We start from the raw sequence: 216336 nt of genomic DNA, 5'->3' as shown, positions 1-216336 counted from the left end.
TGTGCGCTCCCTCAAAACATGAGACATCTGTGGCATTGTGTTGTGTGACAAAACTACACATTTTAGAGTTGCATTTTATTGTCCCCAGTACAAGGTGCACTTTTGCAATGATCATGCTGTTTAATCAGCTTCTTGATATGCCACACCTGTCAGGTGGATGGATTATCTTGGCAAAGGAGAAATGCACACAGAGGGATGTAAACAAATTTATGCACAAAATTGGAGGGAAATAAGCTTTTTATGCGCATGGAATATTTCTGGGATCTTTTATTTCAGCTCATGTAACACTTTACATGTTGCGTTTATATTTTTGTTCAGTATTAGTATATTTGTAGCAGCAGGTCCTACTGGGCGGCAGGAGCCTGGCTGGTAATCGAAAGGTTGCTGGATCAAATCTCAGAGCCGCCTAGGTAATAATCTACCGTTCTGCCCCTGAGCACGGCCATTAACCTCCCACAACAACTGCTCCCCAGGCACTGATTACATGGATGTCAATAAAGCCACCCCCTACACGCCTCTGATTCAGAGGTTGAGGCATTTGGTTAAATGCGGAAGACAGTTTTCAGAAGAATGCATTCAGTTTTACAACTGACTAGATAGCCCCCTTTCCTTATGTACAATAATGCTGAATCTGCTGTAATGGGAGCATGGAATTATGAATACATTGAACATTTTGAACAACATGCATAAGGATACAGCAGTAAGTAATTGCAGTGACAATCCATGTACAGTTTGAACAACGTGAAGAGATGGGTAGGATCGGTGTGGATACTTTCATTTTGAACAAATGGGTTGACATTTCACCCCTAGTAATATAATGGCATCTGGACAGTCAACTCCATGACCACAGCAATTCTACCCATTGTTTGTGCAGTTTTACAAAAACAGTCAAAACTTAAAGTCAGCAAAAGCACAAAACTAATTCTGAACCGATCACGACTACAATACCCCTTCTGCTCTTACCACGTTGGAATAAATCCCGGCGTACAGCAGAAAAATGCTGCCCTTTATGTTTGCAAGGTTTTCGCCACATTCCAGTTCTGACAGAAAATGAAAAGGTGATGCATTCACTCTGTTGCTTGGAAATTCAAGGCATATGAAATCAATTAAGGTACATGTAGGCCTGTGGAAAAACAACAGTTAAGAAAACATAAAGACTTTGAAATGTTACCGGTCATTCACCTCTCCATTCAAACAAATCATCAATCATGTTTTCAACAACAAAACCTGAACAGCTCAGTCTCGAGTCTACAGGGCCACAAGACTATAAAGCACATTTACAGGGAGTTATAATTTATGGCTCTTCTAAATTGTGAATTCTAAACATATCCCCACTGTAAAGCCTCCTCAACGATATTTCAGTGGCGCTTCTGTGTGTGTTTCAGTGCTCCTGGCATTGCTCTCCATGCCACTACATTGTCAATCACCAAGCACGTTTTGTCCACAACGACCCTCTCCCTCTTTTGATTTAAACAGGAGATCAAGAAAATTCAGTCAGTCCTGGTGCCACAGTGGCAGATGCTTCTTTTGTCAAAGTAAATTACGAAAAGAGAGATGGGGAGAGCAAAAAACAACAGGAGTGGCTGTTTTCATTTCCATCTGTTTAAATCAGTTAAGATCAGATTTTTAACATCGCATGGGAGTTTGATGTGCCGCTTCTTTTTCTGTGTGTGGAGTGGGGGGTGCTGGACAACTAATTTCCGTCAACGACTCTAGGCTCTTGATTTTCATGCAAACAGGTGTCCCAAATGTAGGGCCCCCCCACCACGGACAAAACAGCCAAAAGGTTAGCACAGCACCTTCTCATGTTCCACAGAAGCAGCATTTGCCCCTGCGAGGGCCATGAGCGAGCGTCAAAATGGCAGCTGCTCAAAGTCAACTACGAAAAGCATAAGGCTGTTTGAGGGGCTTGTCTGAGTAGATTTAAGTAACATGTCTGACTTGTGTTGCAATGTGTGCAATGGCTGTCACTCAATTAACAAAAACAATTAATAGAAATTATCAGGTATCCCGAAGGCTTTATCGATGCGTCCGTCATCGAAACCAAACTTCCTCTTGGCCCACGACTTGATGGCAAAGACGTTATCTGTAGACACAAATTCAATGATTACAAAACTACTTTATTAAACAACTCATGTTTCTTACTGATCTCCTTCGTTCAAAACTAATTTCACTCACAAAAGTCAGAGTGAGAACACAACAATATGCGGTGATCCAATTGTTCTAATTTGACTTTTGTGAGTGAATTTAATTCATCAAAGAACAAAAATAACTTACGTCAGAATTGCTTAAATGTGACTTCAATGTTGCCAAATAGAGATTTGTTGTGAGTAAAAGTTGATCCTTTATGAGAAGGTTAGCAGAACACTTTCACTCCCTGGGATCAATGGATTGGTCTAATTGCACCTTTAAGTGACTTGTCAGGCTTAACAAACCCAGGCCGGATAACATTCACTCGCTAACGTCATGCAATGACACCATTTATAGAGTGGGTGGTGGTGTGATCCCTGGGGTGTGTACGCGCATGCAAGGCTGTGTGTAATAGTGAGAGGGAAAGCCTGTGTGTGTGTTCACCCAGTGTGAAAGGCCATAAATTAAAGGCGAGTTATCCACTGCAACACAATAACTGGTATGGAAATACTAACCCTGCTCCTCATTCAACTCCACCTAGTAGCCCTAACTCCCTGTAGTCCCTCCTCACGACCATAATCACCCTGAGGTCACTGGTCGCCCCAGGTTACTGCGGGGGGTCACGTAGTACACAGGGAGCCTGTGCAGGGTATGCTGGGAGTTGACACAGGCCACAATGGGGAGTGCTTTGGGCTGCAGTTAGTAGGTACTGTGTTTTCAGTGATGGCAAAAAAAAGCTTTGTCATCACAGAATGGGATTCCCAGAGAAATACCATTTTGTAATGGATGTGCCTTTTCCTACACGACTCAAAAAAAAGGTCAGGGGAAGAAAACGTGTGTGAGTGTGTGTGTGTGTGTGTGAAAATGGCCAGTAATGGTGAGTGTGTGGGGCCTTTGCCTACACCACGTTGAATCATCCAACCCAGTGTAATGTCCATGCGGTCTGTTCGTGTGTGTGTGTGTGTTAGTCAGGTTTGTCTTTCAGTTGACTTACCTGTCCATCTGGACACTGCCTCTTTAGCTGTGACATTGGACTTTCCTGCAAGACACAAACCTACCATCAACACATAGTTACTGTACTTATGCAACTGTCTTCAATGTTAGACAAAGACCAAAAACAAAATCAGACATTGAGGGTAGGTATCTCTGACCCAGTGCCTACTCCTGGACTTAATGGCAAATGTATCTGGAAAGGGCTTTGAGCATGCATTTTAGTCCAGGAGTAATCTGGTTCTGAGAACCAGCCTCAATCTTTCATCAGAAAGAGTTGATGCATTTAGTTGAAAATGTGACCATATCACTTGACTACAGGAAACAAAAAGGTACGTTTATAAACTGCTACACAACCACTACAGTGCCAGTTTTACTTTGAGTCCTTTGCCTTGACAGTACATTATGCTGTGGAGTGCGTTTCTTTTTCAATGCTCTGACCAGAGAAATCCCTCCCACAGTCCGACACCCCAGCCCTGACGCCGCTTTGCAAGCCAAACCATCACTTCGAGTGAGAGTTACCCTGTGTGCGCCATCCATTACAGCCCTTTGTGAATAGCCGTGGCAGAGATGGCAGGTCAATCTGCTATGTCAGTGTAACATGCTACCTAGCGCCAAGGAGAGTGCGCAGTGCTGGGGCTACAATTTCTTGGCAGAGGGGCACGGGAGAGCCAGCCAAGGGGGGAGTTGGGCCACATAAGCTTGGCCAAAGCCGCATTCGTCGCTGGAAGCCAATTAAGACCTCCGTCTCCAGGGAAAATATGCCCTCGAAGGAACGGTTCCTGGATCAGATTTTCGACACCGGTGATGACATGCTGAGTGGTTATTAGATGAAAGGAAATCTTGCTTCAGATCAGCAAGTAGAGGCAGGGGGGTAACTTGATTTGTAGCTATTGTTGTAGCAACAAATGCAACAGAGTCACCTGAAATAAATAAAATGTCATTTGTGGCCTTTTTTGTTTTGTCACGCAAGTCACAGGCCTATGTGCCCAAAGAAGAACTCAATACCGCTCAATCAGGAAAAGGATAGCGCTATACCGTTAAGCTCTCTTAAACTACAACTAATTAACCAAACCCATTGAGACCAAAGAATACATAACAGTAACTATATCCAAGTCAACGTACTTACACAGGTTTAATCACAAAGGCTGTGTGGGAAATGGTCAAATGAGTAACAATAAGCGATTCTCATGTAAGAGAGGATACAAAGAGAGGAACAAACTTGACATTTCAGAGGCCGCACTTTGAATTGCAAATTCCATTTCCTCTCTTGCTTGCTCAACTGGATTTCACTGGCAACTCAAATTTACAAGAAAAAGTTACATGCAAAGAAATAAAAACATAAAATGATCAAGTGTTGAAGTAAGCATAAAATGTATAATATAAGTAAGCATAAGTCAAGGTTTATGCCCACACAGATTTGATGCTGGTCTAGAATTTTTATTTATTTTTCACATTTAACTTAAGCAATCCGATTGAAGCTGAAAGACAAGGGCCAACTTTAACTGAACTCTATTCTTTACAAAGCACCACGCTATCATAGCTCTTTGACATGAGTGCTTTGTTTGGTGTCTGTCTTAAAACTAAACCCTGAATTTATAACCAAGATTAAACATCCATTGCGGACTTACAGTATATCCATAGCGCCTGTGTGTAAATGTTGTCCCTGGCAATAACGACAAGAGTTGCTGTGCTTTAGAAGGGAGTTGTTTACCAGCACGCAGGTGAGCTTCCCGAGACGATTTCTGACACTTTATGCAGAAATTCTTTGGTTGTGCAAACCCATAGTTTCATCAGATGTCTGGGTGGCTGGTCTCAGACAATCCCCCAGGTGAAGAAGCCGCATATGAAGGTCCTGGGCTGGCGTGGTTACACGTGGTCTGCGACTGGTTGGACGTACTGCCAAATTCTCTAAAACAACATTGGAGGAGGCTTAAGGTAGAGAAATCAGCTTTTTGTGCTTATGGAAAATGTCTGGGATTTTTTATTTCAGCTCATGAAACATGGGACCAACACTTTACATATTGCATTTATCTTTTTGTTCATTATAATAAAATAAATCTCATACAGTGCTTTTCTGAGTCATGTTGCCTTTGACAGCAAAGGTAACAGTTTATTTTTGGGTCAATTGAAGAACCACATGCTGGATAGAAGTTCTGGACTCCCGTGTGGCGCAGCGGTCTAAGGCACTGCATCTCAGTACTAGAGGCGTCACTACAGACCCTGGTTTGATCCCGGGCTGTATCACAACCGGCCATGATCAGGAATCCCAAAGGGCGGCGCACAATTGGCCCAGCGTCGTCCGGGTTAGGGAGGGTTTGCCCGGGGTAGGCCGTCATTGTAAAATAAGAATTTGTTCTTAACTTACTTGCCTAGTTAAATAAAACATTTATAAAATAAGTTAGTCTCACTCCGGCAGTTACACTGTGTGTACAGAACTAGTATATTTTTTGCCATTATTTTCAATGATGTGAATATGCTAGGACCACTCCTCAACCAAAGGGACACGCCTCATGCTTTTTAGGCGGTGCAATCTGGCCGCCTGAACTTAAAATAACCGCACTGCTGCCAGTCACATATAGAAGCCTTTCTCTTCCTGGTTTGACAGGAAGTCCCTAACTAAACAGAACTGTCACAGACATGGCAGAGACATGTATTAGACAGCAGTAAAGACATTCTGGTTGAATCGGAAGGCCATAGGTAGTAAGTACATGGAGATGGAAAGGTCTGACAGTATCTATGACAACAAAGACAGCATTGACAGGGGTGAGGCAGAGGAGAGTAAATATGAATATATACAGAAGCATCTTGTCAATGTCTACAGCAGTGCAGGCACCCTCAGGTGTCATGATCCCAGCAATGAGACAAAGGGCAACACCCCAAGGAGCCGAGCAGAAGATCAGCAGTCCAGACCGTACAGAGTTGCTGCAGTGTGTCTGGGGCGGTTGTCCTGCTGGCTGAGATCATAGGCCTGAGTGTCCACTATAATAAAGTGATTGTCAGTCTACAAGGAAAGTTCTCTGGGCTAGAGAAACTGGGATGGAGACATTTTAGCTCCAGTTTGTACTTCATCTCTACTGAGACTAAATCCTGGGAGGAAAGCAGACCTGGTGATCATAAACATGGGCGGATGACACACCTGTCTACAGGGTACTGGTCAAGAGGAGAACCTGAGTTTTCAGGGCAAGGATGAAGACTGCAGAGTGATGGACCCATTTTTCTACCCGAGAGGAGAATGCAGTGAACTGCACTTTTGGATCTGTGAGATGGTAGCCAACCCATACACAAAAGTTCCAAGTTGGCTTCTCAAAATATGAGGGTATCCATGCTAGTGGCTAACTCCTAACTCAAAGCAGACTCACCTGTAGGAACCATGCCAGCAATGTATGGCTCAGCTGCACTTCTTAACTGTAGAGTGCCGTTAAATGTTTGTTTTCCTAATAGTTTTGTATGGATTTCTTATGACATGGAGATGTCAGAGTATTTATTACAACAAAGACAGCACTGATAGTGGTGAGGCAGAGGAGCGTAAATATCTACAGCAACATCTTGTCAATACCTACAGCAGTGCAGGCAGCCTCAGAGGCCTTGACCCCAGCACAGAGACAGAGGGAAACACCCCAAGGAGCCAACCAGTAGATAAGTATCCTGTTTTAGAGATCTCAGCAAAAAGAGCTGCTGCAGTGTGTCTGGGGTTGTTGTGTATTCTTCTACTGGCTGGGATCATTATAATGGAATGATTCTTGGGGCGAGCGTTTTTAAAACCCACTGCTCTGCTGAGAAAGACCAGTTACGGGCTCTGTGCTAGAGCAAAACTCAACAGGGATGGAGATCTTTAAGCTCCAGTTTCTACTACTTCTCATGACGGTGAGCGTCGTGTTTATACTAAATCCTGGGAGGTGTGCAGACAGGACCGTCTAAGAAGAGGAACAGACCTGGTGATCATACAACAGCAGAGAGGAATAGGTATTTATCCATGAATTCATTGACAAGGGATTCTGGATTGGTCTAACTGACCGAGATGAAGGGACCTGGCAATGGGTGGACGGCACCCCACTGACCACAGGGTACTGGGTGCAAGGGCAGCCTAACAGCTATCAGGGCAAGAAAAGAAAAAAACGTGTGGCATGATAGACCCAGAGGAGAGCTAGCATAATACACAATGCAGTGAATTGCTCCTCTGGATCTGTGAGAAAGTGGTATATCAAAAACTGAAACTCCAAACTCATCAGTGCTAAGGGGCTAACTACTAAGTCAAAGCAGGATCACATGGAGTCAAGATTTCTTATAAAAATGTAAAGTTAGGTTTGAAGTACATCCATTTACTTTTCCCCACATCCATTGGAGACACTGTATTGCTGAATTTAAAAAGTATCAGTTCAATGTTTGAGTTTTCAAAGATAAAATGACCTAACTACTGGGCTACTTACAGTGCAGAAAGTATTAATACCACTTGACTTATTGCACATTTTGCTGTGTTACAGCCTGAATTAAAAATAGATTAAATACATTTTGTAGAAGCATCTTTGGCAGCGATTACAGCTTTGAGTCGTCTTGGGTATGTCTGTCAGCTTTGCACATCTGGATTTGGTGATTTTCTCCCATTCTTCCTCGCAAATTTTCTCAAGCTCTTAAGTTAGATGGGGAGCGGCGGTGAACAGCAATCAAGTCTTTCCACAGATTTTCAATGGGATTCAAGTCTGGGCATTGCCTGGGCTGCTCAAGGACTTTCACATTCTTGTTCTGAAGCCATTCCAGCATTGCTTTGGCTGTATGCTTGGGGTCATTGTCCTGTTAGAACGTATATCTTTGTCCCAGTCTAAGATTGTTTGCTTTTTGAAGCAGGTTTTCATCAAGGATTGGCCTGCATTTGGATCCATTCATTGTTCCTTCTATCCTTATCAGTCTCCCAGACCCCTCCGCAGAAAAGCATCCCCATAGCATGATGCTGCCACCATCATGCTTTACAGTAGGGATGGTGTTAGACAGATGAGTTGTGCCTGGTTTTCTCCAGACATAGCGCTTTGCATTCAGGCCAAAGAGTTACATTTTTGTCTCAGACCACAGAATCTTTCACCTTATGATCGATCTCAGTCTTTCACTTGCCATTTTGCAAACTCCAAGCATGCCGTCGTGCCTTCCGTTTGGCCACTCTCCCAGATAGGTGAAGTGCTGTAGAGACTGTTGTCCTTCTGGCAGGTTCTTCCATCTCAGCCAAGAAACTCTGTAGTTCTGTCAGAGTGGTCATTGGGTTCTTCACCTCCATGACCAAGATCCTTCTTACCCAGTTGCTCAGTTTGGTCAGAGGGCCAGCTGTAGGCAGAGTCTGGGTAGTTCCATAATTCCCAATGATGGAGACCAGTGTGCTCTTGGAAACGTTGAACTCTATAAAAATTGTTTTATACCCTTCCCCAGATATGCCTCATTACAATTCTGTTGGAGATTTACACAGTTCCTTGGACTTCATGGTATGGTTTCTGTTCTGACATGCTTTGTCAACTGTGGGACTTTCTATAGACAGGTGTGTTTTCTTTCTAAATCATGTCCAACAATTGAATTGGCCACAGGTGTACTCCAATCAAGTTGTAGTGACATCTCAAAGATGATCAAAGGAAATTGGATGCACCTGAGCTCAATTCGGAGTGTCATAGCAAAGGGGTGTGAATACTTATGTAAATTAGATATTTATGCATTTCATTATCAATACATTTAACATTTCTGAAAACTGGAAACTGTTACTTTCCATGACATTGGTGGTTTCTCAATCAAGTGAGTCAGCTAGCAAGCTACACTCCCAAGTTGTCTCCCCACTTAAAGATAAAACTACTTTAATTCAAATATTTAGGCACATATGTGAGTAAAATGATCGCACTGTACAGCCCTGAAAGTGAGGTCACATTCTATTAGGAAGTCACAGGCATATTGGAATATGATTGAACAGAATGAGCTTTTAAGAATGAGTGTTATTTTGATCATTTGCTTCAATCTGGAAAAACTACAAAACTCTGCTCAAGCCCGAGTTTGTATCGAAAGTCAAAATGCCATTGCAGAGAATTGTTTCACTTAGCCGACGACACACTGATGACCTTTTTCAAAAGATTGTTTTTTTTTTGCCATTGTTTTCCAAGGTCAAAGCTCTTTTTTGCAAGTCTGTCTTCCTATCATAGCATCCTGTTTACTGAGGGAGATAGGTAATACAGCATGTAACTGGACAGTATTGTCAGGAGCTTCTGTATTTTAAAGTATTACTGCCCTGTTGGAGCTAGGAACATAAGCATTTCGCTACACCCGCAATAACATCTACAAAATGTGTACACGAGCAATAAAACTATTTGACTTGAGCAGAGACCCATGCAAGAGTACAGTGCAGACATTTGTTTTTTGGGGGTAACTCAGTGACATAAGTAGTGGAGAAGTCTGAGTATCTATGGACACCACTGACAGTGGTGAGGCAGAGGAAAAGATTATGGATCTCTATGTTAATACAAACACCCTCAGGGGTCATGGTCCTAGCATCAAGAATGAGGGCAACACCCCAAGGAGCTGACCAGGAGATCAGATGATCTTCAGCTCTCTGCGCAAGAGCAATATTCTAGATGGAGCCATTTCAGCTCCAGTGTGTACTACATCTCTACTGAGACTAAATCCTGTGGGCAAAGCCGACAAGACTGTCTAAAGGAGAGGAGCATACCTAGTGATCATAAACAGGCCTGGCCTATCCATAACTCAAACTCAAAGCAAGCTTCAACTACGAGGATATCAGTGCTAGGGGCTAATTTTTAACTCAAAGCAGACTCACCTGTAGGAGCCAACACAGCGAAGTATAGCTCAGCTGTTTTCTTCCCGTGATGGTTTTGTATTATTTGTTATTCAAATGTCCTTTGAGGGTTGTAGTCTATTTGCTTTTAATGTTTTACTTATATCCCTTGACTGAGTCCTTCAATGTAAAACATGTGATCAATTCAGTTCAACTCAGTTATCAAGTGTCAAAATCTCTTGCTATCAAGTCTAATAGTAGGTTCTTAAATGAACCCCTATGCCCACAGGCTTCTGCTAGACCAGAACCGGACTCTAGGGATGCATGGCCTTAGCACACTCTGCAGGCTGAATCCACACCCCATTTGAACCTAGGCACAACACGGTGTCCTATAACCTCACAAGAACCACAAGCAGCTTTGGAAATACAATTAGCGCTTCATGGGGGTAACATGGAGACGATTATGTGAAAATGTGTGCGGGGCTGAATGCCCAGCCTTGTGGAGCCCCTCCGGCAACGAGACAGCTGCGGGGGGTGAGATAGATGGTGGTGAAAAAGAGGGAAGGGCGAAATGGTAGGGGCGAGTCCTCCTTGGCATCCGCCTGCGCCGGGGTATTCAGTTCGCACTGCCGACAACGGTGTCACCAGAATCAATCAGTTCCTGAAGGACATGTGAGTAAACCCACTAGCAGGGGGAATCAGAATAGGGGAGGTCCCCCTCCCTCCCTCCAGCCATCCATCTGGGAGTGCCATGCATCTGTAGGATATGGATCACGTTATTCGACTTTCACGCCTCATCATTCAGGCTTAAGCAGAACACACACACGGGGTGAGGGTTTGACAGTTTGCCGTGTACTCGTCTTTCAGAGCTCAGGGGACGAGCTGTGGGGGCTAGGGTGGGGAGGAGCGGTAGGCATCCACTTTCACCAGGGAGCCCCAGTAGATGGGCCACAATTAGAAACCATTTTGGGGGGGGTTCAGATACCAGTCAAGACAAGTGAGTGATGGGGGATGCCTTCAGTGGTTGCAATGCACACACATACATTCATGCCACACACACCCACACACACGACTCTTACTTTGATTGCGAAATACTGCACAATTTTAACAGTTGTCCCCCAATCCCCCTTTCCCCATAACAAGTGTAAATATTAAATTGTGCCTTCATGTATTACAATGCCTTCAGAAGGTATTCACACCCCTGGACTTTTTACACATTGTGTTGTGTTGCAGCCCAAACTTAAAATTGATAAAATTGAGATTTTTGGGTACTAGCCTACACACAATACTCCATAATGTCAAAGTGGAATTACGTTTTGAAATTTTTACAAATTAATTAAAAATGAAAAGCTGAAATATCTTGAGTCAATAAGTATTCAACCCCTTTGTTTTAGAGCCCCATTGTGGAGGCGTCATAATACCCATAGAACCTAGTGGTCAAACAGGGAAATGGTTCCAATAATTTCTCCACCATTCATTTTTCCCATAGGGGATTTTAGGAACACTTAAAATAAGTGCTGTTTCTCGTGTAGGTTTAACCTGGCGTGACATTTTGATAACCATGTAAATCTCTCGGACAAGGTGACTTATATTCAGCTCTATTTACTCTGATTCAAAAATGCTAATTAGCCTCAATGTAGACATCATGCAAGACTACAAAGCCCTGCAAGCACGTCACCTTTAGCTGACACCTTTGCTAACAGGTATGGTGTCAGTGGAGGCTGCTGAGGGGAGGACGGCTCATAAGAAAAGCTGAAATGTGGAACCACATGTTTGATACCACTCCATTCCAGACATTATTATGAGCTGTCCTCCCCTCAGCAACCTCCACAGAATTGTCATGTGCAGACCAGCTGGCTGTTGTGTTCACTGACATTTTCAATCTCTACCTAGCTCAGGCCTCTATACCCCCCTGCTTCAAGATGTCTACCATCATCCCTGTGCCCAAGAAAGTGAAAGTAACTGAACGACTAAAGACCAGTAGCACTCACTTCAGTCATCATGGAATGCTTCAAGGCTAGTCAAAGAGCATATCACCACCTCCCTCCCCGACACACTCGACCCTCTCCAATTCGTCTACCACCCTGACAGATCCATGGACGACGCATTCGCCTTTGCACTGTCCTTACCTACCTGGACAAAAGGAATGTGTGTGATGTATATGGAAGGATGCTGTTCATCGACGACAAAGCTCACAGCCCTGGGTCTGAACTCCTCCCTATGCAACTGGCTGCTGGACTTCCTGACATGCCGAGCCCGGGTGAAGGGATGCAACATTACCTCAACACTGATCCTGAACACGGAGGCCCCACAAGGGTGCGTCCTCAGTCCCCTCCTGCATTCTCTGTATACCCACGACTGCATGGGTAGTTCCAACGTTCACTGAAGACACAACAGTAGTAGGCCTGATCACCAACAACGAAGAGACAGCCTACAGGGAGGAAGTAGGCACTCGGACGGCATGGTGCCAGGTAAACATCTCCATCAACGTTAGCAAAACAAAGGAGCTGATTGTGGAACCAGGCTGGAAACGCTCCCATCCTCATTTTCCAAACGGCGTCAACACCACAACACTGCTAGCTAGCCAACTTTACCAACTAGCAGTACTGTAGAAACTAAATACATTACAACGGAACGATTTGATTAGTGTAATGTTAGCTAGCTACATAGTTGTCTTTGTATCAAAGATAAAGGTAAACGCAGCCATTGCTAGCTAGCCAACTCTACCAGCTAGCAGTACTGTATCATTTTTAGTCAATAAGAGTTTTGCAACGTAAGCTTAACTTTCTGAACTTTCGAAATGTGTAGTCCACTTGTGTAGCTAGCAGGACTGACTTTGTGTTAGCTAGCCAACGTTTAATTACTTCTGCATTATGAAAGGAACTAGACACGGACATGAATGACCCATTGGTAGTTTGTTGTAACCAAGTATTGGTGCTAACCGTGTGTTATTGGATGCTAGCATGCCAGTTAGCTACGGCGTCATAGGATACGGTGCACTGGGTGGGTTTCACGGAAGAATACTGTACCAAGTTATCTAGCTGAATAAACTAAGTTTGAGCCTATTCCTGGAAACATTGAACCACTGTAGTTTACATCAATTATCATTTCTAAAGTGGAAGTTGGAAAAGTTATATTTGAGTGTTTCAGTGAATGGTTAGTGAGGGAGGCCCTGCTCTCTCGCTTCCCCAGTTGTTTAGTTAATTTTCATTCCAATCTCCTTTGCATTAGCGTAGCCTCTCCTGTAGCCTGTCAACTATGTGTCTGTCTATCCCTGTTCTCTCCTCTCTGCACAGGCCACACAAACGCTTCACACCGCGAGGACGCTGCCATTCTAACGTGGTGGTCCCAGCGCGCACGACCCACGTGGAGTTCCAGGTCTCCAGCAGCCTCTGGAACTGCCAGTCTCCTCGTCTGACCACGTGTTCTCGCATACTCCGAGAGCATCTGGTCAGCGGGGTGGTGGCACTGGAATCCTCATCTCTCCCAAGTGGACATTCTGTCTTTCTCCCCTGACCCATCTGTCTATCTCCTCCTTTGAATTCCATGCTGTCACAGTCACCAGCCCATTCAAGCTTAACATCCTTATAATTTATCGCCCTCCAGGTTCCCTTGGAGAGTTCATCAATGAGCTTGACGCCTTGATAAGTACCTTTCCTGAGGATGGCTCACCCCTCACAATTCTGGGTGACTTTAACCTCCCTACGTCTACCTTTGACTCATTTCTCTCTGCCTCCTTCTTTCCACCTCACCCTCTCACCCCCCCCCCCCCCCCCTACTCACAAGGCAGGCAATACGCTTGACCTCATCTTTACTAGATGCTGTTCTTCTACTAATCTCACTGCAACTCCCCTCCAAGTCTCCGACCACTACCTTGTATCCTTTTCCCTCTCGCTCTCCTCCAACACTACTCACTCTGCCCCTACTCAGATGGTATTGCGCCGTCGTAACCTTCGCTCTCTCTTGCCTGCTACTCTCTCCTCTTCCATCCTATCATCTCTTCCCTCTGCTCTATCCTTCTCCAACCAATCTCCTGATTCTGCTTCCTCAACTATCCTCTCCTCCCTTTCTGCATCCTTTGACTCTCTATGTCCCCTATCCTCCCGGCCGGCTCAGTCCTCCCCTCCTGCTCCGTGGCTTGACGACTCATTGCGAGCTCACAGAACAGGGCTCCGGGCAGCCGAGCGGAAATGGAGGAAAACTAGCCTCCCTGCGGACCTGGCATCTTTTCACTCCCTCCTCTCCACATTTTCTTCCTCCGTTTCTGCTGCTAAAGCCACTTTCTACCACTCTAAATTCCAAGCATCTGCCTCTAACCCTAGGAAGCTCTTTGCCACCTTCTCCTCCCTCCTGAATCCTCCTCCCCCCCTCCTCCTTCTCTGTGGATGACTTCGGCAACCATTTTGAAAAGAAGGTTGACGACATCCGATCCTCGTTTGTTAAGTCAAACGACACCACTGGTCCTGCTCACATTGCCCTACCCTATGCTTTGACCTCTTTCTCCCCTCTCTCTCCAGATGAAATCTTGCAACTTGTGACGGCCGGCGGCCCAACAACCTGCCCGCTTGACCCTATCCCCTCCTCTCTTCTCCAGACCATTTTCGGAGACCTTCTCCCCTACCTCACATCGCTCATCAACTCATCCTTGACCGCTGGCTACGTCCCTTCCGTCTTCAAGAGAGCAAGAGTTGCACCCCTTCTCAAAAAACCTACACTCGATCGCTCCGATGTCAACAACTACAGACCAGTATCCCTTCATTCTTTTCTCTCCAAAACTCTTGAGCGTGCCGTCCTTGGCCAGCTCTCTTGCTATCTCTCTCAGAATGACCTTCTCGATCCAAATCAGTCAGGTTTCAAGACTGGTCATTCAACTGAGACTGCTCTTCTCTGTGACACGGAGGCTCTCCGCACTGCTAAAGCTAACTCTCTCCTCAGGTCTAAAAGGATGAGAGCAATCTGCTGCCTTTGATACTGTGAACCATCAGATCCTCCTCTCCACCCTCTCCGAGTTGGGCATCTCCGGCGCGGCTCACTCTTGGATTGCGTCCTACCTGACAGGTCGCTCCTACCAGGTGGCATGGCGAGAATCCGTCTCCGCACCACGTGCTCTCACCACTGGTGTCACCCAGGGCTCAGTTCTAGGCCCTCTCCAATTCTCGCTATACACCAAGTCACTTGGCTCTGTCATATCCTCACATGGTCTCTCCTATCATTGCTACGCAGACGACACACAATTAATCTTCTCCTTTCCCCCTTTTGATAACCAGGTGGCGAATCGCATCTCTGCATGTCTGGCAGACATATCAGTGTGGATGACGGATCACCACCTCAAGCTGAACCTCGGCAAGACGGAGCTGCTCTTCCTCCCGGGGAAGGACTGCCCGTTCCATGATCTCGCCATCACGGTTGACAGGTCCTAATCCAGGCGCAGGTCCTAATCCAGGCACTTGTCATCTCCCGTATGGATTACTGCAACTCGCTGCTGGCGGGGCTCCCTGCCTGTGCCATTAAACCCTTACAACTCATCCAGAACGCCGCAGCCCATCTGGTGGTCAACCTTCCGAAGTTCTCTCACGTCACCCCGCTCCTCCGCACACTCCACTGGCTTCCAGTTGAAGCTTGCATCTGCTACAAGACCATGGTGCTTGCCAACGGAGCTGTGAGGGGAACGGCACCTCCGTGCCTTCAGGCTCTGATCAGTCCCTACACCCAAAGAAGGGCACTGCGTTCATCCACCTCTGGCCTGCTCGCCTCCCTACCTCTGCGGAAGCACAGTTCCCGCTCAGCCCAGTCAAAACTGTTCGCTGCTCTGGCACCCCAATGGTGGAACAAGCTCCCTCAGGACGCCAGGACAGCGGAGTCAATCACCACCTTCCGGAGACACCTGAAACCCCACCTCTTTAAGGAATACCTGGGATAGGATTAAGTAATCCTTCTAACCCCCCCTCAAAAAAAAGATATAGATATACTATTGTAAAGTGGTTGTTCCACTGGATATCATAAGGTGAATGCACCAATTTGTAAGTCGCTCTGGATAAGAGCGTCTGCTAAATGACGTAAATGTAAATGTAATGAACGGGGCCGTCGTTGAGGCGGTCAATAACTTCAAATTCCTCTGTGTACACATCTCAGAGAAGCTGAAATGGTCTAACCCCACGGACACTGTAGTGAAGGCACAACAGCAACTCTTCAACCTCAGGATAAATTTGTCCTGTCCCCGAGGGCCCTCAGTGTTCGACAGGGGCACCATCTAGAGCATACGGTCAGGCTGCATCACAGCCTGGTACAGCAACTCCACCACGGACCGCAAGGCTCTTCAGAGGGTGATACGTGCAGCCGAATGCACCATTGGGTGCACACTGCCTGCCCTACAGGACACAGACAACACCAGGAGTCGCAGAAAGGCCAAGAAGATCATCAGGGACCCCAGCCACGCCCTGTTCTCCCCACTTCAAATCACTCAGACAAAAGCAGTACAGGAGCATCATGGCAAAAACTTAGACTGGCCAATAGTTTCTACCCTCAGACCATCAGGCTGCTGAATAGCCACCACTAGTCAGCTACCTGGTCCCCCCTTACTCCCCCAATGGACATTCCACCCCACATTGAATATCCCTTTGAGTATGGGGCAGTTATTAATTACACTTTGGATGGTGTATCAATACACCCAGTCACTACAAAGATACAGGTGTCCTTCCTAACTCAGTTGCCGGAGAGGAAGGAAAACACTCATGGATTTCACCATGAGGCCAATGGTGACTTAAAAATAGTTAGAGTTTAATGGCTGTGATAGGAAACTGAGGATGGATCAACATTGTAGTTACTCCACAATACTAACGTATGTCAGAGTGAAAAGGAGGAAGACTTTACAGAATAAAAAAATATTCCAAAACATATATCCTGTTTGCAACAAGTAATAAATGCAAAAAATGTGGCAACGCAATTAACTTTTCGTCCTGAATACAAAGTGCTATGTTTGGGGCAAATCCAATACAACACATTTCAAGCATAGTGGGGGCTGCATCTTATTATGGGTATGCTTGTAATTGTTAAGGACTGGGGAGTTTTTCAGGATAAAAAAGAAATACGGAAGGGAGTTAAGCACAGGCAAAATCCTAGAGCAAAATTTGGTTCAGTCTGCTTTCCACCAGACACTGGGAGATTAATTCACCTTTCAGCAGGACAATAACCTAAAACACAAGGCCAAATCTACGCTGGAGTTGCTTACCAAGAAGACGGTGACTGTTCCCGAGTGGCCAAGTTCAATTTTCACTTAAATCTGCTTGAAAATCTATGGCAAAACCTGAAAATGGTTGAATAAATAAATGGGCACAATCCAGGTATGGAAAGCTCTTAGAGACTAACCCAGAAAGACTCATAGCTGTAATCGCTGCCAAAAGGTGATTCTAACATGTATTGACTCTGGGGGTTTAATACTTATCTAAATCAAGACATTCTGCATTTTATTTTTCATATTTCTTTTTACAAATGTTAATAGTTCTTTCACTTTGAGTCGTGTGTAGATCGTTGACAAAACATTACAACACAACCATTTGAATCCCACTTTGTAACAACAAAATGTGGGAAAAAATCAAGGGGTCAATCAAATGTATTTATAAAGCCCTTTTTACATGATGTCACAAAGTGTTTATAACCCAGCCTAAAACCCTAAAGAGCAAACAAGCAATCCAGATGTAGAAGCAAGGTGGCTAGGAAAAACTCCCTAGAAAGGGAACCTAGGAACACAGCCATTAAAGCCAGATCGCTAAGGGGGGTGAATCATTTCAGAAGGCACTCATGCTAAAATGTTTTTTCTATTCTAGTGGGCCTTTTACCTTGTCCGTATTCTTTGGTATTGTTGTTGCATTGTCAAGAAGGAACCTGCCAGTAAGCATTTCGTTGGACAATATACTATGCGTATCCCGTACATACCACTAATACAAACTTGAAAACACACACCTGCTAGGGCCTTCACTGGTGCGCTTGCGCCTATTATTTTGATGTGCAGAGCAATTGCACAGGCCAAATGGATCGAACCCGTTCAACCCATAAAAGAACAGACTAAAAGAGTTCCCTGTCGCGGGAGCCACACAGCTGTTGTAGCGGTTTAGCCGTGTGAGTACAGCATTGGGAAATGGGCTGTTTTTTTCGAGGGGACTCCGTAATGGACATGAGGCCAGATGTTTCCCCGAAATTCTGAGCACAGTCCGTGTTTTAAGTCACTCTGGACTGTAATGGCTTCTTCAGTGACACTAGCGGAGCCGTGGAGTGCAGTGTTGGGGCTATAAAAACGACAGCACCGTTCATGTGCTTGACAACTCAATAGCGAGGCCTCGTAGCATTGAGGGAGAGAGGACGACAAGTCACAAATGTCACATGAGTCACATGGGTACGCAAAGTCGCTTGGACTAAAAACGGGCACTCTGCTTGTCCATGTATCGCGCCGACAGAGATAAACACCTCTCTGGGAAAAGGAAGGGCGGGAATGTATGCTTTATGATTAACGACTCATGATGTAATCATAACATACAGGAATTCAAGTCCTTCTGCTCACCCGATCTAGAATTACTTACAATCAAGTGCCGGCCATTTTACCAACCAAGAGAATTCTCGTCAGTTATAGTCACAGCTGTGTACATTCCCCCTCAAGCAGACACCAAGACAGCCATCAAGGAACTTGGAACCCATATATCCTGAGGCTGCATTTATTGTAGCTGGGGATTTTAACAAAGTAAATTTGAGAACAAGTCTACCCTAAATTCTTCCAGCATATTGATTGAGCTACGCGTATGCGCAATACCCTCGACAACTGCTTCTCCAACTTCCGTGATGCATACAAAGCCCTCCCCCGCCCTCCCGTCGGCAAATCCGACAACGACGCCATCTTGCTCCTTCCGTCTTCATGGCAGAAACTCAAACAGGATGTGCCAGTGACGAGAGCCATTCAACGCTGGTCCGACCAATCGGAAGCCACGCTTCAAGATTGTTTTGATCACGCGGACTGGAATATGTTCCGGTCAACATCAACTTATACGCTGACTTGGAGATGTTGTACCCGCTGACTATTAAAACCTACCCTAACCAGAAACCGTGGATGGATGGCGGCATTCACGCAAAACTGAAAGCGGGATCCACCACATTTACCATGGAAAGAGGTCTGGGAATATAAACAGCGCAGCTATTCCCGCCGCAAGGCAATCAAACAAGCGAAATGCCTTCTTTGCCTGCTTTGAGGATAATACAGTGCCACCGTCGCGGCCCGATAACAAGGACTGCACCCCCCCTCCTTCTCCGTGGCTGACATGAGTAAAACATTTAAACGTGTTAACCCTCGCAAGGCTGCTGGCCCAGACGGCATCCCTAGCCGCATCCTCCAAGCGTGCACACCCCAGCTTGCTGGTGTGTTTACGGACAGATTAAATCGCTCCCTATCCCAATCTGTTGTCCCCACATGCTTCAAGAAGGCAAAGATAACTGAACTAAATGAGTACCGCCCCGTAGCACTCACTTGTCATCATGAAGTGCTTCGAGAGAATTGTCAAGGAACATATCACCTCCACCTTTATCGTCCACCCAAGACCCACTTCAGTTCGCATACCGCCACAACAGGTCCACAGACGATGCAATCGCCATCACACTGCACAATCCCATCTGGACAAAAGGAATACCTATGTAAAAATGCTGTTCATTGAATACAACTCAGCATTCAACACCATAGTACCCTCCAAGCTCATCAAACTGGAGGCCCTGGGTCTCAACCCCACCCTGTGCCACCGTCGTAGGCCGCTAACAAGGACTGCGCCCCAATCTCTCTCCCCTTCTCCATGGCTGACATGAGTAAAACATTTAAACGAGTTAACCCTCGCAAGGGTTAAGGGTGGGGCTCCAGCTCAATCATCAAGTTTGCAGACGACACAACAGTAGTGAGCTTGATTACCAACAACAACGAGACAGCCTACAGGGAGGTGGTGAGGGCACTCGGAGTGTGGTGTCAGGAAAACAAACTCTCACTCAATGTCAACAAAACAAAAGGAGATGATCATGGACTTCAGGAAACAGCAGAGGGAGCACCCCCCTATCCACGTCGAAGGGTCAGCAGTGGAGAAGGTGAAAAGTTCCTCGGCGTACACATCAGACAAACTGAAATGGTCCACCCACAGAGACAGGAGGTTGAAGAAATGTGGCTTGTCACCCAAAACCCTAACAAACTTCTACAGATGCACAATTGAGAGCATCCTGTCAGGCTGTATCACAGCCTGGTATGGCAACTGCACCGCCCTCAACCACAAGGCTCTCCAGAGGGTAGTGAGGTCTGCACAACGCATCACCGGGGGCAAACTACCTGCCCTCCATGACACCTACAGCACCCAATGTCACAGGAAGGCCAAAAAGATCAAGGAGATCAACCACCCGAGCCACTGCTTGTTCACACAGCTACCATCCAGAACCTGAGGTCAGTACAGGTGCATCAAAGCTGGGACCGAGAGACTGAAAAACAGCTTCTATTTCAAGGCCATCAGACTGTTTAACAGCAATCACTGACTCAGAGGCTGCTGCCTACATTGAGACCCAATCACTGGCCACTTTAATAAATGGATCACTAGTCACTGTATACAATGCACTCTAAATAATGCCATTAATGTTTACATATCTTACAGTATATACATGTGATATGAATAATGTATTTTATACCATCTATTGCACCTTCGCTCATCCATATATTTACACGTATATATTCTCATTCACCCCTTAAGATTTGTGTGTATTAGGTAGTTGTTCGGGAATTGTTAGATATTACTGCACTGTCAGAACTAGAAGCACAAGCATTTCGCGACACTCGCATTAACATCTGCTAACCATGTGTATGTGACAAGTAAAATTTGATTTGACACACACACACACACACACACACACACACACACACTAAAGCCACTACAACGATTCCTTTTTAGACTCCAAATAGCCAATCGTTTGTCGTGCCTATACCAGTTGAGAGGTGTGTAAAAATAAACAGTCTATAAAATCGGGACACGGGCAGACTGTTAAAAGCTGTCAATCCCGACCGGTTAAGTTTCATGCAGGCTCAAGAGGTCAGCCATGTTGTGTATGCAATAACAACTATGGGCTTAGTTGGAGTTCCTGATTTAAGAGATGGGTTAAACTGAGCAAGTCGTGAAACCAGAGAAGTCGAGGAGGGGGAGGCACTGAACTAGAACAGCTGGGAAGCATAGATTTGGAGAGGGATAGAACGGGCATTACAATTTAAAGCCATGTTCAGTAGCGGTGGACCAACGGGTGTTTAAAATTGCTATATTTGGAATGCTCGATGACTAGATTCTCAGTGCATCAGTTCTTTGCCTTTTTTACGTGCTTCACGCAACTGCAAGGTGCACAAATCTGATGGCGTCGCCATTTAGGATGAGCCATGACTAATCATGAGGAGTGTCTGTTCTATGGATCCTATTTCATTGTGCTGGACTGGGTCCATGTCCAATCTATTTCTACCCACTGGAGCAGATCCAGATTTTCCAAACTTAACCATGGACTCGTAGGCTACTTGTATGGGGCTGCTTGATTGCTTTCTCTTGGACGCTGTCCAGGCTTCTCAGTCTCTGAGCTTCCACCTGCCTGATGGACAGCTGTGGATTGAGCCATCTGTCCAGACTAGGCACCTGATGTTTCATTGGATTCCCTCCTTTTATTAATTCGATCCAAACTGAATTTGTATGGAGAGGTTTCAACAATGGCGAAAGTTTGAAGATAGACAAAATGAGGGCAAGGTTCAGAATCCAGTAAAATGAGCTTGCGGTTAAAGCAGGACTCATTGTTGATATGACATATAAAATACTAAATAGCCTCTTTCTCGAGAACCAAAAGGAGTACGGATAAAAGTTAACGCCTGACATTTGGAGGGACATCTGGGTGTATTTCCAGGTGTCTCCCAATGATTCCCCTAATCCTTGTTCCTGAAGTGTGCACTTGTTCACTTCCCTTCATGGAAATGAATGCTAGAAGAAAATGGTGTTAACTCCCTCTAGCTCATTCCTACAAAAATCCAATGCTTGTAAATTTGTGGTGAGTAGTGAACGAGTGCACACTTCAGGAAAAAGGTCAGATTATTGGGATGCAGCCTCCTTGTTTTTGAGAGGCTGGTTACAGGGTGCTCACTCATCTCCTCGATCACTTCCGGGTCACACTCCCTGTACTTCTCCAGCTTTGCCTTCAGATGACTACTCTTCTCCCTCAGAGCCTGCAGCTCCTTTAGAAGAGTGGCCCGCTCCTCCTTTATAGGTGGACACACACACACACCTGAAAACCCAAAAGACAGACAAACACACACCAAGTGGCAAGTGCAAACACATTAGGGCAGGGAATTGCCAGGGATCTCACGATAAGATATTATCACCATACTTAGGTGCCGATATGATACGGACTGCAATTCTCATGATTCAATATGTATTGTGATTCGATACAGATTTTATTGCGATTCGATGTTCCAAACATACTGCTCACCATGTCTGCTACAAAGAGACAAAAGAAAATGATATTTGATCAGTCAGGGAAATGTGTTGAAAACAAAATTGGCTCCCGATTTAAAAAGATTGAGTACAAGCTATGAAGGAAGGAGTTTGTGCAGTACAGTCAACAAACCGCAAAAATATTGCGATAGTCAAAACAATACATTGTCAAAAATAATATCGCAAAATGTAACTATTGATCCCCCCCCCATCACTAATACCCTGACTACACCGCTCGCGTTGCGTGTGCTCGCGTCGCAAAATAAATGTAGAAATCTATATTATTCAATTATTGCACCCACTGCTCGCGCGCGTCAACAAGTGTCTGCATTGCCAAGGGCTAAAATAGAAGTCCTTTCTATTTGTGACGCAGATCGCGGTTGCAAGTCCTGCCTCTCCCATCTCCTCATTGGTTTATAGAAGCAGGTAACCACGTGCCATCTCCTCATTGGTTATACCCACATGGGTGATTGAAAGACGAACTGTGTTGTCAGTCATCGTTGTAATACTAGGAAAGTTTAGATGCCAATCAGCATATAAGTTCAAAAAAGAAAAAGCCTGGAAGGAGGAGATATTACTTTTTCGTAGAGCTCCAAGACAGGACTGTGTCTAGGCACAGATCTGGGGAAGGGTACCAAAACATTTCTGCAGCATTGAAGGTCCCCAAGAACACAGTGGCCTCCATCATTCTTAAATGGAAGAAGTTTGGAACCACCAAGACTGTTCCTGGAGCTGGCCGCCAGGCCAAACTGAGCAATCGGGGGAGAAGGGCCTTGGTCAGGGAGGTGACCAAGAACCCGATGGTCACTGACAGAGCTCATCTGTGGAGATGGGAGAACCTTCCAGAAGGACAACCATCTCTGCAGCACTCCACCAGTAAAAAAGGCACATGACAGCCTGCTTGGAGTTTTCCAAAAGGCACCTAAAGACTCTCAGAGCATGAGAAACAAGATTCTCTGGTCTGATGAAACCAAGAATAAACTCTTTGTTCTGAATGCCAAGCGTCACGTCTGGAGGAAACCGGAAACATTTTAGTCATTTAGCAGACGCTCTTATCCAGAGCGACTTACAGTAGTGAATGAATACATTTCATAGCTTTTTTTATTTTTTTTGTACTGGCCCCCCGTGGGAATCGAACCCACAACCCTGGCGTTGCACACACCATGCTCTACCAACTGAGCCACAGGGAAGACCTAACCACCCCTACTGTGAAACCTGGTCGTGTCAGCATCATGCTGTGGGGATGTTTTTCAGCGGCAGGGACTGGGAGACTAGTCAGGATCGAGGGAAAGATGAACGGAGCAAAGTACAGAGAGTTCCTTGATGAAAACCTGCTCCCCATCCATTTTTTATTCTTAATAAATTAGCAAACATTTCTAAACCTGTTTCTGCATTGTCATTATTGGAATTGAGTGTAGATTTATGAGGGGGAACAACAATTTAATCAATTTTAGAATAAGGCTGCAAAGTAAATGTGGAAAAAGTCAAGGGGTCTGAATACTTTCCAAATGCACTGTATATGCAACAAAATACACACCCCAACCCCCCTTAGAGGTGTGGATTCTAGTCCTTTTATCTTACAATACAAAAACTATTTCTCTAAATTATTGCAGATAAACAAATCACTCATCATTAACAAATTCAGAAGTCTTGCTGTGAGACAGTGATAAAATGAAGGATAAAAAAAATGGCCTGCTTTCCCTTTAAGGTTGGCATGTGTGCATAAATGTACTTACGGTTTCTTCACGTCCTACTTTTGATTTATCGACAGCCTGCTGCAGATACATCTTCCTTTGTTTCTCCTCGGTATGCTATGGCGAGAAAAGATATTTCGAATTAACACAATTTAACATCACATTTAATTTTCACATCAATGTTGTGTTTTGTGGGCTTGAACTTCAATTTGACACATGCAACTATGCATCACACACACATAAATATGAACTAAATAATCATGTACATATAACTAAATATCATACACATACATTATCAAATTCTTAATCGTGTGTGCATGAAACATCTGCCATTAGGCGATATACCGTTTATAATGTATATCAAACTATTCCGAAATACCAACGGTATGATTTTCAATAACTGCGGGGGTGCGTACTACTTATAACTATCAGTTAAGTATCACTATAAGAAAGCTAATATATGTCAAATAAATGATATCGAGCTCAGTGCTCCAGCTTGCATTTGTTTTGTTAAGTAAGAGGCTAGATGTCAAGATCAAGCTTCTTGGTTACAGTGGTGACATTCAATCCCCTCCTGGATCAAAATACCTGTTGCCGAGAATTGTTTTGTGCGTCACCACTGGTATGAAAATCTGGATACTCCTCAACTCGATCATCCCCATGGTAACACAAGGCAAGAGTCAGGCAGCTATAATATTTCTCACTCAATCAAAAGTCATGGCAAAGAACTATGAGCCAAAATTATTCTGCACTGGTTAGTATTCTTACACATTGGCTCCGTCCCCCTATGAGTCCTGGTCAAAAATAGTGCACTACACAGGGAATAGTGTGTCATTTAATTTACATCTCTCTATACATCATAACTCGCATTAAACTGTTTGTATTCAAAAGTTCAGACAGTGACAAACCAATAACTCAAATACAATTTTAATAAAACTTTTGACTATAAACCAAAGAAACAGTCCCCTTCCTTGTACACTGTTTATAGAATGAGAGACGGGAGGGTTCCCATCTAAATAGGTCACCGATAACAGACCACATATTCACGCCACTGTGTTTAATTTCCAACACGGCGGCCGCCGCATTAGTTGCACCACTGGCGACTAGAAGCCGTTTATTCACCGCCCAGTACACGCCTTCATACTGTCTGGTCTGTTGCGTGGGGAACTTGGTAATCATGAGGATGAAATGCTAACGAGAGGACCACCAACTGTATAAGTGACACCGCCACTTGCGACAAGCCACACAGCCACCACCTTCAGCGCTGCTACTGATAACGAGTCACTACCCACAACTCTGCAATGAGATTATTAGGTCTTAGACATAGGCTACTTTGGTTCTGAACCTAGAGCTTCCTCGTGATCATGATCAAACGAGACACTGAGTTGACAATGTACTCCTTACGCATGTTATTTTTGTTGGGGATAGAGAGAGAAAGACAGGGAAGATGGGAGAAAAGATTGTGCCAGAAGGGTGTGGGCTGGATTTCGAACACACACCGACATGGTAGACTGTGTGTGTGCTATGAAGACAGCGGTCTTAACCGCCCCCCTCAAACTCAACTCTGGACCTCGAAGCCAGTCTAGGTACATTTTAATTTTGTCTTCAGTCATTATTTTGAAGATACACAAAGTGCCATTTGATTAACAAAATGAAATACTGATCACACAACATGGACAGTTCGAGTTTTGTGCAAACATTACTCTGTTTCGTAAGTCTAATCACGTTTGAATGTTGTAGTAATTCCTTTACCTCCCACTTACAGTGAAAGCATATGCTTTACTGCAAACAAGTGTGCCTGCTCGGTGTGCTAGCTACAGAAATCAGAGTACAGTTAAGAACAGATAACGCATTTGGGACAGGAAATGTGCCGGTCTGTCTGTGGGCTTGAGACTATGCAGATAAGGGCAGCATCCCAAATGGCCCCCTATTCTCTATGTATTGCAATACTTTTATTACCAGGGCACATAAGGTAATTTAGTTAAGTATAGCCAATAGGGCCCTGGTCAAAAGAAGTGCACTATAGAGAGAATAGGGGGCCATTTGGGACATAGACCTCATGTACCTAGGTTATAGGCCTGCAATGTTCTGTAATAAAACCACATGAATCGCCGGCGTGAACTCGATAAAGAGTCTAGCAAGCTGTTAAAACTGGAGGGGAGAGAGGCCAGTAGACCCTCAGAATTAGCTTAAGGTTAGAGGTCAGATGGGGGGGTGACAGTGTACTTTGCCCTATTGAAAACCAAAATACTCCCCCCCCGCAGTGTCAGAGAAGCTCACACAGTTGGGGGGGGATGTCCCACACACATATTTTGTGTTTATTGGATTGGAGAAATAGAAGACAGAATTTCTGTAGCAGTGGGTCAGATTCTAACCCATGCTGCAGCAGTATGCTCCGTAGGCAGTGTCTTTGACCACCATAGGCCACAATACACCCGTTAAAAATCACCTGCTTGTCCAGCTCCTCCAACCTGCGCTTGCGGGCGTGCAGGGCCTTGCTGGGGAAGGCCCAGTAGTAGTTTGATGTGCCCACTCTCTGTCCACCATGTTGCCATCCACCAGGCTCTGGAAAACCTCCTTCACTGACATGGGTGCTGCAGACAGGAGAGAGGCAAGGGCTCTTTCTCAGTTAATCTTTCCTGGGTTCTTCGCATCCTCTCCTCACCTTCTCAAAACCCATTAGAGAAAAAGGTCAGAGCGGAGGGACCTTGGACCATCTCCTCCAATATGATTGAAAAACATGTGAGGAATCACAGAAAGGTGAATTGATGTAGAGCCCAGGAGTGTGTTAGTGCCCTAGGAAGTGCACTTTATGTCTGAATTGAGATGGCAGGTAAGTGTACTTAGTGGGGACGTGTTACTGTACCTCAGTACCCCTCTCTCAACCTGGTCATTAGTGGACGACAAAACCTGTGGTTCTTGTAAACTCATTGTCATTGCTAGTGTCAAGTGCACCATCTGGGACTCATACTAATGATAGTGCCTTGCAAAAGTATTCATCCCCTTGGTGTTTTGCTATTTTGTTGCATTACAACCTGTAATTTAAATTGATTTTTATTTGGATTTCATGTAATGGACATAGTCCAAATTGGTGAAGTGAAAAAAAATAACTTGTTTCAAAAAATTCTAAAGTAGTGCTCGCATATGTACTCACCCCCTTTGCAATGAAGCCCCTAAATAAGATCTGGTGCAACCAATTACCATCAGAAGTCACATAATTAGACAAATAAAGTCCACCTGTGTGCAATCTAAGTGTCACATGATCTCAGTATACACTGAAGTCGGAAGTTTACATACACTTAGGTTGGAGTCATTAAAACTCGTTATTCAACTACTTTGTGCATGACAAGTAATTTTTCCAACAATTGTTTACAGACAGATTATTTCACTTACAATTCACGGTATCACAATTCCAGTGGGTCAGAAGTTTACATACAAAGTTGACTGTGCCTTTAAACAGCATGGAAAATTCCAGAAAATGATGTCATGGCTTTAGCCTATCAGAAGGTTCTAATTGACATAATTTGAATCAATTGGAGGTGGACCTGTGGATGCATTTCAAGGCCTACCTTCAAACTCAGTGCCTCTTTGCTTGACATCATGGGAAAATCACAAGAAATCAGCCAAGACCTCAGAAAAACAATTGTAGACCTCCACCAAGTCTGGTTCATCCTTGGGAGAAATTTCCAAACGCCTGAAGGTATCACGTTCATCTGATCAAACAATAGTACGCAAGTATAAACACCATGGGACCACGCAGCCGTCATAAAGCTCAGGAAGGAGACGCGTTCTGTCTCCTAGAGATGAACGTACTTTGTTGCGAAAAGTGCAAATCAATCCCAGAACAACAGCAAAGGACCTTGTGAAGATGCTGGAGGAAACAGGTACAAAAGTATCTATATCCACAGTAAAACGAGTCCTATGTCGACATAACCTGAAAGGCCGCTCAGCAAGGAAGAAGCCACTGCTCCAAAACCGCATAAAAAAAGCCAGACTACGGTTTGCATCTGCACATAGGGACAAAGATTGTACTTTTTGGAGAAATGTCCTCTGGTCTGATGAAATAAAAAAATAGAACTGTTTGGCCATTATGACCATCGTTACTTTTGGAGGAAAAAGGGGGAAGCTTGTAAGCTGAAGAACACCATCCCAACCGTAAAGCACGGGGTGGCAGCATCATGTTGTGGGGGTGCTTTGCTGCAGGAGGGATTGGGGCACTTCACAAAATAGATGGCATCATGAGGAAGAAAAATGGTAGATATATTGAGGCAACATTTCAAGACATCAGTCAGGAAGTTAAAGCTTAGTCGCAAATGGGTCTTCCAAATGGACCCCAAGTATACTTGACCCCAAGCATACTTCCAAAGTTGTGGAAAAATGGCTTAAGGACAACAAAGTCAAAGTATTGGAATAGCCATCACAAAGCCCTGACCTCAATCTTATAGAAAATGTATGGGCAGAACTGAAAAAGCGTGTGCGAGCAAGGAGGCTTACAAACCTGACTCAGTTACACCAGCTCTGTCAGGAGGAATGGGACAAAATTCACCCAACTTACCGTGGGAAGCTTGTGGAAGGCTACCTGAAACGTTTGACCCAAGTTAAACAATTTAAAGGCAACGCTACCAAATACTAATTGTGTATGTAAACTTCTGACCCACTAACCCATGTGATGAAAGAAATAATAGCTGAAATAAAATCACTCTCAACTATTATTCTGACAGTTCACATTCTTAAAATAAAGTGGTGAGCCTAACTGACCTAAGACAGTGACTTTTTACTAGAATTAAATGTCAGGAATTGTGAAAAACTGATTTTAAATGTATTTGGCTAAGGTGTATGTGAACTTCCGACTTAAACTGTATACACCTGTTCTGAAAGGCCAAAGTGTCTGCAACACCACTAAGCAAGGGCACCACCAAGCAAGCGGCACCATGAAAACCAAGGAGCTCTCCAAACAGGTCAGGGACCAAGTTGTGGAAAAGTACAGATCAGGGTTGGGTTATAAAAAAAAAATAGGCACTTTGAACATCCCACAAAGCACCATTAAATCCATTATTAAAAAATGGCACCACAACAAACCTGCCAAGAGAGGGCCGCCCACCAAAACTCATGGACCAGGCAAGGAGGGCATTAATCAGAGAGGCAACAAAGAGACCAAAAATAACCCTGAAGGAACTGCAAAGCTCCACAGCGGAGATTGGAGTATCTGCCCATAGGACCACACTCCACAAAACTGGGCTTTATGGAAGAGTGGCCAGAAAAAGCCATTGCTTAAAGAAAAAAAATAAGCAAACACGTTTGGTGTTTGCCAAAAGGCATGTGGGAGACTCAAACATATGGGAGAAGGTACTCCGCTCAGATGAGACTAAAATTGAGCGTTTTGCCCATCAAGGAAAACGCAGTGTCTGGCGCAAACCCAAAACCTCTCCTCACCCCGAGAACATGATGCTGCCCCCACCATGCTTCACTGTGGGGATGTTTTTCCACCGGAAGGGACTGGGAAACTGGTCAGAATTGAAGGAATGATGGATGGCGCTAATACAGGGAAATTCTTGAGGGAAACCTGTTACAGTCTTCCAGAAATTTGAGACTGGGACGAAGGTTCACCTTCCAGCAGGACAATGACCCTAAGCATACTGCTAAAGCAACACTCAAGTGGTTTAAGGGGAAACATTTAAATGTCTTGGAATGGCCTAGTCAAAGCCCAGACCTCAATTCAATTGAGAATCTGTGGTATGACTTAAAAAGACTGCTGTACACCAGCAGAACCCATCCAACTTGAAGGAGCTGGAGCAGTTTTGCCATTAAGAATGGGCAGAAATCCCTGTGGCTAGATGTGCCAAGCTTATAGAGACGTACCCCAAGAGACTTGCAGCTGTAATTGCTGCAAAAGGTGGCTCTACAAAGTATTGCCCTTTGGGGGGTGAATAGTTATGCACGCTCAAGTTCTGTTTTGTCTTATTTGTTTCACAATAAAAAATATTTTGCATTTTCAAAGTGTAGGCATGTTGTGTAAATCAAATGATACAAACCCCCTCAAAATCTATTTTAATTCCAGGTTGTAAGTCAACAAAATAGGAAAAATGCCAGGGGGTGAATACTTTTGCAAGCCACTGTACATTCACACTCCATAGCAAAACAACTGGATTTGTTTCAAATCATCATATTACCGAGTAAAGCCCATTATACTATCCAGGCTCATATAGCTTCAATCTTCCAACTCTGTGGTCCAGATGTACCGAGAGCAGAATCATCTGCATCCCATTTGGCATCCTATTCCCTATATAGTGCACTACTTTAGACCAAAGCTCTAATGGGCCCTGGTTAAAAGTAGTACACTATATAAGGAAGAGGGTGCCATTTGGGACGTAACCCTAGCCCACTCATCTGCCACGTAATCTCTTTACATTTATTACAGCAATAAGGGAAAACGTTGATTTAAATGTGCAGAGTCCAGGGCTCTTCTGTGTATTCCCTCCCTCTCTTAACTGATCCCAAATCAGCTGAGAGTAAGAGGGCTTACGAAGTTACCCCTAGAAACTGATTCTGTGTCAGTTTAGCATTTTTCCCCACAATGGTTAAGGATAAATTGGGGAAGGCAAGCTAGTCCTAGATCTCTAACAAGGGGAAACTATACCACCAAGCATAATAGAACGTTCTAACATCTGGAACAAGGACGTCTGGTGAAATGTGATAGTCCCACATCATGCACTGTTCCTCTGCCGTAGCACTAATAAAGTTGATTTGGTGTTTTGGAACGAGCTGTGTTATAGAGAAAGTTCAGTATTTTACAACTTAAAAAGTTAGATGGCGCCACATCCTGAAAGTAGTCTATGGCCAGGAGAAACTGTAATCCATTGTTTTGTTTTCTCTAAACAGCCACTACAAACTTCAGCTATGTATAGTACACTGTGTATATGTAAAACACTGAACTTCCCCTTTAAGTACAGGGAGGATGTTGGGCAGCAGGGAGAATCAAACTAATGGGCCCTGTTTAAGCAAACTCTGGAACAAGGATTTCAGGGGCCTCATTTATCAAACATGCTTAAATTTCTCGATAGTCTGGCACCATCTGGACTTGCTAGTTTCTAGTCTCTGTCTCGCTTGTTTGCCTCTCCGCCTTTCTCTCTTCCATCACTCACTCACCATTTCTCTCCTGAGACCTTATGAAAATATATAATTCCTTCCTGCCCCTCTAGTAATCACTGATATAACATTGCTGGATTGGTGGAAAGCGATGTAGTTGAATCCTTGGTTTTGCTTATCCAATGATTTGAAGTCAGTGATCAGGCTACATCAAGGAAAAGAATGGATGCATATTCAACGTATTCAAAGCGGGCCCCTGATCTCACTCTCTCATTCTCTCCCTCCTTTGTGTGATAAGTGACTGATATACACAACAGTTTACAGACCCCCCCTCCAGCCCCCGTAACTACGTCACGATGCCAGAGCAGGGCCTTTAAAAACATGTGATTCTAATAATTCGCGGGCAGCCCGATCAAGTTTCCCCAAATTAATGCAACATCCACTGTAAAAAAAGAAACGAAAATAAAGTCCCGTTTGGGAGAGTACCAAAACAGCACAGCTCCATTTCTCTATGGGGCCAGCACTTAAAACATGTGCTTTTCCCTATTGTTTTTCTCCCTGTACAAACACACACACGTTAGTGCCTTTTGGCAGTAGTGTCGTCCCATTCCATACTACAAGCTAAATATGGGATGAATCAAAGTGGTTTGGGCTAGACTCGGTTTCCAAGACGATGATGTTGGGACTACTTTACCATTATGTTGTTATGGGTGCATGAGGGCACCTTTCAGTGTTGACACAGACCGCACATTCATGGGAAGAAAATGACACGGAACTACTTCAGGCATCCGCAAAATGCTCGCCCCAAAAACATGGACACAGTTAACTTCAAGAGGTGAAATAAAGACCTCTGGAAATTTTAGTACGCCGGTCTTAAAGATTTGGGATCCATATGCCGTCACTGAATAGAAAAGGCACCTTGGCATCGCAAGGATTTTTTTTAATTTAATGCTGAGTTTTATTTTATTGAAAATAAATCACGAGTCCCATGTTTCATTTGTAAAACGATCCATCTGGTTCGTCTCAATTAATCATTACTCACTTATTCCTTTAGTCTTGGGGGCGATTTTCACTATGTCCTTAAACTGAAACACTTCTTTCTGGTGAGACAAAAAACAACTCCATACTAATATATGTATCTTTTTTTTAATGTATGAGCAAGTTAGACAGGGTGCCAAGCTGTCCTAAACTAATACTCTAGAAACTGGGCCAGAAGAGAAAATAACCCCAACAGGCCAAATGCATGCATTCAGTTAATCAACATTCTTTTAAAAATTTTACTTTTATTTAACCAGGTAGGCCAGTTGAGAACAAGTTCTCATTTACAACTGCAACCTGGCCAAGATAAAGCAAAGCAGTGCATCAAAAACAACAGAATTACACATGGGATAAACAAAGGTACAGTCAAAATCACAATAGAAAATCGATATACAGTGTGTGCAAATGAAGTAAGGAGGTAAGACAATAAATAGGCCATAGTGGCAAAGTAATTAGCAATTAATACTGGAGTGATAGATGTGCAGATGAGGATGTCCAAGTAGAAATACTGGTGTGCAAAAAAGAGCAGAAAAAAACAAATATGGGGATGAGGTAGGTAATTGGTTGGATGGGCTATTTACAGATGGGCTGTGTATAGGTGCAGCGATCGGTAAGCTGCTCTGACAGCCAATGCTTGAAGTTAGTGAGGGAAATAAGTCTCCAACTTCAGTGATTTTTGCAATTCGTTCCAGTCATTGGCAGCAGAGAACTGGAAGGAAAGGCAGCCAACGCAGGTGTTGGCTTTGGGGATGACCAGTGAAATATACCTGCTGAAGCACGTGCTACGGGTGGGTGTTCCTATGGCGACCAGTGAGCTGAGATAAGGCGGGGCTTTACCTAGCAAAGACTTAGATGACCTGGAGCCAGTGGGTTTGGCAACGAATATGTAGCGAGGACCAGCCAATACGAGCATACAGGTCGCAGTGGTGGGTAGCATATGGGGCTTTGGTGACAAAACAGATGGCACTGTGATAGACTACATCCAGTTTGCAGAGTAGAGTGTTGGGGGCTATTTTGTAAATTACATCACCGAAGTCATGGATCGGCAGGATAGTCAGTTTTACGAGGATATGTTTGGCAGCATGAGTGAAGGAGGCTTTGTTTCGAAATAGGAAGGCAATTCTAGATTTAACTTTGGATTGGAGATGCTTAATATGAGTCTGGAAGGAGAGTTTACAGTCTAGCCAGACACCTAGGTATTTGTAGATGTCCACATATTGTAAGTCAGAACCGTCCAGAGTAGTGATGCTAGGCGGGTGGGTGGGCACGGGTAGCGATCGGTTGAAGACCATGCATTTAGTTTTACTAGCGTTTAAGAGCAGTTCTAGGACACGGAAGGGGTGTTGTATGGCATTGAAGCTCGTTTGAAGGTTTGTTAACACAGTGTCCAAAGAAGGGCCAGATGTATACAGAATGGTGTCGTCTGCGTAGAGGTGGATCAAAGAATCACCCGCAGCAAGAGCGACATCATTGATATATACAGAGAAAAGAGTCGGCCCGAGAACATTTATATATATTTTTTTTTAATCAATGGTGGTTATGATATCGTTTAGGACCTTGAGCGTGGTTGAGGTGCACCCGTGACCAGCTCGGAAACCGGAGTGCATAGCGGAGAAGGTAAGGTAGGATTCGAAATGGTCGGTGATCTATTTGTTCACTTGGCTTTCGAAGACTTTAGAAAGGCAGGGCAGGATGGATATAGGTATAACAGTTTGAGTCTAGAATGTCTCCCCATTTGAAGAGGGGGATGACCGCGGCCGCTTTCCAATCTTTAGGAATCTCAGGCGATACGAAAGAGAGGTTGAACAGACTAGTAATAGGAGTTGCGACAAGGGCGGTGGATAATTTTAGAAAGAGAAGGTCCAGATTGTCTAGCCCAGCTGACTTATAGGGATCCAGATTTTGCAGCTCTTTCAGGACATCAGCTGTCTGGATTTGGGTGAAGGAGAAGCGGGGCGGGGGGGGCTTGGGCCAGTTGCTGCGGGGGGTGCAGAGCTGTTGGCCGGGGTTGGGGTAGCCAGGTGGAAAGCGTGGCCAGACGTGGAGAAATGCTTAATGAAATTCTCGATTATCGTGGATTTATCAGTGGTGACAGTGTTTCCAAGCCTCAGTGCAGTGGGCAACTGAGAGGAGGTGCTCTTATTCTCCATGGACTTTACAGTGTCCCAAAACTTTTTGGAATTAGTGCTGCAGGACGCAAATTTCTGTTTGGAAAAGCTAGCCTTTGCTTTCCTAACTGACTGTGTATATTTATTCCTGACTTCCCTGAAAAGTTGCATATCGCGGGGACTATTCGAAGCTAGTAGTGTGCCACAGGATGTTTTTGTGCTGGTCAAGGGCAGTCAAGTCTGGAGTGAACCAAGGGCTGTATATGCTCTTAGTTCAATTTTTTTTTTTTAAGGGGCATGCTTATTTAAGATGGTGAGGAAGGCACTTTTAAAGAACAACCAGGCATCCTCTACTGACGGGATGAGGTCAATATCCTTCCAGGATACCTGGGCCAAGTCGATTAGAAAGGCCTGCTCACTGAAGTGTTTTAGGGTGCGTTTGACAGTGATGAGGGGTGGTCGTTTGACCGCGGACCCATAACGGACGCAGGCAATGAGGCAGTGATCGCTGAGATCCTGGTTGAAAACAGCAGAGGTGTATTTAGAGGGCAAGTTGGTCAGGATGATATCTATCAGGGTGCCCATGTTTATAGATTTGGGGTTGTACCTGGTAGGTTCCTTGATAATTTGTGTGAGATTGAGGGCATCTAGCTTAGATTGTAGTTTGTTGTTTTTTAGAAAGACAGTGAAAACTGACATTTACTGGTTTTGCTTCAAATCAAAGAGGACATGGAAAACATTAAAGGATATCAAAAACCGGTATAGGCCTATAATTCATGATCAAACATGTGATTAAGTATAATTTACACCTAGAAATTGATTGTATTTCTATGGTTTTCAACCTTTAAGCGAGCAGTAAGAGTGTGACTTGTCAAACTGCAGACTTCCGGTTTCTAGCAGTTATTTATCCCGGGAAAAGGGAGTTGGTTTGGGTGGGAAATCGCAGTAACCCAGTTCCCGCTATTCAACTGCAACTTGACTCTAAATCAGCAATACAGCATGCATTGTCCTGAAAACCTCTTCTACTGGTTAACCCCAGCTTAGAAACCAAGTTCCCTGCCCCAACATGTCCGAGGTTGTTTCACACTAGAGGGAGAGCCAGTGTGTGTGTGTGTGTGTGTGTGTGTGTGTGTCTGAGAGATGGAGGCACGCTCAAGGTGCTATGTTTGGTCTGTTTACTTTACCTCAGGTGTCATAGCCAACCCTGGCGTCAGCGGCAGCTTTCTAACTGCGACACGAAACCAGTCCTCGGTTTCACCAACTGACTCAAAACTCCCAGTCTTGCTACTCTCCATGGATACTCTTGGACCTCCATACACAGCTTGAAGTGAAACGGCATTTGTGTTATGAAATACACCTAAGTGTCAAATTATTAAAGGGAGAGTTCACCAAAGTTACATAGGGTTCCTTACCCTGCAGGCCAGCAATTTTGCCGTAACACTACACAACTAATTCAAATTATCAAAGATTGATGATTGGTTGATTATCTTAATCAGCTGTGAAGCGCTAGGGCAAAAACAAAAACGTGCACCCCTTGGGGTCCCTAGCAATTCATGCTTTGGTTTAGTTTCCCTGGCACTGTTTCCACATGCTATCGTTTAAGAATTTGTGGCACAAATCCCATTCACGTTATGGAACCGATTAGCAAAGACACCAATATGTCATTTTGGTGAACTATCCTTTTAACTCACTGTCTCAAAGAAAATCTCCATCATGCGAGTCCTCTTCTCCTCAAGACTGAGACCTTTTTTTTTGGACTGCAAAACAAAAATACAGAAGAAATAAAATAAGTCAGCTGTAATGTGGCAATCTGTAATTGGTAAATACATTGACTTTCACAAATTCTTCAAGAATCAATGAATGAATTAACTTTTAAATGCCTCATGATCCTAGTTCAACTGTCATACACCATCATAACCACAAATATAACTTAAAAAAAAAAAATGTATAGCCTCAAAACATGGATAAAACTATAAAATGTTAATCTCATGGATGGTCAGTCCTTGCATCCGACGTCTGAAGTGGCCATACAGCATTTAGTGAGATGCTGCAGACTTCAAGGCTTTCATACTTCTTGCGCTTAGCTGAGCCGAGCTATTGCATAGGAAGTGAGTTTGTTTATACAGGACCTCCCGTTAACCGATCATGTCAATTCGGAGCCCTCCACATTATTACAACATTTTAGAGGCACACGGCGATGTGGTACAGCTTGATTTGCCCTCTTCAAGCCTCCACAAATTGCATCATACCTTCCATACGAAGCATCTGACCACAATTTCGGATCAAACATAAATTGTCTTTTAGTCTACATCTCTCCATCCCTCAGCTATTTACCACAACAGAGGTGGGGTTGACATCTCCCCCCCTCGTTTAAAACATAATGTGCCTCTGGATATATTAGTGGCAATGAAGCTTTGCAGACTTTCGCTGAGGGGTCGTGGCAAGCGGCTTATTTATACACTGGCAGACAAGCTCGAAGGAGCATGTGAAGGTAAATAAACGCCAACCACATGACACAGTCCTAGCTAGCACATGGACGTAACTGGTTATTTTGTGTTGTTGCACAGACATGCCAAGCTAGCATACATGCTAGTTAGCTTTAGGTAAGTGTGCTAGCAAGTTATACTTAGCAAGAGTTCAACCAAAGCTTCTTCAACTGGCTATCTAGCTATGCCATTTAGCCAGTGTGCAATTGACTGGGAGCAAGGGTGTTGACTGTAAAAAGGTCGAACTAACTTACCATTTTTGCAATGTAAATAACCTTCACGGACTGAGTTTCTCCGGCTTCAGTGATACAGTGCAAGCAATGAGTTTCCCGCGGTAATTCAAGGGTTGTCAACAAGACAAGGGGGAGCGGGATATTAAACTCACCTCTCATACCCTGGCGCCATCTGCTGTCAGTTTAGGAGAGCTACAGTCCTACACGGTACAGTCCTACACGGTACAGTACACGGTATAGCCTACTATGCAGTCCCTCCACGATTCTGAGATCGCATAATTCAACCAAACCGCGCATATTATGCGAGAGCTCGCCATTTTCACCAATTCCCGCACTTTCAGCGCATAAAAGGGTTCAATCAAAAGCGGGTTCGTAATTTTGACCAATTACTGCACTGTTACCATGGAAAATGGCCCAATCCAACCACACGTCAAAGTTTTTTCCCCCTAACCTGTCAGCACATTCACGTGCGAAGATGATGGGTGATTATTGATGGCTGACAGGCAGTACAATGAAAAAAAAAGCAGACAGTGCGAAACAATTTCCAAATGTTTTTGGAAACTAGAGAAAGTCGACAAGCAACAGTCACTTGAAATCAGCAAAGCATATGAGAATGTTAGAAAGAGTTCCCACAGCAGCGACAAATCACCATGACTGAAGTGGTAGCAGGGAAGACTGGCAAGCGTTTTCCTCAAACTTTTACTCCGCTAACCTTGGCTTTAGTAGGGTGGTCGGCACTCTGCTCTCCCCAGTCTGTCTATGGAGAGCGCTGCTCAAAGCGCTGAGTGCAATTTGTCAGCTTTGCCGTTTTAAACTCTGTAAAACCTAATACGGATCACGAAGGCACAATCTTTCTGGGTTTTTTAGAAATGTAATCAACCACAACTCTATTTTTCCGTGTTCTGTGTCTCCCTTACGACCCTTTCAGGGAAAAACAAAAAAAAATCACAATCAAGAATTTTGAAGACAACTTATTAGAAAGAAATATCGATCCTCAAATTGAAAGTGATTGATCAGCTTTAAATCTATTTGGGGCTTTTTAAGAGAGAGGGAGAGAGAGTCAGTAGGAATGAGTGGTGCATCTCGTGTTGATAGCAAACCCCAAGCCTGATGGAGAGGAGAGGATTATGACAGAGCTGTTTGTTCAGAAAAATAAACAGAATTGAGCACTTTAGATGTTTAATTGTTTTTGTATGATGTATTCTGCTTAATCACATGTGACTTTTGTTGCTTTGTGAAATTAACGTGAAAAAAACACATTTAAAAAAAAACAAAAAAAACATCGCTAAATGAAATTCAGAAAAGCTGCCGCAAAAATGAAGCATTTTTGGCTGCAGAAATCCCCAAAATGTTGCGAAATCCTGGAGGGACTGACTATGGTTATGATCAGTGATGTAGTGGTGGGAACAAAAGGTGGCGAGTAAACTCTGATTGCAGGTCGCGGTGAACGCTCCCAAAACTTTCAATGCATTTTCTGCAAAAGGTGGGTGCTATGCCCAAGTGCTCAAATTGATTTTGTCCCCCACACCAAACGCGATCACGACAGGTTGAAATATCAAAATAAACTCAACCAATTATATTAATTTGAGGACAGGTCGAAAAGTATTAAACATGGTAATTTGGCCTATTTAGATAGATAGCTTGCTGTTGCTAATTTGTCCTGGGATATACATATTGAGTTGTTATTTTACCTGAAATGCACAAGGTCCTCTACTCCGACAAATAATCCACACATAAAACTGTGAATCGTTTGTAGTCATCTCTCTTCCTTCCAGGCCTTTTCTTCTCTTGACTTTATATTGCGATTGGCAACTTTCATAAATTAGGTACATTAAGACCACTGACCTCGTCTTTCAGTCACCCACATGGGTATAACCAATGAGGAGATGGCACGTGGGTACCTGCTTCTATAAACCAATGAGGAGATGGGAGAGGCAGGACTTGCAGCGCGATCTGTGTCAGAAAAAGAATTGATTTATATTTTAGCCCTTGGCAACGCAGACGCTCGTTGGTGCAATAATTGAATAACAGATTTCAAAATGTATTTTGCAACGCAAGCGGTGTGGTCAGCCTGTTACACAGAACCCAAACCGGCTGTGCACATGCGCCATCGTGCATACATTTATTTTGTCCCCCTACACCAAACGCGATCATGACACGCAGGTTAAAATATCAAAACAATCTCTGAACCAATCACATTAATTTGGGAACAGGTCGAAAAGCATTAAACATTTATGGCAATTTAGCTAGTTAGCTTGCAGTTGCTAGCTAATTTGTCCTATTTAGCTAGCTTGCTGTTGCTAGCTAATTTGTCCTATTTAGCTAGCTTGCTGTTGCTAGCTAATTTGTCCTGGGATATTAACATTGAGTTGTTATTTTACCTGAAATGCACAAGGTCCTCTACTCCGACAATTAATCCACACATAAAACGGTCAACCGAATTCTTTCTAATCATCTCTCCTCCTTCCAGGCTTTTTCATCTTTGAACTTATATGGTGATTGGCATCTAAACTTTCATAGTATTACTACACCGACCGGCAACACAGTTCGTCTTTCAATCACCCACGTGGGTATAACCAATGAGGAGATGGCACATGGGTACCTGCTTCTATAAACCAATGAGGAGATGGCACATGGGTACCTGCTTCTATAAACCAATGAGGAGATGGGAGAGGCAGGACTTGCAGCACGATCTGTGTCAGAAATAGAAAGGAGTTCTATTTTAGCCCTTGGCAACACAGACGCTCGTTGACGCGCACGAGCAGTGTGGTGCAATAATTGAATAACATTTATTTTGCAACGGGAGCGGTGTGGTCAGCCTATTAGCGCCTGGCAACGCAGATGCTCGTTGGTGTGTGTCTGCATAAATGTATTTTGCAAGGCTCACGCATGCGATGCGCATGGGCTTGTCCGGTTTGGTGTTAAAAAAATGGCATGGTGTTAAAAAAAGGTGAGTTTACCCTCCACTACCCAGTGTTTCCCAAGCTCTGTCCCGGGGCCCCCCCTGGGTGCACATTTTGGGTTTTTTCCCCTCTTGCACTACACAGCTGATTCAAAAAATCAATTCATCATCAAGCGTTGATTATTTGAATCAGATAGATAGTGTTGTGGTAGGGCAAAAATCAAAACGTGCACCAGGACCAAGTTTGGGTCACCCTGCACTTCACCACTGCCAAGAAACCCTGGATTGCTGTTGCTATGTATTGGCGAATGATAGGCTTTGAAGCCACCGTTCGGCTATATTGGTACTCCTCAGAAGAAGCAGTCCTCAATTAAATCTTTTTTCAAGAACAAAATTGTTTCAAAGATTTGTATATAATGAGATGCTCATGTCTCCGCCCTAACAATGTGGTGAGTTCACCATTTTCAATGAACAAATAAGGTTTTATATGTAAGATGGTTAAATAAAGATAAAAAATATTGATTATTATTTGTGCCCTGGTCCTATAAGAGTTCTTTGTCACTTCCCACGAGCCAGGTTGTGACGACAACTCACTCATTCTTATGTTTAATAAATGTATAGTGTGTGTGGCAGGCTTACAATGATGGCAAAAAACTACATTTGAGAGTGCGCTGACCCTGGTGCTAGAGCTGGAGGTTGAATGTTTGAAGGGGGTATGGGACTATAAAAAGTTTGGGAACCACTGCTCTAAAGTAATAGCAAAGTGTCTTTGTACCAGGAGTGTGTAGATGGAATATAAATAAAAAGGTTAGGATTCTTCCGACTGGACAATTCCCCAGTGAGAAGATTTTACCAGAGGCTCCAAGAAAAGTCTACAGAAATAGCTTTGTTTGTTATTGATGCCTTCTTGATTACATAAGTGTTTCTTCATTGAAGTTTCTCATCTACAGGCTATTTCTTTCTCATTCATAGAAATGGATTCACAAAACACTTTGTTCAGGAATGCAATACTTTATTTCTGTGCTGTACACAAAGAGCAAATAAACATAAATTGCGGAATGGTCAAACTTGAGGAAATGTTCTCACACACTGCAAGCATATTAGGACTTTGGGAAATCTGACTTTAAATATGAATGTTCCGATACAATGAAAGGGAATAGCACTGCAATTTTTAACTGGGTGTTGTGTGAAGTTGGAATGTATGACGTTCATAACACTTGCAACAATACACAATTTTCAAAAACATTTTACATACACATTTTGGGGGTGGAATGGAACAGCACAGTCATTGCAATGCCACTAAAACGTAGTTTCTGTACAAAATGTTCAAATTGCATATCACACTTGCTGCATTACTGAGAGCTAAACATACAGAATATGGGCACTTCTTCCACTTGGCATCAGGGTATCAACATGGACGAGGACAACAAAAAAACTTAAGGACAAATACAAAATGGCTGCCTGAAACTATGTACTTGAAAGTAATGAATTGAGTCAAGTGCTTTCTGATCTAAATTATTCAAAACAGACGCATGAAGAAAAAAAAAATGAGAGCATTTTTAAGGCTGAACCTATTAAGATGTAGGCTAATTACCCCTTTGAACTGAGCACAGTTTATTCACACAGATTACATCTCGACTGTTAAGCCATTGTATGTTTTTTAGATAAACTGTCAGCTACAGTATCAGAATACTACACCTGAGTAGTATCAATAGTTGTGACAACAGACAAAAGGGCACAACAATTGAGGATGGGAGGTAAGAGATGACAGGTTTGTAAAATCAGTTTCAATATTGTCGTTATTGTTTCTAACAGCTCTACAATGACCTACAGTGCAGAGTAGCAAGAATACCACATGTATAACTACATTTTTCATTTCCAGGACTAATTGAAAGTGAACTAAACATCCCAGAATGCTTTGAGCCATCATAAGTGGTATCATAAATAGTTTAATGTTAAGTGACTCTTATTGTATTTTACACCGCGCGTGCGCGCGCACACACACACGCACACACACACACTATTTTGCATTGAGAAACAATACCTAGTCTGTTATTATTGTGGACGAGAAGCAAAGTGTAAAACCACTGGATAAGATAGTATATCATACATTGAGCAGTATGTGAATTCCTAATTGTTAATATATGTAAATATCAAGTGGTGGTGTGTAGATTGAAAAAAGCACTCCCACGAAGAACTATCTGCTAAGCAGAATGTAACAATTGGGCAATGTCACAAAATGTGTCATCCGATACCAAACTTCGATAGCTTCCTGTAGCTTCGATAGCTTCTTTGACAAACGTTTTGCATATGTTGGTGAATGATTTACAAATGTTTGTGGGAAGGTTTTTGGACAGCGTTGCATGCACTTGTTATAAATACCATGCTTTAAAAATACCCAGATTATATTTTAGGTCCTATATGTATGAAATTGAACAGGTGAGGTGGGTAGAGAACTCATTTTCACTGAGAACATTTGACTAGAAGCTACTTTAGCCGGAGATTACTTTGTGGTGATCATTGATGCCAAATAATCATGGGATGCCAAGAAAGTGAAACAATCTAATTCATTAAAATTGGGGAATGAGACATATTTTTGGTGCTAGTCTGTGATCAAAGTCCAGGCACTTTATTTTAGATTTTTACAACCTTTCAATCTCACTTCCAAACACATTGGTGACTGTCGACTAATATTAGCAACAACCTCCATACTTGAATGATAAACCTTAATTTCCAGTTTTACAAGTGCCATGTCACAACAATAAATAACGAAAGGAAGAATTGGTCCAACCTAACCATGATACCCAGTTATCATTTCTCATCGTCCCAACAAGGATCAAGGACCTTTAAACAAAAGCGATGTATTGTATATCAGCTCTGGGGTGAAGTTTCCCCTAAGTTCAGATCTAGGATCAGCTTCCACTCCACCAATCATAACCTAAACTATTGGTGGGGAAAATGCTAAACTGACCCAAGACCAGCATCTAGGGGCAACTTCACCCTACTACTTCTGTATATCACATTAGGGGCAGGGACAGAAACTAGTCGAATAAATCTCCATCCTCCAATCCATGGAGATCTCAATCATAGTCCCTCCCACCTACATCACATCACCAATTCTCTTCCTCTTCCCCATGGCCGACAGTAGAAAAAGTTTGAGAAAATGCAGGGTTGCTCTTGTGGAGGGCAAGCTTAAAGGTCAGAGGTCACGAAGGAGGCTACAGAGGCACATGTCAGGGTGAACGGTTAGAGAGAGGTTCTGTATGGCACGGTGATGGATGGCGGGATTGAATTAGTGGGGGAAGTGAATGACTGAAAATCCACCCATTTACTCCGTACTGAGGATGGTGTGTGTGTGCAAGTCTTCGTGTGTGTACACTTAAGTGTGCAAGGGCTACTGCAGGTAACGGTAGACTTTGAAGCAGTGGTTCCCAGAGTCAGCCACCACCACGTGGCCATCAGAGGTGAGGGCCAGGCCCTGGGGACCGTAGAGAGGGTCTGCCGATGTGTTGATGTAGGAGAGGAATGAACCACTGCCATCAAACACCTGAGAGAGAGATTAGTGGTATTCCAAATTTAACTGACTACTCTAGATGCAAATATAATAAATCTAATCAAAATATTTGATAATAAAATTATACTTTAAAGTGCATTCTAGAGGACAGTGTTTTTCTTTCTCATTTACAGTTTAGTTAACACAAAAACAAGGTCTCCCACTTTCCTGTCCTTGGTCTCACTTCCATGCTCTTTGGCCTCACCTGTATTCGGCTATTGCCCCAGTCTGCCACGATGATGTTGCCGTTGATGTCCACCGCTACCCCCGTAGGGGCGTTGAACTGGCCGTTCCCCTCCCCGTTGGAACCAAACTTCAGAATAAACTCCCCCTCGGGGTTGAACACCTGCAGAAAGGTACACAATCCCTTTTTATATAAAGAAAAAGTACATATAATTTGGTTCGGTGGGTGCCATTTTGCCATGAGGTCGCCTAGGCAGAGAGCTCCTGCACATTTTGTAAATATTTAATTCATACATGTTTTTTGTTGGAATCTTTTTTCTTTATTTTTGGTTTTGAATAGCGAAATGTTTATAGATTAAATCTGTATTAAGTATATTTGTTTCCTGCCCATGAATTCATTGCAAATCAGCGGTCTCATGATTGCTAACAATGCTACCAGACTAGCTAGCTAACGTTTGTGTATTTAGATTTGAAAACTCCCAACTTATTGTTGTTGTTATTTCTACAGTCTTATGACCCAATGAGGAAGACTAATGCATGACGAGCTGGCAGTGACGTCATCTCAGGCGGTTTCCTCCTAAGTTATGAGCGGCCTGTCATCATAATATCTTTAGTGAATGGAGACTAGAGAGCTCGAAAACAAACTTCTTCTCTTTCTACACTACAAGACCAGAGAGTCAACGGAGAAAATCTCAGTCAGATGGCGGGGAAGGGGGACGACGACAAGGCACCAGTGAGATGCCTTCAATGGAGAGTGAACTGTGCTGTCTGCCTGCCAGTCTCCGGAGGACCTGCTCATCTCCCCCATTGACCTCCTTTCTCTGTTCAAGCCATGTGGAAATCTTGATTGTCACTCCATCTGTTGGAGGCTGTAAACACTCAACTTTCAACACTGTCTAAAAATTATTGTTCCTGATCTACACTCATATAGCTGTTTTATTTTATTGTTTTGTAGCCTTGTCGTTTGAATTTCAAATGTTGAACAATGCTGAAAACAATGTTGAATTGAGCTTAACCAAGTTTAGATTTTCTCCCCCCAAGACAATGGGTCGTACAAATGGCTTGACACCTAGGGGTGATACCATGTGACCTAGCATGACTGTTCTGCTCCCCTATCTCTTACCCTCTTTACTCTGGACCTCCATCACCAGCAGGCCGACCATAGGTCCTGGACCTTTGCTTTTAATGGCCAGAACTGGTAACTGATAATTTAGGGAAAAAGTTTATTTTAGGTTATAATACCTGTAATCCAGTACAGACATTGGGAAGGAAGTGCCCATGCACTAAATAGGCTTAGAAGAAGAGTTAGTCTCAGAAGAAAACATAAGACTTAAAAGAACTAGCGTAGCCTGAACGGTACACGTAAGCTAACAGTCTTCAACCCAACCCCTCTGAATCGGAGAGGTGCGTGGGGCTGCCATAATCGACATCCACGTCTTCGACACCCTGGGAACAGTGGGTAAACTGTCTTGCTCAAGGGCAGAATGGCAGATTTTAAGGAGAAGACAATTAGAGCACAGCGTCTGCAACTCAAGCAAGGAGCCAACAGAAAAGAGCAACAAGCATAAGGACACCAACCCAGTGTAGGTTCCGTCCCTCTCTTCGCCCCAACCCGGGCTCGAACCAGGGACCCTTGCACACATCAACAACTGACACCCACGAAGGATCGTTACCCATCGCGCCACAAAAGCCGCGGCCCTTGCAACGCAAGGGGAAACCCTACTTCAAGTCTCAGAGCGAGTGACGTCACCGATTGAAACGCTATTAGCGCGCACCACCGCTAACTAACTAGCCATTTCACATCGGTTACACCAGGACCAAAGGAGCAACCTGATGGAGGAACCCCAATTCAACAAGACTGGACACACAGCCATCTTCTTTCTTTGTTCTCGGCCATGCAGCCATCAAGAAGCCACAATAGACTTTGATCACAGACTGAGTACAACATCATTTAATATTCAGGATCTCAAGGTCTTCAGTTGTTGTCTTCCAATCTATTTCCTACCTTTTCATGATCATTCTCATTTTGTTAAATATATTGATTAGTATTATTAAATGTTGATTGTATAAAGAAATTGTGTTTGTCTTGGTGTTCTGGTAAAGAACTGTCTTGACGTGACTACCATTAATGCAATGATGGTTATTTTATCAAATCAATTAACTATGTTTAATTATTACGATGATTAAATTAATTATGTAACAATTAACCTGTCTGGGCTAGGGGGCAGTATTTTCACGGCCGGATGGAAAACGTACCCAATTTAACCTGTCTGGGATAGGTGGCACTATTTTCACGGCCGGATAAAAAACATACCCGATTTAAACTGGTTACTACTCTTGCCCAGAAACGAGAACATGCATATTATTAGTAGATTTGGATAGAAAACACTCTGAAGTTTCTAAAACTGTTTGAATGGTGTCTGTGAGTATAACAGAACTCATATGGCAGGCAAAAACCAGAGAAGATTCCAAGCAAGAAGTGGCCTGTCTGCAAATTTTTTTTCCTTCTGTTGCTTTTTGTGACATATATGCTTGCTTTGAAAATGGCTGTGTGATTATTTTTTGCTGGGAACTCTCCAAACATAATCAATTGTTTTGCTTTCGCTGTAAAGCCTTTTTTCGGACATCGGACAATGTGGTTGGATTAACGAGAGTTATCTTTCAAATGGTGTAAAATAGTCGTATGGTTGAAAAATTGAAATGGCATTTTTCAGTTATTTGTATTTCGCGCCACGTTCTTCCATTGGATATTTGACGAGGCGTTCCGCTAGCGGAACGTCTAGATACAAGAGGTTTTAAAGAGGTTACTACTCTGGCCCAGAAACTAGAATATGCATATTATTAGTAGATTTGGATAGAAAACACGGAAGTTTCTAAAACTGTTTGAATGGTGTCTGTGAGTACAACAGAACTCATATGGCAGGCAAAAACCGGAGAAAATTTCAACCAGGAAGTGCAAGGTCTGAGAACTGTAGTTCTACTTTTGAATCCCTAGAGAAACTACAAATACTTAGGGGTCACGTTGCACTTCCTAAGGCTTCCATTGGCTGTCAAAAGCCCTCCGAAAGTTGTTTCATACGTATCCAGTAACCGGGCAGAATATAGGAGCTCAGTTACTGAGTGGACTGCTGGAGGACAAAGAGATTGGAAATGCGTGGTCACGTGAGCGCGCCTTTCCTTATTTTTCTTCTGAAATGAATACGCTATTGTCCGGTTGGAATATTATCGCTTTTCTACGAGAAAAATACCATAAAGATTCATTTTAAACAGCGTTTGACATGCTTCTAAGTACGGTAATGGAACTTTTTGACTTTTTGTCTCTCATTCTGCGCTCGCGCGTTACCCTTTGGATAGTGACCTGAACGCACGAACAAAACGGGAGGTATTTGTACATAAATATGGATTATTTCGAACAAAAACATCATTTTTTGTGGAAGTAGCAGTCCTGGGAGTGCATTCTGACGAAGATCAGCAAAGGTAATAGAATTAGTATTAGAAATATTGTGAGTTTAGTTTGCCCCGAACTTGGCGGGTGTCTGAATAGCTTGCCGTGATGGCTGAGCTATGTACTCAGAATATTGAAAAAATGTGCTTTCGCCGAAAAGCTATTTTAAAATCAGACACAGCGTTTGCATCCAGGAGTAGTCCATCTATAATTCTTAAAATAATTGTTATGTATTTTGTCAACGTTTATGCTGAGTATCTCTGTAATATATTTGCTCATTCACCGGTAGTTCTGGAGGCTAAACATTTTCTGAACGTCACGCGCCAATGTAAAATGCTGTTTTTGGATATAAATATGAACTTTATCGAACAAAACATACATGTATTGTGTAACATAATGTCCTAGGAGTGTCATCTGATGAAGATCGTCAAAGGTTAGTGCTTCATTTAGCTGTGTTTTGGGTTTTATTGACATATATGCTTGTTTGGCAAATGGCTGTGATTATTTTGGTCTATGTACTCTCCTAACATAATCTAATGTTTTGCTTTCGCTGTAAAGCCTTTTTGAAATCAGACAATGTGGTTAGATTAACGAGAGTCTTATCTTTAAAATGGTGTAAAATAGTTGATTGTTTGAGAAATTGAAATTAGATTTTTGCTGTTTTGAATTTCGCACCATGCTATCTTGTCAAGCAATCCCGTTAACGGGTCCTATCTCGAAAGGGTCCCCAACAGGTTAACTCATTAGCAATCTTGGGGCACCACGGAAAACGTTTGGTTAATGAGTTACCGTTTCCCGAATTAACTCAATATCAGAATATATCGTTATCTTAGTCATCCATTAATTATTATTATCTCATCAGTCTCATTCTGAACATTGCATAATCTGTTAAATCTGCACGAACCCTAGTCTACAGTCGTGGCCAAAAGTTTTGAGAATGGCACATATTAAATTTCACAGTCTGCTGCCTCAGTTTGTATGATGGCAATTTGCATATACTCCAGAATGTTATGAAGAGTGATCAGATTAATTGCAATTAATTGCAAAGTCCCCTTTGCCATGCAAATTACTGAATCCCCCCCCCAAAAAAAATCCACTGCATTTCAGCCCTGCCACAAAAGGACCAGCTGACATGTCAGTGATTCTCTCGTCAACACAGGTGTGAGTGTTGACGAGGACAAGGCTGGAGATCACTCTGTCATGCTGATTGAGTTCGAATAACAGACTGGAAGCTTCAAATGAAGGGTGGTGCTTGGAATCATTGTTCTTCCTCTGTCAATCATGGTTACCTGCAAGGAAACACGTGCCGTCATCATTGCTTTGCACAAAAAGTGCTTCACAGGCAAGGATATTGCTGCCAGTAAGATTGCACCTAAATCAACCATTTATCAGATCATCAAGAACTTCAAGGAGAGCGATTCAATTGTTGTGAACAAGGCTTCAGGGCGCCCAAGAAAGTCCAGCAAGCACCAGGACCGTCTCCTAAAGTTGATTCAGCTGCGGGATCGGCTCCATCAGTACATAGCTTGCTCAGGAATGGCAGCAGGCAGGTGTGAGTGCATCTGCACGCACAGTGAGGCGAAGACTTTTGGAGGATGGCCTGGTGTCAAGAAGGGCAGCAAAGAAGCCACTTCTCTCCAGGAAAAACATCAGGACAGACTAATATTCTGCAAAAGGTACAAGGATTGGACTGCTGAGGACTGGGGTAAAGTCATTTTCTCTGATGAATCCCCTTTCCGATTGTTTGGGGCATCTGGAAAAAAAGCTTGTCCGGAGAAGACAAGGTGAGCACTACCATCAGTCCTGTGTCATGCCAACAGTGAAGCATCCTGAGACCATTCATGTGTGGGGTTGCTTCTCAGCCAAGGGAGTGGGCTCATTCACAATTTTGCCTAAGAACACAGCCATGAATAAAGAATGGTACCAACATATCCTCCGAGAGCAACTTCTTCCAACCATCCAGGAACAGTTTGACGCACCTTGCCATACGGCAAAAGTGATATCTAAGTGGCTCAGGGAACAAAACATCGATATTTTGGGGTCCATGGCCAGGAAGCTCCCCAGACCTTAATCCCATTGAGAACTTGTGGTCAATCCTCAAGAGGCGGGTGGACAAACAAAAACCCACAAATACTGACAAACTTCAAGCATTGATTATGCAAGAATGGGCTGCCATCAGTCAGGATGTGGCCCAGAAGTTATTTGACAGCATGCCAGGGTGGATTGCTGAGGTCTTGAAAAAGAAGGGTCAACACTGCAAATATTGACTCTGCATCAACTTCATGTAATTGTCAATAAAAGCCTTTGACACTTATGAAATGCTTGTAATTATACTTAAGTATTCCATAGTAACATCTGACAATAATATCTAAAGACACTGAAGCAGCAAACTTTGAAAATTAATATTTGTGTCATTCTCAAAACTTTTGGCCACGAATGTACATGACTAAGTGATACACAAATTGGCTTAATTATTTATTTACTAACTAACTAACTAACTAATCACACAGCATTGCATAAACACACAGGATAGATTATACATTGATTACTACATAATGCAATGAAAAGCCCCTAGTGGACTAACCCGATATGATGGCTGGTTACCCAATGAATGTGGTGAGGAAAGAAAGAGCAGGAGAAGGAGAGAAAAGAATTCAACCATCGTACATACACTTGAATAATACGCTCATCGTAAATATGGATATTTGACACCCTAACAACCGCTCATTCGGATTTAGAAATGCAATGTACATATTTACACTTGTATGTCTTTGTTGAACTCGCCCGATCAGTCTGTGGCGAATAGTTCGACAGAAAGTCTCTGGTTGTGTAAGTCTCTGGTTGTCCACCAGAGGTCACCATGTCCTTAGTAGTTGTAGTAGGTTTCCTTTGTTCTGGAAGTGTCTGTTAGAATGGAAACATCAGACGTACCAATGGTTGTTTGATAGGGCAATGTTATTTTCTCGTCTTTGGTCGAGTTTCCTAGACTACGTTACATGCAGAGCTGCAGGCGGTGCATGTCTAGTCTTCTTCTTTGTTGAGTTTGAGGATCTTAACATTTTCTCTTTCTGGTAGAGTCTAACCATTTTACACGTGTAGCCACAGCTCCACGCTTTCTGGTCTAGTAATTTTAAACCATTTGTGACGTCCGGCTTACCGTCCGTATACTGGTCCAATGTAAATTTCATTAGGAGTCCTTTTATAAGTGTTCCATCCATTTGCATAATGCCTGTGCCTGTACTCACATGGGGTTGGTTACTGACTGGGTAAAACTTTACATGAAAACAATTCTGATTTAGAAGGCTAAAATCACATTTCATCTTCTCACAAATAGTTTCATATTTAATCATATACGTTTTACAACATTTAGATGTAACTGACAAATACATTGTAAAAGCTCTTAAAGTCACAATGTTTACGTTATAACGTATTTAATGATATCACAGAACAATAACTTATCTGACATGATTGTTCTTTAAGTCCCTTCTGACCATTTCCCACATTTACGTTAGAAATATTGTTTCAATGTCCAATCTTTTGATGTTAAAGTATTTAGGCCAGAGTCTCTCTCTACACACAAAGGATTTGTAACTCAATACTACAGAGCAGATGTGAGGGTTTCTGCCAGGTATTTACGATCTGGTTGTTAAGTCATAAAACTCTTGTGGAAGAGAGAGAAAGGGGGTCTGGCTGTCTGTCAGCCCTGTTATTGGTAAAATAACTCATGAACCAGGTCTTCTTGAATACAATTTTTGTCCAATACTGGACTGGTGCTTCGTTAATAATCTCATAGTAATAAGAGTACACACTATCTTACAACTTTTTCAAGTGCTTTGAGAATTGTTGTAATGAAAAGTGCTAGAGAAGTTGAATAAATTATTCATTATTATATCCCGTTTTCAGAAAGGTGGACATCATTTTTCAGAAGGGTACACATCCTTAAAAAAAGTTACTTTTTTCAGAAAGGTACAAACTTTTTATGGGAAAATAGACAAACTTTTTTCACAAGGGTACATATAATTTGTAATTGATGAGATGGTCTTACCTTCACAGAATGATTATGGAAGTCTGTAACAATTATCTCATTGTTATGGTTGACTGCTGCAAAGTGAGGACCTGGATCAAACAGAGAGATAGGAGCAAGGTTAAATGCATGTACTATACCAATGTAAACAACGAAACAGAGGAAAGTGGAGATGGCTTGCGGTGATGGCAGAGACATGAGCATTGTCATAGCCTACTCTGGACTACCGATGAGTAGTGAGCTTTTTGGCACCAGGGAATCACCCAAGTGGGTGCTACTTGTTTGTATGGAGGAATGGCTACAAAAGTAAAGCGGCTACGCTACGGACGGCTGGGGACGTTGAGGTGCGCTGCTAAACGGCTCCGGACCTGTCTGGCCCTGACCCACATCCCTGTGATGCTGCCTCCCACCACTCAAGCCATTGTTTGATATTATCAAGACCAACTGCTTCAGCTCCCATCCTGACTTCCTGATTTACTGTTTTTGTTTCCTTGTTTAATTACATTTGTGCTGTATACATAATTCAACTTTAAGCTGGCATACCACGGCCTACATGTACATGTAATACAACTACTACTACTACTACTACTAAAGACACTGCTAACAATGTATCATTTAATGTGTTATGTTTATGAAAGACATGCCAAAACACGCCTGCTAAAACACATGTAGAAACTGATTCCACTGTTTGTATTTTATTCTGTTAAACTGTAAACAAATATCATAAACTATAATCATAAACACATTTTTAAATGAAAAGACATGTATTTAACTGAAATGGAAAGCTATAGGGATTGGACTGCTGGGGTAAGTTGAGCCACCCTTGTTTCTAGGAAACAATAAACAACATTTATAATTTGAACAAATATTTAAGAAGGGTTATCATTTCATGGAGTCTGTAAAGGAAGAAACCATATGGAAAGAGTGGTCCCATTTCTTTATTTGTGTAATTTTTTTTACAAAAAAAGCGGTCGTAATTGTGTTTGGGAAATAAAGAGACATGGTTTTAAAAAGGTACTTGTAATATGTGACCCATTTCAGGAAACTATGCATATGTCGCGGGTCACTACTTCACACGGGAGCCATTTGAATTTATTTTTTTAATCTAGAACATGCCTTCTGGAACATGTGAACTTTCATGTGCCTTAATAACAAACTTGTATGCCATCTATAAATACAAATAAAATAGTTAAAATGACGAGTCTAGTTGGTTTAGCCACAGAAAAAGTTAGCAACCTTCCCGCTAACCATGATTGGCTGAGATAATGAGTGGGCTGGACATGCCGAGAGATGAGTTCGGATTGGTCTGCCATATAGCACGCTTCTGTCTATTTGATCTGGTTAGAATGTGTAGGTAATCCTGTCTAATTGTTATGCGTCTGTGTGTAGTTGGTGAGATGAGTCAGGCGCAGGACAGCAGATATGAATAATGAAAGCAATTTACTCAATAAATTCACAATACACGTAGTATAAATACAAGGCCACACAATACGGACCGCAATACAATAAACAATTACTCACAAACAAACATGGGGGAACAGAGGGTTAAATAATGAACAAGTGATTGGAGAATTGAAACCAGGTGTGTAAGACAAAGACAAAACAAATGGAAAATGAAAAGTGGATTGGCGATGGCTAGAAGGCCGGTGACGTCGACCGTGGAACGCCACCCAAACAAGGAGAGGGACCGACTTCGACAGAAGTCGTGACAGTAAGGTGGCTTTTAAAAATATTATATTACTTAGAACTGCATAAGTGTTGATCTCCACTTTCTGGAGGACCGAGTTTTGAAATCAGTGGAATTAGAGTATGATAGCTAAGGAGATGGAGAAAACACCTGTCTCCGGATAACATCTTCAAACTATGAGCAACCATGGCATCCGTGAGAGGGAAAAGTTTACAACCATGATGTATACGGGTAAAATGGTCTAGCTAGCTACATTTTCAGATATTACTTGTTACTAATTTCGACAAAGTCGTTTTCATTTCAAGTTAAAGTGTACTGTTAAATTGTTAAACAGCCTAACCAGCTCTCCTAGGGCTTGTAAAATGGTCAGAGTTGGGTGTTCTCATTTGTGTCTGGAAGTAGCTAGCAAGCTAGACAATGTTAGCCAGTTAGCTTGGATGCTTGACTGCCGTTGTGAGGTCAGAACGCTCAGATTAACCCTACTCGTCGGCCAGAGCGTCCAGTGTGCGCTCTGAACGCTTCGAGAGCGAAACGCTCTGAATTTAAGAATGGGCAATCTGACAGAACAGTTGCAGTCACCAACGCTCTGGATAACATAAAAACAGCCTAACCAGCTCTGCTAGGGCAAGTAATATTCAGTGAGCTGTTCTCTCATTTTGAAGTAGCTAGCAAGTTAGCTTGACTGCTGTTGTTGTTAGTACAGAACGCTCGGATCAACCCTTAAAGAGATGGGTTGGGCTAAAGCTTAAGAGGGTGTGAACGATGCTGAATGGGTGTAGACAATGAAGAGCTCTCCAGTTGGTACCAAAACATTCAAAGGCCATTTTCTCAAAAGTGAGGTAACAAGTTTATCAAATTTAAAAGCAGAATTACTTTCCCATTGTTCCTCAAATGCAGTGTATGATATACAATTTTTTTTTTTTAGCTCTGTCTCTCTGCTTTTATCCAATGTAAAAAAAATAAAAACATTTGAAATTTTGCTACATAAGACTGAATGAATCAAGGTGGTCGGTCAAATATTTCATTTAGTACAGAAAATGTGTAGGCGGCTTAACTTACCCTGTCCCACGGTTCAACAAGTGCCAAGAGACTACTTTTCAAAACTGTAATGCTTACTTTAATTCTGATCATTTCCAGGGATACACAACATCCTGAAATATATGTCGATATTTTTGTTAGGAAGAATACTATATTTCCCTTGACGGAGTGATGATTTTAAAATTTTATTTGTCACATGCGCCGAATAATTCACCTTAAAGTGAAATGCTTACTTACAAGCCCTTAACGAACAATGCAGTTTTACAAAAAAAATAAAAATAAAATAAAGTAACAATTAAAGAGGAGCAGTAAAATAACAATAGCAAGGCTATATACAGGGGGTACTGGTACAGAGTCAATGTGCAGGTGCACCAGCTCAATTTACCCCACTCTCCCCTACTGGATGTTTTTGACAGGTTATTGCTATTTATGTGTATGCTTAGGCCTACAGTGTTTTTTGTTTGTTAGATTTTTTTGATTAAATTTGTTTGTTTATTTATTTACATTTACTATATAAATCATGAATTCTGACTTTGATGCAATAAAGAAAGTATTGGATAGATTATATTTGATAGTCCCAGTCGGTATTAGAACATCAAGGCCGCCGGTGGGGAAAACAACCTGTGGTTACCTAGGTTACCCCCCCTTGGCTCACAGCTCACACCTTTTTCAAACGCAATGTTCTTGTTGTCTGCTTGTTTTAGTCAATTACAAAACTTCATGGAAGAAAAGTACAACATGCCTAAAGACTACTTTTCAACACTGCCTGCTCCTGAATGTTCTGACTACTTAGAAAAACAATGTTGTAGGGCTTCCCTCATGATGGTGAAAGGTAGCTACCGACAAGAACATTAAGCTAGCCAAGACCAACAACACAAACAAACGGACTACACTGCTACATGTAGTGAGTGGAGTTACAAACGGACTATACTAAATAAGTTTAATGTCATACCTGTGATTAAATGTTTTCTACACACAACTACAGTGAGGGGAAAAAAGTATTTGATCCCCTGCTGATTTTGTACGTTTGCCAACTGACAAAGAAATGATCAGTCTATCATTTTAATGGTAGGTTTATTTGAACAGTGAGAGACAGAATAACAACAAAAAAATCCAGAAAAACACATGTCAAATGTTAAAATGATTTGCATTTTAATGAGGGAAATAAGTATTTGACCCCCTCTCAATCAGAAGGATTTCTGGCTCCCAGGTGTCTTTTATACAGGTAACGAGCTGAGATTAGGAGCACACTCTTAAAGGGAGTGCTCCTAATCTCAGTTTGTTACCTGTATAAAAGACAGCTGTCCACAGAAGCAATCAATCAATCAGATTCCAAACTCTCCACCATGGCCAAGACCAAAGAGCTCTACAAGGATGTCAGGTAACAGATATCTAAGTAATCTAACAATTCCCCAAAAACGACCTAATACATACAGATATAAAGGGGTGAATGAGAATATGTACATGTAAGTAGGGTTGCAAAGGGTTGGAAACTTTCTAGTAAACTTTTGGGAATTTTGCTTAAATTCATTAAAAAAAAGTTAGCTTATAACAGTGAACCTTTTTTGTGGGATACACAAGGCAATTCTAGGTCTTGTGGCATATTTCGGTTAAACTATCCTCAATTCAATGGAATTGCAACCCTCTGCATGCACAGTACACTCTTCACATGTACAGCTGATTCTCAAGATCTTGCACACTAATGAGATGCTATTGAGCCCACACTACTACACTGTCTGAGCCAAGGACTACATGCTTTCTGGTAAGTTTTGATTACAATACTGGGTGGGGTGAATATATTTTATGACATACATGATTTTTTGTTAACTAGCAAATAGTAGCCTACAGCAAAGTGTGTTTAAATAATTTCTAACTTAACAATTTCTGCAAGTTAGTTTTTCCTACCATGTGGGTTTTAGCTTGCTTGAGCCTGCTAACTGAGGACTGTTAATTCACCTGTTTCTATACATGTTTAATTTTAAAACATTTATCTTACAAAGGAGTTGTTTAATCTAACTGCTTAACTATTTATCTGTACATGGAATTTTATTTGGTTATTTTTTTACTCATTTGTTTCTAATCTTTACAGGAATATGTCACGGGCACTATCTGATGTGTAGAGACATTTCACTGCAGCTAATGTAGAAGGAAAAGCTGTGTACATTTGCAAATACTGTGCCAAATCATATGTAAAGAATGCAACAAAGATGCAGAATCATCTGACCGAGTGCATAAAGTTCCCTCAGCGCTCACAACAAGCAACCTCTGACAAAAGTCCCTCTACTTCTATTCGAGGTGAAGATTATGAATCAGACACCTTATCGATAGCAACAGCTCATGGTCCTCCTGGAATCAGAAGGTTTTATTTGACTCAATGGAGGAAAATAGTCAGAGAAATGCTGATGAATGTCTTGCTCAAGCTGTGTATGCAACTTGTTCACCTCTGATGCTCACAGGCAATGTGTATTGGAAGAGATTTCTGAATGTTCTTTGCCCAGCATACACCCCTCCAACCAGACATGCTTTATCTACTCAATTTCTGGATGCACAGTTCAGAGTTCAAGTGAAGGTCAAGCAAATCATAGAGAAAGCAGACTGTATTGCAATCATCTCTGATGGATGGTCAAATGTTTGTGGGCAAGGAATAAATAACTACATAATCTCCACCCCTCAACCAGCATTCTTCAAGAGCACAGACACAAGGGACAACAGACACACCGGTCTCTACATTGCAGATGAGCTGAAGGCAGTCATCAATGACCTTGGACCACAGAAGGTATTTGCACTGGTGACAGACAATGCTGCGAACATGAAGGCTGCTTGGTCTAAAGTGGAGGAGTCCTACCCTCACATCACACACATTGGCTGTGCTGCGCATGCATTGAATCTGCTCCTCAAGGACATCATGGCACTGAAAACAATGGATACACTCTACAAGAGAGCCAAGGTGAAGGGTCATCAAGTTATAGCAGCAATCTACCTCACCAAGCAAAGTGAGAAGAATAAGAGCACCACATTGAAGATGTCCAGCAATACCCGTTGAGGTGGTGTTGTCATCATGTTTGTCAGTCTCCTGGAGGGGAAGGAGTCTCTCCAAGAAATGACCATATCACAGTCTGCTGATATGGACAGCCCCATCAAGAGGATCCTCCTGGATGACGTATTTTAGGAGAGAGCGGTAAGCAGCCTTAAACTCCTGAAACCTATAGCAGTAGCCATTGCACGGATTGAGGGAGACAATGCCATCCATTCTGATGTTCAGACTCTGCTTGCAGATGTAAGAAAATAAATCCGTACTGCCCTGCCCACTTCATTGTTTCTCCAAGCAGAGGAAACTGCAGTTCTGAAATACATCAAAAAGCGTGAAGACTTCTGCCTGAAGCCCATACACGCCGCAGCGATCATGTTGGACCCCAAGTATGCTGACAAGAGAATCCTGTCTGGTGCAGAGATCAACAAGGCCTATGGTGTCATCACTGCCGTGTCTCGGTTCTTGGCAGTCTGGCGAAGTACACTTCCAAGCAAGGGCTTTGGGATGGAGATGCAATATGGCTGTCGTGCCAACATATCTCATCAGCCACCTGGTGGAATGGACTTTGTGGATCTGAGGCTCTTTCCCCTCTTGCCTCCATCATCCTCCAAATCCCACCAACATCAGCCGCCTCAGAGCACAACTGGTCCTTGTTTGGGAACATGCACCCCAAAGCACGCAACAGGCTGACCAATACAAGGGTTGAAAAATTGACGGCCATCCGGGTAAATTTGAGGCTTTTTGAGCCTGACAATGAGCCATCATCCACAAGGTTGGAATATGACAGTGAGGATGAGGCCTCAGAGTCTGATGTTCAAGAGGTGGACATTGAGGAGGTCCAGGGAGAAGACATGGAAGCCTGAGAGGAAGACAACCAAAGCTTTAGTTTCTAGACTATCATTTTACAGATGCATGTTGAAAACGTTTTTGGGAGATGCGATGGATCATTCAATATTCCCTTTGTTTCTCCATATGATATGGTAAATATATCCAATGCAAAAAACATCTATATTTAAATGGCATTAATATTAATTTGCATATATTTCCATTAATTCCCACAGAAAGTTTCCACCTCTGAATATTCCCCAAAATGTGCAACCCCACATGTAAGTATATGGATAAGCGATGGCCAAGCGGCATAGGCAAGGTGCAATAGATGGTATAAAATACTCTTTCACGTCTAGGTAAGGTTAACCCATACGTTTTAAAGCAGCAATCAGCAGTTGAAACAATTACAAAGCAGACTCCCCACTACTGTTTCTGTAAAAAGAGGGGGGATGCAGCACAAGAAATGTAACCACTCAAATTCAAAATGTATAGTTTTAATCATGTTTTGAGGCTATACAGTGTTTGTTTACATTTACTTTGTTTACAAACATTGGAGTAAAACAAGCTATATTTTGGGTTCTGATGGGGTATATCTGTTGAAGTAAGCTGATGAGGCACAAGTTACATTCTTCAAGAATCAATGGGTACATATCATTAAGTACAAAAATGGATGTAGCAACTGCTGATTGCTCCTTTAAGATAAGGTTGGGTTAATTTAAAATTGAAACATTGAATTGAATGGAAACACACACACGACTGACAAAAGCAATGGGCTTCGAGACAGTAGGAAGAGCATGCAGGAAGTCCCCCTTGATCAAATAAAATGTTGTAGCTCAAAAGGTCACGGTCACATTCTAAAGGTCACTCGCCTGGGGGAGTCCTCATTCCGCATGCAGTTGGTGAGAATAAAAGAGAGGGAGCTGAGAGGGGAGTGCAACACCATTACCATTGAGTGTACCTGCAAACTGCCGGTCGCCGTTTCCGCGGTTACCAAACTTGGTGACCAGCTTTCCGTTGGGCTGGAAGATGAAGACGCAACACCCCTTGTTGTCCACGATGATGATGTGGCCGTTGCTGTCCACCGACACGCCTTTGGGGCCCATCAGCTTGCCCGAGCCAATCTTATTCTGAGATAGAGGGACAGTGGATAATACCCCAGTATTTCTGTTGGTTATTTTATATAAAGAAATAACAAACAGGTTCTCGTAAGTTAATGTTTCAGGCTGACATTTTCAATTCAGGCTAACGTCAAAGTCTCATAGTGGCATGGGAACATATTTTTCAGGTGCCGCTGGGTAGAAAAAGACTAATCAAGTCAGAAAGCATACCCACATTGAGTTATCCATTATCCGTAAGCATCAGCCATCCAAAGCATCCCTTAGGATAAAGCAATTCTGACAGCAGCTATTAGTTGATATGACAGAAAAGACTGGAATCCAAACTGAATAGCCCTCCATTTCAATATATTTTCACTTCAATGATGAAGTCTGGACCTGCTCCAACAGAGAAGCACTCGGACCGACAATTGGGGCAGCTAGGAAGCAGCACAAAGGATTTCAATGAAGGCAGGTCCAGACTGAGGGTTCCGAATCCAGACTGAGTCAGTAAAGTGGAACAGAGCGATATCTAGTGTGGATTCCAGGATAAATGACAGCATTGTATAAACTTTGAACTCACCTTGAACTTCCCATCGCTGGAGAAGATGCTAACCCACTTGTTGTCGTAGTCGGCTATGATGATGTCACCGCTGGGGTGGACCGCCACTCCAGTGGGCCGCTGCAGTTGCCCTGGAGACCGTCCACGCACCCCAAAGCGACTCTTGAACAGACCGTCATTAGAGAAAATCTGCGAAAGAAACACGGGGCCGAATCAAATGACTGATTGTCAAAATGCTTTGAAATATGCAAATCCTTTTATAAAATTTTTGACATGCGTTTTTCTGGATTTTTTGTTGTTATTCTGTCTCTCACTGTTCAAATACACCTACCATTAAAATTATAGACTGATCATTTTTTTGTCAGTGGGCAAACGTACAAAATCAACAGGGGATCAAATACTTTTTTCCCCCCACTGAAGGTGTGTCACGATCGCCATCTTCGAACTCCCGATCATAAATAAAACAAGGCGCAGTGTGCATTGAATTCCACATCTTCTTTAATGAAAATGAAACTCAACAAAACAACACAGGAGAACAACGAAAATGTGACGTTCTGGGGCTGCTCAAAGGCAGCTACACAAAAACAAGATCTCACAACTCATGGAGGGAAAAAGGGCGGCCTAAGTATGGTTCCCAATCAGAGAACGATGGACAGCTGCCTCTGATTGGAAACCACACTCAGCCAAAACAAAGAAAGAAAAACTAGATTGCCCACCCCACATCACACCCTGACGTAACCAAACTAGAGGAAAATAAACGTCTAAGGTCAGGGCGTGACAAAGTATGTCCCAACTTTTGACTGGTACTGTAAATGGGATAAAATATTAGAATGAAAGAGTAACAGTAGAAAAGTATTTTACCATCCCTAACTTGTATTACATGAAATAAGAAATGATGTGCTCACTCAAAATGAATGTGTGCTGTAGTAAATAAATGAATTAAAACCTTTGTCAATTTCCATTATTCATCTGGTATTCAAGCCATGTAAATCCACAGATCAACATCGCAAATCTACAAAAAAAACTCAAGACACAAGTGCCTGTATGTTCATTTGATGGAACATATTCTCAGCCCTTTTCAACTCAAATGCATTAAAGGGAGGACGGACAGCTGATGTTTGGTCTCCATGGAGATGACAAAGTGCAGCTCTCACCAAGCTAATTATGTTCAATAGCGATGATGAGTCATTGTGCTCAGCCTACCAGCATCCCACAATTCCTTCAGATATTTCCCTCAGGCCAAGAGAATAAGCATAATCTGTTTGTTGATCCTACCCTGAACAACTGATATCATCTCAATATAAGACAGAGGCACTGTACAGTGTTAACCACTTTGAGATGTAAACTCAATCTATTCTTGCAATCCATTATATGACTGCTAGTTATCTTTTGAAGCCAAATGATTTTAGTGAGGTAGTTGGCTGAACTACATTTGTGTGACAAGTAACCTTGCCTTGAGACCTCTGTTAGCTCTAACAGTAATGCCTGAGCATTAGCACAACAGGCTTTGGTCAAAAGCAGTGCACTAAGGAATAGGGTGCTATTTGGGATTCAGTCATGGTCTTGAGTCGCGTCAATGACATGGGTTTAATTAATGATCTATGAAATAGAGCTAGAGATGGCATTCTCCAGCCAGTTCCCTTACCTGGACACACTGGTTATTGCTGTCTGCTATCAACACCTTGCCTACTGAGGAGGCAGCCACACCCTGTAGATTGGTGAATTCCCCTTTGTTTCTTCCCTTTGTACCTGGAAGGCATGAAATAAACAAGTGTCAAATTCCCCCGTAATGCTTATTCATCATATGAGTGTAGATTAAGAGTTTCCAAAGTGAAAACATTTTGACATATCATTTTTTTTTTAAGGTGAACTATATTATTCTTACATTGGTCAGTTCCCGGAGTAACTTTTTTCCAATTCCACCCATGTATAACTTTGACAAGTAACTCATAACATATTAGTGTTGTCATGATACTAGAATTTTGACTTCGATACCAATACCAGCTTTAGTATCATGATACTCAATACCATCACAATAATCGACACCAAAATGATACCACAGCAACAAAAAGGTATATTAGCCAAAGTCACTGAATGGCACTTGATCCAGACAGAGAAACTCAGCTACAATCGTTTGGCATCTTTTGAGGGGTTTTTTTTACATCAAAATGTTTGAATCAATTATACAAATCATAAAATCAATTTGGCTTTGTTTTTACCAATCTAAACTACATAACACAAATGGTAATAATTTATTTAAATGGTAAATCTCTATTGTTAAAATTAGGCCCCGTGTAGCTCAGTTGGTAGAGCATGGCACTTACAACGCCAGGGTTGTGGGTTTGGTTCCAAAATGTATGTACTCACTACTGTAAGTCGCTCTGGATAAGAGCATCTGCTAAATTACTCAAATGTAAATGTAGCCTAGGCCTATTCACAATACAGGTGAATGCATAATCAATAGGAGACCAATAAAGTGAATGAATAAAGTTTGGTGGCAATCAGCTTTGAAATCAGTACATTTTGCATTATAGTTTCCATATTAAATCACAAACAAAGTACTACTGTAGTAAATTGATGTTTGCTTCTGCTGTAAACTAGCAAAGTTAGCCTACAAAGCTTGATGCTACCCGTACCTTCTTGCATTTTAAAGTGTTCTAGCCTGTATGGACATTGTTTTGAGAACAGTAATTAACAGTTTCAACATGCCGTTTCGCATTATTCAAGTGTGTTAACTTGTGTGCAGAGTGGGGAGCTAACATGATGCAGTCCAGACTCCCAGTGCAGGCTAGCAATGATTAAGTGTAGCAGGCACGGTACGCGCCTCACACTATAACGGGACATCGCTGAACTGATAGAGTTGATCCGTGAGATACATTTTGACAGAAGTACTGAACGTAACCAAAATTCAAGTACCAAACCAATTTTCCTGTTCTAGTATCAAAAAAGTAACGACGTTTCGGTATACCGCAGTGGTGGAAAAAGTACCCAATAGTCATACTTGAGTAAAAGTGACGATATCTTCATAGAAAGTTACTCAAGTAAAAGTGAAAGTCACCCAGTAAAATACTACTTGAGTAAAAGTTTCCAATTATTAAAAGTTTCTAAAATACGCTTAAGTATCGAAAGTAGAAAAGTATAAATAATTTCAAATTCCTTATAATAAGCAAAGTAGACGGTACCATTTTCTTGTTTTAAAAATGTACGGATAGCCAGGGGCACACTCCAACACTCACACTTTATTTAAAAAAATATGTGTTTAGTGAGTCCGCCAGACCATAGGCAGTAGGGATGACCATATGTTCTCTTGATAAGTGCGTGATAAGTTCATGTCCTGCTAAGCCTTCAAAATGTAACGAGTACTTTGGGTTGTCAGCAAAAATGTATGGAGTAAAAAGTACAATATTTTCTTTAGGAATGTAGTGAAGTAAAAGTTGTCAAAAAATATAAATAGTAAAGTACAGATACCCCAAAAAACTACAACATATAATTATGTAAACTGTCCCTTTTAAATGTGTTAAACACCAATGATAAGGCAACCATTACCGATCCTGAAAATTTGGTCATCTTCGATGGGGTTCTCTTTCCTCTTCCCCGTGCTGTACATACTGGCTGGCCTCCTGATGGCCTTCTGCTTGATGTGGCTACTCCCCGGCGACTTCAACCTCTTCTTAGCGCTCTCCGTACTGGGCGACACATCCGCCGACGTTGTCGCTTTAATCTTAAAGGGACTCCCCTTAATATGCTGGTCGTACAGACGCAGCGACAACGTCAAACTACCCTCTTTCGGCGCTGTGTACAGATACTCGTACGTCCCGTTCTTGTTGTCCAGTATCTCGCCGTCGCCCACGCTACCGTCCGGCATGGCGATCTCTGCCGTGATGTTGGCTTTCCCCATCTTACACAGCTCACCGTCCTTGTCCTTGGTCGTGATGGTGACAGAGGTGGGCAGGCCCGCTACGCACTGCCTCAGGCCCTCGCCTGTGGCCACCGTCTCGGACGCCACGGCATTTGTGGTAACTATAGTACCCAGGTTGTGGATGGACTTCTTGAGGCCCTCTGTCTCCACTAGGAAGTCCAGCTGGTCATTCTCACCGGGCAGGAGGGGGAGCCCTTGGCTGGCCAGCTCACTGAGCCGCTCGCTCATCTGCTTCTTGACGAGCAGGACCTCGGCCTCGGTGCCGTGGCTCAGGGCCTGTTCGGTGAAGTTGCAGCTGCTGTTGATGCCATCCTGGCCCTGGAATAACGTGTCCAGCTGGGCTTGGAGCACCTGAGAGAAACACGATGTAGAGAGGGGAAAAGAGTAAGGGGGTGGGATAGTAGAGAGGGTGAGGGCGTAGAAGGATGTCAGGTGGGTGTGAATGGAGAAGCACATGTGGGCATGCAAACATCTGTCAGTGTGAGGGGCTGACAACACACACACACACATACGTGTAAACACTGTATACAATCTGTCAATGTACACACACGGACGCATATGCACACACACACACACACACATATATACAATCTGTCAATGTACACACACAATCTGTCAATGTAAACACACAAACATCTGATCAACAAACACATTCACCTAACAAATGTGCGGACACAGACATGCAAATATATACTGTAAGCAGGGCACTGGAAACATACACAACAAATTAAAACACACATCTGCTTTAAGACAGCTGTCCACATGCCACATGAATACCAGTCAATTTGCTGTACTGAGAATAAAGCTACATTACCAAGAATAAACATAGAATTGCAGAATACGCTAAGTGGACTTTTGACACATCCACTGGTATAGGCATATGGTAGAGTGTTGACTACCTATCATAGTTATCACTTGTTAACATAACACCACAGCACAAAAATGCTACAGGGTTGGGTCAAAACACTGAGCATCGCACACAGTCTCACTGTCTCTCTCACACACACACTCACCTGCATCTGGCTATCACACTCATCCTCTTCGACAACACGAGCGGCCCCAGCCAAAACGACTTTCTCCACCACTATCTATATCAACCCTTGCTTCATACTGTATAAGACTCACACTCTGAAAGACTAACACAAATATATTCCAGATAGAGAAAGAGGACGCACTAAAGGCAGGGAGATACAGTGCACTCACTCAGTGCAGTGCACTGTGGAAACCTACACCACTGTACCTACCCACTTTATCAACCCCTCTCTGCTTCTAAGACTCACCCTCTCTTTAAACATGAACAGCTCAGCTAGAAGACACAGCACTTTCAAAGCCTAAATTCCCAACTAGATAGACATAATGACAACACCAAAGACTAGATATGGCAGTCCGTCTCTCCAGCCCTCCCAAACCCATGTTTTATTTAATCATTTATCAGAGAACTGCCTGATCGACAGCTGAGCCACTGGCATGCGATGTAGAAACAGTGTAAACAGAGCCTCAGCTGCTGTGTGGGATAGTAGAACTAACTGAGGAATTTATTTATATTTCTATGTTATTTATCCTTTATTAGTACAGGTTTAATTTAATTGAGATTAAACCATTTCTTTTAGGAAGGCACATTGGAATCAGTGTTTTGAAAAATGAACACCTATTGCTTTCAATATATACTAGATTTTCAAATTGGGAAGCACATATTTTCAGTATTTTTCTTGTTCACATCGTGAGTATAATGCTCATTCATTCTTAGTTTTTAAACCATGCCCATGTTTAGAAACGTCTTTCCTTTATCTCCTAATCATATATCTGCTTACTTTCATTGACCACCTGCCTCTAATTTCGTATCATATTGTCTGTGTGCACCAAACAGATTGACGAAACAATCAAAAACCCACAAGAAAAGGTTATAATAAATGTCCCACTAAACCCCGCCCATTTATCAAACATTAGGGTCTCACTTTCTGCTTGAGGCCGAAGTTGACCTCAAGCTCCATGAGCAGGACACTCTTGCGGACGTTCAGGGTCTTCTGCAACTCGTCGAACGTGGTGTGGATGTCCCCCTCGATGGAGCTCTTCTGATTGGTCAGCTGCTGCAGGATCTCCGACAGCACCTGCAGAGCCGAGTCGATTTCAGGGAGCCTGAAGGGAGGGAGGGAGTCAGAGGGTGGGTGCGACCAGTCATAGGTGTTTTGACCCTCTGACATCGGGGATAATTCTTAGGTTGCCTCCGACACATATTTTACACATGTTGTAAGGTTACACTTTTTACACGTTGTTAGGTTACAGCCTTATTCTAAAATTGTCCCTCATCAATCTTCACACAATACCCCATAATGACAAAGCAAAAATGTTTTTTTTAGAAATGTTTGCTAATGCTAAAACAGATATGTAAATGTGATAAGTATTCAGACCCTTTACTCAGTACTTTGTTGAAGCACCTTTGGCAGCAATTACAGACTTGAGTCTTCTTGGGGAGACCTCTATTTGGGGAGATTCTCCCATTCTTCTCTGCAGATCTTCTCAAGCTCTGTCAGGTTGGATGGGGAGCGTCACTGCACAGCTATTTTCAGGTCTTTCCAGAGATGTTCGATCGGTTTCAAGTCCGGGCTCTGGCTGGACCATTGAAGGACATTCGGAGACTTGTCCCGAAGCCACTCCTAAGTTGTCTTGGCTGTGTGCTTAGGGTCGTTGTCCTGAGCACTCTGGAGCAGGTTTTCATCAAGGATCTCTCTGTACTTTGATCTGTTCATCTTTACCTCGATCCAGGTTTCCTCCAGATGTGACGCTTGGCATTTAGGTCAAAGACTTAAATCTTGGTTTCATCAGACCAGAGAATCTTGTTTATCATGGTCTGAGAGTCTTTAGGTGCCTTTCACAAACTCCAAATGGGATTTCATGTGTCTTTTACTGAGGAGTGGCTTCCGTCTGGCCACTCTACCATAAAGGCCTGATGGTGGAGTGCTGCAGAGATGATTGTCTTTCTCGAAGGTTCACCCATCTCCACAGAGGAACTCACCTCCTGACTAAGGCCCTTCTACCCCGATTGCTTAGTTTGGCCAGGCGGCCAGCTTTAGGAAGAGTCTTGGTGGTTCCAAACTTCTTCCATTTAAGAATGATGGAGGTCATTGTGTTCTTGGGGACCTTCAATGCTGCAGAAATGTTTTGGTACCCTTCCCCAGAATTGTGCCTCGACACAATCCTGTCTCGGCACTCTACGGATAATTCCTTCGATCTCATGGCTTGGTTTTTTCTCTGACATGCATTGTCAACTGTGGGACCTTATATAGATAGGTGTGTGCCTTTCCAAATCATGTCCAATCAATTTAATTTACCACAGGTGGACTCCAAGTTCTGGAAAAATCTCAAGGATGATCAATGGAAACAGGATGCATCTGAGCTCAATTTTGAGTCTCATAGCAAAGGGTCTGAATACTTATGTAAATAATGTATTTCTGTTTCTTATTTTTAATACATTTGCAAAGATCTCCCAAAAACGGTTTTCGCTTTGTCATTATGGGGTATTGTGTGTAGATTGCTGAGGAATTTGTTTTATTTAATCCACTTGAGAATAAGGCTGTAACGTAACAACATGTGTAAAAAGTCAAGGGGTCTGAATACTTGGGTAGATGAAGAACTTTGAGTCTAATAGGAAAAATCAATACACTAATGCAAATTGGAGAAGAACATATGATGTACATTATTCTGTGTACAGATACAACCAAAGATGGCACCATTAACCCACTTTCCCCAGGGGCGTGTGTTCGGCCATTACCTTTTTTTGACTTTGTCCAATGCAATTGGATGTCATAATTATTATTAAATGTTTATTTTTTGGTTGTAATTTGTTGTTATGGTTGTAAATATGTTTTATAACATTTGGTGTCCCCCAGGGGTATGTATTGGCCCCTACCGGTTTTTGACGGCGTAAAGCTGGTCCTGCAGCGAGGCCTTGTGCTGCTCGACCACATCTTTGAGGGGCACAGTGGGGTGCTCGGCATGCTCGGCGCTCGTACACTCCTGGCACATGGCTGTCTCACACGATGGACAGTAGAACTCCATCACCTAGGCAAGAGCAAAGCAAGAGTTTAAAGGTCAAGGTGAAGAAACGTTATGAGAATCCATTTTCTCCTCTCCTTTTCCTTTCCTCTGACAAGATTGCAAATGCATACTGTGCAGGTGTGCGAAAGCACTACCCAAATATTCCCAGAATATTTGAGGGTACAAAATACTGTAGATATCTACTAACCCTAAAATGTATTTCCTATTAACTATATTAAAAAAAACACCACAATAAATCTCCAATAATTTTTCCCCCAAAACATCACACCCTGTAGTAAACCTCTGTATCAAGCTTTGAAGCAAGTCATTATCACCACTTAGAAGTTCAGTGCCAGTGTGGTAGTGCCCCTGTGCCAGTAGCCCATAAAAATAAACCTGTTGCTATGGTGATGAGCGAGAGAGATACGCAAGAAAGTTGAATGTCACGGAATCTCCTGCTGAGGTGCCACAGACATGTCAAGACTGTTAAATGCCATCGATTTCACCCCTCCGACCATCACTGTAATTTCAACAAGGTGACCGATCTGTAGAATCATTTACTCCTGCAATAACGTTATATGGACACTGATGGATGGAAATTATTAGCTGTGTGTGTGAGAGAGAGTCTGTCTGTCGTTATATCCTACATTTCCTACATGGTTGGGGCAAGAGAGCGGTTGTCCCGTGGCCACAGAGTTGATGGTCTCCAACACTACGCTCTCCTGGCTGCAGCTGTCGCTGGGGGGCCGGTGCAGCACATCCATCAGGTTGGTTATGAAGAAGTTGCTCTGCAGCGCCGCCACGCCTTTCTCCGGCAGGATAGATGTCTGGCGGCACACAGGGCACGACAGCGTCAGGCTGTGGGCGGGGATGTAGTTCTGCAGGCACCTGGATCGGGGAGAGGAGGGTAGAAAGGTGGAGTCAAATGTCTGTGATGTGGATATACTTACTAGTGTTTCTAAGACTATTTCTATACCGCCACAGCCCTAATACCTGTCATGACGGAAAATACAGGCCACATGCCTGTGTCCCAAATGGCACCAATGGGCCCTGGTCAAAAGTCGTGTCCTAACTAAGGAAGAGGGTGACATTTGGGATGCAACAGACATTGTATCATACTTCTATGTTATTATGACTCTCGTCTAGTATATTCTACTTGAGTCAGGAAAAAAAAATCCTTAGATTCAATGGCTTTACAGGATCAAATCCTAAAATGTTGCAGCATGCAGACATGGGGTCATTTCCACCATACACCAACAACACTGACTTATAATACCAGTGAGTGACTCTATAACACATTGTATGAAGGGGTGGGATTCAGTCACACACTGCCTAGCCTTAGATAGCGTCCTGCAATATGTTTACTTGATACATGGCAGAAGAATAAAAACCCAGAAAAAGGTCCCACAAAATATAAATATATACACTTTAAATGGTCTACTGAATTGCTAGTTTGATATAATTTAGTCATATACAATTTTCACAGAGATGCTGATGAATTAAATCACTGTTTAATTCACTGATTAATGAAGTTGTCCGATGGTAATCAAAGTCAACACAGAATTAAAATGGAAGAAAAACCTAACTTGTCAATCAAGTTAAAGTTTTCCGCCCCTCAAAAACAAACTGAATTTTTATATTCAGCACACAGTTGCCTGCACCACACTGAGTCAGAAATGAACAGAGAGACTAGACTGAAAGATGGAGAGAGGGACAGAGTGGGGAAAACGAGGATGGGAGAGAGAGAGAGAGAGAGACAGACAGAAGAAAACGAGGATGAGAGAGAGAGAGAGAGAGAGAGAGAGAGAGAGAGACAGACAGAAGAAAACGAGGATGAGAGAGAGAGAGAGAGAGAGAGAGAGAGAGAGAGAGAGAGAGAGAGAGAGAGAGAGAGAGACACACAATCAGAGACAAAGACAGAAAGAGAAAGAAACAAAACGATAGGGAGAGAATGAGAGAGCGAGAGAGAGAACAAGCGAAAGATGGAGAAAGAGCGAGAGCATCTTGGTACAACAGCGTCATCAAATCTAAATGAGTATTGTCACGCTCTAGATGCTATACAGAACAATGAGACAGGCAGAGACAGGCACTGAGCTCTCCCTTCTCTCAGGGACAAAGACAGCTAGTCTAGGAAGGTGACACGGACAGACCAAACGTAGTCACAGAAAAGACAGACATTTTGTGAAGATACAGTATTTAGTTACTATATTCAGCTGTTCCATGACAAAAAGAAAGACAATTTCTACATCTTTGGTTAGGTCATCTTTAAGGAAAGGGGGATACCCAGTCAGTTGTACAACTGAATGTATTCAACTGAAATGTGTCTTCCACATCTAACCCAACTGAATCAGAGAGGTGCGGGGGGCTGACATCCACATCTTCAGTGCCCAGGGAACAGTGGGTTAACTGCCTTGCTCAGGGGCAGAAAAACAGATTTTTACCTCGTCAGCTCAGGGAATTGATCCAGCAACCTTCTGGTTACTGGCCCAACGCTCTAACCACTAGGCTACCTGCCATCCTTTTAATATAAGGTTGTGTGATGAGCAAGCATGAGCAAGCATCACCCTTAATTGGCAGAATTTTCACGTGTTTGCCAACCAATACATCTCACTCTCGAAGACAATCAAGCTCACCCACTATCCCAAAGTGGACATAAAGAATAAAATGAGACAGGCAGGCAGCACGCACACACACACACACACACACACACACACACACACACACACACACACACACACACACACACACACACACGCAAACAAACTCACCTCTCACAGAAGGTATGGAGGCAGGGCAGCACTTTGGGGTTGTCGTAGCGGTCCAGGCATATGCTGCAGATCAGGAACTGCTTGTCGATCTGTCGCACCACAGGGCTGGAAATGCTACTGGAGCCTTCACTGGCCATCCTAATACTCTGTCATAAAGTTCCCTCTTCCTCTCACCCTGCACCCTACAGAGAGAGACAGAGAAACAGGGATTAGAGGGGTTCACACACACATATGCACTGATACCCATGCTAAGACTTGGACATAGAGGGAAGTGGGTTTAGGAGGTATGCACACACACATACAAAAGTGTCCAAAATGTTGTTCGCATTTTCAACCAGTATGCATTCGCACGTGTACACACACACACACACACACGGCCAAAGAGAGAGATCAAAGGCAAATTCACATACACACAAATTAGCTAGAAAGAGAAATAAAGCTAAAAAAGAGAGACACACACATCAGCTGCTTTTTTCCTCCCATCCTGCCCCTCACCGAGACAGGAAATGCCAAACACACAAATTACAGTTCTGCCACAGGCTGAACAGACAAATAAATCTCAACATAGTCCACATACCAGTATGTATATGAACAGCAGAAGGTCCAAGTATTAATGTGTTATCTTAAATAATATTTCCCACAATATGGCCTATAAGCCTAAGGACATATTTTATTTCACCTTTATTTAACCAGGTAGGCTAGTTGAGAACAAGTTCTCATTTACAACTGCGACCTGGCCAAGATAAAGCATAGCAATTTGACACATACAACAACACAGAGTTAGACATGGAATGAACAAAACATACAGTCAATAATACAGTAGAACAAAAGAAAACAAAAAGTCTATATACAGTGAGTGCAAATGAGGTAAGTTAAGACAATAAATAGGCCATGGTGGAGATGTAATTACAATATAGCAATTAAAACACTGGAATGGTAGATGTGCAGAAGATGAATGTGCAAGTAGAGATACTGGGGTGCAAAGGAGCAAGATAAATAAATACAGTATGGGGATGAGGTAGGTAGATAGATGGGCTGTTTACAGATGGGCTATGTACAGGTGCAGTGATCTTTGAGCTGCTCTGACAGCTGGTGCTTAAAGCTAGTGAGGGAGATATGAGTCTCCAGCTTCAGAGATTTTTGCAGTTCATTCCAATCATTGGCAGCAGAGTACTGGAAGGAAAGACAACCAAAGGAGGAATTGGCTTTGGGGGCGACCAGTGAGATATACCTGCTGGAGCGCATGTTACGAGTGGGTGCTGCTATGGTGTCCAGTGAGCTGAGATAAGGCGGGGCTTTACCTAGCAGAGACTTGTAGATAACCTGTAGCCAGTGGGTTTGGCGACGAGTATGAAGCGAGGGCCAACCAACGAGAGCGTACAGGTCACAATGGTGGGTAGTGTATGGGGCTTTGGTGACAAAACGGATGGCACTGTGATAGGCTGCATCCAGTCTGTGGTTTTGGGGCCCTGGCCCTTGTCAATACTCTTCAAGGCTGAAACTTGCCAGGAGCCCCAGGCCTAGACTGGCCATCTGGCATACCTACCTAGGATTGAGAAACCAAGTTGGGGCTTGGTTTTAAGAGAGATGGGAGTCCTGGATGACCTCAAAAGAGATTTGAGGAGAGTTGCTATTTCATGCAGCCAAGCTTTTTGCTATGGCTTCAGTGCTATACTAGGTGAATGTTTCCAGAAAAAGCACTGAGTGATAAATAGTTGATAACAAAGTGAAAGCAAAGCAGTACGTGTTCAGTATAAGCTTAGTGCAGCTACAGTGACACCCCTGAGGACAGAGTTGAGTGCTGAGCCATAGGAAAAGTAAAGTACAATATACCCGTCAATACAAGCAAAATTAGTAGGCCTCAGATTCACCGGATTCCTCTAACACGGATGTGTTTCATATCAATACATTTACAAGCTGATACTGGGCAATTCAACTCCAGCAGAGTATAGTTCAGTACAGTACAGTACAGTACAATATACTGTACTGTACTTTTCTTTACTGTACTGTATTGTACTGTACTCTGGATAGCACAGTGAGAAGAGCACAATCTTGTGAAACGTGTCTATGATAGGTTCAAATTTGGTCCAGTTCGGTCCGTCTTTGGACCTTAACAACAAGGCCAGGGTGGACTGACCAAATTGAAACTCATTTTCAACGTCCATGGATGTCCAGTGTCGATCGGTGCTCAGTGGGTGAGGATGCTGATTAAAGTAAATAGAAAGAGAGGGGGCTCATGGGTAGGTGTCAGTAAGAGCTGGGAGAGGTGACATTAACTGGAGAGTGAGGGTTTGGTAGGGTTTTCCAGACTGTTTTAACACTCTTGCTTTGACCACCAGACAACAGAAAGAGAAATAAACCAGTTATGAGCTGAACATAACAGTATGCCAGTGGAAGGAGGACAGTAGCAAGTGACCCAACTGTGGTTTGTAACTACTATAATTTGTCATTGTAGCCAATTCAGTTACAGTAATTCCAGTACTGATTTTTGGTTTATTCCGTTACTAATTTGATAACAGAATTACGAGTTTTAATCACTTAATAATTAATAAACAAAATGAATATTAGTAAAAATCACTATAACTGAACTTTCATTATTCTCCATCCTCATGAGGGAGAGAAATTAGAAAATATCTTAAAGATGTGTGGGTTTTTGGTCACAGAATTACAAGGGACAAGGCAATATTTATTAAACTTCCAGAAGGTAAAGAATTTCTCCAAAATTAAATATTGTTGCTGACATTAGTTGGCAGGGGTCTTTACATCAACATTATTGTGTTTTGATGCATTTCTGATACCTTTTAAGACTTTCTGGTAGATGTTCTCTCAAATCCCTTTTCCACCTGTTTATCCAGAAATCAAAGCCTTTATTTGTGCCTAATTTTTAAGATGGAAAATGGTTTAAAAATGTATCTATGCCCTCATCCCCCCCCCCCAAAAAAATATATGCTCCTATGAACTTCATGTTGGTGCTCATGGGTCCTTTTCGATAGAAATGCATTACTGTATTCTGCCCTACCAAGCAAAAGAGCAGTAAATGCTCAGAGTGAAACTGAGCAAAATTACTTCAAAGTTGTTTTATTGTACAGCCAAATTAATTGTAGGCAGATCATTGGAGATGCGGTTATCTGTTGTCTTACTATGAGTTTACTTTTTCTTCATATTGACCCTGACCTCTTATGACCTTTGACCCTTGACGGCAGTTACATAGTTACATACATTGTCGTATAGTTTGATACTTGTATCAGCGAAGAACAATAAATAATATCAAGGGAACCAGTAGACACTGCATCCCAAAGCTCAGTGAAACCAAGTTAAAAGGCAGTAACTGATGGTTGTTAACGGGACGGTTGTTGCTCAATATGCGATAATGTGACTAGAAAACATTTCCAGGACATAGACACGTCATATATTGGCAGAAAGCTTAAAATTCTTGTTAATCTAACTGCAGTGTACAATTTACAGTAGCTATTACATAAAAAAAATACCATGCCATTGTTTGAGGATAGTGCACAACAACGAAACACCATCACGGTAACTGGTTTGATACATTCACCTCTAAAGGTAAATAATGTAGTTACATTCAGTAATCTTGCTCTAATTTGTCATCCTGAGGGTCCCAGAGATAAAATGTAGTGTAGTTTTGTTTGAAAAAATAATTCAAATATAGGAGCTGGGTTCTACAGTTTGACCCCACTGCTGTCACTGGCTCCACACACACCCTGCCCGGCCATCTAGATGTGTCTTTTCTGTAGGGAAGCTAATGATCCATCATGTATGACATTCCTGAGAGTGTGTAAACTTACATTTGTATTACCATAGCATTTTTGTATGTTCTCTATAGTTATGTACTTGAAAATGTATAAATTGACCAATTCAGCACATTTGGGCAAACTCCTGGCAAACTTGGTGCAAAATGTTGTGTAGTGAGGTAATTCTTCACTGGATCCTTCTGAAACTGCACACACACACACACACACACTGCTGCCATCTTGTAGACAAAATCTAAATGACATCAAGGCTCCTATGTTAATGTATGGCCGTTCTCTTGCATTTCAAAGATGATAAAACAAAACAAAAATAGAAAATGCATGTTTTGTGTGTGTATTATCTTTTACCAGATCTAATGTGTTATATTCTCCTACATTAATTTCACATTTCCACAAACTCCAAAGTGTTTCCTTTCAAATGGTATCAAGAAAATGCATATCCTTGCTTCAGGTCGTGAGCTACAGGGAGTTAGATTTGGGTATGTCATTTTAGGCGAACATTTTAAAAAGGGTCAGATCCTTAAAATGATTTATTAATGTATAAAAAAATGTCAAAACATTTTTGGACCAAATGTGGAGTTACTGCTCTTTTGCTTGGTATGGCAGTATTATACTGCATTGCTTGCTGTTTGGGGTTTTAGGCTGTGTTTCTGTACAGCACTTTGAGATATCAGCTGATGTAAGAAGGGCTATATTAATAAATGTGATTTGATTTGATTTATACTCTCAGTGGCCAGTTTATTAGGTATACCCCCCGTTAACAAAAATGGTTCGCTCCTACAGACAGTGAGTCACGTGCCCGTGGCTTGCTATATAAAGCAGGCAGACAGGCATTGAGACATTCAGTTACTGTTCGACAAAATAAGAATGGGCAAAACGAGTGACCGTAGTGACCTTGAACGTGGTATGATCATCTATTTGGCGTAAGCAGCATGAGTCCATGGCCCCATCCTGCCTGGTGTCAACGGTACAGGTTGGTGGCATAACGGAGGGGGAAATGTTTTCCTGGCACACATTATGTCTCTTAATACCAATTGAGCAACGTTTTCATGCCCTGAAGAATCCAGGCTGTTCTGGAGGCAAAGGGGGGTCCGACCTAGAACTAGATAAACTGGCCACTGAGTGTATGCATGCTTTAATTTTACATGCTCCTATGAACTTCCCATGTTGGTGTTCATGGGTCCTTTTCGATGGAAATACCCTACTGTATTATATGCATGTATATGTTGTTGCTGTTTTTTGAAGAATCCAATTTATTACTTTATTAATAAAGTTTAATAAAGTTTATTCAATTAAATGAATTTAATGCAGCTACCACCACCATAGGACTTTACATTGTCAATGTACAGTTTGTCATTTTCTCTTAGACTGTCATAATGAATCAGATTCATATGGGCTAGTCATAAGGATAGTAGTTTCTTACCACAGTCAGTAAAAGCATAATTTTTCTGACATGTTGCAAGGCTGGCTAGAGGATAGGAGACACTTGTCAGACAAGACTCAGTGTGAGCAGAGTGAGCAAAGCATGTGTGTCAGCTAGCTAGCGGTCTCAGGATGTATTTAAGACAGGCAAAGAAACAGGATGCCTCTGCCCGCTTGTAGAAAAAGGCCCTGAGCGAGACTCTCCTTCCCTTGCTGATGTCTCGTACAGTATATGCCAGAAAATAGCTTGTCAGGAAAAAGACCGTTGCCATAGCTACCAGGATGGAGACCCTTGGTTTAACCCTTTCCATATAGTTTGTTTAAATCTTAAATGCTGACTACTCGACAGTACACAGCAGAAGTCAAGTCATTCAAGGTGTCTGTCGCTACCTTATCTAAGTTACAATATTGACATAACTTTGGTGGTGCGACCCTTGAAGCTTAGTGGGTTTTAGCCAAATTGGTGGATTGATGTAAAAAAAAAATATGGTTTTAAGTATTTGCGGTCAAATCAAGCTAGATTTATCTGGAAAGCTTTATCTGGAAAGTCATCATTACACAATCCTTTTCACTTCCTGAGTCAACTAAGGGTTAACTCTCCACATGTGGGGACTGGGGACCTTTAAGAGAATGACAATCTGGTTCATGGTGTATTGAGATACCACCATAACACTCAAACATAAAGAAAGAAAGTCACACACTCTTATATGCTCCCAACAATTGAATGGGTAAACCTAATAAGCAATGTTTTGGCAGCGCAGTGCCTTCTTCAGGGTTACATAATGAATGCTTGAACCAGGTTATGTAGGAATATTTTTGGGGTGTGCGTCAGCTCATGCTTTTTTTTATCATAACACTCAATATCTCAATAAAATACACTATACTGTTGATCACAATTTTTACATTGAAAAATCTACCGGTATATGCAAACAAACCCAGCGCAACGAAAGCCTTGTCAATTAAACAGACGATTCGATGAATCAAAATCCAGCTCCTTCCCTGATTTATCAATTCCATGAAATGTTGCTGCATATCTAGGTGGATTTGCAGCGCATGAAAGATGGAAGTGATTATGAAACTGTTCCACAAATCCTTCTCTCAGACGCAGACACAGCACAGCCACAACAGAGACACACAGACACAACAAGGGCACAATAACTCAGACACAACAGACACAGGACACAACGAAGACAACACCAAACAACATACAGAACACATACAAAACTCCTGTCGTCTCACAAAGGGAGGTCTCGCTGTTACGTCATCTTTATGTAAGGCAGCTTGAAATGCAACTAAATGAATCCTGCTTGATTAATCCATCAACATACCACTAGCACAGTCTCATAGGCAAAAGATGACTGATGACAGATGACAAAGGTACATTTCTGTTGAAGATGTCAAATAATCTTGACCAATCAGAGAAGCCGAGTGCAACTTACATGATAAAACATATTTGTTAAAATGTCCTAAAGTTCTGTAGATATCAGCATTTACAATGGCCCTATTTGAAAATGCCCAATATTAATCAATCAAATCAATAAACAAAACCATAAATCCATTACTCAAGCATATACAGTGCATCCCCCGACTATATGACGACATTGCAATGACACTATATAAATCACTCTAAAATCCCTATTCCAAACACAGTCACAGCATCTGTGAAGCAATCAACAGGTGTCACCACCAAGCCGATATAGTTAGTGACATTGTCACCCACCCAGTGCTACCCGTGCCAACATAAGACTGTGCCACCATGCCATTTACCCACCACGTTCTGTAGGAGCCCTACCATCGCCGAGTCATCCTCTGAGTAAAACGCAGCACCTGCTTCTGCCCTCTAAAGATGCTCCTGTCCAGGTAGCAGAGAAATTATGAGCTGCTTAAAGAGCTGCTGAACTTGAAAAGAGATGACGGCACATATCAAGAGGAGAGAGGGTGAGAGAGGAGGATTAATTGCGAGAGCCAACAGTGTGGACCTATGTCTGGACTCGTAGCCAATCAATTTCTTACATCTCCCTCCCTCCTGTTGCTTTTCCTTTTTCCCCCCTCACCCTCTATACCCCTCTTTTCCCCCTCACACTCCCCCTCCCCCTCTCTCAAGTTAATGCTGGCTCACTGCAGAAGAGCTGGCAAAGGATCCTGGGAAAGGGATGCAGCAGCGTCAGTAAGCAGCAGGGAGCGGATTGGCTGGCATCTTGAAGAGCGACCAATGAGACAGGGAGCAGCCGGCGGGGGTCAGCTCGGCAACCAATGAGGCGGAAACTAACATGATCAAAGGGAGGAGCAGTGTGCGTGTGTATACACATATTGCTGACTCACTACACAGGCATCGAGCGGAGAGGGTAGAGAGAGTATGCTAGGGCAAAAACCAAAACTTGCACCCCTTGGGGTCCTGAGGACCGAGTTTGGGAAACACTGGACGAGAGAGAGAGACAGAGAAGCAGTGTGCTGCCAGTCGGCCTAGATCAAAAAGGCAACCTCAATTGCACAATGCATGCACACACAAAATAGACACACACACACAGATAAACACGCACGCAGACTGTGACTCGCAGACACACACACACACACACACACACACACACACACACACACACACACACACACACACACGCATGCAAATGTCAACATTAAACAGCGGCAGCGGGGAATTAAGGTCAACAGCAACTCGCTACGTAGTACGATCATTAGAAATGACAAGACACTTCATCCGATCATAAAATAACTAACTAAGATATGGCAAAGCTGCTGGCTTCTGTCTAGATAACATAGCCTATAACATTTTACAGTGAAGAACTACAAAATACTGAGAGGGCATCCAGAAACATGACAGTACGCACGTGACAACTCAAGCCTTCTGCATAGACTTGGGCTGCATCCCATTCTCTATTATAGTCCCTAAGGTCCCTGTTCAAAAGGAGTGCACTACTGTATGTAGACAATAGGATGCCATTTGGGACATACCACCCTCTTTGCTCTTGCGTAATGAAACACCAGGTTTCATCTTACTCCCCCCTTAATTCATTATTAGGGTGACACTGTCACCTCATTGAGCAGGTCCTTATGTACTATGATTAAAAAGGAAAGTGGAATTCCACTAGCCTGGTCCTTGTCATGCCAAGGAGTGGCATGATGGAACAAACAGATTGGTACTCAGGCAAGAATTTCCCTCTTATCTTTAGCATGTTTAGATAGCGTGAAACCGATTGGGAGATAAAAAGGAGACACAGGAGGAAGAGTGTAGATCGGGATTGAAGCCTGGTCTCCAGTGAGGAGGCATGTACCGGCCAGGAGTGTTACCCATTTGGCCACGGCTCTGGACAGTACTGCATGATTACCAGGATGCTTGGGAGGCTAGTAGACATCTAGAGAAATTAGAATCCGGTCATGTGTGATGGATGGATGGATGGACAGACTGGGAAGGCTTCTATAGAAGTTAATTGCGTGAGCTGTACCAATAAGGGCAATTGTACAATCGTAGATCCAATTCATTGCCCGCAAATTTCAAGTTGAGATGCATCACACCAAGAAACACCGTCTCCTTTCCAAGAAGTGCAGACAGAAGTGTTTTGTCCGATACCATTATGCTGCTGCCCATTCTTATACCTTAATGCCTCCCAAAAACAGAGCATACGCAAAGACAAAACAGGGTTGAAAAGAAAGAAAACAATCCGCTAAACAAGACACTGCATTCCACGAAAGGATTCTCCTCTTTTATTGGGTCTGAATCAGAACTCACTTGACCAAACTTGACCCATAACCATAGGCTCATAGCGTAGCATACTGATGGGGAGTGTTCCAATCCAGTCCTTTACACACAAAGACTCAGTCCCAAATGGCAACCTACTCCCTATATAGTGCGGTGCACTACTTTTGACCAGGGCCCAACTCTATAGTGCCATTTGGGCCGTACACTTATTATCTGGCTTTCAAAAGGGTTCTTGCTGCTCATGATATACAGCTCAGAATGAGGAGTCATCAACACATTAGTAACTGCGCCAAAATGTGCATGTGGAATGCCAGGAACATGCACTGCAAAATAATAATGTTTTTCTGCAAGGATTTGTAGGATAGCTGATATTGGCAATTCCACGGTAATGGAGTCTCAGATATTTCACTTAAAATATATGCCAAACAAAACCATTGATTTCATAGTTTAACAAACCATACAACTCTATGCACAAGGACTACTCTTAACAATTTACACTGAACATTTTACAAAAACACATTTACTGGAAGAACTGTGCAGAGGAGAAGTTTGCTAAGAGAATTTTGGTAAAATCTCCTTCAGTTTGTGTACATGTTAAAATATCTATTTTAAATATCTGCTCCGAATTCAGATTCAAATATGTTTACAGAAAGAATAAGGATTCAGCTATGACATGACACATTGACTTTGAAAAAAATCTATTTTGGTTATTGAACTACATTAACTGAAGTGGATTTACACCCTGTAATGGGAATGCGGTAACAGAATTTCATCAAGGGTCCCTGACCTGTACTTAACATAAATCCATAATTGTGGATAATAATGTAATTCTCTTCAGGATGACGTATCCTAAATTAGGTACAGAAAAGGTATAACAGGTATTTGCATATTTCGGTAATATTTTTAACACTGGCTATTATTTTAATGAGCTCTACCCCCAAACAAGACCAAATTTGGTTGGTCCGGACCAAATGTAAACCAATCATAGATGTCTATGTTTCACAAGTTTGGGCATCAAAGTACATTGAATATTCTCTCTCTCCCTCTCAAATTGCACCCTGTTCTGTATACAGTGCACTACTTTTGACCAGGGGGAACGTACACAAAGCATTTTAGTCAATAGCAGAAGGGTTTATGGATATACGTTTTCATTGTCAGTGCAATCAAACTGTGTCATTGGTCTGTGTGTATCCGCCTGGAGATCGGGCTGCTAGGAAATAAACTAGTTCTGTGTAACCACAACAGTGTGGAGAACCAGGGAGACTAGAAAGAGATCAGACTAGAAACTAGTCCCTTACTGAGAATAAAAAAGAACAGATCAGAGGGATTGTGGAGGAGGTGAGAACGCTGGAAAGGGGCATGCTTGTGCACCCATACCACCCAGTCAGTCCATTTCACCACGCACGCACGCACGCACGCACGCACGCACGCATCTCTAAATGTGTCCACCCTCTCCTCTTCCAGAGGCCAGATTGAAGATTACATCCCCCCATCCAGAGGGAGGTCTGCGTGACTGTTGGCATCTGGAGACGCCCCCTACACCACCACCCCCACCCCTCTGGACACAAAGACACTGGGCTGGAAAGAACACTCCATAAAAAAGGCCTTTCAGATCAAGGATATGTGGTACAATAAGGCTTATGCCAACTCACAACTTCTCAAATGTAACAACCCAGGTCAGATATATTACTTATACTGCAAATATAGGCCAAAACCCTATTTGAATAGTTTATAAAGTCTTCATTTTTTCCTTCCTTCAAATAATATCAGATCTGACACGATTGGAAAAATGTGAAAGCCGTTTAGTTTCAATCTATCCAATGGTGTTTGACCTATTTTTGGCACCCTATTCCCTATATAGTGTGATACCTTTAACCAGGGCCCATGGGTCAAAAGTAGTGCAACCATAGGAAATTGGGTGTCATTTGTGACGCAGATATAGTGTTGGGTTAAATAACAGCCATTTCTGTGAGTATTCATTTGATTTAAGATTAGTCTTTGTTAACTGGGGAATACAAGTCTTGTTCAATGGAAGGCAACAAAGCTAAATTATAGCAATGACAAGTCCATGAAGACTACAACAATCCTGAAACATCGGCACTGCTGTAGTGCACAAAGCACTTATCATTCAGATGAATTGGGCGGGATAGTGATGCAATTACAAATGACCTATCATTTAGCACAAGACCACTTATCAGAGCAATTAGAGCATATGAATCTAACCAACATGGCAGGTCTTTTTCATTGAACCTATGAATTATTCTAGCCAGTTTCCATTTAGCCAGTTTGTGAGGCAGACATGGAAGATGCAATCTTTGAGGCATCTACCACTATTATCAGTGACAATAGAATCCACAGCGTCGAATAGCATATGTCATTATTCCTTAAAAGGGCAATCTGCAGTTGCTACATTCATTTTGGGATTTATAAATTAACGATAGGTAACCCATTGATTCTTGAAGACAACTAAATATATACACAATGCCTTCGCAAAGTATTCAGACCCCTTGACTTTTTCCACATTTTGTTACGTTACAGCCTTATTCTAAAATTGATTTTTTTTAAATGATCCTCAGCAATCTATACACAATACCCCATAATGACAAAGCAAAAACAGGTTTTTACACATTTTTGCAACTGTATTAAAAATAAAAAACAGAAATACCTTAATTAAAAAAGTTCAGACCCTTTGCTATGAGATTCGAAATTGAGCTCAGGTGCATCCTGTTTCCATTGACCATTGAGATGTTTCTATAATTTGATTGGAGTCCACCTGTGGTAAATTCAATTGATTGGACATGATTTGGAAAGACACACACCTATCTATATAGGGTCCCACAGTTGACAGTGCATGTCAGAGCAAAAACCAAGCCTTGAGGTCAAAGGAATTGTCCGTAGAGCTCCGAAACAGTGTCGAGGCACAGATCTGATGGAGGCCACTGTCTGCAAGAACACAGTGGCCTCCATCATTCGTAAATGGAAGAAGTTTGGAACCACCAAGACTCTTCCTAGAGCTGGCCGCCCGGCCAAACTAAGCAATCGGGGAGAAAGGCCTTGGTCAGGGAGGTGACCAAGAACCCGATGGTCACTCTGACAGACCTATAGAGTTCCTCTGTGGAGATGGGAGAACCTTCCAGAAAGGCAATCTTTATGCTAGTGGCCAGATGGAAGCCACTCCTCAGTAAACGCACATGACAGCCCACATGGAGTTGGTCAAAAGGCACCTAAATACTCTCTGGTCTGATGAAACCAAGATTAATCTCTTTAGCCTGAATGCCAAGCGTCAAGTCTGGAGGAAACCTGGCACATTCCCTACGGTGAAGCATGGTGGTGGCAGCATCATGCTGTAGGGATGTGTTTCAGCAGCAGGGACTGTGAGACTAGTCAGGATCAAGGCAAAGATGAGCAGAGCAAAGTACAGAGAGATCCTTGATGAAAACCTGCTCCATAGCGCTCAGGACCTCAGACTGGGACAAAGGTTCACCTTCCAACAGGACAACGACCCTAAGCACACAGCCAAGACAATGCAGGAGTGGCTTTGGGACAAGTCTCTGAATGTCCTTGAGTGGCCCAGCCAGAACCCGGACTTGAACCCGATCGAACATCTCTGGAGAGACCTGAAAATTGCTGTGCAGCGACACTCCCCGTCCAACCTGACAGAGCTTGAGAGGATCTGCAGAGAAGAATGGGAGAAACTCCCCAAATACAGGTGTGCCAAGCTTGTAGTGTCATACCCAAGAAGACTCAAGGCTGTAATCGCTGCCAAAGGTGCTTCAACAAAGTACTGAGTAAAGGGTCTGAATACTTAAGTAAATGTAATATCAGTTTATTTGTTTTTATAAAAGTGCAAAAAATTATAAAAAACAGTTTTTGCTTTGTCGTTACGGGGTATTGTGTGTAGATTGATGAGGGAAAAAATTATGTAATACATTTTAGAATAAGGCTGTAACATCACAAAATGTGGAAGAAGTCAAGGGGTCTGAAAACTTTCCGAAGGCACTGTACATTCAAAATAACTTGACCTCATGAGCTTGGTTCAACTGTTGTATCCCCTTCAGAACCCAAAAGAAAACCTTGTTTTACTCCAATGTTTGTAAACAAAATAAATGTAAACAAACACTGCATAGCGTCAAAACATGGTTAAAACTATACTTTTGATATCATGGATGGTCAGTCCTTGCATCCATACTTCCGTTTATGAATTTGAGAGTGATTACATTTCTCCTGCCCCATCCCTCAGCTTTTTAATCGAATTGGGCAGGCAGTACGCTTTGTAATTGTTTCACTGCTGATCGTCCCTTTAAATCTATTATGTTGAAATTGTTGCTTAAATTGTTAGGATAATCCTCATCTGGGCTATCTTGGTGTTTTCATCTCAATTTGTCGGTTCAATGTGTGTTTATTGTTGGAAAGGGTGCGTTGAGTCCCCCACCCCCGCCCTGTGCGTGGACACACACACACACACACACAAATCTAAAGCATCCACTGGGCCCACGCATTAGGGATGGGATGATGAGGGATTATGGAGATATAGGGAGGGGAAGGCGGATGGTAGAGGTCCATCTCATCCTCACACTCCCACTGCCCTCAAGTATATTAAGACCGTCTCCCACCCACAGCTATAGAGCAATGCTTTGGTCATTGCGGTTTAAACCAAAAGGCATCATGATGCTATTAGGTGTTGTTACGTAATGCCATGGCAGCCATGTTTGTGCCTGCTGGGCAATGTTAACCCCTAGCAGTTCAGGGAATGTTCCGAATGCTCAATATACTGCATCTCTTCTCCCACTCCCTGGCAGTCAGAGGAATATAGCTATATACTGGTATGCATGCTTTACTGAGAAGAATACTCTAACATTGAGTACAAAGAACAGTAGGCAATGTCGAACATTGTTTTTCCCCTTTGCTGGCTGTGTATATGGGTGAAGGCCTGTCTTTTTGAAAAGCGGTTTGTCCATGACAATAACATGGACAAAAGGGGATGTGCTTCAGAATGGTACTCCTTCAGTGGCTCACACTCACTCTACACATCTAGCGACAGCACTGTCTGAGGCTAGCAGACATGGCAATGAGAAGCATCTTTGCACATCTGTCAACCAGAGTCAGATACACTTCCCAATTCAGCCATACCACGAAATACACTGCATCTGTGAGACTGAGAAGCAGTACTGTTAAAGGATAACTTTACTGAAAAACTGTCTTTTGGTATTTTGTTCATTAGTCCACTGTTAATACTATCTCCCAAAACAGTGCATGTCAGCAGTAAATGTTTTCAAGATAGAGCACGTTCAGTTCAGAGCAAAAACTGATGGGTTTTGCATGCTTTCAAGTTTTTGATGCAAACTCAATCACAAATGTATTAGCTAAATGCAAATAAAAAGGCTAAACGTTTCAGAGCTAACATGAACACAGTATAATCCACTTGGCTCAATATCAACTATCAGTAATATCAGAAAGATAAAGAAAACAGTTCATGGAACAATAAGGAAAACAGGCAAAGAAAAAATAATTTCATAAGATGAAATACAAAGCAGACCTCAACAAAATAGTTAATTAATTCCCAAATATATTCTAAGCAAGATGAACTCCCATGAAAACGTGAAATAATCATTAAAATAGCATATTCAATTCCAATTATACTCTGGATGGAATTTGATTGTATCGCATCATAACCCACTGAAGATTTCAGGGCTTGACTTGTTACAGAGCCCCACGCCCATTGTAGCCCATAGCTGCCCACAACTGTCTGCATGATGAACAGTGAACCAGTGCAACGGCCAGATATCAAGTTTCATCACCACAGCAAATCAATACATAGGCCGTGTCCCAAATGGCACTCTTCCCAATATAGTGCACTAGTTTTGACCAGAGCCCATATGGCTCTGGGCAAAAGTAATGCACTATATAGGGACTATGGTGCCATTTGGGATACACATACACTCACAGCCCTCCTCCTATCAATGTATCATCAGTGTCTGGTTTCCTCACATGGACGTTAGTCTACAGCCTGACCATGCTGATAAAACTCAACACACGCACACACAATGGGAGAACAACTGCAAGTGACAAACAAAAATACTGTAGACGAATGCACACACACACACACGTGCTAAGTGTACACACAGTAAAATCTAAGTTCGACATTCAGCCACCACACAAATCGCTCATAGTGTTGTGATAGGAAGTTCCTATTCAAGAAAATGATTCCAGTAATATTTCAAGAGATATAAGGTATTTGAGTGAAATGAGGAAGTCAACTATTGTGTCTCTAGTCAACTCATTATCTCTGACTGTTTGTCCTAGAGGGACAGACCTACAGAGACACACACTTAGTGACATTACATGTAGACATCACACACACACACACACACACACACACTCACCCAACTATCACCCCAAAGGAGACATCATGCAGATAATACAACATCCTCCCTTCTTCATTTCTCTCTGTCAATGTCCCCTTTTCCCCCCTCTCTCATCTCTTTTTTCCCTTTCTCCATCTCACTCTCTCTTTCCATACCTTCTCCAAACCCAGAAAACACCACTTACTTGAACTCCATGTCTGTTCTGTTTCTGTCTCCTCTCTTCCCTCTCGGTATGTGAGAACGTCCACACACATCTCCCTGTCACATAAACCCTCTTATCTCTGTGTGTATGTGAGGGAGCGTGTGTGTGTGTGAGAGAGGCTGGAATTGTTACAATAAAGCAAACAGACTGACAGAAAAGCCACCAGCTGAGCGCAGAAGTAGGGGGAGGGGCCCCGCTGTCAGGGGAGAGGCACTGACCAATCACAGAGCTCAGTGAGGCTTGGGGGCAACCACGTGTGTGTGTGTGTGTGTGTGTGTGTGTGTGTGTGTGTGTGTGTGTATGGCTTGTAGCCCCACAGGGCCAAAGGCGTCAAAGGCAGAAAACAACAGACTTCACTAGTTAAGGAGGGAGAGAGGAAGGGATGTGTAAAAAGAGGAGAGGAGGAAACAAACAGGACATGCCGGAAGCCACTGTCGATTTGAATGTCATGTTTTAGAAGAGCATGTTTTGCATAAAGGGATGATATTTGTATTTACAATGGTGTTTGTGTTTTATACTCACTCTGCAGGTGAAAATGACAGTCAAGCTTTTTATTTCAGTTCTATTCAATCCAAGGTAAAAGTACTATGATACCGTACATAATACATGCATTTTCGTAAGATGTAGAACCAGTATGGTAACCTATTTCACATAAATGTATGTATATAGTACAGTACTGAATGAATCAGGCACCTTTAACTGGTTTAAACTTCAGGACTCCTACATAACGTCCCTGATGAGGAATGGGGGTAAAAACATCACTCTCCATTTGCCCTCAAAACCAAACAAACGGTCGTTGAGTTCTCCCCCATTACGGTTTCTTGGTCTTCTCCACACCTCTGATGGTTGGCAAACCATTCACTAACCAGAGATTCATATTTTTATTATGGGGGTCTATGCATAGATTGATGAGGGGAAAAAAACTATTTAATCCATTTCAGAATAAGGCTGTAACGTATCAAAATGTGGAAAAAGTCAAGGGTCTATGGAGACACAGGTATACTATGACATTTTTTACATTTTATTCATTTAGCAGACGCTCTTATCCAGAGCGACTTACAGTAGTGAATGCATACATTTCATACATTTTTTTTTTTGTACTGGCCCCCCGTGGGAATCGAACCCACAACCCTGGCGTTGCAAACACCATGCTCTACCAACTGAGCCACAGGGAATCTATGACCTATTAGCATCACCATGACATTGCCATAACCAGGACAGACCTACAATAACATACACAGTTAATGTTTAGCCCATTTTTATTTTATTTGTCAGGGACCATGCACAAGAACTGTATTTCATCAGATGTAGCCAAATTGCTCATTTCTATCTGTGGTCCCGGGAAAACATAAAACATCATGACATCCCAGAATACAGCGTATAATGTGTACTTAAGCACATTGGGACAAAGTGTACTTGGTTGACTCAACAGAAGTGTGTATACAGCCTAGCTAGCCTCTGTGTTAATAGATAGTAGAAGGGCTTCTTCACGGAAGACAAACATACACTTACTGGGATACAACAGCAGGTGTGAAAGATAGAAATAGTTGAGTGATCATGCTGAACAAGGTGTATCTAAATATAGCCTCCTCTCCTCATCTCCTTTCCTTCATCTACACTGACATGAAATGACTAGGCGGGCAAAAGCTAAATCTGGGTGGACATTCACCACATTGATTGGAGATTAGTACAAAATAAGGGCAGGAAACAAGGAGAGGAATCCACAGACTAGTGAGACCAACCCCTCGAATCACCCTTCACATACAAAAAATAATCCCTGTTTTAACCTCAAACATGATGATGATGGAACATTATCTGATCAGGATTCAGTGGTTAGGAGCCACTTCAACGGATGCAAGTTCACATATGTTGGCCTCAGCGGAAGATGAGATAAGTGAAGGGAGTTGATCTAAATCTGCTTGGAGAGAGAGAGAGAGAAACAGAGGCTCCGTCCCAAATGACACCCTATTCCCTATATAGCGCACTACTTTTGACCAGAGCCCATTTGCGGCGCAGGCAGAGAGCTTACATGCCATTTTTATTTATTTCACCTTTATTTAACCAGGTAGGCAAGTTGAGAACAAGTTCTCATTTACAATTGCGACCTGGCCAAGATAAAGCGGAGTCGGTTTTTGGTATTTGAGTCGGTGAGTGTGTGTATCGGTATTTGCATGTGTGAATGTGCATGTGTGTGTCCGATTTATGAGCGTGTGTGTGTGTGCTGCAACCAATTACCTCCAGCTAGTCACTCCACATTGACAACCCCCAGCCAGAACCAGCCTGGCTTCCAGCAGCAACCATTGCCATCGACCCACATCCTCACACGGGTCACTATATGTCAAAGGACACCAGTGTTGTAAGCCTTTAGGGCCCACAGGCTGTGTCCAAACTGGATAAGTCAATAAGTGGTCAACTGTCCAGTAGCCGAGCCACTACAAACAATCAATACTGCCATGATTGAGAGGCAAGGGTATATTGCCACACCGTAGCATGGTTTGAGCAACATGTATGAAATATAGTGATACCCACTGCATGCAATAGAGAGATTAACCTAGACACTAAGTCTTATTGACCTCTCCAATGTGTGTGTGCGTCACTTTTAGATCTGATGAGTGGATAATGTGAATAAGCAATATGTCATTTAGCTAACCAAAAGGCAATGCAGCGCTATTACAACTTCCTTATGCCCATCCGTTCCTTAAAATCAACAAGGGCCCATATAATGGAGTGAACTACATAGTGACTGGTACCTTCCCTCTGACTATATATACACACGTAGCAGTGTGGGGACACATAAAAAAATGAAAACCTAAAATGCTTACATAGCATTAATCCAGCGCAGGCCTACATACTCCAGTCCTGTCCTGGGGCTGTATGGATCAAGCATCTCAGAGTAGGAGTGCTGATTTATTAAATATATTATATATATTAAATCAAACAAGACTACATATGACACGCATTGCTTTCTTGTGCTGATAAAGCAAGTGATGAGAGTAACTGAAACAATGAAACAACATTTCAACATATGCAACTGAAACAATCTTCGGACAATAACGCATGTGTCCCATGCATGCGCTCTAGACTACATGCATCGTTTGATAAAACGAATTGCAATAATTTACAATAACGCACCAAACAACGAACACATTGAACAGATCTCAGAGTACCCCTCCAAGAATAACCTGAGAAATACTCACATTTTGTCAGTCAGTATGCTCAGGGCAATATTTACGAGAGAGGAGCAAAAACTGTGCGCCCTCTGCCTTCTCTGCCAATTTCAGTGGAAATGAAGCAGTTGGTTGAATCTAAACTGCAGCATTAAAGACATATCTGATCTGACAAAAAGTGAGGCAGGGAGGCAATGCCAGCGGAATACACACATGAATTAACCCAATCAGCTTTAAAACGCTATCAATATTACATGCATTGGATGGTCACAGAAGATGTACAAAAATAAACTAACTATTTTTAATTCATTATTCAAGTGCATGCTGCTTTTGTGATTTCATTTTTTTTTGTTGACAGGGTGGAGAATTTCTTGTTTTGTTTGTTTGTTTTCTATTTTATTTTAACATACACATATTCAGATGATCAATGTTATATATACAACCAGTCAAAAGTTTTAGAACAGTTACTCATTCAAGGGTTTTTCTTTATTTTTACTATTTTCTACATTGTAGAATAATAGTGAAGACATCAAAACTATGAAACACCGCATATGGAATCATGTAGTAACCAAAAAAGTTTTAAACAAATCAAAATATATATTTTTTCTTCGTGAATTTACATTTATGAATATGAAATTTTGCGATTAGCACAATTTGATTTATGAGGTAAAATTGTTTTTCTTTATCCTTTTTAGAGTTAAGGAAACCGAGCAGCACATTCTCCCACAAAAAAAAACAAAAGTAATCAAGAATACTAACAATTATAAAACTATTTCAATAGGATACCTGATAATTAACAATATTTAAAGTTTAGAGTCAGAACTCATCAGTATTCTACAGATATACTAAATATTCTATCCATATACTGTCCATAATGTCTGCACATCCCATCACACATACAATTGAAGTCGGAAGTTGACATACACCTTAGCCCAATACATTTAAACTCAGTTTTTCACAATTCAGACATTTAAATCTAGTAAAAATTCCCTGTCTTAGGTCAGTTAGGACCACCACTTCATTTTAAGAATGTGAAATGTCAGAATAATAGTAGAGAGAATGATTTATTTCAGCTTTTATTTCTTTCATCACAGTCCCATTTGGTAGCATTGCCTTTAAATTGTTTAACTTGGGTCAAACGTGTCGGGTAGCCTTCCACAAGCTTCCCACAATAGGTTGGGTGAATTTTGGCCCATTCTCCCTGACAGAGCTGGTGTAACTGAGTCAGGTTTGTAGGCCTCCTTGCTCACACATGCTTTTTCAGCTCTGCCCACACATTTTCTATGGGATTGAGGTCAGGGCTTTGTGATGGCCTCTCCAATACCTTGACTTTGTTGTCATTCCAACTTTGGAACAATGCTTGGGGTCATTGTCCATTTGGAAGACCCATTTGCGACCAAGCTTTAACTTCCTGACTGATGTCTTGAGATGTTGCTTCAATATATCCACATAATGTTCCTTCCTCATGATGCCATCTATTCTGTGAAGTGCACTGGTCCCTCCTGCAGCAAAGTACCCCCACAACATGATGCTGCCATCCCCGTGCTTCACGGTTGGGATGGTGTTCTTCGGCTTGCAAGCGTCCCCCTTATTCCTCCAACATAACGATGGTCATTATGGCCAAACTGTTCTATTTTTGTTTCATCAGACCAGAGGACATTTCTCCAAAAAGTACGATCTTTGTCCCCATGTGCAGTTGCAAACCGTTGTCTGGCTTTTTTATGGCGGTTTTGGAGCAGTGGCTTTTTCCTTGCTGAGCGGCCTTTCAGGTTATGTCAACATAGGACTCGTTTTACTGTGGATATAGATACTTTTCTACCTGTTTCCTCCAGCATCTTCACAAGGTCCTTTACTGTTGTTCTGGGATTGATTTGTACTTTTCGCACCAAAGTACGTTCATCTCTAGGAGACAGAACGTGTCTCCTTCCTGAGCGGTATGACAGCTGCGTGGTCCCATGGTGTTTATACTTGCGTACTATTGTTTGTACAGATGAACGTGGTACCTTCAGGCATTTGGTAATTGCTCCCAAGGATGAACTGGTGGCTCAGGAAAGACTTGGCGTAGTAGCGTATCACTTTGGATGATTCCCCAATTATTTTTAATTATTCTTTTAAATGTTTTCTGCTTCAGTGCTGTATTTTGTAACAAAATACACTCTCTCTGATGCATCATGAGGCACTCCCCTTCGCAACAAGTTCTCTCTGTCAAGTAATCCAGCCCTTATACCTGCATCTTTCAGGACCTGAACGCTGTAGCCTCTATTCAAGAAGCGATTCTCCAATTCAGCAGATTTGACACTATAGTCTGTTTCCTGATCGCAAATTCTGCGGACTCTTTGGAATTGGCCATATGGAATATTCTCTTTTAGCCTTTTGGGGTGAAAGCTGTCTGCCCTCAAAATGGTATTCCCATCTGTAGGCTTCCTAAAGATTGATGTGTGCAAACAACCTTTGCCATTTTCACTGATGTCGAGGTCCAAAAAAATTAAAGTTATCCTTGCTGTACTCCATAGTTAGTTTGATGTTAGGGTTAATGCTGTTAATGCTGTTAAGGTATTGGTGGAAGGAAATAAGTTCATCTTCTGAGCCGGACCAAAAAAGGCAAACATCATCAATATAGTGTCCCCACCATATAATCCGGTCAAAGAAATGGTTATTAGAAGGATCCAAAATGAAGTCATTTTCCCATTTACCCAAGTGATACGCTACTACGCCAAGTCTTTCCTGAGCTTTAAGAGATGTCCTACCCTAAAGGACAAATTAGTCCACAGTTATCTTCCGGGTGACTCTCAAAAAACTTGGCTTGGCCACAAACCCAAGGGCTCTTTTAAATGTAACCAGTGCAACCATTGCAGAAATATTGCACAGAAGAAGTATTTTGTTGATACAGCTTCCAAAATGGAGTATTACGTCAAGCATTTCATTAATTACAAAACCACTCATGTCATCTATAGATTGGAATGTCCACAGTGCAAGGTGTTCTATATTGGATGGACGAAGAGACGCCTTCAAGATCGCCTAGCGGAACACAAGTACGTCATACGGGTAGGCAATGAAGACTACACGTCCTTACACCATGTCAACCCTGCCTCCCTACAAGCTATGGGTATTGATCATATCCCGGCCTCTATTAGAAAAGGGGACCGTCTTAAACAGTTAAACCAAAGGGAAAGTTTTTGGATTTACAAACTACAGGCCACTAAATACCCGGGTTTAAATGAAGATATGGATTTCTCACCCCTCCAAGTGGGTTGTGATGGGTCCATTTGCTGTCATCTAGTGGACATTTTGCTCAATTGCCCTCAGCTATGTTTAGACTCTTGTTGTTCATGTTTTGCTGTGTTCTATTGTACTATGGAATATATTGCTTTCTTATTCTTGACACTTCTCCCAGCCATATTTAAGGTTAGAACTACCTTTCTAAGTGTTCTGATACTTCTAGCTTGGAGTAAAAGTTTTATGATAACATAGCTACAGTATTTCACTTTAAAGTGTGTATAGTATTGCTTACTAGGTGTGTCCAATCAATTTTAACCACTCCCTCTTCAAATTAGGGTTAATTGGAAAAGCTGTTAAAAAGAGAACATTGTATTATTTCTTTGTACTCCCTGACGAAGGCCATGCAGCCGAAACGCATCGGATTTTAAAAACATTGTTTCTATTGAACATGCCATACTAATAAAGGCATTTTAATCTATTATATGGAGAGTGCCTTGGTCCTCCTTTCTTTTTGATGACCAACTCACCCCTTTTACCAAAGAGCACCTTCTGTCTACCAACATTTACTATTGTGTACCTTAGTAGCGCTTCCCTTCCTCCTCTTTCTACTATGGTACCTTCAGGCGTTTGGAAATTCCCAACGTGAAAAAACTAACAAAATAGCACCATTGGTTAGGAGCACGTAAAACAGCAGGCATCCCCTCCGGCGCAATTCCTATGTAGATGGCATAAGTCATGGCAAAATGTGTAGAATTGCAGGAAATTAGCTTTAAAATGTCCAAATAATCTCTCCACCTCATGGCACAATAGGTAGAATTGCAGGAAATTAGCTTTAAGCCCCATGGCAAAATGAGTAGAAGTGCATGAAATGTGTTATAAAATTGTTAAATGTTTTCTCCACCCCATGGCAAAACGTGTAGAACTGCAGGAAATGTACTTTAAAACGTACAATTTTCTCTCCACTGGGCATTTTTATGTCTCTGCAAGCAGTTTTAAGATAGTGGAAGGGTATTTCTTGAGCAATTGCTAATAGGGTTCCTATAGTCATTGCGCTAACGCTATTAACAACGGCTCTGATAAATACCTTCAACTACCTACAAACTGTAACCAGAGACATAAAAATGGTATCCATCTGACTCTGGGTAATGGCCAAAATGTCACACTGTCCCTTTAAGGTAACCATCTAGTGCAATAGCGTGCAACTGCAGCCTGCAATTCTGGGCGATCCTGCATGTGGGTATTCCTGCATCTGCAGCTATGCAAACCCCACCCTGCCTCGAGCATCCAATTGGTTCTATCATAAACACACCTCCCCTCGAGCATCCCATTGGTTCCTGCATGATCACCACCCCGTGGCCTATGATCTCTTAATCCAGCCCTGTGCCTGACAGATGATATTTTTCAGAAATATGCCTATGTGTACACCACTTTGATATGCATCAGTTAGGATTAAGAAGTGAGTATATGCAGTGGCATCATTGGCCTGGGCTTTCAGGATTTTATCCCCGGATGTTTTTGTCTTCTTCTTTGTTACGCTTTTACGGCGGACTACATCCAAAAAGTTGCATTGCAGCCACCTACAGTTTGGGATGAAAATAAAAGATCCAAAAAGACAAAAAATTTGGTGGATAGAAATATTCACACTGACCACCAGAAAGACACTGATCATGCTCCTTGCCTGTACTGTTAAAATCAATAATCTATACCTTGATCCCTTCACAGGCTCAGAAGCCTGGGAGGGCTGCACATCTTCCGTCGCCATAAACCCCTGTAACTCTTCTGCTGTGAATTCCTGAAACCCAAAATAATTTCCTGCCGCAGCCACAATGATGCCCAACTTCTTTGACTTCCTTGCTACTCTAACCGTGCAATTTATCACAGTTGCAATGAGCGCCACAAAATCCCTTTCTTTACATACAACATGTCTGGTTCTCTTAGCTGACAAACATTCACTATGGTCTGTTGTGCATCCACAACCATCTCCTCAACACTAGAGACACTTTCTATCTCAATTCTTTTGATTGCCTCTGCATAGGAGATCCAATTGACTGCCCTAACTTTAGCCACCTCAACCTTCTTCACCCTTACAGAGCACTCCACGAACTCTGCGTCATGATCCCCACCACATGGCCATTCTTCACTCCGATCTTTTGCATACTCCTTCCATCTGCACACATTTGAAACAGGACCAAAAGCACTTATGCTGTACCTCATATATTGTATCCTAGCACAACATGCATAGGGAGGTATCCACTATCAAAAAACAACAGCACCGACAAACTTTCTTCCTTTCCTCCCTTCACCATGCAGGTCAGGCGACGGACCCTAACCACACCTGGGAATTTAATCGCAAGGATTTCCTCCTTCATTTCCACTGACACCCCTGAAATGACTCCCTTAACAGGTGCTCTAATCTGGAGGTCGAAGCACGACACGTCAGATGTCCCAACTCTCGTGATGCCCACTGCCTTCTTCCTTTGTTCCTCAGACACAAAGTTAATCAGGACAAGCCCACTCCTGGTCACTCTGATTGATCCCACTTTTCCCAGCACAAGATTTACCTTCTTTGAGATCCCAAACGGATCTCCCAGATTCACCTCGTCATAAAAAATTGCATCCCAACAAGAAACAAATCGTTGTCCGACATACACTTATCATCCCCTTCAGCTTTCAACACTTTTTCCATTCCTTGATTTTATACTACTGTTCTCCAATCTTCTTCTCCAACTCCACTCAACTCACTTCTCGTTTCACTCTCAACATCCACTTCCGCCATGATGTTTTCATCCAGCCCACCCCCCCAAAAAAGCAGTCTGAGTTTCCATAACCACACATCACTTGTGCTATTCAGTATACCTTTTTTTTAGGACAATAATAAATAATACAATATACTGCGCTAGGCAGTAGCAGGCACCGCAAGAAGCCCCTGGAGTGACGCGGTGCCTGCTGTGAGAGCAGAACAGCCAGAAAGTCAGAGTGTAGCAGCAGCAGAGTTAGCCACAGGTTTGTGTAGGGTTAGTGGTAGCTAGGTAGCTAGTCTCCCTCAGCATAAGGGTTGTCTAATGCTAATAAGCTAGCATTAGCACTCAGCATCCTAAAGCTATTGTGTGTCAATCAGAGTTATTTAACCTTTTACTGCAGTGGGCTAAATCAGGGTCACACAGTGTTTCTTGGAAGTCTTAAACAAATCCACTTTGAAACAAGAGTATACACCTTACACACATGGTTATGGGCTTAAACAAAGAAGACATGTACCATGTCATAGTTAAAATGTATTACATTTTGAGTTTGCATCCCAATATTATACTTTATATACATCACAGAAGACTGAAATATAACAAAACCGTTTGACATAGAAACAGCTGATTTTTGGCGTTTTTTCTTTTTTATAATGTTGATTAATTATGAAATTATGAAAAATATGAATAACATTCCACCCATGAGGCAACTAGAGGGCGATTTGGTAATTTGACTGAAGGAACGTGTTCAGTTTGGCTCATTGCACAGGACAGAGTCTGTTTGAAGTTGTTGAGTGTTTTTTGATAATACACTGTAGATGTATGTAGATGAGTGTTCCAGAGTAGAGAGGTGCACAATAGCAACTGGAACTGAGTACTGGCAGTGTCTGTTGTGGAGGGGGCAATTTACCTGAATAATATCTAATCTCTCAATATTCTAATCTTTCAATGTTCATTTCAAAGTGCGCCAAATTCATGCATTTAGCTGTTGAAATTATTTTTTTATTTGCAGGGGGAGAATGTCCCTGGAAGCCCCTACTGGCTTTGGACTAAGCCCCCAATGTCTTCAAATCCTAGAAACGCCCCTGAATATAGATAATACCCACTGAAAAAAGTGGGAATACGGTGTACACCGTTTACAACCCCCACTACACCACTGCTAACTCCTGAGTCCTACAGGTTCTTGTCTCTCAGCTCCAGCTGTTTCAGTTCAGAGTTGGGTGAATGCAGAAGTGTGGCCAGATCTGCACAGCTACCCTTAATCAGACCACACTGACCTAGGCTGCTGTAGGAAGGCAGTTAAAAGAAGCACATGATAACTCAAGATCATCAAGATAGTTCACACACAATGGTAATAGCCTGTTTCCAAGAACCCTTTTAATTTGATAACTGTGCCAGCAGTGTTCTGGATATTTCATTTCCTTTAAGGCCTATGTGAAATGGTAGGCTATGTATCATCTTTAGAACAACTTTGATTACCGAAGAGCGGGAACAAAAGCGTGCACACGCAGTAGCTCTCTAGGACCGGAGTTAGAGAACCCTGTAGTAAAGGGTTTTGAGAGAAATCATACACGGTACTCTTCTGCCCTCTAGTAGTTTATCCTAAACTCACTCTGATAAAATCAATTCTTCAACAGAATTATCAAGGCTGTTTTTTTCATCGCCAATGATAGTAGACAACAATATGTTGTAATATCATCAATCAATCCCACATATCATCATTCTCGCGTCTGAACCCTGGGTTGTGTTCAGTAGGGTAAACCATAGCAAAATTAAAAAAATAAACGTATTACTTACTTATTAAATATTGGACAAATTTAGGCAGTACCTCCCCGTTTCAAAACGTTTTCTCCCTACTGAACACGACCGTGGTCATTGGGTAGCTCTAAAGATTGCCAGACAACCGTTAGATATCAACAGAATACACAGCCATACACCTCAAGGTAGTAAAAGTGATCTATAGACACAATCACAGTCTGGAGTTGACTGATCTACAATCCTAGAAACAAAGGTTTAGATTTGTACTTACCTTTTAGTTATAGGTACATAATTGTACCCCAGTTCATACCTCAGATAGTTTCTTCCTTATCTACAATGCCTTCGGAAAGTAGTCAGACCCCTTGACTTTTTCCACATTTTGTTACATTTACAGCCTTATTCTCATCAATCTACACACAATATCCCATAATGACAAAGCAAAAACAGGTTTTTTGAAATTTTTGCAAAGAAACAAAAAAAAACCTGGAAATATAACATTTACATAAGTATTCAGACGCTTTACTCAGGACTTTGTTGAAGCACCTTTGGCAGCGATTACAGCCTCGAGTCTTCTTGGGTATGACACTTCAAGCTTGGCACACCTGTATTTGGGGAGTTTCTCCCATTATTCTCTGCTGATCCTCTCAAGCTCTGTCAGGTTGGTTGGGGAGCGTCATTGCACAGCTATTTTCAGGTCTCTTCAGAGATGTTCGATGTTGGAAGGTGAACCTTCGCCCCAGTCTGAGATCCTGAGCACTCTGGAGCAGGTTTTCATCGAAGAGCTCTCTGTACTTTGCTCCGTTCATCTTTCCCTCGATCCTGACTAGTCTCCCAGTCCCTGCCGCTGAAAAACATCCCCACAGCATGATGCTGTCAGCACCAATCTTCACTGTAGGGATGGTGGCAGGTTTCCTCCAGACATGACATTTGTCATTCAGGCCAAAGAGTTCAATCTTGTTTTCTTCAAACCAGAGAATCTTGTTTCTCATTGTTTGAGATTCTTTAGGTGTCTTTTGGAAGAATTTGTTCTTAACTGAAATGCCTAGTTAAATAAAGGTTAAATAATACATTAAAAATAAAACAAATTGTCAAACTCCAAGTGAGCTGTCATGTGCCTTTTACTGAGGAGTGCTTTCTATCTGGCCACACTACCATGAAGGCCTGATTGGTGGAGTGCTGCAGAGATGGTTATCCTTCTGAAAGGTTCTCCCATCTCCACATAGGAACTCTGGAGCGCTATCAGAGTGGCCATCGGGTTCTTGGTCACCTCCCTGACCAAGACCCTTCTTCCCCGATTGCTCAGTTTGGCTGGGCAGCCAGCTCTAGGAAGAGTCTTGGTGGTTCAAAACTTGGTACACAATCCTGTCTCTGAGCACTATGGACAATTCCTTTGACCTCAGCTTGATCTTTGCTCTGACCTTCACTGTCAACTGTGAGACCTTATATAGACAGGTGTGTGGTTTTCCAAATCATGTCCAATCTATTGAATTTTATTCCAAACAAGTTGTAGAAACATCTCAAGGATAATCAATGGAAGCAGGATGCACCTGAGCTCAATTTCGAGTCTCATAGCAAAGCGTCGGAATACTTCTGTAAATAAGGTATATTTTGTATTTTATTTTTAATACATTTGCAAACATTTCTAAAAACCTGTTTTCTCTTTGTCGTTATGGGGTATTGTGTGTAGCTTGATGATGAAAATGTTTTATTTAATCCATTTGAGAATAAGGTTGTAACATAACCAAATGTATAGTCTACAGGTACAAAGGTGACTTTAGATAAGGTACATGGTACAACACTTCCACTCACTGGTGGCCCAAAGAATTTAACTAAAAAGCCACGTCCACACTAAGCCACGCCTCCAATATAATTTCACAGTGTGCCTTGCCTGTGAATTCGTTCATTTTTCAGTCCTGTGGTCTTCACCAAGTGAGTTCCTAGGCTAATGTTATCATAAAAATGTAATTATTTATGACAAGAAATTACATATCTAATAAGGCCTTATTTTGCGGCCTAGTTTTACCCTAATACAGTCACCTTAGCTCATGGTTTACAGGCCACATCAGGCCTGAAAGTAGGGTTACAAAATTATGGTAACAGATTTCCTGCTTATTCCCTCCTGTTTCCAAGAATCTTCCAACCGGGATTCCTGGAAAACTGGTAATTTTGGGAAAGTTACCAGAATTTTGCAACCCTACCTGCAAGTTGCATTATGCTGGCTTGGAAAGTGCTGTGTAATTCCTATCAGAATCCAGCCAAAGTTAGGATATCCAACAATTTTTATTCACCCGCAACCTGCATTCAGAATGAGAACATTATGAGGAGACTACCTAAACCATTGAAACTGGAACAACCATTTCAGTAAAGGGTGCAAAAAATGCAACTGACTGCATTAGTTTAGAAAATATGTTATGTATCTTTGTGTAGCATAAAATTACTCGATCAATCTACATTAAAGATAAATCACAGATACTCAAAACAATGAGAAAATCAACCTGCATTAGAGCATGCTGGGAAATATTTTTATTATAATGATTATAGTACAAATTTGTCTTTTAGGGTACGACCACAGTGACAAAGCCATTAGTTCCTTTTAAGCGGCAAAAATACATCATTATACCTTGAGGGTAAACAAAATACATGTTTTTGTATTTAAAAAAAAACACAGAAAAATAGCCTCACATTAGAGTGGGATGTTTGTATATTTTATATTCAAAATATAGGGTACAAAAATGTACCATTATACAAAGTTATCTGCACATGTACCCTAAAAGGTACTGAACAGTACCATGTGAGATTATTATGTGTGCCTCTAAATGTACATTATGTGTATTTGGATATTTTTTACCCCATGGAACAATTTGTACCCTATCCGTACCCTTATATATCATTTTTTTTTAGCTTTTTTTGCTGCTTTTCCATAATAGTTTTTTACAAAAATCTATAAGGTTTTACCACTGATATGTTACAGAGCTGTGAATTCAGGTGTTAATAGACTACTTAAAGGGATAGTTCTCCCAAAACGTTGGCCAACATTTTCATGTCTTAAAGACCAGGGACGCAATTAGCAGGACGCAATGTTTTGGAACGTTCAGATAGCCTATTTCTATGTAGAACAAACATGCATCTCTAACATGAAGAATAAGGAATCACGTATTCTATCTGCAACATTTGAGAATGTTTGGCAACTGAACATGGCCCAGCTGGCCATGTTCCACGTCATGATTGGTTACTCTCCCTTTAAGTAATAAAACAGATGAGAGAAAGGGGGTTAAATGTCTAGCACACTGTAGCGCAGCCCTCGGTATGTCTGCTTAGAACAGCCCCTTGTAGAATGCATACAAAAAAACAATATGATCCATGCAGAGTTTCAGATTCACAACAATGTCCATTCCTGACGGAAAAAGGCTGAGAAGGAGAGAAAAAAGCTTCACGGCTTCAAAGTGACACAGCATCAGGTGATTTTATTGATTTTGTTTCACATCATAACTTTAAAACATTATCAGTGCTGTAGAATAACATTATAATATTCTTTCCTGTGTAGTCTAGTGATTACAGTCATTTTCTCCAGGTAGAAGTTTGAGTTTATTAACATCGAAGACAGTGACTTGGAGAAGAAGGCGGCAAAGCAGAACCAAGGCAATTAAGTGGAGCAGCTATATAGAGTGGTGGGAACTCTAGCTAAGATATGCGTAGTCTGATCCCCATAAAGAATCACATTAAAACAGTAAAAAACACCAAGCCTGGTTCCGGATCTTGTTTGTGCTGTCAGGCCATGACAACAATCATATTGTTGGCTATAAAGCACAAACAGATCTGGGATCAGGCTAGAAAACATTCCTCCTTGCTTTCAGGTCCAACACACATGCACCATCACGTAGGTCCATCACCTAGGAATGCATGTCAATAGCTCACACTGTGATTTAAGGTCAACATTTGAAGGTGAACATGAACTGTAGCCTACTGTCGATGAAGTCACTGTATTGTGTGCGTGCAACTTCTCGAGTTGGCTTGAAAAACCACCAACATCAATCATTCAAAAGGAAAATCGTAATCGCCACCATTCGGTTTGGGTTGGGCAACATTGGACAAATGTTTCAACACCGTTTTGGGTTGCCAGGCGCCTGCTCTGTCATGATTAGGAGTCGGGCCTAAGTTTAGAAAGGCTAAAGCTATTAGTCAGACGGACCACTTCTAGTGTTCAGTCTCACAGCGTCCTGACTGAGCTGCTGGACCGGGATGTCATGGTTACCATCCCATAACAAGGAAGTGGCGACAGAGTGGTGGGTGTATGCAAGGGTAGACATTCCGTATTGAAGTCCCACCGTATTTAGTGGCTCTGACGCAAGACCACCCATTGTCGACATGCCCCTCTTAAAATGAGCCCAGCAGCAGGAGGCATTGTGCGATAAGATGTGGGAGGCCGCTCTTATAAAGGGCCATCCTTGTAAATGACTGGACATTGTGTTAAGTCTGGTGGACAAGAGATCTGTCATTCAGTTTGACTGTGACTGTAGATGGGAAAAGAGAGGGAGAGAGGAGCATTGTGCGCCCTATGGGCCCTGGTCAAAAGTAGTGCACTATATAGGGAATAGGGTGCCATTTGAGACGCAGCCCATCTGGGCTGACGTATGGCCTCTGGGTCTTTTGTGACATTCACTGCCTCACTTCATTTGCATTGCAGAGAGCAGGGAGATACACATATCATGGCCTACTGCAGGGATGTGGCCTGTAGGGTCGATTTAAAATGGGCTCTCTTAAGCTTACTCTGAGAGTTGCAGACAGAAATGGTACAACAATCACAACAGCAGCAAGGTAGCGTCTTACAAAGCTCATACCCTGAATTAAGACACTAACACAGTCCTCAAACTGTCAAAGCTAATTAGCAGCATTCAAACATTTTCAGTAGTGGGTTTTCAACGTTGCAGACAGAAATGGTACAACAACTGTATAGATATGCTTTTTGAGATATCCTCAGACTTAGAGTACAGTAGCTTTACATTGTTTATTCAAGACAAGTTGAATTGAGTGCCTCAATATATGATCTGTGAACAACGATGATGTTCATTGTGGGAATTTCAAGAAAGGAAAATGTCTGGTTAACCATTTCCTCTTGTCAACAGAATCCTTTCACCTTCACTATTTCCAAGCCTCCATATACAGTTTGCTACGTGTAAACATATTGCGAGCTCTACGTATAATCAAAAATAGTATGTCTTTACACTATGTACACAGAGTGGATGGCTAATCGGCTAAGCCCGTGATTTGTAGTATCCAGTCTAATAGCTATTTTGGTAGGTGCAATGGAATGTAGGGAGGATTTCTACTCTTATTTACAATTTAGGAGACACTGGTTATGGGACGGCTACATCAAGCTTCAAGTTACTGCAATCTAGTTGTTGTTTATGTCAATGGCACAATGCTGTTTGAAAGGCAACTGGTGTGACAAGCTGGCCTGGTTCCAGATCTGTTTGTGCTGGCTTGCCAATAACCATAGGACTCAGCACAAACTGATCTGGGACCAGTCTAGTGAGGAGCAATTGCAGGGCTGAAGAATCTACAGTATTACTTTGATCACGACCGGTGGCGGTCAAGGAACACAATTACACAATGTCAAGTAGTACAAAAATCAGGAGATGACAACATTCACAGTAGAAAAGTCAAGGATTACAAAGACGATTATTGTGACAAAACGCAGAGACACCATGTTGGGTGTTACTTCAGTCTGTAGAGCTACATGTTCAATGTTGTTTTTCATTGCGTTAGTGTTGGTCTAGCTATAGCATGAAGCCGGAAAAATATTTCCTTTGTGTGCACTTCTACTCCATGCTAGAATGGAGGCGTTTTATCGAGAACATTTAGAAACATTGCTTGTTATTGATACATACATACAAATGTCAAAAGTACCACAAGTACATGAAAATACATTGCATGACAAAGTACACCCTTGGCATGTACTGTATTCTAAGAGGTAAAGGTAAAACTTTACAGTGGAATCATACCAAATAACTAACTGGAGTATCATAAACAGAGGATAATGACTCTATAACTTTCTGTACTTGCTAATAGTATTGATTCAGTACACAACCTGATTCAATCAAACACTGACAACCAGGTTTCCAAAACAAGTGAAAAACTAAATTAGATTTCAAATATAGTTCAGTTTCCTAATGTTTTACTGCACATATAATTTTGTCCAAGACAATGCAGCACATCAACAATAATGTCTATTTAACTTACAGTAACCCCGGAAACCTGGATACCCGGTTGGATTGAATAGGGCCTATGGGCATTTCTTCTATGGCCTTTTATTTTTGACTTTTTTAATATATACTATTTCTGCAATGTCAAGTATAACCGAGGTATAACTTCAGTGGAGCAGGAAAGGAACTCAGTGGCCAACTGCTGAGGAGTACAATGACACTGAGCCAGGGCCATATTCATTAGTGCAAACAGAAAACGAAAACGGTTGTTTCTTTGTTTCTTATTCCGTCCCCCCGTTTGGTTTCTAGTGAATAAGACCTTGAATAGTTATTTTCACTATTGTCCCGCCCATAGTATCTGAGAGGACACTGATTGGAACAGCTCTTTTTGCCAATTCCAAATTAACCCTATTGGATCAGACACAGACTAAATCAGTAAAGTGAAAAACAAAGCACTATTCAGTGTGGACTCCAGTCTACTGTATAGTACGGCTGTGCAAAGGAAAGTAGAGAACCACAGAAATCAAAGTCACAATCACAACAGCAGCAAGGTAGCGTCTTACAAAGCTCATACCCTGAATGAAGACACTAACACAGTCCCCAAATTGTCAAAGCTAATTAGCAGCATTCAAACCTGTTCAGTGGTGGGTTTTCAGTAACACTTTGTTTTACAGTCACTGTTTACCAGGTAGTTACCTAGAAAGTACTTGTTCAAATGGTAATTATCTAATAATTGCATAGTAATCACATGAGATTCATTAACACACGTGTCTCTATGTACCATTTGGTAACAGTAAATTACCAATAGTGTTGAATTCTTTGAGGTGAGTACCAGATAATATCCATTGTGACTATCACATATTTTTTAAGTAAATACCATGTAAACACCATCTTAAAATGGGTTGTAAAAAAAGCATAATAATTCTTCTTCTATTTTGACATGTTATTATACCTTATTACATATAGTTTAAGAGCACAAAGCAGGCAAAGAAGGAAAAAAGGGGGATTTTGCCATTTGTCAAATAATCTTATACAGTGCATTATATATTTTTGCAGTTCATACAATACGTGTTGACGGAGCCCTGCATATTGACTTCATATGGATGAGGTGGTATGTCTTAGAGTAGCTAATGAAAACCATAGTACATTTCTTCCTCTCTTGCTCCAATCAAGTTCCACCATATTTGATTTCTACTTCCAGGTGGGCTTGATGGTCTTACATGACGTAGTAGATTGGACAGATTTTTCAGAGAAGCTGCTGCTCTTGCGTGAGCGCTCGCGGCTGGGCGGCGATGGGGGGGTGTCACTACGCTGGGTGCTCGCCCGGCTTGATGCCCTGACGCTCTGCACCTTCTGCAGACCACCCCCTTGGGCCTTCTCCTTCTCCTCCCCCCGGGGTGAATGCTGCCCCCCTTTGGCAGGAGGTGTGGTTGTGGCAGCGGCTGGAGGCCGAGCGGGTGCTTGACTCTGGGAGCTGCTCCGGGACAGGAGAGAGGGGCTCCTGGAGGGGGTCGGGGGGTTGGAGAGGGTTGGAGTGAGTTCCTTCTTGGTGGTCCGAGAGGAGGAGGCCACAGTGTTGCGTGCCCAGCCAGGCAGGGTGGCTGATGGGGTTTTGGAGCTGTGAGTAGGTGTCTCGGGAGCGCTAGCCTCAGAGGGTGTCCTAACCTGACCTTGGGCCTGAGCAGCCAGGGCTCTCATGGTGGAGCGGCACATCTTCTCCTCTGGTGGTGGCTTGGGCAGGTTCCTCAGCGGCTTGGCGCTGGGCTTGCGGAAGGAGGGCTTTCGCGGGTTGAGGTCACATGCCCAGCCAGAGAGGCCAACATTCCCCTGGGATTTGGTCTCCTCTGGGGGCAAGCTGGAGTGGCGGGCGGGCCTACTGGTTTTCTCACCCCGCTCCCTGGCTGGGGTGCTCTTGTCGATGAGCGGCTGCCTGGCACCATCATGGCCCCCAGCAGGTCTCTCCACCCGCCTTGCGTTTCTGCCAGTCCGGCTGAGCTTGGTGATGGGCACCACCTTCCGCATGCCCTGGTTCTCAGTGGTGGTCAACATCCTGACGCCGCAACCCACTTTGCTGTTTTTGGAAACTTTTGACACATTCTTGGTCTTGGCGTGTGTTGGTTTAGGGCTATATGTCTGTACAGCTTTCTCGCCCACCTGCCTAGCCTCCGCCGTGTCCCAGCTATCTGTGTCCCCCTCTTCCGTGGTGACGAGTGAGCCAACGGATGGGGCACGTTCGTCTGTGGACTTTGATGCCGACAGCTCATTTGTGGAGGCAGAGACGGAGTGATCGGTTTTGGATGCGGAATCAAAGTTGGAGTTGGAGGATAGTGAGCTGGGGTCTCGAAGGTTCCCCTGGATGTTGTTCCAGTCAGTGTTTTTTACATCGGGGACCAATCCTTCCCTCATTAGAGGCGAGCTTTCGATCTCAGAGTAGTCAAGCGCTACGGAGCAGTCCGTTTCTGTGCAGTCTAAGATGTAGAACACTGGTTTCTTATTGGATACGGAGGGGTCAAGAGGGAGGGGCATATCACAGGTGGTTGAGGAGACGGTGCTGCTGTCCTCCTCGTCCTCCTTCTGAAGCGAGCCCACCACAAACTGAGAGGACGGAATTTTACCTTCCCACGCCACGGGCTCTGGTCCTCTTTCCAAACTCTTTGGACAAGGAGGAGGGGTATCCAAAATGAGTGTCTTTGGAGACTCCTTCTCCATTTCTAAGTCCGTTACCACCACGTCTTTGTGGTCAACAAAGTGCATGTGATTTGTGTTATTGTTCGGACTGGGGAGGTCAAACTGTTGAATTCCCGGGACTAGCGTGTGCCTCTCCACGCTGACGTTCATTTGTGCCGTGACAATCGCTCCGGGGTTGGGCGTCTTCTGAAATATGTTACGGTTCTGACATGAGCGAGGCAGATAGCTCCCCTCGGACACGGTCGTGTAGTTGTTATTATTGTTATACGGTTCCTCGTTGGCATTAAAGCCTGTGGAAGAGTACATGGCCAAGGGGCTGATGGGCTCTGTCTCAGCCCGGTGTGACGTGGCCAGCACCTGCTGCCCATTCTCCAGCTTGTGTTTGTCATCCTGGGACACAAGCCAGGGGGCGGTTCTCCGATGGAGGGTGCGGCCGGAGCGCGGCAGGCTGTTGAACTTGTTGGCATTGTCCGCTGGTAGTGCCGCGCCACTGCCGAACAGCTCCAGGTAGTCGTGAAGCTCGCGGTCGGCCATGGCGACCACGGTGTGGCGGTGGCGACGGGCGCTGGCTGAACGACCCAGGGGGCTGTGGGGGCTGGCTGGACGCTGCTGGAGGAAGTCCAGGAGGCCCTCCTTGGTGAGCATATCCACGTCATTCTCACTGCTGCTGCGGCCGAAGCCGCCATTACCGGCGCCAGCAGCCTGCTGCTGGTCGGCATTCCAGGCAAAGCGCTTCTCCTCCAGCTCTCTGAGACGCCGCTGCCTGGCCGCCTCCTTATGCTCCCGCTCCAGGTTATCCTGACAGAGACAGCGAAAGGACAGGCTAATAAATAACAGTGTACAGTGCCTTCGGAAAGTATTCAGACCCCTTGACTTTTTCCACATTTTGTTATATGTTTACATACACCTACAGCAGTATGTTCTTTTGAAGAGTTTATTAGTTTTGTTACTTCAGGAAATACAGTGCAGGTTAATGTGAGTGTGCATTTGTAGGTTAAATAGAGAATGTGAGTTACATTACTTATCTGAAACTACATAGTAGAGACTTAAAAGATTTGAATTGAAAACACCTCACCTTGACAGCCTTTTTGAACTTGAGACAGAAGTCCTGGAAGATGCGGAAGCACTCATCCAGCATGAAGGTGTCCTTGTCTTCACAGAAGAAGTCAATAAGCGCATTACCTTCCTTCCGCAGGTCCAGCCTACACCTCTTCAGGTCCTGGAGTGTCCTTGTGGAGCACTATTGGGGTTTGCAGACAATGGATGACAGACACAGATTAGATATAAAAGAATTAGAACATATTATTACCATCAAAATATACCAAAAACAGGGGGCTTGGTGATACCGTATATCAGGGATGTAGGATATTGGCCCATATTGGCCAATATTTTGTTATGCTTATAGGGTGTTCTTCCAATTGAGACCATAATGGTAAGTTATCTGATATACATTTCTTTGTTACAGTCACCCTAAGATCCGCTTTTGTACCACAACTGGCTAAGGATGCCTTCACTGTGTGCCGCCCTCATGCACCATAATCAGCATTCACTGAGCAGAATTCCCAAATTAGATTCTGACTGAATGTGCTGCCACCTGCAGGAAGGGGTCCAGCTGCTCCAGGAGCTCCGGGTCACTCTGGACCTTCTCCTCCAGGGATCTGGTCCTGACGTAGAGAGACGAGAACTCCAACTCAATGTTTTCCACTGATATTCTGCGGGGATATGCAAATCATCCAAATGCTGTTAAAATACATTGTGTAGCTCAGTTGGTAGAGCGTGGTGCTCGCAACATCAGAGTTGTGTGTTGGATTCCTGCTGGGACCACACATAAAATAGATGAAAGTATATTTTAAATGGTGTATATATTATATATATATATATATTATAATGAATGTGAATAGTTTAAGATTCTGGAACTTTGTGGACTGCTGTAGCAGATGGCTATATTAGTATTGTAAAATGTGACTGTGCCTTCCTGAGACTTCAAGTACTGCTGACCCTGAACACAGAAATGCCTTGGCTTGTATCAATCAGTGGTATTGATGGTGCTTTAGAAATTGCTATGTTGTTGGGAACACTGGTTCACTGTGGCAGAAATGGACCATGTTACACTGTATGGCACTTAAATTCAAATACTTATCTACAGTGCATTCGATAAAGGTGAAGGCACGACAGTTAGAGGCTGGAAGTAAGGATGATGTGTTAGCATATCCACAGCGGAGCATTATCTGTTGGCACACCAGGAGAGAGGGAGAGCTGAACTGTATCATGCAGAGATCACCTTGTAAAAGATCTTGACAGCCACAGGGAAGATAATGCATCCTAAACAGTGCAGTATACTGCCAGCGCCATTTGAAATTCAACTCAAGGCGGTAGTAGGGATCTGTGATTTCATTCAATGCCGCTGTTATTCTAGCCAATTACCAACTTCTTCATTTGATTGCATTTAAACTATGAGTATGTATTGTACCATATATTTTTTCTATGTCATTAAATCTGCAGTCTGCGATTTCATAAAACAACAAAGTGGGCACCTCGCCACTTGGTAAACAGCTGAGGTATGCGACTGGAGAAATGTAACCAGACTTAAAGCTGCAGTCTTATTAAAGCAGCGGTCTGCAGTTCAGAAAACTACAAACAGGACACCCCACCACCTGTTTAGGTAAACAACTAAGGGATGGGGGGGCTGCAGAAATGCTACCAGACTGCAGCTTTAAGCACAAATCATCCTCCAGTAGTAGTCATATAAAGGCAACATATACAGATAGGGTTAATGGAGGGAAATAATCGTGCTAATGCTCTCTAAGAGCAGTGGCTGAAGCAAGAACCTATAGGCTACACATAGCATTCCAGGAACTGAGTTAGTGATATTGATTGTGAAAAGAGCCCAATAAAAGTCCTTATACAGTAGAGGGCATTCATAGATAACAGGTGTGAAATTGACTGGCGTCTTCTAGGTGAACTAGTTCTAAAACTCCTGTCAAAGGAAAGCAGTGCAAATGCTGCGTTCTTGACGTGAGAGTGTTTTGAAACAAAAACATACAAACTCTGAGCATTAAGTTGTATGTATGTATTCACGTGCTTTGAAGTCATTGAAAATGCCAATTGGCTAACGGCTAACTAGGTATGTCAACCATAAACTACAGTTATTATGGTCACAAACAAATGACAGAGTTCAAAAACGGTATAAATAAACTCAGCAAAAAAAGAAATGCCCCTTTTTCAGGACCCTGTCTTTCAAAGATAATTCGTAAAAATCCAAATAACTTCACAGACCTTCATTGTAAAGGGTTTAAACACTGTTTCCCATTCTTGTTCAATGAACCATAAACAATTAATGAACATGCACCTGTGGAACAGTTAAGACACTAACAGCTTACAGACGGTAGGCAATTAAGGTCACAGTTATGAAAACTTCGGACACTAAAGAGGCCTTTCTACTGACTCTGAAAAACACCTAAAGAAAGATGCCCAGGGTCCCTGCTCATCTGTGTGAACGTGCCTTAGACATGCTGCAAGGAGGCATGAGGACTGCAGATGTAGCCAGGGCAATACATTGTAATGTCCGAACTGTGAGAAGTCTAAGACAGCGCTACAGGGAGACGGACAGCTGATCGTCCTCGCAGTGGCAGACCACGTGTAACAACACCTGCACAGGATCAGTACATCCGAACATCACACCTGCGGGACAGGTACAGGATGGCAACAACAACTGCCCGAGTTACACCAGGAGAGAGAGGGGCTGGACTGAGGGCTTGTAGGCTTGTTGTAAGGCAGGTCCTCACCAGACATCACCGGCAACAACGTCGCCTGTGGGCACAAACCCACCGTCGCTGGACCAGACAGGACTGGCAAAAAGTGCTCTTAACTGACGAGTCATGGTTTTGTCTCACCAGGGGTGATGGTCGGATTTGCGTTTATCTTTGAAGGAATGAGCGTTGCACTGAGGCCTGTACTCTGGAGCGGGATCGATTTGGAGGTGGAGGGTCCGTCATGGTCTGGGGTGGTGTGTCACAGCATCATCGGACTGAGCTTGTTGTCATTGCAGGCAATCTCAACGCTGTGCGTTACAGGGAAGACATCCTCCTCCCTCATGTGGTACCCTTCCTGCAGGCTCATCCTGACATGGCCCTCCAGCATGACAATGCCACCAGCCATACTGCTCATTCTGTGCGTGATTTCCTGCAAGACAGGAATGTCAGTGTTCTACCATGGCCAGCGAAAGACCCGGATCTCAATCCCATTGAGCATGTCTGGGACCTGTTGGATCGGAGGGGGAGGGCTAGGGCCATTCCCCCAAGAAATATCCGGGAACTTGCAGGTGTCTTGGTGGAAGAGTGGGGTAACATCTCACAGCAAGAACTGGCAAACCTGGTGCAGTCCATGAGGAGGAGATGTACTGCAGTACTTAATGCAGCTGGTGGCCACACCAGATACTGACTGTTACTTTTGATTTTGACCACCCCCCTTTGTTCAGGGACACATTATTCCATTTCTGTTAGTCACGTCTGTGGAACTTGTTCAGTTTATGTCTCAGTTGTTGAATCTTGTTATGTTCATACAAATATTTACACATGTTAAGTTTGCTGAAAATAAACACAGTTGACAGTGAGAGGACGTTTATTTTTTTGCTGAGTTTAGATTGATTTTGATAAATAATGTATTGTTGTTGCATTTAACTGCTGAAAATGCTGTCTTCTAAGTAATTTCCTGAATAGGCGACATCGTAGTTGCGGCACATATTTGACACCAGAGTGTCCTACTTTACGGAAATTATTAGTTGGAGGACTGTTCAAACGGCTTTTTCCCAGTTTGCAAGTTTCCGACGTCATGAAGGCCGCATAATGAAGGACTATTTACCTGGAAGCGCTCTGGATGTCCTGAAGTTTCTCAGGGAACTTCAGCAGCTTCTCGTCCTTCTTCTGTGCCTCCTGAGTAGATTGAAAATGAATTATAATTAGCCTTGAATAATGCTTTATTATGTACACCCATATTCCGCTTGTAATTTCCAATCTGAAAGCTTGAAAAAAGCTTGAAAATATACAAGGATGGTGGAACTCAACTCCTTAACATCTGCCATCCTGCAATATTCAACATTTCTCTCATTTAGTCTCTATTTACTCAAACATCGATGTCATGGAATATTTACGACTTGCCTAGTTAAATAAAGGTTAAATAAAAATGTGTCAATCTGTTTTTCTAAATTATTTCAATCTCACTTGGTACACTCCACATTAGCATTCCAAAATACTTCAATACACTCTCACGGCTGTAATACGCTGTCTGCGCAAGCGGCAGGACCCAAATAAAATAGCCACTTTTCACTAAGTTCAGACTACATAAAAGGGCAACTATGTGTGATTATACAGATATACTAATCACAATACATCACATTGTTCACCTGCATAATTTAAACCTAACACTCATTTGCATGAGACAAAGTCCATTTGATCACTAGTTATTGCTCTTGTATCCCTATGGTGTCACTGGTGCCAATGACATCTATATTGCCACCAATTCGTCTGGTGCAACCATCTAAGGTTGCAGTGACTTTATATTCATATAAGATCTACATGACACATTTCATTGCCCCATGTCCATCGGTTCAGTTCTTATAGCCTGTCACGACTTCCGCCGAAGTTGGTCCCTCTCCTTGTTCGGGCGGCGTTCGGCGGTCGACGTCACCGGCTTTCTAGTCACCACCGATCCATGTTTCATTTTCGATTTGTTTTGTCTTCATTGTACACACCTGGTTTCCATTCCATAATCATTGTTCCCTATTTAACCCTCTGGTTTCCCCTTGGTTTTTGTGCGTGTTTGTTATTGTCATGCTGTCTCGCTTTGTGATCTGGATTATTGTCTCCTTCATGGAATATAGATTTTTTTTAGTAAAGTTACGATTATTACTCATCTCTGTGTCCTGCGCCTGACTTCGCCTTCCCCACATCACCTAGACCTTTGACATAGCCCTGGTGTGATATGGTGCAATCTAGTGGTGTACCGTGGCCGACTTTGAATGCAGCACCTTATAATTCTAAAATTCATTAGAGGCTAATTCATGGAGTCTATATACCAAATCTTGAGTCAATCTGACTTAAACTTGTTGCTGCATTCAAAAATAGGTGAACTATAGCAAATAGGATAATGCTAAAAGTACTTTTAAAAATAACATTTAGTATTTGTAGCATTAGCATATGTGCTAACATGCATCTATAGGTACGAAGGTCTCGAAAACCATTAAAGACTGATGTAATGAGTATAAATACAAAATCTGAAGTGATTCTGTGTAACGCCCTGGCCATAGAGAGGGGTTTTTGTTCTTTATTTTGGTTAGGCCAGGGTGTTACATTGGGTGGGCGTTCTATGTTCCTTTTTCTATGTTTTTGTATTTCTTTGTTTTGGGCCGTGTGTGTGGCTCCCAATCAGGCACAGCTGAAGCTCGTTGCTGCTGATTGGGAGTCACACATAAGGAGCATGTTTTTCCTTTGGGTTTGTGGGTAATTGTTTCTGTCAGTGTTTTGTACCAGACAGGACTGTTTGCTGTCGGTTTACTCGTTTCTTGTTTAGTATAGTGTTCATGTTGTTTATATTAAATTCTGATAATGAACACTAACTCCGCTGCACCTTGGTCCACTTCTTCAGACGACAGCCGTTACAGAATTACCCACCACCAAGGGACCAAGCAGCGGAAGAGGGAGGTCCGGGCAATGGAGGAGACGCCGGCCAGCAGACGGGGTCGCTGGCGTCGGTCGAGGAAGCCCGGAAGACACCCCCAAGAAAATTTGGGGGGGGGGGCTAATGGGGTGGTCCGGAAGGGCAGAGGAGGAGCCCAGACCACTGCTCTCGTGGGGGATGACGGCAGAGGAGGAGACGCAGATGAGGTGGTTTATTGAGGACCTGCTGAAGGAAGATCTGGAGGAGGAGCCATGGGAGGCGGAGTTGCGCGCTGTGTCGCCAGTGCGTCCGCACAGCCCGGTGCGTCCGGTGGACATGCCCAGCACATGCCGTGCTAGGAAGGGCATCCAGCCAGGACGAGTGGCAAAACCGGCTCCACGCTTCAGTTCACCAGTGCGTGTTCACAGTCCTGTCTGGCCCGTCCCTGCTCCCCGCACCAAGTCCACAGTGCATGTCCCCAGTCCTGTCCGGCCCGTCCCTGCTCCCCGCACCAAGCCCAAGGTGCGTGTCCCCAGCCCTGCCAGTCAGCAGTCGTCGGAGCTGCCCGCCAGTCAACAGTCGTCGGAGCTGCCCGCCAGTCAACAGTCGTCGGAGCTGCCCGCCAGTCAACAGTCGTCGGAGCTGCCCGCCAGTCAACAGTCGTCGGAGCTGCCCGCCAGTCAACAGTCGTCGGAGCTGCCCGCCAGTCAACAGTCGTCGGAGCTGCCCGCCAGTCAACCATCACCAGAGCTGCCCGCCAGTCAACCATCACCAGAGCTGCCCGCCAGTCAACAGTCGTCGGAGCTGCCCGCCAGTCAACAGTCGTCGGAGCTGCCCGCCAGTCAACAGTCGTCAGAGCTGCCCGCCAGTCAACAGTCGCCAGAGAGGTCAGACTGCCCCGGCCTGCCGGAGTGGCCAGGCTGCCCCGGCCTGCCGGAGTGGCCAGGCTGCCCCGGCCTGCCGGAGTGGCCAGGCTGCCCCGGCCTGCCGGAGTGGCCAGGCTGCCCCGGCCTGCCGGAGTGGCCAGGCTGCCCCGGCCTGCCGGAGTGGCCAGGGACGCCCGCCAGCCCGGTGAGTCCTGTGCCTACGCCTAGGGCCAGGCCTCTGTCATGTCTCCCCAGCCTGGTGAATCCTGGGTCAGTGCCGTCAGAGCAGCCAGGGTCGCCCGCCAGCCAGGCGCAACCATCGCCGCCCGCCAGCCGGGCGCAGCCAGGGTCGCCCGCCAGCCGGGCGCAACAAGGGTCGCCCGCCAGCCAGGCGCAACCATCGCCGCCCGCCAGCCGGGCGCAACCATCGCCGCCCGCCAGCCGGGCGCAAGCATCGCCAGCCGGGCGCAACCATCGCCGCCCGCCAGCCGGGCGCAACCATCGCCGGCCGCCAGCCGGGCGCAGTCAGTGTCGCCCACCAGACCTTCGGCGCGGCCAGGTGCGCCACCGAAGAGGGCGACGTCAAGGGTGGAGCAGAGGCCACGTCCCGCACCTGAGCCGCCGCCGTAAGAAGGCCCACCCGGACCCTCCCCTTCAGAGTCAGGTTTTGCGGCCGGAGTCCGCACCTTTGGGGGGGGGTACTGTAACGCCCTGGCCATAGAGAGGGGTTTTTGTTCTTTATTTTGGTTAGGCCAGGGTGTTACATTGGGTGGGCGTTCTATGTTCCTTTTTCTATGTTTTTGTATTTCTTTGTTTTGGGCCGTGTGTGTGGCTCCCAATCAGGCACAGCTGAAGCTCGTTGCTGCTGATTGGGAGTCACACATAAGGAGCATGTTTTTCCTTTGGGTTTGTGGGTAATTGTTTCTGTCAGTGTTTTGTACCAGACAGGACTGTTTGCTGTCGATTTACTCGTTTCTTGTTTTGTATAGTGTTCATGTTGTTTATATTAAATTCTGATAATGAACACTAACTCCGCTGCACCTTGGTCCACTTCTTCAGACGACAGCCGTTACATTCTGACATTTTTCATGAGGACAAGGTGAATGCAGATGATTTTGAGCATTAGCGTTACACATGCAAAGAATGAGTTGTTAAAATAATAGTTTCCTTGTTTTTTGAAATATCAATACCAAATTCAGTATGGTTCATTTTAGGGATGGCCATGATAGCGATGATAAGTTTCAAGTTGATAAGCCACTGTGGAGTCGATTTACATTGTTTTAAATGGACAAGGGAAATCAGATTTTTGATTTGTCAATAACTTAGCCATGTTTTGGCCAATCCCTTAGCTTTTCAACTAAGTTAAGCGATGTACAATAGGCCTACATTCCACATTTGGTCGTACATTCAGCAAATTTGAGCACATTAGTGTATGTGCTAATATGCACCTACTGGTGCATCTTTGAATGCATCAACGTAGGGATTATTATTATCCTCCAGTGTGTCTGTCTCCTCCAGTGTGTCTGTCTCCTCCAGTGTGTGTGTGTTTTACAGGAGGCTGCTGAGGGGAGGATGGCTAAAATAATGGCTGGAATGGAGTGAATGGAATAGAATGGAAACCATGTTTATCACGTTTGATGAGTTCGATACCGTTTCATTTATTCCGTTCCAGCCATTACTGTGAGCTCGTCCTACCCAATTAAGGTGCCATCAATATCCTGTGGTGTGTGTGTGTGCAAGTCCGTGTGTCTCCTTCAGTCTGTCTCCTCCCGTCTCTCTCTGTCAGACTCACCAAAGCCACAAAATGCAGCAGGTTCATGCCAGGTTTGTTGGCCTTGGTGCCGGCCAGCGAGAGGAGCGATGACAGCTTGAAGCCCACGGCGTTGCCCGCGTAGCCGCCCTGCGGGAAAGGGAGGAGGAGTAACGAGCAGTGTCATAGTGGAGACATAAAAGCCATTATCCCACCTTAGCCATCGTCATATCAGACAGATAAGGAGGGAGGGAGAGAGGAGAGATGGGGGGGAAGAACGAGACAGATGTCACAGATTGATGAGAGAGAGAGAGAGAGAGAGAGAGAGAGAGAGGATATAATGGCATCGTTTATTTACAGCGTTCATGATGTTTCCAGCCTGCAGGACCAGGTGGAGGATGGCGTGCAGTTCCTCACAAGTCATCAGCTCTACAGAGAGAGAAGAGAGAGGGGTCAATACAAACCCATAGCACACAGAGCATTCAGCAGCAACCTCCATCAGATCTGGGTTTCAAATACTTCAAAAATCGATTCAAATACTTTACCTGTGCCTAGTTGAGCTTGCCTGGCTTAATAAACTAATAGAAAAGTTCCAAAACTGCAAACCCCGCCCATCTGGCACTCCAGGCAGACTCAAGCAAACGCTCAAAGTATTTGGAAATTCTTTTCAAGTATTTCAACCCAAGTCTTCTCCCTATCAAACACCATCTCTGTTTGGAATTAACTTCCACCATACACTTCCACTACAACTCAAGCTAGCTTTCAACTGAGGTATACAACTGTATAGAGATGTCATAGTTCTAGCATGACTGTAGGCCTATTGATATTTCAAATACAGTACAATACAGCTAGCTACTCATTAGGAGTAATGTCGGCCCACACCAAGAGTCTGGTTTCACTAGTAATCACAATCAGGAAGTAGATTGTCTGTGACTTGACCTTTGTTTAAATAGCGAATGGACAACAGCATAACAAAATGCATCATATATGTACATGCACATCCTAGATCAAAAGCTATTCATGATGAGATGGAGTAAACACAAAAAACACCCACAAAATAACGACGGCTCATACCAACTTTTCCAACGTTGCATCAATGTGCAGAGCTGTGATCGAGTGGATAACACTCCCGACACATGTCACATAAGGCTCTGCACTGGAGATCAGGGCTCAATCCCTTCTACCTGTGTTGTAAAGCCCCAAATTCACTGAGAGGTGAAACTCTGTGTCAAGCCGTTTTATGAATCATTCAAAAACCCTGTGTCATGCCCTAAAAGGCCTCACAATACAAATTTTACAGCAGCCTGCACTCTCAAGACATGTTTAGCTTACTAAATGTATCAGGGCAAATAATTTGCTAAATTGGTGCTGCTCTTTAGGCACTACCAAGCTCATTTGAATGTATTAGCTACAGTAGTTGCATACCAATAAATCATGCATAGGCCCACTGTACTGCAATAAATGTCAACAACTTGCATATTCAGGAGCCCAAATTAGAAAAACAAGTTGACTGTGGATCATATGATTGGTTTCAGACGCAGAGCTTAATGGGCACCCTACAGCACACCGCCGCCATCCACTGGTTTCAACTGTTTGTCAGCACAGTCTGTTTTGTCCTTTGCAATCATTAACCATTAACCAAATGAGGTTTACTGTCCCTACCCCTGAAAAAATCTCCAGGTGCATCCATCCATTTCTCTATATATCTGTAAATGCGGTATGTATCTAAGTATCTTTCTATCTCTGTATCTCTGTATTTACATGTCTGTTCATTGCATGAACCCACATTTATGTCATTAACCTGAAAACCTCCTCTGCATGAACCAGGGTTTGGGATCAAAATGATTATTCAGTCGATTAGTTCTGAACAGAACCATTGTCACGCCCTGGCCATAGAGAGGGTTTTATTCTGTATTTTGGTTAGGCCAGGGTGTGACTAGGGTGGGCATTCTATGTTCCTTTTTCTATGTTCTTTATTTTCTATGTTTTGGCCGGGTATGGTTCTCAATCAGGGACAGCTGTCAATCGTTGTCTCTGATTGGGAACCATACCTAGGTAGCCCTTTTTCCCTCCTTGGGTTGTGGGAAGTTTACTTTGTTTAGGGCACATAGCCTTTAGCTTCACGGTATGTTGGATAGTGTTTATTGTTTTGTTCGGCGTCTTTTCTAATAAAAATAATATGTACGCTCACCACGCTGCACCTTGGTCCTCTCCTTCCAACCGACGTGACAACCATTATATATTTTGTTCCGTTCCACTGTTCTGACCAGAAAAATTAAGTTCTGAACCGGTATGAACCCCAAAAAAGGACTGGTTTATATCATTTCTATCTGTTCCTTTGTAAAAAAAAAAAAAGTTTTTTTTCTTTACATTTAGCTCAACATTAAATTACTTCACCAATCAGTGCAGATTGAGAAACTTGCTGTGGAGCAGGTAAGCAATTTAATCTGTATAGGAAAGTCGTTAAATGAATGACAAACACACACACTGTGCTGCCAGTCACAGTGTAGGGCGCGAGATGCAGCTGACATTTTGAGGATGAGGAGAGAACAAGAGAGGATGGCGGAAGCTTGCCTTGAAGCGCTGGGCATCTTGTTATGTTATGCATTATCTGAATTAGGCCCACAGAAATATACCTACGGAGGAGTGGCTTCTATGGAGGAACTTTGAATGTCTTTGTACTTCCGAGTTGGTTTAACGTTGGACCAGAGCAAACGTTAGCTAGAATTAAAAACGCGTCTTACTTTTTGTAGCTAATCAATCCAATGTGAAACGTGATAACTATAGTATCCTTAACAAGCATTGAAAAAGTCTATCCATTATTCTCTAATTAAACATCCCTCCCTAATTTCTGAATTACGCTTGTAATGTCATCAGTAGGCTACAGTAACCTATGCTTCAGAGGGGAGGGGCATGTAGCCTACACATACACGCACACCCACTGGCAAAGATTTCCAGTTGGCAGGCAGACTCTGGAATACGTTTCTGAGTGACAGAATGAGGGCTTTGCATAGTCGCTTTGTTGTGATTTTTGTTGGAAGAAAATGTCCAGAACGTAAAATAATATTATTAACCGGTTCCCATGCTTTCAAAATAACAGTTCTGTTACGGAACAGTATAGATCACTTTTGTTTATTGTTTGGTTTCTGTTCCTCAAATAATTTGGTTATTTTCAGGTTTTCTGTTCTGTTCCCTGAACCAGTTATAAATCTGTCCGAATATAGCACCAGCTCATATAACACGCACGCACCCCCACATACACACTGGGGTCCTTGTCACACCTCAGCGCCGTGACTCTGGGTCACCAGTCGACGATGTGTGGCAGCGCCAGTGGGCGGCTGTGGCCGCTGGCGGGGCAGTGGTGTGTAATCACCATTACCTTTGGTGGCCACGCGGATGACATCAATCTCACGGCTCATCACAGCGCAGGACTGAAAGAACTCCTCACGCAGGACCATGGCCTCGATGCGCAACTCAAACCTGGCAGGGGCGACAGAGAACAGGGGGTGTCAGATTCACTGGCACAGGGAACAGAATAGTGCAATTTGCTATACAACTCCAGGCCCTCGGTCTCGTTGGTTTTCATTCTCTTCTAATGTGGTACTGATTTACACTTGGCCTTGATCAATTAACTACCCGGGAGAAAAACAGCAGTAGCTTAGCCCTTGAAGGGAAATAGAATAGACCTGGTGTACAGTACCACATACTGCACACCCTTTAATTTAATTGAAGTAAGTACTCAGTCAATTTCTAAAACCTGCATAGTTTATGCTATAGCATATAACCATACATTTTCCTTTTGAGCAAATTAAAAATACTAGCAAGGTAGGTAGACTCATGGCTGATTTGATTGATAAGTGAATCAAGATTTGATTGATTCATGCAGGGACAGACTGAGTCCAGAAATTGTCTCGGGCATTTCTAACACGCCGGCCCAAGATTTTGTTGAGGCCCTCTTTATTAGGCAAATAAAGATTCTTCTGCACCAAAAAAAGGCTGAAGATGGACCAGCATTTGTCCAAACTGCCCTATGGCCAATCCGTTTCTGTGCTGTAATACCAATGAGTGCAGCTTACCGAGGCACCTGGACCAACAGGTACATGAAGGAGTCTGCCAGGGTCAGTTTGCTGGAGTCCCCTTTGAACGCCCTCAGTTTCTTTACCTGTGGATACGACAATAAACATATAAACATGTTCCTGTGTGGCTCAGTTGGTAAAGCATGGCGCTTGCAAAGTCGGGATCATGGGTTTCGATTTCCACTGGGGCCACCCATGTAAAAATGTATGCACACATGACTAACTGAGAGTCACTTTTGATGAAAGTGTAATAATATTATTAATATTATTTTGTGCTCCAATAAGTGCAATCCATAAGAAACTAACCTCAACAACACAAATTGACCTTAAAAATGTGATGATGTATAAAGTAACTTAGAAAATGTCTGTCATTGAATTAAATCATTGAATGATTGTGCTCCATCCATTTGAGAATGATTTAAAGGCATTTATAAACTGGGTGGTTAGAACCCTGAATGCTGATTGACTGAACCATGGTATATCAGACCGTATACCACGGGTATGCCAAAACATGTATTTTACTGCTCTAATTACGTTGATAACCAGTTTAGAATAGTAATAAGGCACCTCTGGGGTTTGTGGCATATGGCCAATATACCACGGCTAAGGGCTGTATCCAGGCACTCCGCGATGCATCTTGCCTAAGAACAGCCCTTAGCCGTGGTATATTGGCCATATATCACACCCCCCTCGTGCCTTATTGCTTAATTATATCATAGACATAGAGGAAGCCTATGCTAGCTGGGCTGTGCTAGTATCCTATTCAAAAACTGTGGTGCATTAGTGCCTTGCTTGGCTGGTACAGTGTGTGTGTGTGTGTGTGTGTGTGTGTGTGTGTGTGTGTGTCCCTCTCTCTTTCATTCTTTCTCCATCACTCACACACACACACACACACACACACCTCATCAGACTCGGGCAGGAGTTTGAGCAGGTCTTTGAGGAGTTCAGCTCCGTACAGCTTGCCGTCTCCCTGGCGAATGTCCTCCACGATGGAGTGATTGGACCTGGATGAGATGGACACAGTGATAACCATTATAGTGCATTATGATGCGGTTATAATGCATGGCAAGATTTGTTATAAGCATGTACAGTATTATAATATCTTATGAACATCTCATCAGGATCCTGACTGAATAAAAGCTATTTTGAGTCAGTTGACAATTTGGTGCAGAGAGACTTAACACACTATAAGCCTTGTTCTAGGAGGCTCTTACGCGCTCTTAACAAGTTCTAAGCATTATACCCGTCGGTTAAAGAAACATACCATATTATACACCTTATAATAGGACATCCTAAAGGCTCATACAAAAGAAGTTATAAAGTCTCATACCCATTGGCTTAAATGGTACCGAAACAGTCAGTTCAGTTCATTGGTAAACAGCACAGGCTCTCACTCTCTGTTTGTACATATGTCACGAGAATTTTCTATCTCAATGGTTGAATTCAACTACCGTAAATTCCGGACTATAACTAACTTTTTTCCCAGGCTTTGAACCTCGCGGCTTAAACAATGACGCGGCTAATATATGGATTTTTCCCGCTTTCATTTTTTTTCTCTCCAAAAAAACACATTCTGTGACGTGCTCAGTTTTTTGGCGGCATGAAGCTTTCATTAGACCAATGAAATTGCCGAACGGGTTAAGGTCAAACAACTTTTTTGTTTACTGTTTAGATTAAATGGAGCGCTCTCAAACTTCCCATCATTCTGATTACGGTAGTCATTTTGTCACCCTCATCATGGCAAAGACACGGAGAAATGCATATGATGCAGCTTTCAAGTTGAAGGCGATTGATCTGGCTGTTGGAAAAGGAAATAGAGCTGCTGCACGGGAGCTTGGTCTTAATGAGTCGATGATAAGACGTTGGAAACAGCAGCGTGAGGAATTGACTCAGTGCAAAAAGACAACTAAAGCTTACTGCTAATTTTTTATTTTTGTTACAAGCCGTGTTTCGTTAAAGCCTATTTATTTTTGTTACAAGCCGTGTTTCATTAAAGCCTATTTATTTTTGTTACAAGCCGTGTTTCATTAAAGCCTGTGTAAAGTTAATTTGTTTCAATGTACCGGTAGGCACCTGCGGCTTATAGACATGTGCGGCTTATTTATGTTCAAAATAATATACATTTTTTAATTCAGTGGCACCCACTGAATTAAAAAATATATATTCTTTTGGACATAAATAAGCCGCACATGTCTATAAGCCGCAGGTGCCTACCGGTACATTGAAACAAATGCGCTTAATAGTCCGGAAATTACGGTACTACTCAAAGCTTTGTCAATTTCCAGAAGGTTGTAAGGCTTCAGTTAATAAAGAAGTAGACAAAGTCTCAGATTCTGCAATGGATCAGTCCTTTATTCAAAGAGCGCTCTGAAAATCATACAATGCACATAGCCTTTTATACCTCACATTTGCACCTCCTCTTCTCTAACTCTGTCACAATGTTCTACTTTGATAGCTCCTTTTGTCTAACCGTGTACCTCTACCTTCATGTCTGCAGCTGACAATTCTAGCTCAAAACAGGAAACCTCTGTGGTTTTGCAGCGCCTGGCTTTACTTCTCTTCTCAGAGCTCAGTCTCGCCTATTCTTCAGAGAAATAGATCAACTTGTTTCCTACAAACCCAACTGACATGCTCCATCCTAACCGTCAATGATTCTCTAACCTACTTTGAAACCCACTTACAAATGTTAAATGTTCTATTCTATTATTCAACATTAACTCAATAAATGAATACTATTTACAAGTCTTTTTCAACACACACATCATCATCACATTATAGTCTTATGATCTTAACACATGTCACCCAGTTCTACAGTTTCAGGGTGGAATACTTTAGTCATTACTTCAAACATATAAATTCTTCTATCAACATAGCGGTAAATCCAGCCATTCCTCACACAGGCACTCCGATGTGTGAGCCTGATGCCCAGGCCTGATAGCGATTTATGATAGGGAATCCATGAATTGAAAGGGGTTCAGAGAGATGCGGTTGGAGCCCGTGCAACTGCAACAACATGCCACTAATTCAGTAAAAATGAATTCTGTGGAAATTTGTGTCATATCAAATCGGGAGAATCCCTTAAAATATGATATTCTCATTGGAGGTCAACTGAAAGGGGGAGAATGTATGTTTCAAATGTCTAGTTAGCTTAGTTAGCATTATCAACCTGCCTCTTTTCTGCATTCAAAGTTCCCATCGACATGAATAACGAATTACATACTGTAAGTAGTTAGAGTTACTGTTAGCAACATGCTAGCTGAGAACGGCTGGAGGCGATGCTAGCCACATGCAAAAAAATTGCCGATATGCTGTACTGCACTAGCGACTGTGTTACATAAACGACAGTGTCCAAGTCCAGTGTGGACAAGGCAGTGTTGATAGGTGCTCTTGTGATAAGAGTCAAATGTTATGAAAATTACAGGGGGAGCCATGCAAAATGTCCTATGAGATCAGCCCTCTGGCCACGTACACACTCAAGTTGTACAACTGATGTAAAACGCATTTGGCAAAACCGTTGTGATATAAGGGAGAGTTTCTCTGCACAATTGTGCAGACAAACTCTTCATTAGTATCACAAAAATATCAGTTAAATCACACCCATTGTGTCAAATGTGTTGTACAAGCTGAGTGTATACAGCACATGCTCTGTGCTGGCATGCAAATCCCGAGCTACAACTCTCTCCCAGTCTACCACTCCACAGTGAGTTAGCATTAGCCACTCCAGACTGCTTATGTAATACATACAGTAGGACATACTGCTAGCCAAAGCAATCGCCATCCTGTCGGGCTGTATCACCGCCTGGTACGGCACCCGCCTGGTACGGTAGCACGCAGGTATATCTCACTGGTCATCCCCAAAGCCAACACCTGCTTTGGTCGCCTTTCCTTCCAATTCTCTGCTGCCAATGACTTGAACAAATGTACTTTTCTGCTATTTTGCACACCAGTATTTATACTTGCACATCATCACCTGCTCATCTATCACTCCAGTGTTCATTTGCAAAATTGTAATTACTTCGCTACTATGTGTAACGCCCTGGCCATAGAGAGGGGTTTTTTGTTCTTTATTTTGGTTAGGCCAGGGTGTTACATTGGGTGGGCGTTCTATGTTCATTTTCTATGTTGTCTGTTTCATTGATTTTGGCCGTGTGGCTTCCAATCAGGCACAGCTGTTGTTGGTTGTTGCTGATTGGGAGTCACACATAAGTGCCTGTTTTTTTTGTTGAGGTTTTGTGGGTAATTGTTTCTGTTAGATTATTTCCTAACAGGACTGTTTTGCTGTCGTGTTTTTGTTCAGTTTTGTATAGTGTTCTTACGTTAATTAAAATCATGATGAACACTAACTCCGCTGCGCCTTGGTCTACTCTCTCTCCCGACAGCCGTCACACTATGGCCTATTTATTGCCTTACCTCTTCACGCCATTTGCACACACTGTATATGGACTTTTTTTCTATTGTGTTATTGTAGGCTTGTTTATTCCATGTGTAACTCTGTGTTGTTGTTTGTGTCGAACTGCTTTGCTTTATCTTGGCCAGGTCGCAGTTGTAAATGAGAGCTTGTTCTCAACTGGCCTACCTGGTTAAATAAAGGTGAAATAAAATAAATAATAAAAAAATGCACCGCCCACAACCACAGGGCTCTTTATAGGGTGGTGCAGTCTGCACAACGCATCACCGGGGGCAAACTACCTGCCCTCCAGGACACCTACACCACCCGATGTCACAGGAAGGCAAAAAAGATGTTCAAGGACAATAACCACCCGAGCCACTACCTGTTCACCCCGCTTCCATCCAGAAGGCGAGGTCAGTACAGATGCATCAAAGCCGGGACCGAGAGATTGAAAAACAGCTTCTATTTCAAGGCCATCAGATTGTTAAACAGCCACCACTAGCACAGAGAGGTGGCTGCCTACCTACAGACTTGATATCATTGGCTACTTTAATAAATGGAAAACTAGTCACTTTAATAATGGCACTTTATGAATGTTTACATATCTTGCATTACTCATCTCATATGTATATATTGTATACTGTATCCTTCACTATCTATTCTTTACTATCTATTGCGTCTTAGCCGCTCTGTCACTGCTCATCCATATATTTTATACTGACATATTCTTATCCCATTCCTTTATTAGATTGTGTGTATTAGGTTTTGTTGTGGAATTTGTTAGCTATTAGGTTTTGTTGTGGAATTGTTAGATATTACCTGTTAGATACTGCTGCACTGTCGGATCTAGAAGCATAAGCATTTCGCTACACTCGCAATAACATCTGCTAACCATGTGTATGTGACCAATAAAATTTGATTGGTGATTTGATTTGAACAACGTGGACCTTTTCTCCTGGATTATCAACCCAGATAATCTGAGGGTCAGTTCTGTGATATTCCTAAAACTCTCTCTGTGTTTTGTGTGCGTGTGTGTGTGCGCGCCTGCATGTGTGTATGTGTCCGTGTGTATATGTGAGTGTGTATTGTATGCCGTGCATTGCTCTTTCTGCGCAGATATCTTCAGGTCCAATACTAATATTCCTCTGTAAATTAGTCCAAAGAAATTATATATTTTGTTACATAAAGCAACTTTGCAGGGTCCTTTGAAGGACATGCACAGACAGCGATGAGGTAAGACCAGACTGTACTTCCTCTGCAGGCCATCATGTTCCCACGCCATACTTATTAACTGTGTGTCTGAGCTGAGGAGAGCACTGCCAGTCACGCACACACTGAATAATACAGTGTATGCCCAGTCAGGCTGGGTAGAGAAATACTTTGATTAGAAAACCAATTCTAGAGGTTTTTCATTAAAACTACTACTGTATAAAGCATGGAGATTTTAGGGTGAGGGACTTAGACATTTGCACTATAACGGTGACAACCGGTGCCCACGAACTGTTAGGGCCTACATAAAGCTGTCCCAACAGCAGAGCTTTCCTTTCAGCACCATGGAGTGAATCCTTACCACTGCTCCACCTGGCGATCAGCGGAGCCTCGTCCGGCAGCGAAACAGTTCGTTCAGCCTCATTTACTGCCTTTTTAAAACCATAGCTGATATGGCTGACTTACTTAATGAATATCGGACATAAAACAGGACAGGAACGACATCAATGCAGACACAGGGAACAAACAGAGGAAACAGACAGATAAAGGGGAGGCAATCAAATAATGATAGCATTCAGGTGGGTCCAATGAGGTGCAGATGCGCGTAACGAAGGGGACAGGTGTGCGTAAAGATAGGCAGTCTGGCGCCCTCAAGCGGGCGTGACAACAACATGCACTTAGTATTTACTTTCTTAGCTACAGTCTACATATCTCCCTGGCATATTACATAATGTATACAGCAGCATACAAGACATGTTTGGATTCACCTTGTTGTGCTGTGCTCACTTGAACAGGAAGGTGGCGCGGCGGTCCTTTGTGGGCAAATTTTGTCATCAAACTTTGCCATAAAAGTCTGGCATTCTCTGGATTTATGGTGCTTTCAAGAAAACTGGGAACTCGAGAAAAAAAAATATGAATCATGATGACGTCAGTGATCTTCAGGTCGTTGCTCTAGAAAGAGGGCAGAGTTCCGAATGTACAATTCCGAGTTGGATGAAAGTTCAAAACATATTTTCCCAGTCGTAGCTTGTTTTCCCGAGTTCCCAGTTGTCTTGAACTCACTCAATTCAGATTTTGCAGTTCTGAGTTAACAGTTGTTTTGAGCGCGGCAAAAATCATGCTTCATTGACATGCTTGGCCAATGTTGAATGTTTATCATCTTAAACTAGGAAAAGAGACCATTCATCTTAGACTTGGGACCACACAGCCACTCCACTGAATAGCAGGCTAGTGATTGCTTTGCAATGCTTGCAGTTAGCCACACTGATTCCTTCCAAACCACTCATTGTTGAATTTGAATTTGCAATTTCCAACTTGTGTAATGTTTATGTCCAATGCCCGATGAGCACCGATATGCTCTTAATCGAGTAACTTCATTACGATACCGCTATGTCCTTCGTAGTCAGCCCGGTTATGATGAAGTCGATTACAGATTCGAAAGCTTTATCAACTGGTTTTTCTTGGCATTTAGGGAAATTGTAGCCTGTTGACACTGTTTCTGCATCCAACCATACAGCAGTGTCACCTTGCCAAATAAGACTACGACAAGCATAAAAAGATTGGCAAACAAGCTAAAATTTACCCAAAGGATTTCATTAGCATATTGATTTAAACACTATACTGTCATGGCAGGTTGTACTACAATAAAGTATCTTCCTATATAGAGTAGTAACTTTGTTAATATTACGTAAGTGATCTGAGTTTGGATTCATTCAGAATGGTCTTGATCTGCTTTAGTCACTGAAATGCTGCATCAGTGAGGTAGTCACCTTGGGAGTTGGGACCATTTAGCATTCGAGCTATGTTGTTTTGCAATGGAAAAGTCAGCTACATAAAATAAGGGCTAAAGCTGTGTCTGATTATGCTGGGGACCAGTGGGAGGAGAGCTGGACTGTCCACTAAACACTAGGTTGCTATGGAGATAGGTACAGAGAAACAAATTAATGACGCAAATATGCACACATGAGAGCGTGGGCGCATGCATGCACATGCACGCACACACACCTGCACAGAGATATACACAAAAACACCTGCACAAACATGCATGCAGATACAAACACAGGACACGTGTTCGGTACACACAATATAAAAGTCACTTATACAGTGCCTTGCTAAAGTATTCACCCCCCTTGGCATTTCTCCTATTTTGTTTTCTTACAACCTGGAATTAAAATGGATTTTTGGGGGGTTTGTATAATTTGATTTACACAACATGCCTACCACTTTGAAGATGCTAAATATTTTTTATTGTGAAACAAACAAGAAATAAGACAAAAAACAGAAAACTTGAGTGTGCATAACTATTAACCCCCCCCCCAAAAAAAGTAAATACTTTGTAGAGCCACCTTTTGCAGCAATTACAGCTGCAAGTCTCTTGGGGTATGTCTCTATAAGCTTGGCACATCTAGCCACTGGTATTTTTGCCCATTCTTCAATGCATAACTGCTCCAACTCCTTCAAGAAGGATGGGTTCCACTGGTGTACAGCAATCTTTAAGTCATACCACAGATTCTCAATTGGATTGAGGTCTGGGCTTTGACTAGGCCATTCCAAGACATTTACATGTTTTCCCTTAAACCACTCGAGTGTTGCTTTAGTAGTATGCTTAGGGTCATTGTCCTGCTGGAAGGTGAACCTCCGTCCCAGTCTCAAATCTCTGGAAGACTGAAACAGGTTTCCCTCAAGAATTTCCCTGTATTAGCGCCATCCATCATTCCTTCAATTCTGACCACATCCCCACAGCATGATGCTGCCACCACCATGCTCCACTGTTGGGATGACATTCTTCGGGGTGATGAGAGATGTTGGGTTTGCGCCAGACATAGCGTTTTCCTTGATGGCCAAAAAAATGCATTTTAGTCTCATCTGACCAGAGAACCTTATTCCATATGTTTGGGGAGTCTCCCACACACCTTTTGGCGAACACCAAACGTGTTTGCTTATTGTTTTCTTTAAGCAATGGCTTTTTACTGGCCACTCTTCCGTAAAGCCCAGCTCCTTGGAGTGTACGGCTTAAAGTGGTCCTATTGACAGATACTCCAATCTCTGCTGTGGAGCTTTGCAGCTCCTTCAGGGTTATCTTTGGTCTCTTTGTTGCCTCTCTGATTAATGCCCTCCTTGCCTGGTCCGTGAGTTTTGGTGGGCGGCCCTCTCTTGGCAGGTTTGTTGTGGTGCCATTTTTTAATAATGGATTTAATGGTGCTCCGTGGGATGTTCAAAGTTTCGTTTTTTTTGTTATAACCCAACCCTGATCTGTACTTCTCCATAACTTTGTCCCTGACCTGTTTGGAGAGCTCCTTGGTTTTCATGGTGCTGCTTGCTTGGTGGTGCCCCTTTTTTTCATTTCACTTCACCAATTTGGACAATTTTATGTATGTCCATTACATGAAATCCAAATAAAAATCCATTTAAATTACAGGTTGTAATGCAACAAAATAGGAAAAACGCCAAGGGGGATGAGTAATTTTGCAAGGCACTGTATGTCATGCTGTGAACAACAAATGCAACAGGCACAATTTGCCTCGCCCCTCTATTGAAATACCCTAACCCAGTGGTTGTCAATCCTGGTCCTGGGGACCCAAAGGGGTGCAAATTTAGTTTTTTGCCTAAGCAAAATCAACTCATCATCAAGCTTTGATGATTTGAATCATCAGGTGTGTAGTGCTGTGGTAAAAAATACAAAAATAATGTGCACCCCTTTGGGTCCTCAGGACCAGGATTGAGAACTACTACCCTAACAGATTGACAACTCTACAGGGGCAGCAGGTAGCCTAGCGGTTAGAGCGATAGGCCAGTAATCAAAAAGTCGCTGGTTTGAATCCCCAAGCCGACTAGGTGAAAAATCTGCTGATGTGTCTTGAGCAAGGGACTTAACCCAAATTACTCAGGTAATTTGCTCTGGATAAGAGCCTCTGCTAAATGACTGAAATGTAAATACAGCAAACACCATAATTACGACACGCACACACACGTGACCTTATCCCCTAGCGTGCCGGACTAAGGAGGCCGCCATTTAAAACAAGTTACACAACGGTGTCGTGTTTCACCCAAGGCGTCTCGTTTCTCTCCCTCAGGCCGATCAGTGGAATTTTATCCCCGCTTTATGTAAGCTAATCTAACAGAACCGGAGGAAGACTTACTTCTTGAACTGCCTGAGGAAAATGCCCACGTTCATGCCCCGCTTGGAGTCCAGAATGCTGATCTGAGAACAGTAGAAAGAGAAGAACACGATTCAGTACAGGAGGATCATGTGGAAATGATTGTGATGCTAGATTAGGGTTGCAAAGCTACCGGTAATTTACCAAAGTTTCCGGGATCAATAATGTTGGTAAATAACAGGTGACAATCTACAATAAGTACACAAAACATTAAGAACACATGCTCTTTCCATTACATAGACTGACCAGGTGAATCCAGGTGAACGTTATGATCCCTTATTGATGTCACTTGTTAAATCAGTGTAGATGAAGAGAAGGAGAAAAGTTATTGAAGGATTTTTAAGCCTTGAGACAATTGAGACATGGATTGTGTATGTGTGCCATTCAGAGGGTGAATGGGCAAGACACAAAACGTAAGTACCTTTGAACGGTGTATGGTAGTAATTTACGCTTGAATAACTTTTAAAAACTGTATTCATGTATAGTATTAATGTTTTATATCTGCGTCCATATTGTCCACGAGTTTCAAGTGGATAGACCATATGGATCATGAGCAAATTGCCTAGTTAATGAAAACTATAACAACTAATCAACAATGGTATTATTTTCAATTAACTCTGCAACTCTTCCAGACCTGAGATAACTATATGTTTAAGTAGAGTTAAAACTACAGGGGGTGAAGATTCTAAAAAAGTAATACGTTTTAAAACTATTTTAATACAGATCTGAGAAAGCAACTACTTTTTTTTTTACAGATCTCAGGAAGTGACTACTTTTCCGAAACTATTGGATTGGCTGCCTTGTATCTGGGTTGTATCTGGAACTGCATGTTGAAGATAAAAAAATAGAATGAATAGAACACAATTTCCTATACTATTCCAATTTATCTGACAGTCATTTGATCTACACAATAGATGTATATCTGAGCATTCTGTAAATGTCCGTTCTCCTGAATGTCCATTGCCTCAGGTGTACATAATCAAGTCAAACAAAAACCAATGATATTTTGTACATTGGTTTTTGACTCTTTCAACATCAAATCAAATCAAAGTTTATTTGTCACGTGCGCCGAATACAACAGGTGTACACCATACAGTGAAATGCTTACTTACAGGCTCTAACCAATAATGCAAAAAAAGGTATTAGGTGAACAATAGGTGCCACTGAAACAGTTGAAAGCTGCAATAAATTGTATGATACCTGAAAATACAGCAGAGAAATTAAAAGCCATTTGCAATCATTGCAGACAGCAATTTGGATGGTAGGCAAAAACAACTTTGAAACTCTTTTTCAAACATACTATTACAGGTTTCCCCAATTACATTCAGTGGTGGGACGATTTTTCCTTGAGCGGATGGTCGTGAGACCGGAACATAATTCTAAATAATTTGTACACTGCAAATTTTGACTGCACGAATCCCAAACTGATATACAGTTGAAGTCGGAAGTTTACATACACCTTAGACAAATACATTTAAACTCAGTTTTTCACAATTCCTGACATTTAATCCTAGTAAAAATGCCCATTCCTCCTGACAGAGCTGGTGTAACTGAGTCAGGTTTGTAAGATTCCTTGCTCGCACATGCTTTTTAAGTTCTGCCCACATATTTTCTATAGGATTGAGGTCAGGGCTTTGTGATGGCCACTCCAATACCTTGACCTTGTTGTCCTTGAGCTATTTTGCCACAAATTTGGAAGTATGCTTGGGGTCATTGTCCATTTGGAAGACCCATTTGCGACCAAGCTTTAACTTCCTGACTGATGTCTTGAGATGTTGCTTCAATATATCTACATAATTTTCCTACCTCATGATGCCATCTATTTTGTGAAGTGCAGCAGTCCCTCCTGGTGCACGATCTTTGCCCCCATGTGCAGTTGCAAACCGTAGTCTGGCTTTTAATGGTGGTTTTGGAGCAGTGGCTTCTTCCTTGCAGAGTGGCCTTTCAGCTTATGTCGATATAGGACTCGTTTTACTGTGGATATAGATACTTTTGTACCTGTTTCCTCCAGCATCTTTATAAGGTCCTTTGCTGTTGTTCTGGGATTGATTTGCACTTTTCACACCAAAGTATGTTCATCTCTAGGAGACAGAACGCGTCTCCTTTCTGAGCGGTATGACGGCTGCGTGGTCCCATGGTGTTTATTCTTGTGTATTATTGTTTGTACAGATGAACGTGGTACCTTCAGGCGTTTGGAAATTGCTCCCAAGGGTGAACCAGACTTGTGGAGATCTACAATTTTTTTCCTGAGGTCTTGACTGATTTCTTTTGATTTTCCCATGATGTCAAGCAAAGAGGCACTGAGTTTGAAGGTAGACCTTGAAATACATCCACGGGTACACCTCCAATTGACTCAAATAGTGTCAATTAGCCTATCAGAAGCTTCTTCAGCCATGACATAATTTTCTGGAACTTTCCAAGCTGTTTAAAGGCACGGTCAACTTAGTTTATGTAAACTTCTGACCCACTTGATTTGTGATACAGTGAATTATAAGTGAAATAATCTGTCTGTAAACCATTGTTGAAAAAATTACTTGTGTCATGCACAAAGCAGATGTCCAAACCGACTTGCCAAAACTATAGTTAGTTAACAAAAATGTGTGGAGTGGTTGAAAAACTAGTTTTAATGACTCCAACCTTAGTGTATGTAAACTTCCGACTTCAACTGTAGTATTTGACAAAAATAAATCATTTCAAACCTTGATTACATTGAGATATGATCACGTATGCCTCTAAATTTATGCGTGGGAATACTTGGGAACAGATTTCCTAAATTAAAATCACTTTGAGCTGATTTCCGGGTGATTTCACAGCATTTTATGTCCAACAACGAAAACAATTTTGCTCAGAAAACTTGGGGGGGGGGGGGCAAATAAAATATAGTGCAGGGTTCCCCTATTGGGGAATAGTTTAGAATACAAACTAACATGATTAACAACTTACCTTGGCTGTAGTTGATATTTAGTTTACTTTCGACACTTAATAGCCATATTTCGTTACTGTTAGCATTCTCAGTAACACTTAACATTAAACTGTTCTTGTACCTGTGTAATAAAACTGTAATTACTTTTGGAGAAACATTTTATTGGCATGTTACTTAATACTTTGGTAATTGCATTTTAATCGCATAGCAATGGGGTGAGCGTTTTCTGTTCTTCATCAAATATTTGACAGCCTTCAAATAAATATATATTTTTCAAATATTATTTGTTTTTCTGAGGCCTGTATTTGAATATCAAAGAAAACAGTTGCCTTTTAGTTGAAACTCTATAAGAGCTACATTCGACTACCTCAAGTATTTGAAAAGGAGAGATGGAGACCCGCACACTGTCGAAAAAGTGGACAAATCCAAAACTGTGGTTTAAATGCAAAAATAGAGATGATTTATTGGGACATCATGATGCCCAAAAAGTGCATTGGGAAGAAAAGTGCATAAATTAAAGGTGAAAAACAAATCAGCCAGAAGAATTCCGATACATGTTTTTTATTGTACACCTGCCCAGGGTCTGGTGATGAAAATTTGCTGTACAAGGCTGCCACAATGAGCTCGTACAATGCATTAGATTGCAGTCTCAGAGATTTATGTTTTAGTTCTACATGGTCCCTGACAAAGGAACTGAATAAAACAATAAAATATGTCATACCTTCATAATGCCTATGACTTCCAGTTATTGTGTTAATGCTAGTTAGCATTGGCTTGCGAAACTACCTTTAACTTCCTTCATACTGGACGCTGAGACATAAAAATGATATCCATGTATATAATGGGCTTCATTACATGTATATAATGGGCTTCATTACATGTATATAATGGGCTTCATTACATGTATATAATGGGCTTCATTACATGTATATAATGGGCTTCAATCGCAAAGTATCCCTTTAAGGTACAGCACCACAAATTCTGGCATTTGTGATGCTATTGTTTCTGTATCCACAGTGACTTCAGAAAGCATTCATACCCCTTGACTTATTCCACATTTTGTTGTGTTACAGCCTAAATTCAACATTTATAAAAAAATAAAGAAAAAAATATCTCTCACCATCTACACACAATACCCCATAATGAAAAAGTGAAAACTTGTTTTAAAATATTTTTGCAAATGGATTGAAAATTAAATACATAAATATCTCATTTACATAAGTATTCACACCACTGTGTCAATACTTTGTAGAAGCACCATTGGCAGCGATTACAGCTGTGAATCTTTGTAGTGAATCTTTCTAGGTTGGTCACTAAGAGCTATCCACACCTGGATTTTGCAACATTTGCCGATTATTCTTTTCAAAATTCATCAAGCTCTATCAAATTGGTTGTTGATCATTGCTAGACAACCGTTTTAAGTCAAAACTCAGGAACATTCATTGTCTTCTTGATAAGCAACTCCAGTGTAGATTTGGTCCTGTGTTTTAGGTTATTGTCCTGCTGAAAGGGGAATTCATCTCCCAGTGTCTGATGGAAATCAGAAAGTTAATTGTTTTGCCAGATTTTTTGCAGCATTACTTTAGTGCCTTGTTGCAAACAGGATGCATGTTTTAGAATATTTGTTATTATGTACAGGTTTCCTTCCTTTCACTCTGTCAATTAGGTTCCTCATGTCCTTTGGTACTGGCATTTTAACTATCCGAAGCCTAGGACCAAGAAGCATGAAGAGGCAGCCTTTAGTTATTATGCCCCCATCCTCTGGAATAGCCTGCCAGAGAACCTTAAGGGGGCTGAAACTGTGGACATATTTAAAACACAGATCTTAAAACACATCTTTTTAGCTTTGCTTTTCCTTAGGGTGCTTTTTAGTTGTTCGGTTTGAGTAATTCTTTAGTTTTTTTTATCATATTGTGTAGTAAATATTTCAGCTTTTATTGTCATTGTTTTTTATTTATTTATTCCCCCTTTAAAGTACATTGTGTTGCATTCCACGTCTGAAATGTGCTGTATAAATAAAGTATGATTTGATTTAGTATTGTGGAGTAACTACAATGTTGATGATCCATCCTCAGTTTTCTTCTATCACAGCCATTACACTCTTTAACTGTTTTAAAGTCACCATTGGCCTTGTGGTGAAATCCCAAAGTGGTTTCTTTCCTCTCCAGCAACTGAGTCAGGAAGGACGTCTGTATCTTTGTAGTGCCTGGGTGTATTGATACACCCTTTTTATCCATCTACCAATAGGTGACTTTCTTTGCGAGGCATTTGGAAACCCTCCATGATCTTTGTGGTTGAATCTGCGTTTGAAATTCACTACTTGACTGAGGCACCTTACAGATAATTATATGTATGGGGTACAGAGATGAGGTAGTCATTCAAAAATCATGTTAAACACTAATATTGCACACAGAGGGAGTCCGTGCAACTTATTATGTGACTTGTTAAGCACATTTTTACTCCTGAACTTATTTAGGCTTGCCATAACAAAAGGGTTGAATACTTATTGACTCAAGACATTTTAGCTTGTCATTTTTTAATCAATTTTTAAACATTTGTAAAAACATAATTCCACTTGGACATTATGGGGTATTGTGTGTAGGCCAGTGACAACCTCAACTTAATACATTTAAAATTCAGGCTGTAACAACAAAATGTGGAAAAAGTCAAGGGGTGTGAATACTTTCTGAAGGCACTGTATATCCTACGTACAATCACAGGGCTCTCAGGAGTAGCGCGTAGCATGTTGCTATATTTGGAGTCCCTTGAGGAATAGGGGTTGTGAAATAACAGCCAGTATTCCCTCCAGGTTGCTCAGACTGTCAAACTGTGACATAAGCTTCACTAAGCCTCACGTGGGCATAGCTTTACAGTTCGTTCAAAGCCTTTTTCAGAGGTATACAATGATTTACACTCACCATCGATGTGTTTCCTGTTTCCAGATACGCATGCCATACAATTGGCTTTTGATTTGGTAGTATTATTCCCATCCCTCGAGACGAAGCTGATTGTGTTGTGCTGTGAAGTGGCTGTGTTAGCTTGTGTTCTGTGATGAGTACAGTGACTTCCAAGAATAACCTTTGAGTTCAGGTTCAGGTACAGTATATACTGTCTGTCTATACTGGTCTTGTTGTTGTCAATTTATGTTTTGTTGTATTGTTTTTACTACAGAGTAAACTGCCATACCAACCAGTCAATCTTAGTCACGTTAGCGCAAACCCAAAACTCTTTGTTAAGCACATTATACTGCTAACATCTTTTTCTAGTGAAGTGGACCTACCAGCACTCTTATGTCTTGTAATTCCACCAGTAAAACAAAAACAGGTCAGGGCGTATTCCCATCCACCATTCACAATCCACCCAGTCAGACTCACCTTGTCCTTGTTCTCCTTGAAGGACCTGGACCGGGTGATGCGGGCTGAGGAGGATCCACTGGTGGCGGGCACACACCCCCGGCCCTGCACTTCCTCCTGCTGGCCGAACAGCTCCTCCACGGAGCGCACGTCGATCTGGTACTGCTGCTGGCAGCGCACCGCCATGGTCCAGATGTTGGGCTGGCCCCGCACCTTCTCCTCTGGGATGGGCTTCCAGAAAAAGCTCCGCACCTGCCGCTTCTTCCACACACCGTGGCTGGAGAGGGAGGTTGGTGGTGGGGGAGGGGGAGGAGGGGTGTTCGGGGGCAGGGGTGGTGGTGGCGGTGGGGTGTAGTGGTGTGGTAGTGTGGTAGGGTGCAGGGGGGGTTCATTGGGGAAGGGAGAGGGGAGAATAGAAGCGGAGGGGATGTGGCCCAACATTGGGGAGAGGCCGCAGGTGGTGCTGGTGGTGCTGGCGGTGGTGGCGGCGCTGATGCTGCCCTCACTGCTGCAGTTCTCTGTCTCATTGGTCAGCGACGGGCTGCTCATAACATGCATCACACTAGCGTGGGGCTGGGGTGGGGCCTAGTCCTGAGAGGCCACTGCGTCAAATTCTCTCTGCCCTCAATTTCACTCTCAAGAGTTTGAAGTAGTCCAATCAACTCACAACCTTTCATGCAACTTCAACTCAAGTTACTCAAGTTATTCAGGTATGTCGAATTAAATCATAAACTGATAAACTAATAAAATCACGAGTCAAGGGTTAAATGGCAAAATAGCTAGAGCACAATAGTTTTTCCCTGAGGCGAATGAGATGAGGTGTCCGTCCGTCTGTCTAGTCACGGCGAGGTTAGCATGCTCTCTGATTCCGTCTGTCTCCATCTTGCTGCCCGTATACCATCACTCCAAAAGGGGCCTTGATAGGGTTCTGGAGCATTCTGTGGAGGTCGTAGTTGGGGGAACAGCCATGGAGCTATAGGGAGGTATAAAAACAACACAAGAGAGGATTATTTGGGGGCAGTCATGCGTGTTGTCCCCAGGACAATCTAAATTAGGGGAAATTGAGGGGTGCGACACATCAAAAGAGAGAAGGGGGAACCCCCCGGTCGAGGGGAAACCACAATAGGGATATGACAGACTCCATTGTTCTTTTGAAGTCCTTGAAGTCAACCTGTTGGTTGTAAAATGCCCGGTGACACTAGTCTACACATGCTAACGCCCGTGGTTACTGGAAGGTTTTCCAAAGCACAAGTGCAGACAACATGGATTTGCCAGGAGTGTATTTAGTTTTCCACAGGTTAGCGAACATGCCATTTCTTTACATTTTCCCTTTGTGGATTTGAATATAGTTTTAGAGTATAAAACCATTGAGTTAGATTGCTTTTCCTTTGTACTAAAGTTTCCAGTCCATTTCTCTGTGGAAGTTTTCTCATGTAGGAGTTAAATATCATAGATTGGACGATAGGTTGTTCTACTGACCTACCTTTATGAGTGGGAGTGGGCCGACCAATCTACTTCATGAGTGACATCATCTTATACCTTTGAATGAAATGAGTAATTTTCCATCGACGTTCGCATAATAACCCACATTTCTAAATACAAAGCACCTGACATCACAAAGACAGCTGTTGCCAGAAGAGCAGCACAAAACATAAAGGGCAACTTTGAGAGAAAGGTACCTCAAACCAGAGCAAATCCCCTTATAGGACCTTAGTTTCTACCAAACCTGAATATGATGCATTATTCCTGAAAGGAAGTAATTGAATCAGTCCTGGCACCAAGATCATATTTCATGCAATGCCTGATTGCTTAAATGTTGTTTTGTGTTTCATACCTAAATCATCTTAAAGTTACTTTATTGAGCTACACGGTCAATTTTAATTCAGGATGATGTGTACAATAAATGCAAAGCATGTTAATATCGGGGATATTGACTTGCATTGGTCCTTGGAGAAAAATGCTAAATAGTTTGGAGAAAGTGGCAAGGTTAACTAAACCAAAGCATGGATTGCTGTCTTTTCTGCTTGCATGGTAAGGAAACCAATATATAATTTTGTAATTTGGGTGAGCCATCTCTTTAAGTTCCGCTTTAACAATCCCTTCTGTTGTACAGTACTTTCAGGTTTTGTCTGATAATAAGAATGAAAGGAGTAGCCTCCAGGAATGCGGATAGTAGGACAGAAGGCTCAATCAATTTCTCTCATCCTAATCCCTTTGTCTGTTTGATAAAAGACCAAGACCATAAGGAAGGCAAATAGGGTCTTCCTCCCTTTTCAAATCAATGCCCATAGTTCTGTGATGGTGACTAACTCTCTTTCAGAACAACACATCACTCACAACCTAAGCTGACATGGCCTTGGTCATGTGATAGCCACTCATGTCCAAACAAGTAAATGGATAGCTGACCTGACAAAACAAGGAACTGGATATGAGGCATAATAATGATACAGTGGAAACATCGGTAAAAGGGAAAGGTGCTCCAGTCTGCCCCTAAGCACTGACTTAGGAACAGATTTTCCTACTCCAACTCTAACATTAACCATTTGAGCCGAAACAAACTCAAACTGATCCTGGGTCAGGGATTTATGGCGTTTATACTAACCCTTTAGTCTATTTTAACCAAAGGCCTGCTGTTTCCTGGATCTTGCCGTGTCATGGCAACGGCGCTACATCCGTTAGCGCCCTGTCCACCGGATCCCAGGGTCCTTTACTAATTCATAGGGCTGACGTCACGGCCGGCCTCGTGTTGCCTGCTCGCAGTGCAACGTCAACTGTCCTGTCCTCGGTCCCTGGCTGGGTCACTCATGTCTTATTCATGGGGCCTGTGAGGTGCACTTGACCCCATGGTGAGTCATCTTCTAAAAGGATGCTGCTAGATATGTGGTGATTAGGTAGGCTAGGCTATGCTAGGAGATGCTATTGGGAAAACAGGCTTCTGGACATCAGAACAGCTATTACTAACCTCGATTTGGATGAGGACTTGTACTTCAACGAGTCGGAAACGAAATATACACTAGCGTTCAAAAGTTTGGGGTCACTTAGAAATGTCTTTGTTTTTGAAAGAAAAGCACATTTTTTGTCCATCAAATTGATCAGAAATACAGTGTAAACATTGTTAACGTTGTAAATGACTAACGGCAGATTATTTGGGGAATATCTACATAGGCGTAAAGAGGCCCATTATCAGCAACCATCACTCCTGTGTTCCAATGGCACGTTGTGGTAGCTAATCCAAGTTTATCATTTTAAAAGGCTAATTGATCATTAGAAAACCCTTTTGCAATTATGTTAGCTGTTGTTCTGATTAAAGAAGCAATACAACTGGCCTTCTTTAGACTAGTTGAGTATCTGGAGCATCAGCATTTGTGGGTTGGATTACAGGCTCAAAATGGCCAGAAACAAAGGACTTTCTTCTGACACTCGTCAGTCTATTCTTGTTGTGAGAAATTACACATATTCCATAAAAACATCTACCTTTTCCGGCTACAATAGTCATTTACAACATTAACCATTTCTACACTCTGTTTCTGATCAATTTGATGTTATGTTAATGGTCAAAGAATTTGCTTTTCTTTAAAAAACAAGAACATTTCTAAGTGACCCCAAACTTTTGAACCGTAGTGTATATTGATTATGTCGGACCAGGCCTAAATCTCCAATACTGGAAGAAGGAGGGGACGGCCTGCAGAGGCCAGCGTGTGGAATACCGGAAAAGACTACGAAGGAAGGTGGACAAATCGCCTATACCCTTCGTTCTAATGGCGAACATGCAATCACTGGAGAATAAACAGGATGAACACTATAGTTTTGGACAACCGTGTGATCACGCTCTCCATAGCCAATGTGCTAAGGCCTTTAAACAGGTTAACATTCACAAGGCCGCAGGGCCAGAAGGATTGCTAGGATGCATACTCAGAGCAAGTGCTGACCAGCTGGCAAGTGTCTTCGCTGACATTTTCAACTTCTCCCAGTCTGTAATACCTAAATGTTTCAAGCAGACCACCATAGTCCCTGCACCCAAGTGTGCCAAGGTAACTTGTCTAATTGACTATTGCCCCTTAACACACATCTGAAGCCATGAAATGCTTTGCTCCTGACAGACCACCCTCTGATGGTTAGGGTAAGCAACAACACATCTGTCACACTGACCCTTCAACACGGGGGCCCCTCAGGGGTGCGTGCTTAGTCCCCTCCTGTACTCCCGATTCAACCACGATTGTGTGGCTGCGCACAACTCCAACACCATGATTCATTTAGCAGATGACACGACTGTGGTAGGCCTGATCACCGATGACGATGAGACAGCCTAAAGGGAGGAGGTCAGAGACCTAGTAGTGTGGTGCCAGGACAACAACCTCTCCCTCAACGTCAGCAAGACAAAGGAGCTGATCGTGGACAACAGGAAACGGAGGGCCGAGCATGCCCCCATCCACATCGACAGGGTTGTAGTGGAGCAGGTCGAGAGCTTCAAGTTCCTTGGTGTCCACCAAGTGTCATACCCTGATCTGTTTCACCTGTCTTTGTGCTTGTCTCCACCCCATTCAGGTGTCGCCCATTTTCCCCATTATCCCCAGTGCATTTATACCTGTATTCTCTGTTTGTCTGTTGCCAGATCGTTTTGTTTCGTGAAACCTATCAGCGATCATCCCCTTGCTCCTGTCAGTTCTTGTTTTCTAGTCTTTCCCGGTTTTGACCTTTCTGCCTGCCCTGAGCCTGCCTGCCGTTCTATACCTTGCCACACCTCTCTGGATTATTGACCCCTGCCTGCCTGCCCTGAGACTGCCTGCCGTTCTGGATGTGTTGCACCCTTTCTGGATTACTGACCTCTGCCTGCCCTTGACCTGTCGTTTGCCTGCCCTTGTACTAGAAATACACTTTTGTTACTTTGACACTGTCTGCAACTGGGTCATACCTGAAACCTGATAATGGCCCCAGCCTACGTCCAGAGTACAGCTGCAACGTTTCCTGGGAAACGGCTACTACCCTGGAAACTGAGACCATCCTTCCTACCCCGTGCCTGGTGACGGCATTCATCTGGGGAATAGGGAAGCAAGTTCGTGAGGTGCAGCGTTCCCAGCCGAACCCCAGGGGGGGCCCATATAACCAGATGTTCGTTCCTGACACGGTTTGTTCCTCAGTCCTGGAGTGGGCCACTCCTCCAGGCTTGCCTGCCACACGTGATTGATCCCTGGCCTTTGTGCAACAACCCTTTTTGTGGCCTACCATGGTTCCTGACATCTCCGCATTCGTCAACGCTTACACGGTCTGTGCACAGAACAAGACTCCTCTGCAAGCTCTGGCTATTCTCCTCCAACCTCTGCCTGTCCCTCACCGTCCCTAGTCTTACATCTACCTAGACTTTGTTTCACTGGGGCTGAGCTCCCTGCCACCCAGGACCTCTATACCAGGTGATGTCAGAGGAAAATGGTCAGACACCAGCCATCCAAGGGGTACCGATGGACCAAGTCTGGAACCAAGAGGACACTGAACAGCTTCTACCCCCAAGCCATAACACTGCTAAATAGCTACCCGGACTCTCTCTTTTGACTCATTACATACGCTGCTGTTACGGATAAAGTGACTAGGCAACATGATAGATAATTACATTTACGTCATTTAGCAGACGCTCTTATCCAGAGCGACTTACACATTTTTAAGTACAGTATGTGCACATGTGCTTGTCTAACATCTCATTACAAAATCATGGGCTTTAATATGGAGTTGGTCCCCCCTTTGCTGCTATAACAGCCTCCACACTTCTGGGAACGCTTTCCACTAGATGTTGGAACATTGCTGCGGGGACTTCTATTCAGCCACAAGAGCATAAGTGAGGTCGGGCAATGATGTTGGGTGATTAGGCCTGGCTCGCAGTTGGCGTTCCAATTCATCCTAAAGGTGTTCGAAGGGCTTGAGGCCAGTGCTTTGTGCAGGCCAGACAAGTTCCTCCACACCAATCTCGACAAACCCTTTTTGTGTGGCGACATTGTCATGCTGAAACAGGAAAGGGCCTTCCCCAAACTGTTGCCACAAATTTGGAAGCATAGAATCGTCTAAAATGTCATTGAATGTTGTAGCTTTAAGATTTCCCTTCACTGGAACTAAGGGGCCTAGCCTGAACCATGAAAAACAGCACCAGATCAATATTCCTCCTCCACCAAACTTTGCAGCTGGTACTATGCATTCGGGCAGATTTGTCTGTCGGACTGCCAGATGGTGAAGCATGATTCATCACTCCAGAGAACGCGTTTCCACTGCTCCAGAGTCCAATAGCAGCGAACTTTACACCAATCCAGCCGAAGCCTAGTTTTGCGCATGGTGATATTAGGCTAGTGTGCGGCTGCTCGGCCATGGAAATCCATTTCATGAAGCTCCCGACAAACAGTTATTGTGCTGATGTTGCTTACAGAGGCAGTTTGGAACTCGGTAGTGAGTGTTGCAACCGAGGACAGACGATTTTTATGGGCAACGCGCTTCAGCACTCGGCTGTCCCGTTCTGTGAGCTTGTATGGTCTACCACTTCGCGGCTGGGCCGTTGTTTCTCCTAGACATTTCCACTTCACAATAACAGCACTTACAGTTGACTGGGGCAATTCTAGCAGGGCACAAATTTGACAAACTGACTTGTTGGAAAGGTGGCATCCTATGACGTTGAAGTCACTGAACTCTTCAGTAAAGCCATTCTACTGCCAATGTTTTTTATGGAGATTGCATGGCTGTGTACTCAATTTTATACACCTGTCAACAATGGGGGTGGCTAAAATAGCTGAATCCACTAATTTGAAGGGATGTCCACATACTTTCGTATATATATAGTGTATTTACTTCAATTATCTCATACCCCGGCACATCGACTCGGTACTGGTACCCCGTGTATATAACCAAGTTATCGTTACTCATTGTGTATTTATTTCTCTTGTTATTATTTTTATATTATTTAAATTTTTTCCTTTCTACATTTTTGGGAAGGGCCCGTAAGTAAGCATTTCACTGTTAGTCTACACCTGTTGTCTACAAAGCATATGACAAATACAATGGGATTTGATTATTTGATTTGACACACCCACACACAACAGATTCTGAGCTCAATGGAGGGACAAGGCTATCAAGGAGGGCCATGGCTACTATATTAACAACACACATCTGAATATGCTGCATATTCATACAGTGCATTTGGAAAGTATTCAGAACCTTGACTTTTCCACATTTTGTTACGTTACACCCTTATTCTAAAATGGATGAAATAGTTTTTCCCCCTCATCAATCTACACACAAGACCCCATAATGACAAGGCAGAAATAGGTTTTTAGATTTTTTTGCACATTTATACAAAAATAAATACATTTACATAAGTATTCAGACCCTTTACTCAGTACTTTGTTGAAGCACCTTTGGCAGCGATTACAGCCTCGAGTCTTCTTGGGTATGACGCTACAAGCTTGGCACACATGTATTTGGGGAGGTTCTCCCATTCTTCTCTGCAGATCCTCTTAACTTCTTAGTGTTCCCTTCCCGCTCGAATCCCGTTAACGGGATTGATTTGACAACATCCAGTGAAATTGCAGCGCACCAAATTCAAAAACAGAAATACTCATAATAAAAATTCATAAAACATACAAGTGTTATACATCAAAACAAAGCTTTACTTCTTGTTAATCCTACCGATGTGTCAGATTTCAAAAAGGCTTTTTGGCGAAAGCAGACCATGCGATTATCTGAGGACAGCGCCCCGCATACAATCACATGAAAATCAGATTTCAACAAGGCAGGTGCGCGACAAAAGTCAGAAATAGCGATATAATTAATGCCTTACCTTTGAAGATCTTCTGTTGGCACTCCAAAATATCCCAGAAACATCACAAATGGTCCTTTTGTTCGATAATATCCTTCTTTATGTCCCCAAAATGTCAATTTATTTGGCGCATTTGATTCAGAAATACACTGGTTCCAACTCGCCCAACATGCCTACAAAGTATCTAATAAGTTACCTGTAAACTTGGTCCAAACATTTAAAACAACATTCCTAATCCAACCTTAGGTATCCTAAGACGTAAATAATCAATCAAATTTAAGACGGAATATATTGTGTTCAATACCGGATAAATACAACGTGAAGCGCATTCCAGTTCACGCGCACCAAACAGAAGAGTCCACTTGGCTTGACACTCACAAAGAACAGCCCTACTTCATAATTTCTCAAAAGAAAAACCTCAACCAATTTCTAAAGACTGTTGACATCTAGTGGAAGCCATAGGAACTGCAACCAGGTTCCTATTAAATAGAGCTTCCCATAGAAATCCAAAGGAAAACACAGTGACCTCAATTTTTATCCCCCTGGATGGTTTGTCCTCGGGGTTTCACCTGCCAAATCAGTTCTGTTATACTCACAGACATTATTTTAACAGTTTTAGAAACTTTAGAGTGTTTTCTATCCATATCTACCAATTATCTACGAAAAATTCAGCATACCACTGATTTCAATGGCTGGCACATTTATAATAGGGCGAAATCGTCCCCGATTGCAGTTCCTAGGGCTTCCACTAGATGGCTGGTTTTTGGTAAAATGAGGGAGAAATTGTAGTTTTTCTAAGTGGCTCCCATTTTGGCTGTAGTGTTTCCAAGTGCATGGCCGAGAGAGCGCGTTCTTTTTCTTTATCTCCGGTAAAGACTAACGATTCTCCGTCTTAAATTTTATTGTTTATTTGCGTATTAGGGTACCTAAGGATTGATTATAAACGTTGATTGACTTGTTTGGATAAGTTTATTGGTAACGTTTGGGATTCATTTTGTATGCATTTTGAAGGAGGGAACCCGAGTGGATTATTGACTGAAGCGCGCCAGCTAAACTGAGTTTTTATGGATATAAAGAAGGACTTTATCGAGCAAAAGGATCATTTGTAATGTAACTGGGACTTTTTGGAGGGCCAACAGAAGAAGATCTTCAAAGGTAAGGCATATATTATATCGCTATTTCTGACTTTCGTGTCACAACTCCCTGGTTGAAAATGATTTGTTATGCATTTGTGTGCTGGGCGCTGTCCTCAGATAATCGCATGGTTTGCTTTCGCCGTAAAGCCTTTTTGAAATCTGACACGGCGGCTGGATTAACAACAAGTTAAGCTTTATTTTGATGTATTGCACTTGTGATTTCATGAACTTGTGATTTTATGTTTTAGATCCCTCAAAAGGGTCTCGATCTTGACTTGTCTACGAGTGTAAGGTAGTCATATTGCCCATGGCCTTCTTTTGTGTCTTATTCATTTCTCTAAGCCTTATTTTACTAGTGTTCACCTCAGTAAGACTGCTTATTGACCTTGTGACAGTGAATCTTGTCCATATCTGGCTCTTTTCACTGTCCATCATCATGGAATGAATGTGTCATACCATGATCGGTGTTTTCTGTTGCGTCTCTTTTTCAAGATACCATAGTAAAATCAGCACATTATATCATAGAAACAGTCCTCTACCTGGGCTGTCTAGTCATCTCTACACTGTTTATTTATATTCTCTTTCAAACCAAACTTGCTAGAAAAAGAAGGCAGTTTAGGGTTTATTCAGCTTAGTACAGCATACCGGCTTCCTGGCGTACCCCTTCCCTGACTCAGTCTGTTTACACATCAGATGGGGAGGTGAGTGACAAACACGCACGCACACACACGCACATCGCAACAGTAAGGGGAGGGGGAGTGTGAGCGAGAGGAGAGATCTCTACACAGTAAACAATGGGGCGTGCAGGTGGATATGTCAACTGTGTGAGATTAAAAACACGCAGGCATTTACGTATACAGACACACACAAACACACACAGTTACCCAGACACCCAGACAAAAGAGCCTCTCAGCCGAATAATCTATTTTAATGAAAAGGATATGAAATGACGCCTTATGGGTGCGTGTGGAAAACAGGGACAGATGCTTCCAGTACACGCTGTACAACAGCAGCAGAGACACCAAGTACATCATTTACACATGGCAGGAGATGACAGATTGCATCAACAATGCATCTCCTGTCTCGGGTGATCCTGATACTGCTGTTAGTCTACTCTGCTCGTAGACTTGTCTACTCCGGTCTATCCACTTTCATACATCACTGAATCCACCGCAACTCCTGTCATGCAATATGTGTTATTCAGAGCAAAATGTGTCACTGTACCTGATGAGTCGAGGTTTGAAATGTTTTGAGTGCAGACCAAAACCTCATCCGTCTACTGTTATGAATGTAGACAACTAGCTCAAACAACATATTAATAAATCTGCCATTCAGTGTCTGGGATGTCAGGCAACGATGTGAACAACAGAGGCTTTTATTAGACAAATCCTGATCGGATTCAGGAAAGAAAGGGGATTAAGATCGAGATTAAGACTGAGATTAGTGCTTGGATGGAGCCTGTATTTTCTGATTGGACATTAAAGGCCAGTGTAAGTGGCCCTAGTAACTGAAAATGGACATGTCCCCTATGAATATTCATCTCTCTTTGAGACTGAACTAAAAAATGTCCAGGTTGCTGTCCTAAGCAAGTACTGACCTCTAGGTTTCCTGGCACCCTATTCCCTATATAGTGCACTACAGTGATTCTTCCTTTAAAAGTTGTGTGATACTGCAGCACAGCTTGCGGGGTGCCGCTGAAATCTATGGCATGTTAAGTGTCAGCCATTGTTGCCATTAATGCTAGTTAGACCACCAGAGGGCATCTTTGAGAAGTTAAATGACAAGAAAATAACATGGAGGTGTAGACCTAAGAGTCCTGTTTACTGTAGCTGTTTTAGAATAACTTTCTTATTGGCATACAGGCTTACTTCAATATACAGTATATCAATCAATCATTCATTCATTTGTGCATGTCATCACACAGCATACAAGTCATCCATGTCTTTAAATACATTCAAGCATTTGTTATAAAATGAAATAACAAAGGGAGCCTTGAATATTTAAACAATGAATAAACCTCAACATGTTGGCTAAAGCGATTGAATTCAGGAATGCATTTGACTGTTTTTAATATTAGGAAAATATGATGCTGTACGACGTGACCGGTCAGGAGTAGGCCTAGGCTACTAAGTGACTGCGAGTGAAGAGCAAAAATAATCCTAACATTTCCACACCCTAATTGTAGGCTAACCAATACCCAAACAGAGATTCAGTGAGAAAAAAATATATAATTGATTTATCAAGACCAGTCCCCATGCTTGTCTCAGAGCAGCACAAAACGGTGATGAAATAGTTGACCACACTGTCGTGTCTTTGGCTATGCCGGATTAAGTGATATGACATGCTATTCTATAAAATAATTTCACTGTAATTAATATCACCTGATTAGCTAATCATGTAAATGTAATTTACTAGAAAGTCGAAGAGTGTTTATAGAGCCGTTATCTTCCGAATAAACTCTTAAAAGACTTAGTAATATTTTACATTGATAGCCGTCATCTTAATCGTCACCTTATTTCAGTCTCATAATGAAAGTTGTAAATTCTTGGTTATCTTCACGAACCCTGGCTAACAAGTTGAATCAGCAATACAAAATTGGGTTTATTTACTAAATACCTAACTAATCACACAGAATTACATATACCCAGAATACAAATGATGTCATACAGAAAACGCCCCTGGTGGATGGAGCCGACATAGCAGCTTGTTACACAAAGAAGGGGTTGGGCTTGAATGAAAGAGCGGGAAGACTGAGGAACAAAGAAACAGCAGCTATCGTAAATACATTATCTTATGCATTCTAAATTACCGCCCATTTGGAAAAGGAAAATGCAATAAATATTTACTCTGAGCTGCGCTTCGGTAGGTTGGTTGTAGATGCTGGCCGGGTTGGCCAACAGATCTTCCTGTCCTCGGAAGAATGTCAATGGTGGTAAAGTGGATACGTTGTAGTATCTTCGTCTGTGGTAGTGTAATTAATGTTGCCGTGTTGAATTGACCAAACCGCAGCAGGAATGTGGATACTCATCTTTTTAATATTTTAGAGCAAAGTATACACAGAAAACAATAAACATGAACGACTCCAGACAGGCTAACAGGCTACTTACAAAATCATAGCAGTGTTAACACAACCACCCACAAACCCAAGTGACAAACATACTCCTAAATATATGACTCCCAATCAGGAACAACGATAACCAGCTGTCCCTGATCGGGAGCCACACAGACCAACATAGAAACACAACACCCAGCACAAACATACACAGACATCTTCTGCCACGTCCTGACCAAAATACTACACAACTACACCCTCTGCTGGTCAGGACGTGACAGGTAGACTGGATCCGTCGTCCGTCCTTTCCTAGCCCACGTCTACAGCGGCCGCTGCTAACTCAATGGCTAGGAAGTATCACTTCTGTAGTGAATAAGTTCAAAGTTCATACCATTCACAACCAAAGCTCACGCCGAGGTTGGCTTAGTTCTGTACTTGACATGTACTTCTGTACTTGTAACGCAGAGGCTGCAAACCTCACGTAGTGGAACTCCTGGAGAACATTGGTCGTTGTCTTATATAGTGGCGAGGGGAGGAGGGTGTGTTTCATCGTTTATAACCCCTGTCTCTTCACAGGGGCGGGCCACTGATCAAGCAGGGCACTTTCCTTATGAAAACCCAATTCTCTCAATTGGAAGCTAAAATTACATTTAATCTCCTAACAATATCAAACATTTCAATTGCATAACAATTCCATGTGACTCTGATAACTAGAGGGTGTATACTTTCCCAGGTACAGTTTATGTCGTCCTGTCATCAGTCATAATGTTTCAGATGACAACCGAACTGACATCCATACTCATTAAGTTCTAAAGCATATTTCCAACTGATTTTATTACCAAAATATGGTTCCTTTTCCACATTTGTTTGATGTTCCCAGACTCTCTATATTCAACAAAGGCTATTCAGTAGGGTCAGAAAGAGAGGGGAAGGGAGAAAGGTATTTATGGGGGGGTCATAAACCTTACCCACAGGCCAATGTCATGACAACACACAGGTAGGTTATTGCTTCAAATCCTATTATAACAATTGGATGACTTTGGGAATTTCAGTAAGCAACAATCTGTTGCCTTCATTAGCCTACTTTATTCCAATATTTCTGTTATCAGTGATATTTATTTCCACAGTAATTCGTTATCATCCATCCAGATGTGGTTAGAAAACAGTGCATTTGGTGGGCTATGCAAAAGAGAGAAGTGACATGCCTCGCAAACACCCATGAATACATTTAAAGTCCCTAAACTCGGCAAGAGACTATTGTCCTGCTGATAGCCCATCAAGGGTGGAAGGCTTCTTTTGTATTCTTAAAAGAACTCCAGCACAGAGAAGAGAAAGGAGCCTTAATTAAACAATGAATAAACCGCAACATATCAGCTAAAGCGATTGAATTCAGGAATGCATTTGACTGTTTTTAATATTGACCATCAACCAAAAACACAGCATCTACTGTGGTAGAAATACGTTATTGCATTTTTTTTTTACTATATCAAAATACATATGTTTAGTAGGCTACTGTGCAGTGTATTTAAATACAATGCTCACCCTACCCTCCTTTCCTATTGTCCTGCTAATAGCCCATCATGGGTGGATGTATCACGTTTCAGGGAAGACACAGATGCAGACAGTGTCGAAGTAACAAAAGTGTATTTACTAGAACAGGGGGCAGGCAAAACTACAGGTCAAGGGGAGGCAGAGGTCAGTAATCCAGATCAGAGTTCAAAAGGTACAGAACGACAGGTAGTCTCAGGGTCAGGGCAGGCAGAGGTCAATAATTCAGTGTGGTGGGGCAAGGTACAGGACGGCAGGCAGGCTCATGGTCAGGGTAGGCAGGGATCAATAATCCAATGTGGTGGGGCAAGGTACAGGACGGCAGGCAGGCTCATGGTCAGGGCAGGATTCTGACTTACATTTGGTGAAAAACGCACAAACATTCCTGAAAATGAAAACAGTCTGATCTCCACAAAAGCCAACCTAACTAAGAAATACATTTTGTTGGTTGCCATGGTGAATAATCCAATAATAATTGTACGACACATAAAAGGAAACATCAAAGAGTTTACCGGAATCTCTAAATAAAAATACTGGCAGATCAATAAAATGTCCATGTAGATCTAATTAAATTTAGAGAATTCTAAATTAATATCTAAGGGGCTTTTATACAATTATAATGCAGGGTTAATAATAAATGTATATATTTGTAGGGGTTGATGCATTTTTTTGTTGGGGCAAATCTGGTTAAGAGTACTTAAGCATCGAATACATTGCAAGTTTGCCCATTTTGACCTTTAGGCTACACTTTACAATAGGACTCAACTCTGACTGACTCTGATTGGTACAAATATATTATTGAATTCGATACAAAAAAAAACTGTTTTATAATATGTATGTTTATTTTAAGCTACTGTGCAGTCTGACAAGTAAACCTACAGTACATAGTAAACATGGTAAAGTGCCTAATTCCTTCCATAAGGGAGAGCAGGCTATGTCCAGACTTTCTCAGTACTCAATAACTCTGTCTTTAATGCTTTTTCGGGTTGTATCAGTCATGGACAGAAACTTCTGAGACACAGTACTAATGATGAACACCTGGAGGTTCACTGTTAAGCCACTTTCGCCTCGGCATCCATCCCAGTTTGTATTCTGTGCCCACTCGTGGTATCTCTCTTCGGTTACACATCCTTGGAATAGCAGAACAGCATAACGGTCCGGGCGGCCCTTTCTGTGCCTAGTGAGCAGTTGGTCAAGTTCTGTTGTCAGAAGTGTTGTCAGAAGAGGAATGGAAATGTCAGGGTGAACCGACGACCTGACAAACCCGCCACGTATGTTGACTCTGCCTGTCGGAGGGGGAGTTCCAGAGCTCACAGGTGTGCCTGGCATGAATTGTGACTCCATCTCGTTCCTCGCCCTCTTCAACGCGTCATTCTACGCCTGACTCTCCGCCAATGCCTCCTGACTCTCCGCCAATGCCTCCTGACTCTCCGCCAATGACGAGTGACTCTCCGCCAATACCGCCTGGCTCTGGACCAATGCATCAGCTGTCTCCCATATCTCTGCCCTCAGAGTTAATTAGTTAATTAGTTCCTTGTGCTGCTGGACTACTAAATGCAAAGTAAATTGCATTGGTATATGTACTTATCAATCTAGTGCAGTTGGAACAGTGGTCGTTTGTGAGTGAATGTATTAATGGCCTCTATGTTGTTAGTTAATGCAACATGATGGACTGACAGGTTTAAATGTGTATGATGTGAGAATGTTTGTGTATGTGATTCTTTTAATGGAAGGTGATGGACAATTAAGTTTTATTCTATTCTATTAATATTATGGTGTTTCTATTCCATGAAAACTGAAAATGCATTTCTTACTGGTGCCGATTGTCATGATTCTCCTGTGAGGATCCAAGAGATCAGGTTACAGTGGATCAGCTCTACAGAGCTCTCTCTCTCCCGCAGAAGGGGAGAGGGATGGATGTGGGGGTTTTATGACACCTCACGTAGATTGTAAACCATTAGGTAGCAGACGAGTCCTTTGGGGTCTAGTTTGGGTGATCGGAATGTCTGTGTGCCTTATGAAGAGACAACCACGCCCAAAACTACAACACCAAACAATGAACACGGGAACAATATAGATCGAATCCCTGAGCTGACAAGGTAAAACATTTGTCGTTCTGCCCCTGAACAAGGCAGTTAACCCACTGTTCCTAGGCCGTCATTGTAAATAAGAATTTGTTCTTAACCAGGCTAGTCAGTTAACCTCTTACATCTAGATGTTTCGCTAGCGGAACGTCTGCTCCAATATCCAATGATGGGCGTGGCGCGAAATACAAATTCCTCTAAAATCCGAAAACTTCAATTTTTCAAACATATGACTATTTTACAGCTATTTAAAGACAAGACTCTCGTTAATCTAACCACACTGTCCGATTTCAAAAAGGCTTTACAGCGAAAGCAAAACATTAGATTATGTCAGCAGAGTACCCAGCCAGAAATAATCAGACACCCATTTTTCAAGCTAGCATATAATGTCACAAAAACCCAGAAGACAGCTAAATGCAGCACTAACCTTTGATGATCTTCATCAGATGACACACCTAGGACATTATGTTATACAATACATGCATGTCTGTTCAATCAAGTTCATATTTATATCAAAAAACAGCTTTTTACTTTAGCATGTGACGTTCAGAACTAGCATACCCCCCGCAAACTTCCGGGGAATTTACTAACAATTTACTAAATTACTCACGATAAACGTTCACAAAAAGCATAACAATTATTTTAAGAATTATAGATACAGAACTCCTCTATGCACTCGATATGTCCGATTTTAAAATAGCTTTTCGGATGAAGCACATTTTGCAATATTCTAAGTACATAGCCCAGCCATCACGGGCTAGCTATTTAGACACCCGTCAAGTTTAGCCTTCACCAAAATCACATTTACTATAAGAAAAATGGTCTTACCTTTCCTGTTCTTCGTCAGAATGCACTCCCAGGACTTCTACTTCAATAACAAATGTAGGTTTGGTCCCAAATAATCCATCGTTATGTTCCATCAGCGACGTTTTGTTTGTGAGTTCTAGACACTATCAGAATGGTAAATCACGGTCGTGCGCATGGCGCATAACGTGACAAAAAATTTCTAAATATTCCATTATCGTACTTCGAAGCATGTCAACCGCTGTTTAAAATCAATTTTTATGCAATTTATCTCGTAGAAAAGCGCTAATATTCCGACCGGGAATCTGCGTGTCTGTAAACAGAGGGAAAAACAAAGGCGGGGGCGGCCAGTGCCCGCGCCTAAGCCCTTTGTCCTCTGATAGACCACTTAGCAAAAGCGCTCGTGTGTTTCAGCCAGGGCTTTGAATTACGTCATTCAGGTTTTTCCCGGGCTCTGAGAGCCCATTGGAGCCGTAGGAAGTGTCACGTAACAGCAGAGATCCTTTGTAATAGATAGAGATGACAAAGAAGGGGAAGAAATGGTCAGTCAGGGTACTTCCTGTACAGAATCTTCTCACGGTTTGGCCTGCCAAATGAGTTCTGTTATACTCACAGACACCATTCAAACAGTTTTAGAAACTTTGGAGTGTTTTCTATCCAAAGCTAATAATTATATGCATATTCTAGTTTCTGGGCAGGACTAATAATCAGATTAAATCGGGTACGTTTTTTATCCAGCCGTGAAAATACTGCCCCCTAGCCATAAGAGGTTAAATAAAAATAAATAAAAATACAAATAGTTCATCCTCCAAATGTCAGTAATGATGAGAGATGGAATGTGGAAGATTAATGTGTATTTTGTGATGTCATTGAAAGTTAAACGAAGACGATATAACGAAAACATTGTAACATTAGGAGTATTCCTACGGTGTGTATCATGTTTACATACTTTACGTTGTGTGGAAAATATACAGGAAAAAGGGAAGATCATAGCAAATTCTGATACCTTGCCTCGTAACTGGCTACGCCCCAGGGAACCCAGAGACCGGGTCAGCAAGACGGAAACGCCCCCTTTCTACCTGAGGGTATGAAGCATTTGAGTTAAGAATTAACATATCAGACTAGGATGACCACGAGCTGCAGCCGAGGTCTACGATTAGTCGCGACACCGAAAACGCAACACGAGGTTGAAGACAAAGGAACCTCTTAACAATCAATGCTACGGTTGAGTAGCTGTTCTGTAGTACTGTATCTAAGAAGGTGAATTTAAGCAGGACCATCCTGTTATTCTCTTCAAGTCATCGTTTGTCTACACTGCTTTCATCCCCACGCTGGGATCATCTACACCAGTGGTTCCCAAACTTTTAATAGTCCCGTACCCCTTCAAATATTCAACCTCCAGCTGCGCACCCCCTCTAGCACCAGGGTCAGCGCACTCTCAAATGTTGTTTTTTGCCATCATTGTAAGCTTAAACATAAGAATGAGTGTGAGTTTTTGTCACAACCCGGCTTGTGGGAAGTGACAAAGAGCTCTTATAGGACAAAATAATAATATAATAATAATCTATAATTTTGCTCTTTATTTAACCATCTTACATATAAAACCTTATTTGTTCATCGAAAATTGTGAATAACTCATCACAGGTTAATGAGAAGAGTGTGCTTGAAAGGATGCACATAACTCTGCAATGTTGGGTTGTATTGAAGTCTCAGTCTTAAATAATTTTCCACACAGAGGTGCCTGTATTTAGTTTTAATGCTAGTGAGGGCCAAGAATCCATTCTTACATAGGTACGTGGTTGCAAAGGGCATCAGTGTCTTAACAGCGCGAATTGCCAAGGCAAATTAAATTACATTTTCACAGAACCGCTAGTTGCAATTTCAAAGAAACTCTCTTGTTCAGATATCGGTAAGTGGACTGGAGGCAGGGCATGAAAGGGATAACGAATCCAGTTGTTTGTGTCGTTCGTTTCGGGAAAGTACCTGCGTAATTGCGCACCCAACTCCCTCAGGTGCTTCACTATATCACATTTGACATTGTCCGTTAGCTTGAGTTCATTTGCACACAAAAAATCATACAATGATGGAAAGACCTGTGTGTTGTCCTTGTTAATGCAGACAGAGAAGAGCTCCGACTTCTTAATCATAGCCTCAATTTTGTCCAGCACATTGACTATAGTTGCAGAGTCCCTGTAATCCTAGCTTCAGATCAGTCAGGCGAGAAAAAACATCACCCAGATAGGCCAGTCGTGTGAGCTCATCTTAAGCTCATCTCTCAATAAAAAAAAAATGTGTCAATACTATGACCCTTGATAACCACCGCACTTCTGAATGTTGTAAAAGCTTTACATGGTCGCTGCCCATATCACTGCATAGTGCTGAAAATACATGAGAGTTCAGGGGCCTTGCTTTAACTTTTTTAGTATAGGGGGCAGCATTTGGAATTTTGGATGAAAAGCATTTCCAAAGTAAATTGCCTGCTGCTCAGGCCCTGAAGCTAGGATACGCATATAATCGGTAGATTTGGATAGAAAACACTCTCAAGTTTCTAAAACGGTTAAAATTATGTCTGTGAGTATAACAGAATGTATTTGGCAGGCGAAACCCCGAGGACAAACCATCCAGGAAATTGTTTTTTGAGGTGACAGTGTTTTCAATGGGTTTTCTATGTGGATCTAGATTTCTAAGGCACTTGCTTGCAGTTCCTATCGCTTCCACTGGATGTCAACAGTCTTTAGAAATTGGTTGATGTTTTTCTTTTGAGTAATGAAGAAGTATGGCTGTTCAGAACGAGGGTCGAGTCTAGTAAATAAATAATCAAATCAATTTGTGTGGTACGGAATGATTAGTGAGGCCTGGGTTTGTGCAGATTTACGGAGTCTACGATGTTCAGAATGAGACTGATATGAGGAAATTATTAATTGATAAACTGGTATGATGTCTATATTTGGAGTTTGTTTAATGAGTTACCATTTCCCGAACTAACTTTTCCCGTACTGCCCCAAATTCAATTAAAATCAAATTGTATTAGTCACATGCGCAGAATATGAGCCCCTAATCAACAATGCAGGTTAAAAAAATTGATACGAATAAGAATAAGAAATAAAAGTAACAAGTAATTAAAGTGCAGCAGTAAAATAACAATAGCGAGAATATATACAGGGGGGTTCCGGTACAGAGCCAATGTGCGGGGGCACCGGTTAGTTGAGGTAATATGTGCATGTGGGGTGAGTTATTAAAGTGACTATGCATAGTTGATAACAACAAAGTAGCAGCGATGTAAAGGGGGGGGCAATGCAAATAGTCTGGGTAGCCATTTGATTAGGTGCTCAGGAGTCTTATGGCTTTGGGGTAGAAACTGTTTAGAAGCCTCTCGGACCTAGACTTGGCACTCCAGTACCGCTTGCCATGCGGTAGCAGAGAGAACAGTCTATGACCAGGGTGGCTGGAGTCTTTAGGGCCTTCCTCTGACATCGCCTGGTATAGAGGTCCTGGATGGCAGGGAGCTTGGCCCCAGTGATGTACTGGGCCATTCGCACTACCCTCTGTAGTGCCTTGCGGTCCGAGGCCGAGTAGTTGCCATACCAGGCATTGATACAACCAGTCAGGATGCTATCAATGGTGCAGCTGTAGAACCTTTTGAGGATCTGAGGACCCATGCCAAATCTTTTCATTCTCCTGAGGGGGAATAGGTTTTGTTGTGCCCTCTTCACAACTGTCTTGGTGTGCTTGGACCATGTTAGTTTGTTGAGGATGTGGACACCAAGGAACTTGAAGCTCTCAACCTGCTCGACTGCATCCCCGGCGATGAGAAGTAGGGGCGTGCTCGGTCCTCTTTATCCTGTAGTCCACAATCATCTCCTTTGTCTTGATCACGTTGAGGGAGAGGTTGTTGTCCTGGCACCACACGGCCAGGTCTCTGACCTCCTCCCTATAGGCAGTCCCGTCGTTGTTGGTGATCAGACCTACCACTGTTGTGTCATCGGCAAACTTAATTATGGTGTTGGAGTCGTGCCTGGCCATTCAGTCATGAGTGAACAGGGAGTACAGGAGGGGACTGAGAACGCACCCCTGAGGGGCCCCTGTGTTGAGGATCAGCGTGGCGAATGTGTTGTTACCTACCCTTACCACCTGGGGGCGGCCCGTCAGGAAGTCCAGGATCCAGTTGCAGAGGGAGGTGTTTAGTCCCAGGGTCCTTAGCTTATTGATGAGCTTTGAGGACACTATGGTGTTGAACGCTGAGCTGTAGTCAATAAATAGCATTCTCACATAGGTGCTCCTTTTGTCCAGGTGGGAAAGGGCAGTGTGAAGTGCAATAGAGATTGCATCATCTGTGGATCTGTTGAGGCAGTATGCAAATTGGAGTGGGTCTAGGGTTTCTGGGATAATGGGATAATGGTGTTGATGTGAGCCATGACCAGCCTTTCAAAGCACTTCAATGCTACAGACGTGAGTTCTACGGGGCGGTAGTCATTTAGGCAGGTTACCTTAGTGTTCTTGGAAACAGGGACTATGGTGGTCTGCTTAAAATATGTTGGTATTACAGACTTGGACAGGGAGAGTTTGAAAATGTCAGTGAAGACGCTTGCCAGTTTGCCAGCGCATGCTCGCAGTACACGTCCTGGTAATCCGTCTGCCCCTGCGTCCTTGTGAATGTTGACCTGTTTAAAGGTCTTACTCACATTGGCTGCGGAAAGTGTGATCACACAGTGTTCCGGAACAGCTGGTGCGCTCATGCATGTTTCAGTGCCATTTGCCTCGAAGCGAGCATAGAAGAAGTTTAGCTCGTCTGATAGGCTCGTGTCACTGGGCAGCTCTCAGCTGTGCTTCCCTTTGTAGTCTGTAATGGTTTGCAAGCCCTGTCACATCCGACGAGCGTTAGAGCTGGTGAGGTACGATTCGATGTTAGTCTTGTATTGACGCTTTGCCTGTTTGATGGTTTGTCGGAGGGCATAGCGGGATTTCTTATAAGCTTCCGGGTTAGAGTCCCACTCCTTGAAAGCGGCAGCTCTAGCCTTTAGCTCAGTGCGGATGTTGCCTGTAATCCATGGCTTCTATGTACGTACGGTCACTGTGGGGACATCTTCATTGATGCATTTATTGATGAAGCCAATGACTGATGTGGTATACTCCTCAATGCCATCTGAGAAATTCTGGAACATATTCCAGTCTGTGCTAGCAAAACAGTCCTGTAGCTTAGCATCTGCTTCATCTGACCACTTTCTTTATTGATTTAGTCACTAGTGCTTCCTGCTTTCATTTTTGCATTTTTGGTCTACAGCTTATCATGAGATACATGAGATACTCTACCTCAGGCGAGCAATAGCTCGAGACTTCCTTAGATATTGTGCGCCAGCTGTTGATTACAAAAATACATAGTCAGCCTTCCCTTGTCTTACCAGACGCCACTCTTCTATCCTGCCGGTACAGCGTATAACCAGCCAGCTGTATGTTGATAGTGTCATCGTTCAGCCACAACTCCGTGCAGCATAAAATATTACAGGTCATCTATTTTATTCTCCAAAGATTGCATGTTTGCTAGCAGAATGGATGGAAGTGGGGGTTTATTCGAAGGCAGCCCGCCCTTTGGCCCCTTTTTCTCCACCTCCTCTTCAAGCAAATCATGGGGATCTGGGCCTGTTCCCGAGAAATCAGTATATCGTTCGCGTCGTGCTCGTCAGACTCGTCAAAGGAAAAAAAAGGATTCTGTCAGTCCGTTGTGAATAATAATCGCAGTCCTGATGTCTAGAAATTATTTTCGTTCATAAGAGATGGTAGTGGCAACATTATGTACAAAATAAGTTACAAAAAACCTAAATAAACAAACAAAAAAACACAATCGGTTGGGGACACGTAAAACATCTGCCTTCTTCTCCGACACCATTTTTGATTTCTAGTTAATTGTTACATGACTAATTTAATTGACTAATAATTAAACATAGTAGGTAATTATTTGATAAATAGCAGTCATCACATTAATGATAGTCACGACACGATGTAGACCTAAGCGTTTCCGTTAGGAAAATATGGCGCTGTTCAACGGGACCGGTCGGGAGTAGGCCTAAACTGCTAAGTGACTGCGAGTGAAGAGCAAAATAATCCTAACATTTCCAAATAAAAATCTGACTGATTTATTGATTTATCCAGCTGTCCATCACTACTGTAAATAAAAACACAGCATCTACAGTGGTACAAATATATTATGGAATTCGGTTAAAAAAAAATTACGCTCATCATTTTTTCTTTTATACAAACAAGTGGTTGCCAAGGTGAATAATCCAATAATAATTGCAATGACACGGCTCTCGGAACTCATCAAGAGGTGGCTTCTAAATGAAAATACTTGCAGATCAATAAAATGTCCCAGTAGATCTAGTTAAATTTAGAGGATTGGAGGATTTAAATTAATATCTAAGGAGCTTTTGTACAATTAGAATGCAGAGTTAATAATAAATTAATACATTTGTAGGGGTTGATGCATTTTTCATTAGCTGCATGTGTGATATACAGATGAAGTCGGAAGTTTACATACACCTTAGCCAAATACATTTAAACTCAGTTTTTCACAATTCATGACATTTAATCCTAGTCAAAATTCCCTGTCTTAGGTCAGTTAGGATCACCACTTTATTATAAGAATGTGAAATGTCAGAATAATAGTAGAGAGAATGATTTATTTCAGTTTTAATTTCTTTCATCACATTCCCAGTAGTTTACATACACTCAATTAGTATTTGGTAGCATTGCCTTTAAATTGTTTAACTTGGGTCAAACGTTTCGGGTAGCCTTCCACAAGCTTCCCACAATAAGTTGGGTGAATTTTGGGCCATTCCTTCTGACAGAGCTTGTGTAACTGAGTCAGGTTTGTAGGCCTCCTTGCTCGCACACACTTTTTCAGTTCTGCCCACAAATGTTCTATAGAATTGAGGTCAGGGCTTTGTGATGGCAACTCCAATACCTTGACCTTGTTGTCCTTAAGCCATTTTGCCACAACTTTGGAAGTATGCTTGGGGTCATTGTCCATTTGGATGATCCATTTGCAACCAAGCTTTAACTTCCTGGCTGATGTCTTGAGATGTTACTTCAATATATCCACATAATATTCCTTCCTCATGATGCCATCTATTTTGTGAAGCGCACCAGACCCTCCTACAGCAAAGCACCACGGTGTTCTTCAGCTTGCAAGCATCCCCCTTTTTCCTCCAAACATAACGATGGTCATTATGACCAAAATGTTCTATTTTTGTTTCATCAGACCAGAGGACATTTCTCCAAAAAGTACAATCTTTGTCCCCATGTGCAGTTGCAAACCGTAATTTGGCTTTTTTATGGTGGTTTTGGAGCAGTGGCTTCTTCCTTGCTGAGCGGCCTTTCAGGTTATGTCGATATAGGACTCGTTTTACTGTGGATATAGATACGTTTTGTATACAGGGAATAGGGTGCCATTTGGAATACAACCAGACAGACAGCTTACATAAGCTTCTGAGTCAATGCAATATTCAACACAGCGAAAGCAACATGTACTTGCTCCTATGCAAATATATTATGAATTCATGATTTTCAAAGGAGCTTTTCCTTTGAAAGTTTGAGCCATTTCTACCAAGATACTTCATAAGATTTCACTGCGCATTTCATGGGGCATCTTCTATTATACATTTTCTATTATGAATCAAACTAATTCAAATTATGCTACACACAGATAGGCCTAGATGCACTGGGAATCAAATAGGAATATTTTGAAGATAAATACACAACGCAGAGGACGAGAGGAATAGAGTTAATGCTCAATAGGAGTTGATTTTCAGTTCAACATCTGTTGAGAATCTGTGGAATGTCACTTCTGAACACTCCTGAGCTACGTGTGCTGCGTGTGCTATGTGTGCTACGTTCTGTACATTGAGTCGGGAGCAGCATACGTGTTATTTGGCCATTGGCCAGTTGTACTGCAAGGACTTCTGATTGGTCAACCCCAGGCTAGGGTGAGGGGTTATAAATGGCATCTTGTTCCTTTGTTCGGTGGAGAAAAGCTGAGGAGAGGGGAGACTGAACATCTGAACATCTACCTCCCAGCGTAACATCTTGATTTGCCCTTCTCAAATAAAACTATTTTTCTCCCTCTGATTTGCTTTGGAGTTTGTGTTATTGAAGAATAACATCAATTGCTAACAGAGGGGAAGTGGGTTCCATACCGTTAAAACATGAACCTCCCAGCTTTGAACCTCATCCCTAGAGACAAATAACTCACCATTTAGACTCTTGCTGAGGAAACATTGTATCTTATGTACTCTGTCAAATGAGCTCCTTATCAAGTGAAAGCCCCACCCCCCCCCCCACACACACACACGCATGCATACACACGCATGCATACACACATACTTTCTCTCCCGCTATCCCCCTATCCCCCTATCTCATCTCTTGACTGAGGTGTTCAAACACTACATTGTTTTATGGTACGAGTATGTCCCTCCCTATTGGGATGGCTGTGATAATTTGGGGCCAATAAAATATATCCAATGAAGGATACTAGCGTCTAAACTTCTACTTTTGCTGGAAAATGTTAAGATAAGGGAGAACTACTGCTTGACCTCTATTCCATAGCATCCCAAATAATAAAATGTAACCTGTACATTATCAGACTATAGGATCTGCTGCTGGTTCAAGCTGGACTCAGGGGTAGACATAATATAGTCAATGTAAATCCAGGACCCTCCAATTAGTATGATATGTTAAGTTTCGTATGGTATGTATTAATTTGTGGATGTCTATCAATAATTTCGTATGATATGTTACGATTTGAAATTCATACAATATTTTACGAATTGCAATTCGTGCAATATGTTACAAATTTGCAAAACGTATGATATGTTACGAATTCCAATTTGTTGTGGCTAATGCTATGTAGGAAGCTAGCTAGCTTGTGGCTAATGTTAGCTAGGCTAGCGGTTATGGTTAGCGGTTAAGGTTAGGGTTAGGGTTAAGGTTAGGGCTAGGAGTTAGGTTAAAGGGTTAACGTTAGGGTAAGGATTAGCTGACATGCTAAGTAATTGCAAACCAGACAAAAAGTAGTAATAGTTGCAAAGTTGCTAATTAGCAAAAATGCTAAAGTTGTCCGTGATGAGATTCGAACACGCAACCTTTGGGTTGCTAGATGTTCTTGTCATACGCCCGACCAACCACCTTACTTTTGTTTTTACCTTAAGTAGCCTTCTTTCTTATGTAACCATACCAAACGTAACATATCTTACTACTTTGCGTTTACTATCTTACATCTAGTCTATGAGACAAGGCTGGCTGGTTAGGCATATCCTAAATGATCAAGGATACAAACAAACAACCAAAGCTCTGTGTGGGACAGGTCATTATACTGGGTGTAAGGGTGTAACAGAACTCAAGAGTTTATTACAAATCTCCTGGTTGTTAATGAGCTTTCAGCAGATTATCACAGTTTGTTGTTGATGTACTAGCAATTATGAACACTGGAATAATGGATACAGATGATAAGGCCACGGTGGACTTTGCAATGGGTGATCAGACTAAAGTAGTTATACTAATCAAATACATTCTTTGTGAATAATATAGAAGTTCACCTCACAATATTCAGACGAAACATTTATCCAGACTAAACATTATGTGGTAATCGATTTAAGCTACACAATTTTATGTGCATGTACTTTATGGTTTGGAAAGCAGTCATAACAAATGACAATCAAAAACATGAAGATAAAGTTTTTTCAAATCTCTGGGATCACCAAAATTATCATCATTCTTCCTCCAAACTGTCCCCATGTCTCCCTGCTCTGACTCAACAGTGGCCTACAGACTACATTTTTTTTCAAAAACTTTGCTATAAATACACTGCTATTCATTTTCTCTGCATCATAAATCTTGTTCACGGTGCGAGAGAGTACGGCTGAAGGTGACTAATTACCCTTAATTCATATCTCTATTCAATTTTCTCTGCGTGCTCCAATTATTTCTTCCTCCTCCAGTTGTTTTGTAATTGAGTAAAGGAAATTGGGGATACGGAAGACACGGATGGCCGCCTCCATATTTGTCACACCGTGGGATTATCCAAATTAGTTGTGGTGTGATGGTGTCATTCAGAAGTCAGACAGACAGACAGACAGACAGACAGACAGACAGACAGACAGACAGACAGACAGACAGACAGACAGACAGACAGACAGACAGACAGACAGACAGACAGACAGACAGACAGACAGACAGACAGACAGACAGATAAAAAGGATACCTACACACTCTTACAGAGGTGAACATTAGTAAGATATACTGTAAGTAAGAGAAGTCCACTGGCCATTCGAATGTCATGTTTCAACCATGCAAATTTCTCTCCATCTTTGACATGCCTTCAGAATTCATGACTGATAGCATTTTGTCTGTACAACATCCAGTCTTACAGTTTTTGTCAGTATAGGAGCATCACGGCAAAAAGTAAGACTCGCCAATAGGTTCTACCCCTACACGCTCTCCACAATTAACATTTTTATTTTTTATTTGTTTTTATTTTTTGGTAGCTGATTAGCTACTTGCCCCCCCCCCCACGTACCCTGTAATTACATGTGACTATTAAACTCTCTAATCTCTAATCTAATCTCAATCAATCTAACAAAATGGAGCTCAGAAGGTGAAGCAGATGGTCAAAGGACTGGTTGGATTAATGCCACTATAGCAAAAGATTTTAGGACATGATTATGTCTTACAGAAATAAACCTGCCCAAACCATCTTCTATCCTTTCACTCTCTTTCTTTTGAAACACACACACACACACACACACACACACACACACACACACACACACACACACACACACACACACACACACACACACACACACACACAAATGGCATCACTACAATAACCCTCCAAAAAAAATGGCCTTAATATCTACTACAGCTTTTCTACATTTTGTTCATGATTTTGCTAACTTCTTCTCATCCATCTGTCGCTTATATGATGTAGTACAAAAACACCTCTAGTGCCAGATCCAGACCATTGGACTTCAGTGGAAGCCTGCCAGTGAGTGTGTGGGAGCTAATCACTACCCCGTATTTTCTGTCTGGGTTTCACGATTGATCCTCTGAGTCATTAGAGAAGGTAAATCTGGGTTAACAAAGCGTGTGTTTGAGATTGACTACATTGCAGTCCGACTGCCCATGCAATGCCCAGAATCACGTGATCTACAAATCACATTGCATCCCAAGGAACTACTCATTATGTGATCAAGATCACCTTACTAAAACTGATCTCTTCAAACACACTAAAAGGGAGGCCTACAGCTGGCCATCCATTCCCAGGAGTGGCTGGACAGATGATTAAACCAATAAGGCACAGTAAGTGGGTTTCTGGGTTAGGTAGTCCACGTTGTAAAACCAAACCTCTGTCTATTTGAGGCATTGTCTTAGACTACAATTCAGATGAAAAAGAGAGTTATGTGGGTATCGAGGAAGCTGATTACGTATGAAACTCTTCGTACTACAAAGTAGAAGTCTTTCTCTGTTGTCAGATGTGTAACTTTAGGCAGCATCTTGTTACCTGTCTTGTCCAAAATCTTCAGCATCCACTTTGAACACATTGCTATACTGTACTTTGTGTACTATAGTCATTATCAAAACTGTTGATATGAAAATATAGCAATAAAAGCTGGTCTGGGGCTCGACAGTAATATCAAGTATTCTGTGTACTTGCTTCGAGAACGAGTGAAGACTGAATACAACGTTATCCAAGTCCGAAACAATAAAAAAGCAGTCTCAAGACCGGATTTGTGACTGAGACCAGTCTTGAGTACTACAACACTGCTATAGTGCATACAATAAAACAACTAGTGAGGTACATGAAAGCATCTCTCTGATCTCACAATCATTAACAGTGTCACTTTTGAATCTACTTCATGAAAGTGTCATTAGTGTCTTCTCATCATGTTACGTCTATCAAAACATATATAAAACCCAGAAAATGTATTAACTATGGAGCTCAAAGACATACTGTATCTTGCAAATGATGCTGAGGCAGACAGAATCTGAGTTCTCCTTAATGCAACTTGGTCATTCATGTACTTTCTTATAGAGTGTACAACCTGACAGTATAAGGAAATTAATAATGAAATGGGATATTTTATTGAGGGTCCCTAGAACATACTGTAATTGTACACGAGGAAGGATTGATTGCATAACTCATTCACAAATCATACACATGGACAGCCTACATTGATCTACATAAATGCTGTCATGGAAATGTTGATAGAAAGACACAAGGCATTGCCAAGGAAATAGGATTCCAGATCTCATTAAAAAAAAGTACCGGCAAATCTCAGTGCGAATAGTTGAATCACATATCTTTCTATGGAACCTGCAGTACTGTACCAATGTCCTCTAGCGCATAGCCCCGATAGCAACACAAACACCTTCAATCTCGTTTTTATTCCAGGCTTCGTGCTATAGACTTCTAACACGGCAGCATATAACAAATCCCAGAGCTTAGGATCCATCCCTTAATCACAGCCTGGGAGTCTGAGACAAAGCGTTTCAGAATGGAGAGATTCAATTCTGGAAGATTTGCTCTGTCATTTTGTATTCAAAAGGCATAATGTACAGCAAAAAGCTATATAGAAGCTATAACTTATAAGCAGCATCCCAAATTGCATCCTATTCCCTACTTTTGATCAGGGCCCAAAGGGGCTATAGGGAATTATATAGGGAACTATATAGAGAATAAGGTGCCATTTGGTACATACAGTGCCTTCAGAAAGTATTCACACCCTTTGAATTTTTCCACATTTTGTTGTGTTACAGCCTGAATTAAATTTAGATTTTTTTTGTCACTGGCCTACACTCAATCCCCCATAATGTCAAAGTGGCATTATGAATTTCGATTTATTTTAACAAACTAATTCAAAATGAAAAGCTGAAATGTCTTGAGTCAATAAGTATTCAACCCCTTTGTTATGGCAAGCCTAAATCATTTCAGGCGTAAAGATTTGCCGTAAATCATAAGTTGCATGGACTTACTCTGTGTGCAATAATAGTGATTAACATTATTTATTAATAACTACCTCATCTCTGTACCCCACACATACAATTATCTGTAAGGTCCCTCAGTCGAGCAGTGAATTTCAAACATAGATTCAACCACAAAGACCAGGGAGGTTTTCCAATGCCTCGCAAAGAAGGGGACCTATTGGTAAATGTGTAAAAAAAAAAGCAGACAATGAATTTTCCTTTGAGCATGGCAAAGTTCTTAATTACACTTTGGATGGTGTATCAATACACCCGGTCACTACAAAGATACATGCGTCCTTCCTAACTCAGTTGCTGGAGAGGAAGGAAACTGCTCATGGATTTCACCATTAGGCCAATGGTGACTTTAAAATAGTTATAGAGTTTAATGGCTATGATAGGAGGAAACTGAGGATGGATCATCAACATTATAGTTACTCTACAATACTAACCTAATTGACAGAGTGAAAAGAAGAAAGCCGATATAGAATAACAATATTCCAAAACATGCATCCTGTTCGCAACAAGGCACTAAAGTAATACTGCAAAAAATGTTGCAAAGCAATTCACTTTTTGTCCTGAATACAAAGTGTTATGTTTGGGGCAAGTCTAACACAACACATTACTGAGTACCACTCTCCATATTTGCAAGTATAGTGGTGGCTGCATCATGTTATGGGTATGTGTCACGTCCTGACCATAGAGAGCTCTTATTTTCTATGGTAGAGTAGGTCAGGGTGTGATTGGGGGGGGGGGGGGGGGGGGGGGGGGGTGTTCATCTAGTTTATTTAGTTCTATGTTGTTTTGGTTCTACTTTCTTTTTTCTATGTTGGGATTTTTGTATGATCCCCAATTAGTGGCAGCTGGTCATCGTTGTCTCTAATTGGGGATCATATTTAAGTAGTTGTTTTTCCCACCTGTGTTTGTGGGAGATTATTTTGAGGTAGTGCATGTTGCACCTCTGTCGTCATGGTTTGTGTTTTGTTTATAGTTTATTGTTTGTCTTGCAAAGTTTCACATTAAAATAAAAGATGTGGAACGATACCCACGCTGCGCTTTGGTCTCCTTCCTACGACGAATGTGACAGTATGCTTGTAATTGTTAAGGCCTGGTGAGTTTTTCAGGATAAAAAAGAAATGGAATGGAGCTAAATACATTAAAAATCAGTCTGCTTTCCACCAGACACTGGGAGATTAAATCCACTTTCAGCAGGACAATAATTTAGAACGTAAGGCCAAATCTACATTGGAGTTGCTTACCAAGAAGACAGGGAATGTTCCTAAGTGGCCGAGTTACAGTTTTGACTTAAATCTACTTGAAAATCTATGGCAAGACCTGAAAATGGTTGTCTAGCAATGATCAACAACCAATTTGACAGAGGTTGAAGAACTTTGAAACGATAACGGGCAAATGTTGCACAATCTAGGTGTGGAAAGCTCTTAGAGACTTACCAAGAAAGACTCACAGCTTTAATCGATGCCAAAGGTGCTTCTCCAAATTATTGACTCAGCGGTGTAAATACTTATGTAAACTGGATATTTCTGTATTTCATTTTCAATCAATTTGCAAAAATTTCTAAAACCATGTTTCCACTTTGTCATTATGGGGTATTGTGTGTAAATGGGTGAGAAAAACAAATATTTAATACATTTTGAATTCAGGCTGTAACACAACAAAATGTGGAATAAGTCATAAGTCAAAATGTGAATACTTACTGAAGGCACTGTAGTCATAAGATCTAGCCTAATGTAACTAATACGGGAGCTCTCAAGTCCCACATAGAATTCTATAGTAACTGTAGTATACTGTAGAATACTATACTACACACTGTACTACCCCTTGATCATGTGTAGTACTTAATATAGAATGTATTTAATTAGCATATACCCCTTCTCATTCTCCTAACCCATATCGCAATTTGTGCCGGCCATAGGTGAAAACCTACAGTACATGCCAAGTATAGACCCTACAGGTTATAGAAAAGAGCAGAAGCTCTGAACTATCGATTCAGACCTCATTCCTGCCTACCCTCTGAAGGAGAAAGGCTCCACTTCTATGTCAAATATAATAAAACAAAAACACTATAGTAAATACTACAGTAATGTCTGCAGAAACATTATAGTAAATACTACAGTATAATACAGCATGCAAAAACACTACAGTATATACTACAGTTTTCTTTTACTACAGTATTTATACTAGTGTTAAATGTGAATACTACAGTATTCTACAGTATACTACAATAAATCAAGTACATTTTTATTTGTCACAAGCGCTGAATATAACAGCAGAGAAAACAGTCTATGACTTGGGTGGCTGGAGTCTTTAACCATTTTTAAGGCCTTCCTCTGAAAACGCCTGGTGTAGAGGTCCTGGATGGCAGGGAGCTCGGCCCCAGTGATGTACTGGCCTGTATACATTACCCTCTGTAGTGCCTTGCAGATGGATGCCAAGCAGTTGCCATACAAAGCGGTGATGCAACCAGTCAAGATGATCTCAATGGTGCAGCTGTACAACTTTTGAGGATCTGAGGGCCCATGCAAAATCTTTTCAGCTTCTTGAGGGGGAAGTGGCATTGTTGTGCCCTCTTCACGACTGTGAATTGCAATTGATAAAATGCAACTGTGTTCGTTGTCCATAGCTTATGCCTTCCCATACCAGAACTCCACCGCCACCATAAGGCACTCTTTTCACAACGTTGACCTCAGCAAACCACTCACCGACACAACGCCATATAGGCTGTCTGCCATACAGTTGAAACTGGGATTCCTCAGTGAAGAGCACAATTCTACATCATGCCGGTGGCCATCGAAGGTGAGCATTTGCCTATTGAAGTCGGTTACGACGCCGAACTGCAGTCAGGTCAAGACCCTAGTGAGGACGACGAGCACGCAGATGAGCTTCCCAGTGACAGATTCTGACAGTTTGTGTAGAAATTCTTTGGTTGTGCAAACCCACAGTTTCATAGCTGACCGGGTGGCTGGTCTCAGCCGATCCCACAGATGAAGAAGCCAGATGTGGAGGTCCTTGGCTGGTGTGTTTACACGTGGTCTGCGGCTGTGAGGCCGGTTGGAAATACTGCCAAATTCTTTAAAAAGACCTTGGAGGCGGTTTATGGTAGAGAAATTAACATTACATTCTCTGGCAACAGCTCTGGTGGACATTCCTGCAGTTAAACATTTTAGAGTGGCCTTTTATTGTCCCCAGCACAAGGTGCACCTGTGTAATAATCATGCTGTTTAATCAGCTTCTTGATATGCCACACCTGTCAGATGGATTGATTATCTTGGCAAAGGAGAAATGCTCACTAACAGGGATGTAAACACATTTAAGAGAAATACATATTTTGTGTGTATGGATAATTTCTGAGATCTTTTATTTCAGCTTATGAAATATGGGACCAACACTTTACATGTTGCGTTTATATTTTTGTTCAGTATAGAATGAAAGACCCGAGAGAGGTGGAGGCTAATCACTGCGTGTTGAAAGCCATTCTGAGAGCACAAATGAAAAACATCATATCACAAAGAAACTGGCTCTAAATCACTAAGCCTATTGAGAGTTAAGAAAAGTGGGGATATTCATTGGGAAAAATAAGTCAGATACATTGACAGAATGAGAGAAGGGAACACACAGAACAGGGAAACACAGTGAATCGAGATAAGCATCAAAACAAAGGTTTGAATCCGTCCCCTTTGTTCCATGTTAACAGGTGGTGACTGTCTAGCTATGATGGAACACTGAGTTCTACTAACTGAGCCTCTAGTATTGGTATCTAACATTTTTACTCGAATAACCCCTTTTTATGGCACCGTATAACCAGATTTTATTTTGAAATATACTTTAATGCTCATCTAGGGACAAGCAATGGAAATGAGTGTGGGTTAAAGTGTGTGACTGTTGTGTATTCAATGTGTCAATGGCGTCATTGTATCTGTCTTTATTCAAAATCACATTTTAAATGAACTGACATTTCAAAATGGCTTCTACAGTTTGATCCACATATTCAACTCTGACACAGAAAGTGGTGATTGGCCTAGGCCCTAGACAGATAAGGAAGGGACGCTGTTGAGGTTACCATAGAGATAACAGGAGGGGGAAGCAGAGAGGAACTGAAAACACCTGATGTTTACTTGAGAGGGGGAAAACAAGGTACCCATTGCAATAGCTCAGAGCAAGACAAATACCCCAGGCCCTTGTACCCTGAGAAAGACTGATTATAGGTGACGCATGTGTGTGGTTTAAATTACAAGAGTGCTTAATGATACTAGGCACCCTCTTAATAATAAAGTTGTTCTTGTATTACCAAGGCCAATCCTAAACAGTTAAAAAAATATTAACGTTCATCTAACTCACAGAGTAAATATGTAATATGAATCCTGAAGATTTACTTTATTGAAACCTCAAACCTGACAAGGTTTGTGTTTGAAGTATATCGTCATTGTGAGTTATACAGACTTTTTACAAGTCTCATTATTCTCTTTCCGATGCATATTGTGGCTTGTAATCCGTCAGTGTTGTAGATTAAGACATTGCATTTTCCACTCCTGAACTTTACAGCGCTCTGACCTTTTCCATGTCCATGACAGTGCAGCACAGCAGCAGTTAAATGCAATTTCTACCGTTAAAAGAAAGGGAGACTGAAGGCTAATCTCACGAAGTGAAGAGGATAAAATGGCGTCACAAAATATAGTTTTTCCCCGCTGGTCCCGATATCCACGGTAACGGGGGTGATACCAACCCACCACCCCCTTGACCAGACCCGGGGAAGGGAGCACCTTTTTTTCTTGGGCATTGTTCCCTTCACTTGAATGGATTGCCTCTAATTCATCTCAGCATGAGAAATGGCATACAAAGGCCAAGGAAGAGCAAGGGTCTTGGGATTAGACCAACGCAGGCAGAGCTGCAAAGCCTTACGTGTAGCCTCGTAGGTTGAGGGGTCACAGAGCTACTAGTTGACTTGCGAACATCCACAATAACATTGGAATTGCTTTTGAAGAAGTTGTCATTTTCACTCTTGTTTTCAGACGATTGGGTAAACTGCAACATTCAACATTGTTGCCAAATGCAAACATACTGTACGTATGTATGTATGTATACAGCAATTCATGGGTTTTCAGAGAGATTGGGCAGGTGTTTTAGTGGAAGAAATAGTTGTTTTTGTATGGTAATACTATTTTCACACAAAACAATACCGTAAATCTTAGATGGGCTCATGTAGTTTAGTAGACTTCACACAGTTTACAATAAATTCAAAGCAAGCCAACAAAATCCATTGATGGCATTTGGCAAACTTACATGATCAATTGGTGGCTAAGCTGAATCAATTAGAACATTGAATAATCACTGTTAATTGTATTCAATTAAGGACATGTGAATTAATTATGTCATGTTAAAGCCAAATACAAGCATATTGATTATTTTAACATATAGATATTTGGCAAAAATGTAACCACTTGTATTATTTTCAAATAAATGAATATACAATATGGTATGCTCACACATGACATGAAATGTGCATTGTTCAGCAAAGATACTAAGCTACAATATCTCAATTCTGTGACATGTCCTATCCATAGAATTAGGAATCAGTGTTGGATGGAATGGCCTATGCTGTACCATTTCACACAGTAGGCTACAACATGTTGTAAAATAACCCTAAAAAACGAAGGAACGAATTTAGGCTGGTTAAAACAACCTTATGCATCCATACCATGAGCGAATAAACTTTACATAAGTATAAGTGTTCAGAAGCACTGACTTGCATGATGTCATTTCACACATCTTCACAGTTGCAGTGAGTTAGCTCCTTAATTGCGGACTAAAGAAGCAAATCATAGACTGATGAATCACTTACCGAGAGAGATAGGAGGGTACAGCGCATACTAGGTCATCTGCACGGATAACGTGTCAGGTAGTTAGGCGTACTTTTCCCGAGAAAGAAAATATGTTTATTGATATTATTTGGTTTTATAGTAGGAGCTTACGGTTTCCTCTGTTCGTTGCGGCTGCGTTGAGGGACGAGAATCTATTGAAGGGCGGCGGAGACGACAGCAGCAGCAGCCGCCGGGCAGCAGATCTCATGCACAGTCTCAAACGTGATTGGCTCAGGTACACGCGGTGCGTCCACCCGTATCTTGCTCTGTGAGGCTCGCGACACACACGGTCCGGTGAGAAATGTTATTGCAATTTGGTGCAACGCGTCTTGTTGCGGTTATTGATGTCTTATTACAATGTAATAAGCATATGTTGAACGGCAACATTTTGACACCATATTTGTCAGCTGTACACTTTCGTTTTCCAAACTACGTATATGTACTTTGCAAACAGGCCTCTGCAATTGTATTAGTCAGCTTTACTTGAAGAAGAAGAAAAATCGGTACCTGTGTGCGAACATATTATAGGCTAGCTACTGATGTCTTTGAACGTGACTGTTTTGGTGGAGGCCACGAATATGAAGGGAGTGCCTGGAGATGGAGAGGAAGAGAGAGGGCCTGAAGAGAAAGAGGATGGGGAGTAAGAGAGTAGAGAATAGTACAGAAAGGTGACAGATGCTTGGGAGCATTTAAGGTCTGGGGTAGAACATTTCTAGAACTATTAATCGTTCAATCCTGACCCCTTTGTAATGGGGAATATTTAAGATTAATAATGTTGTTATTCAGTTTAGAGGGATTAACACAATGCTTAGCATATTTATATGTTTTCTCTTTCTATAATACACGATTTCCAGTATTCTGGTTGTGCAAGGTATGGGTTGATGTTCTTGATGCTGTATGTTATGGATTAAACTCATACTGTATCTGTTGATAGAGATTGACTCCAGACTGGTGTTTGAAGGACCAAGGACACTGATTTTTGTTGTATTCTGTGAAACACTGTGTGATTCTGTAGCAGCTGACAAAGTTGTTTTGACTTTCTACAAGCCTCCCAGGCTGTTGTTTATAGGACATTTTGTGCTATGTAATTAGGATATAAAGGGCCTTCTCTGCTAAGGCCAAACTAGACATTTTCTCTGCTTCTGTGCTGGGGGTGTCTCCCTGTTGCAACCTGTAATTATACCGAGATGATTTTGATTGATTTGACTGCTCTCCTTTTTGTTCACCTGGAAATTTCCATTAGACCCCTCACCTTTGACCCGAAGATTAACCCTATCTCCCCTACTGTATGTCCTGTTGTTTTTGCTTCCCAATGACTATGGGCTGTCACTGGACCTCTGTTTGGTCCCTAAGGGTAAGACACCTTGAAGGCTGGACCCCCAATTTTAAGTTCACAGGCAAAAGGTAGGCTACACCATACATACAATTAGAGAGAGAGAGAGTGTGTGTGTGTGTGTGAAGAAAATAGATTAAAACTGATAGGAAGGCAGATAATAGGTTGTTATACTGTATGGACTAGTTTCCCAGACACATATTAAGCCTTGTCCAGGACAAAAAAGCATTGAGAGTTTAATAGTCGAGGACGTAATCTGTGTCCGGGAAACCAGCCTTATATGTTTTATCAAAGTGCCACAGTCTTTGCTGCAAAGGAGCTGCTATGCGATGGTGAACAACATTTACACTTATTTGCTACTTCAAGATGAATGCCATGCAACGCTACAGATCCCATATCTAACGGTACTGACCAGCCCATAGTTTTAAAGCCCTAAATGCTGAATTATTGACGTGATAGTAAGCTTTCTGCTTATACTGTAACCATCTTAGATCAAATGAACTGCTACTACAGTATAAGGCGCTACAATTTCAGACCTGATTTTCCCATATGAAAAAATGTATCAGCTCTTACAAAAATGTCCATGGATTATAATCCACATTTACTGTTGCTGCAGGATTGTTTTCCTGCTGTAGCAAACTGGCTCAAATCTTCATATCCGCCATATTTGAAATCATATGGCTATTAAATTGTTTCGCAGTGATAGACAATTTTCCAAGTCTCATAGTCTAGACAGTGATTGATAAATAAAGTAGAACCGACTGTCAAGGAGATTAATTAATAAACACATTAACTAGTTCTCAGTCCTTCCATGCAAGGACGCATTTCTAAATGAAATACACCCACTCTCTCCTCCCTCTTCCCTCGAGCGATATGTCTCTTGCTGAGGTGGCGGCTCAACTAGTTTGAGGATGAGCATATTATAATTTTACTCAACTAGAGATTTGGAACAATTATGTAAAGTGGAGAAGATGCATAAACTTGAATTGTCCTGAGACAGAACCGGATGACATTGCTATAGGCATTAGTTGATGAAAAGTGTACCTGTAGCGGATTTCTTAATTCAATTACCCTTAGGAATTGGGCACACGTGTTGAAGAAGTGATTTGCAACAAGTATACACAGGGATCTACAGTATACTTGGTACAAAAGTGAAAAAACCTCACTGATTTATGTTTATTATTTTTTTAACCTGTACTCAGTGCAATTTTTTTAAATCTAGACTTAGCAAACATAAATCGAAGGTTTACCAAAAACACCGGACACACATCGGCTACTGGTGGTGTTAGTCTTAATGACAAATACCAATCAATTTCTATGACACCCTCTGGGAGGCATACATTTTGTGAGTATGCTGTGTAATTGCTAAGTGAGCCTTTTGCTAAATGGGCCTTTGACCCATGTGTTATAGCGGCACAAAATGTCAACACATACACACACAATGTCAATTTAAAAAGTTTAAGTTTGATCCTACCGTTCACATAAGTCCCCCATAAAGACTTGGGGATACTTAGCCTAGCCATCAGGCCAATGCGGTACTGGACGCTATGCTAATTCACTAATGCGCCTGGCTAGGCTAACTGATGATGCGGTGGCTGTTGTGTAAATGGCTAATCCAATCGGTTTCCACATGCTTATTTTACTTCCCAAGGGTGGTGGGAGGAGTGGGGCACATAAACAATTTAGAGCCCCTCCAGAATTCACCACTCTCTCAAGAGAGGGCCGTGTGGTCTGGGGTGACAGAGAGGGAAGGGGTGGGGGGGAGCCACTTTGTCACCCTCACTGTAGTGACAGATGTGTTGTTGGTGTCAAGGTTTTATGGTTACTGTTATTGGTGTTTAGTCCTGCGATGAGCTAGTATGCGTTTGCATCACACCTCGAGGCACACTTATGACTTCATGCTGGTGTTTTACATGCCAAACAGTTATACAGAATGGATCATTCTATATTACAGTAACATATCATCCAGGCAAACAAAGAACATATGCCATACAGACAAAGAGTCTATGCTTATGAATAATAGATCCGGTGAGTGTGCACTTACTGTTAATGTCTGATGACCACAAAAGGACTGTTTAAAACTGATAGGCTTTGACTTCCTGAAATTGTATAATCAAAAAAAGGACAAACAATAGAATCTGAGGATTGAAATAGTTGAAAACTGACCAGGAGCGAGCAAAGTTGAATTGCTGACAAATTGCCGAGCGACAGCAATTTATTAAGCACAAATCAGACAAATCAGTTCCACAAGCACTTGCTTTTACTTTTGTAATGGCTTTGAGAAGACCGTCGTTAAACTTCACATCCATTCTGTTTTTTAATGAATCAGTTAGATCCTGTGACACTTAAGACTTTTGGGTGTTGCAGGTAGGTGATTCTAAAATAAAACACTTTATACTTGGAAAAGTCTCAATTCAAAAGATGTTGCACTGGAATTGTTAAAAAAAAATTAAAAATATTCCACTGTTTTAAGATGTGCTTTAGTTATGTACAAGATGCTTCCATAATGAATTATTCCCTTTATCAATAGAAAACAAGCTACGCCAATGTGCATTTTAGGTTTTCTTAAAAAGGTGACACCAGAAAATGATATCTTTATTTATATACTGTAGCTAAGCCTTCTCAATACTAGCCCCTGGTGGCAGCACCAAATTAAGTTAAATCATCCAAATGTACACACACAAATCATACAAAGGCACCAAATGCAAAGACATTGAAAATATAAAATGCCTGCGCTTGATTATTGCAAACATCCAAAAACACCAAAAGGAGCCATTTATGAAGAAAACATTTTATTATTTTCCCCCAAAAGACATTGCACGACATTCAGAAACCTGTTTTTGAACTCAACATCTGTTAATCAGCATGAGAAAAATGCCCCATGGCTTCATTCATATACCCTATAATAAATCTAAGGTAAGAGGAAATTACAAATATATATATTTATCTATGCTTACATCATGTCATTGAACAACAGATTGATGTACAATACACACACGCTGTTGTACAGCAGGAACGGTACTGTAGGTACAAGTGGAAGAAAGGAACCCCAGTGGGCAAAAGTGGTTGCAATAACATCATTATGGCGTCTTTTGTGAACATTATGGTCAGGTTCTAAAGGGAAGATGTTTAGATATAACTTTACCAGATAACCAAAATATGGCATCATGAAAAAGAGGTCTTCACCTGGTTGTCATCTGGCTATCTAACTTTTCAACAACCAGAATATGACGTCATTATGAAATTCTATGCCATATTTTGCCCGCAGGGACGAGACAGCTGGCTAGAATACCTGTGGTCCTTTCGAAGGAAATAACTATAGTATTCAGAAAATAACTATTCAAAAGGTTAGAAGCTCAAGGAAAGGATGCTGGTCTTTCCTATGTACAAAAAGTTTTTCAAGTCCACTTTCACTTAGGTTTCATCTCATATACACAGTTTTTACACAAGTGTTTATTTTTGTCTCATAGAACATAAATGTGCGATATTATATACTTGAGAGGATAACGTTTTAAAAAGTGACTGCAATTGGAAAGTCAAGGGAATCACCCTATTTCACTATAATGTCACATTGTGCTGTTTGCGCCATTAACTAGCATAGAGATTGTCGTTGTACAATGCCAAGACTGAACTTTTGTTGCTCTGATTCCAAAATGCAAACATTTACGTTCTCATTTAGCATATAGGTTAGTTTCAAAGCAGGTAAGTCTCACTCTTAAATTACCAGCTAAATCGCTAGCTGTTTACACCTATTTACCCCCCTTCTCAAATGTGGCAAAAAGGATTCTACTCACACGGCAAGGTAATAGTAAAATAGGACAATTGAGTGGTTTATGTTGGTTTGGAGTGTATGAAATGTAGGTATGTTTGGTCCATTCTTTATCCATCTACTGCTATGTGGTCCTGAAGCTGGCAGTGTGAGGGGTCTGTGTTTTGCTGAAACACCAGACAGAGCGAGAGAGTTGTACACACATAAAACAAGGCACATCAAGTTCACGTGGTAAGGCCGGTCCTTCAATTTCTCTGGAATTACAAAAATGTTCAATTCAATAATTAATATTGTCCATCATATACCCATGATTAAAGTCAAACACAAATGGTTAACACTACTTGAACATCATTACTGCAACATAATAGCACCATAAACATGACATTGACGCGTGTCATAAAATGCTCAGCGGCGCTATTCATTACAGTACAATGACAAACAGTGAAAGCCAATCATCTAATCTACTGTATCGAATTCCAAGGCGGCGGTAATCCATTTCCTACAGTCATACACTGGGTATAACAGGTGTCACATCAAGCTTATGATACATCATGTAAATTTAATGATGCCTATCATTAGTGTTACTTCATCAACGGGTGGCCAGACTTTTAAGAAAAGTGGAGATAAATAATCCAACTGGATGCAGAGCCAAATAGACGCCGGCCATTTTGTCCCAAAATGTCTCTGTGGTATCGAGCTACAACATTAATAAGCTGGAGTAAAAAGGCCATACACTTTTCAAAAAGTATTTAACATCTCCGTGCTTCTCACTAGATTTGTCAAATCAACCCCAAAAAGTGAATTTCCCATGATTCGAAAAGAACTGCAACAGTTCCAAGTAAAAAAGAAGGGAACAAGAGAAAAAGAGATTGCCACTTCACAATTAGAACAAAGGTCAATGGATTTCCTTGTACAGGAAGAACAAGAGCATAGTAGAAAACAGAACTTACAGTTTATCAACCAAGAGATTGACAAATATTTTTTGTTTTTTAATTCTTTGTCTTCGTGTTGCTTTGCCTAAAAACCTTTTACAATCCTTAAGAAAACTGGGAGGAACAGAGGCAGACAGGGAGCGGAGAGCATTTCCTGTTGTTTCACAATAATTCTGGAGCCTCTCCAGACCAAACCACAGTGGATTTTTTGGGAGGGGTGGGTCGGTTGATTAGTGCTCCTCCAGCCAAGATGGTGTATCCCCGCCGGGCATTTTCAACTTGATGTGGAACTGCTTGAGCGTCTGATCCAGCTGTTGCTGGTTTCCTGCATAGTATGCCGCGATGGCATTGTGGAAGAGGATCAGCTGGTTGTGCAACACTTTCACCTGGGAAAGGGGTCGGAAGGAGGAGAAAGAACAGAAAGAGGACATGAGCACTCACACCAGAGTTAACAAACACATACTCGCAGTTAATGCCTGTTGAAGAACTGTGTAACGGACAAGTTTGTTTTGATTCAGCAAATATCCCAGCAGTCTTTTCAAACAGCAACACTGGTCAGTTTTAGATTTGGCCAACCTGGTCTCAGAACATTTTGTATTATTCTGTACGTAAATCAGAGACACTCCATTTAATATGACATGTCACATATGGTATGTATTAATTTGTGGCTGTCCATTACCCATTTCGTATGATATGTTAGAAATTAAAATTTTCGTTTTTATCTTAAGTAACCATACCAAACGTATTATATATCTTACAATTTGAGTGTCCCGGATTTAATTTTACGATGTTAGGTCTAGTCAATGAGACCAGGCTGACTTGGCAGTAACGATGAATATTTTCATGAAAATGTATCAAGTTTTAATTTATTCAGAGAATTCCAGGAAATACTGCAAAAATTGAAGGTGCACATTTAAAACCAAGATATGGTCACTGTGCCAGGGTTCTCCCTAAATAAGAGGGGCTCTGCACCACGTTGTCGCCTTGGCTACGCCACTACGTAAAGATTTCAGAGCAAATGAAACTGATATTTACTTTATCTTTGATCGCCAATGACATTGTGGTGAATTGCGAAACAGGCCGTTCAGAAATTCAGAGCGTTACCATGTTCCTCAATTAATTCAGCACATTTCAGCAGTAGACTCTCTCGACACAGAGCACACTCAGGACGCACCCTGAGTATAGCGTTATCGAATCATACAAACTTGGTAACAAAACTTTGTAACAAAAACAGTCAAACAAAAGTAAAATGACCAAACTTGCTAATAAGCTTGCTAGATAACCTTCAACGAATGACAGAATATCTAATTTGGCAAAAGCAAGTTGATTATACAGATCATCTCCCCTTTATTCATGAACTGAAGAGTGGAAATTGTTTAAATATTAAAGTATTTTAACAAGGACCAACTCTGTTTTAAAAATATCCATATCTACTATCATTGTTTATTGATCACACATTCTCAACCGAAGCTTACATATAGTCAGCAAGCACACGACAGCGCAGAGAAGCGGAGGAAATGTTATAGCGGTATTTTGACACACAGGCAAGAGACGTGCTTTGACAATACAACCTATGAATTACAGAATAAAGTTAGGAATTTTCATGCGAGACAGCAGTCAGGATTTTGGTTTCAGTGGGAACGAATAGGAAAATAGCCTAGGCGAAAATATAATTTCCCCTCATGCCTCTCTGAATTGTTAGCAGGCTTAATGTCTGTGACAGAGATGCCCATGTAGTAAATTGGGCATAGGCCTATAACATTTGTGACTGTCTGAAGAGTCACAATGACAGCTCAAAGCAGCACTCATTTTATAGGCTACACTGTTGTGTTTATTAACTGCATTCGGGTTGCATGTGCGGTCCGGCAGTGTCAATTAGGCATGTGCTTTGAATTTATGATGACTGTGTGAAAAAAATACGCCAGGCTAAAGAAAGCTTCCATGTGACAACCTGCTTGGGTAATGTGATATTTTATTTTTGGCTAATCTGCCGATGCGCATGTCAAGGAATTACATTAGTGCCACATTGGGGAAAAATATTGTAATTTCCAAGGTTATTATTTCGGGAAATGTGAAGATTGTTCCCGAGACAGTCCCGGGATCCTTGTTACCCATGTTAATCCCTAGTTTACAGCAAAGGTTCCAAGACAATTACATCCTAGTAAGGACGCAAAATCTGGTCACATGTATTCTGTACTAGCCCTTGATGCTGAAAAAAAGACTAAGAATACTCATGTCTCCTGAAATGGCAGCAAAAACTAGCTTCTGAAGTACCTTATTCTCTTCCAGGAATTTGAGCTTGATGGAGACGTCGTTGCGCATCTTCTCGTACTTCTCGCGGTGGATCTGGAACTGTTGCTGGGAGTGTTCTATCTTGGGCAGCGTGGTGGCATCCCGCGGGCCCAGGTTTAATTCCTCCAGGTCTGTACGGTACGCGTCGAACTCAACCCTACAGGGGGTGTCAAAAACCAGACGGAGGTCAACTACATACTCTTTTTGTCACTTGCCAACGGTCAACATTTTCCCAGACAACGAGGAGTTGGTTATACAACACAAACAGATCTGGGACCAAGCTAGGGGGAGTAAATTCCCAATCTGGCACTCATACCATCACGGCTGTCTAATCATCCCCAGCTTACAATTGGCTCATTCATCCCCCTCCTCTCCCCTGAAACTATTCCCCAGGTCGTTGCTGTAAATGAGAATGTGTTCTCAGTCAACTTACCTGGTTAAATAACGGTAAAATAAAATAAAATAAAAGTAACACAACCAACAGTCAAACAAAATCCTACAAAACATTGATGAAACCTCCCCAAAACACTAACTTGGACATGGCAATTTCCTAAACTGCCTAGGAATAACGTATGCTGTCAAAATGTTCAAAAAGAGGATGCAAGTCAGTCAACGAGTAACCGTAAACCAATTTAAACTGATATTCTCATATTACCTGGCCATTTCATACTGTTTGATGTTAATCATAGTGTCCTCAATTGTTTTGTCCACCAGTGTGTTCACACTGGCAATGAAGAAGTTGATTGCTCCCAGTAGGGTCTCCCCATTTTTGGACAAAAGTTTTTGAGTGTCAGCATTGTAGCCAAACTCCTCCTGAAAGACAAGATTGCATCACACACTTTAGACAATTCAATAAGATATCAAATACCATAGAACAATTGTATTATCTGAGCAAGCATAGTATCGTTGAATATGATCAAAATACTAATTCCCTAAAATGATGCATTTCCTAAAGAGATTAATGGATATTGAGTGACCCCTCAATCAAATCAAATTGTATTTGCCAAATACAACAGGTGTAGAGCATACAGTGAAATGCTTACTTACAAGCCCTTAACCAACAATGCAGTTAAGAAAACAAATTAAAGTAACAAATAAAAGTAACATAATTAAAGAGGAGCTGTAAAATAACAATAACGAGGCTATATACAGGGGGTATTGGTACAGTATCAATGTGCAGGGGCACCGGTTAGTCGAGGTAATATATACATGTGGGTGACTTACACATAGATAATAACACAGAGTAGCAGCAGCGTAAGGGGGGGGGGGGGGAGAGCAATGCAAATAGTCTGGGTAGCCATTTGATTAGATGTTCAGCAGTCTTATGGCTTGAGGGTAGAAGCCTTTTGGACCTAGACTTGGCGCTCCGGTACCGCTTGCCATGCAGTAGCAGAGAGAACAGTCTATGACTAGGGTGGCTGGAGTCTTTGACAATTTTTAGGGCCTTCCTCTGACACCGCCTGGTATAGAGGACCTGGATGGCAGGAAGCTTGGCCCCAGTGATGTACTGGGCCGTACACACTACCCTCTGTAGTGCCTTGCGGTCAGAGACCGAGCAGTTGCCATACCAGGCAGTGATGGAACCAGTCAGGATGCTCTCGATGGTGCAGCTGTAGAACCTTTTGAGGATCTGAGGACCCTTGCCACATCTTTTCAGTCTCCTGAGGGGGAATAGGTTTTGTTGTGCCCTCTTCACGACTGGCTTGGTGTGCTTGGACCATGTTAGTTTGTTGGTAATGTGTGTACTACTCCCTTCACAGGACAGCGCAAACTGGCTCTAACCTGAATAGAAAGAGGAGTGGGAGGCCCCACTACACACATTACTAGCTAGCTCTGGCCTAGTGCTTGAAAACTCTAGGCCACATTATGTGTAATGGAACTGAGAGTCATGATCAAGGGCTAGCTCTGGTCCAACGTTAGTTAAGCCAACTCTGAAGTTCAAAGACATTCAAACTTTCTTCAAAGACGCCGCTCCTTCGTAGATATAATTCTGTGGGTCTAATTCAGATCGTGCATGTCATAGCAAGATGCCCATTGCTTCATGCCCAGCGCTCTCCTTGCCCTTCACTACACATGTCTGTCCAATGCATTTACATATCTTGCCCCCTCCATAGCAAGCTGCTCTACCAATTGGTGAAGTAATTTAATGTAAAAAAAAAAAATACTATGATTTCAGAGGTTTAAAAAAGGAACAGAAAGAAACTATATAAACCATTACTTTTTGTGGATTCGAACCGGTTCATAACTTCATTTTGCTGGTTGGAACAGTGGAACAAAAGAAAATACGCTTCTGTTCAGAACAAAACGATTGGGAAATCATTTAGGTTCCAACCCCTTGTCAGGACGGATAGATAAACAGAGTAGCAGCAGTGTATGTGAAGAGTGTGAAAGTGTGTATTTGTGAGTGTAGAGTCAATATGCATGTAGGCGTGTTTTGTGTGTATGAGCGTATGCAGTGTGTGTGTGTGTTGGAGTGCCAGTGTAGTATGTGTGAGTGTGCATAGAGCCAGTTCAAGAGAGTCAGTGCAGGGGGGAAAAAGGACATTTGCTTAGCATTTCATACTATTTCAGTGTACATCAATATCACATTTACTACAAATAATAAATTATGCATCATGTATGAAACAGCTAAGTCACATAATAGGTCTGGCTTTGCATTAAGCAGTCTTTTAAATCCATTTTATATAGAGACAAATGAAAACAATTTATCAAAGGCATTTAGTGTGTTTGAGAATTCAACACACGTGAACCCACTCAGAATCATCCGCACTGAGGCAACCTGAAGCAGCTCAGATAAAAAAAGAAAAGGGAGAAAATCACTGACTGATCTGACAGGTGAAAGCAAAATAGTGGAAACCTATCCAGTTCTTTCACCTAGCTATCAGTGGTTATGAAAAAAAAAGTGATGAGGAAAGGAAGTCATTTCAGAGTATTGACAAAGAACCAGAGCCAGAAATGGCCATCCTTACAAGGTATGCCCCAAACCACAGATCTAGGATGAGGTTACTTTACCCCCAATCCTAACCTTACATTAACATTACGGGCATAAAGATTTATTTTTAATCCTGTATCAGTGGTTAGTGTCAACTACTTCAACCTTCTCCAGCTTCAGGTTGCTCGGTAAGGTCAAAGTAAAAAAATCAATAATAATAATAATAATAATAAAAAGAGTGTCTGACTCACATGGAGCTCCGGCGACTTGAGGCCGAGGTCAGCGAAGGCGTCGCCCAGCTGACGCTGAATCTGCATCATCTGGGTGAGCTGGATGGCCAGAGTCTGGGTCAGCTTGACCACGTGCTCGTACTTGCGCTTGTTGTCGCGCAGCACTTCGATCTGCCCCTCCAGCTCCAGGTCCACCGTCCGTGAGCCGCGGCCCAGCTTCTCCGACAAGATCTGCCTGGTGCACTGCAGGGAGAGAAGTGTTAGCATTCCTAATGTAACTGACCAAAGAAATGGAACGATTTAGCATTAGCATTCTAAAATAACGGACCTTGCTTTTGAAACAAGTTAGTGTTAGCATATATTATCCCAGAGTAACTGACCTGGGGTTTCGAACGACAGTGTTAGCATCCGAGAGTAGCTGATCTTGGTTTCAAACGAGTTAGCACTAACATTGTTAGCATTGAGAACCCAACATCAGATACACAGTCAGAATCCTAGTGTAACCAACCCCAGGTATCAAACCCAGGTCATCGACTTGTCTCAAGACCATGTTAGCCCTCCAAGCTAAAGCCTGTGTGTTGGCTCAGAGCAGACAGATTTTATTTAACGGTCATCTAAAGCTGTGATCACTTTCAAGGTAATATCTTTAAATGGATATTATAAATGTGTATGTAGTGCATTATCACTGAGAAACAGTTTGGCTGCATCAGATGTTCTACAGCAACCCTTTTGTTTCGTTCTTTTGTAAGTGTACAATAAAGCAGGGGAGCCATCAGTAAACATTCACAGCACAATGGGGAATTATGGACAGATGAGATCATAGGTAGCTCACCAATCTATGAAAAGCTGTGTGTGTGTGTGTTGCGATGCCAGCTGCAGATGCCAGCCAGTTTGAAAAATGAAAAGGGGTAGTTTACCTGTCCAAGTCGGAAATGGATTGTGGGAGGGAGGGAGGGACTAAGGAGATAGAGGTGTGAAAAAGCAAGGTTGAGAATATGTGAGTGAGAGAAGGAGGGGGCAGTAGGTGCTGGTGGCAAGTATTACTTTGTACGTGTTGATACTCCACTTCCTCACTAGTTCCAGTTTCTCCACGGCCGGGTTCTTCAGGTCATCTGCCAGGACCACCGGCCCGCTATGTGGCTGCCCTTGCATAGTGCCTGAAGAGAAAGGCGACTGTCATGAATGTTGAGAGAGGCTGTATCTGTTAGCTTGGAGCTCTGGTAAGATATCATAAAGTGTTAAGAGAATATAAAATGTAGATGTGAGACTATGGTGAATCAATCATAGGATTGATATGCAATGTCCAGTTATGTCAGACTGGAACATGGAGACACTGAGTCAAAGTTAGATGCTGACTATGATACTTATGACAATTATCATCTTCAGCTAAAATACCACAAGTATATACGTTTACCTGCAGGGGAAATACAAGCAACTGCAAGGAGTTTCATTTAGAGTAGAAGGGACAACCTGCAAGGAACTACGGGAGCCCAGTGATGCAAGGAGGAGACAGGAGTTAAGCAGGGATGCTGATTAAAACTCGGGTGAAGCTGTGTAAGGCTTGGTTGGTTCTAGCAAGTGTGTGTGTTTGTGAAATGTTGAAACAAGACAAGGACCCTTACAGCCAGCTATGGGAGAAATGCAGACAACCGTCAGAATTAGTTGCCAGTAGCCTAACCTCAGCTGTTACGAACCAGAGACCACCGTCAAGCTTTCAGGTAGTCACATCCTTCACAGCTAGAAGCCAAAGGTGAAATTGAACGAATAGGGAGAGAGAGAGGGGAAGGACGCGAAGACAGAAGAGAAACGGCAGTAGAAGTCGATGAAGGACGTGGACGATGGATTTTGAAGGAATGACAGAGCCTTAATAAAAAAGAGGGAGCCAGGGAGAAAATCCCAACCAGAAAGAAGAGTGGGAGCAGAAAGCAGGTCCGTATTTCTCGTCTCGGTTGCTGTAGGTACCTTTCTGTATCTCAGTCTGACTATCGCTGATGGGTCGCGCCAGGCGGCTAGCCACGGCCGAGCTGGGAGCTACAGGTGCCACGGGAGACGTGGGCTGGCTTGCCGACACTGGAAACAGCAGGCAACAGTGGCCATTGATTAGTGAGTCAATTCATCAACACCCCTCTATCTAGAGCTGTCAAATGGAACCTCCCGTGGGTCCTCCTTGGGTGTTCCTTTAAAATGGCACTATAAATGTGGCGGCACACCACTAAGACCAAATAAGGGGTGTAATCTGGAGATGACAGGCACATAACAGTACCACTGGACTAAAATGGGATCCAATGGGTTCAGTGGCGCAACTAGGTTCATATTGTACCAAGTAAAGACTCCTAGAGCAAATGGACTACCTGACATCACATTGGACAATGTACTATACCTGCACCTTGATATTTGGTTTGATGTTACTTCTCAGTGAAAACTCCATGGGGTAAGCCTATGCTCGACTTTTAATGGAAAGCACTGAGATGTTGCTGTAAAATGCCAGTGTTCTATCATTATGGCCTTACTGTCTTCATAGACTTGCCTTTGAACGCTTTTATAGGTAAGCCAGTTGAGATGTGACAGATCAGCTTGGGGCCTGTATTCATAGTGTCTCAGAGTAGGAGTGCTGATCTAAGATAAGTTTAGCCTTTTAGATCATAAGGAATGTAATATCATACAGACAGATCCTAGATCAGACACTTTGTGAATACTGGCCCAGGTCAGGTCAGGAACATTCTCAGCGTGTTGATGTGTCCTCATGAACACCACAAACCCACAGTCAGGCAGGTATACAACAAACAGCAGAGTTCAAAGTTGGTTCAACCCAACGCCGCCTTGCTGGTGATGACTGGGTGTTAAAGCACATGCTAAGAATGTGGCTACTATCAACCAACACTACTGTATGCTACCATATCTGCTAGCCATGTCGGAAAGGACTACCCCTTTCAAAGTGTACCCACTTCATTATGATTATATGCTACCATATCTGCTAGCCATGTCGGAAAGGACTACCCCTTTCAAAGTGTACCCACTTCATTATGATTATACATACATACATACATACATACATACATACATACATACATACATACATACATACATACATACATACATACATACATACATACATACATACATACAGCTCAAAAAGATAAAGGGAACACTTAAACAACACAATGTAACTCCAAGTCAATCACACTTCTGTGAAATCAAACTGTCCACTTAGGAAGCAACACTGATTGACAATACATTTCACATGCTGTTGTGCAAATGGAATAGACAACAGGTGGAAATTATAGGCAATTAGCAAGACACCCCCAATAAAGAAGTGGTTCTGCAGGTGGGGACCACAGACCACTTCTCAGTTCCTGTGCTTCCTGGCTGATGTTTTGGTCACTTTTGAATGCTGGCGGTGCTTTCACTCTAATAGTAGCATGAGACAGAGTCTACAACCCACACAAGTGGCTCAGGTAGTGCAGCTCATCCAGGATGGCACATCAATGCGAGCTGTGGCAAGAAGGTTTGATGTGTCTGTCAGCGTAGTGTCCAGAGCATGGAGGCACTAGCAGGAGACAGGCCAGTACATCAGGAGACGTGGAGGAGGCCGTAGGAGGGCAACAACCCAGCAGCAGGACCGCTACCTCCGCCTTTGTGCAAGGAGGAGCAGGAGGAGCACTGCCAGAGCCCTGCAAAATGACCTCCAGCAGGCTACAAATGTGCATGTGTCTGCTCAAACGGTCAGAACAGACTCCATGAGGGTGGTATGAGGGCCCGACATCCACAGGTGGGGGTTGTGCTTACAGCCCAACACCGTGCAGGACGTTTGGCATTTGCCAGAGAACACCAAGATTGGTGATTGGCGCCACTGGCGCCCTGTGCTCTTCACAGATGAAAGCAGGTTCACACTGAGCACATGTGACAGACGTGACAGAGTCTGGAGACGCCGCGGAGAACGTTCTGCTGCCTGCAACATCCTCCAGCATGACCGGTTTGGCGGTGGGTCAGTCATGGTGTGGGGTGGCATTTCTTTGGGGGGCCGCACAGCCCTCCATGTGCTCGCCAGATAAGATCCTCAGACCCCTTGTGAGACCATATGCTGGTGCGGTTGGCCCTGGGTTCCTCCTAATGCAAGACAATGCTAGACCTCATGTGGCTGGAGTGTGTCAGCAGTTCCTGCAAGAGGAAGGCATTGATGCTATGGACTGGCCCGCCCGTTCCCCAGACCTGAATCCAATTGAGCACATCTGGGACATCATGTCTCGCTCCATCCACCAACGCCACGTTGCACCACAGACTATCCAGGAGTTGGCGGATGCTTTAGTCCAGGTCTGGGAGGAGATCCCTCAGGAGACCATCCGCCACCTCATCAGGAGCATGCCCAGGCATTGTAGGAAGGTCATACAGGCACGTGGAGGCCACACACACACTACTGAGCCTCATTTTGACTTGTTTTAAGGACATTACATCAAAGTTGGATCAGCCTGTAGTGTGGTTTTCCACTTTAATTTTGAGTGTGACTCCAAATCCAGACCTCCATGGGTTGATAAATTGGATTTCCATAGATTATTTTTGTGTGTTTTTGTTGTCAGCACATTCAACTATGTAAAGAAAAAAGTATTTAATAAGATTATTTCATTAATTCAGATCTAGGATGTGTTATTTTAGTGTTCCCTTAATTTTTTTGAGCAGTATATATTTTCCTCCTTTATTATTTTCCCCTAAACCAAACATCCCTCCCCTAATTGGAGTAAACTAATGGACAACAATACTTAGGCTTCTACTTCCTGCTTATAGATACTATATACACATTTTACAGACAGCATATTTTATAGACAGTATATTTTACATTAGTCATCTTGTTTTTTTTGTCCCACCCTTCAGGTCCCCTCAACCCCTCCCACCATCCAGTTTTGGTTTCTATTAGCCATATGTTTTTCAACTGTGCTGTTTCATAAAAGTCATGAACCTTTCTATTCGCATAGTTTCTACAGATTGTAAATGAAAATGTTTTGTTAACCTCTCTTGGGTAGGGGGCAGTATTTTGACAACCGGATGAAAAGCGTGCCCAAAGTAAACTGCCTGTTACTCAGGCCCAGAAGCTAGGATATACATATGTAGATTTGGATAGAAAACACTCTAAAGTTTTTAGAAATGTTAAAACTATGCCTGTGAGTATACAAACCACCCCCCCAAAAAAAGAATTCAGCCTACCTCTATTTTCAATGGCTATCACTTTAATTAACCTCTATGTGACCGGCGGGACGAATTCGTCCGACCTACGTAACAGCCAGTTGAATCCAGTGGCGCGATTTTTAAAACGTTTGAAATACTATTACTTCAATTTCTCAAACATATGATTATTTTACAGCTATTTAAAGACAAGACTCTCGTTAATCTAACCACACTGTCCGATTTCAAAAAGGCTTTACAACGAAAGCAAAGCATTAGATTATGTCAGGAGAGTGCCCAGCCAGAAATAATCAGACACCCATTTTTCAAGCTAGCATATAATGTCACAAAAACCCAAACCACAGCTAAATGCAGCACTAACCTTTTATGATCTTCATCAGATGACACACCTAGGACATTATGTTATACAATACATGCATGTCTGTTCAATCAAGTTCATATTTATATCAAAAACTAGCTTTTTACATTAGCATGTGACGTTCAGAAAAACTCATGATAAACGTTCACAAAAAGCATAACAATTATTTTAAGAATTATAGATTCATTACTCCTCTATGCACTCGATATGTCCGATTTTAAAATAGCTTTTCGGATGAAGCACATTTTGCAATATTCTAAGTACATAGCCCAGCCATCACGGGCTAGCTATTTAGACACCCGGCAAGTTTAGCCTTCACCAAAATCACATTTCCTATAAGAAAAATGGTCTTACCTTTCCTGTTCTTCGTCAGAATGCACTCCCAGGACTTCTACTTCAATAACAAATGTAGGTTTGGTCCCAAATAATCCATCGTTATATCCAAACAGCGGCGTTTTGTTTGTGCGTTCTAGACACTATCAGAATGCTAAATCACGGCCGCGCGCATGGCACAGAACGTGACAAAAAAATTCTAAATATTCCATTACCGTACTTCGAAGCATGTCAACCGCTGTTTAAAATCAATTTTTATGCAATTTATCTTGTAGAAAAGCGATAATATTCCGACCGGGAATCTGCAATGAGCTAAACAGCCGAAGGAAAATACTCCACGGGGTCGAATCGCGCTGCGCCTAATTCTATTGTCCTCTGATGCGACACTTGGAAAAGGGGATTCTGTGTTTCAGCCTGAGGCTGCCTCGTCATCGTTCAGGTTTTTCCCGGGTTCTGAGAGCCTATTGGAGCCCTAGGAATTGTCACGTTACAGCTAAGATCCCCACTCTTCAATAAACAGAGACAAGAAGAACGACTCCTTGTCAGACAGGCCACTTGCTGCATGAAACCTTCTCAGGTTTTTGCCTGCCATAGGAGTTCTGTTATACTCACAGACACCATTCAAACAGTTTTAGAAACTTTAGGGTGTTTTCTATCCAAACCTGAACAATAATATGCATATTCTAGCTTCTGAGTTGGTGTAGGAGGCAGTTAAAAATGGGCACATATTTTTTCCAAAATTCTCAATGCTGCCCCCTAGCCCGTAGAGGTTAAAAGGCCAAGTCCTCCCAGATTGCAGTTCCTAGGGCTTCCACTAGATGTCAACAGTCTTTAGAAAGAGTTTCAAGCTGGTTTTTGGAAAATGAGCCAGAAATTGTAGTTTTTCTAGGTGGCTCCCATTTTGGCTGTAGTGTTTCCAAGCGCGTGGAAGAGAGCGCGTTTTTTGGTATTTTTCTCTGGTAAAGAGAATAACGATTCTCCGTCTTAAATTTTTGCGTTTATTTACGTATTAGTGTACCTAAGGTTTGATTATAAACGTTGTTTGACTTGTTTGGAAAAATTTTAGTAACGTTTGTGATTCATTTTTTATGCATTTTGATGGAGGGAAACTGGGTGGATTATTGACTGAAGCGCGCCAGCTAAACTGAGTTTTTATGGATATAAAGAAGGACATTATCGAACAAAAGGACCATTTGTGATGTAACTGGGACCTTTTGGAGTGCCAACAGAAGATCATCATCAAAGGTAAGGCATTTTTTATATCCCTATTTCTGACTTTCATGTTGCACCTGCCTGGTTGAAATATGTTTTTCATGTGTTTGTATGCGGGGCGCTGTCCTCAGATAAATCGCATGGTTTGCTTTCGCCGTAAAGCCTTTTTGAAATCTGACACCGCAGCTGGATTAACAAGTTAAGCTTTATTTTGATGTATTACACTTGTGATTTTATGAAAGTTAAATATTTATAATATTGTAGTTTGAATTTCGCGCTCTGCAATGTCACTGGATGTTGGCCAGGTGGGACGGTAAGAAGTTAAGAGTATTATTATATTATTGATCGATATACTATGACTTTTCAAATCCTCAAGTAGTGGTATTTGCAGAGTTAGCGCCAGGTAAATGTTTACATTTTTCAGCCATTCCTGAACCTGTGAACAAAAACAAGGTACATATGGGCAATACCAAAACAAGTGATCATCTAATGATTCTGACACTTCATAGCAAAATTTGCAGAGCTGGGATGGTTGTATCCCCAATAAATAAATAAAATATATTGGTTGCAAGAAATTGATATAATAATTTAAACTGAAAAACGTCCTTATTAGTGTAACATTAAATGACAAATAGATGAAAAAAATGAGGAAAAAGAATATCACTGATATAAAGACATTACGTGGACCTGAAACTTCTGAAAAGGGCAGTCGAGTTGAACATTGTTGCATAGATACTGTATCATTGAAGTGAAACTTTTTGGTTCTGTTAATTAGTCACAAGAGTCAATCGATGCAAACGTCAAGTCTCTGTGCTCAGTGACTTCACCTCCCTCAGTAGGCTTGAATGGGCATGGTAAGTACTTCCCAGTTTCCACCACAGCCTCAAATCTATACAGCTTGTGTTAATAACATACGGAATAACATACGGAATCATGTAGTAACTGAAAAAAAAAGTGTTAAATCAAAATAACTTTTATATTTGAGATTCTTCAAAGTAGCCACTCTTTGCCTTGATGACAGCTTTGCACAGTCTTGGCATACTCTCAACCAGTTTCATGAGGTGGAAAACATTTAAATTAATGTGGAATTTCTTTCCCCTCAATGCGTTTGAGCCAATCAGTTGTGTTGTGACAAGGTAGGGGTGGTAAACAGAAGAGCTCTATTTGGCAAAAGACCAAGTCCATATTATGGCAAGAACATCTCAAATAAACAAAGAAACGACAGTTATTACTTAAGACATGAAGGTCAGTCAATCATGAAAATTTCAAGAAGTTTGAAAGTTTCTTCAAGTGCAGTCGCCAAAACCATGAAACGCTACGATGAAATTGACTCTCATGAGGACTGCCACAGGAAAGGAAGACCCAGAGTAACCTCTGCCGCAGAGGATAAGTTCATTAGAGTTACCAGCCTCAGAAATTGCAGCCCAAATAAATGCTTCAGAGTTCAAGTAACAGACACTTCTCAACATCAACTGTTCAGAGGAGACTGCGTGAATCAGGCCTTCATGGTTGATTTGCTGCAAAGAAACCACTACTAAAGGACACCAATAATAAGAGAGTTGCTTGGGCCAAGAAACATGAGCAATGGACATTAGACTGGTGAAAATCTATCCTTTGGTCTGATGAGTCCAAATTTGAGATTTTGTGTGGTTCCCACCGTGAAGCCTGGAGGAGATGTGGTGGTGGTGGTGGGGTGCTTTCTGGTGACACTGTCAGTGATTTATTTAGAATTCAAGGCACACGTAACCAGCATGGCTATCACTGCATTCTGCAGCGTTACGCCATCCCATCTGGTTTGCGCTTAATGGGACTGTCATTTGTTTTTCAACAGGACAAAAAGCAAAAGCAAAAACTAAAGCAGGAAGTAACAGTGACTCACTCAATATGGAAGTGGTCAGATGACGCGGATGCTACAGGACTGTTTTGCTAGCACAGACTGGAATATGTTCCGGGATTCATCCAATGGCATTGTGGAGTATACCACCTGTCACTGGCTTCATCAAGAAGTGCATCGACGACGTCGCCCTCATAGTGACCCTACGTACATATCCCAATCAGAAGCCATGGATTACAGGCAACATCCGCTATTATTGAGCGGGACACTAATCCGGATGCTTATAAGAAATCCCGCTATGCCCTCCGACGAACCATCAAACAGGCAAAGCGTCAATACAGGACTAAGATTGAGTCCTACTACACCGGCTCTTATGCGCTTCGGATGTGCAAGGGCTTGCAAACTATTACAGACTACAAAGGGAAACCCAGCCGCGAGCTGCCCAGTGATGCAAGTCTACCAGACGGGGTAAATGCCTTTTCTACTCGCTTTGAGGCAAGCAACACTGAAGCATGCATGAGAGCACCAACTGTTCTGGATGACTGTGTGATCATGCTCTCCGTAGCCAATGTGAACAAGAATTTAAGCAGGTCAACATTCACAAGGCCGCAAGGTCAGATGGATTACCAGGACGTGCAGTCCGAGCATGCGCGGACCAGCTGGCAAGTGTCTTCGCTGACATTTTCAACCTCTTCCTGACCGAGTCTGTAAGCAGACCACCATAGTCCCTGTGCCCAAGAAAGCGAAGGTAACCTGCCTAAATGACTACCGCCCCGTAGCACTCACGTCGGTAGCCATTAAGTCCTTTGAAAGGCTGGTCGTGGCTCCCATCATCGCAGAAACCCTAGATCCACTCCAATTTGCATAATACTTTCCTCCTCCAGGTTAGATGGATGTCATATAGAGTACCATATAGAGTCATAACACCCATAAAACCTTGCATTCAAACAAGGAAATGGTTAAATTGTTTTTCCAGCATTCATTTTTTTTAACTTTTAAAATAAGGGCTGTGTTTCGTGTAGGCTTACTCTGGCGTGACGTTTTGATAAATCTCTCTAGGACAAGGTGACTTCAATTTATTCGCCTGTTTTACCCACCCCCAAAATAAATGCTAATTAGCTGCTAATGTGGCCATCATAAAGAACTACAAATGCCATGATCTGAACGAGATTGCCGAATCAAGGCAAAGGTAAGAATCTCTTGATTAACTATGTTCGCTAAATTTAGTAATTCATAAATTGGCTACATTTCTTTAAAATTGACAATCCTGTGTACAGTCTTGTGCAAGTTTAAAATTGTCACAAGACCTGTTAGCAAAGGTTGCAGGGATGTGTAGTCTTACTCTCAGATTCTAAATTGCTAATTAGCATCTAAGTAGACATCATGCAAATAGAGCCAAATATATTGATAAAGTCACCTTGTCCAAGAGGGATTTACATGGTTAATCAAAACGTTACGCAAGGGTAAGCCTACACAGAACACAGCCCTTTTTTAAGTGTTTCTAAAATACCCTATGGGAAAAATTAATGGTGGAAAAATGATTGGAACCATTTCCCTGTTTGACCGCTAGGTTTTATGGGTATTATGACACCACTGTGGGGCTCAATTGTAGGCTATTAGTGTGTCTCCCCTTCTCGTCGACCTATATGATTCAGTCATAATTTTTATTGAACTGTTTGTCAGTGTCAGCAGAGTAGGCTACCCTGTAATTTTTGTCATACTAAAAAAGATTCTGCTAACATCTCCAGTCATATAAAGTGTAATAGAATTGTATTTATAAAAATCCAAGAAACGCATCTCATATAGCCTATAGCAGGGGTGGGCAAACTTTTTTTGCTCGAGGGCCACATTGGGATTTTGAAATTCAAAAGGAGGGCGGCATTTTTTGGCGGACCAATTGTTTGTTAAAATCAATTTGCGGGGGCCTCCCGAGTGGTTCAGCGGTCTAAGGCACTGCTTGAGACGTCACTACAGACCCGGGTTCAATCCCAGGCTGTGTCACAGCTGGCCGTGACTGGAAGACCCATGAAACGGCGCACTATTGGCCCAGTGTCATCTATAGCCTACTCTACGCCACTACGCACTCAACCATGAATTTAAGTATTTTTTGCGAACACTGATTGAGATATTAGCCTAAATCATGACTACCCAATCTACTCATCACATTAGGAATAGTAGACTTAGTAGTAGTCTGCAAATGCGATGATGCAAGGAATACTTTATTATAAAGGTGCAATTTTAAATGGTGAAAATCTGGTCTGTCTGGTGCCCACCTAACTAAAGGATAACTACACAAAACATAAAAACCTGACCTCAAATTGTCCCCTAATGTGGTTTAAGAATTGATGTGTACTTAGAACATCCATAAAATGTATGTAGGTTCAGAACTTTTGTGAAACAGCACAGTTGAAAAATATATGGCAAATAGAAATCAAAACTGGATGGTTTTCAGATAGATGGGAGGGGTTGAGGGGAGCTGAAAGATGGGAATAAAACCAAAAAAGCTAATTATTGTAAAATATACTGTGTACTTAAAATGTATATAGTATAAGCTGGAAGTAGAAGCCTAAATGTTGTTGTCGTCCATTAGTTTACTCCAATTAGGAGAGGGGTGGTAGGGTTAGGGAAAACTAAATACTAAGGGGAAAGAAAATACATACATACGTACAAAAGTTTGGGGTCACTCCTTGTTTTTGAAAGAAATGTACACATTTTTGGTCCATTAAAATATAAAATTGATCAGAAATACAGTGTAGACATTGTAAATTACAATTTAATGGAATATCTACATAGGCGTACAGAGGCCCATTATCAGCAACCATCACTCCTGTATTCCAATGGCAAATTGTGTTAGCTAATCCAAGTTTATCATTTTAAAAGGCTAATTGATTATTAGAAAAACCTTTTGCAATTATGTTAGCACAGCTGAAAACTGTTGTCCTGATTTAAAGAAGCAATAAAAAAATAAAAATGGCCTTCTTTAGACTAGTTGAGTATCTGGAGCATCAGCATTTGTGCTTTCGATTACAGGCTCAAAATGGCCAGAACAAAGACCTTTCTTCTGAAACTCGTCAGTCTATTCTTGTTCTGAGAAATGAAGTCTATTCCATGAGAGAAATTGCCAAGAAACTGGATATATCGTACAACGCTGTGTACTACTCCGTTCACAGAACAGCGCAAACTGGCTCTAACCAGAATAGAAAGAGGAGTGGGAGGACCCGGTGCACAACTGAGCAAGAGGACAAGTACATTTGTGGCTAGTTTGAGAAACAGACACATCAAGTCCTCAACTGGCAGCTTCATTAAATAGTACCCGCAAAACAACAGTCTCAACATCAACAGTGAAGAGACGACTCGGAGATGCTGGCCTTTTAGGCAGAGTTCCTCTGTCCAGTGTGTGTACTTTTGCCTATCTTCTTTTTATTGGCCAGTCTGAGATATAGCTTTTTCCTTGCAACTCTGCCTAGAAGGCCAGCATCCCGGAGTCGCCTCCTCACTGTTGACGTTGAGACTGGTGTTTTGCGGCTACTATCTAATTAGCTAATCCAAGTTTATCATTTTAAAAGGCTAACACAACGTGCCATTGGAACACAGAAGTGACGGTTGCTGATAAAGGGCCTCTGTATGCCTATGTAGATATTCCATAAAAAAAAAAAAAACTCAGCCGTTTCCAGCTACAAATTAATACAAAATAAAATGTTTATATATATGTACACACACAAAGTTGAAGTCGGAGGTTTACATACACCTTAGCCAAATACATTTAAACTCAGTTTTTTACAATTCGTGACATTTAATCCTAGTCAAAAATTCCCTGTCATAGGTCAGTTAGGATCACCACTTTATTTTAAGAATGTGAAATGTCAGAATAATAGTAAAGAGTGATTTATTATTTCAGCTTTTATTTCTTTCATCACATTCCCAGTGGGTCAGAAGTTTACATACACTCAATTAGTATTTGGTAGCATTGCCTTTAAAAAGTTTAACTTGTGTCAAACGTTTCGGGTAGCCTTCCACAAGATTCCCACAATAAGTTGGGTGAATTTTGGGCCATTCCTCCTGACAGAGCTGGTGTAACAGAGTCAGGTTTGTAGGCCTCCTTGCTCGCACACGCTTTTTTCAGTTCTGCCCACAAATGTTCTATAGGATTGAGGTCAGGGCTTTGTGATGGCCACTTCAATACCTTGACTTTGTTGTCCTTAAGCCATTTTGCCACAACTTTGGAAGTATGCTTGGGGTCATTGTACATTTGGAAGACCCGTTTGCGACCAAGCTTTAACATCCTGACTGATGTCTTGACATGTTGCTTCAATATATGCACATCATTTTCTATCCTCATGATGCCATCTATTTTGTGAAGTGCACCAGTCCCTCCTGCAGCAAAGCACCCCCACAACATGATGCTGCCACCCCCGTGTTTCACGGTTGGGATGGTGTTCTTCGGCTTGCAAGCCTCCCTCTTTTTCCTCCAAACACAACGATGGTCATTATGGCCAAACAGTTCTATTTTTCATCAGACCAGAGGACATTTCTCCAAAAAGTACGATCTTTGTCCTCATGTGCAGTTGCAAACCGTAGTCTGGCTTTTTTATGGCGGTTTTGGAGCAGTGGCTTCTTCCTTGCTGAGCGGCCTTTCAGGTTATGTCGATATAGTACTCGTTTTACTGGGGATATAGATACTTTTGTACCCGTTTCCTCCAGCATCTTCACAAGGTCCTTTGCTGTTGTTCTGGGATTGATTTGCACTTTTCGCACCAAAGTATGTTCATCTCTAAGAAACAGAATGCGTCTCCTTCCTGAGCAGTATGACGGCTGCGTGGTCCCATGGTGCTTATACTTGCATACTAATTGTTTGTATAGACGAACATGGTACCTTCAGGCATTTGGAAACTGCTCCCAAGAGTGAACCAGACTTGTGGACATCTACCATTTTTTTCCTGAGGTCTTGGCTGATTTCTTTTGATTTTCCCATGTCATGCAAAGAGGCACTGGGTTTGAAGGTAGGCCTTGAAATACATCCCCAGGTACACCTCCAATTGACTCAAATGATGACAATTACCCTATCAGAAGCTTTTAAAGCCATGACATCATTTTCTGGAATTTTCCAAGCTATTTAAAGGAACAGTGTATGTAAACTTCCCACTTCAACTGTATATATCTATGGGATTGGAAATGATGCAGACAATTACACTGATGGAAGCCACAACCTGCAATATTAAAGCTGATCTACCTCCCCCCCAAAAATAACAAACATTTAAAGAAAGTGTACTAGGTACTCTGGTTACAGTAGAAAAGGAAAAACCCTGCACTCATTGGATACAGTCTTTACATTCAATTTGCTGCTGCTGCACGCCATTTCTTGATAGTCTGGTTACTGTACCTTTGTATGGTCCTGATTCAATGATGCCCTCTGTCATCGAGGCAAAGTTGCCGGAGCTGATGTGGCTTTCCGACAGGTTCAATTCACCGTAAGAAGGGTCCTAAAGTCAAGGAGGAAAAATGCATCGGTCAGAGGATAGGGGTTCACATTGAATAATACCCCAGTGGTGTAAAGTACTTAAGTAAAAATATTTGAAAGTACGAAAGTCGTTATTTATAATTATTAAACTTTTACTTCACTACAGTCTTAAAGAAAATTCTGTACTTTTTACTCCATATATTTTTCCCTGACACCCAAAAGTATTCGTTACATTTTGAATGCTAGCAGGACAGAAAATGGTCCAATTCGCACATTTATCAAGAGAACATCCCTGGTCATCCCTACTCACTCAACACAAATGCTTTGTTTGTAAATTATGTCTGAATGTTAGTGTGACCCTGTCTATGCCAAAATAAAATAAATTGTGCTGTCTAGTTTGCTTAACATAAGGAATTTTAAATTATTCACTTTTACTTTTGATACTTAAGTATATTTAAAAACAAATACTTTTAGTCAAGTAGTATTTTACTGAGGCATTTTATATTAAAAAAGGTATCTTTACTTTTACTCAAGTATGAAAATCTAATACTTTTTCCACCACAGGAATACACTCATGAGTTTGACGCATTCTCACGGTTTACAGAAACTGAACAAATGCAGAATTGAAATGATCAAAAATGTGCCCATACATCAAAAGTGTCATAGACTGTCACAAAATGTAACTACAATCATCACTAAAGATGAAAAATACTCCTTACAACTGAAGGACTTCAAGAAATAAGTGTCCTGCACAGGTTTTATGAGCATAGATTTTCCCTTTAAGTACATTCTGCTTGCTTCCTCTCAATCCCCACGAATCACACCAGTGAACTCAAAACTATTGGCTGATGTCCAGTGTAAGAGATCAAGTTGCAACCATCGGGCAACACATTGGAATTTACGTTAAAGGGAGATGACAATGAATCCTAAACATCATAACAATGTACTGTAAATAACATGATTCGTATGACGACATATTAAAGGATATCTTCCTTTATTTTTATACTTGGCTCTAGTTTGTCACTTACCCTAAATGTAATTATGGGGCCAGGAGAAAACTATCTACGGGTTGATTTGGATTTGTTTCAAAATCCACTGCCAACTTAAATTTTGCCACTGCTAACAGGGAAAAAATAAATAAAATGATAGGGGTAAACTCAAGCTCCCGATGTTCAGAACGTGTGGACCAAACACCTCCAAGTAACCTCAAACCAAGGAGGAGGTACACTAAGGAAGGGTACAAACAGTTGGGTGAGCAGAGACTCGAACCCACATTGCCTTGGGGGCGTATGGTCCCAAGTCGGGAGCGTTACTGCTGCGCCAGACTCCGGCAGAGATTTGTAACTATCATTATGGGAAATATAGCATTACTGCTTGCCCCTTATTACATCACATAGCCTAACAAAGTACAGCGATGTTCTGTGTGCTTACAATGGTCACAAAATCTTTACAGTCAGTGACAAAAAAAAGGATCGCTGGGATTTGAAAAGCATGTGACCAATTTTCACAATGTCGGTCTTGATATTCATGCAAATACCATGTACCATCGGTCTGCATTTGGATTAGTATGACATATTCATCAATCAATACAGAATAAACATGGGCCTAGATAGAGAGCGCATTGCCATCTCTGTAGGAATTCTTCAAATGTTTTTTTTTTTAAGTACATTTTGGACCACCCACCAGTAGCTAAACAGCAGCAACAATACCACATGGACAAGAATAGGCCTATGGTTTGATCTATTACATACGTAGGATTACGTGTACCGGTTAGGCTTGGGTGGTATACCGTATACTCGGGTATTTTGAAATGGCCACAGGATGGTTTTTCAATACATTTTAATATTTGTAGCTACTTTAAGTAAATACCTGCAGTCAACTTGTACAATATGTTAGATGACGCAGATCGCATTCATTTCACCCGTCACATTATTTTACATAGCTTACCATAGTTCCCCAGAACAGTTGAGCCAGTCACGTGTTTGTTTGTAAATAGCACAATGGGAGAAAGCAGAAGGTGAGTCCAGCTTTGTATTGTCAGGGGTTGCGTTTTATATTGAAAGTCAACTTGCATTTGCCTCATTCAGCGCGATCCATCTCCTTCACATCAAGTTGATCAGGCTGTAGATTGTGGCAGGTGGAATGTTGTCCCACTCCTCTTCAATGACTGTGCAAAGTTGCTGGATATTGGCGGGAACTGGAAAATGCTGTCGTACACATCAATCCAGAAGATCCCAAACATGCTCAATCGGTGACATGTCAAGTGAGTACAAAAGGCCATGGAATAAGACATTTTCAGCTTCCAGGGATTGTGTTCAGATACCTACAACATTATCATGCTGAAACATGAGGTGATGGCGGCGGATGAATGGCACGAAAACGGGCCGCAGCATCTCGTCATGGTATCTCTGTGCATTCAAATTGCCATCGATAAAATGCAATTGTGTTTGTGATCCGTAGCATGATGTCATCTGGCCAGTATAGTTGAAACCGGGATTTATCTGTGGAGAGCACACTTTTCCAGTGTGCATCAAAGGTGAGCATTTGCCCACTGAAGTCGGTTACAATACCGAACTGCAGTCAGGTCAAAACCCTGGTGAGGACGATGAGGGTCTGCGGTTGTGAGGCCATTTGAACATACTGCCACATTCTCAAAAATGACATTGGAGGCGGCTTATAGTAGAGAAATTAACATTAAATTTTCTGGCAAAAGCTCTGGTGGACATTCCTGCAGTCAGCAAGCCAATTGCACGCTCCCTCAATTTGAGACATCTATGTAACAAAACTGCACATTTTAGAGTGGCCTTATTGTCCCCAGCACAAGGTGCACATATGTAATGATCATGCTATTTAATCAGCTTCTTGATATGCCACACCTGTCAGGTGGATGGAATATCTTGGCAAAGGAGAAATTCTCACTAAAAGGGATGTAAACAAACAAAAATTGAGCAGCCTTTTGTGCATAATTTTTTTTTCAGGGACATTCGATTTCATTTCATGAAACATTGGACAAACACTTTACATGATGTGTTTATATATTTGTTCAGTCGAACACATTCGGCAGAAAATAGCTGCATTTTCATCAGATGACAACAGAAGTGCAACGCTATTAGGCTGGCAACCACACAAGTAAACTAGCACATTTTTTGCAAAAACAATGCATGGCCATCATATTTCTAATGTTGAAAAGAATGTAGCCAGCTACATTTCCTAATGTTTCGGTTAAAGTTAATCTTGAATTTTACTGGAGAAAAGTAGGTTAGCTACACAAAGAATAGTACCGAAGAAAAGTGCTGTCTGCTTATAGAATGCCCATTTGTGAATTCGCATCTGAGTGGAGAAGTGCAACTGAAGCACAAAATTAACGTGTTTACAAAATTTTTTAAGAGTTATTATTTTGTTAAGAAAGACTTAGAGACTGAAGCTACCGTTTCATTGTGGAGATATTTGACAGCCTAGAAGTTAGTATCGTGCGAGACCTGCATTCATTCAAACAGCCCTTCGCTGTGCTTCAAGCATTGCGCTGTTTATGACTTCAACCTGGATGGTATAATTTGTGGAACGTTCCAACAGGAATCTATTCCAAAAACTTCGTAAATAACAAGGTTTCCAAAAAAACAACGCGTACAAAGTTGTATAGCGGCAGAATAAGATACCGGGTACGGAGTGGTCTATTTCATTGCGTTTTTCACTCATCACGTTTATTCCGAAAAATGTCTGTCCTCACATGTCTGTTTGCCTATGGACAAACATTAAGAATAAGCTACGTGGTGAGTTGATGCCTATTCGGCAGCTAGTTAGCTAGGTTTGTATGCGTTGCTACTTTGTATGCGTTGTTGGTTGGCAACCTTTTACTTTACGTTTTTTGGAACAGATTCCTGTTGGAACGTTCCACAAATTATACCCACCCCTTCAAGCCTATCAACTCCCAAGATTAGGCTGGTGTAACCGATGTGAAATGGCTAGCTATTTAGCCGGGTGCACGCTAATAGCGTTTCAAACGTCACTCGCTCTGAGACTTGGAGTAGTTGTTTCCCTTCCTCTGCATGGGTAACGCTGCTTCGAGGGTGGCTGTTGTCGATGTGTTCCTGGTTTGAGCCCAGGTAGGAGCGAGGAGAGGGACGGAAGCTATACTGTTACACTGGCAATACTAAAGTGCTTATAAGAACATCCAATTGTCAAAGGTATATGAAATACAAATCGTAGAGAGAAATAGTCCTATAACTCCTATAATAACTACAACCTAAAACTTCTTACCTGGGAATATTGAAGACTCATGTTAAAAGGAACCACTAGCTTTCATATGTTCCCATGTTCTGAGCAAGGCACTTAAACATTAGCTTTCTTACATGGCACATATTGGACTTTCACTTTCTTCTCCAACACTTTGTTTTTGCATTATTTAAACCAAATTGAAGACGTTTCATTATTTATTTGAGGCGAAATTGATTTTATTGGATGTATTATATTAAGTTAAAATAAAAGTATTTATTCAGTATTGTTGTAATTGTCATTATTACAAAAATAAATTAAAAAATAAAAGTACACAAAAAATATATATATATATAAAAAAATAATAATAAAAAAAATTATCCGCCGATTAATCTGTATTGGCTTTTTTGGGGTACCTCCAATAATCGGTATTGAAAAGTCATAATCGGTCGACCTCTACAATGCAGATGTAGAAGCACTGTGGCTAGGAAAAACTCCCTAGAAAGGCTGGAAACCTGGAAGAAACCTTGAGAGGAACCAGGCTCTGAGGGGTGGCCAGTCCTCTTCTGGCTGTGCCGGGAGGAGATTATAACAAATCTAATCGGACCCTAGCCAGTCAATACGATCCTCTCGGGTATATCCTGCCATACACAACCTGGGCCAAAGTCTTAGTCCAGGACCTGTGGCAAACCAATAGGGACAGGAATGAACCGAGCCACCCGGCTGACCAAGTGGAACGATGGATCTGTTGGGAAACAGAGTTGTCGGAGCTCTCTAAAGGCCAGATGTGAAGGTGTTATGTGCCACCCTGTGCTGACCAACTGGGATCAAGCTTGGAACTGCATGTCTTCTGTGACGCATCAGAGCGCGCTTATGGGGCAGTTTCCTATCTCCGAGTGGAGGATAAGGCAGGCCACACCCATGTCTCCTTTGTCATGGTTAGGTCCAGGGTCGCACCCAAGAAGCAGTTGTCAATGCCAAGGCTGGAACTCAGCGCTGCCCTTTCCGGAGCCCAGCTGGCCTCCACCTTGCAAGCCGAGCTCACCTTGCCAATCCAAAAGGTCATCTACTGGAGTGATTCGACCACTGTACTGACCTGGCTCAAGACGGAGTTCTGCAGGTATAAGGTGTTCGTCGGAACTCGCATTGCGGAAATCCAAGACCTAACAAAAGTCAATGACTGGAGGTATGTTGACAGTGTAAACAATTCTGCTGATGACATCACTTGTGATAAAACCCTTAAGGAACTGGCTGGAGCTTGGGACCACCATTCTTGTCCCAACCAGGGAACGAGTGGCCGACAGCCCCCAGGCCTGTGGTCCCTCCGCAACCAACTGAAGCTCATGAGTTAAGGAAGTCCGCCCAATGCTACAGCATCTCTACGGAGCCAACAGCACTCCCTGACCCAGCAAAATCCCAAACACTGCAGGATGTGATAGCTGCCACAAACTAGATCTCAGATGGTGTGGCATCCATACCCACCTCCCTTGCTGCATAGACACTACTCCTACAGTATGCACAAGCAGTCAGCTTCCCTGAGGAGCTAAAAGCTCTGAAAGCTGGTAGGGAAGTGGCTAAGGACAGCCGTCTTCTCTCTTGCCCCAGAGTACGACCAAATCTTCAGAGTGATCAGAGTCGGAGGGAGGCTGCGCCAAGCACAAGTCCTGGATCCCAATGATATCCACTTGCAGGTGCCTTGGTGGAAGAGTAGGGTAACATCTCACAGCAAGAACAGGCAAATTGTATGTATGTGTGTATAATCGATTACTAGAGAGTTGATAAAGTAATACTGGGAATATAATGAGACGCAAATTAAACAACCCATACGTAGACGTACGTAGGTTTTGGGCTGGTCCCTGTAATGGATCATTTGATATGAGGTTTAAGCGTTATTAAACTGTCTACAAAGTCTGGGCCATTGTCTCAGAAACTGATTGGAGTGTGTCGACTTTTGGTTAACTTTCCCTAACGATTTAACTATAACACACTTACTGGATTTTCTCTGTCCGGGTACTACATTTGAAATAAAACAGCCCTTAAAGCCTGAATATTTGTTTTTTTTCTTCCCAGTATGAGAGGAGTTGCTATATTTATTGAATAAACCTTTTTCTATGAAGTTAGAGCGAATTAAGATGGAATCTCAACGTAATTTATAACGTCGTACAAAGCCGAGGGTATCCATCATACTAATTATCATTGCAGGATTAATGTGAGGTAGTAAAGTAATTGAAATATGTTGCATGAGAAAACAATCTGGTTATATTAAAAAGGGGACATAGTAACTAATACTGAAAAGGGGACGTACGTAAATGCCCCCAAAAAAATAACCTTTTTGGTCAGTGTGGTGTGTGTAACCTTTATTTTCAATGCCGGCCAAACCTGGACGACGCTGGGCCAATTGTGCGCCGCCCTATGGGATTCCCAATCACGGTCAGATGTGATACAGCCTGGTTTCGAACCAGGGACTGTAGTGACGCCTCTTGCACTGAGATGCAGTGCCTTAGACTGCTGCGTCCATGTGTTAACTATTTAACTGTACTAGAATGCTTAAAAAGGAGGCAAAAATGTTAAATATCGTTATCGGTATCGTTTTTTTTTGGGCAGGGAAAATATCGGATATCGGCCAAAAATGTCATATCGGTGCATCACAACTGGCAACCAATTTATCCTCCTCAGAGAGGAGAATACCTGCTGCCTGATCCTATTGGTTAAACCTACAATCATGTAGCTACAGTGGCAAGCTATATGAAATGCAATCCTTTATTGAATAATTGTATGGCACTGGGAATAGGGTTAGACTATCTTTGACAAATAGGCCTAGACTATCATTGTTGGGGAGAATTTGGTAACGCTTTACTTGACACCCAGTGTCATGGTCATAACCATGTCATATGTCATGACAGCTGATATTATGACAAGTTATACGGTCATGACCCCTATATTTAGTGTTGTGACATATATTGCGTTATTTTATGGCTGGTTATGACACCTACATAAGTGTCAAACCCCACATTTATTCAAATTATATATTTTTTCAGCCAAGAAGTTTCCTTTGGTTTGAAAGTTTGTATCTTAAATCCTTTGTTGTTGTTGTTGTAATGAGCTCTTCAGGGTCATGTTTTTTCATCATTTTTTAAATAACTTAGTGAAAATATACTTTGTGACACCGTCATGAAGCATTATGACAATCCTGTGTCACTTTACTTGGACTAAGAAAATACCCTAACAATGTTAAGAAGCATTATGACCATCAATCATATAAGCCTGTCACATACATGTCTTTAAATCCGTCATTAGTCAAAGAGAGGGCGTCTTGTCCTGCTCCTGAAATCTGCTCTTGCATTCAGCCCAGTCATCAGCAACAGCGCATTGGGGTAGGTGCATGTCTGACATCAATGTGTGCGCAATAACATTGATTATGTTTATAAAATTAACATAGTCATGGCCAAAAGTTTTGAGAATGACACAAATATTAATTTCCACAAACTTTGCTGCTTCAGTGTCTTTAGATATTTTTGTCAGATGTTACTATGGAATACTGAAGTATAATTACAAGCATTTCATAAGTGTCAAAGGCTTTTATTAACAATTACATGAAGTTGATGCAAAGAGTCAATATTTGCAGTGTTGACCCTTCTTTTTCAAGACCTCTGCAATCCGCCCTGGCATGCTGTCAATTAACTTCTGGGCCACATCCTGACTGATGGCAGCCCATTCATGCATAATCAATGCTTGGAGTTTGTCAGAATTTGTGGGTTTTTGTTTGTCCACCCGCCTCTTGAGGATTGACCACAAGTTCTCAATGGGATTAAGGTCTGGGGAGCTCTGGCCATGGACCCAAAATATAGATGTTTTGTTCCCCGAGCCACTTAGTTATCACTTTTGCCTTATGGCAAGGTGCTCCATCATGCTGGAAAAGGCATTGTTCGTCACCAAACTGTTCCGGGATGGCTGGGAGAAGTTGCTCTCGGAGGACGTGTTGGTACCATTCATTTTTTCATGGCTGTGTTCTTAGGCAAAATTGTGAATGAGCCCACTCCCTTGGCTGAGAAGCAACCCCACACATGAACGGTCTCAGGATGCTTTACTGTTGGCCTGACACAGGACTGATGGTAGCGCTCACCTTGTCTTCTTCGGACAAGCTTTTTTCCGGATGCCACAAACAATCGGAAAGGGGATTCATCAGAGAAAATTACTTTACCCCAGTCCTCAGCAGTCCAATCCCTGTGCCTTTTGCAGAATATCAGTCTGTCCTTTATGTTTTTCCTGGAGAGAAGTGGCTTTTTTGCTGCCCTTCTTGACACCAGGCCATCCTCCAAAGTCTTCGCCTCACTGTGCATGCAGACGCACTCACACCTGCCTGCTGCCATTCCTGAGCAAGCTCTGTACTGGTGGTGCCCAATCCCGCAGCTGAATCAACTTTAGGAGATGGTCCTGGCGCTTGCTGGACTTTCTTGGGCGCCCTGAAGCCTTCTTCACAACATTTGAACCGCTCTCCTTGAAGTTCTTGATGATCCGATAAATGGTTGATTTAAGTGCAATCTTACTGGCAGCAATATCTTTGCCTGTGAAGCCTTTTTGTGCAAAGCAATGATGACGGCACGTGTTTCCTTGCAGGTAACCATGGTTGACAGAGGAAGAACAATGATTCCCAGCACCACCCTCCTTTTGAAGCTTACAGTCTGTTAATCGAACTCAATCAGCATGACAGAGTGATCTCCAGCCTTGTCCTCATCAACACTCACACCTGTGTTAACGAGAGAATCACTGACATGTCAGCTGGTCCTTTTGTGGCAGGGCTGAAATGCAGTGGAAATGTTTGGGGGATTCAGTTCATTTGCATGGCAAAGAGGGACTTTGCAATTAATTGCAATTCATCTGATCACTCTTCATAACATTCTGGAGTATATGCAAATTGCCATCATACAAAATGAGGCAGCAGACTTTGTGAAAATGTATATTTGTGACATTCTCAAAACTTTTGGCCACGACTGTACTGTTGATACTTAGGCTATGGTGTAATGTAATGGTTTGCCTTGTATGGTAGCTTTTGTGGGTTGACAGTCATGTAGGTGTCATAACCAGCCATAAAATAACAACATACCATATGTCACAGCAGGTCCAAATATATGCGCTATGACCATATTATGACTATGACGCTGGGTGTCAAGGTATTTCTTGCCCAATTTATCCATCATTACATTTGTGTATTTTTTATTTTTAACAAGAGCAATGGAAGCCAAGCCATCTGTGCCTTACGAATGACTATAGAAATTATGCCAGTCAGTGCAGGGCTATTCATTATGTGGAGGCTGGTGTGGCTCCGACTTGGGCAAACTGCTGATTTCGACATGTTCCAGGAAGTAAAATAAACTCCTTTTGTAAAGCTTGGCTGTAAGCTCTAGTAGCATTATGTATCCACTTGCCCAGTCGAGCAGTGCATTGTCCCACTGGCTCTGATTACAAAGCTGCTTAAGCATACCTATTATGTCGCAATAATGTGGTTCCCTTTCAAATAAAAAAACTCAAGTGCAAACTCAGTTTTGAGAAGCAGTGCGTGCATGTAATTATGTGTAGTGTAGTGAAGTGAGTGCAGTGCCAAAGGGGATGCTCTTTCCAGCCTTTACCCTGAACACATCCTCGTGGCTCTCCTCCAAGTCTCCATTGCTGGTGACCGATATCTCTGCCGCAGGGCTCCTGTGGACCTCCTCATCCATAGTGCTGTCCTGCAATCACAAACAGATATGGTAAGATAAACAGTGTTTCATACATTGCATGAGACTTAGCTCAATTTCCTCTTCCAAGTGTGCACGAGTGAAGCTGTAGGCCTATGCTTTTAACCTAAAGTTTGCCTAGAAGAGTAAGTAGAGGGCTCTCAACAGAATTTGATGACTATGGGCTGCCATCTTGTGGTCACTGCCACCAGAAGTGATGAACAATACTGCAGGATGTTATCTCAATATATTAGGATGGTTTTTAAAATAGACTCAAGCTGAATTATTGCATAAAAGGAGATCAGTCAACCTTCAGAGAATTACACACGTTACCTCACATGCAAGCTCACCTGACCACTTCATAGAGCAAGAATAATAGGAAAACGTCAAATGTTTTTTAGAGCACTGATAAGGATGGAGAGATGTGGTTTAGTGAGGAAGGGGGCCGAGGTCAGGTTAGGGGAGAAGGAACAGTTTATTATGGCCCACATCACTTCATTTCCTGCCTAGCAATAAAGATGTAATGTTTAGAGAGAAGGAGACTCCACCCAAATATATATATATATATATATATATATATATATATATATATATATATATATATATATATATATATATATACTACCACTGGTGGAAATTGGTTTGTCTTATGCAGCTATATGACCCAGTGGGTGAATAAACTTGGTTTGAGCTTGATTAAACGTTTTTTTTTTTATCTGTTTATTTAGAACCTAACAACCAAATTAACAATTTGTAATCTACATAAATAGAACTGGAATCAACGCATTATCCTTCGGTTGTTCCAAAGATCCAACCATTCTCCATGGCAATGCTTTTACGTGGGCCTCTCCCAGGCCATTCCAGGTCTCCCATAGTTATCTGGGCAAAAAAAATCCAACCATCTCCTTAGTCCTTTAGGATTAGATGCTGTGTTATGACTGAGTAACAGATTCTCAAATTGCCTCATTACCTCAGACAAAGCAGAACTATCTGGGTCAAGTAGAGTTATTGTACTGCTTCATATTTATAAAATAGGACTCCTCCATGGAACCTGGGCAAGGCAAATTCAACAGACACAAGGTGTCAGTAAATATACAAAAAAATGTCCACATACCAGACCAAACAAAAGTTCCAGTTGTCAAATGAGATAGGGCTAAATGTCTGGTATGATATTGTTAAGAAGAGATTCAAAGGGCAACCCTTCAAGCCATTTAGATACTTCAGTCACATGTCGTCACCCATAGGGAGAATATGTAGGACTGTGAAAAGCAGCACATTCACACCTTTTCCCACAGAACCAAATTGACTGTCTGAGTCACCGTCTGAAAAGGATAAAAATACAGATGGGCGTACTTGCTAAAGCAGCAACACCAACCCTGTTCATGCAGCAGGAATTGTGTTGGTCAATTAAGCATGAATCTGTGTGTTTAAAGGCTTTGCTTAAAGCATGGGTCAAGGACAGCTACAATTATAAATAACTATTCATTGAAGCACTTCAAAGATTCATCAATTCCAAATTCTCTATAGGAAATAAAAAAGTATTATTAGGCTATAAGGTAGAAAACCTTGTGACATTGTCATCATTGACCCATAAGGAATTACTGGAACGGTGGTTAATAATTGGCCTTTTGATGCCGGCTATAAATGTTAATGGCATAGGCAGCTGTATTACGTCAGTAAGTCAGGCTTTGACACATTGTCTTAAAACACTACCATAACTTCCTCTAGCAAGTTGGACACAGGAGAATGGTGTTCACACATCACACTTAAACAAAAGCCTGAATGACAAAAACTTTGCATTTTTAGGGCCAGGATACCCAACTTGGCATAGCTACGGTGGAAGGCTAGCATTTTTATAGCACCCAGTCAGTATAAAGCTAACTCATAGCAGCTATATTATCTGCATTTCTGAAACCAATGTGGTAGGAGGTTGGCACTTGGCATGGTCCTCTGCCATTGTCAAGGGTTTATTATTACTTGGAAATACCAAAGTCGAACATGAACTCCTCCCCTCAGTTGCCTTGGACTGTTGTCTAAATAATGCAGATAGCCGCCACTAGATAGCTAGCCAAGAAAGGCTAGCACCAGCGTAAATGCTTGTGTGAAGTGCAGGTAAGCTTAACTGCTCCATTCACAGACCATGCTAATGAGATCAAGCAGTGCTAATGCTAACATCAAAATGAGAGGATGAGCCAAGCCCTTAAGAAGATTTAAAATGGCATCACAGAATGAGCCAAAATCAACCGGCGAATGGGACAGGTCTGCTTCATTGGAACCAGATGAGATCAAGTTCATGAACCAAGAGTAGGCTATCTGGAGGCTACACATTAAATTTGTTGCTGCCTAAATATTACTATTATTTCGCACTCCACACAAATGGGAAAATACACTACAAACAAGCGCAAACACAGAGCACTGCTTTGTTTATGTGTGTGTCATTTGGTATGTGCATGAGTACATGAACCGCTTCAGAAGACAAAACCTAATAAAAACAAATAATATTTTGGAAGCTCATCCGGGGAAGAAGTAAGCCAGTATACTTTCTCCTTATTCCGTTGCATTAGGACAAAGCATAGGTCCTAATGCATTTCCAATAGTTCAATAGGATTCAGTGTATGAAGATATTCTCTGTCATTGGACTTGTTTTAAACATTGCCAAAAACCAGCTCCATAAGATACAACAAGCTTCGTGAAATTATTTGGACTGCTTTGGCAGTGGTGTGTGCCAACGGTGCAGAGAGAACCAGGTATCAGATAACACACAACGTGAATATTTAAAAAGGCCACAAGACGCCCACACGCAGGCAGGCAACAGAGACATCCACAGGTAGGCTTGTCTAACTGTTGAGGTAGGTAAGACAGACTCCCATCCATCTTGTCCTCCCAGAGTATGAGTTGTAACAAGCCAATATAGCTGTACTAATTTCTGAAGAACAAAGACTGGTTACAAGACACAGAAATGGTTCTAAGGTACTGAAAGGGTGAACATGGGGGCAAGGTTTGGCATATCAGAGAGACAGAGCTCAGGCCCCTGGAGTTCAGTAGCCTGGAAACTAGCTGACAAGTGGGGGGAGGGAAGGATAACAACAGCAGCCTCCTGATCAGCTGAGCTGAGGGAGGAAACCAAGGCTCGCTTCTTAAAGTGCAGGGCAGAACATAAGGCACCCGGGGCTTACTAGCGAGACGGGTAAAGTGATTGCATAGTATGTGACTACTTCATGCAGCCCATTACAGAGATCGAGTGCATAAAAGATTTCTATCAAAAAAAAGAGGCAGTTATTATGAAACCACGACACTTCCGGAGGGCATCACCACCTGAAGCACACTCCATTATGATGCACAATTACTCATTTGACGTTGGCAACGACCCAAGTGAATCTGCATCGAACTAACAGCTTGGAGTGGTCGGACACAACAGCAGGGGATCTGACATTGACTGGGAACATCGAGGCAGCAGTCCAAATCCCTCTGCCTACAGCAATTACCCAGCCATGTGACAGGCCTATTCAATTCAGGGTGCTGTATCCACACACACACAGGAAACACTGGGTGGGATTCTTATAGGCTGACCACACTGCTCGCGTCACATGCGTGAGCATTGCAAAATAAATTTAGAAATCTTTGCTATTCAATTATTGCCCCACACTGCTCGCTCGATGAGAGTCTGTGTTGCCAAGGGCTAAAATAGAACTCCTTTCTATTTCTGACGCAGATCGCGCTGCAAGTCCTGCCTCTGCGATCTCCTCATTGGTTATACCCACGTGGGTGATTGAAAGACGAACTGTGTTGCCGGTCGGTGTAGTAATACTATGAAAGTTTAGATGCCAATCACCATATAAGTTCAAAGATGAAAAAGCCTGGAAGGAGGAGAGATGACTAGAAACGATTCGGTTGACCATTTTATGTGTGGATTAATTGTCAGACTAGAGGACCTTTTGCATTTCAGGTAAAATAACAACTCAATGTTTATATCCCAGGACAAATTAGCTAGCAACAGCAAGCTGGCTAAATCGGACAAATTAGCTAGCAAGTGCAAGCTAACTAGCTAAATTGCCATAAAGGTTTAATGCTTTTCGACCTGTTCCCAAATGAATGTAATTGGTTCAGAGTTTGTTTTGATATTTTAACCTGCGTGTCGTCATCGCGTTTGGTGTAGGGGGACAAAATAAATGTATGCACGATGGCGTACGCGCGCAGCCGGTTTGGGTTCCGTGTTACAGTTGCTGGGATCAGTCACACGTACAGGCCACACCATGGCTAGGATGGGACAATAGTGTCACTACTGCATAAAGGTGGCTGCTGGTATGCTGAGACTCGAAGGCAAACATAACATCACGGCATGTACCTGTAAACACAACTCAATTAAAGTGAATCAATTAAAATACAAATTTAATTAAACAATTGTATTGGTATTAGGCGGAGAATGCATGCAGGGGAATTCGCAGGAGGCATAGCCCATCACCAGCATTTTCACTGGTGCTACCAGACACCACAGTACAACAACTAACCAGGAAGTATACCCCGTACAACTAAGATAGTTAGGCAAAATTTAAACCAACAACACAAATGCACTAGCCCATACACCTACTAGAGTTGCACCAAGCAGACAAATTTGAAAGGTAAGGGGAAGGCACCAACAAAGGGATCAACAATTAAAGGAAATTTAAAATCAATAATTATTGATTCAGAGCTTTAACTCGAGTTCATGTTGTATTTTGTTAAGAAGTGGTTCATAAGCTATATCAGCATTGGATATCATAAAAATAACGATATCCTGAACTATGGTGTAATGCTATCCACGTTTTTGTGACATATAGCAACATGAACCAGAGTGCTGGAATTAATGATTCCCAGAGCTGTTCTCTGCATTGAAGATAAATGTCACCTTTGTATGAGTAGCTTCATTTTTCTTTTGTTCCTTTGGTGTATCATTATCAGTAGTCACTGTATGGCAAATTTCCCTTTTAGCACCGGCATTGTCAGAATGTGCATTGCCACTAGTGTTTGGATCATCATCATCATGCTCAGCATTCACACTGTTTTGCTTAATTTCATTGTCGCTCTGAACATTATCATTTTGAGCGCCATCACTGTCTTCAGCATTATTGTTGTCATTGTGAACATCACTGTCGATTTCTGCTCTGTCATCATGAGGCACTTCATCATTGTTCAGTACATAGTCAGTACAATCAAAGCTGTGAGCATCCTCCTTGCTCTCTCTTCGAAAGTCCTCAGTATTCTCAGCCTCCATAGATGAACCCATTTGCATGTCCTGGCCTGGAGCCTTCCTGGACTCAGCCTCAACACTGACTTCGGACATTCCTGAAAACAAACATAGGAGGGCATGAATAGGTCCCTGCCAGCCACCACATGTAATAACGTAGAGGGCATCGATCCAGGCAGCTGCATTGGAGGCCAACACCTCAAGACGCAAGATAACCGTCCTTTCAAGTTATTGATTTGCTGGGGGAAAGAATGTAGCCTTAACTCATGGCACGCTTGCTTGTCCGGTGATTCTGTTTTACTAAGACTTAACAAGGAGTAAATAAGTGTGATGATATTACACAGGCTGACTATTGTTAACCTCTCTCGGGTATGTGGGACGATTTCGTCCCACCTACGTAACAGCTACTGAAATTCCAGTGGCGCGATTTTTGAATCGTTAGAAATACTATTACTTCAATTTCTCAAACATATGACTATTTTACAGCTATTTAAAGACAAGAATCTCGTTAATCTAACCCCACTGTCCGATTTCAAAAAGGCTTTACAACGAAAGCAAAACATTAGATTATGTCAGCAGAGTGCCCAGCCAGAAAAAATCAGACAGCCATTTTTCAAGCTAGCATATAATGTCACAAAAACCCAAACCACAGCTAAATGCAGCACTAACCTTTGATGATCTTCATCAGATGACACACCTAGGACATTGTGTTATACAATACATGCATGTCTGTTCAATCAAGTTCATATTTATATCAAAAAACAGCTTTTTGCATTAGCATGTGACGTTCAGAAAACGCATAACCCCCGGCAAACTTCCGTTGAATTTACTAACAGTTTGCTAAATTACTCACGATAAACGTTCACAAAAAGCATAACAATTATTTTAAGAATTATAGATACATTACTCCTCTATGCACTCGATATGTCCGATTTTAAAATAGCTTTTCGGATGAAGCACATTTTGCAATAATCTAAGTACATAGCCCGGCATTACAGGGCTAGCTATTTAGATACCCACCCAGGTCAGCATCCACCAAAATCACATTTCCTATAAGAAAAATGTTCTTACCTTGCTTGTTCTTCATCAGAATACACTGCCAGGACTTCTACTTCAATAACAAATGTTGGTTTGGTCCCAAATAATCCATCGTTATATCCAAACAGCGACGTTTTGTTCGTGAGTTCTAGAATGCTTCTTCGCGGTCCCGCGCATGGCGCATTGGCGTGTCAAAAATGTCTAACTATTCCATTACCGTACTTCGAAGCATGTCAACCGCTGTTTAAAACCAATTTTTATGCCATTCAACTCGTAGATTAGTGATAATATTCCGACCGGGAGTATGCATTGAGCCTAAACAGCCGAATAAAATTTCTCCTCAGAAGCGACTCATGCACGCGCATCATTCAAAGGTCCTCGGAGCATCCACTTACAAAAGGCGATAATCTGTTTCAACCTGAGGCTCCCTCGTAAACCTTCAGTTATTTCGCGGGCTCTGAGAGCCTATTGGAGCCCTGGGAATTGTCACGTTACAGCTAAGATCCTTACTTTTCAATAAAAAGATGCAAGACGCACGACTCCTTGTCAGACAGGGTACTTCCTGCTTGAAACCTTGTCAGGTTTTTGCCTGCCATAGGAGTTCTGTTATACTCACAGACACCATTCAAACAGTTTTAGAAAATTCAGAGTGTTTTCTATCCAAACCTGAACAATAATATGCATATTCTAGCTTCTGAGTTGGTGTAGGAGGCAGTTAAAAATGGGAACATATTTTTTCCAAAATTCTCAATACTGCCCCCTACCCCAAACAGGTTAAGAAGAAATACTAGGACTATTTTAAATGCAACTCCAAAGAGTGGCATAAAGAACCTGGGCCACTATTCCAAAGAGACAAAAGTCAATGCACATTCTTGCATTCAATGGCAATTGACAAATTATGTAAATAGCTTTGCTGCTGGATAGGCTAGTTCCTCACCACACAATCATTGTTTGTGCAGGGATCTTGACCAATGTCTGCAGGGGCGATTCCAGGCAAAAGCGACATAAGTGGTCGCTTAGGCTGGGGCCCAGATTGAAAATGACTAACAAAATCACTCAGATATCACAGCATGGCATAAGTCATTACAAAATGCGTATAATTGCAGGAAATTACCTTTAAAAATGCTAAAATGTCTTTCTACCCCATTGGAAAAAGTGGCAGAATTACAGAAAATAAGCTGTAGAGCTGCAAATGCGAAACTGGTTATAAAATTGCAATGTTCTCTCCACCGGACCCCATTGCAAAATGTGTAGAATTGCAGAAACATTGTTTTAAAACTGCAACTTTTTCCTCTATGCCGAATGGCAAAATGTGTAGAATTGCAGGTCACAAACTTTAAAACTAAAATGTCTCTTCAGTCAAGAGGAAGGCCACTAAAATATTTTCAGGTGCGGGGCCCCTCAACCAAATCTCATTTAGGGCCCCCAATTGGCTAGAGCCAGCCCTGCATGTCTGGATATGGAGGGAGGAAGCATCCACTCTGACATTCAAGAAAACTTGAAGGACTAGAGGGTCTTGCTGATTCTCTTCTGTCACAACTTTATGACTTTTTATGACTGTTAAACAATCTCTCTTCCTGGTGGAGGAAACAAAGTAATTTTAACCTTAGGTGCACTTGTAGTATACAAAATATTAGGAACACCTGCTCTTTTCATGACAGAATGACAAGGTCAAAGCCATGATTCCTTATTGATTTCACTTGTTAAATCCACAACAAATCAGTGTAGAAAAGGCGAGGAGACAGGTTAAAGAAGGATTTTTAAGACTTGAGACAATTGAGACAAGGATTGTGTATGTGTGCCATTCAGTGAGTGAATGGGCAAGACAAATTATTTAAGTGCCTCTAGAGGGTGTCAAGAATTGCAACGCGGCTGGGTTTTTCAGGCTCAACAGTTTCTTGTGTGTGTCAGGAATGGTCCACCAGCCAAAAGACTTCCAGCCAACTTGTAGGAAGCATTGGAGTCAACATGGGCTAGCTGCGGGAAGCATTGGAGTCAACATGGGCGAGCATCCCTGTGGAACTCTTTAGACACCTTGTAGAGTCCATGCCCGACAGATTAAGGCTGTTCTGAGGGCAAAAGGGGGTCAACTCAATATTAGGTAGGTGTTCCAAAATGTTTTGTACACTCAGTGTATAGGCCTACTAATCTATGACTTTGACCATTCCTGCTTTGTAGGCAAACATAACTGTTCTCTCTGATCTCCTGGTAATACCACAAGACTGTGGCTCCAACTGTAAAACAGTGCTTCCTGTAGATGACCAGTTTTTAGACCATATACACGTCATGGAAAACAGAGTATAAAAAAATAGATTTAAGGTGGCAAAAAATATGACCATTTAGACCTCTTAACAGAGAACATTATACTCTTCCTCAACATTTCTCATAACATTGAAGTAATGTTTTACTTTAAAATGAGGGTGCTGATGAATCCTGTTAAGTGAAGGAAGCGATTGGCATGATGACATGAACCAAATGTATCCAAATGAGGGGATGAGGGAAACAGCTGGTTATGTTGGATATCAATCAATCAAATGTATTTATAAAGCCCTTCTTACATCAGCTGATGTCACAAAGTGTTGTATAGAAACCCAGCCTAAAACCCCAAACAATGCAGGTGTAGAAGCACAGATATGGTTGTTATTTGGCTATTTTATCAACCAATTCAAGTGCGATCAGAATTGATGAATGTAAATTACATTTCATGTTTAACACTTTATTCCATAACAGGGGGCGTTGTTGACCTAAATGTCTGACTTTAGTGATATGTAGGCCTATATAGAGAATAATGAAAGCAACAGGGAAACTTCGTTTGGCATTGGCCCGTTGCCCCGGGTGGGTGGAGGTTTTGGGGAATCTCCAATGGAGTGTCTAAAAACATACAAACGGGGACATGCAAAACCCGCCGGACTAAATGTCATAATGGACACGTAAACGGTAGGGACATTTCAGTAGTTTGCTATCTTAAAAAAAAAAGAGTACATGCTAATTAGTAACCATCTATAACGTTCTAATTTATCGAATGAAAATAAAACTAATTGGCTAACTTTTAATTGATAGCGAGCTAAACCCTGAAAATGTGTCGGGCTTCGCTGCTACCCTAGCATTCCATTATAACAAAGCGACACTCACTTTGGATTTAAATAGTAACTAACCGCTACCTAGCGAACGTTAAAATAGTTCTTAGTTAACTAGAAACATTAACGTAGCTGGCTAGATAGCAGGTACAGAAACTGTTGCCTGTTAGCTGTAACGTTACTGTTAACTATGAATGACAATGTCGACTCCGTCAGTCAGAAGAACGTAACTAACATGTTGCTTAACGTTGGCGGTGCCACTTTCTGCATTTGTCCAGCTGAGTACAATCACCAAACCCGGAAACTAGCGGTGACACGATAACTAACTTTTAGAACTAGTCACGGTACCTACCTAACGTTACTAGATTTCTACACACAAATGTCATTGGTAGTCCCATAGGACGGCGCACAGTTGGCCCAGCGTCGTCCGGGTTAGGGGAGGGTTTGGTCGGGTAGGCCGTCATTGTAAAGAACAATTGTTCTTAACTGACTTGCCTAGTTAATTAAAGGTTAAATAAAATAAATAAAAAAGCTAGCTAAATCACATGACACGGTCATAGACCGTCACTACTAGCTAAAGCTAGTTAGCTAGCTTGACTGCTTGTTGTTGTGCTGAAAAACTTAAATATGCAACTGATAATGGTCAGAAATTGTACCTGCAGCTTTTGTCCGGACCTTTATCTCTGTGTTTCTTGGTGCAAAAGGTTCCACTCCCGGAATTTGCGAAGAAAATACAGCTAGCTTACTACTCACTGAATAACATGTAATTCAGCGCCCATTGGATCCCTGGTGCCCCTGGCTTGTGTGAAGCTACCCATAATAAGGACGTCTGTGGAATTTGCGGTTCGCATTCAAAATAAAAGTTTCCCACTGAAACTGATACAAATAGTGGAATATTACGAGATCATGCTAAACAAGGTTGGAATACATAATTAATTTGACAAACAGTAAACAAAAAAACAACAGTTCAAATAGCACTGTGTATGTATTAGATTGCATACTTGCATTGGGGCATGCATACACTGAGTGTATAAAACATTAGGAACACCTTCCTAATATTGAGTTCCATCCCCTTTTGCTCTCAGAACAGCTTCAATTCATCAGGCATGGACTCTACAATGTGTCAAAAGTGTTCCATAGGGATGCTGGCCCATGTTGATTCCAATGCTTCCCACAGTT

General features: G+C 42.2%; 3 protein-coding genes and 1 pseudogene across 13 annotated transcripts; all 4 read right to left on the bottom strand.

Annotated features, from left to right (window-relative positions):
- Window positions 1–1592: 1592 nt before the first annotated feature.
- Window positions 1593–37145, bottom strand: LOC115202074 (meiotic nuclear division protein 1 homolog; annotated as a pseudogene).
- Window positions 37146–40933: 3788 nt separating this feature from the next.
- LOC115202073 (tripartite motif-containing protein 2) lies at window positions 40934–88837 on the bottom strand. Of its 9 annotated transcripts, none has more exons than XM_029765948.1 (13): window positions 85563–85704; window positions 70110–70291; window positions 67989–68229; window positions 67214–67365; window positions 65262–65442; window positions 62934–63657; window positions 61033–61136; window positions 59409–59576; window positions 58678–58858; window positions 51169–51239; window positions 49883–50027; window positions 43701–43841; window positions 43357–43489 (listed from the first exon to the last, which is right to left on the bottom strand). In XM_029765948.1, exons 2-12 carry the CDS (start codon window positions 70244–70246, stop codon window positions 43711–43713), a joined length of 2235 nt encoding a protein of 744 aa, XP_029621808.1. In that variant the 5' UTR covers window positions 70247–70291; window positions 85563–85704; the 3' UTR covers window positions 43357–43489; window positions 43701–43710. The 9 variants fall into 9 exon arrangements, with proteins under 9 accessions (XP_029621805.1, XP_029621802.1, XP_029621807.1 ...); XM_029765950.1 differs by having other exon boundaries at window positions 58690–58858; XM_029765945.1 differs by lacking the exons at window positions 49883–50027; window positions 85563–85704 and adding an exon at window positions 88778–88837 and having other exon boundaries at window positions 40934–43489.
- A 10125-nt stretch (window positions 88838–98962) lies between these two features.
- On the bottom strand, window positions 98963–135100 carry LOC115201974 (FH2 domain-containing protein 1-like; the record flags this gene model as incomplete). The annotated part of the gene is made up of 11 exons (XM_029765842.1): window positions 98963–106151; window positions 106429–106593; window positions 106948–107065; window positions 110214–110284; window positions 114666–114773; window positions 114982–115052; window positions 118003–118103; window positions 118700–118785; window positions 119601–119703; window positions 128438–128499; window positions 134753–135100. Coding segments are annotated over 11 exons (3528 nt in total), but the record flags the coding sequence as incomplete, so codon positions are not given.
- Window positions 135101–174142: 39042 nt separating this feature from the next.
- On the bottom strand, window positions 174143–215985 carry LOC115202072 (arfaptin-1-like). 3 transcript variants are annotated; one of them, XM_029765939.1, is made up of 10 exons: window positions 215814–215985; window positions 210704–211140; window positions 205732–205830; window positions 195815–195914; window positions 183485–183592; window positions 182567–182679; window positions 181544–181765; window positions 179016–179173; window positions 178343–178517; window positions 174143–176454 (listed from the first exon to the last, which is right to left on the bottom strand). In XM_029765939.1, the coding sequence occupies exons 2-10, from the start codon at window positions 211136–211138 to the stop codon at window positions 176299–176301; spliced, it is 1566 nt and encodes a 521-aa protein (XP_029621799.1). In that variant the 5' UTR covers window positions 211139–211140; window positions 215814–215985; the 3' UTR covers window positions 174143–176298. The 3 variants fall into 3 exon arrangements, with proteins under 3 accessions (XP_029621799.1, XP_029621800.1, XP_029621801.1); XM_029765940.1 differs by lacking the exon at window positions 183485–183592; XM_029765941.1 differs by lacking the exon at window positions 210704–211140.
- Between the last annotated feature and the right edge of the window lie 351 nt (window positions 215986–216336).

This window comes from Salmo trutta, chromosome 11, assembly GCF_901001165.1.
Source record: "Salmo trutta chromosome 11, fSalTru1.1, whole genome shotgun sequence".
Taxonomy (NCBI): Eukaryota; Metazoa; Chordata; class Actinopteri; order Salmoniformes; family Salmonidae; genus Salmo; species Salmo trutta.
The sequence above is the reverse complement of the archived record's forward strand: the minus strand, read 5'-3'. Positions and strand labels throughout refer to the sequence as shown.

Coding starts and splice junctions, on each gene's coding strand:
- LOC115202072 (XM_029765939.1), bottom strand. CDS start 211,138: ATGTCCGAAGTCAGTGTTGAGGCTGAGTCCAGGAAGGCTCCAGGCCAG. Junction 182,680..183,484: donor TCAGACTGAGATACAGAAAG/GTACCTACAGCA, acceptor CTTTCTCTTCAG/GCACTATGCAAGGGCAGCCA. Junction 181,766..182,566: donor GGAGTATCAACACGTACAAA/GTAATACTTGCC, acceptor CTCTCCCTGCAG/TGCACCAGGCAGATCTTGTC.
- LOC115202073 (XM_029765945.1), bottom strand. CDS start 70,246: ATGGCCAGTGAAGGCTCCAGTAGCATTTCCAGCCCTGTGGTGCGACAG. Junction 67,366..67,988: donor GCCCCAACCATGTAGGAAAT/GTAGGATATAAC, acceptor GCTCTTGCCTAG/GTGATGGAGTTCTACTGTCC. Junction 43,842..51,168: donor TCCATAATCATTCTGTGAAG/GTAAGACCATCT, acceptor ACCTTTCTGCAG/GTGTTCAACCCCGAGGGGGA.